The sequence below is a fragment of the Panthera leo genome, chromosome B2 (genome assembly GCF_018350215.1).
Source record: "Panthera leo isolate Ple1 chromosome B2, P.leo_Ple1_pat1.1, whole genome shotgun sequence".
Lineage (NCBI taxonomy): Eukaryota > Metazoa > Chordata > Mammalia > Carnivora > Felidae > Panthera > Panthera leo.
The window spans coordinates 77,286,082-77,574,439 of NC_056683.1; the positions used below are offsets into that span (position 1 = coordinate 77,286,082).

At 38.2% G+C, this 288,358-nt stretch overlaps 1 protein-coding gene and 1 long non-coding RNA gene across 13 annotated transcripts; one reads left to right on the top strand and one right to left on the bottom strand.

Annotated features, from left to right (window-relative positions):
* Positions 1–36,126: 36,126 nt before the first annotated feature.
* Positions 36,127–239,989, bottom strand: LOC122219091. Of its 8 annotated transcripts, none has more exons than XR_006202254.1 (6): positions 239,907–239,989; positions 234,103–234,336; positions 222,467–222,571; positions 220,476–220,522; positions 74,660–74,723; positions 36,127–36,263 (listed from the first exon to the last, which is right to left on the bottom strand). It is a non-coding gene; the product is annotated as an uncharacterized LOC122219091 (long non-coding RNA). The 8 variants fall into 8 exon arrangements; XR_006202259.1 differs by lacking the exon at positions 239,907–239,989 and adding an exon at positions 239,653–239,693; XR_006202253.1 differs by lacking the exon at positions 239,907–239,989 and adding an exon at positions 237,494–237,784.
* Positions 239,990–240,031: 42 nt separating this feature from the next.
* On the top strand, positions 240,032–242,610 carry HTR1E (5-hydroxytryptamine receptor 1E). 5 transcript variants are annotated; one of them, XM_042937352.1, is made up of 2 exons: positions 240,032–240,091; positions 241,040–242,610. In XM_042937352.1, exon 2 carries the CDS (start codon positions 241,227–241,229, stop codon positions 242,322–242,324), a length of 1,098 nt encoding a protein of 365 aa, XP_042793286.1. In that variant the 5' UTR covers positions 240,032–240,091; positions 241,040–241,226; the 3' UTR covers positions 242,325–242,610. The 5 variants fall into 5 exon arrangements, with proteins under 5 accessions (XP_042793286.1, XP_042793285.1, XP_042793284.1 ...); XM_042937351.1 differs by having other exon boundaries at positions 240,046–240,204; XM_042937350.1 differs by having other exon boundaries at positions 240,046–240,200.
* Positions 242,611–288,358: the final 45,748 nt, after the last annotated feature.

Below are 288,358 nucleotides of genomic sequence, written 5' to 3' on the forward strand. Positions count from 1 at the left end.
ACAGGAGTCAGAAAGGATCAGTAATGGCAGCAGAGTAAGTTGTGGCCTTTGAAAGACAGTTCCGATTCAGTTAAGTGTGAAAATATTGGAGAATGTCTAATTTGAAGCTAATTCTCTTCAATCAAGAGGACTTGCCCAACAAACTGAAGGAGCAAACCCCTTTTTGTGCCTTCTGGATCCTTTCCCGAAACTACATTTTGCAATTATTAATCATGGTAAGTACTAAGGTAACCTGTGGAAAATTCAAACAGGATCAAACCTCTGCAGGTTCCAGCAAGAAGGAAGTGTTGGTAGCTTGTTGTGATAGGCAGAATTCTAAAGCTGTCCCCCAAGATCCCTCCTCTTGGCTTTTCAGTCAAATGCTAATCCAGTACTGTTGCGGGAGGATTTTTCAGGTGGAATTAAGGTTACTAGTCAGTTTACCTTAAAATAAAAAGATTATCTTTGATTATCTAAGTGGGTCTAATATAATATGTGAACCCTTACAGCCAAAGAGATGAAAAGGGCTTGACCCAATGTTACTGGATTTGTAGATGGAGGTAGAGGCCACAAGCCAAGGAATATGAGCAGCTTCTAGAATCCGAGATTGAACTTTGACCAACAGGATAGGGACTTCAGTTGTACAACAACAAGGAACTGAATTCCATCAACAATCTGAATGAGCCTGGGAGGGAATGCATACTCTGAACCTCCAGAGAAGAACACAGCTCTGCCAACACTATGCATTCAGCCTTGTAAAACCAGGAGCAGAGAAAGTATCTGAGCCAACTCAGATTTCTGACCTACACAACTGTGAGAGTGTAAGTTTTTATTGTTTTCAAGCAATTAAGTTTGTAGTAATTTGTTACAGCAGCAATAGAAAATTAATACATCTGACTTGTCTACACTGACAGAAAATTAAAGTTTATGGTTATTTCTTGATTATAAAAGAAATATGTTTCATAGAAAATTCAGAAAAGATGAAAGAGTGAACACCAGATTCTTCACAGCAATAAGTTGAGATCCATTAACACCATTTTGGAGTTAACATTTAAATCAATCCCCACTGGTCTGCACCACATGCCCAAGTTCTAACTGGTAAAGACAAAGGAATTAAATAAGAAACAAGTTAGAATTTTTATTTCATAACTACCAAAATATAAAGGTCTTTGGTAAATTTGGATTCCAAAGTTCATCTCCAAAACCAAAGTTAAATGAAAGCATCTTAGCTCTCTGTTGGAATTTGAGTCTTGAGAATTTCATAGCTCTGAAGTGGCCACCTGATCAGGTGAGGATACATGGAGAATGAGAAGATCCCCTCCTTGGAGAGGTTCTTTTCTGGATGGTTGCCTAATGGAGACTAGGAGGCTAAGAGTCACTGTGGTTGAGCACAAGGAGATTCAAAAGAGAGAGAGAGAGAGAGAGGGGGGGGGAGGGAGGGAGGGAAGGAGGGAGATGGGGTGGGAATGGGGGTGGGTAGGAGAGAGATTCCTATCACAATACATGTGCTGAGGAAACTGATGGTATGCCTAGCCCAGGAGTCTACTACCTTCTCTTTTCCCGCAGAAGGAATATAAAAAAACATCCACTGATACCTGAGCATGTACTTTTGGGTTTCAAAGCCCTTCCACACACTCAAGTGTATTAGTCAGAATTCTCCAGAGAAATACAAAATCCTTCATACATATACATGAAGAGATTTATTGGCTTATGCAGTTGTGAGGGCTGGCAGGTCCAAAAGGCCGGAAATTGAGGAGATTGTTATATTCTTGAGGCAGAATTCCTTCACCTTCAAAAAGTCTGTTTTTGCTTTTAGGGCCATCAACTGATTGGATCAGGCCCACCCATTCTGTTAAGTGTAATCTCCAACTCATCTACATCTGACTGTAGATGCTAACTAACCACATCTACAAAATCCTTCACAGCAGCATCTATTCTAGTGTTTGACCAAACTATTGAATGCCAGAGCCTAGCCAAGTTTACACATAAAATTTTCACCACACTTATCAACCACCCTCAAAAAAATCTCTTCTAAATGAATTCAATACTAAAAAATCCAGTTCTATTTCATATGTGCACATAAATTATTTGGCTATTTATTTACAACTGTGGAACTAAATAAGATAACTTCTTAGTGATTTTGCCTATATATGATATTGACAGGCTGACAACTTATTCCAGCAACTGATTTTGCCTTTATGGCACTTGGATGGTCCTGTTAAAAAATATTAATTTTCCTGTTCATATGTCAAAGTCCAGCTTAGACATTACCCTAGAAAAAGAGTTTTCCTGGATCTTCCGTATGCAATTATTCTCCTTGTTTCCTATGCCAACCTCTATCATTTTATTGAGGCTTTGTTGATATTAAAGTCATCGGGATATGTGTTTGCTCTGACACTGGATTATAAGGTAACACATATGATGAAGGCTTAACATGAGCTGAGCAAGAGTGCCTGTACCACATAGTAAGCAGATAGTTAATAAGCATGTACTCTTTCCTTACTTCTGGAAGGAAGCAGTGTCTAATTTACCTTTGAAGAATTCTATGACACCAGCAGTGCCATGCATGTGCTCAGAAGCACCTGTCAAAATGGATTGTGTTTAATTCAAAATCATCAGATTCCAAATGAACTAAAAGTCACATCATGTCTTAGGTATATGAACACAGGCTCAATTTTTTATAGATTATATTTTTAACGTAAACTAAAAATGTCATATTTAATTGAGTACTTGACCGACTGCAATAATGGCCATTGCACTGACCACAGTAGTATTAGTACCTTACTTAAATTCATCGATGCACCACATGTGTTTATCATACTCCCTTCACCCTCCCAAAACATCATTTGATTCGTAAAAATTATAGCTATTCTGGGGGCGCCTGGGTGGCTCAGTCGGTTGGGCGTCCGACCTCAGCTCAGGTCATGATCTCACAGTTTGTGGGCTCGAGCCCCGCATCGGGCTCTGTGCTGACAGCTCAGTGCCTGGGGCCTGCTTCGGATTCTGTGTCTCCTTCTCTCTCTGCCCCTCCCCCACTTGTGCTCTGTCTCTCTCTGTCTCTCAAAAATAAATAAATGTAAAAAAATTTTTTTTATTTATAGCTATTCAGCGCTTCTTCAACAAGAACAGACTAGCATACATAACTCTCTCTTAATGTCACATATATCAGATCCCATACTGCAATTATTTGCAAACAAAAATATTTTTTCCACTTTTACATACTGAAATGTAGAAAAAAATCCTGCTTCTAACAAATAAAATGTAATTTCTTTCTATATTTAAAATTTTCTTTTTCTAACCTGTTCCTGTTAGAGTCCTTGTTTTGCCTTCTTCTATGAGGGTAACCCTTTTCTATGTCTTGGTAGCCTCAGCGGCTCTCCTGCCTCCCAGACCTACATCTTCAACTACCCACAGTGTACTCCTCCTTGAACATCCATCTGTCTCCATCTGTGAAACCCTTCATCTTCTCAGAGAGAAAGTGTCCCCAAGTTACTAATGTCATCACTAACCACTAATGCTATCACTCTTCTCTGGGTTACCCAGACTCGTTCAGCCTTAACAACCCAGGCATCACCTTCTGTTCTTTCCTCTCACTGACATCATCAGTGTTCATCACATCTATTCCATTATTTATTTCCAGTTTCTCTCAGTTCTATCTTCCTTTTTTCATACCACCTTGCATATACTGGATTCTTAGTCACTCCACACATTAGCTATTGTAACAGTACCTAAACTATTCCTAAGACAGCAATTTCATCACATTGTTCTTGTCCCAAAACTTCAATGACTTCTAAATGCCAAGATAAAGTCTTTATGTATTTCCTCTTTTCAAATTCCACTAGAACTTGGTATAAACCTGTGTTTCTCCTAATAATCTCCTTCTTTATTCTACACATTCCCTTTCTATCCTTGTACATTCAGCTCAAATTTCTTCTTCCTCCTAAAGCCTTCTTTTGCCTACCCAGCTGGAAAAGGCTTCTTTCACAAAATTTAGTGTTTATTCCACTCATTTAGCAATAATTATTTATTATCTTATCTGCTGTGGTTCAGGCTGTTACTGTTAATTTAAATTTCTTCCTGTGTATCTTGTTTCTCCAATTGGAATGCAAATGCTAAGTCTGAGGAACAGCAGGGAAGTGGAGATTTAAATTTCCCTGTATCCTTTACATACTTAGCCTGGTATTTGGCACATAAGTAGACATTAAATAAATAAATACTGTTCTTTTTTTCATTATCCTCTTTATTGCTATTAAATATGCTGGTATCAGAAACTAAAATATCCTCAATATTTGGCTGGGTTTGAGTAACAAAGTAATAGAGGAGGAAACAAGCTAATCCATTTTCTCCCTTATGTACTGTCTGCTGTTTTTGAACCAAAGAATTTTGCTCATATTATGAATGTGAGTGTGAAAGCAGACCCAGACATTGCATCACAAATTTCTCATTAACCATCTCTAAGAAGCACAGCATGCTGATGACGTCTTATTCATCAGAAGTATTTCCTGGAGAAAAAAATCTGCACCATTTATGTACCCCTGTCTTTTATTTTGGAACATGGAATGTTGGCCTTTGCACATTTGCAGGAATTTGTCATGATAAATGATGCCAATCACCAGCTTTATTAATGTCATAAATGGAATGAGATAGCTCCTCACAAAGCAAAGAACAATGGTCAAAACTGTCCTCTGCTCATTACAGCCCCTTTTGAAAAATTTACCACACAATTATCCATTTGTGCTCCATTCCTCTAGGTGATGGGGATGGTGTGGGCTTTAGTTCTACTAATCACTTCCAGCTGATGCTCTCAGTCTCCCGGAGTTGTCACACACCATGTTTGGCAGTGTATCAGAGCAGTAGGAAGGGAAAGATCACAAAATCTGAGTTGGAAAGACTATCCAGGTCTGAGTTGTGATTTGTTATGGGCTGAATTGTGTCCCTTACCCTCCAAATTCATATATTCAAACCATAACTCAGTAACGCCAAACTCCAAAAGTGACTATATTTGGAGATAGCATCTTTAAAGACATTCTTAAGTTTAAAATGTGGTCTTTGGGTGGACTCTATTCCAGTACAACTGGTGTTTTTATAAGAAGAGGAGATTAGGGCATAGACATTTGAAGGGAGAAGACTACCTGAATCCACAGGAAGATGGTCATCTACAAGCCAAGGAGGGAGGTCTCAGAGGAAACCAACCCTGCTGATACCTCAATCTCAGTCTTCTCGTCTCCAGAACTATGAGACGATAAATTCCTATTTAAGCTAGCTAATCTGCATTATTTTGTTATGGGGGCCCAGGAAACTAATACATGATCCAAAGGAAAAACATAGACAAGCAACTAAAGCTTTATATTGGTTTGTTTGCTTTGAATCTATAGAAGGGCATTATGAAATTCTTATTAACAATACAAATTTCCTTCATGTCTGAAACCTCAGTGAGTCTTGGAGTCCTTCCAGGAAAGTTAGAATGTAGGACTATGGAAGGAAAAAGGAATTGCGACCAGTGCTCTGGCTTTCATTGCCTTTCAGGGTCCTCAAACTCTATCATCCCAAACGCACACCAAAAAGACTTTGTTTTTATTTTTTTTCTTTTTCCACTGCACATGTAAGGATCGCATCAGTGATTCTCTTCTTTTAACTCCTGAGCACCATAGCCCAATCATAATAAGAAAGAAATAAACCTTGTTAACTCAAACCATCATTCTGTTAGCAAAGCTGACTCACAGTTTTACCTAATGTAACAGAATCTTGTCTCCAGTAATACACAGGGTCCAAATGTCTATATGGAGTGATTCCCAAGGGTTCCAATTTATGGGTTTTTTGACAATAAGAATTTATTGAAATGATCTTATTAATGTGAAGTGATGTGAGTGCATGTGTTTATAATATTGTACTTTTCTTTCTTTTTAGTTTTTGTTCAAAATAATTTTAGATGACTAAGCCTACCCTCCCTAGTTAAAAATGTATAAGGATTACTTTACATACATTGTTCTATCCAGGGCTCTGATACCTTCTTTGCTCCCTCCTTGCTAAATATTCGGAGATAAATTCCAAACAGTGTCCAGGGTACACAGTCTGCCCTAGAATGAAGCCTCTTCACTGTATTCCTCACTGCCTGAGTTGGAAGGTTTTGCATTCCTGATTCCTGATTGTGAACAATCCCTACTGTGTTTGTTTATTTTCTTAATTAACCCCAGCCATGATTTTGTAATGTCGTAACTCTTTCTCTATAAGTTGCACACCCTGTTCCTGAGTCTCTTTAGCAGTTGCATTCTCTTTGCAAAATCAGGGTTTATTGGTTGTTTTGTTTGTTTGTTTGTTTGTTTGTTTGTTTTTATTGCACTGTGATGATACAGGACAAGATTTAAAGCCTATTTGGTAAGTAAAGTCTCTTCTATTTTCAAGTCAAACTAAAAACAGATTCCCACTTGCACAATGCCTTATGCTTCCTGCGTAATACCATTAAATATCCCCAGCCAGCAGTAGCTTGGAACTTTGCTTCATGCCCAATATCTTCTAGATTACATATAACGTATGTACAGGATATAAAAGAATTTTTATTTAAAAAAAAAGAAAATCAGTTTATGTTATTAGATAATATGCATTCAGCACTTTCCCTTCTCTGAAATTAATAGTAATTTTATTAATGGCATGTTAATATAAATTTATTAGTACTATTTGAAATAACATTAACTTGGTTATAAGAATGTGATTTCAGAAAAGAATGTGATAACAAAGGGCTCAATTTAATTTTCAATGGGCATTGTAATAGAAAACTGGAAAATTAAGTTTAGGTTAAGATGTCAATAAAGAAAGAAAATGGAAGTCTGTAATTATGTGGAAGTTTAAATATGTGGAAACTTATCAAAAGATGGGACTATTATAAAAAGGAACGTCAGGGCACCTGGGTGGTTCAGTTGTTTCAGCGGCCAAACACTTGGTTTTGGCTCAGGTCATGATTTCACAGTTCATGAGTTCAAGCCCTGCATTGGGCTCTCTGCACTGATAGTGTGGAGACTGTTCAGGATTCTCCCTCTCCCTCTCTCTCAAAATAAATATATAAACTTAAAAAAAATGGAACTTCAGGGGCACCTGGGTGGCTCAGTAGGTTAAGCAGCTGACTTCGGCTCAGGTCATGATCTCGCCGTCCGTGAGTTCAAGCCCCGTGTCGGGCTCTGTGTTGACCGCTCAGAGCCTGGAGCCTGTTTCAGATTCTGTGTCTCCCTCTCTCTCTGACCCTCCCCCGTTCATGCGCTGTCTCTCTCTGTCTCAAAAATAAATAAACGTTAAAAAAAAAAATTAAAAAAAAAAAAGGAACTTCAGAAAGGTTATATATCAAATGGCATTCTTCCACAGAGAAGTGTGCTGAATTCTACCAATACAGCAAGTCAGTGACAGGCAGGCTATGTCCTGAACCTCACTGTACTATAGGGTAAACAATATGATATTAGGTCATCTACCAAGACCAAAGGTTTTGGTGCTAAAGATCATCAAAACTTTTATACAAAAAGAAAAAAAATGTGAACATTGAACACAAAGGTGGTTCTTTGACACTACCATCAAAACTGTCCCATATCTCTGACCCATCACAGGTGATCTCCCCAGTTAACTCACCTATGATTGTGATAAACCAACTCCATAAATGCATGAAGGTGCCTGTGAGTGGGTATATTTGTCTAGGAGCAAAAATTGTGATTAATAAAACTGTTATGGGGGAAATGGAGAGTTACTAATCAATGGGCATAAAGCTTCAGTTATGCAGAATGAATAAGTTCTAGAGATCTGCTGTACAGCATTGTACCTATAATCAACAGCAATGTGTTGTACACTTAGAATGTTATTAAGAGGGTAGATTTAATGCTAGGTGTTCTTAGCACAGTAAAATAGAATTTCAGAAATAATATTAAACCTGTTGAAAACATAATTTTTTTGTCTTTGGAGGAAATTCTTAAACTTTCTTCCTTAATATCTTAAACTGCAAAGGTATCAGTTGTTATATTAGGCAATTTCCCATATTATCTTAATTTCCGAACTTTCCCAATGTCCTCCAATGCTCTCTAATGGGATAGCAGATTTATCACCCTGTAAGCGAGAAAACATAACTTCTTTTTCTCTATACAACTATATTAATCTTCCTTATATATATCTACCATCAAATAATATAAACATTAAACTTTGTTGAGTGCAATAATTTAAACAGCTCCTTTAGCTATATCCTTCATCACATTAAATATAAATAATTTGGTTAGTCTGTCAGATTCTCCTTCCTCCCCCTGCTCCACAAAAGTGGAGGTAGGTAAAAATAAATATCAGGAAATAAATGTTAGAGTGGCCAGTTGATGACGGGGTCTACATGCCATGCTACAAAACTTGGGCATTATTCTATGGGCAACAGAAATTTATTTGAGAAGTTTTGGGCAGGAGGTTAGTTTATAATTTTGGATTTGACACAGCTAGTTAGCCAATGCAATCTATTCCCATCTTCTTTTCTCCTTGTCCACCTCTCACAGTGGAGGTTGGAAAAAAAAAGACATTCACTTGCTTACTCACATTATAGGTAAGAGGCCTATGTGACCCAGTTCTAACCAGTGAATTGTGAAGGGAAATCTGTCAGGATCATTCTGTGAAAGTCCTATCTTCCTAGAAAAAAAAGAGCAGAAGTTCACAAGGCTTTAAAGTAAGACTTACTGCATTGAGTTGTAGCTGTCATCTTGCAACCATGAGGCATCATGCATGAGGACAAAAAGTCAACAATGAATAATAGCAAAGCAGAAATAAAAGAACCAGGGTCCTTGATGGTATCACAGAACCATGGAATCATCCCTGGACTGATAGATAACCTCCAAACTCTCATTTGTGAGAAATCTTATGTTGCATTACTTAAAACACCTCCACTGTGCTTTCTCTTATTTGCAGCAGAGCAAAGCTTTCAAAGTTGATACAGTGTTGTACTGATTGGGGATTTGAAAGGTGCAAAACTAAAATCAAAGTAGCTATTTAGGGAGCAATAATACAAGCAGAAAATGAGAATGGGACCTGAAAAGAGAGGGTAGGTACCTAGATGGGCAGAGAGTAAAATTTCTTTAACGTTAATGAAGGAAATATGTAGGACAGGTGATTTAGGTTTTGTCTTAGGTGACTGGTCCCAAAATACAGAAGCAGCAAATTTGAGTGTGAACATGGATTTCAGTTTGAGAAACGTCAAATTTAAGGTGCCCATGCAACATCATGTGGAGCTATCCAGTGGGCAGATGAACTTATAAATAAAAGCATTTCTATTTAGTAATATAGATTTGGGATATATTAAGGACACACTAAAATCGCCTAGGGAATACCAAGATTTAAGAAGGGAAAAGCAGAGGAGGAGCCAAGATGGCAGAACAGCATGGAAGTTTTTTGTGTGTCTCACGTCCATGAAATACAGCCAGACCAACACTAAACCATCCTGCACACCTAGAAAACTGGGGGATTAACACAACAATCTGCACAACCTGAAGCACAGAATTCAGCAGGTACGCGGCACGGAGAGGTGAATTCGGGGAGTGAGAAGCCGCGGCGGGCAGGGAGCCACTTTTGTGGGTAGAGAGAAGATGGAGACTGGGGAGGGGGTGAGAATAAGGGAAAAGCACCCCTCCCCAAAAGCAGCTGGAGAGAAAGTGGAAAATTGGAAACAGCTGCAGGGACTAAACTAAAAAGGGAGAAAGGAGAAAGGAGAGGGTTTAAATTCCATTAAGACTATAAACAAGGGGAGCCCAAAGTCTGCAACTCCAATACCTGGTGGTGCTCTGGTGGGAAGGGCGAATCCCCAGGAGCAGAGTGGGGTCCAGGAGGTTCTTAGGCCACAAGGGGAAAAGCAGTTCCACTGCTGGAAGGACATTTGGTAGAGACTGTTGAAGCCACCTGGTCCCAGCAGACCCCAGAGAACAGCCAGATTTGCTGGTGCTGCAACAAGGTCATTAAGGGTGAGGCCTGGTGCCAGATGTGTGTTGTGATTTTCCATAATCCCTGAAACGCTGCTGCTACACTATCTCGTGAACTTTTTCTGGGGCGGGCTGGCACCTGGCCACAGTTTCCGGGCACCGGCAGCAGCAGGGTCCACAAAGTGTTCCTGGGTGCAGCCGATATTCGGCCATTGCTTGGTGAGACCTTCCCACAGAGGGGCAGAACGGGTCAAAGCCGCAGTCCTTCAGAAGTAAGGGGCCGGGGAAAACAGCCGCATCTGAGACAAAACTCGGGAGAGAGGTACTGCCTGAGGCTTGGTCACAGACAGTAAAAAAGCAGAGAGTGGATGAGAGCTGAAGACAGAGGACAGGTGCACACTTGTTGATCGGGGAGAACAGAGTTCCAATACTAGAGACTGGGTACCTGGGTGACACCTTTTTCACCACTCCCACGCATGCACATAGGCACTTATGAGTGCCACAACACTCCACCCCAGTAGGCTAGCAGCTCCATCTAGTGGAGAATGAACCCGTTACACTGAGCCCTGCTCAACTGGGCCAACCTCGCTCTTCAAGAACACAACTCTCACTGCCTGCTTAGTTAATGGAGTATAAATTGGTTCATAGTCTGACTTCTAGGGGAAAGCAAAGTAATTTCAGTCGTATTTCAGCCTGTTAGCAGGTCCATCTATTCAATTTTCTTTTTTTTTCTCTTTTTCACTTCTTTTCCTTTTCTTGAATACAGAAAGAAAAACCATTCATTTTTATTTTAAATTTTTGTTAAAAATATTTTTCTTTAATTTTTTACTATACTTTTTACTTTTGTGTAAATTTTTTCAAATTCTATTTTAATTCATTCACTTTATTTTACTCTACTTCAGTGTATTCACTTTTTCAAATTTTCAAACGATTTCCTTTTTTTCCCTTTTTCGTTTCTTTTTCTTGAATACAAAAAGAGAAAAAAATCATTATTTTTAATTTTTATTAAAAATATTTTTCTTTACTTTTTTCTACTATATTCCTTATTTTTGTGTAATTTTTTTCAAATTCTATTTTACCACCATCATCTCATTTTAGTCTACTTCACTGTATTCATTTTTCAAATTCTCAAACGATTTCCTTTTTTTGCTTTCTTCCCCCCTTTTTTTTCTCTAATCTGTCAAACCACTTTCAACACCCAGACCAAAACACACCTAGGATCTAGCATCATCTAATAGATTTGTGTGTGTGTATGTGTGTTTAATTTTAATTTTTTTATAATTTTGATTTTTTAAATTTCAATATTTCTACCTCATTAATTCCTTTTCTCCCTTCAAAATAACAAAACGAATAAATTCACCCAAAAAGAAAGAGCACAAAGAAACGACAGCCAAGGATTTAACCAACACAGATACAAGCAAGATGTCTGAAACAGAATTTAGAATCACGATAATAAGAATACTAGCTGGAGTGGAAAATAGATTAGAATCCCTTTCTGCAGAGATAAACGAAGTTAAAAATAGCCAGAATGAATTAAAAATGCTATAACTGAGCTGCATACACGGATGGATGCAGCAGCGGCAAGGATGGATGAGGCAGAACAGAGAATCAGCAATAGAGAGGACAAACTTATAGAGAATAATGAAGCAGAAAAAAAGAGGGAGATCAAGGCAAAAGAGCACAATTTAAGAATTAGAGAAATCAGTGACTCATTAAAAAGGAACAACATCAGAATCATAGGGGACCCAGAAAAGGAAGAGAGAGAAACGGGTAGAAGGGTTATGCGAGCAAATCATAGCAGAAAACTTTCCTAACCTGGGGAAAGACACAGACATCAAAATCCAGGAAGCACAGAACCCCCAGTAGATTCAACAAAAACCAACCATCAACAAGGCATATCATAGTCAAATTCACAAAATACTCAAGGCAAGGAAAGAGTCATGAAAGCAGCAAGGGAGAAAAAAATCCCTAACCTACAAGGGAAGACAGATCAGGTTTGCAGCAGACCTATCCACAGAAATTTGGCAGGCCAGAAAGGAGTGGCAGGATATATTCAGTGTGCTGAATCAGAAAAAATATGAAGCCAAGAATTCTTTATACAGCAAGGCTCTCATTCAAAATAGAAGGAGAGATAAAAAGGTTCCCAGACAAGCAAAAATTAAAGGAGTTTGTGACCACGAAACCAGCCCTGCAAGAAATTTTAAGGGGGACTCTCTTAGGGGAGAAAAGATGAAAAAAATATATCCATATGTATAGTTATAGATAGATATAGATATAGATATATAGATATATATAGATAGATATGGAAATATATATATCTATATATATATCTATATATATATCTATCTATATATATCTATATATAGATAGATATATATATATAATATGGATATATAAATACCAAAAGCAACAAAGATTAGAAAGGACCAGAGAACACCACCAAAAACTCCAACTCTACAAGCATTATAATGGCAATAAATTCATATCTTTCAGTACTCACTCTAAACGTCAATGGACTGAATGGTCCAATCAAAAGACATAGGGTAACAGAATGGATAAGAACAAGAGATCCATCTATATGCTGTTTACAAGAGACCCACTTTAGACCTAAAGACACCCTCAGATTGAAAATAAGGGGATGAAGAACCATCTATCATGCTAATGGTCAACAAAAGAAAACCAGAGTAGCCACACTTATATCAGATGATCTAGACTTTAAAATAAAGACTGTATCAAGAGATGCAGAAGGGCATTATATTGTAATCAAGGGGTCTATCCAACAAGAAGACCTAACAATTGTAAACAATTATGCGCCAAATGTGAGAGCACCCAAATATATAAATCATCACAAACATAAAGAAACTCACTGATAGTAATATGATAATAGTAGGAGACTTCAACACACCACTCACAACAATGGACAGACCATCTAATCAAAAAATCAACAAGGAAACAATGGCTTTAAATGACACGCTGGACCACATGGACTTAACAGATATATTCAGAACATTTCATCCTAAAGCATCAGAATATACATTCTTCTCCAGTGCACAGGGAACATTCTCCAGAATAGACCACACACTGGGACACAAATCAGCCCTCATCAAGTACAAAAAGATCAAGATCATACCGTGCATATTTTCAGACCAAAATGCTATGAAACTCAAAATCAACCACAAGAAAAAATTTGGAAAGGTAACAAACACTTAGAGATTGACGAACATCCTACTAAAGAATGAATGGGCTAACCAAGCAGTTAAAGAGGAAATTAAAAAGTATATGTAAGTCAATGAAAATGATAACACCACAACCCAAAACCTCTGGGATGCAGCAAAGGTGGTCATAACAGGAAAGTATACAGCAATCCAGGCCTTCTAAAGAAGGAAGAAAGATCTCAGATACACAACCTAACCTTATACCTTAAGGAGCTGGAAAAAGACCAAGTAAAACCCAAAAATATCAGAAGACAGGAAATAATAAAGAATAGAGCAGAAACCAAAGCTATTGAAACCAAAAAAAACAGTAGAACAGATCAATGAAACCAGAAGCTGGTTCTTTGAAAGAATCAACAATTTTGATAAACCACTATCCAGTTTGATCAAAAAGAAAAAGGAAAGGACCCAAATAAATAAAATCAAGAATGAAAGAGGAGAGATCACAACCAAAACAGCAGAAATAAAAACAATAATAAGAGAATATTATGAGCAATTATATGCCAATAAAATGGGTAATCTGGAAGAAATGGACAAATTCCTAGAAACATATACACTACCAAAACTGAAACAGGAAAAAATTGAAAATTTCAACAGACCCAGATCCAGTAAGGAAATACAACTATAGTCAAAACTCTGCCAAAAAACAAGAGTCCAGGGCCAGATGGCTTTCCAGGGGAATTCTACCAAACATTTAAGGAAGAGTTAACACCTATTCTCTTGAAACTGTTCCAAAAAATAGAAATGGAAGGAAAACTTCCAAACTCTTTCTATGAAGCCAGCATTACCTTGATTCCAAAACCAGACAGACACCCCATTAAAAAGGAGAACTATAGACCAATTCCCTGATGAACATGGATGCAAAAATCCTGAACAAGATACTAGCCAACCGGCTCCAACAATACATTAAAAAAATTATTCACCATGACCAAGTGGGATTTATACCTAGGATGCAGGATATATCTGCAAAACAATTAATGTGATTTATCACATCAATAAAAGAAAGAACAAGAACCACATGATCCTCTCAATAGATGCAGAGAAAGAATTTGACAAAGTACAGCATCCTTTCTTGAAAAAAACCCTCAAGAAAGTAGGGATAGAAGGAGCATACCTCAAGATCATAAAAGCCATATACGAATGACCCAATGCTAATATCCTCCTCAATGGGGAAAAACTGACAGCTTTCCCCCTTAGGTCAGGAACAAGACAGGGATGTCCACTCTCGCCATTGTTATTCAACATAGTATTGGAAGTCTTAGCCTCTGCAATCAAACAACACAAAGAAATAAAAGGCATCCAAATTGGCCAGGAGGAGGTCAAACTTTCACTCTTCACAGATGACATGATACTCTATATGGGAAACCCAAAAGATCCACCAAAAAACTGCTAGAACTGATTCATGAATTCAGCAAAGTTGCAGGATATAAAATCAATGCACAGAAATCTGTTGCATTCCTATCCACCAACAATGAAGTGACAGAAAGAGAAATCAAGGAATCGATCCCACTTACAGTGGCACAAAAAACCATAAAATACCTAGAAATAAATCTAACCAAAGAGGTGAAACATCTATACACTGAAAACTATAGAAAGCTTATGAAAGAAATTGAAGACACAAAAAAACGGAAAAAGATTCCATGCTCCTGGATAGGAAGAAAAAATATTGTTAAAATGTCGATACTACCCAAAGCAATCTACATATTCAAGGCAATCCTTATCAAAATAACACCAGCATTCTTCACAGAGCTAGAACAAATAATCCTAAAATTTGTATGGAACCAGAAAATTCCCTGAATAGCCAAAGCAATCTTGAAAAAGAAAACCAAAGCAGGAGGCATCACAATCCCGGACTTCAAGCTATACTACAAAGCTGTAATCATCAAGACAGTATGGTACTGGCACAAGAACAGACACTCAGATCAATGGAACATAATGGAGAACCCAGAAATGGACCCACAAATGTATGGCCAACTCATCTTTGACAAATCAGGAAAGAATATCCAAGGGAATAAAGACAGTCTCTTCAGCAAGTGGTGCTGGGAAAACTTAACAGCAACATGCAGAAAAATGAACCTGGACCACTTTCTTACACCATACACAAAAATAAACTTAAGCTCAAAATGTCTTAAACCTAAATGTAAGACAAGAAGCCATCAAAATCCTCAAGAAGAAAGAAGGCAAAAACCTCTTTGATTTTGGCCACAGCAACTTCTTACTCAACATGTCTCTGGAGGTAAGGGAAACAAAAGCAAAAATGAACTACTGGGACCTCATCAAAATAAAAAGCTTCTGCACAGCAAAGGAAACAATCAGCAAAACTAAAAGGCAACTGACAGAATGGGAAAAGATATTGCAAATGACATATCAGATAAAGGGTTAGTATCCAAAATCTATAAAGAACTTATCAAACTCAACACCCAAAAAAACAAATAATCCAGTGAAGAAATGGGCAAAAGACATGAATAGACACTTCTCCAAAGAAGACATCCAGATGGCCACCCGACACATGAAAAAATGCTCAACATCACTCATAATCAGGGAAATAGAAATCAAAACTACAATGAGATACCACCTTACACCTGTCAGAATGGCTAACATTAACAACTCAGGTAACAACAGATGTTGGCAAGGATGCAGAGAAAGAGGATCTCTTTTGCATTGTTGGTGGCAATACAAGCTGGTGCAGCCACTCTGGAAAACAGTATGGAGGTTCCTCAAAAAATTAAAAATAGAACTACCCTATGATCAGGCAATTGCACTAGTAGGCATTTATCCAAGGGATACAGATATGCTGTTTTGAAGGGGCACATGCACCCCTGTGTTTATAGCAGCACTATCTACAATAGCCAAAGTATGGAAAAAGCCAACATGTCCACTGATGGATGAATGGATAAAGAAGTGGTATATCTATACAATGGAATATTACTTGGCAATCAAAAAGAATGAAATCTTGCCATTTGCAATGACGTGGATGGAACTGGAGGGTATCATGCTAAGTGAGATTAGCCAAAGAAAGGCAAAAATCATATGACTTCACTTATAAGAGGACTTTAAGAGACAAAACAGATGAACATAAGGGAAGGGAAACAAAAATAATATAAAAACAGGGAAGGGTTGACAAAACATAAGAGATTCATAAATATGGAGAACAAACTGAGGGTTGCTGGAAGGGTTGTGGGAGGGGGGATGGGCTAAATGGGTAAGGGCACTAAGGAATCTACTCCTGAAATCGTTGTTCCAGTATATGCTAACTAATTTGGATGTAAATTAAAAAAAATAAATAAATGAAATTAAAAAAAAAAAAAAAGAAGGGCAAAGGAGAAAGAGGAGAAAGCAAAGACTGAGTAGAAGCACCAGGTCTGAACAGCTTTAGTGTCTGACTCAGTGCATCCTGGCTGAGCCTCAGCCTTATGTGTAAAATTATTAAAAGATAAAACCATCAGAGAAAATCTTAAATAAAAAAAAGCAAAACCAGAATTTTCCTTTCTTGCATAAAGGAGAGCCATACTAGTCAGGCACATTCTTATTGAGGAAAGCAAATTGCTAATCTTATATACGTTTTTGTGGGGATGAGTTTATTTGGGTTGATGTTGGTCACAGAGGTAAGAATGGGTTGACATCAGCCTTTGAAGAATGTTCCCTGGTACATGTCCACCTCCAATTATCTGACTTCCTAAGTGTCAGTCTGTCACCAACTCGTTGGCTTTCAGAGGCATATGCAATGAGGTGAAATGACACCGATCAACTAGAGAGGTTTAAAACCAGCTCTGGAGTTTGCTTGCCAACACAGTCATAGAACTATCACTGATTAATTTAAAAGCTGAAAACCTGTTCTGGTGGTTGTTGCCATGGCTATAGAAAAATCAGACTTTTCCTAGAAGAATGTGGACTCTTGCTGCTCTCAAAGTTAAATGGTGCCAAGTTCAAGTGAGGTGAAGGCTGACATGTGTCCACTAGGGTTAGGAATTTTCACTTCAGGAGCAATTTCAATGGAGTAGATGAGGAACTAAAATACTACAATTCTCCACTAACCTAGTCATGCTCACAATTTTCTCTAAGAGCAGGAAGCAGAAAGGGAAAAAAAGCTGGTTCAAGGAAAATATAAAGAGGGATAGTAAAGCAAAGCTCGCATTTATTGAGGGCCTGCCATATGCTAGCAGTTGTGCTAAAGTACCTGACATACTTTATCTCATTTAATTCTCACAACCATACCTTACAGCAGCTATTAGGAGCAATAGTAGCATTACCATTTTACAGATGATAAAACTGAGGCTCAGGACATTAAATAATATTTCCAATGATTGGTAGGGAATTAGCTGGACACCAGGCTTGTGTGAATTCAGTCTCAGCTTGTGGCATTGTACCATGCTGTTGCTAAGTAGTAGATGGCGTGAGCTATAAGTACCTGCTCCAACCCATGCAATATTCCTCTTCTTCTCTTAAGCTATTCCTCCAATCCCCTACAAAGCAGTGACCAGGAATATAGATGCATCTAGACATGCTAAGAGTACAGACCCTAAGAAATAGAGCCCAGTAAACCATGTCACTGCTCACACATATGAACCATGACTGAATAGCAGGTTTTTCTATTCACTCATCATAAATTTTAAAAATATTCAATCCTCTGAGCATATTACATAGGTGGCTATTAAGACTGTATGAGCTTGACCAAGTATCTAGCAAGTTGTTTTCTTGACTAAGAGCTACTCATGCTTTCATTTCCTTATAATTATAAAATGATACCTTGTATCAAGAGAAATCTCTAGATCATAAGTCAGTGTTAAAAATCCTGAGATTGAAATGAGTCACTCAGTACACAAAATGCATATTAGTAATTTGGTAACATTTTTTATTATTATTTATACTTCTTAATCCATCCTGGGATGAAGACCTTTTTCTTCCTGTGTGTTTATTTACAAACACAGCTTAATCAGAGAAAACAATATATAATGTTCTTGAGCTCCGAGAACTTTTAGTCTTCGGGGACATTTGGGTTGATACAGCCTTTAAAAAGACTGACATGACACTTCTAAATACAAGTTATTTTAGACTACCGTCCAACGTGACGAGTCACAGAAGAAAACCACCATAGACTGAGCTGGCTCTCCCCCTAAGGTCCCTCAGTGGGGATTTCTCATATTTCCTCAGGAAACACTGCCCCTGGTTATGTCACTTATTGAACCATTTACCTCCTGGCCGTGTGCTGGGATGACGACAAGGTACTCAGAGACAGCCTGGAATAGTCTGTCTTCTCATCAATAATTATAGCTTCAAATACAAAAGACAACTTAAATTTTATAACAGCATGTGGAAAATATTTCTTTTGTGTTCCGTATCATGAAGTTCTACTATCTACAAAATGGTGTGGAATATACAAGCTGTTTTGTTATACAAAGAAATTGGCTATAACAATTTTCAATCATCATTCCACTTCACTTTGATTATGCATTTATAGCATGTTAGAAAGAGGCTAGAGGAAACAAGAATATGAACATCTACAATGAATTCAATAGGAGTTATTCACTGAAATGTTCCATCTTCATAATTAAAAACTACCACTCAATCCCACCAAATTCTGTTTATGAATTAGATGAGAATTTTCCTATTTAAATGAATACATCCATCTCTCAACATATGTCCTATGGGGATATAATCCTCCTATGGCTCAGTAACTCCAGATGTACCTTATTAGGCCCCCCAAAATGATTAATTCTACCACAGGACATGGAGAATAAAGCTTTTTAAAAAATCATTAAAGGCAAATCCCTGAATCCAAAGGCAACACACATCTTTGCAAGGAGAACAAGCAGCTTGCTCTGCACCTAGACAATACCAAAGGAAAAGATCTCCTGCACTATAAGCTAGACAGTGTGACACTGGCTGCTGGTAGCAGATGGGCCCACAGGATTCATGTAGCAGACAGATACTGAAACTGGGACAGCTGAAGGAAGGTTCTCCAGGATCATCATTAGGGGAAAGACATACAGTGGAATGGGAGAGGCAGCACTCCTTAACCCAGACAGACGCTTCAATGGGTAAAAATGATTCCTGAAAACTAATGGGTATAGGTCAGGTTGATTATTTATTGGCAGGGCCAATCTCAAAATAGAAGAGAGATTCCCACTCAATGTGGTTCTAAATGAATTCCAGCAGGAGACATGAAAGGGTAGATGAAATCTAGTCAGGGAAGGGCATTATCAGTGTGTTCTGGTCCCAAAAGTTCATCTGGTTCTCCTTCATGAAATACAAAGTTTCAGCAAAGCTTTCTGTTTCTCCAAACAGAGACAGCAACAGATCAAGAACTCAGTGCCTCTTATGGGTCTTTCCACCAGTGAAAGCAAATGGAGTATCTGAGATCCACAAGTACTTAAGATAATTCCCATAGCTACAATGCAGCCTGTCCATAAAAAAATTTCCCTGGGTTTCCCTTTTTGAAAATCAGAGCCCTGGAGAGAAAAGCAGGCACTATTTAACATGTCCCAGGGAGGACTGATTATAAGAAAAAACCATATGACCACAATCAGGCAGGAACTGAATGGAGACCCAGCTGAAGACTCCATTTGAAGGTCTTAAAAGTTCAGCTGGGGAAGCAATTTCTCCTTAGACAAGAGAGCCTGAAAGTTTTTTTTAATTATTATTAATTCCAAATATTACATCTAACAAATGCAGCCATGCAACAAGACAAATAAAAAATGAAACAAAAACAAAAACAAAAAACCTGAGCTCCTCAAAAGAGGGTTAGAAGTACACTGAGCCAGAAGCTAAGAAACCACACCAAACTCCTTTGATTGAGTTTTAATTCTAACCCCCACATTTCCTAACTGTGTAACATTTTAAGAACTGAATAACTTAAAACCCACTGATATCTGGCTCCAAATAAAGCTGTTCTCATCCTATGTCTTTGGTTGTAATTTTGCTACTCTCTAGAAAAACATCTTTTCATACTTGTCTTTAAGAGGATGATATACATAAAATACAATAGGAATACATATGCTCCAAATCTGTGCCAAGACTGAGACAGAAAAGGAAATTAGGTTTTATTGTATTTGTATTACCCACTCCTCTGTTAAATTCCTCACATTTCTGACATAAAAATCATTTAATGTTTCCTTGAAAAGTTCTTTCAGATTCTCCTATGAAACTATCAATGTTAAAAAAAAATAAAGTACCACAAATGAACAGTTAACAAATTGCACAATGGAGGTTTTCCCCAGTCTTCACTGTCAAACACAATGGACCCTTGGCCAGTCATTAACCCCAGGAATGGTTTTACTTCTTTTACTTCTGATTTAGTTAAACCTTTATCTGTTCTTAGATATCCTTGACCAACATTAGAGTAACTTGAGATTGTTTCTGCATGCATTTGCCATCTATGTGAAATTCATTAAATATGTACCAAAAAGAATTAGCCTCCCTTTTCTCAAAGCTGTATTAGCCATCACAGCTAAAGATACTAAGACATTCCTAGTAGCCCTTGAACCAGGAACACTGTATAGTTTCTCCATTAAACTATAGCACAGAGGAGTGGGTAATGCATAGGAGTTATGCCTGCACTATCCTCCACGCTCCTTTCAGCCTTCACCAAGCTGTCAGCAGTATGATACACTGTGTGACACCCTCTGACCCCAGCTGACTTTGCTCTACACCAGACTCAGTCTCTTCTTTTCTGTCCCAGTTCTTTTCTTCTCTCTTAAGCCCTCTCCTTCCATGTGTTCCTTTTGGCCCTCTCCTCTCTCTTAAACCTTCTCCTTCCATTTGTTCCTTGAAGGGAGTGACTGTCACTCAGTTCATGCTGAGGCTTAGTACAGACCTATGATGTGGGTAGGAAAATGGCTCTGACTAATGCTGACATTTGCTTAGGTTTTGCTGGGACTTTGGGTTTTGCTTAGACTTCTCCTACAATGTCACCACTCAGTTACCACTTAAAATTCAAAGATGTTGTCTGCCTCAGGTAAGTATAAAATATCCTGAGTGACTACAAATGTAAATGACATAATCAGAGTTAGTAACTAATGGCTTTGAGGTATAACCATTAATGACAAAACATTGATTTCCAACCCACAGAGTTGCAACACAGGTAGATGCGTGTCTATACATAGAAGCTTTAGGATCTTTTCTTTAAAATAAGAACTCATTTTACCAAAATTAAGGTACTCTATTTTTCTAATTTTGAAAATCCCCATTAGCTAAAGAAATCAAATCATTGGAATTTATCATAGTCCTTGGTGTTTTAACGAGTCATTCATGGCCAAACTGACTCTGCATAGTGAGCCTTGTCATCACATAAAGCTGAGGAAGTGAGAATTTCACCCTATTCATAAACTGGCCTGTCATAGTTTTTTATACCTTCTTCAATGAAGTGCATATGAAAACTAGATTTATAAAAATAAATCCCTATTGAAAGAAAACTTTTAGACTCTATCTATCTGTAGCATTGCAAAGTGTTTCTGCTCTGGCCACACCACTGCCTAAAGTAGCTGATGAAGATGATCCATGATGGTTATTGTATTATTTACCATTTTTATTCTTCTTATTCTTATTCTTATTTTAGGATTGTTTACTGTTTTAATAGTAAATCCTGGTTCATTTATCCTTTTTCCTTTTACATATTCCAGGGTTGTTCTTGACCTGCCTTCATTGTCATTTTGACTATGTCCACAGAGTTTGATAACAGGTTTTCCTTGGTATGTAATTCTGTAAATGTGAATGGAATTGTTGCTGGAATAGAGACATGACCATTGACTTTGGCAACATGAAAATAATTTGTGACCTTGACAAGAGTAGTTGTAATGGAGTAAAAGGAACAGAAGCTCAATTATAGTAAATAAAGGAGAAAACAGAAAGGAGCGGGGCATCTGGGTGGCTCAGTCGGTTAAGCATACAACTTCAGCTGAAGTCATGATCTCACAGCTCCTGAGTTCAAGCCCCGTGTCAGGCTCTGTGTTGACAGCTCAGAGCCTGGAGCCTGCTTTGGATTCTGTCTTCCTCTCTCTCTGCCCCTTCCCCCCACTTGACCTCTGTCTCTCCCTCAGAACTAAGTAAACATTAAAAAAAAGAAGAAGGGAGATCCAGGGGAAGATGGTGGCATAGGAGGGCACTGGGCTCACCTCGTCCTGCTGATCACTTAGATTCCACCCACATCTGCCTAAATAACCCAGAAAAACACCAGAAGACTAGCATAACGGACTCTCTGGAGCCAAGCATAGATGAGAGGTCCACAGAAGAGGGTAGGAAGGGTGCAGAGGCGGTGCGCACTACAGGGACTGGCAGGATGGCACCAGGGTGGTGGAGGGGCAGCCCACCCCGTAAGGCAGAGCCCCCGAGTCTGGCTTGCAAAAGCCGAGGGGTGGGATTCCGTGAGTTCTGACACCCAGCGGGACTTAACATCTGGAATATTAAAAGTCAACAGCTCTGCTCTCAGACAGCGGGGAGGGTGAGCGGACACCTCTGCTTTCAGAGAGCAAGGAGGGAGAGTGGTTGAGTCCCAGAAGACACACCTCAGCTCCATGGGGAACAAAGGCGCTGGTAAGAGCCACCTCCCTCTCCCACCCCCCCAGCTGAAGTTCCAAAAGGAACCAGTTCCTGTCACCGAATTTGCTCACACCGTGCAAACCTCCAACACTGTGCTTCTGTGGATTCATCCCTCCAACAGGCCTGCCTCCCTCCCGGTGCTGCAGGGCCCCTCCCACAGAGGACCACCTAGGGCAAAGCGAGCTAAGCCTGCCCCTCTCGCCCCTGTGCACATTGTGGATCCACCCTGGCTAATATGCCTTTGGCCAGATTCCATCAAAGCAACACCACAAGCCTGGCAGTGTGCAAGTAGCCCAGACAGGGGCCACACCACTCCACAGTGAGGCCTGCCCCTGGGAGAGGAGAAGATAATGTACACACCAGTCTGACTATGGTCCCAGTGCTGGGCTGGGGACAGACATCAGGTCTGACTGCAGCCCCGCCACCAACACAAGTTCTCCAGACAGCACAGGGGAAGTGCCCTGCAGTTCCACGCCACCCCAGGGACTGTCCAAAATGACGAAATGGAAGAATTCTCCTCAAAAGAAAGTCCAGGAAGTAGCGTCAGCTAACGAATTGATCAAAAACGATTTAAGCAATATAACAGAACAGGGATTTACAATAATAGTCATAAAATTAATCGCTGGGCTTGAAAAAAGTATAGAGGACAGCAGAGAATCTATTGCTATGGAGATCAAGGAACTAAGAAATAGTCATGAGGAGCTAAAAAATGTTATAAGTGAGGTGCAAAATAAAATGGAGGCAGCCATAGCATAGATTGAAGAGGCAGAGGAGAGAATAGCTGAATTAGAAGATAAAATTATGGAAAAAGACGAAACTGAGAAAAACAGAGATAAAAACCCAGGAGTATGACAGGAGAATTAGAGAACTAAGTGATGCAATCAAACGTAACAATATCCGTATAATAGGAATTCCAGAAGAGGAAGAGAGAGAGAAAGGGGCTGAAGGTGTACTTGAACAAATCATAGCTGAGAACTCCCCTGATCTGGGGAAGGAAAAAGGCACTGAAATCCAAGAGGCACAGAGAACTCCCTTCAGACATAACTTGAATCGATCTTCTGCATGACATATCATAGTGAAACCGGCAAAATACAAGGATAAAGAGAAAATTCTGAAAGCAGCTAGGGATAACACGCTCTAACATATGAAGGGAAACCCATAAGACTAGCGGCAGACCTATCTACTGAAACTTGGCACACCAGAAAGGAATGGCAGGAAATCTTCAATGTGATGAACAGGAAAAATATGGAGCCAAGAATTCTTTATCCAGCAAGTCTGTCACTCAGAATAGAAGGAGAGATAAAGGTCTTCCCAAACAAACAAAAACTGAAGGAATTCGTCACCACTAAACCAGCCCTAGAAGAGATCCTAAGGGGGATTCTCTGAGTGAAATGTTGCAAGGACCAAAAAGTACCAGAGACATTACTACAAGCATGAAACCTACAGACTTCACAATGACTCTAAACCCATATCTTTCAATAATAACACTAAATGTAACTGGACTCAATGCACCAACCAAAAGACATAGGCATCAGAATGGATAAAAAAACAAGACCCATCTATCTGCTGTCTACAAGAGACTCATTTTAGACCTGAGGACACCTTCAGATTGAAAGTGAGGGGATGGAGAACTATCTATCATGCTACTGGAAGTCAAAAGAAAGCTGGAGAAGCCATACTTATATCAGACAAACTAGACTTTAAATTAAAGGCTGTAACAAGAGATGAAGAAGGGCATTATATAACAATTACAGGGGCTATCCGTCAGGAAGAGCTAACAATTATAAATGTCTATGTGCTGAATATGGGAGCCCCCAAATATATAAAACAATTACTCATAAACATAAACAACCTTACCGATAAGAATGTGGTAATTGCAGGGGACCTTAATACTCCACTTACAACAATGGATAGATCATCTAGACACAGGATCAATAAAGAAACAAGGGACCTGAATGATACATTGGATCAGATGGACTTGACAGATATATTTAGAACTCTGCATCCCAAAGCAACAGAATATGCTTTCTTCTCGAGTGCACATGGAACATTCTCCAAGATAGATCACATACTGGGTCACAAAACAGCCCTTCATAAGTATAAAAGAATTAAGATCATACCATGCACACTTTCAGACCACAATGCTATGAAACTTAAAATCAACCACAGGAAAAAGTCTAGAAAACCTCCAAAAGCATGGAGGTTAAAGAACACCCTACTAAAGAATGAATGGGTCAAACAGGAAATTAGAGAAGAAATTAAAAAATATATGGAAACAAATGAAAATGAAAATACAACAATCCAAACGCTTTGGGATGCAGCGAAGGCAGTCCTGAGAGGAAAATACATTGCAATCCAGGCCTATCTCAAGAAACAAGAAAAATCCCAAATACAAAATCTAACAGCACACCTAAAGGAAATAGAAGCAGAACAGCAAAGACACCCCAAACCCAGCAGAAAAAAGATAAATAATGAAGATCAGAGCAGAATAAACAATATAGAATCTAAAAAAACTGTAGAGGAGATCAATGAAATCAAGAGTTGGTTTTTTGAAAAAATAAACAAAACTGATAAACCTCTAGCCAGGCTTCTCAAAAAGAAAAGGCAGATGACCCAAATAGATAAAATCATGAATGAAAATGGAATTATTAAAACCAATCCCTCAGATATACAAACAATTAGCAGGGAGTACTATGAAAAATTATTTGCCAACAAACTGGGCAACCTGGAAGAAATGGACAAATTCCTAAACACCCACACACTTCCAAAACTCAAACAGGAAGAAACAGAAAACTAGAACAGACCCACAACAGGTGAAAAAATTGGATCAGTTATCAAAAATCTCCCAACAAATAAGAGTCCAGGACCAGATGGCTTCCCTGGGGAATTCTACCAGACATATAAAGCAGAGATAATACCTATCCTTCTCAAGCTGTTCCAAAAAATAGAAAGGGAAGGAAAACTTCCAGACTCATTCTATGAAGCCAGCATTACTTTGATTCCTAAAGCAGACAGAGACCCAAAAAAAGAGAACTACAGGCCAATATCCCTGATGAATATGGATGCAAAAATTCTCAATAAGATATTAGCAAATCGAATTCAACAGCATATAAAAAGAATTATTCACCATGATCAAATGGGATTCATTCCTGGGCTGCAGGGTGGTTCAACCTTCTCAAATCAATCAATGTGATACATCACATTAATAAAAGGAAAGATAAGAACCATATGATCCTGTCAATCGATGCAGAAAAAGCATTTGGCAAAATTCAGCATCCTTCCTTAATAAAAACCCTCAAGAAAGTCGGGATAGAAGGAACATACTTAAACATCATAAAAGCCACTTATGAAAAGCCCACAGCTAGTATCATCCTCAATGGGGAAAAACTGAGAGCTTTCCCCCTAAGATCAGGAACACAACAGGGATGTCCACTCTCACCGCTGTTGTTTAACATAGTATTGGAAGTGCTAGCATCAGCAATTAGACAACCAAAGGAAATCAAAGGCATCAAAATTAGCAAAGATGAAGTCAAGCTTTCACTTTTTGCAGACAACGTGATACTATGCATGGAAAACCCGATAGACTCCACCAAAAGTCTGCTAGAACTGATACATGAATTCAGCAAAGTTGCAGGTTACAAAATCAATGTACAGAAATCAGTTGCATTCTTATACACTAACAACGAAGGAACTGAAAGACAAATGAAGAAACTGATCCCATTCACAATTACACCAAGAATCATAAAATACCTAGGAATAAACCTAACCAAAGATGTAAAATATCTGTATGCTGAAAACTATAGAAAGTTTATGAAGGAAATTGAATGAGATATAAAGAAATGGAAAAATATTCCATGCTTATGGATTGGAAGAATAAATATTGTTAAAATGTCAATACTACCCAAAGCTATCTATACATGCAATGCAATCCCAATCAAAATTGCACCAGCATTCTTCTTGAAGCTTGAACAAGCAATCCTAAAATCTGTATGGAACCATAAAAGATCCCAAATAGCCAAAGCAATATTGAAGAAGAAGACCAAAGCAGGAGGCATCACAATCCCAGCCTTTAGCCTCTACTACAAAGCTGTCATCATCAAGACAGTATGGTATCGGCACAAAAACAGACACATAGACCAATGGAATAGAATAGAAACCCCAGAATTAGACCCACAAAAGCATGGCCAACTAATCTTTGACAAAGTAGGAAAGAATATCCAATGGAAAAAAGACAGTCTCTTTAACAAATGGTGCTGGGAGAACTGGACAGCAACATGCAGAAAAATGAAACTAGACCACTTTCTCACACCATTCACAAAAATAAACTCAAAATGGATAAAGAACCTGAAGGTGAGACAGGAAACCATCAAAACCCTAGAGGAGAAAGCAGGAAAAGACCTCTCTGACCTCAGCCGCAGCAATTTATTATTTGACACATCCCCAAAGGCAAGGGAATTAAAAGCAAAAATGAACTACTGGGACCTCATGAAGATAAAAAGCTTCTGCACAGCAAAGGAAACAACCAACAAAACTAAAAGGCAACCAACGGAATGGGAAAAGATATTTGCAAATGACATATCGGACAAAGGGCTAGTATCCAAAATCTATAAAGAACTCACCAAACTCCACACCCAAAAAACAAATAATCCAGTGAAGAAACGAGCAGAAGACATGAATAGACACTTCTCTAAAGACATCCGGATGGCCAACAGGCACATGAAAAGATACTCAACGTCGCTCCTCATCAGAGAAATACAAATCAAAACCACACTCAGATATCACCTCACGCCAGTCAGAGTGGCCAAAATGAACAAATCAGGAGACTATAGATGCTGGAGAGGATGTGGAGAAATGGGAACCCTCTGGCACTGTTGGTGGGAATGCAAAGTGGTGCAGCCACTCTGGAAAACAGTGTGGAGGTTCCTCAAAAAATTAAAAATAGATCTACCCTATGACCCAGCAATAGCCCTACTAGGAATTTACCCAAGGGATACAGGAGTGCTGATGCATAGGGGTACTTGTACTCCAATGTTTATAGCAGCACTTTCAACAATAGCCAAATTATGGAAAGAGCCTAAATGTCCATCAACTGATGAATGGACAAAGAAATTGTGGTTTGTATATACAATGGAATACTACGTGGCAATGAGAAAGAATGAAATATGGCCTTTTGTAGCAACGTGGATGGAAGTGGAGAGTGTTATGTTAAGTGAAGTAAGTCAGTTAGAGAAAGACAAATACCATATGTTTTCACTCTTATGTGGATCCTGAGAAACTTAACAGAAGACCATGTGGGAGGGGAAGAAAAAAAAAGGTTAGACAGGGAGGGAGCCAAAACATAAAAGACTCTTAAAAACTGAGGACAAACTGAGGGCTCATGGGGTATGGGAGGGAGGGGAGGGTGGGTGAGGGGTATTGAGGAGGGCACCTGTTGGGATGAGCACTGGGTGTTGTATGGAAACCAATTTGACAATGAATTTCATATTAAATAAATAAATAAATAAATAAATAAATAAATAGAAAGAAAACAGGAAGGAGAAAAAGAAATACTTGGCACGATATCTACAGTGTGCTAAACAGAAAAAATATGCAGCCGAGAATCCTTTATCCAGCAAGTCTGTCCTTTAGAATAGAAGGAGAAATAAAGGTCTTCCCAAACAAACAAAAACTGAAGGAATTTGTCACCACGAAACCAGCCCTACAAGAGATCCTAAGGGGGATCCTGTGAGACAAAGTACCAGAGACATCACTACAAGCATAAAACATACAGACATCACAATGACTCTAAACCCATATCTTTCTATAATAACACTGAATGTAAATGGATTAAATGCGCCAACTAAAAGACATAGGGTATCAGAATGGATAAAAAAACAAGACCCATCTATTTGCTGTCTACAAGAGACTCATTTTAGATCTGAGGACACCTTTAGATTGAGAGTGAGGGGATGGAGAACTATTTATCATGCTCCTGGAAGCCAAAAGAAAGCTGGAGTAGCCATACTTATATCAGACAAACTAGACTTTAAATTAAAGGCTGTAACAAGAGATGAAGAAGGGCATTATATAATAATCACAGGGTCTATCCACCAGGAAGAGCTAACTATTATAAATGTCTATGCGCCAAATACCCGAGCCCCCAGATATATAAAACAATTACTCATAAACATAAGCAACCTTATTGATAAGAATGTGGTCATTGCAGGGGACTTTAACACCCCACTTACAGAAATGGATAGATCATCTAGACACACAGTCAATAAAGAAACAAGGGCCCTGAATGATACATTGGATCAGATGGACTTGACAGATATATTTAGAACTCTGCATCCCAAAGCAACAGAATATACTTTCTTCTCGAGTGCACATGGAACATTCTCCAAGATAGATCATATACTGGGTCACAAAACAGCCCTTCATAAGTTTACAAGAATCGAAATTATATCATGCATACTTTCAGACCACAATGCTATGAAGCTTGAAATCAACCACAGGAAAAAGTCTGGAAAACCTCCAAAAGCATGGAGGTTAAAGAACACCCTACTAACGAATGAGTGGGTCAACCAGGCAATTAGAGAAGAAATTAAAACATATATGGAAACAAACGAAAATGAAAATACAACAATCCAAACGCTTTGGGATGCAGCGAAGGCAGTCCTGAGAGGAAAATACATTGCAATCCAGGCCTATCTGAAGAAACAAGAAAAATCCCAAATACAAAATCTAACAGCACACCTAAAGGAAATAGAAGCAGAACAGCAAAGGCAGCCTAAACCCAGCAGAAGAAGAGAAATCATAAAGATCAGAGCAGAAATAAACAATATAGAATCTAAAAAAACTGTAGAGCAGATCAACGAAACCAAGAGTTGGTTTTTTGAAAAAATAAACAAAATTGACAAACCTCTAGCCAGGCTTCTCAAAAAGAAAAGGGAGATGACCCAAATAGATAAAATCATGAATGAAAATGGAATGATTACAACCAATCCCTCAGAGATACAAACAATTATCAGGGAATACTATGAAAAATTATATGCCAGCAAATTGGACAACCTGGAAGAAATGGACAAATTTCTAAACACCCACACTCTTCCAAAACTCAATCAGGAGGAAATAGAAAGCTTGAACAGACCCATAACCAGCGAAGAAATCGAATCGGTTATCAAAAATCTCCCAACAAATAAGAGTCCAGGACCAGATGGCTTCCCAGGGGAGTTCTACCAGACATTTAAAGCAGAGATAATACCTATCCTTCTCAAGCTATTCCAAGAAATAGAAAGGGAAGGAAAACTTCCAGACTCATTCTATGAAGCCAGTATTACTTTGATTCCTAAACCAGACAGAGACCCAGTAAAAAAAGAGAACTACAGGCCAATATCCCTGATGAATATGGATGCAAAAATTCTTAATAAGATACTAGCAAATCGAATTCAACAGCATATAAAAAGAATTATTCACCATGATCAAGTGGGATTCATTCCTGGGATGCAGGGCTGGTTCAACATTCGCAAATCGATCAACGTGATACATCACATTAACAAAAAAAAAGAGAAGAACCATATGATCCTGTCAATCGATGCAGAAAAGGCCTTTGACAAAATCCAGCACCCTTTCTTAATAAAAACCCTTGAGAAAGTCGGGATAGAAGGAACATACTTAAAGATCATAAAGGCCATTTATGAAAAGCCCACAGCTAACATCATCCTCAACGGGGAAAAACTGAGAGCTTTTTCCCTGAGATCAGGAACACGACAGGGATGCCCACTGTCACCGCTGTTGTTTAACATAGTTCTGGAAGTTCTAGCATCAGCAATCAGACAACAAAAGGAAATCAAAGGCATCAAAATTGGCAAAGATGAAGTCAAGCTTTCGCTTTTTGCAGATGACATGATATTATACATGGAAAATCCGACAGACTCCACCAAAAGTCTGCTAGAACTGATACATGAATTCAGCAAAGTTGCAGGATACAAAATCAATGTGCAGAAATCAGTTGCATTCTTATACACTAACAATGAAGCAACAGAAAGACAAATGAAGAAACTGATCCCATTCACAATTGCACCAAGAAGCATAAAATACCTAGGAATAAATCTAACCAAAGATGTAAAAGATCTGTATGCTGAAAACTATAGAAAGCTTATGCAGGTAATTGAAGAAGATATAAAGAAATGGAAAGACATTCCCTGCTCATGGATTGGAAGAATAAATATTGTCAAAATGTCAATACTACCCAAAGCTATCTACACATTCAATGCAATCCCAATCAAAATTGCACCAGCATTCTTCTCGAAACTAGAACAAGCAATCCTAAAATTCATATGGAACCACAAAAGGCCCCGAATAGCCAAAGTAATTTTGAAGAAGAAGACCAAAGCAGGAGGCATCACAATCCCAGACTTTAGCCTCTACTACAAAGCTGTCATCATCAAGACAGCATGGTATTGGCATAAAAACAGACACATAGACCAATGGAATAGAATAGAAACCCCAGAACTAGACCCACAAACGTATGGCCAACTCATCTTTGACAAAGCAGGAAAGAACATCCAATGGAAAAAAGACAGTCTCTTTAACAAATGGTGCTGGGAGAACTGGACAGCAACATGCAGAAGGTTGAAACTAGACCACTTTCTCACACCATTCACAAAAATAAACTCAAAATGGATAAAGGACCTGAATGTGAGACAGGAAACCATCAAAACCTTAGAGGAGAAAGCAGGAAAAGACCTCTCTGACCTCAGCCGTAGCAATCTCTTACTCGGCACATCCCCAAAGGCAAGGGAATTAAAAGCAAAAGTGAATTACTGGGACCTTATGAAGATAAAAAGCTTCTGCACAGCAAAGGAAACAACCAACAAAACTAAAAGGCAACCAACGGAATGGGAAAAGATATTTGCAAAAGACACATCGGACAAAGGGCTAGTATCCAAAATCTATAAAGAGCTCACCAAATTCCACACCCGAAAAACAAATAACCCAGTGAAGAAATGGGCAGAAAACATGAATAGACACTTCTCTAAAGAAGACATCCGTATGGCCAACAGGCACATGAAAAGATGTTCAACGTCGCTCCTTATCAGGGAAATACAAATCAAAACCACACTCAGATACCACCTCACGCCAGTCAGAGTGGCCAAAATGAAGAAATCAGGAGACTATAGATGCTGGAGAGGATGTGGAGAAACAGGAACCCTCTTGCACTGTTGGTGGGAATGCAAATTGGTGCAGCCGCTCTGGAAAGCAGTGTGGAGGTTCCTCAGAAAATTAAAAATAGACCTACCCTATGACCCAGCAATAGCACTGCTAGGAATTTATCCAAGGGATACAGGAGTACTGATGCATAGGGGCACCTGTACCCCAATGTTTATAGCGGCACTCTCAACAATAGCCAAATTATGGAAAGAGCCTAAATGTCCATCAACTGATGAATGGATAAAGAAATTGTGGTTTATATACACAATGGAATACTACGTGGCAATGAGAAAAAATGAAATATGGCCTTTTGTAGCAACATGGATGGAACTGGAGAGTGTGATGCTAAGTGAAATAAGCCATACAGAGAAAGACAGATACCATATGGTTTCACTCTTATGTGGATCCTGAGAAACATAACAGAAACCCATGGGGGAGGGGAAGGAAAAAAAAAAAAAAAAAAGAGGTTAGAGTGGGAGAGAGCCAAAGCATAAGAGACTGTTAAAAACTGAGAACAAACTGAGGGTTGATGGGGGGTGGGAGGGAGGGCAGGGTGGGTGATGGGTATTGAGGAGGGCACCTTTTGGGATGAGCACTGGGTGTTGTATGGAAACCAATTTGACAGTAAATTTCATATATTAAAAAATAAAAAAATAAAAAAAATTAAAAAAAAAAAAAAAAAGAAAAAGAAATACTAGGAGAAATTATGCTTGAATAAGGAGCAAATAAATGAGACCACAGTTAGAAGGGGCTATAAAACAGATTTTTTACAGACAGGATATCCTGAAGCATATTTGCATATACAGATATTTGTTTATATTAATATCCTTAAAAAATACCTACTTTATTGTTTTTTATAAGAAAAAGAAGGAAAAATGAGAAAAGGAGGAGGAGTAGGGTCCAAAACAAATGAGCCTAGGGCCCTTAAATGTGAATTCAAGCCTCTACCTCTAAAGAAACGGGGGAGAGTGGGACTTTAGAAGCTCTTAAAATATTAAGTTGTTCCCACTTTTGCAAAAATGAAATAAAACAAGTATTTGGTGTCTAATCTCAGAAAAAGAACCTCTTCCTCTTACACCGACAAGCTGATCACTCTAGCTTAAAGTCTTATTCTCAGATTTAACACTAGCCATTCCTGAGACATTTATTCCAAAATAATATTGAATTCCTACAGTTCTGAGGCCTCAAATAATTACAGTAGTACTAATAATGGTCCCTAAGAACATTTGGATTTAATAGGGGAAATACGACTGAGACACACAAAATCAAATGGCAACAGAGACAAGAATATAAGGGATGTCACAAGATGGTTTTGAAGCTTTGCTCAAAGCCTCAAAGTTGGAGAGGCTTTGCTCTCCTTGCTGCAGGGTCAGAAAAGCCTCTTTGCAGGTAGGAGTAACATTTGATCTGCATACTGAGGGAGTAGAATTTGACTAAGTGGTAACAATTGTAAATACTGGCATACTGAGTAAAGAGACTAACTGGAACAAGCACATTACAGGGAAACAGACACAGCATGGTGGAGGTGACAAATAAGCCAGCCAGCCAGAATAGGAAGGGCATTTGGCACATAGTGACAGACTGAATCCAATGCAAAACACAATGGTTTCCAGAACATAACCATGGGCAATTTACTGCACATAATATTTAACAAAATGAGATTCTAGGGTAATAAAGGGAGACTTCAGTTCTAATAGTTTCTAAGTGGTTAAATTTGACACAAATCTCACAGATTTAATATATTTGAAGGCTACATCACTAAATGGTTTCTGCTTGTGTTCTTAAGAAGGTGGTCGTCTGATGAAGCTTTCGTTGCCCCTCTTCTGAGATGGTTCTTGCGTGTGAAGGTTCATATTCTTTAATTATTGACAATTTGAAAAATATTTCATTTGTTTAATATCTCACCATCATTAAGGTCACACAAATTTATTAAGGAATGCTGTCAAATTTGGGAAAACTTTCATTAAGGCTTTTGTCACTGGCGGTGGTGACAGTAGTGGTCCGTGTGTATGTATATGATGCTTGCTATTCTTCATATATAAGCTCTCATACTTGCAAGATTCTCTCATATACTAGCTATTGGTTCTTCTATACATTCCAAATCTTTTTTCTCTTCCATTCTCAATGTACGTACAGAGCTGAGTACTATAGGACATTATCATACAACCTCTAGCCCTGTCCCTTTGTAATTCAGCACAAGGAGTAGTGAGCATATTCCTGGAAGCTTTTTCTCCACGACAGCTAAATATCTAATCTAGAGTTGAAAATGACTGCAAGCCACTCTAATACCACTCAGTGTGAAAGGAAGTGTGGCAGGGGTGACTATGAGTGGAAGAAGACAACAATGTTAACTAATTAAGGTTAAAATGATAACTATTACAAATTACACAAAATCATATGACCATGTGAACACATACTGAGGGCACTTCTGTGCCTTAAAGAGGGCCCTGCAGAGAAGGACTTAATAGTGTCATATTAACTCCATCTGAGTATCTGCATTTAAGCAGTAAAATGGAAAAAAAATTGAAGGCCATGTGGCTTTCTTTATTCAGCATTCAGAAAGTGATTTCCATTTGTTGAATAGAATACCTGATATTTAAAGAATACAAATTACTAAAACACATGATCCTTAACAATATGGTCAGGACATATATATATGTGAAACAACTAGAGTAACTCCTGATGAATTACAGCTTACTGTGGCCATATTAAGACATGGCAGTGATAAAAGGGTGGGATGTCCTAAAGTTAGCTGGTAGTGGTGGCAAGGGCAAGGAAATCATCTGTAAGGAGATACAGTATGAATCTACTGTATGAGACATAAGTGTAATCAACCACAGTTGGGACTGGGTCTGAGGACAGAGCTCTGAAAGAAAAAAGGGCGGGGGGGGGGGGGGGGAATCTGTCAACATGTCAAAATGCATTAAGAATATATGCCATTGTATTCCAGGAGTTACTGTACCCAACTCCTTTTCAAAAGGACAATGTCTCCATTTAATAGGAGTCTGCTGACAAGGCAGCAGAGATTTGCAATCAACATCCAGTTCTATTCTATCAGTTTTTAGTGTAATAGATTTCTTTGTATCGACAGCAGAAAAGCAATGCTGGCATGGGCTGTAAGCCAGACTATGGAAAAAGCCCCATTATGTTGAATTGGATGTTATAATAGTATTTGATAAATTGATGATTCTATCTGTGGGGCTTGGCACTCTTGGAAACTAGCACTTTTCCATAACGTTTTTTTATTCCTCCACTTTGGAACACTTTTGTCCCTTTTATCACTTGGATGGTGTCAGGAAGATTGTCAAAATTATTGTTTACAATACTGATATCCTCAGAACTGTCTTTATAGATTTTTTTTCCTAAGAGGATTTTGAAATAATACCAGTGCACAGAATTAAAATTGAACAACCATCTCCCAAACCTCCAATAATCAAGTTCTAATGTGATCGTCATTTCATTCCCTACATAACATCCTCTATGACTTATTTAAAGAATGTAATAAAGAAACATAGAAGAAAAATGTGAAATAATTCATGTTGACCATTTGAATATTTATCCTTGAAAACAGCAGAGTTGCCATCATCTCAGGTAGATCTCTTTAATCATATTTTAACAAATGTTTATTGCCTGCCACAAGAACCAATATAGTTTATAGAACCCATTCCTTTTTTTCCCCTTTCTCTTTTAGGATTACAAAGTAAAGCTGAAGTAAATTTAAAGTAGCCCTAAAAAGTTAAAAATATTTATTTTAATTTCAGAGCTGCTTGGGATCTAATAAACAATGTTGAAAGAAAACCATGCCTGAGAAGGGAAGTTAAAAAAAAAAAAAGAATTATTTAAATGAGCACAAAAACCAACCATTTACTTATTAATTACCTTTCAGGAAGAACTATTGAATTTATATGCTAGAACTATTGTCACTAAATATATGGTTTGCTCAAATATTGGAAAGATGCAAAATATAAGAACTCTTTAATTAACAGGTAAATTTGAGCCAATAAGACATCTACAGTAGTCCCCCCTTATCCTTGGGGGTACGTTCCAAGACCCCCAATGGATTTCTGAAACTGCAGATAGTACCAAACTCTATATATACTATGTTTTTTTTCTGTACACACATACTTATGATAAAGTTTAATTTATGAATTAGGCACAGTAAGAGATCACAACAATAAATAATAATGAAATAGAATAATTATAACAATATACTATAATAAGTAATGTGAATGTGGTCTCTCTTTCTTCAAAATATATTATTGTTCCATACTCACCCTTCTTTTTGTGATGATGTGAGATAATAAAATGCCTGAGGTGAATGTGCGGTGAATGATGTAGGCATTGTGACCTAGCATTTGGCTACTGTTGACCTTCAGACTATGTCCAAAGGAGGATCGTCTGCTTCTGGATCACAGTTAACCTCAGGTAACTGAAATGCAGAAAGAAAAAACACAAATAAGGGAGGACTACTGTCCTTTTATGTTCATTTGCATTTAACTAAAGTATATTAGTAATAGAAGATGATCAACTTCAGAAAATTTCTGAACTGTTTAATTTTGTCTGTTAAGAACTAATACCCATTTCATCTGAAACAAAATGTAATCAAACTCCTGCAGACTACAACTTGAACATAGTTTGATTTCCTTTTCCTTGTTTTTCTTATTCTATGCAGTTTACTTACTCCCAAAATACAGAGAAGTCTTCAGGAAAGAAGATTTCTAGAATACCTCCCTACCATGTACCTGATAATCACAGATAATACCAGTCAGAGCATTTAAGTAGGTTGTACTTCAGGTTCACATACAATTTATCATCCAAATGAGAATAGTTTTAAAATTAAAAGGGAGTGCTATTGTTAATAATTAGACCAGAGAAACCGGTTAACTGAGATCAGTAGTAATGGTATACGCCAAGAATAACCTCCTAACTTAAACTCCCTGATTTGAAATTACACCCCTTCCCCACTATTCCCTAAATCTCTCCTGAAGGGCAGGTCTGACTAAAGGCTTTGCACCCTTGCCCCAGCTGCTTGGACACCAAAGTGGAAGCAAATCAATCAATCTAACAGGCTAGATTGAGCCAATCAGACTGTTCCCTTCCTGAATTTGAACTGAGACACCAGAGGATGATGTACACTGATTAGAAAGGTTATATGTTGAGTCAGTGCTGGATCAGCCCCACAAACCAGCAAAAATTACAAGACAGAAGCAGTACATAAAAGGTCAGGCTGGAGAGGAAAGTCAAAAATAAGAGAGATGAGGCACTATGAGCCCTAGAGAAACCTAACTTTGTAATTCAATCCTCTATATGGCTCAGTTGAGCTTAAAATGTGTACCTCAATTACAAAACTAAATATACTCTTACCATATGTCCCAGCAATTGTGCTCCTGGGTATTTACCCAAATGAACTGAAAATTTACGTCCACACAATAACCTGCACATGAATGTTTATAGCGGCTTTATTCATAACTGCCAAAATTTGGAAGCAACCAAGGTGTCCTTCAATAGGTAAATGGATAAATAAACTATGGTACATCTAGACAACAGAATATTACTCAGTGCCAAGACGAAATGAGCTATTGAGCCACAAAAAGACATAGAGGAGTCTTAAATGCATATTACTAAGTGAAAGAAGCCAATCTGAAAAGGCTATGATTCCAACTATACGACACTCTGGAAAAGGCAAAACTATGGCAACAGTAAAAAAATTAGTGGTTTCCAAGGGTTAGGAGGAAGGTGGAATAAACAGGCAGAAAACAGGATTTTTAGGGAAGTGAAACTAGTCTCCCCAATATTATAATGGTGGATACATGTCACTATGCATTTATCCAAACCCACAGAATGTACAACATTGAGAGTAAACCATAACATAAACTACAAACTTTGGGTGATTATGATGTGTCAATGTAGGTTCATCAATTGTAACAAATGTACCACTCTGGTGGGGGATGTTAATAATGAGGGAAGCTATGCATGTGTGGGGCAGGGGGTGTGCGGGAGCACTCTGTACTTTTGTTCAATTTTGCTGTGAACTTAAAACTGCATGAAAAAGTAAATTTCTTAATTTTTTAAAAGGTAAAAATAAAAACACAGAAAAAGGTAATGGAATATACACATTTCTGCTAAGAGATATTATCTCTAAATGGTGGAATTATCTTTTTTACTTGACAATCCCCCAAAATTAAGTTTTTGTTGAAATTTTCTCCTCAAATAATGTACTCTTTAAATTTCATCTTTTAAATAACTTCTGTTTATACCATCTTTTTAAAAATTTATTTATTTAAATTCAAGTTAGTTAAAATACAGTGTAATATTGGTTTCAGGAATAGAACCCAGTGATTCATCACTTACATATAACACAGCGTGCTCATCCTAATAAGATCTCTCCTTAATGCCCATCCCTTGTTTAGCCCATCCCCACCCCCACCCAACACCCCTCCAACAACCCTCAGTTTGTTCTCTGTATTTAAGAGTCTCTTATGGTTTGCTGTTTTTATCTTATTTTTCTCTCCCTTCTCCTATGTTTCATAAGTTCCACATATAAGTGAAATCATATGATATTTGTCTTTCTCTGACTGACTTATTTCGCTTAGCATAACACACTCTAGTTCCATCCATGTTGTTGCAAATGGCAAGATTTCATCCTTTTGAATATATATATATGTATATATATATATATATATATATATATATTCAATATATATATTCTCTCTCTATATATATATATAAAATATATATATATATATTCTATATATATATATATATATAGAATATATATATATATATATATATATATTCTATATATATATACACACCCCACATCTTCTTTATCTATTCATCAGTTGATGGACATTTGGGCTCTTTCCACCGGCTATTGTTGAAAGCACTGCTATAAACTTTGGGGTGCATGTGCCCCTTTGAATCAGCACTCCTGTATCCTTTGGATAAATACCTAGTAGTGCAATTGCTGGGTTGTAGGGTAATTCTATCAGTAATTTTTTGAGGAACCTCCATATTGCTCTCCAGAGTCACTGCATCAGTTTGCAAAAGGGTTCCCTTTTCTCCACATCCTTACCAACATCTATTGTTTCCTGGGTTGTTAATTTTAGCCATTCTGACAGCTGTGAGGTGGTATCTCATTGTGGTTTTGATTTGTATTTCTCTGATGATGTTGAGCATGTTTTCATGTGTCTGTTAACCATCTGGATGTCTTCTCTGGATAAATGTCTATTCGTGTCTTCTACCCATTTCTTCACTGGATTACTTGTTTTTTGGATGTTGAGCTTAATAAGTTCTTTATAGATTTTGGATATTAATCCTTTATCCGATATGTCATTTGTAAATATTTTCTCCCATTCCATCGGTTGCCTTTTAGTTTTGTTGATTGTTTCCTTCACTTTGCAGAAGCTTTTTTTTTTTTTAATATAATTTATTGTCAAGTTAGGTAACATACAGTGTATACAGTGTGCTCTTGGTTTTGGGAGTAGATTCCAGAGATTCATCACTTACATACAACACCCAGTGCTCATCCCAACAAGTGCCCTCTTCAATACCCATCACCCATTTTCCCCTCTCCCTCACACCCCCCCCGCAACAACCCTCAGTTTGTTCTCTGTATTTAAGAGTTTCCAATGGGTTTGCCTCTCTCTCTGTTTGAAACTACTTTTTCCCCTTCTCTTTCCCCATGGTCTTCTGTTAAGTTTCTCAAGTTCCACAAATGAGTGAAAACGTATGATATCTGTCTTTCTCTGACTGACTTATTGAGGTCCCAATAGTTCATTTTTGCTTTTATCCCCTTTCTTCCTGAGACATGTCTAGTAAGAAGCTGCTGTGGCCACGGTCAAAGAGGTAGCTTCCTGATTTCTCCTCTAGGATTTTGATTGTTTCCTGTCTCACATTTAGGTCTTTCAACTATTTTGAATTTATTTTTGTGTATGATGTAAGAAAGTAGTCCTATACTGACTCTCTTGATTGGGGCTTACTTTAATGCCTCAACACCACTTCTGACTGGAACATAGAAAAGGTACAATGATGCTTTATCTTCTTCCTACAATCAAAGCCAGTCATTCATACTGAGGGATAAATGACTCAAATGGACTCTGTACACATGTACCTCATGTTATAGGCAAAGTCCTTAAAATAAAGAAACTCTATGTTACCCACATAAGTTAAATTCTTCTATTTGCCTTTTTTTTAAATTGTGGTAAAACACTAGTAAACCAGAGAAATAAGTATTTTGAAAGTGGACTTTAAGCTATTGTTGGTCAAAATACTCACCTGCACTCTTGAGATCAAAATGAAAAGCGTTGGATACAATACAACTAGATGGCTCAAAGAGAAGACTGTTCAGTGGTTGAGTGTGGGCTTGGTTTCAGATTCTCTAGTTTAAAATTTTTAACTCTATAGCTTTTTAGCAGGTGACCCTGAGAGGTTACTTTGATTTTAAGCTCCTCTTTTTTTCAACTATAAGAATGAAATAATAGTAGTACCATCTTTGTAGGATATAATATTAAATGAATAAATGCAATGCAGTTATTGAAGCACTTTACACTTGATAAGCAATTATTATTACAGTGTAAATTAACATATTAATATCAGACTACTGAAAAGTCACAAGAGTTCTGTCCTAAACTACATTCTTTTCTATGACTTTCTATCATTTTTCCAGAGAAGAGATAAAGACAAAGACGGCATGATAATGGTTGCTAAGTGTCTTTTGAACACAACCTAAAACACACTTAATCCAATAACTGGCTGAATAAGTATTCAAGTTTTTTTTTCCAAAATACTTAGATGATAACTAGAAGTGCAAGAATAAATAAAATTTAAACAAAAATAACAATAAATCCTAAGCTTTTGTTCAAAAAAATTCAAGACACAAAGACAGGCCAGAAGAAAATTTCCTTTATTCAAATGAAAATTAGGAGTTTTAACTACTTACAGTTCCACATGAACCACAGTGTAAGTCTAGTTACTCTTAACTACTTTTTAAGTTTTAGAGATAGAGAACCATTAACTATTAGAATAGAAGAGGGTGGCCAAATTGATGAGGTAAATTGACGAAGATTTTCTTAACTTAAAAAAAAGAGAATGGAAACCAATTTGATAATAAATTTAATATATTGAGAAAAAGGAGAATAGAAAATGTTTGGCTTAAAAAAAGAAATATTTGTGAAGGCATGCAGGAACTGAATTCACCATTATGAAATATTTTAAAGGAAGAGGATGTGGATGTTTTCTCTGTTAATTCAGAAGGTAAAAGTAGAACCAATGTGTGAAATTCAAAGCAGCTATCATAGCAATATAAAATTCAATTTAAGAAAGATGTAGTATTGTCTGCCTGGGGGTCAGTTGAGTGTGGGAGTGGTGGCCCAGCCCACAGATGAGCTGTTCATTGCAGTGTAGAGGGTTTTATAGAAAAGAATCCTGATAAGAGGTAGAAATTTGGACAAGATGAAAGCTAGCTGTCCTTACACTTCCAAAACTCTAGAGTTCTAAGATTCAGTTCTTTGTTCGCTACTGACCTTGCCTGTTGGAACAGTTTTTCCAACGTATGATACTAAAAGTAATATTTTAGGAGCAGAAGAGATGATCTAAAAATAGCTGAAATTTCAGAAAGGCGCTTTTAAAATTAGGTAAAGATGAAAATATCTACAATTTTCTTCTATATGAAAAGAACAGAAAAACCTATCATTTTAGTTATTTTAAAAAAAGATTGCTTTTAACATTATAGGTTCTTTAGAGTGTTAGTCAAATAGAAGAGATATCTTCTTAGAAGTTGGTCTACTATATTAGCAAGTATAACTCTATACACTCAGGCTTCTCCATCTAAAATGGACACATTCACTGCAATGCCTTTCTTTGAGTGACAGAGCATTTTGTTTATACCTTTTACACAACTCATTCCCAATTGTTCATTATTGGATTTAATAAACTCCTCGGTCTTCTCCAACAACAGCCCCACAACAGCACCATGAAGCCTAAGTGTCTCTCACGTTCCTACTTTAAGCACTACAAAGACTCTCCATTGCAGTTAAAGTCAAATCCAAACCCCTTTTCAAGACTTGGAAGACCACATAACAGGGCTCCTGCAAACCTCTCCCATTGCTGTTCACATTGCTCCTGCTTGTGCTCCCAGGGCTCCAGGAACACTGGCTCTGTCCTGTGGGTGCCATTCCCAATGCCTGAACCCCACTTCCCTTGGACAGCTTTTTCTTCTCTTCCTTTAGTTTTCAGCTTCAAAGCCACTTTGGAGTGGCTTCTTCTAAAAGAAGCATCAAAAACTAGCCTCACTTTTACTCCTGACTTGTTATTTTCTTAGCCCCTCATTTGTTTGTTACCTTCATAAATCTTATCCCAATTGATAGGTCTTTCACCTATTAGTTAGCATGTGGTTTATCTATCTCCCTTCCTGTAATCTAAGCTCTAAATGGAAAAGAACCTTGCCTTTCTTGCTTACCATTGTACCCCCACATTGAGACAGTACCTGGCACATGGTAAGAGCTCAGTAATCATTAGTTTGATAGTTGGAAGAAATACCCAAATACTACACATACCAATCCAATGCATTTCTACTGGCTAACCCAGGGCTCACCCTCTGTCAGCAAGATTATTGCAACTTCCTTCTAATTTCACTATTCTGCCTATTCTTTCCTCTGACTTCAATCCATTCTCTACACTACAGCCAGGGAATTTATTTTATTTTATTTTATTTTAATTTTTATTATTTAAAAAATGTTTAATGTTTATTTATTTTTGAGAGACAGAGGGACAGAGCATGAGCAGGGCAGGGGCAGAGAGAGAGGGAGACACAGAATCCGAAGCAAGCTCCAGGCTCTGAGCTGTCAGCACAGACCCTAATGTGGGGCTCGAACTCAGGAGCAGTGAGATCATGAGCTGAGCCAAAGTCAGACGTTTAACCGACTAAGCCACCCAAGCGCCCCCAGGGTAATTTTTTAGAATGCAAATTGGATCATTAATATCTTCTGTTTAATAATCTTTAAGGGTCTACCATTGCTAATACGATAATACTAGTAGTACTTATAATACAAACATTTACTGAACAATTACTGGGTTCCATGCGCTTGTACTAATTCATTTAATCCTCATAAAAACCTTTTGAGGTGTATATTATTAGTCCTATTCTATAGATGAAGAAACTGAGGCACAGGAAAGCTTAAAACCATAACATGGTTCATTAACACCTCTAGTCCACACTCATATCTCCAATATCACTGTATACAAGTCTCCAGCTTACATTTAGAGAGTAAAAGTACCAGATGTTTGAACCAGAAACACAATAGGAATGGACTTTATTTCACTTTTCAAACTAGACTGGTCTACTCCTTCATCCTCAAAAGGCTGTATCCTTGTGCCTTTCTCTCACCTAACTATACTACTCAGTGATCCTCCTATGTAGACCTAAATGCAGTCTATCTTTTGGAATCCTGCTGCAATCACTCCTCTATGATTTTGCCCCACTCACCTTAATCCAAAATCTTCCACTAAACACCTATTAATCTCATTTTTGATAATAGCCATTTGATAGATGCCTGGTCTTTTATTAGTTATTTGTCTGGCTCCTTGAATTAGCTGCCTTTTTATATTCATTGATTCATCTGTCAACAATAATATAAGCATCTCAAGAGCAGGGATCACATTTTACTCTTCCTTCTCTTGCATAGTCCCTAACATACTGTCTTGTAGGTATTTCTTATAGGTGCCTAATAGGTATCCATTGTTTGATTTGTCAATTAGTTTTCTTCCTACTTTATGTGATCACTGTCATAATAAAGTTAGGAAATATGTGGCATTGAGCTCCCAAATATTTAGCTCTCCAGCATGAGTCATGGTATTTCCATTGCATACTTAGAAGAACTAGTATTCTACTAATTATAGTGTACGGCTGTACCCTTGTACATTTTTTTTTACTTGGAATTATCTCCATACAAGTTCTGTCACCAGGGAAGGTAGAAAAACACTGAGCACAGCTCCCAAAAGCTATGTTTTCCTCGTGTTTGACACATCATCACACACACGTCTGTTATGCCTCTGATAGCATAGCTTTGCAGAGTCTGTTTCTATGGTAATTTTAAGCTTATATAACACCAGCTCCTCAGAGTCTTTATGAACATTTCTTAAGTTTGTGAAAATTACATACACTTCACCTTCAAAATGACTCAATTCATTGTGTAGACATTAAGGCAATAATTATGAAATAAAACTATACAACAATATGAAAATACATTATAACATTAAGAGAGGGAAACGAGAATATTAATTTGGATCTATGCTGAGCTTATAACCATGGAACATGTGAAGAAGGTGCTCTTGGTGGCCTTGCCAATCAATAGCCATCATCCTTCCCAACAGGACCATGGTTCCATGCAGATATCCACCTTTTTCTCAAGAACATGTGTTCTGGGAAGTCTGGGATCAGGCTATTCCTAGTCCAGAGGATGGGTCACAATTAGGTGAAACCAAAGATTCTTAGTCTGGGGAAGTTTTGAAGTCCCAAGGCCTAACCCCCTCTCTATTTCCCCCCTCCCCTTTTCATACCCCTCTTCCTTCCAATTTTGATGGTTCTGTAGTGGGTCCTGAGAATTTCATTTCTAACAAGTTCCCAGGTGATTGTAATGAAGCCAGTCTAAATAACACTTTGAGGATTCTTTGCTCTTGAAAATAAGCTCTTCTATGGAAATTTGTTTTATATGTGATGCTCTGAACTGTGGTAATTTTGGTACCAGCCTACAAATGGTACCAATACACAGAAGAGGGTGGAGCCAAGAGCCTCTCCGAGGAAGGCAGAGGTAACCTGAAGTGACTCCTGCAGTCCACCTACATAGGCACTTATTATGTGACTTAAATAGATCTCATTATTTTTAAAGTCATTAGAGATGAGGCATTTGTTGTTTGCTGCTGAAAACATTATACCTGATGTCTTTCTAAGGTAAAAACAGTTGCTTCAAATGATGAAGATATAATTATTTTTCTTCCCCAATATGTTTCTTATGCAATAAATATCACACAAAAAATAATTTGTTTGATTAAACCTCTAATATAAAATGAAAGAGAGAGATGTGACTATTTTACATACTTGCTCAATTACATAATAATTACACCACTTTTTCTTGTGGTTTGTTTTTATTTTCCAAAATATTTTCCATCAAATACTTCATTCAAAGGCAGGATACCAAATTTGAAGTCTTTCTTCTCAATTTTCAGATAAGGGCCACAGAAATGCCTCCAGATGAAACAGAAAGATATACTGGCCTGCTATGAAGAAGTGCACAAAAACCTGCTTTAGGACCTAAAAGGAGAAAAGGAAGACGACTTAGGGCTTTCTATGTTAGGACTATTGCCTTGAGCCTCCTCCTGCTTTAACTCTGTTACAATAGTTCCTTGTGTGCCCCCTATCCATTTGCTAATGAAAATATCTAAATTTAAGTATAAGGGAATACCTAAAACCTACTTCCACCACCACCTTTCTTATTATGGCATAGAGCACTGTTGTAGAAAACATTGTTGGTAACCAAACACCCATTCCCACTCTTCCTGATGTGCCTTTCTCTCTAGAGGCTGGAAAAGCTAAATGCTCACTTTCCCAACTCCACCACAGCTACAAGTGGTCATGTGACACAGTTCTGGCTAATGGACACAAGCAAAAATCTTCAATGGGGCCTCTAGAAAAGTTTTACCTTCCTGATAAAAAGGACTCACAGTGTCTTAAAGTGAATAACTCATATGTGAAAGGTAGAGAAATGGGTGGATGAAATTTCCATAATATTTTAAGCTATATAGTAGGAACAGTTCTGTTAGAAATAAGTTTTACTTGAATAACTCAGCAAAATGGTATTAATGGAATCAATTACAAGTTGAAAGTAGAAGGTAAGAAAATGTGCCATTATCTAATTACTACCAGGAAGACTGGTGACATATCAATTATTCAAAAGTTAATTTTTTCATTTTTGAATGGACTCACCCAAAATTTAACTTGCTTATATCCTACAGCCATGGTAAAATTATTGGGGCTTTTTGGGATACATTTTGCAATCTGTTTTCTTTGGAAAGTTCACCAGGAAACTAAATGTTTAAATCTACATATTTCATAGATGTTTACTGAATTATTTTTTACGCTTGAGTAACTTTTTTCTCAACACCCCCTTCAAAAAAATGTCTAGACTAAAATTATTGCATTTAAGCCCTTAGTAATAGAACTTAGTTGCTTGCATCATTAATTTTTCACTATGCTTGAGCAAAGAAAAGTGACGATCCTATACATGCAAATTACCTGGGCTCACTTATAGAAGTGAGATCATTAAGAATCTCCAAATTTGAGAGAATGTCAGTCTTACTTTCCAGCCTACCTGACTATAAAGAAATAAGATTCTGAATTTAACCAATAATATGGACTGTCTTCACTCCAGGAACTTATAAAGGAACCATAACCTCCTACCTACTGTTTCCCAGTAGCTGTCAAAATTTTCCATTGAGAGAAGCACTATTTAAGAAGGATTGCCCAAACTTTGGATAAGCAGTCCATAAACTGTAAACTTCAATTTGTCCTGAATCAAGTTGAAACTCTGAGGGCCATGTGACTTGAACACACTGTCTGGTCCATGTAGAATTGCTCTTGGTGAATGCACTATGTTTAATAATTACATCAGCTATGTTAAGGGATAATGCTAAAAGAAACAACCCTAGGATATTCACTATTGTCTCACCATGAGGACGTTACTAATGATGTGGTTCATTAAATTTCACAGAATTGTCTTTATGAAAACACAGAAAGCATCCCCCTAGTATTCATAGTATTCAAGAATAATTGTCCTTCTTGTGAATGTTTTTATTACGTTCATAGGAAATTGTGTATTTTTGTTTTTTCTCTCTCTGTGTTGACTGCTAGAAAACCCAAAGGAAAACCTATGCTCTTAAATGCAGCAAGTGTGGTAGGCCTCAGCATCCATTTTTGTGTGCTAACCTCATCCCTGGTTTCATCCGATTTTTCCAATCCAATTTCTCTTTTTTTCCTATTTACTCACTTTTTTTTCTGTTTTTTTTTCTTTTTTGTTTTGTGTTGTTGTTGTTGTTTGTGTATTTGTAAGTTGTTGCACAATCCTTTGGAATAGAAGGCCATGCAAAATTGCTAACTAGGCTTTAGAGTATTCAGACACTTGTCTATGAGAAATCCACATACCTGTAAACACACACCAAAACCATCCTTATTTTGAGGACAGAAAGGTGGACCACTGACTCACCCAAACTTATTAACTTAGTACCCAAAGACACACACCCACCTACTCCAGCATGAAATTCAAAGCAGACATTAGGTCATGGATCTCAGTTATCTGACTAAGCTAAAGGGCAGAGCAGTACTTGCAGATCAGCACCCAACAGATCAAAAACAGGCAAAAGAGAAAATCTTGGCAAGAGCACCAGCATCACTGAGGCAAATGAAGCCATGAGTCTAGGCAGCAGACAGTATCAAACGCATTGAGCTAACATATTTTCCCCAGTCAGTAGTTGTTAGTTTCTTTTAATTGCAAAAAAACCAGTCCCCATGGGCGGAGGTGAGAGTAATTCCCTGAATAGGATGAAGCTAAAAGCCTGGAGAAAAAGATAGCAATATATTCCAGTGAATGGACAACTAAGAAGAAAAAAAGTGAGATGGTTTAATGAGCACAACAAACAAAGCAAATGGAGTTTTTTTGCTTTTGTGGGGTATTTATATTAAATTCTTACATTTTCTCAGAAGTTTTCCCTCATATTTTTGTGCCAATAAACGTAACCAGTCGTGTAGAATCTGAGCATCTCCTTTCCTAGAGAAATAGTCACAAGGTTATAATTGCCAAGTGCTATTTTGGCATTCTTCCTGCAGGTCTCCTTCCGATGTGCTTCATATCATTCTGCCTTCAAGAAAGACAGGAGCTGAGGACCTGGATCGACCAAGAGGTGGGCAGGTCTGTATCTCTGACTAAGAGGCTGTGTCTACTCAGCCTTTGACAAGGGTCAAGAGAATTGTAGTTTCTCAAGGTAATAATCTCACTCCTACAGATTCTGAACAAAATGAGAAATAAACAGGGTATCAAATGGGCATCAAAATACCACATTTTTTTTCTGACAAAATTGTGTTGAAGAGCAGCCTAAACCAGACCTCTCCTTCACCTAAAAATGAATCTAATAGCTCTATGGTTGAGTAGCTGCTCCTGTGTCTGCATTTTCTCATCTATGGCAGGCAAGACATGCTTTCCCTGAGACACAGTGGCTGCTGCCAGTGCCTCTTGCTTCTTAACATCTTCAAAACATGCTTCTTGGAGCAGTTGCTCTCTGATCAGCCCACCTGTCTTAGCAGGATAATCATCCCTGGCAATCTCCCTCACTGAACCTCCTCCTGATGCTTTTGAAGACTATGCCTTTGAGGATTGACTACAAACCAGTAGGATTCCTGGCATGGATTGCACAAAAATCTTGAAATCCACAGCTTCTGAATTTTCCATGATTCCAGGACATCAATTCCATTGCATCTTTCTTGGTAGTTGTAGAAACTATGTCTATCGCTCAGTTTTCCTTTGATGTAAGGTTGGCTTAGCTAATTTTTAACATTCTAACCTGCTTCTTAAACTGGTTCTTTTCCTTTTCTGCTTGTAAGTCTACACTACTTGCTGGATTTTAGCATCTTCTTATCTTTTACTTTCCCTTTGTTTGGAGATCTAAACATTTATTTTCTTACACACATTTGAGGTTCTCTCTGTTAGTCCCCCCGCCCCCATCCTCCATAGCAGGAGAGATTAAAGACGTGGGATTTGAGCCTCCCTCAAATGCAAATGTAACAGGATGTTAAATTTGGCTTTTCCTGAAACTGAGGAATTTTGGTGGAGACCTCAAAGGTCCATAAATACAATGTCTGTCAAGGACTCTCTGAAGGGAGATCCTAGACTATCGATGCTGAGCAAGCTAAGGAGAGTGGGAACCCAGGTCTGCCAGCATTAATGCTCATCCACCTCCAGCCTAATTGGGGTGATATTGGAGATATCAGGGAAGAAGGACTGTCCTGGAGGGTTGTCAGTGGACTGTACAGAACCTCACACCCCCATGGAGCATCCAGAAGAGATCTTTCCCCATTATTTCATGCCAAGTGCAAGTAACTTTGAGAGAACCTTAGGGACAACTTGTTGCATGTTCCCTGGCATTTGAGAGGATGAAGACAACCTCTTTCCAGTAGGAAACTAAGAGAGAGGCTGTATATAGAAGCACGTCCTAGCACTAAAGAGAAAGAGACCTCCTATAGGAGATGTTCACTTCTGATGATGATAGGGAAAGGATGCCTGTTCTCTCATGGTCAAAGGGACCTATGGGGACATATTTTTAAAGAGCATATCACTCTGCCTAAAAGGATGAGGGGACCCAACAGAGATCAGTTGTTTGGGTGGTCTATAAGAAATCCAATGGTTGAGCTAGAAAAAAAGTGTATACACACACACACACACACACACACACACACACACACACATTGACTACAGTAATGTCACTATAATTAGAGGCCCCTAGGAAACAGATCACACACATACACACACACTCACTATAATTAGAGGACCCTAGGAAATAGATCACACACACACACACACACACACACACACACACACACACACACACACCACAGAGAGGTCTAGGGCAAAAATACAATTAGAGGCCCATCAACAATTACCTAAATACTTAAAAGTGTAAATGAAGCTAATAAATTGTTGAATAAAATGTTTCATCTTACTACCTTAAAAATATAATTACAGAATGATCTGCAAGACCAAGTTCAGATTTACAATTTTCACACTCCTCTGAGTTCCATGGCACAAAAGGGTAGCATGGGGGTGTGTAGGGGGAGGCGGTTGCCAGCCCTCAGTCTCCAGTCTGGATCTCTCATCCTGACTCCTCTTTGTAGTGCAAGGAGATCCCCGTGCTTTCATATGAACACCCAAACCCAAACCACCACCCACCAACCACCCCCACTTACTCCCACTGCCCACTTACCAGCCCCACAGCAAAAAGTCACCCTTGACCATCCCCTGGGCTTAGGAGTGCACATAGTGGGTGTGGTCTGTTCTTGGAAAATAGACCTGGGGAAGAGGCATGAGCAGGGACTAGAAAGCAGGGTCAGAGCCACTTGGAAAGGTATCCCAGGGTCCCAGTACAGAGAAGGGGTCTGGAATTGTGGGCTTCTAGTCTCCTTGGGCTTGTGGAGTCTTCATTTTATAGGGAGGTGCATAGATGAAGGAGGACAAACTACAGAACGGGGGCCAGGGCAAGGATCCCTGGCTGAGCTTCAAGGTGATGCCATCTGGACATGCATATACATACATACACACACACACACACACACACACACACACACACACACACACACACAAGCCACTGGAGAAAGAGCTAGCCAAATTACCTCCACCACATCCAGAAGGAACCAGAGCAATACTAGAGCCTTATAACCTCACCTAAAATGTCCAAATCATGCCTCTTGTGAATTCCCTCTCCTCCTTTGGCTCAAGCCCAAAATGGTCAGAAACCCATCTTCTAACTGAGGAAAGGAAGCATGGTATGGAGAGAGAAGCCAATCATATGGCCTCCCCCATTACAGGGTACCTGCCTGAATCAGGCCCAATCTAGTGGAGAAGAAAAGATACCAATCAAATGAGGTTTGAAATTTCACTATTACACTCAACAGGACATTTTAATTTCAGAAATGAGCCTGCTCTTTGTTTCAGAGTCCCCAAAACTCTAGGACTTACCTTCATCTTTTTTTTTTTAATCTAGGAACATGGAAAAACAGAATTGGAGACCAAGTTTTATAAGGGAACAGTTAGAAAGAAAAAATTTTACTCTAGTATCTCACAGTCCTGCACCTAGCTTATTCAGTATACCAGTTACACATGCATAGCTCAAAGAGATAATAATGTGGTAGGAGTGGAGAGGTTTAGTAAGAGAAGATAACTTGGTTCTAATTATCCAAGGATGAGGCAAGGCTATGGCACAGGTGCACAGCAGCTCAGTATTGAAAATGCTACATAATAAATGATCCAGAGTACTTGCTCAGAGGTGAATCACTGCCTTACACATGATTATATAAACATAACTTCATAGGTGTTAGTGCACTGTTCCTGCTATTAATATAACCCAAAGTGTCCTTCTTTTTTTTAATATTTATTTATTTTGGGACAGCATGAGCAGGGGAAGGGCAGAGAGAGGGGGAACAGAGTATCTAAAGTGGGCTCTGCACTGACAGGTTGACAGCAGTGAGCCCAATGTGGGGCTCCAACTTACCAACCTCAAACTGTGAGATCATGATCTGAGACAAAGTTGGATGCTCAACCGACTGAGCCACCCAGGTGCCACCCCCCTCATAGGGTCCTTCTTACTATGTCCTCAGGGCAACGTCCTGTTTAGGACAAGAAGCAGGAAGCTGAAACGGATCTCATGAGAAGCCCCAGATAGGCCTCAATCATATTGTATTTTCTTCTGTCAAAAAAATCCACACTCTGCTAAGATCTTTGGAATTGTGTTTTTATCTTATATTTTTAGCACAGCAAGCAAATACTCTTGTAAGTGAAACCAAATTGGTTTTGCAATGTGGCTTATTAAGTGGAAGAAATTTTTATGTGTAGTATTTTGCATATACAGCAATGAAGTAATCTTTGATGTGTGCTTTAAAATATTTATATAATTTTACCAATCAATGTGTCTAAAATGAGTGTAATTTAAATTACTGCAAGTTGGCATTTGCTAGTAAACACCATGCAAATTCATTTAAGTTCCTGCTGTTTGAATTATCACCCCGCACTTCTATCAAGTAGAAGTGGCAAAAAATAGCCTACTAATACCAATGGAATTCTTTATTGTTTGTAAACCTTTTGTCTGTAACTATTGGCTGAATGGCACAGGATGATGTCTTTCTGCTAAAGGTATCTGGAGAACACAGTTTACACTGTTTGGCTATTGTACATTACTGTATAAAATGAGAATCCTACACTCCCAGCATTACTTTATTTAAAGACACTGTGTCTTTTTCTATTGTGGGAATTACCCTTATACCTATGCCCTGGATTTGTTTGGTTTTTAGCATAGTGTGAGTATACTCTGTGTTTGTTTTCTGTACCACTGAATCATATTCCTAAGCCTTTGCCTTGCCTTGCCTTGTTCATCAGGAACTGATTTCAGGTAAGGTAAGTTAAGACAGAGTCACATTTGTTAACAATTTCAACACATGTGGAATCTACATCTAACTGATAAATTCCAGACAGGGGAAGTAGAATCCTCAGTATTGAATGAGCTACAAAACCATATAATAACACCTACAAGTCTATTTGGAAATAAATGGTTAGATTGGCTTAATAATTGGTGTAGGCATATTGACCTTGGTATTTGTTCATATATATTGTTATTTGTTATATCACTGGACGACCTTGATTTAGCATCACTTACAAGAGTATTTGAGGAGAGTGCTTTGAAGGCCATGACTATGGAGTGGTTCATGTTATCATTCTCATTTTGTTCCTTTAATAATAAGTCTAAAATATGTTTTAAACTGCTCTAGGTCCTTTTTCAAACTTCAAGCTCAAACAAACCTAATTCCTACAAAGTATTATAAGCACAAGCACTGTTTTCTTATTCCTTTTTCAGCTGTTGTATTCATAGTAACTTCACTGGGTTTATTCTCTACCATGACCCAAGGATATAGTACATCTTTATAATAATGAACAGCCATTCACTACCACTACCACCCCACCTTACTCCTTTTTATCTGTTTACTGGAAAAATATGCCAGGATTCCGTGGGTGGACTGAACTCCTAGCCTTGCTTTCTAAAATCCAAAACCATGATCAAGATATATATATAATTAATAATCCAGAGCCAACTAGTGGTGGGTGGTGACTACAGATGCTTGTGGACAAGCTACAAAATTACAAGAGATTAGTCTCTCCAGTTTCATCTTTGCCCCTAGGTTCAGTTCAAAATAGCATAAAGAAGAACAGAACTGAGAGCAATACATGCAAAGCATAGCTGCCTTCACAGTTACATTCCAGTTTTCTGCCTCTGTTGGAAAACATAGTTAAAAGAGCAAAATAATTTCACTATTCGATCAGGAGAATGATGTCTAGAAGACGTAAGCTGTGTCCCAAGCATCAAAGGTGCCAAGTGAAGACCAAGAAAAGGTACCATGAAGCAGATGCTCAACTGCTCAACTCAACAGATGCTCAACTCAGAGAAAGATGAAGCCATGGAAAGTATGAGTAGAATAGGTATGGGACCCATGAGCCTGGAGGCAAAAACAAAAACGAGAGTATCTGAACTGTCAGCTACCAAAGCAAGTCACCAGACCAGCTTAAAGAAGTGAATGCAATGTTAGGAAAGGCAAACTGGATTTCTGGGACTAAAGCAAGCAAACATCTGGACTTCAGGAATTCAGAGAGGGCAAGACAACAGCCATAATAGCTGACAGAAGGAATAAGCTCATCCAGAGCATGGAGAGAGCCTCTGCCCCATATTCTACACTTTCCTACAGACTGTTGAACAGAAAAGAGCTGAAAGGTGGATGCAGCAACTGCACTATAGGGAGCACAGGGTTTTGTGGCTTTAGATGTGTGCACATTACAGCTAGGTGAGGGAGGAGACCTGAAATGACTGCGGGCAATGTGAGGTTTAATTTGTCACAATGCTCATACAACAGGAGCCTCTCATCCTGTATAACAGGACTGAACTGACAAGTTGGTTATTTAACTGAAAAAGATCGTTAAACCAAAAGATCATTTAAAAATGATACACAACACATATGATACATAATTCATTTTGATTAAAAACACATTAATTCACCCAGATTTTGGTTTAGAACCAAACTTTTCATTAGCATATGGATTTGCTGATTGGAATTCCACACTGTCTTTTCATAATTGATGATACATTATCTATGCTGTCTAGTTCTAAGCCTTTTAAGGAAGCCAAGAATTTAAAGGCACTTCCAAATTTTTATGGCTCCTCCTTCCCCAACTTTTATAACTGTCTTGTCCACACCTAGTTTTACAGCAGGGTTTTGTTTTGTTTTTGGCAGGCTACATTTCATCTAGTATTTTACACAAAGCATTCACCAGTAATCTTCTTTTCTGCATTGTTGTCATTGGCTATGTAATACCTAATTAAATGAGAGTATAATAAATAGGACAGCATAAACAGGTACATGATCAAGCACAACCTACTTTTGGTAAGCAGACAACTCAATCTGGCAAGTTAGTTTAATGACAATTAGTTAAAAGACTGTAATCTTATAATTTCTAAGTTAAAACTATGGTTTTTATCTGCTGCATTTGACAATTATAGCTTCTTGAAAATATTAAAATATATAAATGGAGGATTAGGTTATTCATGGGGAGATATTTTTGGTATTTACTGGACTGTATGACCTCAATACTGACAAATGCCAAGAGCAGGTTTACAGTAACCAAAAGATCAGGTGCAGACATCATAAACAAGTTTTACTAATCTAAAGTATAGAGAATAAAGTTGGTAAGGAGATGCATTTGAGATATCAATACTTTCCTGGCTACATGGAACTATCATCTCATAGAAAGCCAGTCTTTACCACCTGTGTGTGCAGTGAGGCTCAACTGCCCCCCTCCAAACTGAGCTTAAATGCAAAGCCTTTTTTATGTATTTATATACACATGGCTGGAACAGTTCTGCTAATGGACTAGTCTAAATGTGTGCTGGGAATTGCACTACTAGAAATTTATCCAAAGGATACAGGAGTGTTGATTAGAAGGGGGCACATGAACCCCAATGTTTATAGCAGTGCTATCAACAATAGCCAAATTATGGAAGAGCACAAATGTCCATCAACAGATGAATGGATTAAGAAGACGTGGTATGTATATATATACATATACATATACATATATATATATATATATATATATATATATATATATGTATATACACACACACACACACACATACTGGAATACTACTCAGCGATGAAAAAAATTAAATCTTGCCATTTGCAACAACATGGATAGAAACTGGAGGGTAAATGCTAAGTGAAATAGTCAGAGAAAGACAGATATCACATGATTTCACTCAGATGTGGAATTTGAGAAATTTAACAGATAATCGTAGAGGAAGGGAAGGAAGAATAGATAAAAACAGAGAGGGAAGCAAACCATAAGAGACTCTTAAATACAGAGAACAAATTGATGGTTGATGGGGGGCAGGGAAATGGGTGATGGGCATTAAGGAGGGCACTTGTTGGGATGAGCACTGGGTGTTATATGTAAGTGTTGAATCACTGGATTCTATTCCTGAAGCCAAGACTACACTGCATGTTAACTAACTTGAGAATAAATTAAATAAATAAATAAATAAATAAATAAATAAATAAATAAATAAAATACTTAAAAAAAATAACGTGTGCTGGGGACTACATCTTGTGAATCTAGTGCAACTCATCACACAACAGAATATAAAAAGAGAAGAAGGTATCAAAAGAGAGACATAGATGCACCCCTGCCCTCTCTGAGTTAACACAGCCTAGACTAGTACTTTGTTGAATGTGGAACAAAGATCAGTTAGACCATCTCTGAAGGTCATGCTGATGGTTTTCACACCAGTCAGAGGTCTATAGATGTTAGCAGAAAAAGTTTCAGTCAAAACATTTGGAAAACACTTGATTAACCTATATTAAGCAGGTTTCTTTTCAGCAAAGAGAATGCTTAATACTTAATACTTAATATGAATTATTAGGAGTAGGCTATAGTTAGGAAGGTTTCCTTACTCATTACCTTACTTCTATACCTCCCTGCGCATAAATCCTAATGGTGTAGTAGTTAAGGAAGAGAGGGCATCCAAGAGAAGCTTGTGAGTAATTGAGACTGAGGCTAACAGTGACTGATGTACAAATTTTAGGTAAATAAAGGAAGGTGAAAAGCCATTCCAAGTAAAGGGAACAGTATAAGCAAATGTGGATTGGGAACCGAAAACAGTTAAGAGACACAACATTAATCTAAAAAGATTTTATTTATTTGTTTGGTTGTTTGTTTTAGAGAGAACCTGTGCATGAGCTGGGGAGAGAGACAAAGGGAGAGAGAAAGGGAGAAAGAGAATCTTAAGCAGGCTCCCCACTCAGTGCAGAGCCTGACATGGGGCTCTATCCCATGACCTTGGTATCGTGACCTGAGCTGAAATCAAGAGTCAGATTCTCAACCTACTGAGCCACCCAGGCATCCCTAAAATGATTTTCTTTATAACTGCAAATTATTAAGTCAAAATATATTACAATGCACCAGAGGCTACATAGGCTGGTCAAGAGTAAGACTGCAGAGTTTAAGAGAGTCACTGATGCTCATGAATCTGCCCTGAGGCAGGTAGGAAGCCATCCAAAGAATGACCAGCAGCCTCCACACAGATTCACTTCTGGCTGGCTAGCCTGGCCTAAGGCCCCTGGGAAAGGCTCTACTTTCAGGAAAACATGGGGACAGAGCTAGAGCAGTCCTGCTCTTTCTAAGAAGCTGAGAACTATGGTGGGGAGAGTGGCAAGCTGATTCCCCTCCAGGGTGGGAGAAAGTGTTTTAACTATATGGATTCTTATTGTCTTCTCAACCTCTTCCCCTTTCCTGGAGAGCCACCACAAAACAAAGAAAGCAGTAAACAGATAATAGATGATGACTGAATTGCACATAGATTAACAAGAGATTGGTCTCAAGGTAAACATGCTAGGCTAGTCAATCATTATTTTAGAGAGTGCTAGTACTTGGTAATCTCACCACCATCACCTCTCATGAATGTATGGCTAATCCTCCTGCTTTATTTCTCCTTCTGGTAACAAAACCTCTGACCATGGGGTAATCACTGGAAAGAGTCCTCTTTGTTCTAAGCAACAAAGTCCTCTTTGCTACTGGGTTGAATATATGCCCAGCACCTATTTGTCTATTGGCATCATACTATTTGCTTACACTAATTTGGTAACCAAAAAATGGTGTGGTTTCCTGAATCGGTTACTATATCAGTTTCTAAACTTTTAAGTCATTCGCCTTCTTTATTAAGGATATGTTTGTTCTGCCAAATCTTTACATTAAGCCTCCACTTGAGGCAGTATCAGATGCCAAAAAAACTCCTCCTTCCTATAACCTATCTTATAATGTTAGCCAGTTTTCATAAATGGCCTTAAAGCTTTTATTCAAAATAAAGTGTTATGTACTTAAAAAGATGCTGTACAGTTATCAGAGAATAAGAACTGAGTTATATGTACTCTAAAATCTACAGTTTAGTACCAAGTGATTCACTCTGAAGACTAGTTGTCATTTTAGCCATGAATTCCTAATCCTTGTTTATTGAAAAACAAAGCACCCAAAATAAAATCACAGTGTTATAGATACATGAAAAATAAAAATAAAACAAGTAATATTTCTCAATTCAAATATTTGGGAATTTGAATGAGGTAGGAACATATGTCTCACAAGTGAAAACCCTTCCATGTTGAACAAAAATAAGATATCAACGCATATATAAATATAATCCCCACTGGGTAAGAAAATGAGCCCAGTAAAAAATTCCAGACTTCTGGCATTTCATTTCTTTGATAGACATTATACTAAGATCTAACACTTCTACTGATATCTATATATTTTTAATTGTTTTAATGTTTATTTGTTTTGGAAAGAGAGAAAGAGTGAGCAAGGGAGGGGCAGAGAGAGAGTGAGACATAGAATCCTGAGCAGGCTCCAGGCTGCGAGCTGTTAGCACAGAGCCCGATGCAGGGCCAGAACCCACAAGCCATGAGATCATGACCTGAGCCAAAGTCAGACACTTAACACACTGAGCCACCCTACACCCCATGAGATACATATTTTTTGCAAATAACACATCTGTGCATCTTAACAACAGATGTGCACTGCTTGGTATAAAATTTGTTGAATGTAATTTAAAAACTTAGAGGTAAAATTTCAACAAGAAGCAAATGAATTAGGTAGAATATTCCTACAACTCTTAAACTTGTAGCATTAAATAAGTGATAATCCTCTAAATCTGTTATTACTGCTTTTAAGTAACTCCAGATCTAAAACTCTAGGTGGGCATGATTTTCATATTTCTCCATTTTAATAGTTTTTAGTTGTGACATGCATAAACCATTAAGAGAGTGAAAAATGATTGAAGTGTATATAAGGATTTTATATTATTTTGCTAGGGATGCCATAATACAATACTACAGACTAGGTGGCTTACACAACAGAAATTTATTTTCTTAAAGTTCTAGAGGTTCAAAGTCCAAGATCAAGGTGCTGGCAGGCTTAGTTTCTCATGAGGTCTCTCTCCTTGGCTTGCAGATGGCTGCCTTCTTGCTGTGTCCTCACATAACCTTTCCTCATCCACAAGCACTGTTGGTGTCTTTTCCTCTTCTTATAAGGACATCAGTCCTATTGGATTAGGGCCCCATCCTTATGACCTCATTTAACCTAAACTACTTCTTTCAAGGCCCTATATCCTGGTACAGTCACATTAGGGATTAGGGCTTCAACTTAAGAATTTTGGGAGACACAATTCAGTCCAGAACAGACACATTTCCAATGATCACTTGTTGGGTATATTGATAATATTCAACATCAACTAAGTATTTACCATCAATTTAATGATCATCATCAAGTATTTTGCAAATGTCTAGTACCTGCTGTGCTAAAAGTTGCTAACCAATAAAACATTACATTTTTATATGCTTCACAGCTTACAAGGGGCTTTCAGGCATGCTTTCTCATTCAATCCTCACAACTACCCACTCTAATATTATTACCAAGTCAAGATTATTATCTTCATCTTAAAGGTGCAGAACAGACAGGGAGAGACTGACTTGCCCAAGATAGAGAGGATAATAAATGATGGGTTCAGAACTAGACATTTCTCTCCTAGTCCACTTTTGTTTCTTTTAACCTCAAATTATGATATCAGTTAAGTTTAGAATGGCCTTGCCTTGGAAAAACTACAGTTATGAATAGTAAGGTGAACAATGTTGGGTTAGTTGTGAATTATTTGGAGAATGAAAAAGTTTGAACTGGACTCCATGGCCATGCACAGTTTCCCATGGCTGACCATCTTCAGAACCTCCCAAGATTATAGTCCTAGGGAGAAAATACAGTAAGAAGAGTATGTGTTAAGCACTAAAATAATGTATATTGAATGAATAAACATTGAATAAATCCAAGAATGCCCAATAACTGGCCCACAGAGAGTCTTCAATGGTGTTGAATGAATAAATAAATGATTAAATAGCAGGGTTAGATTATTGCTAAGGTATGTGATACTTAATGGAAATGGAAAGAATTTCAGAATGTACCTTGCTATACACATCTTTCCAGGCTCAGCTCAAGAAGCTCCTCAAGATTCCCTAGTCCCTCCCCATGTGTCCAAATCCCCTCCTGTCTATCCCTAAAACATCACTTCTCATGGTCTTCTTAATCTAAGTCATGTGCATAAATCTCAGTCTCCTCCATTAGACTGTGAATTCCCAAAAGGATGGGTCTTTGCTTTATGCTTATCTCTCACAATGCTTTGCTCATAATAGGCACATATTAAATGTGCACATATTAAATATTGTGGAACTGAATCAAAGTTTGCTTGGAACCCACATTTAAAAGTGGGAGCTCCCTCTGGGGTCTTTGGAAGATTGGCTTTCTCTCACACCTGTGTGTTATCTTATCGTCACTAGTAGACATGTATTGAAAAAATTTTTTAAGTTCAGAGAAGAATCTGGAATAGTGAAACAATTCCCTCATGCTTCTATGTTTTTAGTCTCCTAAAAACTGTCTGGTTTTTCCATTCAAAGTTACACAAAACTTTTTTTTTTCTATTTCAAATGTTCGATGATACCAGAAACACTGGGAAGTTTCAGAAAATGTTGAGAAAATGAGGTAATTTAGAGCTTCAGGTACATCTGCAGTAGCAAATATAAGCAAGAATTTGCAAAAGACTCCTCAAACTAGAAAGGTTTCCTATACAAACACCTTGCAAAATAGGAGCCACCTTAGCATGTATAAATTAAAAACACTCTGAAAAGCTTTTTCGGGCAGGTGCTGATTGAAATGGAAATTTTATACAACAAAATTGATTATACTTGAAAAATTTAAAACTATAAGAAGAAAAATGAAATACAAGTAAGACCAGGTTTCAAAGATTTCTATTAAGTGTTTCTCTTTACACTGTTTTTTTTCAAGCTGTAGAAAATTCCCTGGTTGCAACCTCAGACAACAAAGGCCTCAGAGAATAGACATATATCTAAGGCAGAGGAAAGGCCATGAAGTGAGGCAGAGTCATGGTCACCACCTAAGCTAATAAATCAATTCCCACCATGAGGAAATAAAAATCCACTTCGGACTTTCCAGGCACCTAAACTTGGTAGATACTAAGGTCAAGAATCCTACCATGACCCAACTCCCATGCCCTGTCTGGTTTGTGAATCTGCCTCCCCCTTTTCTCTATTTGGTTGACAGGTAAGTAAAAAGAGTTAAAGCAGATCAGACAAGAATCAAAATAAAACACTTATTCAAAATTTTACACTTGAAACCTAGATTTGTTGTTATTTTTCACTGGGATTTGATTATAGCATATTTCAAAGGCATGATGCCTTTTAAAATCTAAATAGAATTTCACTGAAGTAGAATACAAGGAAATTCAAGGAACTTAAATTTTATTATGGTGTAATTTTTAAAAGAGACTCGTGATATTAAAATGCCACTTGATACAGAAATTCTAAGGATTGGAGAGAGATTGTTGCACAGAGCTGTGAACAGAATCATTTTTGGAACAGTGACATTCATAACAATCCCAATTGGGGGGGAATAAATGGTACATGGTCATAGTCATCACATTGTCCAAAGAAGGAAAGCCTGTTATATTTGGCTTATATATAGGCAGTGATGCTAAGCATCTCTTCTTTCCTAACTTTTAAAGCATTGGTTCTGAATAAGACAAACAGTAGGTGGTCAGCAGAAGATGCCAAAGGAGGAGATTTGATTTAGCTGGGGAGTTTTTTTAACTACAACACTCCCTCCCCTTCTGTGCTAGAATCAAAGGCAAGAGAAGAGGGAAAACATGTGTAATTTGAAAAAGTTTCCTAGACGATTTTCACTAGCCTCCAACTCTTACTAAAACAAGCAAAAAAAAACAAACAAAACAACTCACTGTTTTAAGTAATTGAGGATTACTACTTTTATAACAAGTCAAAGGAGGAAAACAAAACCTATTTTGTGGTGTAATTAGGGGGAAAAAAGGCAAAAAAAAAAAAACCCCACACCTACTCGGCAGTCATATAATTGAAGATTCTAGAACCAGAAAAAAAAACCATAGAGATCACAATACCCAACTTTCTTCATTTTATAGTTGAAGAAACTGAACATTAGAGAGGTTTGATTACTTAATGTTAGAAATAATACGGCTTTGAAACTAAAAAAGCTTTTTCTATGACGAATCTACACACAATAGAAAGTTGAGTCAATGAATATTTAGTTACAGCATCTTTTAGGAAACAATTATTGCACACTTAACTCTGTAGTAGGTAGACTTCATATATAGTTTCATACATTATTTCTAACCTTCACATCTGCTCTATAAGACAATTACTATTTTCTCGATTTTACAGATTGAATAGGAAAGGACAAAGACACAGAGAAAGTAATCCTCCAAAAATCTCATAAATATTATCCACAGAGCTGGGATTTAAATTCAGGCTATCTAACGTCAGAGCCTGAACACCTAACCACTATGTGGTGCCCCTCTGCTGAGCTGCCTACCATGTACCCAGCACTCTGCCAGCTTCTGTAAATACAACAGTGGGAGGACAATTCCTACTTCCATGGAGCCACCATAAATAATAAGAAAGTAAACCAATGTTTAAATATATGCTTTCAAGTTTTGATAAGCAACACAAAGAAAAGGAACAAAGCATTATAAAAAGGACCACCTTAATTTATGAGGTCAGGGAAGAGAAATGATATCTAAGCTGAGGCTGAGAAGGGGTCATTCATATGAAAAGAGTTTAAGGCACCAGAAATAGCATATGCCAGAACGCTGAGAGAGGAGTTTGGTCTCCTCAAGGGACTAAAAGAAGGCCATTATGACTATAATGTGGGTAATATTCCAAAATGTACTAGAAAAGATGGGAGAAGTAGATTAAGAAAGCCAGATCATGCAGAGCCTTGGTAGCCAAGTTAAGCTCTAAGGAGTTTGCATTTACTTCTCAGTGGGTGGTGCAGATGTCCTCTTGGTGGTGTGGGGGAGATTGAAAGGGAAAGCAAAAGGGAAAGAATGCATCCTGCTCCCTTGATTTGTAGGGCACCTGAATATACCACCTGATTTTCCTCCTGTTTGCTGTCATCTACTAGCGTCCTTTGTCATCTCCCACTTCCTTGCTTTATATATGGTCTTCCTTCCCATGAAACTACTGTCTTGCTCATGATGACTCCAACATTCACAAGATTATCCACTTGGGATTCTGGTTTTCTTATTGACACCATCTGTAATGTGCTTTCCTCCACTCCACCCAGGTCACCCACACTGTGATTAAATCCTAGGCTTTCCATTTCATAGCAGAAATTGCTCCACCTTCAAAATCTCAGTTTCAAGCATTTAATTCTCCAATCACCACTTTCAATCTTTCTAGCTCACTTGTTCAATAATCCCCCTAATAAAATTCTTAAACCTTTTCAAGACCTCCATTCCACGGACCCCATCATTTTCAGCTCACCTTCCCTGTGCCTCTCTAAATATAAGTACCAATAGAAAATAAAAACCCTGGTGGATACAAATATTTGAGATGGTTAACGAAACAGATGAACATTGATGAAGAAAATCACACAGGTAAGTTGACTAATTTCACATAACACTCATGACCACAAACTCCCGTAGACCCTCAAAACTCCAGCAATCTGATTGCATTTCCCCATTGCTTTGCCCCTCTCCAAGATTTACACCATTTTCTCACTCCTTAATTATTTCCCATTCTCTCATTTGGTTTCCTCCAAGTTTCATAAAGCAAACAAGAGCCAACGGGAACTTACTTTCTTTCCTGCTATTTGAGTTCAAACCTTGCTTTTGTGGATCCTGTCTCTCTGGCCTCAAGATTTTCACCTTCTTATTATCCCCTCCCTCCCTCTCTCTCATATCATTAATTCTGTATCTCAGACTCAAAACAGGCTCTAGAGTTTGTTCATAAAAAAAAAAAAGCAAACAAACCTCTATCCATCGGCCCCACATTAAACTTCCTCTCCATTTCTCTACTCTTTATAGTAGAATCTCTCAAAAATTTCCATCTCCTCAGCTTCTGTTCACTCTTCCATCCTCAACATTTTGTCTTCTGGCACTATGAACCCACAGATGGTCTGTCAGTCATTAACACTACCATGCTGCCAAGTCTAGTGGCCAATGCCCTATTCATCCTCTCAGTAGCAGCTAACATGTTTAAGCACTCCTGACCTGACATACTCTCTCCCTTGCTTTTGTGACACTACACTGCCCTGGTTTTCCCCTTACCTCATTGAGAGTCCCTTGTCAATCCTCTGCTAGGATCTTCCTTCTCCATCTGACCTCTGGTTCTTCCTTCTCTATCCTTCCTGCTATAAATGTAAGGATTCTCCACTGTTTTGTCCAGAGTTGTTTCTTAACTCATAACTCTTTCTTCTCTTTCTACACCTCAGGTGAATAAATAAAATGCATGTGCTGATGACTTCCAAACTTACACGTCTGGCCCCAAATTATTCTCTGAGCTTTTCACTTGTATCTCAATTGCCTACCTGACATTTAAAAAAAATTTTTTTAATGTTTATTTATGTTTGAGAAAGACAGAGACAGAATTCAAGTGAGTTAGGGGCAGAGAGAGAGGGAGACACAGAATCTGAAGCAGGCTCCAGGCTCCGAGTTGTCAGCACAGAACCCGACATGGGGCTCGAACTCACGAGCTGTGAGATCATGACCTGAGCCGAAGTCAGTTGCTCAACTGACTGAGCCACCCAGGCACCTCTCAATTGTCTACTTGACATTTTTTAATGTTTATTTATTTAATGTAATTTATTTACTTAATGTTTATTATCTAATGTTTATTTTATTTTGAGCACAAGTGGGGGAGGAGCAGAGAAAAAGGAGACACAGAATCCAAAGAAGGCTCCAGGCTCTGAGCTGTCAGCACAGAGCATGACTTGAGGCTCGAACCCATGAACCATGAGATCATGACCTGAGCTGAAGTTGGACACTTAACTGACTGAGCCACCCAGGTGCCTCAGCCTACTTCATCTTTACCTGATATCTAATAGGCATCTCAGAATTTATCTGGTCAAAATGCATCTCTCACTCTTTTCCCAAAATGTGATTCTCCTCTAGCTTGCCCCACATTCCCCTATATGTTGCCTCATATTTGCCTCATGCCTTTTCCTTCCTTCAGTCCCAGCCCAACAATCAAGTAGCAAATCTAGCTGTTCTCCTCCTCTCTATTGCTATCACCTGGTGCAAGACAATATCATTTCTCCCTTGGGAACTCTAGTCTTATATAGGTCAAGTGCTGATCCCGGGTGTGGTTGGGTTCTATCTAAGGGGGACTGTAAGTCAGCAAGAATGGTGATTTATATTTCCAGGGCAAAAGCTAGTTCATTTGGGCTCTAGAGCATGAACTGTGTTTTCCCAACCAAAGGCATTTCACATTCCTCCCACAATTTCCCTGGGTCTTATCTAGTAGCACCTGTTCTTCTGTCCTTCTTTCATACTATAGTGTAAAAGATACTTGTAAGAGACAATGTTGCTTCACATAGTTTTTAACAGGAATGAATACCTCAGTCAAAAATATAGAAATATCAGGGGTGTCTGGTGGCTCAGTCAGTTAAGTGTCTGACTTTGGCTCAGGTCATGATCTTGCAGTTTGTGGGTTCAAGCCCCATGTTGGGCTCTGTGCTGACAGTTCAGAGCCTGGAGCCTGCCTCAGATTCTGTGTCTCCCTCTCTCTCTGCCCCTCCGCTGCTCACACTCTGTCTCTCTTTGTCTCTCAATAATAAATAAACGTTTAAAAAAATTTTTTTAAATATAGAAATATGAAAATGTGAAATCCAGGCATCAACCTGGAGAACAGCAAGAAGCAGTGTCAGGGTACACATTCCAACAGTGTTTGTGTACCCACTGAACCTACACATGGCATTACTGTGTACAAGACCCCAGAAAGAGAAAGAAGTCTATGTACTAATTAGGCCTTAATGATTGATGTGCTGGTCCAGCTAAGCACCATACCTTGCCTCTGTGTGTGATAATTGAATACTGTCTTCCAAGTATTATCTGACTTCCTCTTCAATAACTCTGGATTCTGTCTTACAAAACCAGTGGCCACAAGTAAGTGCAGAGTCTACAGTGCACATTTAATGCATTATTTGAAAAGCACATCATTTCAAAAAGTTAAAGAAAACCAGGAGAGCTTTCTCTGTGAGTAAATCCCCCCAACACATTGATTGTTAACAAAGAATAAAGCTAAGCATCCTTCACAGAATCTTTGCATTTATGAATTCCGATTCATAGAAGTCACTTCTTCAAACTGACTTCAGGCAAATGACTAAGTTGGAAGAACTCACCTAAACACTAAAAATATAAAATGGCTTTTCACTGAATTGATGCTTTGTCAAAATAACCAAGATCTTACAGATATAAAACCATAAGGAAAGGTATATTGGAAGTTCAAACAGAAATTCTTTGATTAAAATATGGGTTTCTGGGGCACCTGGGTGGCTCAGTCAGTTAAGTGTCTGGCTCAGGTCATGACCTCAGGGTTGTGGGATCAAGCCCGTGTCAGGTTCTGCACTGAGCACGGGGCCTGCGTAAGACTCTTTCTCCCTCTGCCTCTGTCCCCTGCTCTCTCTCTCAAATTAAAAAATATATATTAAAAAAATAATATATGCATTTCTTATTGTAGCTGGTTTCTTATTTATGACAATATAGTACTCCCCCCTTATCTGTGGAGGATACATTCCAATACTCCTAGTGGATTCCTGAAGCCTCAGATAGTACTAAATCCTATATATGCTATGTTGTTTCCCATACATATAAACCTATGATAAAGGTTAATTTATAAATTAGGCACAGTAATTATTATTGTTGTAACAATAATAATAATTGAAACAATTATTGTCAATAATAACAAAATAGAATATTTAAAGCAATATACTGTAATAAAAGTTATGTGAATGTGGTCTTTCTCTCTCAAAATATCTTATTGTGCTTTCTTGTGATGATGTGAAATGGTACAATGCCTATGTGATGAGACAAAGTGAAGTGAATGTCATAGGTGTTGTGACATAGCATTAGACTACTATTGACCTTCTGACAACACATCAGTAGGATCACCTGCTTCCAGACTGTGGAATAAGAGGGGACTACTGCACATTGAAACACTTGAAGATGAAGCAGCGTTTCAGTCTGATGGCATTTGTTGACATGAGTCTCTGTTCAAGTGGCTAAAACGTAGCACAATACATACAAAATTGATTTTTTAGCTCACATTTTCAAAAGAAATATGCTAGGTCACTTTTATGTTGCTTCCATGTAAATTCAACTCCTTTAACTTAAAATCAGAATCATTAAAAATATTATTAACTTTCTAGCTCAAAGAATGAAAATGAGAAAAGCGAGCACACTGCATGATTTGCAAGCATCGCTAATCCTTTCTTCTCTAGACACTTATTTTTCAATTTATGAATGCAGCACTCTTCCAATTGCTTCCCTAACTTGTTTCCTGCTGCCTTGAACCATTTCACTGTTTATCAGCAGTTAATTCAGAATAGTTGAAGGTAACTAAGGAAATAGAAGTCAAATTCAGTCCATTTTTTATGTTTTCTGGTAATAATTTCATTGGGATTGATGTCTGATTGGTGGTTTTTCATTTAAGTGTACTCAGTTTGTTCCCTATAAGTGCTGATCTTTGGCCAAAAGTGACTGAGGAATGACTAGCCAAGAAGAGCTTGCTCTAATGAAGTTAAATCTACATTCACCATATGACCTAGTAATCCCTCAACTAAGCATTTGCCCAAGAGAAATGAAGACATGTCAATGTACACAAGTGTTTACAGTAGCTTTAGTTACTACTACTAAAAACTGAAAAAACACAGTGTGCATCAACTGGCAAATGGATATAAATACTTGTACATTGAAAAGGAAGGAAGTGCTGACAAATACAGAAATGAGGATGAATCACAAAGCATTATGCTAGATAGAAGACCCAAAACAGTACAAATTGTATGATTCCTTTTAAGTGACATTTGAAGGAGGCAAAACTATATTATGGACAAAAAACAGATCAGTGGTTGCCAAGACCCCAGAGCAACAAAAGAGAATGACAGCAAAGGGGCATGTGGAGAGCTTCTTGTGTCAATGGAAACGTTCTCTACCTTGATTTGTAAGGTGGCCACCAACTCAATAAGCATATATCCAAATTCATTAGAACTGTTCACACAAAAAGAGTGAATTCTACTGAAAGTAAATTAAGCATCAATAAACTCACTCTCCTTTTAAAAGTGTGTAACATTGTCTCCAATCTCAGGGAGCCTAAGATGGTGGATAAGGCAGTCCCAGCAAAAAGACAATTCACAGTAACTACGTACATCATTTTTTTAAAAAAAGAGGACTTCATAAGCCATGCTGTTCTAACATCTCCTTCTGTGGTTCTTCTTGGGTTTAATATGTGTCAGATGGAATTCAGGGATTGTCATGTTTGAAGTCCTGTTTTCTGAGACATTTCTAATTGTAGCACTTCAACACACAGGAAACCACTTTTGAAGCTTATGAGAGGAAACAGGTTGAATTTTCCTTTGCATTGTAGTCACAGAAAACTAATCAAATTCTAGAGTTGAAAGTCTTTAGCATCAGGAGACTTGCCTGGTGTTAACCAAGGACACTTTTTTATAGGGTATTCTCTTATAAATAATGTAACTTTATCACAATTATGTAGTTAACTTATTACTTATCACAGGAACTGCACTATACTTATTACCTGAAAAAAGGACCAAAGTTATTTTTTTGGATGGGTGACTTCCAACTCTTAACTGGGCTATAGCTGAGGCTCCATACTAAGCCATGCATTTAGTTATGTAGTCTTTCCTTTTGCTTCCAGAAAGCTTGTCATGCCCTGTGTGCACTGTCTTGGTTCACCGTCATGCAGCAGTACGGAGCACTTGTCAGTGACCTCCATTTTTCCAAGTGTATTTCAATGTTTCTCTCTCCACCCCCCACCCCTGTGCCCCCACTCCCAGCCCCCAGCCGATGACTGAACTCAGAATTGCAGCTTTCAAGGTGCTTGCCAAAGGATATAATCTTAGAGTTACTGCCAAGGAATACCTTCTGCAAAATTAGGCACGAAAGATAGTCTATGAGAATTGCCTCAATGCAGGGTTTTTCATGCCATTTAACTAGACTCACAGTAAGAAATGCATTTTGCATCATGACCCAATACACACATTTGAAAGAAATGATGAAGTTTCTTAAGATACTCTGATTAATCTTCTTTACTCTCTTCTATTTTTTTAATCCTTTTTAAAAGTTGGTTGTGAACCACTGAATTAATTTTACTAACCACTAATAGATGCAACCTGTAGCTTGAAAATCAGTGATCTACAGGCTATGAAACTTGCCATTTATCTAAACATTATATAATCCAATGAGAGTAGATCATTAGGGAGTATTTAACCTTGACTACATTTTAGGATAAACACCCCTTCCAATCTCCCACCCTCATGGACCTAAATTACTTTTATGAGTTTTATTTTTGTTTAATACCATAAGCCCATGTATTATTAAGAATGTCATCAAAGACTGTTCATTACATACATAGTATTCCCTCTATGAAGGCCAAGGGTAGAAAAAAGTCTTTCTGGTCTCACTGTCAGGAAATATGATGATTATCCTAAGTGACTGACTTATTTCTCCTTTTGGTAAAACATATTGTATTCCCTTCCTCATATTGCCAATTAGAAGGCTTAGTTTCACATTCACAGCCTACCTCTAACAAGTACATGGGAATTTGGGGCTAGGATTTGGACATTTAAACTTACTCCTAATTCCCTTTTACTCTCCTATCTTTGACTTTTTGTTCTGCCTCATGTTTCTTATTGGCCTTATATTTATTTTCACTTACTCTTTATATTTTGTATGCCACTTTAAATCTTTGTGAAACAGAAGGGAAAGATTAGAGAAAGAAAAAAAAGGGAAGGAAAGAGAAAGAGAGATTACTTTCCAAGTATGATGATAAGACTCTGGTTTTCAAGCCTTCATTTCTTACATTTCAAAGTGAAATTAACATGAAGGTACAAATTCAGAACACTTTGTCCCACCTGTATCAGAAACAATAATTATAAGAGAAACAATTTTTCTGATATCTTAACTAATAAAAACTGGGTTTAGAGTTTTATCTGAACATTAAGTATTCTATACGCAACAATAAATACTGCCTGGACCAGTAAGAAATAACTTCAAGCAAAAGCTACCTTCTGTAATTGTATATGATTTGTCCTAATACCAGAGAATGCAGTATTTTCTTTGTGGCCCAAACACTATGTGGTATCTAAATTGAAGGAACAGTTTTTTCTGAAAGAAGCAAATAACATGTATTTTACTGGTGGCCAAGGTGACTGACTTCAAATACATTTCTAAATAATGAAATAAGTCAGGATATTAGAGGACAGATAAAATCACCTATGAAAATACATGTTTGGCTTTACTTAAGACCTCTTTGAAATAGTTCAGAACCAAGGAAATTATTTGGCAATATCAACAATGAAAGAAAATTAATTTTATGACTATGTTTTAGAAAATCAAATCAACACCCCTTGTTTAAGTAGCACCCCACCTAAAAAGTTGATTTATTAAATCTATATTCATTGAATAGATCAAATATTAATATCCACCCTACCATTTTCAAACCTCTTTTATCATCTCTTCATGCTGTTTTTGCCATTTTTAGGATACTGGTATGTAAATAATCAATGACAAATAATACTATTTCTTTGATTAGCCCAACTATTCTGGTGCTACTTTGATTTCACTGGTCCACCCATCCTACCTCCAATCCAGCTGTGATTTAAACTATATAGTTATATTTGTACAAAGACAAAAGAACAGGCAGTGGGAACAAAAATAATCTTATGAAGAAATTTAAGGCTGATGGTATTTCTAAGTATTTGCCAAATAGATGTCTTAATAAACAGTATTAAAAAGAAACAACATACCCAAATGGAGTCACTTTTGCTAAGCCCCACCACAACTTAATACCTAACCTAACCACAGTTTCAGCCTCTCCCAGGAGAAGAATTTTAAGTCAGTCTGGAATTTCCTGATCAGCACATGATAAGACCTCCTGCTTTTCCCTAATGAGAGGTGGCTTGCCTGAAATAATCCACTCTGTTAACTTCTGCCTATAAAAACTTTCCATTTTGTATAACTCCGTGGACCCTCTTTCCACTTGCTAGATGGGATGCTGCTTGAATTATGAATCATTGAATAAAGCCAATTAGATCTTAAAATTTACTCAAATTTTGTGTTTTAGCAATAGTAATGGGAAAAGAGGTTGATGGAAGGATTATAATTATGATATGCAAAAGCAGATTAATTGAGTACTTTCTTTCAATGTACAATTAATAGCCTCAATGTGGCTAAGTTTTGGTTCTGTAGAGAAATTAACTTTGAGCAATAATGTGAAAGCTTAAAATCAACTTTGTTGAAGAACAGATCAAACAAGAAGGGAACTTCTGCCTTCTAATAGAACTTACTTTTTGGAATCCTGTCTCTGTTTCTCAGCTTTTCTTCCATCTTCTCTGATTATCAACCCTTGGTCTCCATTGGCTTTGGTCCTCCCCCAATCTCCTCAATTCAACCTTTCAATGTTGAGAGTGCCTTAGCACTAAGGCTTGGCCCTCTTCTTTGCACTCTCCATACTCTCCCCTGCGTCACTTCAGTCCCTCCTGGAGCTTTACACACCATCTATATGCTAGTGGCTCCCAAATATATGCTCTAGGCTCAAATACTCCTTTGCTTTTTGACCCAGAGAGTCATCCATTCGGCAAATACTTAGGCACTGAGTACCTGTGGTGTATGAGTCTAGGTCTGGAGATATAGCGGTGAATTTAACAAAGTCCCTGCTTTCACAAAACTTATTTTCTAGTAGGGAAACAGGTCATGTAAACAATAAACACATAGAATATTAATGTGTTAGAAGCAATAACTGTTAAAAAGAAAAATTAATCAAGATATAGGGATTGAGTATTAAAGTTGAAGGTAGAAACCATTCTAGGTAGAGCGGTCAGGGAAGAAATCTCTGAGGAGTTGAATTTGATCAGAGACCTGAGTGGAGTAGAGGTAAGCCAAGAGGCAAAGACCTATGGGAAGAGATTTTCTAGGTAGCAAGTAAGGCGAATGCAAAGGCCCTGAGACATGAATACCATGTTTAGTTTCTACAAAGAGAAAAAAGTCAAGTGTGCCTGGAGCAGTGAGTAAGGGAAAGAAAGGAGGAAGATGGGATCAGAGAAGTAACCAGAAGGCAAAACAAGACCCTCTCAGTCATTATAAAAATTTTAGATTTGGGGGCTCCTGGGTGGCTAACCATCCAACCCTTGATTTTGGCCAGGTCATGATCTCACAGTTTGTGAGACTGAGCCCCACATCCAACTCTGTGCTGACAGTGCAGAGCCTGGTTGGGATTCTCTCTCTCTCTCTCTCTCTCTCTCTCTCTCTCTCTCTCTCTCTGCCTCTCCCCCACTCACGCTCTCCCTCTCTCAAAATAAATAAATACCCATTTTTTTTAAAAAAGGAATTTCAGATTTTATTCTAACTCAGATGGGAAGCCAGTGAAGGGTTTTGAGCAAGTATCTGATACAGTCCAACCTAGTTATCTATCTGATATCTCTATTTGAATATCTCAAATTTAACATGCTCCAAACAGAACTCTTAACCTCCCTCCCACCGAAATTAAATTTAAAAAAAAAAATCCTGCTCCTTCTCTATTTTCCCCATCTTAGTAAATGTTACCACAGCCTATCCAATTACACAAGGCAGAATATACCAAATCATAACAGGTTCATCTATCTCTTTTATCTCTCATATCCATTCCATACTTAAAAACCTATACTCTCTATCAGAACAGATGACTAATCTATTTGCTTCTCTGTGTCTTTTATGCTACGAACCTAGTACATGACCATCTTTAACCTAAATAACAACACTAGGGCCAGATCTTTTACAGTTCTGACTTTCCATCATTGGCTTTCCCATGACCTAAATATAAAATCCATAAACCCTGCCATGATCTACAAGGTCTTGCACAATTGAGTCTATGACTTTTTTTATATATCTTTTTATATCTCACACCACTTTTCCTTTTTTTTTTTTCAATATATGAAGTTTATTGTCAAATTGGTTTCCATACAAAACCCAGTGCTCATCCCAAAAGGTGCCCTCCTCAATACCCATCACTCACCCTCCCCTCCCTCCCACCCCCCATCAACCCTCAGTTTGTTCTCAGTTTTTAAGAGTCTCTTATGCTTTGGCTCTCTTCCACTCTAACCTCTTTTTTTTTTCCTTCCCCTCCGCCATGGGTTTCTGTTAAGTTTCTCAGGATCCACATAAGAGTGAAACCATATGGTATCTGTCTTTCTCTGTATGGTTTATTTCACTTAGCATAACACTCTCCAGTTCCATCCATGTTGCTACAAAGGGCCGTATTTCATTCTTTCTCATTGCCACATAGTACTCCATTGTCACACCACTTTTCCTAAACTTCTGATGCTCCAGCACACTTACCTCTACCATTTCTTTGCACACACCTTTCCTATCATAGGGAATTTAGCTTACTATTCTTCACTACTCTCTCATAGTTGCCTCTCTCTTCCTTCATTCTTAACTGACATGTCCCTTCCTCAGAGAGGACTTCCTTACCCACCCATTATATTGTTGTCTTTCCCTGTTATCCTCTCCATGTATTTAATGGCACTTATAAGACTTTAAGGTTCATGAGAATAGGAACCATGTCTGCCTTATTCACTCCTGTGTGCACAGTCCCAGAATTGTGCCTGGAACAGAGCAAGTACTCAGTAAATATTTGATGAAGGAAGGATCAGTTGTCCTTATCTTGTCCAATTAATCCTCACAACCACACTGTCTTAGAAATCATTGTGTCTAATTCACAGATGAGAAAACAATCTCAGAATCATTCAGTGACCTGCCTAAGATTATACAACTAATTAGGACAGAAACAGGATTCAAAGTTAGCAGACTGTTATGTTGCAGATACCATCTGAAAATAATTTTTTCTAATAACAATATTAAAAATGAATCAATAAGTATCAATTCCATTTAACTAAATCTTAAAACATTGACCAGAAAATGTCCTCACTTTGACCTACATCATGGAAGAAGGAGAAATATAATCTTTGGGCCTGTACCAAGCACAGTGCAGACTCATAACAGATCAATAGATGTTGATCATTTAAATGACCTTTACATTTAAGTTATAGGCCTCTCTAACCCAAGACAAACATTCTTTTTATTAAAATGTATAATCTTATTTTATTCTTCCTTGCGTGAATTCTCTTGATTATTAGTTTCTTTAATAATACCATAGGGCTTTTAATGACAGCTAATACTTATTCTTAGCATCTTTTGTTAAGATTTTCAATAGCAACTATTCTACTTAAATTAGTCTACCTGATGGCACTGAATATATGCTAGGCATAATCTATTATTTCCCTGAAGTTACATTTATATGCCCTGATCCATTTTAAGTGAACTCATATATGCACATGGAGTATACACATCTGGCTCCCAAGATGAGGAAGGGGTCTTCTTAGTATTTCCACATTCTGATAAAAATGTAAGTCATCAATAACCAGTTATGAATTGAGAATTTCATCTTTTTGTCTCTTCACAGTCCATAAAACATAGTGGGAACTTAAACATTGTTTGTTGAATGAATGCATGTATAAATGAGTAAATAAGTACAAATGAGTAGAAAGGACAGAGAGATGGAGTTTTGCTTTAAACATCAAACACTTCTGTTCACACAAAGGCTATTGATTTTTTTAGAAAGTAGTTCCTTTTCAAAATTCTTGATATTTTCTCTTTTAGTGCTTAAACCAAAACTTGGGTCATTTAACTTTATAGTGGATATAAAGTGGACAGTGGATTTGTATTTACTATAAAAGCACAATTTGCTAATTATGGAAAATAAGTAAATACATATATGTAAAATGAAAAAAAAGGACTGTTTACGATCGCTTCCTGAGACAGAGAAGCTACTCTTCTTTCTGTACCCCTTATCCAAGCAAGAATCTTAAGAATTAATACATAACTTTAATGAAGATTATATTTTCTCTAGCTGCTGCAATGAAAGATGTCCTCAACAACCAATAGGTTTATATAACTAAAGCATTTGTATAGCATATCAATCTAATTTGAAGTATGGTTCAAAATTGGCATACGTGCTCTAATTAAATAAGATAAGCCTCAAAGCTCTTGCATATCTTTTGTTTGTTTGTTTTAATTCTTAACCTCAGCCTATCTTTTCCCCAGGTTGTTCAGAATCTTTTCCATTCTATGAAAATTTCCAGTCCCACACTTGCCTTCTACCCTTAACCAGTGACTTGATTCTCCTCCGGGTCTTTCCATGGCAATATCTCTCCAAACACCACCCCCCTTTCACTTACTGTTCTATTTTATCCTCATCCCTCCTCTCAAAAGAGGGTGGAATCCCTTTCTATACAAGGTGGGTTCTTCCACCTGGGGTTCCATCCCTTTCCCTATTACCTTCTTTTCTTTCTCCTTCATCTTCATGTGTTCTCTTCCCCTGGGATAAAAGCCTTCCTTATCCCTAAGAAAAATAAATAAATAATAACAAACCAGAAGCAAACAAACAAAGCCTTACCTCCATTTTATTCCTCCTTTACATTAACACTCCATGTTACATCTTTGACATCAAGCCCTTCAAAGAGTTATCTATGCTCATTTCCTGAACTTCTTAGCCTTGTGCTGTTAACCCTATAATCTGGTTTCTATTTACTGATTTCATTAATTTTCTAAAAGTCTTCTCTCAAAGGTCTGAATAATACAATACCCTCTGTCATACTTTCTAGAATTCTCAGAGCTATTTTTTTTTCCCTCAGAGCCATCTTTATCTCTTCCCTCCAACAGCCCCTTATCTAATCAGTTAGTATATTGTGTCAATTCTCCTTCATGCTGCCTCTCTTATCCATAGTTTCCTCTTTATTCCAATAGGAGTAGCTCAGGTCCAATTCTAATCTTTTGCCCCTCTGCCCTTGATTATTACAAGTGACTCCTAACTGGTCTCCTTAAACCTGCCTCCTTCTATCAGTGCCAAAAAGTAAGCACTCTTGTCCTCAGTAATCAGACCCAACCTTTCCTTTAGCTTCTCTACCTCCTGAGACCTCCTGCCCCACATTAGTGTCCTCACTTCTTCCTGGGCTTCCTGCCTTATGTTTTGGTTATACTATACTGCTAGGCTGGAAATGCGTTTCAACTCTGACTGTGGAAAGGCAAATACATTTACCAGTCACCTCCTCCATGAAGCCCTTCCCAGAGTGTTCATAAGCTAATATAACCTGAAGAAAAATTAGAATAAGACATAATGACAATGTAATCCCAATTTATATGTCTACTTGTATATGGTATATAAACATAGTGGATAGATATAGGTGATAATGTTAACAGTGCCCATTAATAAATTTTTTTTTAATGTTTATTTGTTAATTTATTTTTGAGAGAAAGAGAGACAGAGTGTGAGCAGGGGAGGGACATATAGAGAGGGAGATACAGAATCTGAAGCAGACTCCATGCTCCGAGCTGTCAGCACAGAGCCCAACACAGGTCTTGAATTCACAGACTGTGAGATCATGACCTGAGCCGAAATTGGATGCTTAATCGACTGAGCCACCCAGGTGCTGCAACAGTGCCCATTTTAAAGTATGATGCTCTAGAGATATGTATAGGGCTTTGGGCAACTCATTTTCTTTTGTATTTTCTGAATTATTCATAATAGCTAATATTTCTTGAGTGCTTCCTCTATACTAACCTCTTTACATGCATTAATTTATTTAATCTAACAACAACAAACAACAAAACCCTCTAATATAAGTATTAGTATCTTCATATTACCAAGGTAATTGAGAGTGAAGCAACTTGCCCCGTCACAGAGCTGGCAAGAATCATCTGGCTCCAGAGCCTGCTCCCTTAAGCACTCCACTAAACTGCATGAAGGATTTTCATAATTGGAAAAACATGTTTTTAATTGCTTTTTTCCCTCCTATCTCCACCTCTGCCCAGCTCCACCCCCTAACACCACCAAATTCCAAATTCTCCTTCCATTTCCTTCAAAGACACTAATCTCAGGCAGGTATTAAAGAGAAAGGCAATCTGATTAAGAAAATTTGCATGAACTTGTGAATTAGCAATTGCCATCCTAAGGTAATTGAATCTTAAAAAGGATTCTTGTTAACATAAATGAATCCTAATTAGTGGAATTTCTGTTGCTATGACTAAGTGAATGTGTCTACTACTGGCAATGTGCAGAGGGGCAGAGGAGTATCTTGGGAAGGAGGATTTTCTCCATATACCTTAAAGCAAAAAGCTGTATTATGCACAAGGTCTCACTCTGTCTCTCAAATCCACCCTCCTTCCCACACAAGTCTGGTTCAGAGCACCAATAATCCTGACCCTGAGGCCTGCATAAAATTCCATTATACCATTTTGACACTGCAGAGTCCACCAAAAACCAGGCTAAGAACCAAGGTCATAGATGTTTATCTCGTTGGAATGTTCATTTTAGCCAGAGCACCACAGTGTTGACAAATCCATAACCGAAGCAATAGGTATGTTTATATGATGGCATTTATTCTAGCTGTGTGTAAATTTCACAGGAAAACTTTCCAGTGTAAGCATTTGTTCTAACCTCTTTTGTAGCTATCATATTTCAGGAGGTGAGTTTTATGGCTGTGATTTTTACATGTCCTACTTTGGTTGCATAATGATGAGATTTTAAATCAAGGTTTTTGCCTTGTATTTGCTACCTCAAAAGAATGCTGGGGATTCACATGACATTTTCTTCTCTCTGCATTTCTAGGGACTAAGTGTCCTTCATTTATCATGGTCAAGTTCTCAAGGGAAATCCAATGGACTGGGCACAGGAGTGTCAACCACAGGGCAAGCTATTTGCTCCCTGGGGAAGTGGCTAGGTCTGAAACTACACTGTAAGCTCATTTCCAGGAAAAAAAAAAAAAAAAAAACGTCTTTAATAAAACTAAGAATCAAAAAGTGATGCAAAGGAGACTCATCTGACAGAAAGATACCTAGTAAGAACTTTACAAATATTTTTTGGATGGATGGATGGATCAATGGGTGTATACAAGCACCTGTGGAAGACCCAACGGTCAGAGAACATAATGGGGGAGATGCAATCGTGGGGGAGGGAAATGAAATAAATAACATTCCTTATTCCCTCTGCCAATTTTAGAGATTGTTTTGTTGTTGTATGTATTCAGGAAAACTGGGCAAAAATACAAGCACTCTTCCATGACAGTCAGTCTTCTGCAAGACAGCACCAAATCTCAGTGGGAAGAGAAGGACCCCTGGAGAAGGCAAACCTGAGAGAGAGACTGAACCTCAGTAATTTTAAGATTCCACATATACAGGGGTGCCTGGGTGGCTCAGTCAGTTAAGCATCTGACATCAAAGTCATGATTTCATGGTTTGTGAGTTCGAGCCCGGAATCGGGCTCTGTGCTGACAGTTCAGAGCCTGGAGTCTGCTTCACATTCTGTCTCCCTCTCTCTCTCTGCCCCTCCCCTGCTCATGTTCTGTCTCTCTTTTTCTCAAAAATAAATAAACATTAAAAAATGTTTTAATCTTAAAAAAGGAAGATTCCATATAAATAATGGAGTCCAGAAAGTGCCATTATGAAGTAAATGTAACTCACAGTCTTAATATACCCACCCAGAGAAAGGAACACCATACCAGGGGGAGCAGGTGAGGTGAAGAGGCTGGGCCAGCTGAGTTTGCCCAGAAATTCTGAATATTTAATATAGGTTCTCTCCTGGCTTAATGTTTGAAATTCATATTATTCAATGGTATTCTATTGTTTGAAACTTTTAAGGGAAGTTTTTAATGAGAGTAGCTGTGGCAGGGACTTGCTACTCATCAAAAATTGTTTGCTCCCTCACATTTCCCACCCTTTGGCAGTTAGGAAGGGCCACACAACTAGCTCTGGAAAATAGGCTGCAAGCAAACGTGGCTTCACTGCCAGAAAGAAGTACTCAAGAGCCAGCATGTGATCTGGCTCTCTTACCCTGAGGCACAGACTGAAAAGTCTCCAAGTTCTAGATGGTGCAGCTACAAGACTGCAGAGCCTCAATTAGCCTGTGCCCCTAGACAATCTGAGCTCAGATTTCAATTCTTTCACATACTAGCTCAGTGATCTCGGGCATGTGGCTTAGTTTCTCTGAGCTCGGTTTCCTCAACTGTAAAATGAGTATAATAATAGTACCTACCCTCAATAATTTGTTCAGGGTAGCAGAGAGTAAGCAATGAGTAAATACTATGTATTATTAAAAATCTAAAAATAATGAGAAAGGACACATAATAAATACATTCGTTTTATTTCTCTCTCTTTAAGAAATAAAGGCAACGTTGAATTATTTATTTATTTTTATTTTTTTTAGAGAGAGTGCAGATGAGCAGGGGAGAGGGTCAGAGGGAGAGAGAGAACCCTAAGCAGGCTCCATGCTCAGCACAGAGCCCGACATGGGACTCAATCCCACGACCCTGGAATCATGATCTGAGCCAAAATCAAGAGGCAGATGCTCAACCGACTGAGCCACCCCGGTGCCCTGAACATTTTAAAAGTAACTAATAAATATTATAATTGATACAATCACTTATGTGTCTTTTTTTCCCTTGCTATGGCATTCACTTCCAAACTCAGAACCAACCCTCTATTTTTTTTTTAATTTTTTTTTAACGTTTTATTTATTTTTGAGACAGAGCATGAATGGGGGAGGGGCAGAGAGAGAGGGAGACACAGAATCGGAAGCAGGCTCCAAGCTCTGAGCCATCAGCCCAGAGCCCGACGCGGGGCTCAAACTCGCGGACCGCGAGACCGTGACCTGAGCTGAAGTCGGACGCTTAACCGACTGAGCCACCCAGGCGCCCCCCAACCCTCTATTTTAAAAAGTCTATCACAACCACATTTTCAGATTATAAGTATTTTAGCAGGTATTGTTTTTTCGAAGGAGTATATCTTTCCAGAAGAAAATAAGAATAAGTGATAGTTATTTACTGTGCCATTTAATGAGTATTTGCAGAAAGGATTATAAGGTGAAAAAAATTGTAAAAGAAGAAAGGAAGAGTGTAATTTCAAATGAAAGTTTTCATTCTGAAATGAGATTTCTAAACCTTCATAAAATTTGGTTCTCCAACTTAATGTCACACTAATACATCATATTTATCAAACACTTCAGCACTGATAAAGCAATTAGAAATGAAAAAAGGCAATGGTGGTGCCCTGAGTTGTGGATTATCTAGATGTTACCCTAAACATAATTTCAGTGCTTACATTTTCCACCTTTTAATACCCGTGTTGCTCCAATTTCACATTGGAAGGAGAGTGAAGTAATTGTGCTTTCACAATTATAGAAAAGTTGAGAAATTGAAGCAAGACTACATTTTCTGAGGAAACTCAAAACGTCAATTGATGCTGATTAAGCTTTAAGCACCCATTTAGGGTAAGCATAACATGGAGGGCACAAGACATTTGCTCCACCCAGAATGTCTCTCTAGTCCTTACCCAGTGGTGAGCTCTTCTGACACCATCCAAAGCCCTTCTTTGCCTCCTTACTTTCCCCTCATGCCTAGAAGTAGCTGGTCACTCCTTTCACCGTGTCTCCCCATAGCTGCACAGACTCCTTCCTACTCGTGCTTATTTGCATCTCTCCCTTCCATGAGAATAGGGTGTCTTGTATACCCAGGAGTCCCCAAAACCTATACAGGCTCCTAAACTTCAATCGAACATTACAAAAACTATTGTCCAAATAGCTGAATATGTAGACAGTGAATTAGACTGTATAAACATGTAACATATATTCATTTTGCCTATGTAGCTATTTTATACAACACACAGCATCTTCTATTTTAATAAATTTTATGAGTCCTCTTCTTCCACTAAATAGTGAGGTGCTAGAGGAGAGCAATTTTGTGTCATTTCCACTTGTAAGCCCTCATATCATCCAAAAAAGAGGCTTAAAGGCAATTAAGTGCTGTTTGCTGAAATTAATTTAAAGTATTACAGTAGGCATAAGTGCTAGGTGACTCACTCAGTAGCAAGTGAAATTAGGTCCTCATTGTGTCATGTGATCCTAATATTTATTACTGATACAGCCAATATATGTATCATTAATTAATCCAGTCCTTTATTTACTATGATTCTGAGGCTACGCACAAGAAGGTTCAGCTAGGTCCAACAGATCACCAAAGTGTGAATAAAAACTGCAGCAACCTTTTTAGAAAGTCAGTTTACAGTAATACTACAGACTATGTCAAATGTACGTAAATTTCTATTATAAATTCCCATTGTAATCACAGTCTTCGTAATTCAAGTGTCAGCATCAATGTCTTACCATCAATATTTCCTTCAAACCCAAAAACTTGATCTGTCTCTTTAGAAACTTAAAATATTAAACTTCCCCACAATTTTCATATGATTAATGCCCCTCTATCATGTGCAATAATTCCCTCAAACACACACTGAGATACTTTGCAAAATACTGAGAAGTTACCTAGTGATTCATCCTGAGTGTAATATGAGATGGAAGCATAATGAAAAGGCAGAAACAGGTTCTGTTTCCAAAGACTCTGAAATAATATCCAGACACTGCTCACACAGAAATGTAAGGCACTGAGAATTTTCTTTTTTCATTCCTCCTCCTCCTCTGAATCCTCCTCCCCCTTCTCCTCTTCCTCCTCCTCCCCTTCTTTCTCCTTCTCCTCCTCCTCATCTCTCCTCCTCCTCCTTTTCCTCTTCCTCTCTCTTCTTCTCTTCTTCTTCTTCTTCTTCTTCTTCTTCTTCTTCTTCTTCTTCTTTTTCTCCTCTTAGTATCAAATGAGGAAAGACAGACCAACAGAAATCTGGTCCAACTTCTTATGCTTCAGCTGAGAAAATCTAGTCACCAACTCAGAAACAGAATATTGTTGCCACTTATCAGCGATTTGACTTGAGTAGCTCACTTCATATTACTGAGACTCAGTTTCTCCATCTGTGAAATGGGGTAAATACCTTCCCTCTTTATGAACAAAGGGGTTTTCCAAGAATGTACTAAAATAATATATGTGAAACATGCCTTAAAATCATTTAGGAAAATATAAAAGTAAATTATATAAAACATACAAAGAGGCAAAAAAATACCAAACATTTTCCTTATTTATAAGAAGTCTATAATTTCTAAATTTTTTTCATGTTCATTTATTTATTTTGAGAGAGAGAGAGAGCATGCTCGCTCACACATGCTTGCACACACAAGTGGGGGAGGGGAAGAGAAAGGGGGAGAGAGAATTCCAAGCAGGCTCTGCACTGTCAGCACAAAGGCCAACACAGGGCTCAAACTCATGAACCGTGAGATCATGACCTGAGCCAAAATCAATGGTTGGACACAACTGCCTGAGCCACTCAGGCACCCAAAATAAGCTCTAAGTGGATTTTTAAAACACATATTGAATGAATGGGTAAGTAACTCATAGTGGGAAGAATCATACCACAAACATGAAGCTATAGTGTATCTTCAATAATTGCTGAAGGGCTAGGGTGGGAGGATAACTGACAACTAAATTGCAAAGCAGAAAGAAGATCTTGAGCTACAAACAGGAGAATGGTTCAATGATGAAGAAAAAGACTATTCCCCACTGGGGGAAGACACTGGCTTATGTAACACCTATGAGGCCAGGAATCAATCACACAGGTGAGTCTCAGTGACACAATGAGGAAATGAGGAAACACAGTGCAACAGCCAAATGCCATTTCGAAAATATCTCAAGTTCTTCACTTGCATTTATTGAACATTGTGAGGGGTATATGTAGGCCAAAGCAAACCTTTATTAAAATTTCTCCTTTCTGTTCACCCCCTTCCCCCAACACTTCTCTTACATACAACAGCAGTCCTGGAGAATATTTCTTGTTCATCCGGGAATCACCCACTCTGGCTAGAAATAGCCCATAAGTATTATGTCACCTCTTTCTCCCACTATGAAGTTGGAGGTCCAAGCATCCGGGAGCACAAGCCCTGCTGCACTACTACCAACAACAACAATAATAGCCTCCTGTGCCAGACCTCAGGGAGGTGTCCTTTTCTTCTCCAAATGTTTTGTTTTTGTTTTTGTTTTTGTTTTTGTTTTTGTTTTTGGTGAGAATTGTGACAACACCACCCCTGTCCTCTTCATTTCGGTAGGGGGGGGAGAAGGTTACAGACTCCATGTTAATAATTTTTACCCCATAACTTTTGTTTAAGCTTAAAGGTAGTACAGTGAGTTGGAAGTTCCAAATTTAGGGAGGAAAGAGAGGCTGGCTTGACATTTGATGGGGGAATCTGAGCAGGAAGTCAGGGCAGGGTTGATGCAGACCCATGATCCATCCACAATGAGCACAGTGACAGAGACTCTGGGGTTTATCTGATCACAAATGTTCTTTAAAAAAAAAAGTTTATTTTGAGAGAGAGAGAGGGAGAGAGAGAGCGCGCACATGCATGAACAGGAAGAGGAGCAGAGAGAGAGGGAGAGAGAGAATCCTAAGCAGATTCCATGTTCTTGGCACAGAGCCTAACACTGGGCTCGAATTTACAAACCATGAGATCATGACCTAAGTGGAAATCAAACAACTGAGCTACCCAGGCACCCCCTGATCACAAACATTCTGCTGGAGAAGTTACTAAAAAGTAGCCAAACCCATAGTATCAAATGTGTGGGTCAGTTATATTTCTTTTGTCTCCTAAGCACAGATCTTGAGATCTTGTTCAGGAGTTCTAGCAGAGGGCCACAGTAATTCAAATTTCCTTAACCAAAGAATGGTCCGTTTGTGTGTCTCTCTCTCATAATAAAGACTTACAAAAAAGGGGTGCCTGGGTGGTGAGTTAAGCATCAGACTTTGGCTAAGGTCATGATCTCGTGGTTCACGAGTTCGAACTGCACTGACAGCTCAGAGCCTGGAGCCTGCTTTGCATTCTGTGTCTCCCTCTCTCTCTGACCCCCTGCCATTCACACTCTGTCTCTCCTCTCTCTCAAAAACAAAAACAAAAACAAAAAACAAAAACAACAAAGACTTACAAAAAACTTACCATTTGCCAGGCAGTACTCCTAGCACTTTAGGTATATTAAATAATTTAATTTTCACAGTAACAATATGAGCTAGTACTAGTAATATCCCCATTTTTCAGATGACAAAACTGAGGCCCCAAGAAATTAAGTGATGATCCAATTGGTACAGCCAGGGTTCAAGCCTAAGCAATGTGGCTCCAGAATCCAAGCTTTTAGGCATCACATTATCGGGCCTCCAACTTAATGGTAGTGAGGTTTTACTCACATGGGACTAAAACAACGGAAAAAGAATGATTTGTCCTCTTGAGATAGAAAGTTGTCATTGAAAGATATGTCTTTCCCATCCTTTTTCTTCTCTTCTCTATTCTTAATACATTTCCAAGGAAGAAGAGACAGAAATTAAAACGATGGTGCAGATGGCAATGCAGTCTTTGGTGGTGTGGACATTAGGCATGTGAAAATTGTAAGGGAAGAGCTCCGTTTGCAAGACCTCTCATTAAGGATGGCCTGAATACAGGTGTGCATCAATGATGAGGTAGAGGCCAGGGACTGATGACACACGAGACACTGGGAGAGAGAATGGAGCCTGAACCTCTTAGGTAACACGACCAGATTTTGACCTATGCATTGCTCCAATACTTTTTAACCACTGATACTAAAACCACCAGCAGCAAACTGTGACATGGCCTCAAATTAACCCAGCCTAAAAAGTGAGACATTTAATCATCTCAAAGATCCCTTGCATTTTTAAGTTCTATGACCCTATAAATATTAACCTAAGTATAGCATTGGCCAAAATAGTCCCATTGCTTCATCACTGTAAGTCCCCGTGTCCCACATCAATTTCCACAGTTACAGGTAGATAAAATAAACTCACTACCAGAGCCGAGGCAGCTTCTGACACCAGATGTGTCAAGGGACAGAAAACATCAAGTTCAACATCTTTGGCACTCTGTCTGGCTCATTCTGACACATTCTGGCAGAAAAAAAAAAAGCTTGAACTGTCACAATTTAGTTATTCAGAATATCAGCCTAGAAGTTTTATTAGGACCGTGCTTTTGCTACAGGTAAATAATAATAAAAACATTATGCAAAAAAACCTTTATTTGCACCTAAGTGATATTTAACAATATGGCATAAGAGAAGCATTGTAGATTGCAAAACTACTGACCTCTGAAATACCTATACATAAAACCACTCCAGCATGCCTCAGATACAGGCTGAGCAGTGCACCAAAAGTTACAAAGAAGTAGAAAGAAAAATTGGAGTAGGGAAGAAAAGTTTTTATTCTGTTTCTCAAGAGCACTGAGAACATTCAAATGCTAACAACCTATAATAAAGGAAATGAAAGAGGCTCTCCTACTCACTGTTGAATCAACCTTTCCAAATTTTAGGCCATTAACATAAAGAATGTATATGCTACACACCACAGGAAAATGTTTAAAGTAAAAGTTTACTTTTTGTGCTTTAACTTACTTTGAAAAATATCAAGGCAGAGCTATCAATGAAGTAATATATTCGTATTATGCTTGATTTCCAAGATTAACTAGGTTTTTATGCACAAAAACAATCTGTGCCAGATTCAAATGCACAATAATTATTTAGTGTCTGGACTGATGTGTCAGTACATTAGAATCTGAGTTTATAAACCTAACACTAACACCAGTCAGTTTTCCTTTAGCTTCCTACAGCTGTATTGTAAACATGTAGCCCTCATTATCAGAGGCAGAGAGAAAGGGACTGGACAGAGTAACACACACTTACTGCCAATTGCAATTTGATGGGCAATCCATACGAGCAATGATTCAGACACCACCATGATCTCTGTACATAACAACAGATCATGGTAATATTTTAAATCACATGGCCTCATAAGCAATATTCACAGCTCCCTTATTGATCGTGCTTATAAATCTGAGTTCTTGGAGAGCAATTAATTCAGGCTGGAGAAGTTGTGTGGGGTTTTTTTTAATGTTTATTTATTTATTTTGAGAAAGAGAGCACGAGTAGGGTGAGGGGCAGAGAGAGAGGAGAGAATCCCAAGCAGGCTCCCCATTAGTAGCGTGGACTCCAACCAGGGGCTTGATCCCACAAACTGTGAGATCATGACCTGAGCTGAAATCAAGGGCCAGACCTTAATCGACTAAGCCACCAAGAACAACATCTTTATTTTGATATTTTGTTCTATCTTCTCCACAAGCCCATATAATTATTGGCCTATCCCAAAACATTTGAGTGCCAATTTTATACTTTTGGGGTTCACTCTGACAAATATTATCAATCCATTTTTTAGTGTACCTATGAAGACTATCAATGTGTTTGTGGGTATAAGAATTTTACATCCCAGGGCATCCAGGTTGCTCAGTCGGTTAAGCATCCAACTTTGACTCAGGTCATGATCTCACAGTTCGTGGATTCAACCCCATGTCAGGCTCTGTGTTGATGGCATGGAGCCTGCTTGGGATTCTCTCCCTCTCCCTCTATCTTTGCCCCTCTCCCTCCCTCCCTCTCTCTCTCTCTCTCTCTCAAAAATGACTAAATAAACTTAAAACAAAAAAAAAGAATGTGTACATCCCAGCCATGCATCATACTTATACAAACAAGTTTCCTTATATGTGTGATGTATTTTGATGCAAAACATCTCAAATCAGTTAACAATTAATAACTATGACAGACACTTCCCTCACTAAAATCACAATGTTAATTAGATCACCACAATTTTGGCTAAGCTAAAATGGTAGATTATAAAGTCACTCTCAAGTCTCTTTCTCTCTCTGCCAATATGAATGTGGCAATGGGTCATCTTCTAGGTACCCAAGGGAGCTGGGTTCTACTTTCAGCCTCCAGAATAACATTAGTGTACATTTTCCATTTGTCCCAAATGTAAAATTATAGGTAAAATTACCTTCTATAACTTCATTTTAGTGGTGTTATTATGGTATCATTATTGTAAAATCCACATAGCATCCATTATTTGGTGGATCTCATTCCATTTTTGTTGTTGCTGTTCATTAAAGGTCATCTCATACTAATACATTAATTTATCCTTTGGTAAGATTCTCCAAGAACATTGGGAGTTGGACTAATTATATAAATACACATTGAGATTGCACAGAATATCCTCCACCCCTATAAAAATGTAATCAGTTACATAAACACATTCAATGAAAATCTCACCTGAAAAAAAAAAGGTAATCAAGCTAATAATACCAGATTCAGAAAAACAAACCATGTCACTGTTTATCTAGCACTGTGTAAGACAGACACAAGCAACCCCAGCACTAGAAGGATGTTCTCCCAATGAAGTCTGATAACATGTTATCATACTTCCCCAGTGCTTAGCAGCAACATCCCAACAAATCATTCTGTTATTACCACCAGGGTTACCTGCATAATATGAGGAGAAAGAAGTTCGTCTATTCTAACAAAGTAACACAAACAACCCCAAAATATAGTGGCTTGAATAAGATTGAGGTTTCTTACTCTCTCACAGAGCCATCTGGATGTGAACCAGCCTAGTAATGCCAACTCTTCCATCCCCTGTATTCAGCTCTCAGAGTTGCTCCACTTCTCACCATTCCCCAGTCAGTATCAAAAAAAAAAAAAAAGGCTGTCTAGGTCAAATGAATTAATTTTGAAGGAGATAACCCAGGAATCATATATATCCCTTCTGCTCACATCCCACTGGTCTGTAATTGGCTGCAAGGGAGATTGGAAATGCCACTTCTAGCTGACTGAGAAAGTTGTCTTACTAAAAGGAAGAGAGGGGCACCTGGGTGGCTCAGTCGGTTAAGCATCCAACTTGATTTCAGCTCAGGTCATGATCTCACAGTTTGTGAGACTGAGCCCTGCATCAGGCTCCGTGCTGACAATGCAGACAAAGCCTGCTTGGGATTCTCTCTCTCCCGCTCTTTCTGCCCTTCCCCTACTTGGGCTTGCTCTCTCTCTTTTACTCTCTCAAAATCAATAAGTAAACATTAAAAAAAAAAAAGAAGAGAAAAAATACTAGTAGGAAGTTACTAATCTCTGTCATAGTCCAACCCACTGTTCATCCCAGTATTCATACACAGCCTTTTTTGCACATACAAAGCACACTCACATTCCCCCCAAACCCCTCCATTTCATTCCATTCAGCTCAAAGTCCTGAGTCTCTGAGTGATGCAAAGTCCTTTCCATCAGGTCCAAACGAGGCTCCTCACATTTCAGTGACCTATAGACTAATACCCAAGTGTTCTCTCTCTCTCTTTCTCTCTCTCTCTCTCTCTCTCTGTTTCTCTCCCTCTCTCTCCCTTTCTTCTCTCCCCCTCTCTTTCCATCTCTTTCCCTCTTTCTCTCTCCCTTTTTTGTCTCCCCGCCTCTCTCCCTCTTTTTCCCTCTCTCTCTCTCACACACACATGCACATACACACATTTGCAGCGGTAGAGAAAGACCAGGATAGCTGTCATAAAATTTCCAATTTATAAAAGACAAGAATGGTACATACACAGCCATGAATAATCTGCAGGAATGATGAATTCTTCTGGACAGATTTTATGAAGAACCCTTGCCTAAAAGTATAGATCTCTTGGTTGGAATGTGATTTTGTTCATCAAGAGGCAACTCCTTGTAAATTATTCTCTGTGGTCACTGGCATGGCTCTCTGGATGGTTTTCTCTTATTCACCAGTGTAGTGCTTCCATAACAAAAAAGTGGTCCTTGACACGTATGCCAGCTTTTTGTTGGTACACATTCAGAGGAAGGGAGGATGCTTTAGAACAATCATAAGCTTTTCTAGGCCAGACTCGTTTCTTTGGCAAAACAATTCTCTAAAAATTGTGGTAGGATCTTGTAGATTTGCTTCTGCCAAGTTCCAAGTGCAATAACCATTCCTAAAGTTCTCCTTCAGGCATAGTTCTTAAGCTAAGTGACTCTTCCCTTTATTTACTGACCTCTGTATTTCCTCAATTTCATGACTGCTACCCTAAGGCCATTCTAAACAATAAGCTTGGAAGGAAAAACAATGCCTATAATCAGATCCTTGCCATGGAGTTGTTTCCTGGTCTGGATGTGTGTCTTAACAGGTTTGTGAGCAAAGCTCTGAATGATAGTTTTATCTTTAGAAGTTTGCTCCAAAAGAGTTGACTTTGCAAACCCTGTGAATCCCCAGATTTTATCCTACAGGTCATAGGCAGAGAGACTTTCCTTTTGCAGATCTATACTCTTTTCCATCTCTGCTTACAAAATTGGCTAATCTCATCTGCTTTCATCTCTCTTGTGCAAAAACCAGGAAGAAGGAGCCAATAAACATCGAATGTTTGAGCTTTTTTATGTAGTCACCCTAGACCAACAGACTCAGTAAACAGGTAGTCCGTCTTCCAGGTTACTGTATACTAAATTACAGTCAGCAGCATGAGAACTTGCAGGATATGCTGCTTTGCAATCCAGTGCCACACTGCTAAGCATAGTTTTAACTGTTGTTACATAGGACCTCATTTCTGGGTACCATTTCCTGTATTCATCAGCTGCTATAACAAAAGACCCCACAACAGAGTGGCTTATAATAAGAATGAAGTTCATTATTTTCCCCCAAGGCAGTCTGGAGCTCCCAGGGTGGCTCTACCATTGGTGACTCATGACGTCCAAGACTGATCCAATTGTCACCATTCTCCAGCCAGCAGAGAAGAGACAACTCAAGGCAAACAGGTGCTAAGGAGATGACCTAGAAATTACACGTATTTCTGCTCACATTGCATTGGCTTAAATTTATTTACATGGCCACACCTTGATTCAAATGTGTTCTCTAGCTGGGTAACCACCTGCTCCACTAAAACTGACTTGAAAGAAATTCTATTACTAATAAGAAAAGGGAAATGTTTAGTGAAGAGCAATCAGTAGTCTCTGCCACACGGGGATTTCAGAATCCCAACCCATTATTTTGATTCCTGTTTTAACATGGGTTCCCAAGAGTCTGCAAAGCAGAGTATGTAATGCAGCATCTCAAATAAAGACCCAAATTGGAAATGCAAGCTGGTGCAGCCACTCTGGAAAACAGTATGGAGGTTCCTCAAAAAACTAAAAATAGAACTACCATACGACCCAGCAATTGCACTACTAGGCATTTATCCAAGGGATACAGGTGTGCTGTTTTGAAAGGACACATGCACCCCCATGTTTATAGCAGCACTATCAACAATAGCCAAAGTATGGAAAGAACCCAAATGTCCATCAATGGATGACTGGATAAAGAAGACATGGTATATCTATACAATGGAGTATTACTCAACAATCAAAAAGAATGAAATCTTGCCATTTGCAACGATGTGGATGGAACTGGAGGGTATTATACTAAATGAAATTAGTCAGTCAGAGAAAGACAAAAATCATATGACTTCACTCATATGAGGACTTTAAGAGGCAAAACAGATGAACATAAGGGAAGGGAAACAAAAATAATATAAAAACAGGGAGGGGGAGAAAACAGAAGAGACTCATAAATATGGAGAACAAACTGAGGGTTCCTGGAGGGGTTGTGAGAGGGGGAATGGGTTAAATGGGTAAGGGACATTAAGGAATCTACTCCTGAAATCATTGTTGCACTATATGCTAACCAATTGGATGTAAATTTTAGAAAATAAAAAATAAAAAAAAAAGACCCAAAGACTCACCCTGGGTAAGTTTACATAGATTACAACCCCATGCATTACACCATCCCAGTTCAGCCTCCCATTTCCCATAATAGTTTACATCCCATAACAAGGAGCAAATTCAGCATGTAAGTCTATTGCTTCTTTTTGGAACATTTGTACTTGAAGATGACCTCTATTATCTTCTCTACATGTTGAAACTCTTGAAATTCTGTCACACAGCACTCATCCATTAACTGTAGCACAGTCTCAGATAGATCTGGGCATTGCCAACCTTTCAGCCCAGATACTATCCTCCTTAAGTTCCATAAACCCCAAAATTATGTCTCATGGGGATATGATTTAATAAAAACTGTTATATACATGTGCTAGACAACATTCTAAGATAAAAAGGAAAACAGGTCCCCTACTGATTATAATAGATTGCCCCTTAAGTCAGGTGTCCAATATACCATTTGAACCTTTTCAATGGCACTTTAACACGTTACTTCTAGTACTATAGTTCCATGCTCATCCTATGATCATAATAAGTTCACTTCCAGGTACTTTACTACTAGGAAGTGCAAATCTTTGGTAAGAGATTCATAAAAGGTCTTGCCACCCAGCATGAATTGAATATAATGTTATGATGTAAGAGAATTTAATAGCAATGAGTTTATCATCAAGAGATAATAATCTCTGGTTGAACCAAGCAAATCTTTTTTCTTAGACCTGCAAGGAAATAGAACAAACAATGGAAAATGAGGAGTCAAACACAATTCTTTTTCTAAAAGGCTCTACCCACAACTGAACTGTCCCTCAAAAACAAACTCATTGGCCTTTCCTCAAATTCCTATAAATGCATTTCTAATTCTCATTTGTGGATCTCTTGTAAGCTGTAAATCTAGGGAAACAGTGAGGTGATCTTGTCAGTTATTTTTTAAAATTCTTAAAGGCCAACTACTTCAACATTAATTAAAGAAAATATGACTGTTCTTGACTTTTTATTTTTTTAATGAACCCTTATTTAGAAGGAGGAAACACACATACACACCTCTCATGTACCAGAAGACCAAATACTGACAACATAAATTTTTTTATCATATGGGGTGATAAATATACAACATTCCTCATTTATGCCCATAAGAAATATTCTAAACCAGTCATAGCACCCTTTCCCACAAATGTCAGAAGTAGCCTTAGAATCATTCTTAATGAAAAACTCCAGGAAATTGTTATCAATTAGAGTTGGCCTTCCGAGTAAAATCTATTCAATGCTCTGACAAACACACATACACACATTAAGATCTAAGGTCACAAAACAAATTAGTGATAGATCTGTGACTAAAGTCCAGGACTCCTATTTCCTGAGACTGGTGTTCTTTCTTCTACAAGGTATTAAGATGGCTAATTAGTAAATTAATGATAGTTGTAACAGCTTGGAATGCCTTTATTTGCCAAGAAAAAAATTAATGAAAGAAAATGAAAAATTGATCCATAGTTCCCTAGATGGCATTTTAAAAGATCTGTGCTATAAAAATAATTTCTAAAAGCCTTTCTAAATGTTAAGAAGGTAAGAAAAATTGCTATTAATTAAGTGCTCAATTAATGTTCAGTATATATGTTATATCATTTTAAGGCTAAATTTATAACATAGTAGAGCTCTACACATGGGGCTTCTTACACTTTATGGTATATTTGTGCTTCCTTGTATAATCAAAGTCTATGGGATGTCAATGCCAATTTTATAGGCCTTTTATAAGGAATATAAAGAACAGTGTACTGACAAATTAGAAGAACTAGCTGGGACCTGTCCTTATTTTAGAGTATGGTTATGGGTTACTCACTGATTTTTCTGCATCCTAATTTTCTCATCATTAAATTCTGAGGGTCTTTGTGGTGTCTGAACGTGCTCGGGCCCCATTATTCAAGGCACAATTTTTTTTTTGTTGTTTTCAAATTATTATAGGATACTAAACTTGAAAATTTGCTTTACAATGTACCTAAAATATTGGCAATTTGACACCAATTTTGAAAAATTATATACCTCCTCATATATTTTTACGCTGAATCTAAATTTTTATCTCAAATGTAACAGTTACAAAAATGCAATTTCTAGTATATTGAATATTATTTACTACATTTAAATATATCTTAAAATAGAGTAATAGAGAGCGATCTATATCTTAAAATATACTCGGAGTTTCAGGTTTAGCCTATTCAATTAATGAAACATAACTGCTATATAAAACCTTACTGTCAAAGCAGTTCTCATGGTCAAACCAATTAGTGAAATCAGACTTTCATTTGCCACTTTTCAACTTAAGTAAAAATATCACGATGTGCTCCATAGCCACACTTTTGTTTATGAATCCCAATTCCAACACACATAGACAGAAACAAGATGGGAATAGAGCCCTTCCATGAGTTTGTGGCCCGAATGAAATCAGGCATTGCTCTCTTCCATTATTTTTGTTTGTCCACTTTACCAAATCTAGGGGCCCTCATTCAGGAGCTCTACATTTTCAAACATCCCTCTGTTTAGTACCTCTAAGTTTTTTTATACCCTGGAAAATGCCTCACAATAAGATTCAGATGGGGGAGAGGTTCACATTTCCTTCGTAAAGCAGGACAATCAACTGTGGAAAGGGAGACAGGAAAGGAGAAAGAAACACTGACTGCAGGAGTGGTTCTCGGACAGATCAGCTTTAGAAAGGGATACCATAGAAGCTGAGCACCTACAAAATGATTTCCTTAAAGCTGCCTAAGCTGTGTACCCCTGGAAAATCCCCCATGGGTATACATACCTTGTTTAAAGATATCTAGACCAGAATTATTCCTCTAAGATTATGGTATCTAAGACAGATGTCTAAGATAAGACACACACACATATATATAATATACGTATATATTCAAGTAAGAATTCACTTCCCTGGACTTATTTGTCCTCAAGTCCTCAGTGCAAAACTGCTTGCCATGCCCACTCATACAATTGGCAAAGGGTTTCAACTTAGGAGAACTTCCTACTGGCAGTGACTTGCTGGAGTAATCATGAGGTTGAGTCAGCTCTTCAAAAGAGTGCCATGGCTAATGAGCACTATCTGGCAATATGGGGAAGTGACAGCATAAATGCCATTCAGTCTTCCTGCCTTAAAGTAAGGACGACTTAACCAAACTACTTTATTTTAAATGTTACTAGGTTATCTAAAGTTGGGTTCCTAGAATTCTGGATGAAGGTACATTCCAAGGAACACTCATCTTTAAAGGAAATATGCACAAGATTTTGACTTCATCATATACATAATATCACATGTAAATATAAAGATTTTCCCCCACATAAGAAGAAAATGCAGTGCATTTATCAGTCAACTGAGAAAAATGGGACTAGATAGATAGATAGATATTACTAGATAGATTATTAGATAGATAGATCTATTTATTACTAGATAGATAGATATGCTTAGGAGAGAGTGCACATGCTTTATTTTAGGAACTGAATTAATTTTAGTATGACTGAAAAACAAAAGGGCAAAGGAGTAAACAGTAAAGAGAAGCCTGGACCTCCTAGCAGAGTAGCAGAGACTAGATCGTGAAGGACCCTGAAATCCATAGGGCTGATCCTTTTTTTTAAATTTTTTCTAATGTTTATTTATTTTTGAGAGAGAGAGAGAGAGAGAGAGAGAGAGAGAGAGAGAGAGAGTGTGTGTGTGTGTGTGTGTGTGTGAGCGAGGGAGGAGCAGAGAGAGGGAGACACAGAATCCAAAGCAGGCTCCAGGCTCTGAGCTGTCGGCACGGAGCTTGACACAGGGCTGAACCACAAGGCTGATTCTTAAGGCAACAGAAGTCATCAGCAGTTTAGTCTTCCCACATGATCAAATTTACACTGTAGAAAGTTCCCTTCCGTAGCAGTGCAGGGAACAGACAGATTAAACGGCAGTAAAACAGGAAAAGCACATGAGAGGCGTGAGGTATTCTGGCTGAAAGATAACGTTGAGTTGAAATAATAGTACTTGTAGTGGGAATAAAGAGAAATGGAAAGACTCAAGATTGTAACACTGGGCATCTCCCAGACCTGATAATCTGTCGGATATGGGCAGAGGAATGGAAAGCAGTGTCACTAAACTGAGGAATAAAAGAAAGGAGAATAGCTCTGAAGTAAAAGATTGAGTCCTGATTTGGATATACAAAGATTGAGCCAGTTAGACATGTGGATGTACAGTCAGAAGAGAGGTCCAAGCCAAAAACAGAAGTGGGGACTTTGGATACAAAGATACCAGCTGAAGCTAGGGGAGTGCATGTAGTAAAAGTGTGGAGCGTAAACAGTGTGTGGGGGAGGGCTAAGACAGGAACACCAACATTCTAGAGCTGGTGCAGAAAGAGCAGCTTGCAAAGGGGACTGAGAGGGCAGCCCAGAGTATCAAATAACTGGAGCAGGTAGGAAATGGAAAGCAAGGGAAACAAGTCCTTCAGAAGAAGAGCATCACAGGCATAAAATGTTGCCACGGTGTAAGTCAACAAGGACTAATTCACATGGACTGAATGCATGTCAGAGTATTTACAGGTGGGAGGTCTTTCCCTGCCTTGGTCACATAAGAGGGAGCACAGTGGATTGAGAAGCAGAGAGGTGGTGGAAGAAGGGAAAAGTGGATATGAAAGAGTGAAGGGAGCTGCCGTAGCTGTGGAGCAACATATGGGCTCTGGGAGAGTTTGTTATCTTACACAGGAAAGATGTAGACAGTTTTAAAGTGATGGGAAAGGCTTGTACACAGAAAATCATTTAAACACTGAGGAGAGAGAGATGATACGCTAGAGTTGAGGTAGAAGAGAAAAGAGGAAGCTCTGCTGAGCAGAGTTCAGAGAAGAGCCTCAAATGGAAGGAGGGACGTTGTCACAGGAGGGAAGGAAGTAGGTGTGCTGGCAGAGCAGTAAGTTTGTAGACTCACTTGTAACTCTTCCCTGAACAAAGTGGGAGGAAAGATCATCTGCAAAGAGCACTGGAAGGAGTGAAGGACTGGGATATAGGGAGATCCAAGACAGCAGAGAATGTGAGAAGCAACCATGTGAAGGAGAGACAGCACACCATGGAAACAGAGTGGGGTCGTTCTGCAGCTTGAACATCTTTGATGAGGCTGTTGGAATGAATTTATAGTGGCATCAGTCTAGGTATGCAACCTTTATCAGCTGCCAAATGCAGGCAGCAGAGGGCAAGCAGTTGTATTCATCAGGATTAGAGTTTTTGTGAATGCGACAGAAGCATAATAAATTAGCAGAGTTCCAGCAATACTGTGTCTCAAGCAATAGTCCTGGGACTTTATCCTGGATGAGGAGGAGGGATAAAAGTAAAGAGAAGATAGTAATTATAGGCTGTGTTTACAGTGCTTATAGAATGAGGAGGATGCAATGGAGATAGACAAATTTAAAATACAGTAGAGATAATTGATGGAACAAGATCCTCAAGGAGATAGGAAAGGACAGAACCAATTCATGAGTAACTGGACTTACCTTCAGGAGGATGGACATGTGTTCCTCTGAGACAGTGAGGAGAGACATAAGGATTGATACAGTTATACGGAGATTCAAAATTGACCTGTCAGAGTCACATTATTTTTCGTAAAATAAATATTTACAAAAAAATAAATAATTTGGGGTGCCTGGGTGGCTCAGTCGGTTGAGCATCCGACTTCTGTTTAGATCATGATCTCAGAGTTCATGAGTTTGAGCTCCACATCTGGCTCGCTGCTGTCAGCCTGTCAGCACAGAGCCCACTTCAGATCCTCTCTCCCCCTTCTCTATTTGCCCCACCCCTGCTTGTTCTCTCTCTCTTTCTCTCCCTCAAAAAATAAAGAAAATATTAATAATTAATTAATTAATTGCCTAATTTTAAGAGAATCTACACAGTAACTTTCATACTGGTTAACTAGAGACAGATTGAGAGATCATGATAGTTTCATAATAAAGTCAACACATTATGGAAAATACAGTTAGAAATTTATGTGAACAAAGACACCTTCTACAATAATCATTTTAACAAATGTAGGTCACCCTAATAAACATTTTTAGTCTCAAGGTTATAAGTCAACATTCACAAAACAAACAAGATTTCTCAGAAAACTACTAGTTATTGTTTATAGTTTCAAACTCCCATTATGTTTTCTAGCCAAGTTTGAATTAAAGAAAATGGAGCTTAGCTCTAAAAAGAACCAGAGGTCCTTGGAGAAATGGCTAGTTTCAGGACTGGGGCAGGGAAAGTATAAAAAGAACCTGGAGCCTGTTAGACCAGATAGTAGGGCAGTGCTGAAAAAATGATGGACACAAATGTTAAAAGGATGTCAGAGATAGACCAGAGAAGCTCCTGTAGACCAAATCTGGGATAATTGGAGCATTAAAATTAATAATGACAGAAATGGATTATAATTTAAAAAAAAAAAAAACACGAGTACGTACTAATAGTCAATAAAGGGAAAGAGGGGAGATGCTATGGGTTCAATTGTGTTTCTCCCAACCAAAAAATAATTTCATATAACCTAACCTTCAGTATCTGAGAGTGTGATATAATTTGGAGATAGTCTTTACAGAGGTAATCAAGTTAAAGTGAAGTCATAATCCAATATGACTGGTGTTCTTATAAAGGGAATATTTGAGTGAAAATATGCTCAACATCACTAATCATAAGGGAAATGCAAATCAAAACCATAATGAGATATTGCCTTACATCTGTTACAATGGCTAGAATCAAAAATATAAGAAATAACATAAATTAGTGAAAACATGGAGAAAAAGGAACCCTTGTGCACTTTTGGTGGCTATATAAATTGGTGCGTCCAACTGTGGAAAAGTATGGAGGTTCCTCAAAAATTTGAAAATAGGAATACCATGTGAACCAGTAATTCCACTACTGGGTACTTACCTAAAGATATATGTGCCCCTATGTTTACTGTAGCATTATTTTCAAAAGCCAAGATACAGTAGCAGTCCAAGTATCCATGAATAGATGAATGGATATATACATCTAAAATAGAATATTACTCAGCCATAACAAAGAATGACATCTTGCCATTTGTGACAACATGGTTGGACTAGAGGGCATTAAGGTAAGTGAAATATGTCAGACAAAACAAATACCATATGATATATGTGGAGCCTAAAAACAAAACACATGAACAAACAACAAAAAAGCAGAAACAGACCCATAAACATAGAGAACAAACTGATCATTCCAGAGGGGAGGGGGTCAGGGAATGGGCAAAATTGGTAAAGGAGAGTGGGAGATACAGGCTTCCAGATGTGAAATGAGTAAGTCACATGGGTAAGAAGTACAGCAGGGGCACCTAGGTGGCTCAGTCAATTAAGCGGCTCACTCTTGATTTCAGCTTAGGTCATGTTCTCACTTTTCCTGAGATCAAACCCTGTGTGGGGGTCCACGTTGATTGTGGAGTCTGCTTGGGATTCTCTCTCTCTCCCTGCCCTTCCCTTGCTGACTTGAGAGCACATACTCTCTCTCTCTCTTTCCCCCCCATCCCGCCTCTCTCAAAATAAATAAATAAATATTTTGTTTAAAAAGGTACATCATAGGGAATATAGTCAATGGTATTGTAATAGCATTGTGTGGTGATGGATGGTAGCTACACTTGTTCTGAGCATAGCATAATCACTATGTTGTACACCTGAAACTAATGTAACATTGTGTGTTAACTATGCTTCAATAAAAAGGGGAAAGGGATATTTGAATACAGAGACATACACAGAGGGAACACAATGTGAAGAAACATAGAAGACAGTCATCTACTGACCAGTGAGAGAGGTCTGAACAGATCCCTCCCTCACAGCCTTAGAAGGAGCTAATCCTGCTGACTTCTTGATCTCAGACTTCCAGCCTCAGATCTGTGGGACAGTAAATTTCTATTTTAGCCATTCAGTTTACGGTACTTTGTCATAGCATCCTTAGCAAACTAACACAGGAGGAAAAGCCCTATCCTGTAGTAAATATGAAAGTAACAATAGAATTAGAAAATCATCCTTTTACAATCACCATAACAGTAACAGTTCATTCAGGCAAGAACCATGAGTAGCTGCTAAAATGCACTGGGTGAAAGTGTGATTAGGACAAAATATTTGCCCAGTTTCAAGGGATTTTCCTCACAGATTACTTAATAATTGCAGAAATAGTAACTTAAAAAGAAGCCTGGCAGAGGCACCTGGGTGGCTCAGTTGGTTGGGCATCAGACTTCGGCTCGGGTCATGATCTCGCAGTCCGTGAGTTCGAGCCCCGTGTCGTCGGGCTCTGTGCTGACAGCTCAGAGCCTGGAGCCTGTTTCGGATTCTGTGTCTCCCTCTCTCTCTAACCCTCCCCCGTTCTCTCTGTCTCAAAAATAAATAAACTTTAAGAAAAAATTTAAAAAAAAAGAAGACTGTCAGACACAACCTCAACCAAACGATAAAGTTAATACCACCAGTTAATGGGACAAACTGACATCATGTAAAAGATAAAACTTAACGTGTAAGCTGAATCTAATCATGAAGAAACATCACAGATACCCAAACTGACATTTCACAAAAGAACTGACCCGCACTCTTCAAAAGCATCAATGTCATGAAAGACCAAAAATGCTACTCCAAATTAAGTGAGATAAAGGAGAAAACTAAATACCACACAACACGTGTTCCTAGATTTAATCCTGTATTAGGAAAATAAATGGACTCTCAAAAAGTTCAGCAAAAATAAATAATAGTGATAGGTTATGTGTATGTGTGTAAAATATAAGCAGTTTATTATATTAATCCTGAAACTCTTTTGTAAGTTTGAATATTTTTCAAAGTAAAGTGCTTTTTAAAAGGGATTAAAAACAGAAGGATCTACTCAAAATACAGTTTAAATTCATACCAAAAATTAAATTTATAGAAAACTATATTTGTACAGAGTTAATCCTTTTCTTTTTTTCAGAGAATAATATTTACCTTTCAAACAAAATTTTATAATCAATTGAGTATCTTAATTATTTACTTGACATTTACTTTCTCCACTGAACAACATTACTATATTTGCATGAGTCACAGACTTAAAATTTTAGCCCTCACAGCACTGTAAGACGATAAAGATCACTTCTACTATAAAAGGAGACATGAAGGGAGAAGAGGAAAAAAAGAACTAAAAAAACCTTTAGCTTTTCAGAATTTTTATATAGTATATATAGCAAAATTTGTTGATTCCTAAATTATCTCTGAAGTATTAGTTCTTAATATCTATAATTCATATGACCATTATGCAAACATATACAAGATGAGCAAGTGTTCTAATTAAATATAGCCCTCCAAACTCAATCCATTTTTTTGTGCTCAGAAATACCATTCAGACTCAAACAATAGAGGAAAATTACATACTCACAAACAAAGAAAGGTCTGCCCTGATCAAAACATGTTGCTTGGGATCACTCAGTCCAGTAACATTGCTAGGACCCAAAGTGATTTTTTTTAAAATAACCATTTATTTTACATATATGTGGACTTCCATTTTTTGCCCTTGTAGACAATTATGATCAACAATTGGTACAACAAATTGTCATCAATTGTGAAATAGGATAACCTACAACTCTTTCCCTGACACTCCATAGTTATGCTAATTCAATACTTCCTTGCAGTAACTTTTCTTCCTTCTGACATACAGTTATCAGAGTTCAGCTCTTCCTGTGACAGCATCTGAGTCATTGTTAGTCTCTCATTTTTGGCCCATGCATCGACCAGTAGGACTCTTGTGGATCAAAGAGTATTTCACAGACTACCAGCCTATAAAATTACCAAAAAGTAACACAGCAATATTTCTCCGACTCAGTCTCCTCCCATAGAATTCAGGTAACTCAGATTCATCTAAATCCTCTGTCCCAACTCAAAGCAAGGAGAAGAACCCCTGGGAAGTCATACATTAATGGCTTCCTCCTCATTTCTTTGTCTCCCCTGGCTTCTCGGTGTGCAATCTTTGCCAATGTATCTAAGAAACAGGATGTTTCCAATGCCCATAAAATCCCAGCTCACTGAGGATGCCAGCTTGGTGTCAAAACAACTTCTCAGGACTGCTTTAACATGTGCCTTTCTTGTCCCTGGTAGATCTCAAAGCATCACTGTGTGTGTTCTTTTAGTTTTTTTCTTGAGTTTTAGTTATTAAGCAATCTCTATGCCCGACATGGGGCTCAAACTCACGACCCTGAGATTAAGAGTCACTTGCTCCTCTAACTGAGCCAGCCAGGCATCCCTCTTAGTTTCACATAGAAGCTTTTAGGACACACACTTTAACTTTCTCTCTCTCTCTTTTCTCTCTCTCTAGTACAGTTCCATCTTGACATTTCTCCAAAAATAACTGGCCAGAAGCTTAAAGATTATCACAGCCTGGTGCAACCATGGGTATATCCTACCCCACTTCCACTTAAGACTAGAATTTGTGAGCATAAAGCCACAAAGGAAAGAGCTGTACAGAGAGAGAGAGAACTCCAAAAATTCACAAGGGGGTCCACTCAAATCTTTGACTTAATTCTTTTTTTTTTAATTAAAATATAGTTGACACAATGTCATATTAGTTTCAGGTGTAAAATACAGTAATTCAATAACTCTGTACATTATGCTGTGCTCACCACAAATGTAAGCTACCATCTGTCACCACATAACACTATTACAATACCATTGACTATATATTCCTTATTCCATACCTTTTATCCCTGTGACTTATTCATTCCTTAACTGAAAGCCTGTATTGCTCATTACCCTTCACCCATTTTGCCCATCCCCCTATCCTCCTCCTCCCCTCTGGCAGCCATCCATTTGTTCTCTGTACTTAGGGGTCTGTTTTCCACTTTTTGTCTGTTTTTTCATCTGTTTCTTAGATTTCACATATAAGTGAAATCATATGGTATTTGTCTTTCTCTGCCTGACTTGTATCACTTAGCATAATACACTCTAGGCCCATCCATGTTGTCACCAATGGTAAGATCCCATCCTTTCTATGACTGAGTAACATTCCATTTATAAATATATATATGGTTATATATATGTATAACTACATATATATGTATGTGTATTTATATATATGTATTTTTATATATAAATATATATATTTATATATTTTTTATCACATTATTCATCCATTCATCTATCAATGGACACATGGGCTGCTTTGTATCTTGGCTATTGTAAATTATGCTGCAATAAACATAGGGGTGCCTATGTCTTTTCAAACTAGTGCTTTTGTTTTCTTTAGGTAAATATCCCATAGTGGAATTACTGGATCATATCATATCTCTATTTTTAGTTTTTGTTGTCGTTGTGTTTCTATTTTTACTTTTTAAGAAAACTCCATACTGTTTTCCACAGTGGCTGCACCAATTTATGTTCCCACCAATAGTGCACAGGGTTCTCCACATCCTCGCCAACACTTATTATTTCTTGTCTTTTTGATTCTAGCCATTCTGACAGGTGTAAGGTAAAATCTCATTGTGGTTTTGATTTGCATTTACCTGATGTTTAGTGATGCTCAGCATCTTTTCACGTGTCTATTTTCCATCTATATGTCTTCTTTGGAAAAATGTCTATTCAGGTTCTCTGACCATCTTTTAATTGGATATCTGGGTTTTTTGGTGTTGAGTTGTATTAAGTTCTTTATATATTTTGGATATTAACCTTTTATCAGATATATCATTTGCAAATATCTTCTCCCAGTCAGGAGGTTGCCTTTTCATTTTCTTGATGGTTTCCTTTGCTGTGTAAAACCTTTTTATTTTGCTGTAGCCCCAATAGTTTATTTTTGCTTTTGTTTCCCTTGCCCAAGGAGATATATCTAGAAAAATGTTGCTAAGGCCAATGTCAAAAGAATTATTGCCTATGTTTCCTTCTAGTATTTTTATGGTTTCATGTCTCACATTGAGGTCTTTAATTCATTTAGAGTTTATTTTTGTGGTTGATTTTAGAAAGTGGTCCAATTTCATTCTTTTGCATGTAGCTATCTATCCAGTTTTTCCAGCACATGTATTGAAGAGATTGTCTTTTGGCTATGTGGGGGTCTTCTGTGGTTCCATATAGATTTTAGTATTATTTGTTCCAGTTCTATGAAAAACACTGTTGGTATTCTGGTATTTTGATAGAGATGGCATTGAAAATGTAGATTGCTTTGGACAATAGGGACATTTTAACAATATTAATTCTTCCAATCCATGAACAAGGAATATCTTTCCGTTTGTTTGTATCATCTACTTTGACTGAATTCTTAATGCAAACTCTATGAAGCTGATAAAGAAACTCCAGAAAACAAAGGATGAATAATCCTCAGAGCACACACAAGGCTAGGAATGGTTCACAATACCACCAGCCAGAGAGCAGATATTTTTGTAACACATGAGCCATTGGGTAGAGTCCTCAGAAGGATATCACCTTAATAAATTGGCTTGTAAAGACTATTCTGGACCTGCCTTAACAAATTTTAAAATCAACCTTTGGAAGAATCAGACTATTACCAAGTAACTAAACTGCCAGAACAAAGCCCAGTCAATATTCCTTAAAAGACTACAATTCAACATATAACAAAATGATAATGTGTAGCATTCAATCAAAAATTGCTAAGCATTCAAAGAAGTAGGAATATATAATTCATAACCAAGAAAAAAGAAATCAATAGATACAGACTCAAAGGTAACAAAGATGATAAAATTAACAAATGAGGACATTAAAATAATTATTATAAGTATACTCTTATATTCAAGAATGTAGAGAAAAAACATGAGCATAATAATGAACATGTAAGAATTGAACATGTAAAAAAGACACAAATGGAACTTCTAGAGATGAAATATGTAATATCTTAAATGAAAAATATTCTAAGTGATATTAAAAGCAGGTTAGACAATGAAAAAAATAAACTGGAAGATATGGAAATAGAAATTATCCAAAATAGGGGCACCTGGGTGGCTCAGTGCATTAAGCATCCATCTCTTGATTTCAGATCAGGTGGTGATTTCATGGTTAGTGAGATCAAGCCCCATGTCAGGCCCCATACTGACATGTGGAGGGATTCTTTCTCTCTCCCTCTCTCTCTCTCTCTCTCTCTCTCTCTCTCAAAATAAATAAACTTCTAAATAAATAAATAATTAAGTAAATATATTTTTAAAAAAATAAATTATCCAAAATAAATAAAACACAAAAATGAAAAAGGACTAAAAAAAATTAGAACATTAGTAACCTATCAATATCAAATGATCTAATATACATCTAATTATAATCTCAGAGATAAACAAATAATTTTTAAGAAATAATGATTGAACATGTTTCCAGTTTGATTAAATTATACACCCACAGGTCCAAGAATAAGGATCAATGAAACTCAAGCAGAGTCAACATAAGTAAAACCATACCAGGGCACATAATAATCCAATTATTAAAACCCAAAAATAAAGAGAAACATTTAAAAGTAGCCAGAGAAAAATAAAAGGACATCGAAAGGAACAAAAATAGGAATGACAACAGTCAAAAGACAATAAGGCAACACCTTTAAAGTGCTGAAAAACCTCAATAAATAGTTTAAATAAAATACTGGACACAAATGAAGAGAAAACAAAATAAGTAGAAAACAGAGCTAAGAAACTACCCCAGAATGTAGCACAATGATTTATTCACTCAATAACGATTTGAATGCTAATATATGCCAGGCACTGTCCTTGCCATTGGTGATATCTCACAGAGCTAAATAGAAAAGTCCCTTTCCTGACCTTGCAGAATTTACAATTTACAGGAGAAGATGTAATAATCAAATAAAAATAAATAAATATATAATGTTGTGCAAGGTAATAGTTTTTGAAGGACAATAAAAAAGGAAAATGAGCTAGAGACTGAAATAGATGGCAATTTTATTTATTTTTTAATGTTTTTGAGAGAGAGAGAGAGCATGCAAGCAAGGGGGGGGGAGGGACAGAGAGAGAGGGAGACACAGAATTCAAAGCAGGCTCTAGGCTCTGAGCTGTCAACACAGAACCCAATGCGGGGCTTGACCCTATGAACTGCAAGATCCTTACCTGAGCCGGAGGCAGACACAACCAACTGAGCCACCCATGCACTCCCCCAAATAGATCCAATTTTAGATAAGATTCAGAGTCATAATTTCTGAGGAGATAAATTTTGAGCAAATATCTAAGGAAAGTGATGATCCAGGGTGCCTGCCTGGCTCAGTCAGTAGAGCATGAGATTTTTGATCTTGGGGTTGTGAGCTTCAGCCCCATGTTGGGTGTAGAAATTACTTAAAATCAAATTTAACAAAAAGGAAGTGATGATCCATGAGAATATCTGAAAGTCATTATAGGGAGAGGAAATATACATGCAAAGGCCAAAGTTTAGAAGGAAATGGCTCAGAGAGAGAGATGAAGAATGTGAAATAGAGATGAAGAGACATGGAGGATAGACAGGAGGTCTTAAAGAATAGAGTGCAAGGATGGGGGACAGTCACCATTCAAAGAAACAATGGCTGATAATGTGCCAGAAATCATGAAACATGTGAATCGTTAGACTGAAGAAACATTATGAATCCTGAGTAAGAGAAAAAACATCCACACCCACACAAGTTGTAGTGAAACCGTGGAATGTCAAAAACAAACAAATAAAAATCTTGAAAACAACTCTACATGGTACACTGCTTTATTCTCACTCCTCATGTTTCCTGGATTCTCTCCCTAACACTTATGCCTCATTCTAAGAGGAAGAAAAGTGAGTAATCCAACTGAAGAAAATTCAGGCATGCTCAGCTCTTGTATCTCTTTATGAGCATCTTCCTACTGAAAGTGTATATATTGCCTTGTGGTGAAAGGAAGTTGCATATACAGAAAAAATGAGAGGTGGCCCACTGTGTCAAGGATTATGTGATTTACAACTGTTGTTTATTCAAAAGGACATTAAGCTCTGACTGCAGCAATCAGAATAAGCTTTTAATTTTCTACCCTTCAATACTCATAATAAAGTAGTGAAATTGCTAATATACTAGGGTCCTAAAAAATTATCTTCATTTATTAGTCAAAAGTTGAATAACATAATCTTATGACATGTAAAAAATAGCAATGGTTGGGGGTGGGAGGGAGGGGAGAGTGGGTGATGGGTATTGAAGAGGGCACCTTTTGGGATAAGCACTGGGTGTTGTATGGAAACCAATTTGACAATAAATTTCATATATTGAAAAATAAACAAACAAACAAACAAACAAATAAATAAATAAATAAATAAAAATAGCAATGGTTAAGTTACTAAAATAGCATAGAGAGGGACCTGGGTGGCTCAGTCGGGTAAGCATCTGACTTCGGCTCAAGTCATGATCTCACGGTTTGTGGGTTCAAGCCCCGCGTTAGGCTCTGTGCTGACAGCTCAGAGCCTGGAATCTGCTTTAGATTCTGTGTCTCCCTCTCTCTCTGACCCCTCTCTCTCCCTCTGTCTCTCTCTAAATTAAATAAACATTTAAAAATTTATAAAAAAAAAATTTAAATAAAAATAAAATAGCATAGCAAATTTTAAATGTCACTTAGATTTCTTCCCAAAGCATGTTTATCATGTCCTTTAACTATGTTCCCACTAACACTTTTGAATTGTTTTAGGAAATGCTTTCATTTTCCCCTAAGGTGAAATTCATATAAAATTAAACATTTTAAAGTGAACAGTTCAGTGACATTTAGTGCATTCACAATGTTGTGCAACCACCACATCTATCTAGTTCAAAGCATTTTCATTATGCCAAAGGAAAATTCCAGTTTTTCATAAGTTACTTCTCCTTACATTTCCATTCCCATCCCCAGACCCTGACAGCCACCAATCTGCTTTATGTCTCTCTGGATTTACCTATTTTGGACATTTCATATAAATGGAATCATATAACATGTATGATTTTACTTCTGCCTTCTTTCACTTAGCCTAATATTTTCAAGATTCATCTACATTTTGACATGTATCAGTACTTCTTTCCTCTTTAAAGCTGAGTAATATTTCATCATATGTATATAACATAATTTGTTTATTCATTCATCCAATTCATGGATATTCAGGATATTTCCACCTTTTGGCTATTAGGAATATTGCTGTTATAAACATGTATGTCCTTCTATTTAAGTATCTCTTTTCAGTTCTTTGGGATATAGGAGTAGAGCTACTAACTCAATGTTTATTTTTTTAAGGAAGCCATATCTTTTAAATTTTACAATGCTGCATCATATTCTGTCATAACTCTAAAACATTCAGTTATCCCATTCAACTTTTGTCTCTCTAAAATAATATTTAAATTTTGTCTCACTGTTTTCAAATACATGTCATTTGTTTTGCATGGGTTAATACCTATAAGTATAAATGATACATTAAAGAATTTCTACATACTCAAATACTTTTAAGCAATTGATACCTATATCTTCAAATTTCAAAGATATTCTGCCATGCTATTTTACTGAAAATTTAACTTATTTTTTTAACATCCAAGTGTTATTTGTATATTAAAAACTTCTCCCAAGAATATGATTTAGCTAAAATTCTGAAATGAGCATTTGTTAAATTTAGATTTGCAAGCCTGTAAAACTACTTAATGATAGTTCTAGTAGGTTCTTTCTCATTGGCTGGCATTAAAAACCTGCTATTTTATCTCCAGCCAACTTAACTGAATGCTATTTTCTCAAACTACCCTGACCTATAATAAATTAAATATATTCCTAGCAAACTTATTCAACAAAAATATCTCCATCATTTATATGAAATGAAATCCATGTTATAATTGTAATTCCGAAGTTAAAATAAGTAGAACATTTTCTAAATAGATTTTAATGGTCAATTTTCTTTACTATCCGCATATCTTATTTCCAGCATAAGTGTCTACTTTGAAATTATCCTAATTTTAATCTTTGATCATCAGTTCTCTCATAAAGTGAAAACTAAAACTACATTCTTGAACCATCATGACAATTTATTGTGGTCAGAGCCTTTGTCACCAAAGAAATGCCTTTAGCTGGATAATTCCTCACTTATGACCATATCATGACTTTCACTTACCTAATCTGGTTATATGGACATATAAATACATACATCCACAATCTCATGCATAAAGTTTTACAAAAAGAACACACCAGCTCTGATTATCTGGTATTCCATTTTCCTAGCCACCACTCAGAGTCATCACAGCATGAGGAAAGCAGCATCGCACACAAAGTAAAAACAGACCTAAACAAATAATCACAATGTATATCAGGATTGCCGTAACAGGTGTGTGACTTCACAAAGGAAGAGGAAAACTGCTGAGCCTGGGTGTCTCATGCTTTCCTAGGGAAGTAATAGTCATGGTAGTTTTACAGAATATACAGGAAATTGCCAAACATGTAAGGAGGAAACATGAACAAATGCAAGGCTCAGAGGCCAGACGCATCATGATAGCTTCAGAAAAACCACAGGTCATCTAGAACTGCTGCTTCAGGCAAGTGTGAAGGACAATAACCAGAAGAGGTAAACAGGGGCTAGACCACACACAGCCTCACAAGCATGCTAAGAAGCTGTAATTTAATTCTGTAGGTATTAGGAACTACTAAAAGGTTTTCTTAAAGGAGACTGGTCAGGAGTTCTTTGCTTAGTCCTGTTAAGACATGATAGAGTTAGGGGGTTGGCTCAGTTGGTTAGGCATCAGACTTCGGCTCAGGTCATGATCTCATGGTTTGTGAGTTTAAGCCCCGTATGGGGCACAGGCTCTGCTGGCAGCTCAGAGCCTGGAGCCTGGTTTGTATTCTGTGTCTCCCTCTCTCTCTGCCCCTCCCCCACTTGCATTCTGTCTCTCTCTCTCTCTCAAAAATAAATAAACACTAAAAAAAAAGACATGATAGAGTTAGAACGAATGGCATTAGCAACGACAAAGGAAAAGATGGAATTTATGCATATATGTAGGGTATAAAATGAACAAATCTCAGTGTCTGATTAGAAGCTCAAGCTGAGGTGTGGCAGGGGTAAGGGGTAAAAGAAGAGCATGATTTCCAGGTGGAACTTCTCTTGGGCTAAACCCAATTCAACCTCTGCCATGAATTGTGACCTTGGTGTCCACACCTCACAAAGGAGGGGTGAGGCTCCTTTTGGGACAAATATGCTGCAATCTGACATTATGAATGTAGCCTTTCTGGGGACACAGAGGGACAGCTCCAGTGCAGACAGGAGGATGGAGGAAAAAGATCATTCACAAAAACCCAGGCTTGCTTGCTATAAAAGATACTCAATGCTAATAGCCACAACTTCTCAAGCATCTTTTTTTTCAAGTTTTTATTTATTTATTTATTTATTTTATTTTGAGAGAGACAGAGAGAGCATGAGCAGGGGACGAACAAAGAAAGGGAGAAAGAGAATCCCAAGCAGGCTCCACACTTTCAGCATAGAGCCTGGCATGGGGCTCAATCTCATGAATTGTGAGATCATGACCTGAACCAAAATCAAGAGTTGGACACTTAATTGACTCAGCCACCCAGGTACCCCATCAAACATCTTTAAATACAGACTTGTTTGATAAGTTCAAAGCCTTATCATTTGTCCATTTTGTGTATAAAAGGAAACAATAATGTAAGTTTTTTAAAATATAAATGTATATAAAACTCAGTATCTACTATACTGTGCCTGCTTCACTCTTAATGAAAATCAAATGTGACTGTTTGATTGTAATATTCTGGGCATTGGAAATGAATTTCACTTATACCAACATCTAAAGGACCATGCAGTAATCAATAGTGTGTACAAAGTGCTTACCACAAAAGGTGAACCTTAGTTTTCTCCTTCCTCTACAAAAGACAAACAAGCAAACAACAAATCCCCAAGGAGCTTATAAATGTTACAGGAAGTTTATAGGTTAAGCCAGATTTTTGTAAGGCTATTGATTTTTTAAAGTTCTTACCAAAATTAATTTACTTCCTCAAAATAGCAACATCCCCTTCCTTTAAATTGTTTTCTTTCAACGAAGAAAGAACCCTAATACTATCAATCAATAACCTTCATTCTTCCTGTGTCCATGCTATTCCAAAATTTTGAATTATATGTCCTTTTAGGTCACTGGGGTCTCAAAATCTATATTTTTTATACAATAGTTCCTGTGGTGAGCAAATACATGTTAATGCTTCTACCAAAGGTGCTTAATAGAAAAGCTATAAGTAGAAAGCATTGTATAATTTAATAAAATTTTTAAAAATCTTCAAACTCCAGTAACATTTTACTTGGACTTTTTTTAACACAGGAAATATTATTACAAGTTTCAGTCTGTAGGTTGTAGTGCTCCTAAAACAAACAAACAAAAACCTCAAAAGCCATTACCAAATGGTTCTTAAGGTTTTCTTCCTCAACTCTATTCACATGTGCAACCAATTCATTTTGCTATAATATGTATTCATTTTTAAAATACACTCAATTCCTTCTATGAGCAAAGCACATGCATCTTTACTTAAGTACACAGAAGTAAATATCACTGACAAGAAGGTCTCTATCCTCATAGAGATGAAAGCCTTCTGGTGGTGGAGACAAACAGTAAACTAGCAATAGAAATAGAAATAGAAATAAGAGGGGGAGAGCCAAGATGGCAGAACAGCATGGAAGTTTTTTGTGTGTCTCGTGTCCATGAAGTGTACCCAGACCAACACTAAACCATCCTGCATACCTATAAAACTGATTGGAGGATTAACACAACAATCTGCACAACCTGAACCACAGAATTCAGCAGGTACATGGCATGGAGAGGTGAACTTGGGGAGTGAGAAGCTGTGGGAGACAGGGAGTTGCTTTTGCAGGTGGAGAGAGGATGGAGACAAGGGGGAGAATACGGGAAAAGCACCCCTCCCCAAAATCAGTTAGAGAGAAAGTGGAAAATTGGAAACAGCCGCAGAGACTGAACTAAAAAGGGAGAAAGGAGAAAGGAGAGGGTTTAAATTCCATTAAGACTGTAAACAGGGGGAGCACAGAGTCTGCAACTCCACAGCTTGATACCTGGCGGTGCTCTGGTGGGAAGGGTGAATCCCCAGGAACAGAGTAGGGTCCGGGAGGTTCTCAGGCCACACGGGGAAAAGCAGTTCCACTACTGGAAGGACATTTGGTAGAGGCTGTGAGGCCACCAGGGCCCAGCAGACCACAGAGAATGGCCATATTCGCTGGTGCTGGAACAAGGTTGTTAAGGGTGAAGCCTGGTGCCAGATGTGTGTTGTGATTTTCCATAATCCCTGAAACCCTGCTGCTACACTATCTCGCGATCTTTTTGGGGGGCCACCTGGCCACAGTCTCAGGGCACTGGCAGCAGCAGGGTCCAGCAAGCGTTCCTGGGTGCAGCCGACATTCAGCCAGTGTTCATTCAGCCACTGTTCGGTGAGACCCTCCCACAGAGGGGCCGAATGGGTGAAAGCCGCAGTCCTTCAGAAGTAAGGGGCCAGGGAAAACAGCCTCATCTGAGACAAAACTCGGGAGAGAGGTACTGCCTGGGGCCTGGTCACGGAGAGTGGAAAAGCGGGAGTGGATGAAAGCTGAAGACAGAGGACAGGTGCACGATTGCTGATCCGGGAGAACAGACTGGGTAGCTGGGTGGCGCCATTTTCACTGCTCCCACGCATGCACAGACTCACCTATGAGGCTGCTACAATCCACCCCGGTAGGCTGTAGTGCCATCTAGTGGAGAGTGGAGCCATTACACTGAGCCCCGCCCAACTGGGCCAACCTGGCTTTTCAAGAACAGAAGGCTCACCTCCTGCTTAGTTTATGGACTATAAAGTGCTTCATAATCTGATCTAGGAAAAACAAAATAATTTCAGTCGTATTTCAGTCTGTTGGCAAGTTCATCTAGTCACTTTTTTCTTTCTTTTTTTCTTTTCTCTTCTTTTCTCTTTTTCCATTTCTCTTCTTTTTCTTGAATACAGAAAGAGAAAATTCACTTTTATTCTCAATTTTTATTAAAAATATTTTTAAAAATTTGTTTCACTATATTTTTTACTTTTGTGCAAATTTTTTCAAATTCTAGTTTACTTCCATCATTTGATTTTAGTCTACTTCAGTGTATTCATTTTTCAAATTTTCAAACACTTTCCTTTTTTTCTCTTTTTCATTTCTTTTTTTTCTTGAATACAGAAAGAAAATTCATCTTTATTTTTAATTTTTATTAAAAATATTTTTAAAAATATTTTCCACTATATTTTTTACTTTTGTGTAAATTTTCAAATTCTAGTTTCCTTCCATCATTTGATTTTAGTCTACTTCAGTGTATTCATTTTTTCAAATTTTCAAAAGATTTCCTTTTGTTTTCTTCTTTCCCCTATTTTTCTCTAATCTATCAAGCCACTTACAACACCCAGACCAAAACACACCTAGGATCTAGCATCATTTATTCGATTTTTTGTGTGTATGCGTTTTCAATTTTTTAACTTTAATTTTTTTTTAGTTTTAATTTTTTCTACCTCACTAATTCCTTTTCTCCCTTCAAAATGACAAAACGAAGGAATTCACCCCAAAAGAAAGAGCATAAAGAAATGGCAGCTAGGGACTTAACCAACACAGATACAAGCAAGATGACTGAACCAGAATATAGAATCATGATGATAAGAATACTAGCTGGAGTCAAAAATAGATTAGAATCCCTATCTGTGGAGATAAAAGAAGTAAAAACAAATCATAATGAAATAAAAAATGCTATAACTGAGCTGCAATAATGAATGGATGCCAAGGCGGCAAGGCTGGATGTGACAGAACAGAGATTCAGTGATACAGAGGATAAACATATGGAAAATAATGAAGCAGAAAACAAGAGGGAGATTAAAGCAAAAGAGAACAATTTAAGAATTAGAGAAATCAGTGACTCATTAAAAAGCAACAACATCAGAATCATAGGGGTCCCAGAAGAGGAAGAGAGAGAAATAGGGGTAGGAGGGTTATGTGAGCAAATCATAGTGGAAAACCTTCCTAACCTGGGGAAAGACAAAGACATCAAAATCCAGGAAGCACAGAGGACCCCCATTAGATTCAACAAAAACTGACCATCAACAAGGCATATCATAGTCCAATTCACAAAATACTCAGGCAAGGAGGGAATCATGAAAGTAGCAAGGGGAAAAAAGTCCCTAACCTACAAGGGAAGACAGATCAAGTTTTCAGCAGACCTATCCACAGAAACTTGGCAGGCCAGAAAGGAGTGGATGGATATATTCAATGCGCTGAATCAGAAAAATATGCGGCCAAGAATTCTTTATCCAGCAAGGCTGTCATTCAAAATGGAAGGAGAGATCAAAATTTTCCCAGACAAACAAAAATTAAAGGAGTTACTGACCACTAAACCAGCCCTGCAAGAAATTTTAAGGGGGACTCTCTGAGGGGAGAAAAGATGAAAATATAAATAAATAAATAAATAAATAAATAAATAAATAAACAAACAAACACCAAAAGCAACAAAGATTAGCAAGGACAAGAGAACATCCCCAGAAACTCCAACTCTACAAGCCACATAATGGCAATAAATTCATGTCTTCCAGTACTCACTCTAAATGTCAATGGACTCAATGCTCCAATCAAAAGACATAGGGTAACAGAATGGATAAGAACACAAGATCCATCTATAGGCTATTTACAAGACACCCACTGTAGACCTAAAGACACCTTCAGATTGAAAATAAGGGGATGGAGAACCACCTATCATGCTAATGGTCAACAAAAGAAAGCCAGAGTAGCATACTTATATCAGACAATCTAGACTTTAAAATAAAGACTGTATCAAGAGATGCAAAAGGGCATTATATCGTAATCAAGGGGTCTATCCATCAAGAAGACCTAACAATTGTAAACAATTATGTGCCAAATGTGAGAGCACCCAAATATATAAATCAATTAATCACAAACATAAACTCATTGATAGTAATACGATAATAGTAGGAGACTTCAACACACCACTCACAACAATGGACAGATCATCTAATCAAAAAATCAACAAGGAAACAATGGCTTTGAATGACACACTGGACCACATGGACTTAACAGATATATTCAGAACATTTCATCCTAAAGCATCAGAATATACATTCTTCTCAAGTGCACATGGAACATTCTCCAGAATAGACCACACACTGGGACACAAATCAGCCCTCATCAAGTACAAAAAGATCAAGATCATACCGTGCATATTTTCAGACCAAAATGCTATGAAACTCAAAATCAATCACAAGAAAAAATTTGGAAAGGTAACAAACACTTGGAGACTGAAGAACATACTACTAAAGAATGAATGGGCTAACCAAGCAGTTAAAGAGGAAATTAAAGAGTATATGTAAGTCAATGAAAATGATAACACCATAACCCAAAACCTCTGGGATGCAGCAAAGGTGGTCATAAGAGGAAAGTATATAGCAATCCAGGCGTTCTAAAGAAGGAAGAAAGATCTCAGATACACAACCTAACCTTACGCCTTAAGGAGCTGGAAAAAGAAGAGCAAATAAAACCCAAAAACAGCAGAAGACAGGAAATAATAAAGATTAGAGCAGAAATCAATGCTATCGAAACAACAAACAAACAGTAGAACAGATCAATGAAACCAGAAGCTGGTTCTTTGAAAGAATTAACAAAACTGATAAACCACTAGACAGTATGATCAAAAAGAAAAAGGAAAAGACCCAAATAAATAAAATCAAGAATGAAAGAGGAGAGATCACAACCAACACAGCAGAATTAAAAACAATAATGAGAATGTTATGAGCAATTATATGCCAATAAAATGGGTAATCTGGAAGAAATGGACAAATTCCTAGAAATATATATACACTACCAAAACTGAAACAGGAAGAAATTGAAAATTTTAACAGACCCATAACCAGGAAGGAAATCAAATTAGTAATAAAAATCTGCCAAAAAACAAGAGTCCAGGGCCAGATGGCTTTCCGGGGAATTCTACCAAACATTTAAGGAAGAGTTAACACCTATTCTCTGAAGCTGTTCCAAAAAAATAGAAATGGAAGGAAAACTTCCAAACTCATTCTATGAAGCCAGCATTACCTTGATTCCAAAACCAGACAGAGACCCCACTAAAAATGAGAACTATAGACCAATTTCCCTGATGAACATGGATGCAAAAATCCTCAACAAGATATTAGCCAACCAGATCCAACAATACATTAAAAAAATTATTCACCATGACCAAGGGGGATTATACCTAGTTGCAGGTCTGGTTCAATATCTGCAAAACAATTAACGTGATTCATCACACCAATAAAAGAAAGGACAAGAACCATATGATCCTCTCAAGGTTATAAAAGCCATATATGAACGACCCAAAGCTAATAACATCTTCCATGGGGAAAAACAGAGAGTTTTCCCCCTAAGGTCAGGAACAAGACAGGGATGTCCACTCTCACCACTGTTATTCAACATAGTATTGGAAGACTTAGCCTCTGCAATCAGATAATACAAAGAAATAAAAGACATCCAAATTGGCCAGAATGAGGTCAAACTTTCACTCTTCGCACAAGACATGATACTGTATATGGAAAACTCAAAAGATTCCACCAAAAAACTGCTAGAATTGATTCATGAATTCAGCAAAGTTGCAGGATATAAAATCAATGCACTGAAATAGATTGCATTCCTACACACCAACAATCAAGTGACAGAAAGAGAAATCAAGGAATCGATCCCATTTACAGTTGCACCGAAAACCATAAAAATACATAGGAATAAATCTAACCAAAGAGGTGAAACATCTATACACTGAAAACTATAGAAAGCTTATGAAAGAAATTGAAGACACAAAAAAAACGGAAAAAGATTCCATGCTCCTGGATAGGAAGAAAAAATATTGTTAAAATGTCGATACTACTCAAAGCAATCTACATATTCAAGGCAATCCTTATCAAAATAACACCAGCATTCTTCACAGAGCTAGAACAAATAATCCTAAAATTTGTATGGAACCAGAAAATTCCCTGAATAGCCAAAGCAATCTTGAAAAAGAAAACCAAAGCAGGAGGCATCACAATCCCGGACTTCAAGCTATACTACAAAGCTGTAATCATCAAGACAGTATGGTACTGGCACAAGAACAGACACTCAGATCAATGGAACATAATGGAGAACCCAGAAATGGACCCACAAATGTATGGCCAACTCATCTTTGACAAATCAGGAAAAAATATCCAAGGGAATAAAGACAGTCTCTTCAGCAAGTGGTGCTGGGAAAACTTAACAGCAACATGCAGAAAAATGAACCTGGACCACTTTCTTACACCATACACAAAAATAAACTTAAGCTCAAAATGTCTTAAACCTAAATGTAAGACAGGAAGCCATCAAAATCCTCAAGAATAAAGAAGGCAAAAACCTCTTTGATTTTGGCCACAGCAACTTCTTACTCAACATGTCTCTGGAGGTAAGGGAAACAAAAGCAAAAATGAACTACTGGGACCTCATCAAAATAAAAAGCTTCTGCACAGCAAAGAAAACAATCAGCAAAACTAAAAGGCAACCAACAGAATGGGAGAAGATATTTTCAAACGACATATCAGATAAAGGGTTAGTATCCAAAATCTATAAAGAGCTTATCAAACTCAACACCCAAAAAACAAATAATCCAGTGAAGAAATGGGCAGAAGACATGAATAGACACTTCTCCAAAGAAGACATCCAGATGGCAACCGACACCTGAAAAAATGCTCAATATCACTCATCATAGGGAAATACAAATCAAAACCACAATGAAATACCACCTCACACCTGTCAGAATGGCTAACATTAACAACTCAGGCAACAACAGATGTTGGCAAGGATGCGGAGAAAGAGGATCTCTTTTGCAGTGTTGGTGGGAATGCAAGCTGGTGTAGCCACTCTGGAAAACAGTATGGAGGTTCCTCAAAAAATTAAAAATAGAACTACCCTATGACCCAGCAATTGCACTACTAGGTATTTTTCCAAGGGATACACGTGTGGTGTTTTGAAGGGACACGTGCATCCCAATGTTTATAGAAGCATTATGAACAATAGCCAAAGTATGGTAAGAGTCCACATGTCCATCAGTGGATGAATGGATAAAGAAGTTGTGGTACATATATATAAGCTAATATATGTGGTATATATATATACATATATATGTATATATGTATATATATATATATTATATATAATGGAGAATTACTCGACAATCAAAAAGAATGAAATCTTGCAATTTGCAACGACGTGGATGGAACTGGAGGGTATTATGCTAAGTGAAATTAGTCAGTCAGAGAAAGACAAATACCATATGACTTCACTCATATGAGGTCTTTAAGAGGCAAAACAGATAAACATAAGGGAAGGAAACAAAAATAATATAAAAACAGGGATGGGGACAAAACAGAAGAGGCTCATAAATGTGGAGAACAAACTGAGTGTTACTGGAGGGGATGTGGGAGGGGAGATGGGCTAAATGGGTAAGGGGCATTAAGGAATCTACTCCTGAAATCATTATTGCACTATATGCTAACTAATTTGGATGTACATTTTTTTTTAAAAGAAAATTTTTTTAAAAAGAGAAATAAGTAGAATTAAGAGGGGTAAAAGCAAAGATGTTAAATGGTTTATCTGCCATCTTGTTCTTCCACTGCTGACCCTCAGCCCCAGTCTCAGCTTTTTTTTTTTTACATTCTGAGATAAAATTGCCCAAGTTGGGTTGGCAGCTAGTTAGCTCTTTTTTTTTAATATGTATATTTTTAATGTTTATTTATTTTTGAGAGAGAGAGAGACAAAGTGTGACCAGGCAAGGGATATAGAGAGAGGAAGACACAGAATCCGAAACAGGCTCCAGGCTCCAAGCTATCAGCACAGAGCCGACATGGGGCTCAAACCCATGAACCAGGATATGACCTGAGCTGAAGTCAGATACTTAACCAACTGAGCCACCCAGGCACCCTGCTAGTTAGCTCTTTATTAAGCCAATGGAGGTACCAGGGAAAGATAATAGAAAAACAAAGAAAAAGTAGAAAATCCAGAGATGTTAATGATAGTGTGGAAATAACAGAGCTGCTTCTGGGAGGAAAAGAATCACAATTATAAAATCAAAACAGCTTTAGCTAGGCTGCATTTTTACCACCTTTGCTGGCCATGATGGAGTAACAGGGACTGGATTTATTCCTCCAGCTGAAACAAGTAGAAAAATGGACAAAATATATGAAACAGTGGCTTTGTGTTTTCTCAAGAGGAGGCATTAAAACTTTTAATTGTTTTTTTATGGAATGCCAGGTTTCTCTGAATGTGGATCTACACAGTTGCATTATAACCGGGCAGTGTCATTAGAGATTTAATGCCAAAAGTACAGTACTCTTCTGGCCTCAGGCAAAACCCCTCATATTTCTGCAAAGAAAGCACCTTTACTCTGACAGGAGGAACATTGCAATTACAGAGCCCAAAAGCACAAAGTGACCATTCTTAGATATTAACATGGAGCCAGAGGGAAATGATGGACATTACCCTGAGAATGCTTAATGGACTCACCAAACTGAGGAAGCTGAAGAAACCAGTAAACTATTAGCAACCCATCTTCCAGGACATCATATTTCTTAAGAAATTGGGGTCCCTGGATGGAGAAGGGACTCAATAACAGATAAACTGAGAGTGCCTCAAGGTCTCTGCCATGCTCCTACCACTGAGATCAGATCCTCTGGAGGTTCAGCTGTTACTATGGGACTAGTTAAACACACTTCAAATGAGAATGTTACTTGAAATCTAAGAAAGGTGGTCAAGCATCCTAGTAAGTACTGGGACTGAGACAAAAGAAGCCTGAGTCATTTTAGGAGAAATAGCACTGAAATGGATGGCAAGCAACAGAGAGAAATACCACTCACTAAGCACGATGTGGGCTGGGCATTGAGTGTTATGCATGTAGTCCAAATACCCAGGACCTTTATGTCTGCAGCAGACACCTTCAGAGTCCTATAAAGGGTGAACCATGCAGTAGAGAAGACCTGTAATTCACAACACAAATTCATACATCTGAGCCTAAATGCCCAAGTCAGAGGCCACAAGCTGGTCACATTTGACCAGTAAAATATTTTATTTGGCTGCACAATGTTTTAGAAATCATAAAATTTCTCATAAAAATTTATATTTCTGGCTTCTCTGAAAATGTTGGAAAATCTGGGAACACTGAATAAAGGCAGCCTCCTTTATTTACTGGAGCATGTACCCTCTAGTCATCTCTGTCCCCACCTTTCTCAATGACTTTACATACAGTGTGGTATAGACATCCTTCCCTATTCCTTCCTTTCAGATAAACCAGTTTCCTTTGAGGCAGTGATGAACCCAGCCCCCAGCAAAGTACTCACTTTTGAAAACATCCTCTTGCAGCTAAAAGTAGCCATGTGACAATGTTCTAGCCAGTGAAACACAAGGGGAAGACTTCTGAAAAGTAAAAGAAGGTTCTGCTTTTCCTCATAAAAAAAGTAACACCCCATGCCTCCTTCTTCTGAACTTGATCAAGAATGTGATAAATGTTGGTGAAGCAGCCATCTTGTCAAATGAATAAAATCAGCTAATGGAACTTAGTCCTGGGGCTCTGGAGTGGACTCAGAAAAGTCCAAATGAGGTGATTAAATGTCAGCTCTCTGAATTCAGGCCCTCAACAAGCAAGAACCCAGGGCAGGAGAAGCAGATGGGGCCTGGAGATTGAACTGGGGAATGCACTCTCTGCTAATTAGGCTGTAGTGGTTTCACACAGTGCTTTCACTATGACCACCCAGACATTGTTCCTTTGGCATTTCAGAGATCCTGTCTTTTTTCTTAGGTAGAATAATGAGTCCCTGGAAGAGGATAAACTCCTTATGCTGTCACATTTTCCACCTGGAAATTTCCAAATTCTGTTTCATTTGGCATCATTAAGTACTTAGATTTTTGTTCAGAATCAGTTTTCATTTTTCTTAATGTATTCATGGTGCTCTCTATCCTGTTATAAGGCACAGTTTTTGTAAATGCCATGGTCAGTCTATCAGTAGAAATTGGACTTGTCCATAAGTTACAGAGATGAAAAATAATGGCATATATGGAAATTTATTTCTATCTTACATAAAAGTATGGAGTTAGGAGTGCAGAACTGATAATACAGCTATGTTTCCCAAATCCTCAGGGACCCAGGTTCTTTTCAGCTCACCACTATGCTATTCTAAAATGAAGCCATATTCTGTGAGGTTCAAAATGGCAGCTGTTGCATCTATGGTTCAGTCAGCAGGAGAGAGGAAGGGATGAAGAAGTGTGGATTAAACGCATGTAATGGTTGTCTTTTAAAGAAGGCCCCAAAAGCTACCACAAGACACTTCTGTTTACATCTCATTGGCCAGAATTTGGTCATATGCTATAAAGGAAGCTAGTTACTTTTATAGTCATGGTGGCTAGCTAAATAAATTAGTAATAATGGAAGAAGTGACAAAATGTTGAGAGATATCTATCCATGTCTACTATAGAAAGTTATAGAAACTGCCCATTAAAATCTTGCCTATCTACAAATATACAAAAGAATTAATCTTTTCTTAGAGAATGCAAAGTGCATTGCTCAGAGTCAACATGAAACCTACATTCACAGTGAATCCATTTGTAACAATCATCTGGCCCCAAAGGCATTGATTACCTCACATACCTTATTCTCACAAATAAGCTATGTGAGGAGAACCCTATGGCTCATGGTTTGGAATAGACACTTCTCAAGGACAAAACCCTGAAGACAGATTCCAGTTAGGAAATTAGGAGCCACATCAACCTCATGCATGGCCAGGAACCAAAAAGAGATGAGGAACACGTGGGCCCAGTGGCACCAATACCTTTAACCTACTCCTGAATGGAATTCACGTCTACTTGAGAAGTCTCATTTGCTTTTATGAGTTAATATCCAAAGGAAAATCAGTTTCTAGCAGAACCTTAATTTTAATGTCATGCCAAAGCATGAGTTGTAAATTAGAAAAAAAATCTTATCTGAATAAATTTGTTATTATAAAATTAAAAAAAAAGAATTAATCTTTTCTTTATTCAAATCACTGGGTATCTCAAAACAAGACACCTTTCTAAATATAAGATTGTCATTAATATCTTTTAATAAGTATACAGTTGGACTTTCTAATGTTGTATCATGTCAAAAAACTATTAAAAATTACAATGAAAACAAATAGCAGTTGATTGTTCTATGGAGCAACAGTTGGGTTATTTATCAACCTTTCTGATCTTTGTCAAACATAAGAAAAGTATTTCAGTGTAGTTTTAATTTTATTTGTATTTTAAAATCAGCCCACTAAATATCACTTACAACTTTTATTAATACATTTAGAACTTGCTTTCTAAGATCTTAAAAGATAAGGTATAGCCACAGACTTGATTTCCACTCACTGGAGTTCATTCACTCTCCTTAAATACCTCATAAGTTTACTGTCTATTATCTGTGTTTCCAAAAGTGTTGAATCTCCTGTTTGTTTGTATTTCCTGAAAAGATGTTTCTTTATTTGGCATGGACACTACAATTTTAAGACAGTAATATCTAAATTTGACAGATTTCTCTATACAGTCCTTAGCATATAAAACCAGTAGAAGTGAAACTATTTGTAACAAGTATATGTATTCATTCAATCATTCTTATTAGCTCTATAATAATAGTAAATATGAACATACTATTCTCTTTTAGCCTAATGTAGAAGACTGTATGTACATATAATATAAAAAGTATGATATAGAAATCTATTTTAGTGTATTAGAATGATTGGGTAAGCATGCCAAATATCTCACTAAATCAGAACTGAGTCTGTTTAATCATAAATTTCAATAATGTGTTTTAAAGAAATTTCAAACTAAATAATTAGAACCACTTGGATTAATGACAAAGATAATATTGTAAATTCTTTAATAAAAGGCTAAACCCAATTTCATAAGCACATTGTTGACACAAGTAACTGATAACATAAATTTATAAGTGTTTAAAATACCATATATACTGCCCTAAATAAAAGGTATATAAAATTTGGAATGTAGGTTTATTAGTTATGATATAGGAAAATATCTTATTAAAAAGTGCCTCAAAGAGCTAGAAAGTTGATTTCTCTCTCCCATAGTAGTCCCATAAAGTCATTCAGATTCCCTCTATTTTGTTGATCCATCATTCCATAGGGTATTCCTTTTGGCAGCATAGTACAAACTGGTTCATCAGCATCATGTCTATGTTCTAACCTCAAGAAGTAGGGGAATAAAAAAGAAATGGAAAGAAGCAATTTTTTAAGGGGCATAACCCCAAAGTTGTGAACATCCCTGCTGCTCTCCTCTTGTCTAGAATTTAGTGCCTACCCACATCTGTCTGCAAGAGAGTCTGTGCAATACAGTTACTAGCTGAGCAGCCATGTGCCCATCTGAAACTGAAAGGTTCTGTTATTAAAAAGAAGAAAGGGAGACCCAATAGAGGGGACCTTTAGCAGTCCCTGTCTTATCTGATCAATACACTAGCAGATGTCAAATGAATAAGGTAATTTAACATATGTTGTAGAAAACATCTCTTGTAGAAAAACAAATCATAAGCATATATGACCTCTTTCATATGAATCAATAAAATTATTAAATGAGTATTAAAAGAGTTTTGTCCTTGATCTACTAGTATTTCAAAAAAGTTGGAGATTGAGTCCTATAACACTATCAACATATGGGAAATATTCAAATTTGGTTGCTAAGTTACCATTTTATTTGATACAAATTAAAAATCTAATTAAGTAATTTTTAATAATAGACAAGAAACTGCTTACATAAATTTAAAGTACCCTAAATTAATTCCAAGTAATGATTGTAAGTGGTTCTAAACAAACCAGTTGATTAAGAACACAGTGCTTAAAAAATAAAAATTATTGAAAGAATAAATATAAATCATCATTTTACTTGAATATAATTCTTTTCCTATTTCTTGCTCATTCTCATAGACTTAGTAACCTTTTCTGACAAACCCCACAAGAAGATATACATAAGAAGTATGGATTCATTGGCATTCTCATTTCAAATTACAATTAAGAAAGATGTACATCACAATGAATTTAACAGAGCAGACTTGGATTTGCTCCCTCCTGCTTCTTTCTAATGTGTTAGTTGGGGGAAAACAAAACCATTCCAGGATCACTGAAGTGATCCTGTGAAAGAAAGAGAAAGAAAGAAAGAAAGAAAGAAAGAAAGAAAGAAAGAAAAGAAAGAAAAAGAAAAGAAAAGAAAAAAGAAAAAAGATGATAGAATTAGATCATATATCTACATTCCCAATGATCAGAAACAGAAAAATATCCTTTCCAAACTTCCCAGCTTTATGTTCTCCAGTCACTCCACAAACCTCTGCTGACTATCTACCTGTGTTAGATGCCATGCTAGGCAGTGGCACACCATAGGGGCATAGTTTATGCTTGCAAAATGTTCACAGTGTCCTGGTAAAGGAAAATAAATACGTGGGCTCTTTCATCTCTATGTAATGGATTAAGCATATTTTGAGGCTCTTACCATAGTGTCCTCATATGTTCAATTATCCTCCCCTCCCTTTTATAAGAAAGCATTTAGAAGGTTCTTTTCTGGGCACAGCACCCAGCTGACTCAGTAGGTAGAGCATGTGACTCTTGATCTCAGGGTTGTGAGTTCCAGCCCCACACTGGGGGTAGAATTTACTGAAGAAGAAGAAGAAGAAGAAGAAGAAGAAGGAGGAGGAGGAGGAGGAGATGATGATTCTTTCCTGGGAAATCTTACAAGCCCAAGAGAAAAGCCTAAAGATATCACCCCAGATTCCCTAATGAAATGGCCCAATCAGGTCTCCACACTTAAGTGCACTATTGACATGTCCTGCCCACATGTACACAGCATCCATCCAATTACCTGTATATATCACCTTGTTTAAAAATATGAGGAGACAGCCAAAGATCACCAGACATCTGGGAAGTGGGGAAGTGGGTGAGCAGGGTGGTAGGAGAGAGGATTCAAGAGAGGCAGGGAGAATGGGGTCATTACAACTGAGAGGAGCAAAAAATCAGACTTATACTATTGTTATAAAACTGTTAACATATTTCCTGTTTGAAGATCCAATGAATGTTCTACAATAAGGGTCAGCAAACTGCAGCCCATGGGCCATATGCAACCTATCCACCCACAGATTTTGTAAATAAATTTTTATGGAAACACTATTGTGCCCATCATTTACATATTACCTATGGCTGCATTCACACAACAATGATAAAGTTCAACAGTTGAGATGGTGCCCATTTGGTCCACAAAACCTAAAGTATCTACTCTTTGGACTTTGTTAGGCAAAGTTTGTAGACCTCTCTTCTACAAAATGAATCATCTGAATGGTCTCTTCAATCATTCAGTTAACCACCTTAGAGAGTAAATAGTGAAAGTACTATGTGGCATATAAATAAGATGCTATAGATGCTATTGAGCATCTTGTTGAGAGATGGGCAAATATTTATATAGCACAGGGACTCAGCAAGCACTCTTAAAGTACATGATATTTGAGTGGAACTTAAAGATTAGATATGTCTTTGATGTCTTTACCTTCTTTTATGCTCTGCGAAGTGCTTCAGGTATTTACTTGAAAGTACAGATTTTCAATTCAAATGTTTAAATAATAATAATAAACCTGTCATTTTTTTATTTGGAGGGAGAATTTTAAGATTTTTTTTAAATGTTTGTTTATTTGAGAGGGGGGGAGGGCAGAGAGAAAGGAGGACAGAAGATCTGAAGTAGGCTCCATGCTGACAGCAGAGAGCCTGATGCAGGGCTCAAACTCACCAACCATGAGATCGTGACCTGAGCTAAACGTGGGACACTCAACCAACTGAGCCACCCAGGCTCCTCAAACCCGTCATTTTTAAATATTGTCCTTTATATACGCTATTTGTATTACACTTTTATTTAACTTCATTCCTATTTAATTCTTATTGTCAAGGACTTTGAAAAATTTGTCTAAGGAAACTAACAATGAATTCACATAATATTCTCTTCAATACTCTGATCTGGGTAGGAACCACAAATTATGATAAACTGTATGGCAGGGAAGAAGGAATAGTGTGGAGCTTGCTTGGGATTCTCTCTCTCCCCCTCTCTCTCTGCCCCTCTCCCACTTGCATGCGCGCTCTCTCTCTCTCTCTCTCTCTTTCTCTCTCAAAATAAATAAAGAAACTTAAAAAATATCTCCCAACAAACAAGGGTCCAGAGCCAATGGCTTCCCAGGGGAATTCTAATAAACATTTAAGAAGAGTTAATACCTATTCTTTTGAAGTCATCCCATAAAATAAAAATGAAAGGAAATTTTCCAAACTCATTCTATGAGACCAGCATTACCTTGATTCCATACCAGACAAAGACCCCACTAAAAAGGTGAATAATAGACCAACTTTTCTGATGAACATGGATGCAAAAATTCTCAAAATACTAGCAAACAGAATCCAACAACACATTAAAAGAATTGCTCACCACGATCAAGTAGGATTTATTCCTGGGCTGCAGGGGTGGATCAATATCCACAAATCAATCAATGTGATACATCACATTAATAAAACAAAGGATAAGAAACATATGATCCTCTCAAGAGATGCTGAAAAAGCGTTTGACAAAATAAAGCATCCTTTCTTGATAAAAACCCTCAAAAAGTAGGGATATAGGAACATACCTCAACATCATAAAGGCCATATATGAAAGGCCCACAGCTTATATCATCCTCATTGGGGAAAAACTGAGAGCTTTTCCTTAAGGTCAGGAACACAACAAGGATGTCCACTCTCACCACTGTTGTTCAACATAGTTTTGGAAGCCCTAGCTTCAGCAATCAGACAACAAAAAAAATTAAAAGGCATCCAAATTGGCAAGGAAGAAGTCAAACTTTGCAGACATGATGATAATCTACATGGAACACCTGAAAGACTCCATCAAAAAACTGCTAAAAACTAATACCTGAATTCAGCCAAGTCACAGGATATAAAATCAACATGCAGAAATCAGTTGCATTTCTATACACCAATAATGAAACAACAGAAAGAGAAATCAAGGAATCGATCCCATTTACAACTGCACCAAAAACCATAAGATACCTAGGAATAAACCTAACCAAAGAGGTAAAAGATCTGTACACTGAAAAGTATAGAAAGCTTATGAAAGAAAATGAAGAAGGCACAAAGAAATGGAAAAACATTACATGCTCATGGATAGGAAGAGGAAACATTGTTGAAATGTCTATACTACCCAAAGCAATCTACACATTCAATGCAATCCCTATCAAAATAACATCAGAATTCTTTACAGAGCTGTAACAAACAATTCTAAAATTTGTATGGAAACAAAGTAATGTTGAAAAAGAAAACCAAAGCTGAAGGCACACAATTCTGGACTTCAAGATGTACTACAAATCTATAATCACCAAGACAGTATGGTACTAGCACAAAAACAGACACTTAGATCAATGGAACAGAATAGAGAACCCAGAAATGGACACACAACTATACAGCCAACTAATCTTTGACAAAACAGGACAGACTATCCAATGGAAAAAAGACAGTCTTTTCAAAAAATGGTGTTGGGAAAACTGGACATTGACATGCAGAAGAATGAACCTGGACCACTTTCTTACACCATACACAAAAATAAACTCAAAATGGATAAAAGACCTATTATGAGACAAGAAACCATCAAATCCTAGAGGAGAAAACAGGCAACAACCTCTTGATTTCGACTGCAGCAACTTCTTACTAGACATGTCTCTGGAGGCTAGGGAAACAAAAGCAAAAAATTAACTATTGGGACTTCATCAAGATAAAAATCTTCACAGAGAAGGAAACAATCAACAAAACTAAAAGGCAACTGATGGAATTGGAGAAGATATTTGCAAATGACATACCTGATAAAGGGTTAGTATCCAAAATCTATAAAGAACCTATCAAACTCAACACCCAAAAAACAAATAAACCAGTAAAGAAATGGGCAAAAGACATGAATAGACACTTTTCCAAAGAAGACATCCAGATGGCTAACAGACACATGAAAAGATGCTCAACATCATTCATCATCAGGGAAATACAAATCAGGTGTGAGATACCACCTCACACCTGTCATAATGGCTAAAGTTAACAACTCAGGAAACAACAGATCTTGGCAAAGATGCGGAGAAAGGGAACACTTTCACACTGCCTGTGGGAATGCAAACTGGTGCAGTCGCTCTGGAAAACAGTATGGAGGTTCGTCAAAAAATTAAAAATAGAGCTACCCTACAATCCAGCAATTACAATACTAAGTATTTACCCAAAGGATACAAAAATGCTGTGTCAAAGGAGCACATGCACCCCAATGGTTATAGCAGCACTATCAACAATAGCCAAATTATGGAAAGAGCCCAAATGTCCATCAACTGATGAATGGATAAAGAAGATGTGTGGGGCACCTGGGTGGCTCTGTTTGTTAATTACCCAATCTTGATCTCGGCTCAGGTCATGATTTCACAGTTCATGAGATTGAACCCTACATCGGGCTCTGCACTGACAACACTGAGCCTGCTTAGGATTCTCTGTCCCTCTTTCTATGACCCTCCCCTGCTCATGTTCTCTCTTTCTCTCTCAAAAAAGAATTTTTTTAAAAAAAAGATATGGTATACACACACAATGGAATATTACTCAGCAATCAAAAAAATGAAATCTTGGGGCACCTTGGTGGTGTCCAACTTTGGCTCAGGTCATGATCTCACAGTTTGTGAGTTTGAGCCCCACCTTGCGCTCTGTGTTGACAGCTCAGAGCCTGGAGCTTGTTTTAGATTCTGTGTCTCCTTCTCTCTCTACGCCTCCCCCTCCCCTGCTCATGCTCTGTCTCTCTGTTGCTCTCAAAAATAAACACTTTTAAAAATTAAAAAAAAAGAATGAAATCTTGCCATTTGCAACAATGTGGATGGAACTAGTATGTATCATGCTAAGCAAAATACATCAGTCAGAGAAAGACAAATATCATGTGATTTCACTCATCTGGAATTTAAGAAACAAAACAGATGAACATAGGGGAAAGAAAGGGAAAATAAGATAAAAACAGGGAGGCAAACCATAAGAGACTCTTAAATACAGAGAACAAACTGAGGGTTGCTGGAGGGTTGCTGGGTTGGGGGATGGGCTAAAAGGGTGATGGGAATTAAGGAGGGCACTTGTTGGGATAAACACTGGGAGTTATATGTAAGTGATGATTCACTAAATTCTACTAAAACCATTATTACACTATATGTTAACTCTCTTGGATTTAAATAAAATTTAAAAATTTTTTTCAAATGATAACAAGAAGAAAATATTATTCTCTCTTCCTCTACAGTTGTAGAAATGCATATTTGGTTTTACAACAAAAAGGTTGAATTTACAAATGTAATTTCTAACAAATAAATCTCCTAAAACACCAGGATTTCAAAGATAATTGCTGTCTTATAAAAGTAACCTCTAATGTCTAAAAAAATCTCTAATTGTAATAGATTGTCCAAGTATTAATATTTAAACAAACTCTTCCCTGTTTGCCCACAAATTTCTCAGTTTTAGCCCTGGAAGTCTCACATCCCAGGAACATTCTCAGTCCCAGGTAAACCCAGATGGCTGGCCAATATAATCGACATCTTTGTGTTCTAGAAAGTATAAATGCAAGCTAATGTTCTTTGTAAAGTAATAAGAGGATTATTGGTATTTAGTTATTCTTCCTAAAGCAGGAAGATTTTAAATCCTGTGACTGCAATATTCCTTGCTTAACTGAGGAGGTTAAAAACCTGTGCTTCACTTAATAATGCAAGCAACTATAAACTATAAACTTCTGTGATAATTGTAAATAAGTCAACATGTTTCTGAGTTCCCAAATGGACATACATTTTCGTGTTCAAGTACTCACAACAAAGGGAAACATGTTAAATAAGTCTACTATGTAATAAAAATAGAGTTAAGATTAATTTTAAACTGCTAATTACTAATAATTTTGGTGTTTTCTTAGAATTTAGAGGGACTTTGAGTAGAATGAATTAATGGACTCAATAAATTTCAAATTTTTAAAAAATTTTAAAAATACCCCACCTTGAATGAACCCTGTAGTACTGGATTAGAATCAGAGACATCAGTATAAACTCATGTTTAACTGAATATAAATACAAATGGATATATACAAAACCAAGTATAGACAGGGGTGTGTAAATGGGTTAGTATACATATATATATTACCTAGCTCTGTCTTCAGAGAGGGCCTAGAACCAATGACACCCCAAACTAGTAATGATCAAAACCAAACTTTTGCTCCATGGAACTCATCCAAGGGGGTGGGGGACAGGCAATATAACAACAAATATAGAAAGTATCAAGGATGGTGAGTTCTTAGGATGAAAAAGTATGGGAGCTAAACATAGTAATTTCATAGTAAATTTTGAATGAATTAAACTATCAACCTGATAATATTTTCCCAAACCTGAGATTCTAGTTATTCTCAAAGCTACTTAAAAGTTGAAAGGATAAACCCATAATTACCTATATACTGTTCTCCTAAATTCATCAATTCTTTCTTCTTTTTTTTTAATTCAGCAATTCTTAACAATTCCCTGCATTTACTTCCTCTTTTCCCCAGTAGGGAGAGAGAGAGAGAGAGAGGGAGACTGTTTTTACATTATTTAACCTTTTACTGAACTATTTGAAAATGAATTGTAAGAATCATGACTTTATCCCTATTTCAGCATGCATTCCCTAAGAATAAGAATATTCTCCTACCTAACTCCAACATACTTATTTCACCTAAGAAAATTAATAAGGTATACTTGTTGTTGCTGGGGTATAATTGCTTCTGAGATATTTTAGTGAAGATAGACAAGAATACATATACACAATTAGTTCATACTGCTATCTCCAATTCAAACCCAACATCCCAGCAGCCTTCCTTAACTACTCCCATTCCATATTTGTATCCTCCTTCTCCCACAATGAAAAGCCTTGTTTCCCTCCAAAATCTATGTATTCACTCATTCACTAACTACTACACAAACAAGATAGTTGCAGAGTTACAACACCGATATCACTAACAACAACAAACCCAATAAGAAGAGTTCATATTTGTTTTGTAATTGTCTTTATCCTTGAAATATTTCATCTAAGTGTATATGATCAAAGTACTGTGTTCAAAGTTACTTTAGTTAATTCCTTTTTCTGTGTTGTTATGATAACAACTTTATACACAACAAAGATTGTATTTGTATTAACGTTTGGTTTTTATTTCATCCTTTTGCTTATTTTTGAATATATAAAATGTTTACGTGAATATATAAAATATTCCAAAAGTCACTATATAAAGGTATATTCAGAGAAGTCTAGTTCTCAGCCCTATCCCTTTCTCAATTCTCACCTACTTGCTTATGTAATGACTTTCATTAGTTTCTAGTTTGTCATTCTTGTGTTTCTTTTTTGAAAAATTAAGGAACGTGTGAATGTGCTCTTATTTATTTATTCTCTATTACACAAAGATAGTTTACTGCATACCCTTTCTTTCTTTATGTAATGATATATTCTGGAAATCACTCCATATAGTTATACAAAGATTTCTTTTTGTCACTTTTTCAATGGAAAATTACACCATTTTGTTTCTGTTTAATCTAAGATTCGGTAGTTAGGTTGATTTCAGTATTTTACTAACATAGGTCATTTTGCCATGAGTTGTTTGGGGGCATTTTTGTTTTGTACTTGTAAGATATATCTTCAGGGGCTTACTACTATTTTTATATTTGGCATAATGACTGATTAATGCTAGAGAAATGATTAGGATGGTGTGATAGTTGTCTATATAATCCAACTTCTACCTACAAACAGAATCCTGGTTTAATTATATGCCTCAGTATGCCAACTGGAATACCATGTATTCCCTACTCACTAATAAGGATGCAGACTCAATAAGGAGGGGATTTTGTTGTTCTTTTGTCCTCTGAATTATTGTTGTCTAACCCTTGAACAAAATGCCTACAACCCCAGCTGCCACTTTGCACCATGAAGCAACCTCAAAAGTTAGAATCTAAGTACAAAGATGGCATAGAAGAGAAATGGCACACTGAGTTCTGGCCCAAATTGCCTGCCTCCAGATTTATTTTACATGAAAAAGAAATAAATTTCTATACTGCTTAAGTTAGTTATATGAATTTTTCTTATAAATAGCCACATAAAATCTTAGTGACACAAGGGCACCTGGGTGGCTAGATTGGTTGAGTGTCTGACTTTTTGATTTTGGCTCAGGTTGTGATCCCAGGGTCATGGGAGCAAGACCTGCATTGGGCTCTGTGCTGAGCACTGAGCCTGCTTGAGATTCTCTCTCTATCTCTCCCTCTGCCCCTCTCCCCCACTCACATGTGCTCTCTCTCTCTCTGTCAAAAAAAAAAAACCCACCTTAGTGACACATAAATTGGTACTTGAAAGTGGAATGCTACTAAGAACTTAAGCCAAAGAATGTCAAGGGTGAGTGGAGGCAAAACACCTAGGAAGCTGGTGATCCTTATAATGACGTAGCAAAATACTTAGTCAAATGCTTGCCTCTGTACTTTGGAAGAATGTCCATGTTCCAAAAAAGACTCCAGTGTCAAGGGAAATAGTTGGAATATCCACAATGATCCATGGGTTGGCTCTTGTTTGTCATTTTTAGTAAAGTCTACTAGGGAGAAACAATCTCAGATCAGAGCTATCAAATCTATAAACTGAAATTACAGGAAACTGCCTTAGTGATGGGGGTGTTCTCTGCCTGAGGTCTGCAATCTTAGTTGAATTACAGACCCACAGTTCAAAGCCTCCAAGCTACAAAAGCAACCACTGCTTCTGTACTTTCAACCAGAGCAATAATAAGTGTCTGTAAAACTGCAGCCTTAACAAGATTTAAGATGGAAGGTGCATCTGTTGGCAATGACAAGATTAAGGATGCAGCTACCTACTAAAGCCATTATTTCAAATCAACCTTGAGGTTGAGAGTTTGGGCCAAAACTAAAACTTGAAACTCTCCAGGCTTTAGAATTATATATCTACAGAAGAGCTAGAGTAGTATCATCATTTTTGGAATAGATATAAGGCCACTGCAACAGCCTGACACTATAACCGTGAAAACTGTCCCTGCCTCCTTGACTTCTATCTTCCAGAGGAAAACCAGCTGCTACTAATGCTCAAGTGTTTACCTTAAAGCAGTTATATCAGATATACTGCATGGGTGAAAATCTGATATTGGCTTCTTCTTCCTAAGACCAAGAGGAGGTCAGGAGGTCTAGCTGCTATTGGATGCACTAACGACAAGTTCACTAACTCAGAACATTCTTCCAGCTGGGTCCTGCTGACCAATACAATGTTACCTCATAATCCCTGATTTCTTTTGAGCCAAAAGACTTGAATGCTGGTCTTTGACTCTTTTCAAGGGAAGGAAAAAACATCTTCAAAAGAAGACACCTATGCCAAGATTAAAGTCTGCTTTTCCTTTTTTTCAAATAAATCCCCTAGATGAGATCATCACAAGGCTAAATTGAAGAGATGTCTCTTACAGACTTTATGAAGGTGAAACTTGAAAAATGCATAGAACTTAAATTACATGTTACTTATTTCAAGTACAATAAACAGCATACACAAAGGGTTGGTAGAGAGAGGGCTCAGGCCTGTCTAAACAACAATGGACTGGTTTGGCTGAAGCTTCAGGCACAGGTGAAGGGATATATTTGGACAGGGCTTTGAATGCAAAGCTCAGACATTTGTACTTTGTCCTGTAGGTGACAAGGATTCGTAGAAAACGATGGATGCTATTTGCAAACACTGTTTTCATACAATTTATATAGCAATACCCAAAGCTAAAACATGGACTCAGCTCAGGACCCATAGGAAACTGCACAAATTCAACTGAGGAGAATGAATAAGCAAAATGGAGTAAATTGGTGGTCAAACTAGCAAATCCCTCTAGTGCTCACCAGCACAGGCAGCAATGGCAGGGTGTGAATGAGGCCAACTCTGCTGGTTTACAAAAACTCTTCCATTTGTATTTCTACAGAATCAGACAAATCTGTTTGGAGACTTAGGTAGCATATGATGTATTTATTGTTACCAGCTGAGAACTTTTAAATCTTGCCTGTTTTCTCTCCATCATTACTTGATAGCAAGTCAGCATTAGAATGCATCTAGGAGCACTGTAATTCAGATTTGTGATTTGTCCACCATCTGCATTAAAATCTGTTCAAATACATGGTGAACTATTTATGATTGTGTTGGCAATGTCTAACCAAATACAAAGACAGAAGCTCTTCTAAGCTTACTAAGCAATCTTGAATTTTTTGCGTCAATTTATATAGTACTCTATACAAACCTTAAAATAGGATACAAAATACTATCTTTTCATCTCATTTATGTCCAATAGATAGTGTCACTTCACTCTGAAATGCACTATGATTTTTCTCAACCTTAGACAATGTGGTCCCGAAACATGGTATAATCTCAGGTGACTTAGTGAACAACCATTATACCCACATCTGGGCGGTCATCTCAGCCTCCAGATTGTAAATTTGATCTACCAGTTCTTGAAGCTGGGTCTCAGAGAGAGAACATCAGGCCTGGCTTTAAAAAGGTACTAGAAACTAAAATGGATTCAAAGGTAAAAAGAGTATTAAAAAACAATGAGACAAAAAAATATATATACTGTCAATGTCTCTTTAAACAACAGAATAAATTATCTTAGCATGAATGCAAGAGGAGTATTACTATTTGTTACAGTTTATATTTCTCTCTCTCTCTGTCTTTCTGTTTATATTTTTACCACTCTCCTATTTGGTACAAACGTTTTTTAAATTATGTCTTGCCAAGGTCAAAGATAGTTTTCATTGGTGCTTCCCTCTGGAGGGAAAGCAAGGGTAAGTATCATTTGAAGGTAGACAGCTTCTTATTTGTTCTGTTGAAATCCTTGCACACTGCAGAGACTTGATAAAAGCTTAAAAAATAAAGAAAAAATCTACTATCAGTGGTACCATCAAGATCAATGTCCATGGTTATACTGAGAAAAAAAAAATTAACTCCACAAACTCCAGAGTTTGTGTTTCTGTAGACACATGAAAACCCTTCTGAATTCAGGCACTGAGAGTTCTGATTATCTTTTTTTCCTCCACAAAATGATACTTTCTACTCCTAAAAGGAATGCATAGCCATCAGTTTAAAGATTCATTTAAATTAATAATGTTCTCTAAATTATAGAACAGTCTCCTCAGTGGATAGCATACTATATTAATGTGGAGACAAAGGTGATTGTCTGGTACAGAAATCCAGGAGCTCTTCCTGGGTTACCAGATATTATGAGTTGAATTGTGTCCCCAGAAAAATTTGTTGAAGTCCAGTCCCTTGTACCTGTGAACGTGATCTCATTCAGAAATAGGATCTTTGCAGATACAATTCAGTTAAGATGAAGTCATTAGAGTGTGCCCTTATCCAGTATAACTGATTCTATAGGAATAAGAAAATGCCATGTGAGGACAGACACAGCAAGAACATCATGTGACAAGGGAGACAGAAATTGGACTGATACAGCTGGAAGCCAAGGAACATCAAGGATTGCTGGCCACCACCACAAGCTGAAAGAGGCAAGGAAGGATTGATTCTACCAGATTCTCAGATGGAGCATCATCCTGCCAAAATTTTGATTTTGAACTTCCACCCCCAAAAACTGTGAGAATAAATTTCTGTTGTCTTAAGCCATTTAGTTTGTGGTACTTTGTTATAATATTCCACAAAATTAATATAACAATATTGTATTAGAACAATGGCAGGAAATAGGAGTCAAACTGGATTGGGAAAAAACAAAATTTGTCTCAGAAAACTTGGATTTGGATCTTGGTTCTGCCACAACCCTGTTACATGTATATTATGTTATTATTATACGCTAGCAAACTATTTTCACTTGAATTACAAAATGATTGTTTTATCCTCAAATTATAAAAGTTTATAATTATGTGCAAGTGGTTCAAGAATCAAGAGTAACCCTACTATTCTGGACTGCTAGGATCACCCTGTTATATTTTACCAAACAACTGTTTGTTTCACTTTGATGTTTTTTAGTTTTATTTTTCATTTTTTTGCCTTTTAGTTTTTTAATTTAAATTTTTGTTGGTTAATACACCAGGAAATATTGGTTTTAGGAAGAGAATTCAGTGATTCATCACTTACATACACCTAGTATTCATCACAAGTGCCCTCCTTAGTGCCCATCCCCCATCTAGCCCATCCCCCACCCACCTCTCTCCATCTGTCTAGCCATTGTTTGTTCTCTATCATTAAGAGTCCCTTGTGGTTTGATTCCCTCTCTTCTCTTTTTCTACCCTTCCCATATGTTCATCTGTTTTATTTCTTAAACTCCATATATGAATGAAATCATATGGTATTTGTCTTTCTCTGGCTGACTTATTTCACTTAGCATAATATACTCTAACTCCATCTATGTCATTACAAATGGCAAGATTTCGTTCTTTTTGATCACTGATTAATATTCCATTATATATATATACCACATCTTCTTTATCCATTTGTCAGTTGATGGACATTTAGGCTGTCTCCATAGTTTGGCTATTGGCTATTGTTGATAATGCTGCTATAAACATTTGGGTGCACGTACCCCCTTTGAATCTGTATTTTGTATCTTTTGGGTAAATACCTAGTAGTGCAATTGCTGGGTCATAGAGTAGTTCTATTTTTAATTTTTTGAAATAGTGGCTGTATCAGTTGCATTCCTACCAACAGTGTAAAAGGGTTCCCTTTTTTCTGCATCCTCACCAACACCTGTTGTTTCTTGTGTTACTAATGTTAGACATTCTAACAGGTGTGAGGGGGTATCTCATCATGGTTTTGATTTGTATTTCCCTGATGATGAGTGATGTTGAGCATCTTTACATGTGTCTGCTGGCCATCTGGATATCTTCTTTGGAAAAGTGTCTATTCTTGTCTTCTGGCCATTTCTTAACTGGGTTATTCACTTTTTGGTTGTTGAGTTTGATAAGTTCTTTATAGATTTGGGATACTAACCTTTTATCGATTATGTCATTTGCAAATATCTTCTCTCACCCACAGGCTGCCTTTTAACTTTGTTGATTGTTTCCTTCGCTGTGAAGAATATTTTTACCTTGCTGAAGTCCCAATAGTTTATGTTTGCTTTTGTTTCCCTTGCCTTCAGTGATGTGTCTAGTAAGAAGTTGCTGCATCTAAGGTCAAAGAGGTTGCTGTCTGTTTCCTCCTTTAGGATTTTGATGGTTTCTTGTCTCATATTTAGGTCTTTCATTCATTTTGAGTTTATTTTTGTGTATGGTGTAAGAAAGTGGTCCAGGTTCATTCTTCTGCATGTTGCCATCCAGCTTTCCCAACTGCATTTGTTGAAGAGACTTTTTTCCATTGGATATTCTTTCTTGCTTTGTCAAAACTGAGTTGACCATATAGTTGTGGGTCTATATCTGGGTTTTCTATTCTGTTCCATTGATCTAAGTGTCTGTTTTTGTGCCAGTACCATACTGTCTTGATGATTACAGCTTTATAACGTAGCTTGAAATCCAGAATTGTGATGCTTCCAAGTTTTTTTTCTTTTTTCGGGATTGCTTTGGCTTTTTGGAGTCTTTTGTGGTTCCATACATGTTTTAGGATTATTTGTCCTAACTGCAAAAAAAAAAAAATGCTGGTGGTATTTTGATAGGGATTGCATTAAATGTGTAGATTGGTTTGGGTAGCATAGATATTTTCACAATATTTATGCTTCCAATCCATGAGCATGGAATGTTTTTCCATTTCTTTGTGTAATCTTCAATTTCTTTCATAAATGTTCTATGAATTTTCAGAGTATAGATCTTTTAACCTTTTTAGTTAGGTTTATTCCTAGGTATCATATTGTTTTTGGTGACTTTGATGCTTTTAAAGAATTTGTTTCTTGATATCACAGATTTTTTTTTTAAATTCCTACTTTGTAAATTTTAAAACAGTGGTGAGAAAGTAAGTAAAGTATTAATAACTGTAATGAAGAGAAGCTAGAAAGACACTCCGTGTTTATGTGTGTCTTATTGTTGATAATCTCACTTGAAACAGTGAGGTTGGCTTCATAGACCACTGTTATGGACTGAACTGTGTCCCCCTAAAATTCATATGTTGAAACTATAACCCCTCCTGTGACTATATTGGAGATAGGGCCTTTAAGGAGGTAATCAAGGTTCAATGAAACCATAAGAGTGGAGTCATGATTCAATAGGACTAGTGACCTTATAAAAGAGAAGAAACATCAGACCTCTCTCTTTCTCTCTCTCTCTCTCTCTCTCTCTCTCTGCCTTCCTCTCTCACCCCCAACCATCTCTGTCTCTCTGTCTCTCACTGTCTTTCTCTCTCTCTACCATGTGAGGGCAGAGAAACACAACCATCTGCAAGCCAGAAAGAAAGTCTCACCAGAAACTGAATCCTGCTAGAATCTTGATCTTGGACTTTACAGTCTCCTGAACCATGAGAAAATAAATTTCTTTTTTTTAGCCACCCAGTCTATGTTATTTTGTTATGGCAGCCTGAGCAGACCAAGACAACCATTAAATGTCTGGCAGGGTAAAAGAAGGGCTGCATAATGTGTACAGTTAGAGAAAGTCAGATAATCTAAGTCAAAACTACTATTTTGAAAATACATTGTATCTGAGTCTTCAGCAACATCTTGGTTTTCTTTTTAACATATTAAGGAATAGTTTTGGGAAGTCTTTGAAAAACAGATTCCTGTGCCATTGGGCCACAGCCTTAGAGATTTTAATTCAGTAGGTCTAGGGCAGGGTCTGGGTTTTGTTGGTCTTGGTTTTACCTTCCCCAGATGATTCTGATGCATCACCAGATTTAGAAACCACTGTGCCAGGGAAGCATATCAGAAAGGATAGAGTCAATGAGTGCAATACCCTTCTCTCATGTTTTCTTCTCCTCTTCTCAAACCTGAGTATCCCTTACCAACCATTCTCTTACCAGTAAAATGATTTTAAATTAATCAGTGTTGAATTGGAATCTGTGTGTAGAAATTTTCTGAAAAACAACAAAAAACCCCACCACTCCTGGTCCAACAATTAGATGGTATGCAAAAAAGCGGAACAAAAGCCTGAGAAAGCCACTGAATCAATTCTATCTGCTCAAGAGGTCTGTTACAGATTTCTAGAATCTTGTATTCAAAATGGCCTTCTGGATTCATCTATTTACTTTCATTTCACCTTTGCATTTTTTGTCTCCCAGACTAGAAAGAAGTGAAATTCCAACATTCCTTTTCCCTCCTCTCCCTCCTCTCCCTCCTCTCTAGTTGGTCACCAAATCCTACTGCTTTTGCCTTTTTAAGTCTGTCTCAAATACTTCTCTACTTCTATATTATCCATAAGCTCTCTTATTTCTGATACATACAATTTCACACATAATTATTGCAATAGCTCTGATTTTCCTTGCTTGCAGTCTTGACCTGCTGTGATCCAATCCAGATTCAGGTCTTTCATAGTCCTGACAGTGACTGGCAGGGTTCCTCTTCCTTTCAAACTTAACCTCCACAGCATTACCCCAGCTCTGACCCCTAAACACACACTGACCCCAGTCACACTGAACTGTTTTATTCTCTCAGTAACTTATTATTCAAATGAATTCCCACATTAGCTATTGCCAACCATGTCTCTGCTCAGAATAGGACTTCCCCAAGACTTGTCCAATTGTAATCATCATTCCTTCCAGACCATTTTAAGTTCTGCCTCCTCCATGAAATTCTATAGCTCTTCCCCTTTAAGGTTATTAGGGAAAAAATCATTTCTGTGAATAGCTCAAATCTCTGAACAGGCCTATTTTGGATAAGAAAAGAATATGGGGAGGTAAAAATCAAGCTTTGACATTGTGCCTCTAGAGCCTGGGATGTAAAACAAAGTCTGAAGAAGCTATGATGAAGAGAGAACCCAGTGTCTGGAGAGAGTCAGCTCTGCATCTTTTATTTCCCCAACAGCTCCCCAACAGTATTGGGGGAGGCACAGCCTTTTCTTCACCATGCAACATGGCCATGGAGAACAACACCGCCATGAGGAGAAGGCCTGAACCATCTCCCACATGAAGGACCATTTAAGCTATAACATCAGGGACCACTACTCACAAAGTAAGGAGAAAGGAAGGAGTTGAAAATCCACTGAGGGAAAGGTAACATATCAGAATATTCCACAATTGGCACTACCATTATAACATCTGAAGTTCCTAGAGCTGAAATTTTGAGAGAGGCTCTTGTGAGAAACTCAATTAACTTTCCTTCCAAGGACTCGCTTTGGGAAGTACTTATTGTTAATAATTTCCAGGGCCTGATGTAACCAACTTTAAAAACATTTTTTTAGAGGGAGAGCACATGCACAAATGGGTGAGAGACAGAGAGAGAGAGAGGGAGAGAAAGAGAATCCCAAGCAGTCTCCATGCTCAGCTTGGAGCCCAATGCAGGGCTTGATCCCATGACCTCAGGATCATGACCTGAGCCAAAATCAAGAGTCACCACTAAAAACCTTTTTTTAATATCAACCCTTTCTCTCTGTACAGACAAATGGCATACATGGAATTCCCATGCTGGCCCAGTCACCTGTGAATTCAAGAATTTGCTGGAACTAAAGTAGGTTTGGGGCCCTCAGACATGCAGTCTTTGCATCCCAGACTCAAAGAAAAGCAATTACGTCTCTTTCATGTTTTTACTCCCAGTTTCAGCATCCTCAATACAAACTCACTCTTTTTCTGTCTCCCATCACATTAGGCTTTGTATCAATCCTTAAGGAGGATGCTGGTGACAAAAGTACCAACTTTGGAGTCAAGACCTCTGACCAGATGTGTGACTTTGGAAAAGGCCATACACATCTTTCTTTTCATGGCCTATATCTTTATCTGTACCCAAAAAAAAAAAAAAAAGCATACTGTATATTAATGTCTAAGGTGTCAAATTCCTCTAAAATTCTTGGGGATCAGATATATAAATTTATATTGAATCTATCTATAGTGAGAATATACCTCCATGTCCTAGCAATGGCATTAAATAACTTATCTACTGACTTTTCTAGGCCTTACTCCTGGTACCAGATTGCCAGATTTTAAACCTGTTTTGCTACTTACTGGCTACAAAAACTTGTGAATGTTACTTAACTTCTTTGAACCAGGCTACCAATCTAAAAGATGAGAATAACAGCTCTTTCTGCATAAGGCTGCTACAAAGATTAAATGAGTTAATACACACAATATGTTTAGAGTAGCACTACACATAGTAAGAGCTCCATGAATGTCAGCTACTATTACCATCCCTATTGTCATGATAAACTGAGAATAGCAACCTGCTTTGAGTTCTCCCCTGATTCACAAGAATCAATTAAGATAATATATGCCGAAGTGATTTGTAAATGTAAAAGTGCTATTTAAAGTTAGGAAATTATACAAATGCTCAGCAACTGGTGACAAGATTGGGAAGAAAAAGTACCACATATCCATATAGTTCAAAACAATTCAGCAACTGGAAAGGAGGAAGTACTGGTACATGCTACATACAGATGAACCCAAAGACATTTTGCTAGGTGAAAGAAGGCAGACACATAATATTGCATATTTATATGCACTGATCTGCAAATTTATAAAGACATACAGCAGATTAGCAGTTGCCTAGGACAGGAGGTGAGAGCAGGGAAATTGAATATAAACAAGCACAAAGGAACTTTTTAGGGTAATGGAGATATTCTACAGCTGGATTGTGATGATGGCTGCACAACTCTACACATTTAACAAACCATTGAGTAATATACTCTAGACAGGCAAATGTTATGTTATATAAGTTATACCTCAATAAAGCTTTAAAAATAAGTAAGTAAATATATATAAAGTTAAGGAATTATTATCATTTCATAGGTGGTGTTATAAATTCTGTTTCTTTTTTTAAAATGATTTGAAATTTTGGGTTTTTGTGGAGATAGCGAAAGTGCTTTAAAAGTTGTAAATCTTTACGCAAAGTATTATTACCAATAAAAATAAATCACAATAAACATACCTTAAGGCATTCTATGATTGATCCATTCCAATCCCCCAACCACCACACGCACACACACACAAACACACACACACACACACACACACACACACACACACCCTCACTGAGAAATACTCCCACAGGAATACCCTGCTTTGGTGAGCCTGAGTCCCACAGCCAACTGATTCCCATAACCAAGCTTTCTCTCCCTTTCCCTCAGCACTTCATCACCCCATCTCTGGAACACACTGTAATATCTTTAGAGCTAATCCTCAGTCCAAATCTCAGCTCAGCCACATGTATCTCCCTAGGCAAAGTATTTACTGCTGAGCTCCTTTTCCCTGAGGGCAGGAAGACAGGCACAGAAGCAGAAAGATTAGCCATACATTGAGAGAGCCTAGTAATACTCTACACAGGATTTCCAAATTCAGCTTAGCCCCAATCCCTTCACAGAAGCTTCTCTACTCCTTCAGCTCTTTCATGTAGTAATCCGTGTAAGTGCCTTCTCCTACCTTGACTTTGAAGTTCCTTGAGAGCAGGGATCAGGTATATATCTTTCAAACTTCTAGGCTGGAGGTGTTTAAGAAATATTTATTGAAAATGTGTTATTTCTACTCTTCACTGAGTGAGCTGGCTTCTCAGGATCACTTTCAGTGAAGAAGCATATTGGTCATGAGTCAATATCATTAGAGCCTGAAGTTTAGTTCCATGATAGGTTTATCCTAATCCACCTAGTCTGTCTTACTTATTCCTTTATGGGAACAAATATTAACGTGTCCAACATGGAGAAATAGCCAGTGTATGCCCAGAGAATAAAGCTTTTTCTTAGTGCAAGGCCCACTGTGCTTATAAAGTTTGGACACTGATGACATATTCTAATCAATTAAGTTAATCAACTTAGATTCATTACTTTGTTCCCTATATCCCGAGGTTGGTAAACACCATTAGCAAATAGAGTCAAGTAAATATTTTAAAGAGAAAATACCTTCATACAAAAGCACCGCCAGAAACTGTTGTCAGTTGAATAATTTGTTTACAATATTTTGTCACTAGTAGGCCCATCTCTACAGAGCCCCTCCTGGTATCCCTCCTTGGAGAAAGTATACTAAGCCATATGACTTATTTTAGCAAATGGAATAAATTATCCTATAATTGAATAAAATCGTTAAAAGCCATTGTGATGTTCTACCATTATTCTTCCCTCTGCCTAAAAATGGTCTGACCCTATCAGCCTAGGTCACCTAATGAACATGTGGAGTGGACCTCCAGCCAATCCACAGCCAATATTTACTGTGGGCAAGATATACACTTAACTGTATATCTTTGGGGGTTATGCTTTGATTAGTCACTAATAGCGGACTAGGGCAGAAAGCTACTGATAGATGTTTCATCCTCTCCCTCTGGCCTTTGTCACACCACGGGCATAGAATGCAGTTTGAAGTTCACTCTTTAATGTTTATTTATTTTTGAGAGAAAGAGAGACAGAGTGTGAGTGGGGGAGGGACAGGGAACGAGGAAGATACAGATCTGAAGCAGGCTCCAGGCTGGGCTCAAACTCACAAACCGCTAGATCATGACCTGAGCCAAAGTCAGACGCTTAACTGACTGAGCCACCCAGGCACCCCTTGAAGTTCATTCTTTAAAAGCAATCAGTAAATGAGATAAGACATATATCATAGGGATGTTGAGATTATCTGGTGGGATAACATACGGAGAGAACCTAGGATTTTATGAGCTCAGTAAACATGAGCTCCACCCTCCCACAACTTCTCCCTTTCCCATTTTATTCCCACTACAGACAAATGTCTACTATAGTCTTGACTCTATACTGGTGACATGAAAAAGTCATACATAGTTTCTATCTTAAGAATCTCCTTGTCTAATTCCTATGAGGAAAATGCAGCATGTGCATGCTTGCTTCCTCATATATTTAAGTAAGTCTCCAGCATCCAAGCAGAAAGTTAAAAAATGGGATTAGGATGTGCCTTGAACAAGCTATTGTTCATCATTTTCCCCACTCTTCACCACAACAAACCACCCCTTCTCCTATACACACACAACTATCACCCCTACCTCCAGCTGGTATTCCTTGATCCTCAAGGTGGGATCCTTCCTTGAGGGATCAATGCTGTCCTTTGTGGTTCCACAGAACTCTGTACTTCCCCCTTCTTCTAACTATTACTTAGGATTGGATTTGTTAGTTTGTGAATTGGTCTTCTCACTAGATTCTATGACCCATCAAAGAAGAAACTGTATCTTCTTTATTGTATTCCTAGAAGCTGGCTCATGCATGGTAAAAGGAAGGTATTTATCAACATTTTTGAATAAATGAATGAATGACGGTGCTCAATTAATTCTCCTTCATAATGACGTTTGAGTTCTCACTGCAAGTTGATAAATTTGTTATGCCACGTGCCCAAGGCTCCACTCAATATCCTCATAGATATTTTTTAACTGGCAAGAAATTCTCTGTTATGAAATCGGTATGTAATTTACATATACCCACAATCTTAAAGTACTCTCAGAGCCCCATAGAAATTCAAATGGGCAATCGACAAATTAAATTATCAGCTCCTAATTAAGCAGATGTTGACTTTCACTAAAATTGGTAACATATATCCTAGAAATTAATGAATAGCTTGAGAATAACCATGAATTTCATGAAGCTAAAATCTGCCAAAGCCAGGGATGCTGAAGTATGTTCAGGAGAGTTTCCAAATGCATACGTTTCTATAGTTGCTTACACTGTAAGAACTAAAGAATAAGTAAGCTAATTTCCTTTAAAAAAAAAAAAAGACCAAATTGAACTCAAATTCTATTCATCTTTTGGAAGGACTCCAGAGTCGCCAAAGTAGGACCACATCCTCACTTACTCTTGGGGTATCCAAAAAGCTTTGATTATATGAGGTTCTTTTTTAAAATGAAGAAAAATTGAAGGGCCAAGATGGTGGAACAGCATGGAAGTTTTTTTGCATCTCTCATCCCTGAAATACAGCCAGATCAACACTAAACCATCCTGAGCACCTAGAAAACTGATTTGAGGATTAACACAACAATCTGCACAACCTGAACTGAAGAACTTGGCAGGTAGGAGGCATGGAGAGGTGAACCTGGGGAGAAAGCTGCAGAGGGCAGGGAGCTGGTTTTGCTTGTGGAGAGAGGATGGAGATGGGGGGGGGGGGGTGGGGAGAGTATGGAAGGCATCCCCCCTGCCCAAAAGCAGCTGGAGAGAAAAGAAATAGTACACAAGGACTGAACAAAAAAAGGAGAAAGGAGAAAGGAGAGGGTTTAAATTCCATTAAGACTCTATAAACAGGGGGAGTGCAGAGTCTGAAACTCTGTAGCTCTATACCTGGCAGTGCTCTGGTGGGAAGGGCAAATCCCCAGGAGCATTTAGCAAAGTCCTCAGGGTCCTTGGGCCACACAAGGAGAGGCAGTTCCCCTGCTGGGAGGACATTTGGTAGAGGCTGTGTGGCCTCCCCACAGGCAAAGGTCCCAGTGGACTCCAGAGAAAAACCACATTCGCTGGTGCTGTTACAAGGACGTTAAAGGGGAATCCTGGCCCCAGATGTATGTTGTGATTTTCCATAATCCCTGAAATGCTGCTGCTATACAATCAAGTGAAATTTTTTGGGGGCAGGCTGGCACCCAGCCACAGTCTCTGGGCATCTGCAGCAGCACAGTATCCTGAACATTCCTGGGGATGGCAAGCACCTGGCCATTGCTAAGCGAGACCCTACCCGAGAAGGTCTGAGCGGGTCAAAGCCACAGTCCCATAGAAGTGAGATAAAACTCAGCAAAGAGGTGCCACCTGGCAGCTTGATGGCTTGGTCATGGACAGCATAAAAGCAGGGAGTGGATGGAAGCCAGAGACAAAGGACAGGTGCTTGACTTGTCAGCTGGGGAGAGTACAGAGTTTTGATTCCAGAGACTAGGTATGGGGTGACACCATTTTCACCCCTCCCTTGCAGGCGCATACAGGCCTACACGCGCCACAGCAATCTACCCCAGTAAGCTAAGCAGCGCCATCTAGTGGAGAACGGAGCCATTACACTAAGCCCCGCCCAACTGGGCCAACCTTGCTGTTCAGAAACAACGCAAGTCTCTCTGCCTGCTTAGTTTATAGGCTATAAAGTACTTCATCATTCAACTTCTGGGGAACGGATGTAATTTCAATCATATTCCAGTCTGTTTGCAGTGTATCTATTCAATTTTTTTCTTTTCTTATTCTTGACTACAAAAGAGAAAACATTTATTTTTATTTTCCATGTCTATTAAAATATTGTTCTTTAATATTTTCTACTATATTTTTTGCTTTTTTGCAAATTTGTCAAGTTCTAGTTTTTAATTCCATAATTTCATTTTATTCTATTTCATTGTATTCATTTTTTTCAAATTTTCAAACATTTTCCTTTTTTCCCTTTTTTTCTCTAATCTATCAAGCTTCTTTCAACAACCAGACCAGACCACACCTAGGATCTAGCACCCTTTATTTGATTTTTTGTGTTGTTTTTAATTTTTTAATTTTTTAATTTTATTTTTTTTTACCTTATAATTTCTTTTTCTCCTTCAAAATGATGAAACAAAGGAAATCACCCCAAAAGAAAGAACAGGAAGAAATGACAGCCAGGGACTTAACCAATTCAGATACAAGCAAGATGCCTGAGCCAGAATTTAGAATCATGATCATAACAATACTGCTGGGGTTGAAAACAGATTAGAATACCTTTCTGAGGAGATAAAAGCTAGTTAGGATGAAATAAAAAATGCTATAACTGAGCTGCAATCTCGAATGGATGCCACAGTGGCAAGGATGAATGAGGCAGAGGAGTGAATCACCAATACAGAAGACAAACTTATAGAGAACAATGAAGCAGAAAAAAAGAGGGAGACTAAGGCAAAAAAGCACGATTTAAGAATTAGAGAAATCAGTGACTCATTAAAAAGTAACAACATGAGGATCCTGGGAAGATGGCGGCGTAGGAGGAGGCTGGGCTCACCAAGCGTCCTGCTGATCACTTAGATTCCACTTACACCTGCCTAAATAACCCAGAAAACCGCCAGAAGACTAGCAGAACGGAGTCTCTGGAGCCAAGCGCAGACGAGAGGCCCACGGAAGAGGGTAGGAAGGGCAGAGAGGCAGTGTGCGCTCCACTGGCCTGGCACACTGGCAGGACTGGCGGGAGGAAGCCGGGGCAGAGGGGCGGCCCTCCAGCCAAGCAGAGCCCCCAAGTTTGGCTTGCAAAAGCGGAGGGGCCAGAAGGAGTGTGTTCCGACAGCAAGCGGGACTTGACATCTGGAAGGTTATAAGCTAACAGCTCTGCTGGGAGAACGGGAGGGCTGGAGGACAATGGGAGGGAGAGTTGTTGAGCCCTGACGACAGAGCTCAGCTTGGCGGGGAACAAAGGCGCTTGTCAGCGCCATCTCCCTCGCCCATCCCCCAGCCAAAATCCCAAAGGGAACCGGTTCCTGCCAGGGAACTTGCTTCCACCGCGCAAATACCCAAAGCTGTGCTTCTGCGGATCCATCCCTCCAGCGGGTCTGACTCCCTCCTGGTGCCACAGGGCCCCTCCCAAAGCAGATCACTGAAGGAAAAGTGAGATGAGCCTGCCCCTCCCACCCCTGTGAACCTAGCCGATCCACCCCAGCTAATACGCCAGATCCCCAGCACCACAAGCCCAGCAGTGTGCAAGTAGCCCAGGTGGGCCACGCCACACCACAGTGAATCCCGCCCCTAGGAGAGGGGAAGAGAAGGCACACACCAGTCTCACTGTGGCCCCAGCGGTGGGCTGGGGGCAGACATCAGATCTGACTGCGCCCCGCCCACCAACGCAAGTTATTCAAGACAGCACAGGGGAAGTGCCCCGCAGTCCTGCACCACTCCAGGGACTATCCAAAAGGACAAAATGGAAGAATTCCCCTCAGAAAAACGTCCAGGAAATAACAACAGTTAACGAACTGATGAAAAATGATTTAAAAAATATAACAGAAACTGAGTTTAGAATAATAGTCATAAAATTAATCGCTGGGCTTGAAAACAGTATAAAGGACAGCAGAGAATCTTTTGCTACAGAGATCAAGGGACTAAGGAACAGCCAGGAGGAGCTCAAAAATGCTATCAACGAGCTGCAAAATAAAATGGAGACAACTACAGCTCAGATTGAAGAGGCAGGAGAGAATAGGTGAACTAGAAGATAAAATTATGCAAAAAAAAAAAGAAGCTGAGAATAAGAGAGATAAAAAAATCCAGGAGTATGAGGGGAAAATTAGAGAACTAAGTGATGCACTAAAGAGAAATAATATATGCATAACTGGTATTCCAGAGGAGGAAGAGAAAGGGAAAGGTGCTGAAAGTGTACTTGAAGAAATAATAGCTGAGAACTTCCCAGATCTGGGGAAGGAAAAAGGCATTGAAATCCAAGAGGCACAGAGAACTCCCTTCAGACATAACTTGAATCAATCTTCTGCATGACATATCATAGTGAAACTGGCAAAATACAAGGATCAAGAAAAAATTCTGAAAGCAGCTAGAGATAAACATGCTCTAACATATAAAGGGAGACTATAAGACTCCTGACTGATCTCTCTACTGAAACTTGGCAGGCCAGAAAGGAATGGCAGGAGATCTTCAATGTGATGAACAGAAAAAATATGCAGCCAAGAATCCTTTATCCAGCAAGTCTGTCATTTAGAATAGAAGGAGAGATAAAGGTCTTCCCAAACAAACAAAAACTGAAGGAATTCGTCACCACTAAACCAGCCCTACAAGAGATTCTAAGGGGGATCCTGTGAGACAAAGTACCAGAGACATCACTGCAAGCATGAAACCTACGGACATCACAATGACTCTAAACCCTTATCTTTCTATAATAACACTGAATGTAAAAGGACTAAATGCGCCAACCAAAAGACATAGGGTATCAGAATGGATAAAAACACAAGACCCATCTATTTGCTGTCTACAAGAGACTCATTTTAGACCTGAGGACACCTTCAGATTGAGAGTGAGGGGGTGGAGAACTATATATCATGCCACTGGAAGTCAAAAGAAAGCTGGAGTAGCCATACTTATATCAGACAAACTAGGCTTTAAATTAAAGGCTATAACAAGAGATGAAGAAGGGCATTATATAATAATCACAGGGTCTATCCATCAGGAAGAGCTAACAATTATAAATGTCTATGCACCGAATACAGGAGCCCCCAGATATATAAAACAATTACTCATAAACATAAGCAACCTTATTGATAAGAATGTGGTCATTGCAGGGGACTTTAACACTCCACTTACAGAAATGGATAGATTATCTAGACACACGGTCAATAAAGAAACAAGGGCCCTGAATGATACATTGGATCAGATGGACTTGACAGATATATTTAGAACTCTGCATCCCAAAGCAACAGAATATACTTTCTTCTTGAGTGCACATGGAACTTTCTCCAAGACAGATCACATACTGGGTCACAAAACAGCCCTTCATAAGTATACAAGAATTGAAATCATACCGTGCATACTTTCAGACCACAATGCTATGAAGCTTGAAATCAACCACAGGAAAAAGTCTGGAAAACCGCCAAAAGCATGGAGGTTAAAGAACACCCTACTAAAGAATGAATGGGTCAACCAGGCAATTAAAGAAGAAATTTAAAAATATATGGAAACAAATGAAAATGAAAATACAACAATCCAAATGCTTTGGAATGCAGTGAAGGCAGTCCTAAAAGGAAAATACATTGCAATCCAGGCCTATCTCAAGAAACAAGAAAAATCCCAAATACAAAATCTAACAGCACACCTAAAGGAAATAGAAGCAGAACAGCAAAGACACCACAGACCCAGCAGAAGAAGAGAAATAATAAAGATCAGAACAGAAATAAGCAATATAGAATCTAAAAAAATGTAGAGCAGATCAACGAAACCAAGAGTTGGTTTTTTGAAAAAATAAACAAAATTGACAAACCTCTAGCCAGGCTTCTCAAAAAGAAAAGGCAGGTGACCCAAATAGATAAAATCATGAATGAAAATGGAATTATTACAACCAATCCCTCAGAGATACAAACAATTATCAGGAAATACTATGAAAAATTATATGCCAACAAACTGGACAACCTGGAAGAAATGGACAAATTCCTAAACACCCACACACTTCCAAAACTCAATCAGGAGGAAATAGAAAGCTTGAAAAGACCTATTACCAGCAAAGAAATTGAATCAGTCATCAAAAATCTCCCAACAAATAAGACTCCAGGACCAGATGGCTTCCCAGGGGAGTTCTACCAGACGTTTAAAGCAGAGATAATACCTATCTTTCTCAAGCTATTCCAAAAAATAGAAAGGGAAGGAAAACTTTCAGACTCATTCTATGAAGCCAGTATTACTTTGATTCCTAAACCAGACAGAGACCCAGTAAAAAAAGAGAACTACAGGCCAATATCCCTGATGAATATGGATGCAAAAATTCTCAATAAGATACTAGCAAATCAAATCCAATAGCATATAAAAAGAATTATTACCATGATCAAGTGGAATTCATTCCTGTGCTGCAGGGCTGGTTCAACATTCGCAAATCAATCAATGTGATACATCACATTACTAAAAGAAAAGATAAGAACCATATGATCCTGTCAGTCAATGCAGAGAAGGCCTTTGACAAAATTCAGCAACGTTTCTTAATAAACACCCTCGAGAAAGTCGGGATAGACGGAACATACTTAAACATCATAAAAGCCATTTAGGAAAAGCCCACAGCTAACATCATCCTCAATGGGGAAAAACTGAGAGCTTTTTCCCTGAGATCAGGAAAACGACAGGGATGTCCACTCTCACCGCTGTTGTTTAACATAGTGTTGGAAGTTCTAGCATCAGCAATCAGACAACAAAAGGAAATCAAAGGCATCAAAATTGGCAAAGATGAAGTTAAGCTTTCACTTTTTGCAGATGACATGATATCATACATGGAAAATCGAATAGACTCCACCAGAAGTCTGCTAGAACTGATACATGAAGTTAGCAAAGTTGCAGGATACAAAATCAATGCACAGAAATCAGTTGCATTCTTATACACTAATAATGAAGCAACAGAAAGACAAATAAAGAAACTGATCCCATTCACAATTGCACCAAGAAGCATAAAATACCTAGAATTAAATCTAACCAAAGATGTAAAAGATCTGTATGCTGGAAACTATAGAAAGCTTATGAAGGAAATTGAAGATATAAAGAAATGGAAAAACATTCCATACTTATGGATTGGAAGAATAAATATTGTCAAAATGGCAATACTACCCAAAGCTATCTACACATTCAATGCAATCCCAATCAAAATTGCACCAGCATTCTTCTCAAAATTGGAACAAGCAATCCTAAAATTCATACGGAACCACAAAAGGCCCCGAATAGCCAAAGTAATTTTGAAGAAGAAGACCAAAGCAGGAGGCATCACAATCCCAGACTTTAGCCTCTACTACAAAGCTGTCATCATCAAGACAGCATGGTATTGGCATAAAAACAGACACATAGACCAATGGAATAGAATAGAAACCCCAGAACTAGACCCACAAACGTATGGCCAACTAATCTTTGACAAAGCAGGAAAGAATATCCAATGGAAAAAAGTCTCTTTACCAAATGGTGCTGGGAGAACTGGACAGCAACATGCAGAAGATTGAAACTAGACCACTTTCTTACACCATTCACAAAAATAAACTCAAAATGGATAAAGGACCTGAATGTGAGACAGGAAACCATCAAAACCCTAGAGGAGAAAGCAGGAAAAGACCTCTCTGACCTCAGCCGTAGCAATTTCTTTCTTGACACACCCCCAAAGGCAAGGGAATTAAAAGCAAAAATGAACTACTGGGACCTTATGAAGATAAAGAGTTTCTGCACAGCAAAGGAAACAACCAACAAAACTAAAAGGCAACCAACGGAAAGGGAAAAGATATTTGCAAATGACATATTGGACAAAGGGCTAGTATCCAAAATCTATAAAGAGCTCACCAAACTCCACACCCGAAAAACAAATAACCCAGTGAAGAAATGGGCAGAAAACATGAATAGACACTTCTCTAAAGAAGACATCCGGATGGCCAACAGGCACATGAAAAGATGCTCAACGTCGCTCCTCATCAGGGAAATACAAATCAAAACCACACTCAGATATCACCTCACGCCAGTTAGAGTGGCCAAAATGAACAAATCAGGAGACTATAGATGCTGGAGAGGATGTGGAGAAACGGGAACTCTCTTGCACTGTTGGTGGTAATGCAAATTGGTGCAGCCACTCTGGAAAACAGTGTGAAGGTTCCTCAAAAAATTAAAAATAGACCTACCCTATCACCCAGCAATAGCAGTGCTAGGAATTTACCCAAGGGATACAGGAGTACTGATGCATAGGGGCACTTGTACCCTGATGTTTATAGCAGCACTCTCAACAATAGCCAAATTATGGAAAGAGCCTAAATGTCCATCAACTGATGAATGGACAAAGAAATTGTGGTTTATATACACAGTGGAGTACTATGTGGCAATGAGAAAGAATGAAATATGGCCCTTTGTAGCAACATGGATGGAATTGGAGAGTGTGATGCTAAGTGAAATAAGCCATACAGAGAAAGACAGATACCATATGTTTTCACTCTTATGTGGATCCTGAGAAACTTAACAGAAACCCATGGGGGAGGGGAAGGAAAAAAAAAAAAAGAGGTTAGAGTGGGAGAGAACCAAAGCATAAGAGACTGTTAAAAACTGAGAACAAACTGAGGGTTGATGGGGGATGGGAGGGAGGGGAGGGTGGGTGATGGGTATTGAGGAGGGCACCTTTTGGGATGAGCACTGGGTGTTGTATGGAAACCAATGTGACAATAAACTTCATATATTGAAAAAAAAAAGTAACAACATCAGAATCACAGGGGACCCAGAAGAGGAAGAAAGAGAAAAAGGAGTAGAAGGTTTACGTGAGCAAATTATAGTGGAAAACTGTCCTAAACCAGGGAAAGACACAGACACAAAAATCCAAGAAGCACAGAGAACTCCCATTAGATTCAACAAAACCACCCATCAACAAGGCATATCATAGTCAAATTCACAAAATACTCAGGCAAGGAAAGAATCATGAAAGCAGCAAAGGAAAAAAAGTCCTTAACCTATAAGGGAATATAGATCAGGTTTTCAGCAGACCCATCCACAGAAACTTGGCAAATCAAAAAGGAATGGCAGGACATATTCCATGTGCTGAATCAGAAAAATATGTAGCCAAGAATTCTTTATCCAGCAAGGCTGTCATTCAAAATAGAAGCAGACATAAAAAGTTTCCCAGACAAACAAAAATTAAAGGAGTTACTGACCACTAAACCAGCCCTGCAAGAAATTTTAAGGGGGACTTTCTGAGGGGAGAAAAGAAAGGGGAAAAAAAAAAGACCAAAAGCAACAAAGACTAGAAAGGACCAGAGAACACCACCAGAAACTCCAACTCTTATAGGCAACATAATAGCATAAATTCCTATCTTTCAGTACTCACTCTAAATGTCAAAGTACTAAATGATTCAATCAAAAGACACAGGGTAACAGAATGGACAAGAAAACAAGATCCATCTATATGCTGTTTACAAAAGACCCACTTTAGACCTAAAGACACCTTCAGATTAAAAGCAATGGGATGGAGAACCATCTATCATGCTAATGATCACTAAAAGAAAGCCAGAGTAGCCATATTTATATCAGACAACCTAGACTTTAAAATAAAGACTGTAACAAGAGATGAAAAAGGGCATTATATCATAATTAAGGGGTCTATTCACAAAGACTAACAATTGTAAACATTTATACTCCAAATGTGCAAGCATCCAAATATATAAATCAGTTAATCACAAACATGATGAAACTCATTGATAATAATACCATAATAGTAGGGTACTTGAACACCCCACCTATAGCAAAGGATAAATCATCTAAACAGAAAATCAACAAGGAAACAATGGGTTTGAATGACACACTGGACCACATGGACTTAACAGATATATTCAGAACATTTCATCCTAAAGCAGAGGAATACACATTCTTCTCCAGTGCACATGGAATGTACTCCAGAATAGACCACACACTGGGACACAAATCAGCCCTCAGCAAGTACAAAAAGATCAAGATCATACCGTGCATATTTTCAGACCACAACGTTATGAACTTTGAAATGAACCATAAGAAAAAATGTGGAAAGATAACAAATACTTGGAGACTAAAGAACATCCTACTAAAGAATGAATGGTTAACAAAGAAGTTAAAAAGGAAATTGAAAAGTACAGTGAAGCCAAGGAAAATGATAACACCACAGCCCCAAACCTCTGGACCACAGCAAAGGTGGTCATAAGAGGGAAGTATATAGCAATTCAGGCTTTCCTAAAGAAGGAAGAAAGGTCTCAGATACACAACCCAACCTTACACCTTAAAGAGATGGAAAAAGAACAGCATATAAAACCCAAAACCAGCAGAAGACTGGAAATAATAAAGATTAGAGCAGAAATCAATGCTATCGAAACCAAAAAAACAGTAGAACAGATCAATGAAACCAGAAGCTGGTTCTTTGAAAGAATTAACAAAACTGATAAACTACTAGCCAGTTTGATCAAAAAGAAAAAGGAAAGGACCCAAATAAATAAAATCAAGAATGAAAGAGGAGAGATCACAACCAACACAACAGAAATAAAAACAGTAATAAGAGAATACTGTGAGCAATTATATGCCAATAAAATGGGCAATCTGGAAGAAATGGACAAATTCCTAGAAACATATATAAACTACCAAAACTGAAACAGGAAGAAATAGAAAATTTGAACAGACCCATAACCAGTAAAGAAATCGAATTAGTAATCAAAAATCTGCCAAAAAACAAGAGTTCAGGGCCAGATGGCTTTGCAGGGGAACTCTACCAAACATTTAAGGAAGAGTTAACACCTATTCTCTTGAAGCTGTTCCAAAAAATAGAAATGGAAGGAAAACTTCCAAACTCTTTCTATGAAGCCAGCATTACCTTGATTCCAAAACCAGACAAAGATCCCACTAAAAAGGAGAACTATAGACCAATTTCCCTGATGAACATGGATGTCAAATTCTCAACAAGATAGTAGCTAACCGGATCCAACAATACATTAAAAAAATTATTCACCACAACCACGTGGGTTTATACCTTGGATGCAGAGCTGGTTCAATATACAAAGAACAATCAATGTGACTCGTCATATCAATAAAAGAAAGGACAAGAACCACATTATCCTCTCAACAGATGCAGAGAAAGCATTTGACAAAATACAGCATCCTTTCTTGATAAAAACCCTCAAGAAAGTGGGGAAAGAAGGATCATACCTCAAGATCATAAAAGCCATATATGTAAGACCCACCGCTAATATCATCCTCAATGGGGAAAAACTGAGGGCTTTCCCCCAAGGTCAGGAACAAGACAGGGATGTCCACTCTCACCACTATATTGGAAGTCTTAGCCTCAGCAATGACACAACACAAAGAAATGAAAGGCATCCAAATCGGCCAAGAGGAGGTCAAATTTTCAGTCTTCACAGATGACACGATACTGTATATGGAAAACCTAAAAGATTCCACCAAAAAACTGCTAGAACTGATCCATGAATTCAGAAAAGTCGCAGGATATAAAATCAACGCACAGAAATTGGTTGCACTCCTATACACCAATAATGAAGCAACAGAAAGAGAAATCAAGGAATCGATCCCATTTACAATTGCACCAAAAACCATAAAATAGCTAGGGATAAATCTAACCTAAGAGGTGAAACATCTATACACTGAAACCTATAGAAAGCTTATGAAAGAAATTGAAGAAGACACAAAAAAATGGAAAAAGATTCCATGCTCCTGGATAGGAAGAAAAAATATTGTTAAAATGTCAATACTACCCAAAGTAATCTACATAAACAATGCAATCCCTATCAAAATATCCCCAGCATTCTTCACAGAGCTAGAACAAACAATTCTAAAATTTGTATGGAACCAGAAAAGACCCTGAATAGCCAAAGCGATCTTGAAAAAGAAAACCAAAGCAGGAGGCATCATAATCCCAGACTTCAAGCTATACTACAAAGCTGTAATCATCAAGACAGTATGATACTGGCACAAGAACAGACACTCAGATCAATGGAAAAGAATACAGAACCCAGAAATGGACGCACAAACATATGGCCAACTGATCTTTGACAAAGCAGGAAATAATATCTAATGGAATAAAGACAGTCTCTTCAGCAAGTGGTGCTGGGAAAACTGGACAGCGACATAGAGAAGAATGAACCTAGACCACTTTCTTACATCATACACAAAAATAAACCCAAAATGGATGAAAGACCTAAATATAAAACAGGAAGGCATCAAAATTCTAGAGGAGAAAACAAGCAAAAACCTCTTTGACCTCGGCCACAGCAACTTCTTACTCAACACATCTCTGGAGGCAAGGGAAACCAAAGCAAAAATGAACTATTGGGACCTCATCAAAATAAAAAGCTTCTGCACAGCAAAGGAAACAATCAGCAAAACTAAAAGGCAACCAATGGAATGGGAGAAGATATTTACAAATAACATATCAGATAAAGGGTTAGTATCCAAAATCTATAAAGAACTTATCAAACTCAACACCCAAAAAACAAATAATCCAGTAAAGAAATGGACAAAAGACATAAATAGACACTTCAAAGGAAGACACCCAGATGGCCAACCAACACATGAAAAAATGCTCAACATCACTCATCATCAGGGAAATACAAATCAAAACCACAATGAGATACCTCACACCTGTCAGAGTGGCTAACATTAATGACTCCGGCAACAAGAGACATTGGTGAGGATGCAGAGAAAGAGGATCTCTTTTGCACTGTTGGTGGGAATGCAAACAGGTGCAGCCACTCTGGAAAACAGCCACTCAAAAACATTTTTGAGATTCCTCAAAAAATTAATAACAGAGCTATCCTACAACCCAGCAATTGCACTACTAGGTTTTATCCAAGGGATACAGGTATGCTGATTTGAAGGGGTACATGCACCCCAATGTTTATAGCAGCACTACCACAATAGCCAAAGTGTATACACACACACACACGCACACACACACGTGTGTGCGTGTATATACACAATGGACTATACACACACACACACACACACACACACACACACGTGTGTGTGTGTGTATACACAATGGACTATTACTCTGCAATAAAAAAAGAATGAAATCTTGCCATTTGCAACTAAGTAGAGGGTATTATGCTAAGTGAAATTAGTCAGTCAGAGAAAGACAAATATCATATGACTTCACTCATATGAGGACTTTTAGATACAAAACAGATGAACATAAGGGATGGGAAGCAAAAAATAATATAAAAACAGGCAGGATGACAAAATGTAAGAGACTCTTAAATATAAAGAACAAACAGAGTGTTGCTGGAAGGGTTGTGGGAGAGGGGATGGGCTAAATGGGTAAGGGGCTTAAGGAATCTACTCCTGAAATCATTTTTGCACCATGTGCTAACTTGGACGTAAATTATAAAAAATAAATAAATTCTAGAAAGTAAAAAAATAAAATAAAATAAAGTAAAATAAAGAAACATTTTTGTTCTGCTTGTTTTTACATAACAGTTCTATCACCTAACACATTTCAAACTGATGACTTGGAAGCACTATCTTTCTTTGGTAGGAAAACATCCTCCCATCCCATGTTCCTGTTTGGCTTTAGTCTACTTAAGCCTTTTCTTTTAGTGTAATAGGATTAACAGAAGCTAATCACAGTTCAAGACTATAGTTTACCAACCTGCCTTTCTCTTGTTTAGTGAAATTCCCCTTCACACCATCACTCAGCCCCTGCTGATCCTGAGAGGCACTACAGAAGGCAGGAAGAAAGGAATGCATGCTTGCTTTCTGAATTGAAAAAGAAGGATTTCATTTGTTTTAGAAAAGCCAAGCTACCAAAAATTAAATCAAATCAAATAAAGCCTTAATTCAGCCATAAAGCCACACACTAGAAAGGCAAGTGTGAGGCAGGTATTTTGGGGAACTACATAGTTGTCTACAGAGGTTCCAAAGTCCTTTCAACTTCTATCAGGATGACTATAGATCATATAGTCTGCATAAAACTTGCCATTCCACAGCATTATCAACAATAGCCAAACTATAGAAAGACCCCAAGTGTCTGTTGACTGATGAATTAGAAGATGTAATACATATAATATATATAACTGGATATATATATAACATATATAATGGAATATTACTCAGGCATCAAAAAGAATGAAATCTTGCTATTTGCATTGACATGGATGGAGCTGGAGTGTATATGCTAAGCAAAATAAGACAGAGAAAGACAAATACCATATTATTTTCACTCATATGTGGAATTTAGGAAACAAATCATATGAACATATGATAAAAGAAAAAAAAGAAGGAAGCAAACCATAAGAGACTCTTAACAATAGAAAACAAACAGGGGTGATGGAGGGAGGTGGGTGGGGGATGGGCTAGATGGAGGATGGGTATTAAGGAGGACACTCGTTTTGATATGTAAGTGATGAATCACCAAATTCTACTCCTCAAACCAATATTACACTATATGTTAACTAACTAGAATTTAAATTAAAAATTGGAATAAAGAAACGAAATAAAAACATCTTTAAAAAAAAAAGATTTGCTATTCCAATTTTATAACTCCCAATCTCTCCTCTCCCATCTGCCAGGGTTGTAGTTCAAATAATCTGATTTTTTTTTTCTCCCAAAATATCAGGGAATCAATGTATATACAGCTTCAAGTTTTCAGAACCACTTAAGTTCCCTCTGGGGAAGTAGTAACCAAAGCCCTCAGTATGCTTCCTTCAGCAGTGCCAGAATTCTATAAAGTCCCTCCCAAGTTAACTCCTCTGGCCTGGCAGCAGGTGAATATCCCTGGAACACTGGGAAGAGCACAGAGACCTTTGCAGCCTGAAATATCAACTCCAACACCTCCTTTTCTCTTTTTCTCCTCTGTTTTCCCCACCTCTCTTCTCCTTTCCACTTTTCCCCACCCCCAATGCTCCCCTACTTCTTCCTCACTCTCCTCTTCCCACCCCTCTCCTTAAAGCACCCTGTGGATGTTGACTGTAATTTTCCCCCTGGGGAAAAAGGAGTAATTCACTTCCAGAGGATTTGCCTGGAGGAGCCACACACAGGCAAAGTCCAAACCTGTCAGCTACTGTATTCCCTCTCTCCCCAACCCAAGCTGGCCACAGAATAAGGGTATAGGGTCTGCCTTTCCTTGCACCACCTGGACCCTTCTCTGCCTGGGCCTCCACCAACAAAGGGCTCAGGAGGTGAGACCGTGGTCCACACCGCCAACCCTGTAGGCCAGGTTTATAGCGTGGACAGCGCTGCCCTCTAGTGTTTGCAACCGGGAGCCCTGAGGGCGCCATCAGCTTCAGAATTTCTCTTTTACAGGCTAAGCAAGATCTGAAGCACCTCAGAGCTCCGACCTCCAAGTTATCCTCCACCGCCACCGCCCTCATCACACCCCGGCTCACCTTTTCATCCCACCCACCCCCTTCGCTGTTCAGTGGTGTCCTGCGCGCCTGCAAACCTGCCTGGTGATTTAGTAAACTGCTCCCTGCTCCTGTTCCTGTTCCTGCTCCTGCTCCTCCTCCTCCTCCACCTCCTCCTGCCAGCTCTCGCTCACGCCTCCTCTTCCAGTCGGGGCACCCAGACTTCGCAAAGCGCAGCGCCTGCCGCCTGCAGCGCCACGGGGCAGCCCAGCGCATCGCGCTCCCAGCTCCTTCTGGCCGCAGCCAGGGGGCACGGGCGCTGCAAAGGACGCTCGAGGGCCCAACGCCCCTGGACTCAGCGTGCTCCAGAGCTGGGTGTTGAGAGAAGCTGTGCTTTCATAAAGCTCGGGAGAGAACGGAGCGCGTTCGGAGTGAGACTTGGAGAGCCAGCGGGACGCCCCAGGTCGCCCAGTACGACGCGGCTGCACGCACCGTCCACAAGGTGAGGGGCGCACGCTTCCGGGGACGACCTCGGCCTCCCTGCTCACCCCCTCCCCAGGCCAGGGGCTCAAGCTCTGGTTGAGGGATTTTTGCCCCCTCTGAGGCGCGAAGGCAGCCGGATTGGGACAAGGGGAGGGAGACTACAGGGGTCGCGTGGGCACTGTGTCTGCCCCCTGGACCTCTTAGTAAGGAACGCATTTCTAGGTTAGACAATCCCCAAACGTGTGAAGCTGCGTGTCGACATTGTGTATAATTGTGGTTGAAGAATTTTATCCTGCTGCCCTTGCCAAAAGATTTGAGGCGGCTTAAAGATGAAATGAATGTGGGAGGGGTGCTAGGAGGAAAAAACTTGAGTGGAAATCACGCGGAGATGGGTGTGCGGCGAGGACCGCTGGAGGACGAGGTGATTTCAAAGCCAACGCTGATTGAAAAACCTTTGATTGGAAAGGATCGTACGGTTGCTCCAGCCCTCAGAAAATAATGATGTGCTTAGCCTGATAAAGAAAATACCCAGATGGGGAGATGATGGGTTTGACTCATGTTCTTAAATTACAAAATAAACCTTGAAAGTGCAAGTTAAGACGTGAAGTTTAGTCTTTGGCTATTTCCAAACCCAATACTGCAAGGTGAGAGACTGGCCTCCTGCGTAATGAAAAGGAAAGGGAATCCAGGCTACATGGAAGTGATTCCTGCTCCTATCACAGGATGATACATGATTTTGCCTTGTTAATACATACATACTTTTGCTTTTTTGCGCCTTTTTTTTTAACCTGTATCCAGTTTTGTATAGGACCTTGTATTCAACTCCACCCTGCTTGTCCTTGAGTTACAAGGGTGAGGCAGAGGGTGTCAGCATCCCAGGATGATGCTTTCTAACCTTCCTCACTGTCCTTCCCTGCCTCCTGCACCAAATCTGAGTCCAGGAGGGAATAATAGATGGTCAAGTAAGTTGGGGGAGGGGTGTTTTTCCAAAATATGTCAGGGTTCTCCTACCACTCTTCTTTTACCCCAAGCTCCAGCAGTTTATGCTCCTGTTCTGAACTTGACATTACTAATACATTTTCCATGGTTACACATTTGGACATAATGTGCATGACCTTAGACACCCAGGGTGGACTTATGAATCTAGGGCTTCCCTGACTTAACCCTGTTTATGGAGCAGGAAGCAGGGGCCTGGATCTGGCTCTCCATGCAGCTTCTTTCATAGGGAGCATATTTGCAATACTTTCAAAATACAGATTTGAAATACAGAAAGGAAATTATGAGCCAGCCTTTCTGTACTTCTGATGCACTTGTATTCCTACTGAATTAAATGAGATGACCCTGTCTTCAACAAATAAATGAGTGGAGGCGTTTGAGGCCCATTTAGCAAGTGCAGAAAATATGCCTGCCTGCCTTTCTCCTCCCTTCAGAACTTTAGCCCTTAGACCACAGAACTGTGAAAATGAAGCTAGCCTCCCAAGTGGGACTCAGTTCAATTTCTGTACCATGTTTAAAGCAACGTGTGTTGCTTATTTCTGAAATTGCACAGCACCTCCACAACTATTTTGCTGCCTTGAAGTGGGAGAAATACTTCTGCCCAGATATTTCATCACTAGAGATCTATACAGAGAAACTCATTCAAATCCTGACTCATCATTGTTGATAGAACTTAACTATTATGTCATCATCATCTGATATGGGCTTTTGAAACCCAGGGATTTCTACAGATCTCTGTATAAATTGAGACTTGTAATGATGGAACTGGAAAGGAGCTCAAAAAATAATGTAGCCAAAACTGTGGTTCTCAGAGTCTTGGTAAATGCATGCCTAAATATTCCTTTAGGTGGTAATTCTTCCTCTTATAAAGATTTCCAGGAATGAAGACTTCACAGATTACTTTTATATTAAAAAGTATTCAAATTGACTATTTATATCTACAAGCTGGCAAATTTAAAATTCTACAGGAATCAACATCACAAACAGTAAACTCAAGTTTTCATTTTCTCTTCTCCTGCCCATGGTAACTTGACTTGGGGCATATTCCTAGGCCAGGTGTTCCTGGGTATCTTCCTGGACACACCTTTCCCTTGGGCACGTGAGGACACATAAACCACAGCGTACCTTGATACTCACCCTGATGTCACCTTTGTTCGCCATTTTGGTATCTATTCAAAACATTTCCTCCCCATTTCTTCTTATTGATGCCTGGCCAGCATTAATTACGTAAACAAACTTCCTTTTCTTTTGAGATAAATAACCAAGTCAGGATTTCTCAGAGACAGTATTTAGGAAGAAACAAAATCTAGGACACACCACAAGCTCAGGTGATGCTGCAATATGTTCCCGTTCCTGTTTGATGAGGTTATTACTGGAGAGCAAAGTGAGGTTATCACCAACAGCATCTCATCCCCAACTGGCTGAAGCTCCTCTCTATCAACATATTACACCATCACCACCACAAAGATTCCAAGGCTTCAGATTGAAAGCAGATCCCTTTACAGAAAACCTTAGGCCCTGACCTGATGGGTTATCTTCTCATTGCTCAAGCATCTGATTCCCTACACCTCACCTTTATACACATGTCATTTTTTCATGCCTGTGGTCCTTCTTGGAATTTTATTTCTATGCTAGCCTTTAAAAGTAAAAGATCTGAAGCTAATATTTTAATATGGGGAGGCTTTTCCTCCATTTCTGTAGGCTTATTTACATGAGAAAATAAGCTTGAGGCTGCTCAAGAAGTGAATTTCCACAAAATAGGGATTTATTATTCATACCATATGTTATCAAGGCCATTTCAGGGTAGAGGTGAATCTGGGCATCTCATGCTATATACTCCTTTCCCCTCCACCTCCCACATTTTTATATGTATGAAATTATATGAACATTAACTTCATGAAAACACTGAATATGCTCTATGGGCAAGGAGGGGGCAGATGGATGGACAAGGAAGGAGAAAAGGGAGAAGAAATGGGTGAACAAGGGAGAGAAAGGGGGCAATGGGGCAGCAACTCTTTAGAGTGGCTGACTACTCCCTTGTTTCCTCCTCCCTGAGTCGTTTTGTAGAACCAGTATTGTGGCCCCTAAAGCTTAGGGCCCAGGTGAGTGAATTTACCAAAGTCCATCCTCCTGGGAATAAAAGGACTTTCATCAATATTCTATCTACTTTTCATAATTTGGTGTCCCTTTTCAAATTTTTTGGATTAAAAAACTAAGAACCAGAATTTATAAAGATCAATTAACCAATTTGTTGTTCCTAAATCACAACAAATTGGTAAAATCCTTGAGAATTCTATTTCTAATACAGTTTGATTCTAATCTTGTTTTTCATTTTTAGTGTTCTCTCTTTCTTTTTCTTTCTCTTTTTTGTCTTGCCCACTGTGGATTAGCTGATTCACTATGGTCCTTATCCTAATAGATTTCAATGCTTTCATTTCATGATTTTATTCTCCTAAGACATGCCAAATGAAAAATAACATAGCCAGTGGAAAACTTGTAATAGGTTCATTGTTAGCACTCTCTCCTGTTGGTCAGTCCTCAACACATACAGCTGTAGGATTAGGAAGGCAAAATCCTTTACAAAAAGCTGTAAAACCCAATTCTTCTACATCTGGATCATTTAAAACTACAAGTTGTAAGAGGAATGAGCATCTCAAGATTCTAGTTATCGGTACAGACCAGATGGAAAGTCTTTATGAAATCTGGCATGAGAAGGAAAGCATTTTTATAGCAAGAATATAATATTTTGAAAAACAGCAACCAATAGAAGCAGCAGCATGCAATTCTAAAATTCTTAGATCCTTCTAATGACCCCGTCTACCTAAAGCAACCAAATAAAGTAAAACCAGACTCCAGGAAATGTCTTTCCTTAGCTGCAACTGTTCTTTATCCCTTTATCAGATAATGGGCATGTGGTGATATTTCCAAGGGATTTTGGAGGAATCTGACTTAAACGTTAAAGTATGAGTTTTGTTGGGACAGCTTGCCCAAGGAAGTCACATTTGTGTCAAGATTTGTAATCTTGGGACTTGAAGACAAGCCAGAGTGTCTTTGGGGAGTAAACTTCACCAAATGGATAATGAGAGTTATAGGAAATACCTCTCAAAAAATGACTTCAGCTACAATACCCTAATAATGTTCAGAGGTCCATTCATCTGCACTGGTGGGAGTGGGGAGGAGGAAGGAACCAATATGATGAACGTCTGCGTCTGCTATGCTTCAAGAACTGTACCAAGAACTGCACATACATTCTTTTATTTAATCCTCAGAAAAGCACTGTAGGGTAAGTGTTATCAGCCCCACAATTATCAGCTTCACATTCTTTCATTAAAAATCCGTATTTGCCATCCAACCACCTGACCTGCTGTCCTTTTCAGGGAGCTTCAAAAAATCCAGACAGAGCAAAGTGAACATACACAAGGAGAATACCTAGAGAGAAGGTCTGAGAAGTATGCTGGTAATTGAGGGAATCCTATGAATTTGGACTTTACCCTATAGGCCTGGGGGAATTATTATAGGATTTTTAAAAGTATTTATTAATAATAATATTCATACAGAGATGTATACAAATCCTAGTTGTTAAGCTCAGCAACTTTTCTCAAAGTGAACATACCCATGTTACTAACCACCACCAAGATAAGAAATGGCACATCACCACACAAGTAACCTTCCCAACCCCACCCAGACATCACGTCAACCTCCCTAAATGCAACTCCCTGCATTCCAACATCATAGATTATTCTGAGCTTTCTATCTGTGTAAAGTGTATAGAATGGTATCTTTTATGATTTGGTTCAGTGTTATATTCATGAGATTCATTCATGCGGATGGTTATACTAGTAATTTGTTCACTTGTTGCTGTTGTTATATACCATTGTGTTGTATGAATGTGCCACGATTTAATTATCCAGTCTACCATTGATGGGCGTTTGGGTTGTTTCCAGGTTTTTGCTATGATAATGCTTCATTATGGTATTTTAAGCTGTTGGCCAAAATAATTAGTTTGGTATTATAGAGAAGCCATTCTCGCTGCACTACAGAGTGAAAGAGAATAAGTGTGGAGGAGGCAGTTGCCCTGAGAGCCCAAGCCAAGGTAGTAGCAGTAGACAAGGAGAGAGGGAAACAAGAACACAATTAATTAGGGCTACAGTGGAAGAAGGAAATGATAATGTACAAATAATAAATAGACATAGAGAGTGAAGGAAAGTATGGAATGCAGGACAACTCTCAGCTTCCTAAACTTGATGAATAATGTTTCCTTTCACCAAGACTGAGAACACAGGAGAATGAACAAAAACATATTTGTTGGATCTCAGAAGATTAAAAGAATTGCCCAAGATGACTCCAAATCTGTGCTTCTGCCACAAAGCACTTTGTTTCTCCCCTGGCTCCCACCAAGCCCCTTCCTCCTGCAAAATCACCCCTCACACCCCAAATGGTAATAGTTAGTTACATAAAAAGAAACATGAACTACTTCATGTTTCCTGAACTGTTGACCTATGAATCATTTGCTTTTCCCTTCAATTTTGTCTCACAATTACCAAAAGAGAAGGAGATGATAATGAATCAGCTAAAACTTTGTTTTACTGCAAGATAGAATTCTTCGCAAGAGAGTAGAAATAAATGAAATAGACTGCAGATGGCCTAGTCTTGCTCTGGTTCATTCAGGAGGGCAGATGTAGTTAACAAAATGTGCAGAGAAGCTGATTCCAGCACTTCATGGAAGAGTTGTCCAACACTATCTGACTCATAGTTAAGACTACCTGTGAAGTATGCACTCTGCATCACTGGGAAGTGCAGCATGTTTGGGGACATGTCACAGGTTGGGTTCTCAGTGGTCTAAGAGAAACACAGTCTAAGATGGGTTTTATTGTGCAGTATGTTGATTAGGGAATGCCCTTGTCTTGAGAGCCACAATGGAGGAAATGAAGGAAACAGGATTGGACTGAGGGAGAAACTGAGTTGCAGAACAACAGCCTCAGCCAACCCTGTGGGGAATCTGAGCTAAAAGGATCCATCATAGTTGCTCCAAACTAGGTGAAAAGGGTCCGGCTTTCCAACCCCTTCCTCCATCAGGCACTGAGTGGGAGCTACCCCGAAAAGAGCACCATTTTGGGAGAGGCAGCTCTCAATGGCCAAGGACATCCCCAAAGGGGCTGATGGCTGAAGGCTGTCCAGACCCAATCTCAGCAGCTGGCTACAAGCTCTTTCTTGAAGGAGGGATCTGGGCAATATGCTTCTGTGTCCTTCTCAGGATATTTTTTTATTTGGACTTCGACTACAGAGGATTAAGCTAGATAACCTTGCAGGCCTTCCAGCTCTGACATCTGCATATACTTATTTCATTAGATTTTCCAGGTTCCTGGCAGCATTGGGATTTGCATTTACTTATTTCATATACCCAGGTTTGTAAGCCACTGAACAGTTTACAAACTTGTAAATATTTTTCCATTTCACCTTTAGTCCCTCCTCCCTCCCATTTCAGCACGTAAATATATCACTTGAATCGCTGAACGTGGATGGAAAGCAAGAATTCCTATAAACATATGTGGTCCCTTGATGCAGAACTTCTCGTGAGAAGGTAGAGAGGGTGAACTGCCAACTGTCTTGGGAAGGAATTTTTAAATCATAAGGGGACTGTGTGTGTGTGTGTGTGTGTGTGTGTGTGTGTATGTTTAATGCTTGAACTTGAAATACACTTTGCCATAACTGCTCCTTTTATGATTGGACCTGCATGACAGCTGAAATATAACAGAAAAACTGCTCACGAAAAACCTCTCCTTGATATCTCTGCCTGTTCAATTAAGTAACATAGTACCCCACAAAGAGATTTTATGCTGTACACTTTTGACAAGGGCTGACTGAAACTTGGCAGCTTGAAGAACCTCTCAGAACAAATTCTACCAGGGAAACCCCTGCAGTCACATCCGACACAGCAGTTCCTGAGCTGGAGATGCTGCCTCTGACCTCATGCTGCATTCTACCTTTGCCTTCAATTCTGGGGCTGCTGCTCCCAGCTATACCACAACTGTATTTAGCGAACTGCTACCAAGAACCACTCCACACAATTTCTATGGCCCAGAAAGGACAGAATTACACTCTGTTTTCTACATCCATCCCAGCTCCATTCCTTGGTGCTAGTTTGGTTTTCTTTCAGAAATAATTTTTGTGTCTACAAAAGCATAATCTTTTTAAATTTTTTTAATGTTTATTTATTTTTGAGAGAAAGACAGTACATGAGTGGGAGAGGGGCAGAGAGAGAGGGAGACACAGAATCCAAAGCAGGCTCCAGGCTTTGAGCTGTCAACACAGAGCCCAATGCAGGGCTCGAGCTCACAAACAGTGAGATCACGACCTGAACCAAAGTCAGATGCTTAGCCAACTGAGCCACCCAGGTGCCCCAAAAGCATAATCTTTTAAGAAAACATCACTAGTTTTTTGGCCTTCATTGTATTGATTTTCCGTAGTGTTATTATTCTGATTCTCCAGTTTGCTTCTGTTGATTGTAATCCGATTCTCTCCCCTTTGTCCTTATCACCTAAAGTAATTTATTTGATTCCTCTGTGCTTCATTGTCCCATCTCTAAAATGTGAATCACAACTCCTGCCTTATAGACCGACTGTAAGGAGTAAAGAAAACTTAGTACAACTTAGGCCATGAAGAAATGTTATTATTATAATTATTGTCATTATTATTCTTATGGGGGTGTTGTACAAATAATCCTGACCTAAAATGAGGTGAAGAATGTGGTCCTGGCTTTGGAGAAAATAAAGAGAAATGGGTCCACGCCAAGTTCCACTGCCCTGAACCCTGTTGGCAAGAATTTTTCTCTTTTAATTACCACCATTGCTTCTGATCAGATATATCCTCAAACACCAGAGAATGCCTTTCCCTGCTACTTTCTCCAACCACTGAATCTCTACACCCTGAATCCACTCACACATCCTTTCTTTATACACACAGGACACGAGACTGAGCCCAGTACGTGACTCTGGAGTTTCATTTGCAATTTCTCTGCACCTGGAAAGTGCACACTCTATAGTGATGCCTCTCAAACCATAGTGTGCAGGAGAAGTACCAGGAAAGCATGTTAAACCTCATGCTCCTGGTCCCCACCTGCAAAGCTACTAATCAGCAGGGGAGGGGGGTGAAGCCAAGGATTTAAATTTCTCGCAAAATCCCAGGTAATGCCAATGCTGCTTATCTGGCAAACCACACTCTGGGTAGCGCAGATCTATGGGAGTCAGCATGACATACAAAACTAAATGTTTTTGTTAAAGCTAAAGAAACAGGAAAATATGTCAGGGAACTTACTCTTAAAGAACTACAGCCCTGATGAGAGATAAGTAATCTTTAAGCAATAAAATGTGTTGCTGTCATGCTGGAAGTATTTTATTACCAGAGAACTCTTTATGGGGAAGGGAAACTGCCTTTAAAAATGAGCAAGAATATCACATCAATGAGACAATGGCCATCTCAAAGGGTACTAAAAATTTACAAAATTCAATATACAGTAAAACCTTGGATTGAGAATAACTTGTTCTACTAGTGTTCCTCAAGACATTTCCTCAACACTAGTGTTCCTCAAACATTTCTAATAAATTTTAACTTGATAAATGAGCGATATCTTGCAATTTGAGTAGTACATAAGGCCAAATGTCACATAATCACAACTGAGCCAATGATTCTTGAAATTTGCTTTGATATATGAGTGCTTTGGATTACAAGCATGTTTCTGGAACTAATTATTCTTGCAAACCAAAGTTTTACTGTATACTTATGATTTTTTAAAAACTGGCAAACTATAAACCACAATTTCTTTATCCATTCATCAGTTGATGGACATTTAGGCTCTTTCCATAATTTGGCTATTGTTGAGAGTGCTGCTATAAACATTATGGGGGAGGGGAAGGAAAAAAAAAAAGAGGTTAGAGTGGGAGAGAGCCAAAGCATAAGAGACTGTTAAAAACTGAGAACAAACTGAGGGTTGATGGGAGGTGGGAGGGAGGGGAGGGTGGGTGATGGGTATTGAGGAGGGCACCTTTTGGGATGAGCACTGGGTGTTGTATGGAAACCAATTTGACAATAAACTTCATATATTGAAAAATAAATAAATAAATAAATAAATAAATAAATAAAAAAAATTAAAAAAAACTGGCAAACTAGCAAACTGGAAATAGAAGAAATAAATTTCTTAGTAAACTGGAAATAGAAAGGAACAGTTTTTCACATTAAGAACATCTTTCTCAGGGTGCCTGGGTGGCACAGTTGGTTAAGCAGCTGACTTTAGCTCAGGTCATGATCTCACGGCTCATAGGTTTGAGCCCCATGTCTGGCTCTGTGCTGACAGCTCAGAGTCTGGAACCCACTTCAGATTCTGTATCTCCCTCTCTCTCTGCCCCTCCACCACTAGTGTTCTGTCTCTCTCTGTCTCTCAAAAATGAATAAAAACATTTAAAAACTTTTTTTTCAAAGAACATCTTTCTCGGGGCACCTGGGTGGCTCAGTCAGTTAAGCATCCAGCCCAGGTCATGATCTCGCAGTTCCTAGGATCGAGCACCACGTCAGGCTCTGTGCTGGCAGTGTGGAGCCTGCTTAGGATTCTCTGTCTCTCTCTCTCTCTGCCCCTACCTCACCCACACTCTCTCTCAAAATAAATAAATTAATTTAAAAAAAAGAATATCTTTCTCAAACAATAGACAACATCATGCTTATTGGTAAAACCCTATAAAGACAAGGATGCCTAACAGCAGCAGTATTTAACAGTCATCTGAATGTTCTAATCAATGTGATAGAAATAAGGAAAAGAAAAAAATAGAGAAAGTGATATAAATTTATAAGTACTGGTCATGCAGTAACTATATTATTACTTACAGATGATGTGATTATCTACTAGGAAAACACAAGTGAATAAATGAAAATGCCATTAAAAAGCATGCAGACAATAACATGTCTAGCTACAAACTATACAAAAGCCAATAGTTTGCCTGATTAGCAACAATATAATTGTAGACATTTCTACTAAGCTTGCAAATCAGTGGGGAGAAAACAGGCCTGAGAAGTGTAAAAAGATTCTGTCAGAGTCCAGGAAGAATGAGAATTAAACGCTCACCTCATCTGAGGAAGATGGAGGACGAGGACCCTGGAGAAAAAGACTCCACATTCCAAAACCAATCCCTATGAACTCTGTAATATTTATCCCTCCACAATTTCTGACAACACAATGTGGCACTGTAATTAACTCTCTCCTGTATTACTCTAAATGTACAAGAATAGTATACTTACTTAAGTAGCTTACACCTTAAAACTTTATTACATAGTACAAATTTTAATTTGAACTCTGTCCTACTCAAGGAAATTTTTGTCACCTGCATGAGAATTTGGCATTTAGTAATCCATAAATCTCTCCTGCCATTATTGTCCAGCATAATTTAAGTAAACATTCAGGGAAGGAGAACGGTTTCCTTTTTCATTACATTTTCATTTGATCATTCTGTCCCTCTGAACCTAATTAAATTCCTTACACAGATGTTTTTAAAAAATCAAGTATTAAATATGACATTTAATTAGTAATTAAAAATTTTGCAAATTACTAAGATGCACTCATATTGGCTAGCATATTTTATTTCAAAGATTCTAAAATGGCAAAGCAATGTCATCTCCTGACCTTTTCTGTGACATGATAAAGCCTGGTTCTGTGTGGGCAGCCGTGGCCTTAATTTATGCCCAAGGCATTGGAGGACCAAAATGTACTCACCCTAGGTTTTGGTCACTTACATATAAATGTAGCACCTTACCAAAAGGGATGAAAAATGACTTTAGAGGAAACAAAATTCTCAAAGCTCAGAAGATCTGATTAGTTTTTCAGCCTGGTAGAGTGACAATGGCCCTGTGATTCAGATGGAGCAATTTTCTCCAGCACATCCATGGCAGTTTATGCCTTCGTACCAAAAAGGTGGCCAACTGGGTCCCATTGACTTTTGCAGAATCTCTCACTTTGCCTTGAGTGTACTAAGTGCCTCTTTCGCAGGCATATATAATATTGGTATGCATTTAATTAATAACTGATGATTCTATAATATTGTTATTATGATTGTTATGCATTACTATTATATTAAAATATATAGTATTTGTAGCATATGGTTTGTCTGTTTAAATAAAAGATGAGTATGAATGTAGGGGTAAGAAGGGATGGAGTAGAGATTTAGGGTTAGAAGGCCTAAGTGAATGTCCCAGCTTCCTGGCTGTGTGAGCTATAGGGTCTGTCATCACTATAATAGGACAGTAATACCTGCCCTGCCTCCCTAGCCTCCTTTTAGGGAAGTGACTCAAATCAAAGTGTGGTGTTGGAATTCATCCTTTACATCATCATTGTGTTAAGTCAACTGCATCTTGTCTCACTCCTAAGGAGCAAATCAGCACAGGGCTCAAGCTCTGGTGTCCAATGAGCCAGGTTCAAATACTACCTCTGCCACTTGGTGACCACTTGCTTTGGGGAAAATTACCTCTCTAAACCTTAATTTCCTCCTTTGTCAGGCTGTGGGAATTTAAGATATGTATTAATCATCTGTTGCTGCATAACAAATTACCCCCAAATCTAATGGCTTAAGACAACAGACTAATTTTCTCACAGTTTATGTGGGTTGGGAATCTGGGCATGGCTTAGCTGGGTCCAGTGGCTCAGGTTTCTCTCAAAGCTGCAATCAAAGTGTCAAATAGGACTGCAAACCTCTCAAGACTCAACTGGGGGAGGATATGCTTCCAAACTCACTAATGTAGCTGTTGACAAGCCCAGATCCTGGCTGGCTGTGACCCATTGTCAGGTGTACCTCTATACAGGGCTATTATTAACAGAGCTTGCTTCTCCCAGATGTTGCAGCTTGCTTGCCCCAGAGCAAGGGCTGAGAGCAAGAGATTCCAAAACAGAAGGCACAGCCTCTTTGTCACTTTGTCAGAAGTGACATCCCATCACTTTTGCTGTATTCCATTCATTAGAGGCAAGTCTCTAGTGCCAACATGTACTCAAGGGGGGGGGGGGGGGAGTGGCAGAAATACCAGGAGGAACAGATCATCAAGGGCTACCTTAAAGCTGCCTACCACAATATAATATACTGAAAGCCATTTGATAAGGACTCAATTCAGTATCAACTGCCACAACTACCTCAGTAGTGTTCTTAGACTGAAATTAGATAATCTATGTAAAAGAAATTTGTAAAATGTAATGAGCAACGCAAAATCAAGATTTTATTAGTTTTGTTTTTGTTTTTGTTTAAATTCCAGTTAATTAAGACACAGTGTAATAGTAGTTTCAGGTGTACAATATGGTGATTTGACACTTCCATACATCACCTGTGCTCATCACAACATGTGCCCTCCTTAATCCCCATCACCTACTTAACCCATCTCCTTTCCCTCCTCCCACCTAGTAACCATCAGTTTGTTCTCTATAGATAAGAGTCTGTTTCTTGGTTTGCCTCTCTCTTTCTTTTTTGTTCCTTTGCTCACTTGCTTTGTTTCTTAAATTCCATATGAGTGAAATAATATGGTATTTTTCTCTGACTTATTTAGCTTAGCATAATACACTCTAGCTCTATCCATGTCATTGCAAATGGTAAGATTTCAGTCTTTTTGATAGCTGAGTAATATTCCTGTGTGTGTTTGTGTGTGTGTGTGTGTGTGTGTGTGTGTGTGTGTGTGTGTGTGTACCACCACATCTTCTTTACCCATTCATCAGTTGATGGACATTTGGGCTTTTTCCATAATTTGGCTATTGTTGATAATGTGCCTATAAACACCAGGATGAATGTGCCTCTTCGAATCTGTATTTTTGTATGCTTTGGGCAAATACCTCCTAGCACAATTTCTGGATCATAGGCTGGTTCTATTTTTAACTTTTTGAGAAACCTGCATACTGTTTTCCACAGTGGCTGTACCAGTTTGCATTTGCACCAACAGTGAAAGAGGGTCCTTTTTCTCCACATCTTCACTAATACCTGTTGTTTCTTGTGTTTTTGGTTTTAGCCATTCTTACAGATGTGAGGTGATATCTCACTGTAGTTTTGATTTGTATTTCCCTGATGATCAGGATTGTGGGCATCTTTTCATGTGTCTCTTGGTCATCTCTGAAAAATGTCTTCTCTGAAAAATATCTATTCTTGTCTGTCCATTTTTTAACTGGATTATCCATTTTAGGGGTGTTGTGTTTTGTAAGTTTTTTTAATCTATTTTGGATACTGTTTATTAGATAGGTTATTTGCAAATATCTTCTCTCATTCCATAGGTTGCCTTTTAGTTTTGTTGATTGTCTTCTTTGCAGTGCAAAAACTTTTATTTTGATGTAGCAGAAAGAGAAATTAAGGAATCAGTCCCATTTACAATTGCACCAAAAACAATAATGTTCCTAGGAATAAACCTAACTGAAGTAGTGACAAACCTGTACTTTAAAAACTCTAAAACACTTATGAAAGAAATTGAAGATGACACAAATAACTGGAAAGATATTCCATGCTAATTGGTTGGAAGAACAAATATTGTTAAAATGCCTATATTACCCAAAGCAATCTACACATTTGATGCAGTCCCTTCACAGAGCTAGAACAAACAATGCTAAAATTTGTATAGACCCACAAAAGACCCCAAATAGCTAAAGCAACCTTGAAAAAGCAAAGCAAAGCTGGAGACATCAAAATTCCAGACTTAAAGCTATATTACAAAGCTATAGTCACCAAAACGGTATGGTACTAGCACTAAAATAGACACATAGATCAATGGGACAGGATATAAAACTGAGAAATGAACCCAGAACTATATGGTCAATTAATCTTCAACAAAGGAGACAAGAATATACAATGGGAGAAAGACAGTATCTTCAACAAATGGTATTAGGAAAACTGGACAGGGGCACCTGGGTGGCTCAGTCAGTTGAGTGTCCAACTTTGGCTCAGGTCATGATTTCACAGTTCATGAGTTCAAGCCCCACATTGGACTCGCTGCTGTTAGCACAAAGCCTGCTTCGAATCCTCTGTCCCTCTCCCTCTCTGCCCCTCCCCTGCTTGCACTCTCTCAAAAATAAATAAAAACATTTTTTTTAAAAAAGGAAAACTGGACAGCTACATGCAAAAGAATGAAACTGAAAAAAAAAGAAATCAAAAAAATAATAAAAAATTTAAAAAAATAAATGAAACTGGACAACTTTCTCATACCATACACAAAAATAAAGTCAAAATAGATTAAAGACATAAATGTGAGTCCTGAAGCCATTAAAATCCTAGAAGAGAGCACAAGCAGTAAGTTCTTTGACATCAACCTTAGCAATATCTTTCTAGATATGTCCCCTGAGGCAAGGGAAACAATAGCAAAAAATAAACTATTGGAATTTTATTAATTTTATTAACAGTGAGAATCTAGCTCCAAATTACAGGTGGTGATAAAAGAATAGCAAATCAAGGATTAAGATACCTGAATTCTACACCTTACTCTCTGAATGACCTTGGCAAAACCATCTATTTGTTTTATGACTTAGTTCTCCTATAAGAACAATGATCATAACAGCTTTACCAGGACAAAATGAGATAATATATATGAAGTTATGCTTAAACCTAAAGAAATGAGGTGATGATGATGATGGTGATGATGATGATGATGACAGCAATGATAAAGACAATTACATATTTCAGCTACTGCTTCTTGGTCCTCTGTTGACAACTGAACTAAGCAGATGTGATTTTTATCAGTTTTGTTTCAAATGTATGTATCAAATCCAGCTTCTTCCAATGTTTACAATACTTTTATATGGCTTAATCTTATCTTGCTTTCCACACTAGATATGCTACCCTGAAAAGAAGATGAAAATACAATTTTGGGAAACTGACCCATAATTCAAACGCACAGAGGTTTCCATGTATCTAGTGGAATTTTAAAATGTACATGTGATATTGTGATATAATTAATATTTTTGTAATAGAAATCATCTTTAATTAGCTTGAATTTTCTGACATTATATCACATTCTGTAGAATTGGGCACACCAGCTTACACCAATATGTAAATATTCTTCTAGTGTATAAGTAATCAAGCTTTATAGTGATTGAAGAAAGAACTCACAAAAACGGCCTTCTGAAGTAGGCAAATATAACCAACTCTTGATTATCTAAAACAGTGTTTTATGTTTGATTCTTGTGTTATCTACATTTCTTTTCTCACTGTACAGTGACATAAATTTAGCAGATACAAAACAAGTTAAGTTCAAACTCCTTCATTCAAGTCACCTTAAGGGTGACTTTTTTTTTCCTCTGCTTAAAATGTTATACATATTTATTGTAGAAAATATGGAGATACAGAAAAGTATATGGAAGAGAATTTCAATTACTCATATTCCCACCACCAAGAGATTGCCACTGTTAACTTCTGCCTCTGGGGCTTTCCTCTATATGGATGGAATTTTTTTTATATAATTAGAAACATACTATGTATTTTTTTATTTCTACATTTTTCCAATTAACATTATATCTTTAGTACTTTCACATATAATTAAATATTCTTTTAAAACATCACTTCTAGTAAATATATAACATTCTACTGTATGGATATACCAGAAGTTTAACCAATATATAACATTCTACTGTATGGATATACCAGAAGTTTAACCAATCATTATTATTATACTTTCAGGTTGTGACCAAGGTTTTTTTTCAAACACTATAAATCATAGTGTAAAAAGAAATTTTTTACATACATTTTTGTCCTTTATCATTCTGGTTATTTTAGTAAAAATCCTATAGTAAAGGAGTCCTTGAAGTCACTGGGAGGAAATAAGGTTTGGTAATTTAAGTGTGATAAGGATTTATACACACCCCATGGCCTTCTTTTACCCCTCCCTGCCCACTCCCCTTTGGTAGCAATGCATAGGCTTTATTGCTGGAAATTGCCAAAGCAACAATCTAATTGGGGTAGCCATCTGTCATATTTTTGCCCACCCAGCATCCATGCCCCTCTTCTGGTAATAGTGTCCTGGTTTTCCTTGAGGAACTTCACCTCTTCATTCTCAATTCGTATGGCTAAGGTCAAATTGAATGCACCCTTTGCTCCAAAAGTTATGTGTGACCTAGACTAATCGCAATATCTTGTTCTCCTGGCCACTGTGATTGGTTCAAAGATGGCCCATAATCCAGAATAGGCCAATCAGATTCAGTGCAACACAGTTGAGAGATTTACAAATACCATCAAGGCATTCTGTCTACACTGGCTTCAGAAATTTGAGGATCAGTGCCTGGAACTGCTGGGACCAGATTTAATGAGACAACCTCCTAAGGATAAACCTCCTTACATGGAGGAAAGAAGAAATTGATCAAGATTCTTGATTTTTACTGTTTGGGTTTGGGTTTTTGGATCCACCTGTGCCTGATCTCCTGTGGACACTGAAGTCTCATGAGCAAATACATTCCTGTTTTTGCATAAACCAATTTAAGAGGATTTCTGTTATATGCCTTTGAAAGGATCTTCAATAATCCAGAGATCTTATACCCTCAATTGATGAAGATGAGTTTTGGCTAAGATAGTGTAAGTACATACTTGATGAGTTGTTGGTTAAGGCAGATCCTAGAGCTGAACCCTAGTTCCACTGCTTACTATGTAATGGAGGGAAAGTTACAAGACCTTTCCCCACCTCAGTTTCCCTATCTCATTCCCTAATGAGGAGAATGTTAATACTTAATCCGTAGGGTTTTTGTAAGGGTTAAATAAGTTGATATGTAAAAAGTGCTTTGAACAGTGCCTGGCACCTCATAAGTGCTGTGTGTGTCCCTGCTGTAGCTGCTGATTTTTTTAAGGTGCAAAGCGAAACACAGGAGAGTAAATTTCACTCATGCAGAGATTGATTGGCTAAGTGAAAATTCAAACTTAGGTCTTCTCTATTCTCTGCTTGGTGTGCCTTCTCAAAAGTTAACCTTATCATCATCTTTATGACAGATTTAAGCATTAGCTTTGAGAGGGTTTCTGTCCACATATTTAAATATTTCTATGAAAAGCATTTGAGGGAAGTCTGAAGCCCATAAAATAGGTATATGTTACAGCAGTGACCAGACCCTATCGTTAGGATTGTAGGTTATTATAACTTGTAACTGAATAGCTTTTATTATAATAAATTTAATTAAATTTATTGTTAAATTTATTGATCAAATTTGTGTTAAAGTTAAAATACATTTTATTGTAATTTCCACTACAACAAGTGACTGAAAAAGAAATACTTGGTAACTTTTGCAGCTTTTTTATTTTTTAAATAAAATATACCTTCCCACTAAACCAGTTGCTCTTGCAGAATGCTTGAATCATTTGGCTCTCAGCTGGAAGGTTCCCATTACCTTCTGAGTGCTGGGTGAATGTGTGCTGGGGGAGGCAGCTGGTCTCTCCTAAATGTAAATCAGATTCATCATGTCTGGCTTGGAGAGAATGTGGCATATGGCAAATGAATACAGCTGCCTGGTTAATTTTTCCACCAAGAATTGGTCTAATACTTAAATTCAGAGTGAATAAAACATTTTCTAAATAAGAATATTATGTTCAAATTCCTTATCACTGTTAAGTATTAAATCAGGCCATTCCCCGGAATTAAAACAAAATCCTACTATCCTATTCGAAAAAGTACATGGTATCTAGTATCCAATGTCATACTATTCAAGTCCAACAAGTACCCTCCTTAATGCCCATCACCCATCTAGTCCATCCCCCGCCACCTCCCTCCAGCAACTCTAGGCTGCCTTTTTATCTCTATTATTAAAAAACATTTCTGGGGTACCTGGGTGGCTCAGTCAGTTAAGCAGCTGACTTCAGCTCAGGTCATGATCTCATGGTTTGTGAGTTCGATCCCCACGTCAGGCTCTCTGCTGACAGCTTAGAGCCTGGAGCCTGCTTAGGATTCTGCGGCTCCCTCTCTCTCTGCCACTCCCCTGCTTGTGTTCTGTCTCTCTCTCTCTCTCTCTCTCTCTCAAAAATAAATAAACATTTTAAAAAAATATTTCCAAGCAGCTACATTGCCTATTATTAAAACACAGACTATTCTTTGGGTGGAGAGCTTTTCCATAAGGCTTTTATAAAGTACTGCTGAAGGAGATGGAGAGTATGGACGGATGGTAGAATTGGGGGAAGATCCATGGCCTGGGGTTTTGGTGCAGTCAGACCAGAGTTCACAGGCCTGCCACTTCTTGGCTACCTGGCACCAAGCAAGCTATGAAACTACCCTCTGCCTTAGTTTCCTCATATATAAAATGATAGTAATATCATGCAATGATGATAATACAAACCTCATAAAAATTGTCAAAATCAAAATGAGGAAATGCATATAATGCTCTCAGCATAGCTCCTGTTGCATAATAAACATTAGCAATAATGTGAGCTGCTTTATTGTTGGTCGTAAAGTTTTGCTGAATTGTCTTTATAACCATGGGATAATTATCAAACCTTTCTGGGCCTCAGTTTTGTCATCTTTCTGAGTAAACTGGGTCAGTCCATATAAAATGCCTTTCAGGTTTAAAATACTATGACAATGCCTGCAGATATTGAGGTAAACCAAAAATCTCTAACAGTGTCAAAGTGGGGAGAATTTTTTCAAACCTATTCATGCAGAGTGAAGTTGAGCCTTATCCTTTCTCCAAGGGTGACCATCCCCTCAAAGAATTCATCAAGGACCATCTATTCATGACTTTCATCCATCTGGCGCTCAGACTTTTCAGCACTTGTGTGGGGAAGAGAGTTCAACAGCTCATTGTGGAACTTTCCTCATTTATGACAATTTTTTATGTTTTTTTTACATTTATTTATTTTTGAGAGACAGACTGAGACAGAGCACAAGTGGGGGGCAGGGGGACAGAGAAAAAAGGAGACATAGAATCCAAAGCAGCCTCCAGGCTCTGAGCAAGCATTCAGCACAAAGCCCGACATGGGGCTAGAACCCACAAACCATGAGATGGTGACCTGAGCCGAGGTCAGTCACTTAACCAACCAAGCTACCCAGGCGTGGTTGTCATTTATGACAATTTTAAAAGTACTATAGCCACTCTTTCAGATTCCATAAATGAATTCTTATCATAATCAAAGGGCATCATGAGGTTGATAACACAGACAAATCCAATTCAAGGATTAATTTCATTAGTGAGGATCACTAATATAGCTTATTCCCTCCCAATTGTTTTGGTGGGGTGGGTGTTGGGTGTCCTATTTAGTTGTCCACATTGATCAAGCTAACCTGAAAATCTCCTTCTCAGACCTTAACTTCGTACTTCACCAACAGAACTTTTGAAGTATTTGTGTTTTACTTTTCATGAGGGGCTCTTAAAGTTTTTTTGCTTAGACTCCAAAGTCAGAAATTAATTTAAATAGCATTACTTTCACACTAGACTTCTGAAAGCCTCCACATATCATCATTAAATCTAAATTGGTATTTTTTCCTTAAAATATGTAACTTTTAAAACAAATGCCACTCTCTATGTGAATAGAGCTATATTGATTTATGAACTCCAGGAAGAATTACCACTAGGGAAAAAGACAGACTAGAGGAGTATTAGTTGTTAGGCAGATAAAATATTTTAAACTGGTGGTAATACTCCTCTTACAACATGTATTTGTGTTCATTGGTATTTATACTCATTTTCCAATAGTGAATTGTAGATTGATGCAAATATATTCAAAACTCAATTTGCTAAAAGGAAAAACAGTAGACATATCTATTTAAAATTTTTTAATGTATTATTTATTTTTGAGACAGAGAGAGACAGAGCATGAGCAGGGGAGGGGCAGAGAGAGAGGGAGACACAGAATCTGAAGCAGGCTCCAGGCTCTGAGCTGTCAGCACAGAGCCGGAGGCGGGGCTCGAACTCACGTACCACGAGATCATGACCTGAGCCGAAGTCGGACACCCAACCAAGTGAGCCACCCAGGTGCCTCAGACATATCTACTTAAATATACACTGCAGGGCCACCTGGGTGGCTCAACTGGTTAAGTGTGCAACTTCAGCTCAGGTCATGATCTCATAGTTCATGGGTCACAGCCCCACATCGGATGTGGGCTCTGTGCTGACAGCTCAGAGCCTGGATCCTGCTTCGGATTCTGTGTCTCCTCTCTCTCTGCCCCTCCCCTGCTTACGTTTTCTCTCCTCTCTCTCTATTTCTCTCTCTCAAAAGTAAAGAATAAACATTTAAAAACATTTTTTTAAAGAATCAAATATATCCCGCAAAACTGAAGAATGCCTTCCTAATAATATAAATGGAATAATGCAAATAATGTCACTTGAGTTTAAGTGGCACGCAATATTTTTAGCCCCCAGATTGACTACTGGCATAAGTACCAGAAAATAAAATAGAAACTAGGTACAGCCAGGCATGGACAAATATCCTTTCATACATTTGTTAAGAAACTCAGAATAACTGCCCCTTCTTTGGTGTGACTTTTCCTTAGTTAAGGCTCTCCTGATTACAAGTAACAGATTCCCACTTCAAATTAGCTTAATTAGCAATCCTTATCAAAATAACACCAGCATTCTTCACAGAACTAGAACAAATAATCCTAAAATTTGTATGGAACCAGAAAAGACCCGAAATAGCCAAAGCAATCCTGAAAAAGAAAACCAAAGCTAGAGGCATCATAATTCCAGATTTCAAGTTGTATTACAAAGCTGTACTCATCAAGACAGTTTGGTACCAGCACAAAAACAGACACTCAGATCAATGGAACAGAATAGAGAACCCAGAAATGGACCCACAAACATATGGCCAACTAATCTTTGACAAAGCAGAAAAGAATACCTAATGGAATAAAGACAGTCTCTTCAGCAAATAGTGCTGGGAAAACTGGACAGCAACATGTAGAAAAATGAATCTGGACAACTTTCTTACACCATACACAAAAATAAACTCAAAATGGATGAAAGACCTAAACATAAGACAGGAAGCTATCAAAACCCTAGGGGAGGAAACAGGCAAAAACCTCTTTGACCTCGGCCACAGCAACTTCTTACTCAACACGTCTCTGGAGGCAAGGGAAACCAAAGCAAAAATGAACTAGTGGGACCTCATCAAAAAGGCTTCTGCACAGCGAAGGAAACAATAAGCAAAACTAAAAGGCAACCAACAGAATGGGAGAAGATATTTGCAAATGACATATCAGATAAAGGGTTAGTATCCAAAATCTATAAAGAACTTATCAAACTCAGCACCCAAAAAACAAATAATCCAGTGAAGAAATGGGCAAAAGACATGAATAGACACTTCTCCAAAGAAGACATCCAGATGGCCAACCGACACATGAAAAAATGCTCAACATCAGTCATCATCAGGGAAATACAAATCAAAACCACAATGAGATACCACCTCACGCCTGTCAGAATGGCTAACATTAACAGCTCAGGCAACAACAGATGTTGGTGAGGATGCGGAGAGAGAGGATCTCTTTTGCACTGCTGGTGGGAATGCAAACTGGTGCAGCCACTCTGGGAAACAGTATGGAGGTTGCTCAAAAAATTAAAAATAGAACAACCCTACGACCCAGCAATTGCACCACTAGGTATTTATCCAAGGGACACAGGTGTGCTGTTTCAAAGGGGCACATGCACCCCAATGTTTATAGCAGTGCTATTAACAATAGCCAAAGTATGGAAAGAGCCCAAATGTCCATGGACAGATGAATGGATAAAGAAGATGTGGTATATACATATATACATATATATATATATATATATATATATATATATATATACACACATACACACACACACACACACACACACACACACACAATGGAGTATTACTTGGCAATCAAAAAGAATGAAATCTTGCCACTTTGTAACTATGTGGATGGAACTGGAGGGTATTATGCTAAGTGAAATTAGAGAAAGACAAATATATGACTTCACTCATATGAGGACTTTAAGATACAAAACAGATGAACATAAGGGAAGGGAAGCAAAAATAATATAAAAACAAGGAGGGGGACAAAACATAAGAGACTCTTAAATATAGAGAACAAACAGAGGGTTGCTGGAGGGGTTGTGGGAGGGAGGATGGGCTAAATGGGTAAGGGGCATTAAGGAATCTACTCCTGAAATCATGGTTGCACTATATGCTAACTAACTTGGGTGTAATTTTTTTAAAAATTAATTAAAAGAGGGGCGCCTGGGTGGCTCAGTCGGTTGAGCCTCTGACTTCAGCTCAGGTCACGATCTCACGGTCTGTGAGTTCGAGCCCCGCGTCGGGCTCTGGGCTGATGGCTCAGAGCCTGGAGCCTGCTTCCGATTCTGTGTCTCCCTCTCTCTCTGCCCCTCCCCCGTTCATGCTCTGTCTCTCTCTGTCTCAAAAATAAATAAACGTTAAAAAAAATTTTTTTTTAAATTAATTAAAAGAAAACAAATTAGCTTAATCATGACAGGAATTATTAAAAGGTGCTAGGATATTTGGTGGAACCCAAGAGCCAGAACTAGCTGCTAGGAAGTTATCAGGATCCTGGGAACTAGTATGTATCTGTCCCTCTTCTCCTCTCTCCCCTTTTCCCTCCCCCAAGCTGGATTTGTCTTTCAGTGCATCTGTATGCATGTAGTCAAATGCTGATGTCTACAGCTCCTTAGTTTAGATGTCCAGGTTGAAGTAATGCAAAGAAAAAAACAGTGTTTCTCACTTGAAGGTCCAGATGTTTAGAAAAGAGACTGATTGACCCAGACATAATTAGATGTCTATCCCTGGACTCAATAAACAATAGCCAAGCAGTGAGGTTACCGAATGTAAACATGGTGCTGTGAATCTAGTCCTAGCAGGATGAGAACACTATGCAGAAAAAATGAGGATATGGGTTGTAGATACACTCCCCCACAAGTTGTCTATTCTTTCTTTGGCTGGCACGTGTGCGCATGCGTGCACACACACACACACACACACACACACACACACACACACCTACTTTTATACATTTTTATTAAGAGTACTCCTGCCATATACGATTTAAGAATCTCTCATAGGGACAGTTAAGCATCTGACTTTGGCTCAGGTCATGATCTCAGTTTGTGAGTTCAAGCCTGGCATCAGGCTCTGTGCTGACAGCTCAGAACCTAAAGCCTGCTTTGGATAATGTGTTTCCCTCTCTCTGCCCCTCCCCTGCTCGTGCTGTGTGTGTGTGTGTGTGTGTGTGTGTCTCTCTCAAAAATAAACATTAAACAAAATTTTTTTAAAGAATCTTACATTGAACTATGCTCTTATCCACCTTCTTCCTATAGGGAGATAATCCAATCAGTCATCTAGCAACTGAAACCAACATTTCATCAGTTGGCCCCTCACCTCATAGTGAATGATTTCCAGATTCGTCCATTTTCCTTCTAAGTCATATTCCATTTTGTTCGGACAATGCTCTTTTCCATTCTGGAACTCAATGCTTAAGTGGCAAAATTAGAAAGCTATCCAAACCACAAACACTCCCACATAGAAAAAGACACAAGAAGCAAAAATGTTCACTGGAACACCACATTATTGGTTACCAGACCACAGAATATATTTCATTCCACAGTACAAGAATTATAAGGTAAAGGGTAGAATAAACATATTTTATGGGCATCCACTGGTGCTGGGTTGGGTTCTTTCCATAATCAACTGTGTCACCACCTTATAATGCAAATGAAGGAGTTCTTCGTGCATGCCACCCTGAGTGACTTAGGCAATCAGTTCCACATTCTTTCTATAACTCTATTAATTGTAGCCTTCTCTATTGATATAATGTCTCTTTTAGTGAACATTCTTTCAGTTGCAAGTAAAAATACACACAGATACAAAACTACACACTTTAAGTTAGTTTAGGTAAAATTTAAGTTAGAAGTTTTTTGGAAGGGTACAGGGATGTTATCAGTTAGCTTTTATTGAATAACAAATGATTCCAAAACTTAATGACATAAAACAGCACCCTTTCTTTTGAAAATTGGCTGGGTAGTTTTTGTTGCCTCAGCTGGTCTCTGCTGAGATTACTCATGCAACTACATACAGCTGGCAGGTCAGTTACAAGTCTGTCTGGTATGTTCTCACATTTCTGGGCGTTGGCAAGCTATCAGCTAGTACAGAAGCAGCAGGTGGACTATGTGGTTCTCATCATCCAGGAAACTAGATGGGATTTCTTCACATGGTGGTCACAGGGTTCTTAAAAAGCAATAGAGTAAACTGCAAAACTCTTAAGACCCAGACTGTAGAGTCACCCAATTCCATTTCTGCTATGTTCTTCAGATCAAAGTAATTCATAAGTTCAGCCCAGATTCAAGGAATGGGGAAACAGATCCACCTCTTGATGGGAAGAGCTACAAAAGACATTTTTGCAATCTCCAGGGAATGATGTTTCAAGGAAGTCAAAGATAATATGTATAGCCAGACACCACTGGAAATAGGAACTGTAGACCTCACAGAACCTAGGAGATTTCAGTTTTTATTCAGGACATCTATCTGCCTCTCATCACATGGTCTCTTGCTCTGGTTCTCTCAATAAGATAATTCACTTTATTTTGTGACTTTCTTCTCTTTGGTGTATGTATACAAGACAAGAGAGAATGGCCCCACAATTCACCAGTGTGCATGTCTTCAGTTCAAATGATCTACACAGGAAACTGAATAGTGTCTTTTGATACCAATGGGCAACTGTTCACCCAATTCACCTACTATGTCTGGGTGAAGAGCCACAGGATAGACACAAAATTGCTGGAAGCCCACCCTGTGAAAGGGGATGTGGGATCCTTCTCAGAGGATGAGACCCAGGAGGCACCTTCTATCACAGTGTGTAATGACAAAGCCTGTGTGCCATGAAAAAAACAATTCTTCAAATGATGTAAGTACTCTATTACCGAGTCATTAACAAGCAAGTGCAACAACAATGGAAAACAAGCTTGTCATTTTCTTTTATTCTTCTGAATCTGAAGTTCCTGTAAATACTCTCTGTTCTTTTAAAAGGTTGATAAACAATATTTAATGGGAGTTAAATTTGGTCTACAGCTTATTTTTTTCATTTGCTTTTCTCCCCCTTTTCTTCCCCTATTGAAGGAAATAGTCTAGAGCACCATCACAGGATGTGTCTGGGAAATGAGCACAGCATAAACCAGAGAAAATAGACTATCTGCATCCTGACAGCAAGCTTGATTTTCAGGAACTTCCCTGAGCCATGTCTTAGGACTTCACCACACTCTCCTAAAATTTCCAGAGGCCCAGAAAAGAATCCATTTCCCTGACAGTCTTGATGTGGCAAACAGTATCTCATGCCGACACCACTGCTTATTTTCTACAGAGTGAATGAAGGGAACACGGGCCCCATACAGGTTATCTTCACATCTGCACTTACCAATCATGTGACCAATGCACTTACCAATCAGAGCCTCCCCTCTGTCAACTTGTCATATGAAAAATTTAAATTTAAAATATCTACTCTTGGGCATCTGGTGGCTCAGCTGGTTAAGCGTCTGACTCTTGGTATCAGCTCAGGTCATGATCTCATGGTTCATGGGTTTGAGCCCCACGTCGTGCTCTGCGTTGACAGTGTCGACAGACCCTGCTTAGGATTCTGTCTCTCCCTCTCTCTGCCCCTCCCCCGTGCTCATGCTCACTCTCACTCTCCCCCCACCAAAATAAATAAATACACTTTAAAAACTTTTAATAAAAATTAAATTAATAAAATATCTGCTGTTGCTAGTATTTCATATATTGGTTATTGAGATCAAATAAGATCATATCTCCATGTGGTAGCACCTTGAAAATAGAATATTCTACACTTGAGAAGAAATGGAACTTCTCTCATAGATACTTGGTAGTGAGATCAATTGTTACAAGTCATTTTATGCCCAGTGTCATAGAACAGAAGTAAAATCCAACCTTACAAATGTAGGTGACTATATGTGGAATTTTTCTCTACCTACCCAAGCCTGCTGCTGCCCCTTGCAATATCTTTGAGGCTTTTCTGCTTAGCCTTCCTCTTTATTTTTTTTAACGTTTATTTTTTATTTTTGAGACAGAGAGAGACAGAGCATGAACGGGGGAGGGTCAGAGAGAGGGAGACACAGAATCTGAAACAGGCTCCAGGCTCTGAGCCGTCAGCACAGAGCCCGACGCGGGGCTCGAACTCACGGACCGCGAGATCGTGACCTGAGCCGAAGTCGGCTGCTTAACTGACTGAGCCACCCAGGCGCCCCTTAGCCTTCCTCTTTAAGTAGAAGCACTTGAATAAATCCATGAGAAGAAGATTGAAGGCATGAGAATTTAACAAATTTTGGAAAAATTTGGAAAAAGCCTCCAGAAAGCTTGCCAGTAGTTTCAAAGATGATTTGTCACTCTTGTCTAGTTTAGAACCACTTTGGAATACCCATCTTCTACTATTCCTTCATAGTTTTCTCCTAAATTTATCATTATTGTCTTTTATGATTTCCTGTGAATTTTTCTTTAACAGATCATGTTTTCCCATCCTTTAAGTTACTCCCAAAGTGTCAGGAGGACTCATAAAATGCTAAAACAACCAACCTTCAAATTATGTTCTGGATGGAGTAACTTTTCATATTATTCTTCATTCTTACATTTGAAATTTTCCCATACTCCAATATTTTATTTTGATAAATTTCAAATTTACATAAAATTTGAAAAACTAGTACAATGAGCATGATTCTTTAATTATTCTCTAATTATTCTAGATTCTCTAATTATTAACATTTTCCCACATTTATTTGTCTTCTGACTTTCTCTTTCTCTCTATATATAGATGGTAGATAGATGATGGATAGATAGACAGATATAGATATACAAATTAAACATAAATACCTTAGGCATATTCACATATGTCTATATGTGTGTATACACACACACACATATATAGGTTACACTATTTGAAGTGACAAGATGTTCTGGGCTCATCTTAGACTTTCCCTACACCAATTTGGAATCATCCATTTCTTGAAGAAGTACTGGTTTCTTAATGGAGAATGGTATTTAGAAACCACAGTCTGAGCTTTAGGTGTACTTGTTACTAGGGTGTCATTGCTTCTAGGCATTTTTAATGAAAAGAACTAGGATATGCATAATGTATTTATGTTTAATTTGTATGTATATCTATTTCTGTCTCTCTGTCTCTCTGTCTCTCTATCTCTCTCTCTCACCCTCCCTCTCTTAGAGAGAAAGCAAATAAATGTGGGAAAATGTTAATAATTGGAGAACTAGAAGAACAATTTTAAATTATGAGTTAATATTGTTTCCAATTCAAATCAAGCACCCTAGAGGTTTTTCTCACCATCCCCTGATTCATATTAAATGTATCTCCCTTCTTTCATGGTGAGAACTCTTATATAGTTTGCAGCTACATACAGGTGTTTACTCATGTAATCTATCTGGCAGTACACACAAAATCATTTCAGAATTACTCATCCAAAACTATTGCTGACAATAAAGCTTCTGGGGGCATCTGGATGGCTCAGTCAGTTAATTGTCTGACTATTGATTTTGGTTCAGGTCATGATCCCACAGTACATGGGTTGGAGCCCCACATCAGGCTCCATGCTGACAGCACAGAGCCTGCTTAGGATTCTCTCTCTCTGCACCTCCCCCACTCATGCACACACTCTCTCTCAAAATAAATAAATAAACTTAAAAAATTTAAACAGGAAACCTTCTAAGTAAAGGTCAATATTTCTTTGCAGTTTCTTTTTTTCCCTTAGAATATACGTTATTTTGTAATATAGAGTATGTGTCACTGTATTATCAGTTTGATTACATACATTCATTTCTACTTACACTCAGTTTTATAATTTGTTTTTTCCATTGTTTTTCAATTATTTTTTGAAGACAAAATATTTACTGAGTTCAAAAGTCCAAACATATTTTTACAAAGAACTTAGAAAAGTAAGTATGCCTACTCTTGGGGTGCCAGAGTGGCTCAATGGGTTAAGCATCTCTTGGTTTTGGTTCAGGTCATGATTTCACAGTTCATGGGTTGGAGCCCCACACTGGGCTCCACACAGTGTGGAGCCTACTTGGGATTCTCTCTCTTTCCCTCTCTCTCTCTCTCTGCCCCTCTCTTGCTCACACTCTCTAAATAAATAAATAATATTTATAAGGAAAGGAGGAAGGAAGGAAGGAAGGAACAAAGGAAGGAAGGGAGGAAAGCAAGTATGCCTACTCCTTATTTCCTTCTCACTCACTCCCCATTGGTAACAATTTATAGTTGTTTCTGGTTTACCTTTCTTGTGTTTGTTTTCACAAACTACAGATATACATTTCCATTTGTCTTACACAAAAAGTAGCATTTAAGATCAATTCTTTTATACCTTATATTTTTTGCTTATCAGTAAATCTTGGAAATAGTTCCATATAAGTTTATACAGATCTTCCTCTTGATTCTTTTTTCCATTACTACATAGTCATTTTGTGGATGAACCATAGGTTATTCATCCTGTAGCATATGCAATGGCTTTAAAGTTGTTTCTAATATTTTACCTTTCTCTAAGTTTATATATTTTGAGAGAGAAAGAGAGAGAGAGAGAGAGAGAGGGGGAGGGAGAGAGAGAGAGAGAAAGAGAGAGAGAGAGAGAGTGTGTGTGTGTGTGTGTGTGAGTGGGGGAGCAGGGGAGATGCAGAGAAAAACAGAGGTAGAGAGAGAGAATCCCAAGCAGGCTGTCAGCACACAGCCCAATGCTGGTCTCCACCCTACAGAGTCAACACTGGGCTCCAACCCACAAACTGTGAGATCACGACCTGAGCTGAAATCAAGAGTAGGATGCTTAACCGACTGAGCCACTCAGGCACCCCTAATATTTTACCTTTAAAATAATATTGCTATAATTAACATTGTGCTTTTTTAACTTTCAGAGGTAAATTCATAGAAGTAAATTACTAAAACAAGGCTTAAACATCCTTAGAAATGTTATAAATATAAATCAGCAGTGTGGGAGAGTGATGTTTTCTCTCAACCTTGCCTAATAAAGTATATTGCCAAATTTTTAAATTTTTGCCAATCTACCAGGTGACAAATGATATTTCAGTATAACTTCTTTTCATTTCTTTTATTGTGAGTGAATTTGAACATGTTTTCATATGTTTAAAGGTCATCTGCCTATCCTTTCTGTAAACTGTCAATTCATGTCTTTTGCCCATTTTTTATATTAGGTTTGGGTATTTTTCACTCAATTTTAAGAGGTTTTTTTTATGTTAGGGAGATTAGACCTTTATTTTCAATACATGCTACAAAAAAAATTTCCCTGTGTGTTTGTGTATGTCTGTGTTTTGCAATGTAACTTTTTAAATGTAGTCAAGTTTATTAATATTTTTTTCATTGCATTTGTATTTTTAATCAACATTATCAAGGCTTTCCCCTGGGTTATAAAGGAACTCACCTATATTTTCTTCTGTTCTTGGATGGTTCCATTTTTATATTTAAAACAGATTAATTTGGAATTCTGATACAGATCTAATTATATCTTTTTTCAAATTGCTATCCAGTTATCACAACACCATTTATTTACATGTCCATCATTTTCCCAGTGGTTGTAGATGCCACTTTTATCTTAATCTAAATTTCCATATATATTTGGGTCTACTTGGATGTTTCTATTCTGTTTCACCAGTCTATCTATTTATGCACTAATATAAATTTGGATTATATTTTCACTTGGATTTCATACAACAGCCACTCCTTCTGTAGTTGGTTCCTGTAAGGGCTGAAGTTAAAGAGTCCCATCAGGCCCAATATCTCATGATTTTAAAACTTGGAAAGTGTTTGTAGTTTTGACAGACCCTAAGGTGATTCCCAATGATTCTGCTGTCTGGTATTCATCCTTTTATATACTCTGCTCTCTTTGAATGTAAGTGAGACCTGTGATTTTCTTCTAACCAATGAAATACAGCAAAGCTGATGGGATGTTATTCCCTTATGTTAGAGAAGGCTGATTCTTTCCAGCAGACATACTCTCACTCTCTTGGTGGCCTTGAAGAAGCAAACAGCTATGCTGCAAACTATGGAGCAGGCCACATGGCAGAGAACTGCTGGTGGCCTCTAGAATGTCCACACCAAGACACATAGTAATTTAAAAGGCAAAAAGTAGTGATAAGGAGAGAGTGTTAAAAGAAGCAAGAGAAAAGAAAACAGTTACATACAAGGGAAACCCTATGTGGCTATCAGCTAATTTTTCAGCAGAAACTGCAGTTTCAGCAGAAACTTTGATATATTCAAAGAAAAAAACCCTGCCCCCAAGACTACTCTATCCAAAACAGCTATCATTCAGAATATAAGGAGAGATAGTTTCCCACACAAACAAAAACTAAAGGAGTTTGTGACCACTAAACCAGCCCCACAAGAAATGTTAAAAGGGACTCTTTGTGTAGAAAAGAAAAACCATATGCAGAAATAAGAAAAGTGGGGGGAGCAGAAAAAAATAAGTATATTTATAAAAATCAGTCAAGATATTCATAAAATAAAAGGATGTAAAGTATGACATCATATACCTAAAACATGGAGGTGGGGGCAAGGAGAAGTAAAGAATGGGTTCAAATTTAAGCGACCATCAACTTAATATAGACAGCTATATGCAGAAGAGGGTATATACAAACCTAATGACAACCACAAATCAAAAACTAGTAATAGATATGCAAAAACTAAAGAGAAAAAAATCTAAGCATATCACAAAAGAAATCCAGCAAACCATGAGAGAAGAGAGTAAGAGAAGAAAAGAATAGAGAAGAACTATGAAAACAACCATAAAACAGTAACAAATGGCAGTAAGTACATACCTATCAATAATTACTTTGAGGGGCTCCTGGGTGGCTCAGTGAGTTAAGCGTCCAACTTTGGCTCTGGTCATGAACTCACGGTTCATGAGTTTGAACCCCGCATCAGGCTCTGTGCTGACAGCTCTGAGCCTGGATCCTGCTTCAGATTCTGTGTCTCCCTCTCTCTCTCTGTTCCTCCCCCGCTGGCTCTGGCTCACTCTCTCTCTCTCTCTCTCTCTCAAAAATAAATAAAAAGATTAAAAAAAATTTTTTTAATAATAATTACTTTGAATGTAAATGAACCAAACACTGCAATCAAAAGATATACAGTGACAGAATGCATAAAGAAGCAAGACCAATGTTGCTTACAAGAGATTCATTTCAGACCTAAAGTCACATGCAGATTGAAAGTGAAGGGATGAGAAAGCATTTATCATGCAAATAAAAATGAAAAGAAAGCCAGGGTGGCAATACTTATATTGGACAAATCGAATTTAAAACAGAGACTATAACATGAGACAAAGAAGAACATTACATAATCATAAAGAGAACAGTCCAATGAGAAGATAAAGCATTGTAAGTATTTATGCACCCCACATGAAAGCACCCAAATACATAAAGCAGCTAGTAATAAACACAAAGGAAATAATTGATAGTAATATAATAATAGTACAGGACTTTAACATCCCACTTACACGAATGGATAGATCATCCAAACAGAAAATTAACAAGGAAATAGTGGCTTTCAATGACACATTGGACCAGATGGATCTAACAGATATATTCAGGACATTCCATCTTAAAACAGCAGATTACAAATTCTTTTCAAATGCATATGGAACAATCTCCAGAACAGATCACCTATTAGGCCACAAAACAATTCTTAACAAATGCAAAAATACTGAAGTCATATGATGCATCTTTTCTGGCCACAACGCTATGAAACCAGAAATCAACCACAAGAAAAAATCTGGAAAAAACACATATACATGGAGGTTAAATAACATGCTACTAAACAATGAATGGGTCAACCAAGAAATCAAAGAAGAAATCAAAAAATACAGGCAGACAAATGAAAATGAAAATTCAATGGTCTGAAGTCTTTGAGGTTTATCAAGAAAAATTTCAAATAAATAACCTAACCCTACACCTAAAGGAACCAGAAAAAGAAAAACAAAATCCAAAACAAGTATAAGGAAGGAAATAACAAAGTTCAGAGCTGAAATAAACAAAATGGAAACTAAAAAAAAAAAAAAAAAAAAAAAAAAAAAAAAAAAAAACAAAAAACAGCAGAACTGATCAATGAAACCAGGAGCTAGTTCTTTGACAAGATTAGCAAAATTGATAAGCCTTTAGACAAATGCTTCAAAAGAAAGAGAGGACTCAAGTAAAGAAAATCAGAAATGAAAGAAGAGAAATAACAACCAACACCACAGAAATACAAACAATTATGAGACTATTATAAAAAATTATGTCAAAAATTGGACAACCTAGGAAAAAAATGATAAATTCCTAGAAACATATAACCTCCCAAAACTGAACCTATAACCTCCAAAAATTTAAACAGACCAATTATCAGCAATGAAATTGAATCAGTAATTTTTTTAAAAACTCCCCAAAAACCAAAAAGTCCAAGATCAGATGGCTTCAGGGAATATTCTACCAAACATCTAAAGAAGAGTTAATATCTATTCCTCTCAAACTGTTCCAAAAAAAAAAAAAAAAAAAAAAATAGAAGAAGAAGAAGAAGAAGAAGAAGAAGAAGAAGAAGAAAAGCTTCCAAATTCATTCTATGAGGCCTGCACTACCATGATAGCAAAACCAGATAAAGACACCAGAAAAAAAAAAAGAGCTACCAAATCTTTGGTGAACATACATGGGAAAAAATCCTCAACAAAATACCAGCAAACAGAATCCAATACATTAAAAAAAAATCATTCATGGGGCACCTGGGTGGCTCAGTCAGTTAAGCGTCTGACTTCAGCTCAGGTCATGGTCTTGCAGTCCGTGAGATTGGGCCCCGCATTGGGCTCTGTGCTGACAGCTCACAGCCTGGAGCCTGCTTTGGATTCTCTATCTCTCTCTCTCTCTCTCTCTCTCTCTCTCTCTGCCCCTCCTCTGCTCATGCTCTGTCTCTCTCTCTCTCTCAAAAATAAATAAACATTAAAAAAAATTTTTTAATCATTCACCAAAATCAAGTGGGATTTATTCCCTGTATGCAAGGTTGGTTCAATATTTTCAAATCAATCAACATGATAAATCACAGCAACAAGAGAAAGAAAAAAGCATATGATTATTTCACTAGACAATAGATGTATGAAAAGCATTTGGCAAAGTACAACATCAATTCATGATAAGAGCCCTCAACAAAGTAGATTTGTACCATTCACACCTCAACATAATAAAGGCATATATGAAAAACCTAGAGCAAACATCATACTCAATGGGGAGAAACTGAGAGCTTTCTCCTTATGGTCAAGAACAAGACTAGGATGTCCACTCTCACCACTTTTATTCAACATAGTACTGGAAGTCCTAGCCACACCCCTCAGAAAATAAAAAGGAATAAAAGGCATCCAGATTGGTGAGGAAAAAGTAAAACGTTCTCTATTTGCAGAAGACATAATACCCTACATAGAAAATCCCAAAGACTCCACTGAAAAACTATTAGAAGTGACAAATGAAGTCAGTAAAGTCACAGGCTACAAAATCAATGTGCAGAAACATGTTGCATTTCTAAATACCAATAATGAAGCATCAGAAAGAGAAATTAAGGAATCAATCCCATTTACAATTGGACTAAAACCAATAAGATACCTAGGAATAGACCTAACCAAGACATGAAACACCTGTACTTTGAAAACTTTGATGAAACAAATTGAAGATGACACAAAGAAATGGAAAGATAGTGCATGCTATTGGATTGGAAGAACAAATATTGTTAAAATGTCCATACTGCCCAAAGAAGTCTACAGATTTAATGCAATCCCTATCAATATATCAACAACATTTTTCATAGAACTAGAATAAAAAATCCTAAAATTTATATGGAACAAAACAATCAAAGAAAATTTAAGGAATTTAAGAAACAAAACTAAGGAAAATGAGAGAGAGAGAGAGAGAGAGAGAGAGAGAGAGAGAGAGAGAGAGAGACCAAGAAACAGATTCTTAACTACAGAGAACAAACAGATGGTTGCCAGAGGGGAGGTGAGGGGGGGGGCGGTGAAATAGGTGAAGGAGTTTAAGAGTACAGTTACATGATGAGCACTGAGTAATGTATAGAATTGCTGAATCATTATGTTGTACACCTGAAACTAATTAACATGGTATGTTAACAATACTGGTATTAAAACTTTTAAAAAATAATGATTATCAGATATGGGGGGAAATGATGCAACTGTATGCTGTCCACAAAAAAAATGAAATAAAAATAAAGTACCTTCTTTTTCCTCACTCTGTCACTGCTTTCCTTTTTTCCCTCAAACTTGCCACAACCCAAAATTAACTTGTGTAGATGTTTACTGGCCTCTGTCCCAACTAGAGTTAAGGTTTTGTGATAGCAGAATTTTCATCAGTCTTGTTCAATTTCAATTCTCCAATGTCTAGAAGAGAACTTACATTGAGTAAATGGTCAATAAATACTTGAATGTTTGGATGAATGAGACAGATACCATTTGCTTTGTACCATTCTTCTCAGCTGCACAATCCCAAAGTGGCAAGAGCTACAAGAAAAAGTAGCCATTTTTACAAGTTTTACATCTGCTTCTGAAGAAAACCTCACTTCTTTGTTAGAGACACTTTTTTCAAGAGCCTCAAATGTTTACCCAACAGAGGATCCTGGCAGTCAGAGACTTGAAAGGGAAGGGAAGTGTCCACCTACCACATGTTGGTCTAGTCCCCAAACAGTATGAGGCAGCATGTTAGGATTCTCCAGAAAAAAAAGAATCTCTCTCTCTCTTCCTCTCTCTCTCTCTCTCTCTCTCTCTCTCTCTCTCTCTCTCTCTCCCTCTCCCCACACACATTATAGTTCTGTTTATTTTATAAAAATGCAAAACATGGATTTTTTTTCCAATAGGGAGAGCACAAAAGAAAAACTACAGCCACCATCTTATGTATAGAGCTATGGTCCCATACCAGATTGTGACTCTCATCACAGGCTTTTAGTGAGGCAATGATACTGTTCAAAAGAATCCAGAATTGGTCTCAAAGTATCTGTCTACTAGCTGGAAGTAGTAAAGAAGTGAATTATTCTAGAAGAAGAATAGAAAATGTTAGATATAGTATAACATGAAGGAAACAAAATTAAGTAATTAATTCTCAGTAGTCATGGCTTTAAAAAAAAAAAGGAGCATAAATTTAAGCTTGTATCCATCTTCAGGAGGTTAGATGTGATGAAAGAACAGCAGCACATGACAAGGAGGCCCTACTATTGGGAGAGCATAACATGAGCTTCCAGAATTGCCACTGTGACATTTAAGATGTTACTTTGTACTTTGAGCACATTTTGAATTGGGGATTCATCCTCTCTCTTGTCCTATTCAACAGCTCTACTAGCTCTAGAAGCATCACTGCATCTACTACTGAAGAGAGAGAGAGAGAGAGAGAGAGAGAGAGTGCTTAAGGTACCGGCTTACAAAATTAGTTGCTATGTCCAATATTTACACAGCAGGCCAGCAGGCTGGAGACCCAGGGAAGAGTTAATGTTCCAACTTAATCCCAAAGCAGTCTGCTGGCAGAATTTCCTCTTCCTTGGGGAAGTATTTTTCTTTTAAGGACTTTGACTGATTGGATGAGGCCTACCCTCATTATAGAAGATCTGCTTTACTCAAATTCTGATTTAAATGTTAACCTCATCTTTAAAAAACACCTTCACAGAAACATTTAGACCATTTGACCAAACATCATGGTGTCATGGCCTAGCCAAGTTGACACATAAAATTAACCATCACAGGCAGGATGACGGAGGTTCAGTGGATGCAGGTGGGGTAGAGGATCCTGTGGTAAAAAGATCAGAAACAAGGGCATATATGAGGAAGAAGGGGTAAGTTTATGTTAACTTCCTGACAGATTTTGAAGCTTTCTTAACCTTCTTTTATGCAATTTTTGGAAAGAGAATCAGAGGATAGAGCCAAGTTCATTGAATCACTATGTTGTCCACAAGAAACTAATGTAAATCATGTGTCAACTATACTTCAATATAGAGAGAAGGGAGATTGAGACAAGTTCAGCAATGGAAGGCCTAGCTTTCCAATCCCATTTCAGCCAAGAGCCCACATAAAGCTGTTGGCAGAGGCTGGGTAGCTCTGAATCCCCAGGTTGTCTGTGGTGACACTCTTCCCTAGTGTCGCTATAGTCTTGAGTAACAGTAAGGAAGCCAAGCCATTCTACCCAGTTTACAGATAAGTACATTGAAAGGCAGAGTGTCTAAATAAGCAAACTTAAGGGGCACACTGAAAAAGCTGCCCAGATAAGTCAGGATAAAATTTGGCAGATAAGTTTGAAAAGCTTATATTTGGGGTTCACATTATTCCAGCTGGTGAGCTTTGCTAGTCAGATACCCTTTAAGACTCAACTGAGGCGGATGTTCTGTCCTCATAGGTGTCTTTTCAAGTTCTGTTGAGGTGCAAGTGGGGAGAGGAATGGATCAGGTACAACCACTGTAGGAAAGTGGGAGTTAATGAAAGACAGGCCAGACTGGTGTTAGAGCAACAGAATTCTAATAACGTTTAGTACCTGTCTAGGTAATTTGGGACAAGTCACTTATTCCTCAAGCCTCAGCTTCCCCTCTGATTCTCTCCCAGCCTTACAATTTCATGAGATTTCTAATCCCAGACACTCTGTTGGCCATAATGGCCTCAGACCCTTCTCCTAATGCCTGATGCTAACCCTATGTGCCTTCAAATACACTACTGCTGCTGTTGATTTTATTTCTACCACTTGAGTACTGAAAAATCCAATATTAAAAAACATTGATTTTTCCCACAAGGTGAGTCAGAATACGGGCTCTGAATTGCTTTACACATATACTATATATTTATCCAATTATAAATGGTAATAATACTATGCTAGTGATAAAAAATGAAGCTAGGATCTATCAAGAGAGCCTGGTCATATTTCCAAATACCATTACATTCTTTAATATTTTGGCCTCAAATAAGCTTCTGATATTTGGGGAATCGGTTTTTCTTTTTAATATTCTTGCTGCTCACTTGATTCAGAAAATCTCTTGTTGCTATGGAAGTCAAAGGGGTTTTTCATCTGTTTTAAAATCCTCTCTTCATGCCTTTACAATTAAAAGTCAGACCTAATTATAATGCTAAGCATCTGAGTGCAAGAGCTTGTATGAAATAATGGATACTTTTTCTGATTCAGTTTATTACTCTACCAGACTTTAACTCTTTCCTGCTCTTTCACATGCTACTTGAATCGGACCAGTGTGTCTAAAATCAATTATATGAGTTTAATTTTCCCAAGCTCAGGAAAAAAATTTTATTACTTTTTTCCTAAGCACTGGGTTATTCTAATTAATTTTCTCTTCCTTATCAGCGGATTTAATGATTCACTTTCATGCCCTTGTCGCCAAGTGCGTCACAGCAGTATTGTTAGCCAGAGGGATCTCCATTGCTATTAAGAAGCTCTGACTCTGGATGAAGAAACAGAAGGAGTAGGCTGAGCAGCAGAAGAGGCATGAAGTCATGCCACTGAGCAATGACTGTCACCTTCACTTTGCCCTTGGGTTTTGTAATGTACACACGTGCACACACAAATACATGGCTCATTGTAGGTATCGTGTTAGATGGGTGGCAAGTGAAGATGAGGGAATATTCCACATTTTTTAACCTAGTCTAAGTTCAGCTTCTTTGTAGAGCTTCACTCCTTTTAAATATGAGCCCTCTAATTACTCCCGATTCATTTAACACTTGGCTACTTATGTGCCTCTGTTGTCAAACCAAAGTCACAGCCTGACATCCACAGCAGGGAAGATAAGTAACGAATGCATGAACTTGTGGCACAAGATCCAGGCATACATGCTCATGACTGCCATTAAGGGAAATGTCAGATCTTCTTTAAAAAGTAAGAATATGATGTGAGTGCGTGGAATTAAAAATGGAGACATATTAAACCTGAAATGGTACGTATGGCACCTGTCCATGGAAGGTGTGAAAATGTTCCTGGTCCACTCTAGCCCCCAGTAGGTTTATTTACTCCTTCCCTAGGTTGTATCCTGGATACATGGCTCAGCCTCAGACACTGAGTGTCTGCCAATACTGCAAAATGTGTGGGAAAACAGAGGCATGAACGTGAATACATCCATGTGGAAGTATACTATCACCACCAAACACTGCACTGAGGCTAACATCAATCATGCAGAAAGAATAAATCAACAACCCATGCCTGTGCTTTTGTTTTGCCTTTAGTTCCCAAGACTAATCTTCTAAGAACTGCCTTCCCAAGGGCATTTTTTCCATGTATCTTTTTCCTTGTTTACAGAAAATGGGCAAAGAAGAAGGGAACATAAAGCAGGTGAGATTTTGTTTGCACATGAAGGAGACTTTCTTAGTTATGAACAATCAAATGGTTTAAAACGTGGTTGTGTGATCTCCAACCCTTGGAGAAGCAACACATAAAGAAAAAAATTTTTAAAGAACGTTTGCCTGAAGTCATTTGGGTCAGAAATAACAAGGATTGAATACAGACTGTCATACCTCATTAAACTGGCCAGACATTGATATAGGGAGATTTATATAATCATTTCTCCTGTAAATACTTGCTGACCACTTACTATATGCCGAACACTATGTGTAGCACTGAAAACACGAAGAACACACGATGAACACTCTCTTTTCTAGGCCCTCATAATCTTAGGGGTGAGACAAAGAGACAGCCCAAAATTACTATACAATTAGAGACATAATTCTAGAAAACCCTAGAAGGAAAGTATGCACTGGGTACTATGTAGTACAGCAGAGAGTCATCTTACTTGAGGCAATTCATGCTAGGGAAGGCTTCCTAACAGTATGCAGCCCTCCAGTTCTAAAAACTAAATCATCATTGATTTTGAATAAAGCTCACATAATCATCTGTAGGAATAAAATAATATGCATTGGAATCATATCTTGGGGTGTGGGGAAGGTTGCACTATTAGCGCACTATACTTACAATTATTTGTAAAATTCTTGCATGTTGTCCATAAAACACTATGTACATGAATATATGCAACTTTATGTTATAATTATATTCAGTAATAAAGATGCATAAATATGTGGTCTAAGCAATAAGAATAAATCATATTCAGGGCACCTGGGTGGCTCAGTTGGTTAAGCATCCAACTTCGGCTCAGGTCATGATCTCACAGTTAGTGAGTTTGAGCCCCACATCGGGCTCTGTGCTGACAGCTCAGGGCCTGGAGCCTGCTTCGGATTCTGTGTCTCCCTCTCTCTCTGCCCCTCCCCTGCTTGCTCTCTGTCTCTCTCTCTCTGCCTCTTGAAAATAAGTAAACATTAAAAAAAAAGAATAAATCATATTCAGTGAAGCACAATGCTCTCGATGTGACAGATGCAAGGAAAATGGGATAGAGGGTCATACACTCATTTAGTGATATAGCAGAGTTGTCTGCAGTGTTTAAATTATTTCTTCCTTCCTGTCTTTATATATATATTTATTTATGTGTGTATTTATTTATTTATTTAAGTGCTTATTTATTTTATATATATGTATTTAAATGCTTAATATATATATATATATATACACACATACATATATATATTTAAATATATATATGTAAATGCTTATTTCTTTTTTGGAGAGACAGACTGTGCAAGGAGGAAACGGGGGAGACAGAGGAAGAAAGAATCCTAAGCAGGCTCCACACTGTCAGTTCAGAGCCCGACATGGAACTCCATCCCATGAACTGTGAGATCATGACCAGAGCCAAAATCAAGAGTCAGATGCTTAACCAACTGAGTCACTCAGGTGCCCCTGTCTTTATATATTTTTTGAAGCATGAGTAGTTAGATTTGCCTAAGTTAAATGAGCACATGGTGTGATTACACTGTGTTACTTCAACTTGTCTTGACAACAGTAATAAATTGCGATTTGAACAAAAGTCTTCGAAGTATCTTAAATTCTCTTAAAACAGAGATTCACAGTATTGAGGAACTAAATGAAAAAGCAATAAAATAAACCTTTACAAGTAACAAATGTTTGCTAATTTTAGTATCCTTATATATTCCTAAAGCTCTGCAATTGTGAAGAATTATTTCATTTTTAGGAATGATAACTTTCACATAAAACTACAATTGATAACTTAAAATTAATAACTGAAACAATATGATACCCTTAAAAGAGAAGGAACATCATTAGAAACATATTCTCCAAATTTCTTGTGCTTCATCTGCCCCCAGATTGTGTTGTTCAGGCTATTGGTTGAGAACCAAATCTGCTCAATTAATATCACCTTTTGCCTTGTTTCCGTTGCCTCAACTGGCCAAGTTCTCCATCACTGCACCCATTCCATGCCCCACTTGCAGCTCTCCAGACCAGTCCTGACTTGAGGGACTTGGTGTCTTGGGCTTCTTGCGCCTTTTAGAGGAGCTGTCTAAAGTGGGGGGGGTCTCCATCATTCCTGGGGAGTGCTCACTGTGCTTTGACCCAAAGTGTGACCAGCACTAACCACTGCCTCTAGGCAGTTCATCACCCTGTACAGGAGTGCTCCATACCTGATAATGAGGCTTCTATCCCTGGCATGGAATGTATGTCACTCCCTCAACTTTCTATAAGTCCCAGTTAAGGGATTCTCAGTGATTCTCAACTGAAAACATCAGAATTCTCTAGTGCAGTGTTTCTCAAACATGATGCTGTGTTTTACTCATCTGGGAAGTTTTGTTTTTGTTTTCTTAAATATCACTGTCTGGCCCTGCCTCCATAGATTCTGATTTAATGGTTCTGGGGTGGGTTACAGTGATCAGCATTTTGTAGAAGTTTCCCAAGTAGTTCTGATATGCATGCAGCCAGGGTTGAGAACCACTGCCCTAGTAAGCTTCACAAATAATCTCAGTCTCACCTTCTCAGGTAATACCAACAGCCAGGTTGATCTATCCAGGGGTCCCAACACACACACAAACACACACACACACACACACACACACACACACACACACACACCACTAGCTATAAGTAAATACCTTGAGGAATGATTACAAATAGGTTGGTTTTTCTCTAAAATAAGTACTAATAACTGATAGAGTCTCAGAAGACAATGAGTGATGAAATGATGGGGCAGTTTCATAATTTTCCAGACTCTGAAAAAAAATGAATAAAAGAAATGCCATGGCCATGCAGAATTTAAGAGAGAAAAATGATATACCAAGAAAAAAAAGAGAGAAAAAAAAAGTTAGGTGAAGTAATTGGGTCCAAAGTAAAAAAGAGATACAAGGGAATAGAGAAAAGTAAAGAGGGAATAATTGAGATTTTAAGGAAGGTTAACCTTACTTAAATTAACATTCACAAATAAGAGAAATCTCCAAGTATTAGCATCATCAAATTACTGAGATCCTGTGGTGTAATGAAAAATGTGTAAGTCTTGAACTAAAATGGACAGAGTGAATCTCATCTCTACGTCTTTCTAGATCTGAAACCTTGGGCTATTGTGGCAGATTTTCTAAGATGCTCACAAGATTTCTTATCACACATCCTCTTTTTACAATGAGATGTTAAATCTTCTAATGAGAGGAGAGGTCTATTTCGCCATCCCTTGAATGTGATTACAGTAGATGTGGCACTACATGACATCTGAAACTATGTCATGAGAAGCAGTACAGCCTTTCTTAGTCCTCTTCAAACACTCCTATTGGATCACAGGCACCATGATATGAGGAAGTGAGAGAATACATGTAGAGGCCAAATGCAGGTGTTTTGGCCAAAGCTCCAGTTGAGGTCTCAGCTAACTACAACCATCAACTTCTAGGCTAAACCCTTAAGTGATTCTAACTCCTAGCTTTCCAGGAAGACCCCAAGTCTTCCTAACTGAGGCCCTAGACATAGAAGACCAGAGACAAAGTACACACAAATTCCTATTCCTGACCTGCAGAATCCAGGAGTATAATAAAATAGTCACCATTTTATATAATTATGAAGGTATAAAATAGCGATGGATAAATTGGAAAGAAAGTTATATAACTTTTCTAAGGTTTGGTTCAATGGTTTTATAAGGTTTTAGAAGGTTGTGTTGAAAATTAGAAATAAAATGTGTAATTTACATGGCACGAAATAAGTGCTGAATAAAATATCAGTTGCGATAAGGATTATCGTTCATTTCCATTAACCATTGTCTCTTTGCTTTTTTGGTTTTTTGGTTTTTGTTTTGTGTTTTTTGTTTTTTTTTTTCAACTTTTTTTTTTTTTTTTTTTTTTTGGGACAGAGAGAGACAGAGCATGAATGGGGGAGGGGCAGAGAGAGAGGGAGACACAGAATCGGAAACAGGCTCCAGGCTCCGAGCCATCAGCCCAGAGCCTGACGCGGGGCTCGAACTCACGGACCGCGAGATCGTGACCTGGCTGAAGTCGGACGCTTAACCGACTGCGCCACCCAGGCGCCCCTGTTTTGTGTTTTTAATTTACATCCAAGTTAGTTAGCATATAGTGCAATAATGATTTCAGGAACAGAATCCAGTAATTCATGCCCTACATATAACACCCAGTGCTCATCCCAACAAGTGTCTTCCTTAATGTCCCTTCCCAATTTAGCCCATCTCTCCACCCCAGTTCCTCCAACAACCCTCAGTTTGTTCTCTACACCTAAGAGTCTCTTATGTTTTGTCCCCCTTCCTGTTTTTATATTATTTTTGCTTCCCTTCCCTTCTGTTCATTTGTCTTGTATCTCAAATTCCACTTATGAGTGAAGTCATACGATATTTGTCTTTCTCTGATTGGCTAATTTTGCTTAGAATAATATACTCTAGTTCCATCCACATTGTTGCAAATGTCAAGATTTCATTCTTTTTGATTGCCGAGTAATACTCCATTGTGTATATATATACATACAACATCTTTATCCATTCATCTGCCAATTGACATTTTGGGCTCTTTCCATATTTTGGCCATTGTCAATAGCACTGCTATAAACATTGGGCTGCATGTGCTCCTTTGAAACAGCACACCTGCATCCTTTGGATAAACACCTAGTAGTGCCATTGCTGGATCATAGGGCAGTTATATTTTTAATTTTTTGAGGAACCTCCATACTGTTTTCCAGAGCGGCTGCACTAGTTTGCATTCCCACCAGCAGTGTAAAAGGGTTCCTATTTCTCTGCATCCTCACCAGCATCTATTGTTGCCTAAGTAGTTAACGTTAGCCATTCTGAAAGCCAATGAGGTGGTACCTCAGTGTGATTTTCATTTGTATTTCCCTGATGATGAGTGATGTTGAGCATTTTTTCATGTATCTGTTAGCCATCTGGATGTCTTCTTTAGAAAAGTGTCTATTCATGTCTTTTGCCCATTTCTTCACTGGTTTATTTGTTTTTTGGGTGTTGACTTTGATAAGTTCTTTATAGATTTTGGGTACTAGCCCTTTATCTGATATATCACTTGCAAATATCTTCTCCCATTCTGTCTATTGACTTTTAGTTTTGCTGATTGTTTCCATCTCCATGCAGGAGCTTTTTATCTTGATGAGGTCCCAATAGTTCATTTTTGCTTTTGTTTCCCTTGCCTATGGAGACGTGTTGAGTAAGGAGTTGCTGCAGCCAAGGACAAAGAGGTTTTTGCCTGCTTTCTCCTCTAGGATTTTGATGGCTTCTTGTCTTACGTTTAGATATTTCATCCATTTTGAGTTTATTTTCGAATATGGTGTAATAAAGTGGCCCGGGTTCATTCTTCCTCACATTGCTGTCCAATTTTCCCAACACCACTTGCTGAAGAGACTGTCTTTATTCCATTGGATGTTCTTTCCTGCTTTGTCAAAGATTAGTTGGCTATATGTTTGTGGGTCTATTTCTGGGTTCTCTGTTCTGTTCCATTGGTCCAAGTGTCTGTTTTTGTGCTAGTACTTGCTTATTACAGCTTTGTAGTACACGTTGAAATACAGAATTGTGATGCCTTCAGCTTTGGTTTTCTTTTTCAGGATTGCTTTGGATATCTGGGGTCTTTTGTGGTTCCATACAAGTTTTAGGATTGTTTGTTCTAGCTCTATGAAGAATGCTGGGGTTATTTTGATAGGGATTGCATTGTATATGTAGACTGCTTTGGGTAATATCGACATTTTAACAATATTTGTTCTTCCAATCCAGGAGCATGGAATATTTTTCCATTTTTTTGTGTCTTCTTCAATTTCTTTCACAAGCTTTCTACAGTTTTCAGCATATAGATTTTTCACTCTTTGGTTAGGCTTATTCCTAGCTATTTTATGGTTTTTGGTGCAATTGTAAATGGGATCGATTCCTCGATTTCCCTTTCTGCTGCTTCATTATTGGTGTACAGAAACGCAACCGATCTCTGTGCATTGATTTTATATCCTGCGACTTTGCTGGATTCATGAATCAATTCTAGCAGGTTTTTGGTGGAATCTTTTGGGTTTTCCATATAAAGTATCATGTCATCTGTGAAGAGTGAAGGTTTGACTTCCTACTGGCCAATTGGGATGCCTTTTATTCCTTTGTGCTGTCTGATTGCTGAGGCTAAGACTTCCAATACTACGTTGAATAACAGTGGTGAGAGTGGACATCCCCGTTGTGTTCCTGACCTTAGAGGGAAAGCCCTCAGGTTTTCCCCTTTGAGGATGATATTGGTGGTGGGTCTTTTGTATATGGCATTTATGATCTTGAGGTATGATCCTTCTACCCTACTTTCTTGAGGGTTTTTATCAAGAAAGGATGCTATATTTTGTCAAATGCTTTCTCTGCATCTATTGAGAGGATCATGTGGTTCTTGTCCTTTCTTTTATTAATGTGATATATTATATTGATTGATTTGCAAATATTGAACAAGCCCTGCAACCCAGGTAAAATCCCACTTGATCATGGTAAATAATTCTTTTAATGCATTGTTAGGGCTGGTTGGCTAGAATCTAGCTGAGAATTTTGCATCCATGTTCATCAGGGAAATTGGTATAGTTCTCATTTTTAGTGGGGTCTTTTGTCTGGTTTGGGGATCAAGGTAGTGCTGGCCTCATAGAATGAGTTTGGAAGTTTTCCTTCCATTTATATTTTTTTGAACAGCTTTAAAAGAATAGGTGTTAACTCTTTAAATGTTTGATAGAATTCCCCTGCAAAGCCATCCAGCCCTGAATTGTTGTTTTGGGGAGGTTTTTGATTACTTATTTAATTTCTTTACTGGTTATAGGTCTGTTCAAATTCTCTATTTCTTCCTGTTTCAGTTTTGGTAGTTTATACGTTTCTAAGAATTTGTCCATTTCTTCCAGATTGCCCAATTTATTGGCATATAATTGCTCATAATATTCTCTTATTATCGTTTGTATTTCTGTATTGTTGGTTGTATCTCTCCTTATTCATTTTTTTATTTTATTTATTTGGGTCATTTCCTTTTGATCAAATGTGCCAGGGATTATCAATTTTGTTAATTCTTTCAAAGCACCAGCTCCTGCTTTCATTAATCCGTTCTACTGTTTTTTGTTTTGTTTTGGTTTGTTTTGGTTTGGTTTGGGTTTGGTTTGGTTTTTTCTGTAGCATTAATTTCCACTCTTATCTTTATTATTTCCTGTGTTCTGTTGGTTTGAGGTTTTATTTCCTGTTCTTTTTCCAGCTCTTTAAGGTGTAAGATTAAGTTGTGTATCTGAGACCTTTCTTCCTTCTTAAGAAAGTCCTGTATTGCTATATACTTCCCTCTTATGACTGCCTTTGCCACATCCCAGAGGTTTTGAGCTGTTATCATTTTCATTGGCTTCCAGGTACTTATTAATCTCCTCTTTAATTTCTTGGTTAACCCCTTCATTGTTTAGGAGGATGTGCTTTAACTTCCAAGTATTCATTGTCTTTCCAAATTTTTTCTTATGATTGATTTCAGGTTTCATAGCATTGTGGTCTGAAAATATGCACAGTATGATCTCCATCTTTTCGAACTTGTTGAGGGCTGATTTGTGACCCAGTATGTAATCTATTCTGGAGAATGTTCCATGTGCACTCGAGAAGAATGTGTATTCTGCTGCTTTAGGATGAAATGTTATGAATATATCCATTAAGTCCATCCAGTCCAGTGTGTCATTCAAAGCCATTGTTTCCTTGTTGATTTTCTGTCCATTGCCATAAGTAGGGTGTTGATGTCCCCTACTATTATGGTATTAATATCAGTGAGTTTCTGTATATTTGTGATTAACTGATTTATGTATTTGGGTGTTTCATATTGGGGGCATAAATGTTTACAATTGTTAGATCTTCTTGGTGGATAGACCCCTTAGTTATGATATAAAGTCCCTTCTTCATATCTTGTTACAGTCTTTATTTTAAAATTTATATTGTCTGATCTAAGTATGGCTACTCCTGTAGCCATGATACATGATACATGATAGGTTCTCCATCCCCTTACTTTCAGTCTGAAGGTGTTTTAGGAGCGCCTGGGTGGCTCAGTCAGTTAGGCATCCGACTTCAGCTCAGGTCATGATTTCATGGTTTGTGAGTTCAGGCCCCGCATTGGGCTCTGTGCTGACAGCTCAGGGCCTGGAGCCTGCTTCAGATTCTGTTTCTCCCTCTCTCTTTGCTCCTCCCCACTCATGCTCTGTCTCTCTGTCTCTCTGTCTCTCTCTCACTCTCTCTCTCTCAAAAGTAAACAAACATTAAAAAAAAATTGAAGGTAACCTTAGGTCTAAAATGGGTCTCTTGTAAACAGCATATAGATGGATCTTGTTTTCTTATCCATTCTGCTACCCTATGTCTTTTGATTGCAGTGTTTAGACCATTGACATTTAGAGTGAGTACTGATAGATATGAATTTATTGCCATTGTGTTGCCTGTAGAGTTGGAGTTTCTGGTGGTGTTCTCTGGTCCTTTTTAGTCTTGTTGCTTTTGGTCTTTTTGCTGTTGTTTAATCTTTTCTCCTCTCAGTCCCCCTTAAAATTTATTGCAGGGCTGGTTTAGTGGTCACAAACCACTAGTTTTGTTTGTCTGGGAAACTATTTCTCCTTATATTTTGAATGACAGCTTTTCTGGATAAAGAATTCTTGGCTGCATATTTTTCGGATTCAGCATGTCCTGCCATTCATTTCTGGCCTGCCAAGTTTCTATGTACAGGTATGCTGTGAACCTGATTGGTCTACTCTTATAGGTTAAGGACTTTTTTCCCCTTGATGCTTTCATAATTCTTTCCTTGTCTGTGTATTTTGTGAATTTGACTATTATATGCCTTGTTGATGCTCGGTTTTTGTTGAATCTAGTGGAAGTTCTCTGTGCTTCTTGGATTTTGGTATCTGTGTCTTTCCCCAGGTTAAGAAAGCTTTCTGCTACGAGTTGCTCACATAAACCTTCTACCCCTCTTTCTCTCTCTTTATCTTCTGGGATTCCTATGATTCGGATGTTATTCCTTTACAGTGAGTCACTGAGTTCTCTAATTCTTATATCATGCTCTTCTGCCTTAGTTTCCCTCTTTTTCTGCTTCATTATTCTCCATAATATTGTCTTCTATGTCACTGATTCGCTGCTCCGCTTCATCCATCTTTGCCTCTGTGGCATGCATTTGAGATTGCATCTTAGTTATAGTGTTTTTAATTTGTCCTGACTAGATTTTACTTCTTTCATCTCTGCAGAAAGGGATTCTATGATTTTTGAACCCCAGCTAGTATTCTTATAATCGTGATTCTAAATTCTAGTTCAGACATCTTGCTTACATCTGTGTAGATTAATTCCCCAGCTATCATTTCTTTCTGTTCTTTCTTTTGGGGTGAATTCCTTCATTTTGTCATTTTGGAGGAAGAAAAAGAATTAATACAAGAAAAAAGGAAAATTAAAAATAATAAAAACAACACAAAAAATCAAATAAAGGAAGCTACATCCTGGGTATGTTTTGGTCTGGTTTTTGAAAGAAGCTTGATTGAATAGAGAAAAAAAAGGAAAGAAAAGAAAAGAAAAAGAAAAAAAAAGTAAGAAAACATTTAAAAATTAAGAAAATGTATACAATGAAATCGAATAAAATGAATTGGAGAAGGTAAAATAGAATAAAAAACAAATCTCAAAAACTATAGTAAAAAAATTTCTTAAACGTTTTATACAAAAACACAAAATAAAAATAATTGTTTTCTCTTTCTGTATCCAAGAATAAGAAAAGTAAGGAAAAAGAAAACACAAAACAACAAAAAAAAGCCGAATAGATGGACCAGTGAACAGAATGAAACCCAAATGAAATTACATCCAGTTTCCCCTAGAAGTCAAACTATGAAGCACTTTATAGTCCATACACTAAGCAGTGGAAAGACTTGTGGTCCTCTCCCCAGGGCTTGGTTGGTGCTGTTGGTTGGGGCTTGGTGTAATGGCTTCATTATCCACTATGTGGCACTGCTTAGCTTAATGTGGTGGATCAGCGCTGCAGGAGAGGTAAAAATGGTATCATGCAGCTTCCCAGTCTCTAGCATCAGAACTCTGTGCTCTACCCCACCAGCAATCAAGCACCCCTCTTTTGTCTCTGGCTTCCTTCCACTCCCCACTTCTACACTGTCCACATCCAAACCATTAGCCTGCCAGGCAGGACCTCTCTCCCGAATTTTATCTCAGATAGAGCTGTGTTTCCAAACCCCTCACATCTGAGGACCCTGTAGCTTGGACCCACTCTGACCCTCTGGGGGAGGGTTGCGAGGAGCAATGGCCGGATGCCAGCTTGACCCTGGGAACGTCCCTGCAATCATGTTGCTGAGGCTCGGAGATTGTGACAGGATGCCGACTTGCCCCAGAATAAGTTTGTGCAATCTCATATCATTTGCATTTCAGTGGTTATGGTAAATCACCACATACAACCCACATCAGGTGCCACTGCACCCTGGAATTTTTGTTCTAATACCAGCAATTGTGTTCTCTGGGGTCCGCTGGGACCTTTGCCTGTGAGGAGGCCATACAGCTTCTACCAAATGCCCTCCTAGCAGGGTGGCAGGGGAACCACTTCTCCCCATGTGGCCTGTGGGCCCCTCGTCCCTGGCTGCCAGTTCCTGGGGATTTTCCCTTCCCACCAGAGCACTGCCAGGTATTGGGCTATGGAATTTCCAATGCTTCTCTGCCCTGTTTATAGAGTCCTAATGATATTGAAACCCTCTCCTTTCTCTTTTCTCCCTTTCTTGTTCAAACAACTGTGGGTGCTTCCATTATTTCTCTTTCTCTCCAGCTACATTTGGGAGGAGTACTTTTCCTGTACTCTCCCCCCTTTCTCTGTCCTTTCTCCACAAATACGGCTCCATATCCTTCGAAGCTTCTCTCTCCCTCAGTTCACCTCTCCCGAGTTCTGTGGCTCAAGTTATGCAGATTGTTATGTTAATCCTCAGATCAATTTTCTAGGTGTGCAAAATGGTTTGATGCTGATCTAACTGCATTTCAGGGCTAAGAGAAGCAGATAACTTGCATGCTGCTCCACCATCTTGGCCCCTCCAACCATTGTCTCTTTGAGACCTGGACTCTGCCACCACTTTATAGTTGCCCTTCAAATCTGAAGATGTATAAGAACATGAACAAATACTTCTGTAGAGAAGATGCTCTTTTAAAACTAACGATGCATAAAGACCAGCCCTTTGGTTTGAGATGATATCTATCATTTGCCCCACAACTCAATCATAGGTTACTTTTTCGATATGTGTTTTTCTGGGTGATGTAATGAATATTTACAGTGTGCTATGCACAATAACACAGAAAATAGAATCCTTGCCAAAAGGAGTTTGTGATCTTAATTAAGAATACAAAATCATCAACTAGACCTGAGAGAGTTTCTAAGATATCCCTTCATTTTATACTTGAGGAAACTGAAATCTGGAAAAGTTCATCAAGTTGCTCAGAACCACACATTATTAGCAGCAGAGCTGAAACTAGAACCTAGGACTCCTCACTTCCAATAATTATTCATTCATGCCTTCAGGAAACATTTGTTGAGCACTTCCTGTGTTCCAGCCACTAGGGATTCAAAGATGAATAAGAAACACTCTTGCCAATAAGGAGTTCACAGTCTGATGGAAGACGCAGTCACAAAAGCAGATAAGTATAGAGCTCAAGAGAATGTTGCACATTGTAAGATAGCATGGGATCAGAGATGGCTCTTCTTTGTTGGGCAAAGGTTCAGAAAGGAGATGATATTTAGGCTGTTTTAAATGCTGAGTAGGAGTTTGGCAGGTAGAGAAAGGGCATTCCAGGTAAAAATAGCCAACTTTTGTGAATCCTTAACAATATGAATATGCATTTTCATTGTCCCAAGGTTTCTGAAACTCAGTTCCATCGACGTATTCTTAAAGGATCTAGAGAATTTTTATCCTTTTAGAGGATTACTATTTTATTGAGGCTTATTAAACAGACATAATTCTTCATAACCAAAAACAATACAAGACACATATAATGTACATCTTCTCTAGAGACACATACAGCATCTGAATTGGAGGGGTTCTTAGAGATCATTATCTAAGCGCCTGTGTACACATGTGCCATAGCTGAGAAGTGATATAGCGTAACGAGCAGGAAAACTGAAACTACATACATAGTTAAAGAGCAAAAGCAATTAAAGGTTAAAATTAGGTTATTATTCCCTTTGATGCCTTCCTCCCAAGGCAGATCACAAAATGTGAAAGCAAAGGGAAGGGAGAAAAACAGCAAATAGGAAGACTATACTCTCTAGCCAGCCTATCACAGTTATAATATGGTATTTGAAAAAAAGACATTTCAAAAGGGCACCATTGTTAATGCCACTAAGAAGGAATTGGAAAATTGCAGTTTAAATCATTGGTTTTGTGCCAGTTCTCTTTTTTATATAAATATCAATTCTCACTGTGAGGTTTTGCACCTTAATTTAGTTAGGAATACATTTTAAAAATGGCTTGCTAAAAGTGTGATTCAATGGAAGGAAAGTATTATCAAGTAGTGCAATGTTCCATAAATAGCTATTATTATTATTTAATATTCGTTAAACACCCACAGTGAGCTAAGCACCGTACTAAACTTTGGAAAGATATGGCTCTTTCTCTGACAAGGAAAGATTAAATACATAGAAGATAGGAGAGCTTAAATCTACTTAGGATCTGAAATTTATTTTTCTACTCCAACTTTTCCTTGCTTCACTTGTCAAATTAACATAATTCACTATATTAGAGGAGGACTAATGATAGTTATTCCTTACCTGTGTTCAGTGTTTTATATTTTACATGGGTTTTTATATGTATATCTTATTAGATAAGTTGACAGATGGTCTCTGGAAGATGTGAGCACTAAACAGAGGTAGTTTCATTTTAAGAGAAGACCAAAAACTTGGAGGGGTCAACTGGCCTGTCAGAGCATCAAAAGGCAGTTGTACTTAGGGGGAGGAGAGAGATTTTTCAGATAGGCAATAGGTGCACAAAACAACTCTCTCTACCACCTCAGCTACCAGTTTCCCTCCCTGGAGGCAGTCACCAAAATCGATTTCTTGTGTATACTTCCAGAGATATCAAATGCACTCACTAGCATACAGTTTACACATGTGGCTTCATACTATATGCACTGTTCTGTACCCTGCTTCTTTCTCTTTATGAAATATTACAGAGATTATTTCATGCTACATTACCATTTTTAATGGCTACATCAGATATTAGGTATAACTATACCATAATTTATTTAAATAGCCTATTCTTAAAGGATATTTAGTGGGTTTTGTTTTGTTTCATGTTTTGTTTGTTCCTGCAAACTTCTGCTGTTATCATGATTCAAGTAGATATATAATTTCCTATAAGGGAATTGCTGGGCTGAAGTATATTTGAATTGCTAATTTTGGTAATTGTTGCCAAATTCTCCTCTGAAAAATCTGTATTGATTGAAATTCCCAGCAGCAATGTATAGGAGCACCCATTTCCCCATTGTCGCTAATGCAATGTTATCAAAATTTGTGGTCTTTGATCATCTGATAAGTGAAAAATAAGATTCCATGATAGTTTCATCTGCCTTCCTTCTAATTATGACACTGTTTGAATTTTTTTTCAAGGTTTAAAAAACTCCAGTATTTCCTTTTCTGTGCACTCTGTTTATACCATTTCAGTTTGTCTTTTGGAGTGGTTGTTCTTTTACTGGTTGATTTTTGGGAATTCTTCTCATAATAATGAAATTAGTCTTTAGTACATAATCTGAATTACATATATTTTTTCCTAATATGTCATTTATCTTTTGACTTTTTTAATGACATTTTTTGCCTTACAAATTTAGGTTTAATTGTTTGACAAATTAATTTAAATTAATAAATTAATGAATTAATCAATTTGGGTTTACTTACCTATAAAATTATTTACTAATACAAGATTATTTAAAAAAGAAATTCCTTCATTTTCATCCAGTACAATGATTTTATAGGTAAAATATTAATCCATTTGGTATTTATTTGATGTGAGATAGGGATCTAACTCTGGTTTTTTTCTTGATGGGCACTAAGTGGTCCAAAATACACTAATGAATAATATAATTCACCTTCCCCCCCCCAATGTGAAATGCCACCACCATCATACATTAAATTATTTTATAAAGAGTAGTGCTTTAGTAAGACTATTATTCAGTTTACGAATCTAGAAATTCCTCTGGGTGAATTCACCACAATTGGTGCTAAATATGACCTACTGAATCCAAGTAGATGTATGTGGCAAGGAACACAGAAAAAGTTATATGCAGGAAACAGGCAGAATGCATAGCTGGAATTCAGATAGCAAACAGGAACAATGAAAAGTTGAGATTAAAATATAAGGGGAAAAGTAAAGAAGATTCCAAAACAAATGTCTGAATGATACACAGGGTAATAGGAAGAGACATATTCCAGTTGCCTTCATGATAAAGTCCAGACTCCACCACGTGAACTCTCACACCTGTCTTATCTGGCTTCTGCCTACCCTTCTAGCCCAGGGCATGTTCCCCTTAACTTTTCTTTCAGATTTCAGCTTACACATTATTTCCCCAGTCTTCTTCCCTGACCTGGCCAAGACTGATATTCCTCTTATGTGTCTCTGCATGATTCTGTACTTTAGACTCTAACAATCTAGTCTCTTAATGCTTTCACCCCTGTTGTGGACATTTTCCTTCACTCCCCAGATTTTGTAGCTCTTTGTCCTGGTAACTAAATTTCTCTCCATGCATCTTTGTGTGTGTGAGTGTGTGTGTGTGTGTGTGTGTGTGTGTGTGTGTGTATCCGTGTGTGTGTGTGTGTGTGTAGATAGAGGAGGGGGAAGGGGGTAAATTGGACCTGATCTGTAATTAAGCAACTGGTGCTTCTTTCTTTTTTTAATTTTTTTTTCCAGAGTACATCTGACTCACAATGTTACATTAGTTTTGGGTATACAGCATAGTGATTCAACTTCTCTGTACATGATGCTGTGCTCATAGTTGGAGCTTCTTATGAGGTAGGCTCAGTCTATTTCAACACAACTTTCACATTCAGGTTTCTGTATCCACTACTTGGTCAGAAACTCGCAAATACCATTGGGCCCACATGCACAGTTGTCAGTGCAGCACTAAGCCCTAGAGTGGTTTTCATCTCACAAAGGAGCAGACTGGGCCATAGTCCCCTTGGGCAGCCAGCTCATCTCCTGAGTATCTTCAAGGGAAGGGTTTGGCAAATTACAGGCCATGAGCCAAAACTCCCCCCTGCCTTTTATATATATATATATATATATATATATATATATATATATATATATATATATATATATAAAGGTTTATTGGAACACACATGCCATGATAATGATAACTACATATATCAAAAACTTATTCTTAGATCTGATTATTTCACTCTTTTTCTTATACAGGTTTAACGCCCTTCAGAATCTTTATGGATTATAGAACTCTCTAAACTCTGAAAGGAAGATATCATAGCTATGAGAGATTACTCTGAGTTCTGCAAATAAAATTATGTTTTTATTCGGCCTCCAATTGTCTCTGCTAATGACAGAATGCAAAGTAGTGGATAATCAAAAGTCATACATGTTTGGAGACTTTGTTCTATGATGGGTGCAGTAGTAAATTTTCCTTCCTAATTGCATTTTCCTACAGTGGCACCAAAATGAGCTTGGATTGTCTGAGCATATATTAACTGGGAGACAAAGATGATAATTGTTGTGCTGGGCAGGAATAGAAGCCATTTAAAAATGTTTAAAAATTTCATTTTCTATTATCCTCAAAGCAGATAATCCACAAAGCAAAGGGGTGAGGGTCAATTGAGTATAAGAAGTTTTTTGTTCTAGTGCACCATTATGATTTTTAACATAGCATTATCATTTTTATTTTGCAATAATTTTTTAAAAATCTTGCATACTTTAGTTAAGACATTCATTAACTGTAAAATTTTATACCAAATAATCTCATGTTTCAATTACTATCTAGCTCATGATGTCTAAAGCATTATTTATTCTATTCATAAGTTAATGCTGTTTAAATTCTGTTAGCAAAATGTATTAAATTTTTTTATGCATTTTTTCACCCTTCATATTTTTAGTTATGCAAGGTTTAAAGGTCAGGCAGAGTATTTTAATACTTTGGGCATTCTTAGAAAAAAAATTTACCTAAACTGGATGAAGCAAACCATTTTTACCAGAATCTGGAACCCTTGTTGTGGTTGGTGGTTGTGCACATTGATATATTATTTCTGGAGATCAGTTTTCCTATTTGTATAAAAATCCATGAAATATTTAGCATTTGACTCAATTACACTTTGAGGAGTTGTCTTAAGAAAATAATTAACACAGGGGTGCCTGGGTGGCTCAGTTGGTTGAGCGTACGACTTCGGCTCAGGTCATGATCTCACAGCTCGTGAGTTCGAGCCCCACGTTGGGCTCTGTGCTGACAGCTCAGAGCCTGGAGCCTGTTTCAGATTCTGTGTCTCCCTCTCTCTCTCTGCCCCTAACCCACTCTCACTCTGTCTCTGTCTCTCTCAAAAATAAATAAACATTTAAAAAAAATTTTTTTAAAGAATTAACACAAAAAAATGTCATTGCAACACTGTTTATTATAGGGAGAAATCTAAATTTCTAGCAGTAATAGCATATCTATAACTTCAGAAATCATGTTTTCAAAGATAAGTTCATAGCCTGGCAAGATGACTATAATGTAATTATAATTAAGTAAAATTAAACACACACACACACACACACACACACACACACACACACACACAAAGGCAGAGCATTATCTCATATATCTATATGCATGTGTAGGGGCAGGGGCAGGAGCTGGAGGAAGGAATGTGGAAGAAAATTTGCTAGTGATTATTAGAGTTGTGAGATGATAATTTTTACTTCTCATTTTCAACTTTTACCATCACAAATTTCTGTAACACAAAATTCTGTAGCTTATATAAGAATGAGTTTTATTTCAATAACTAGATGCTGGTTCCCAGAGCAGGTAGATTAGGTAAACAGCCCTCTTTAGAAAATGCTTTCTACAATTGAAACTAGACCACTTTCTCACACCATTCACAAAAATAAGCTCAAAATGGATAAATGACCTGAAGGTGAGACAGGAAACCATCAAAACCCTAGAGGAGAAAGCAGGAAAAGACCTCTCTGACCTCAGCCATAGCAATCTCTTACTTGACACATTCCCAAAGGCAAGGGAATTAAAAGCAAAAATGAACTACTGGGACCTTATGAAGATAAAAAGCTTCTGCAAGCAAAGGAAACAACCAACAAAACTAAAAGGCAACCAACGGAATGGGAAAAGATATTTGCAAATGACATATTGGAAAAAGGGCTAGTATCCAAAATCTATAAACAGCTCACCAAACTCCACACCCAAAAAAACAAATAACCCAGTGAAGAAATGGGCAGAAAACATGAATAGACACTTCTCTAAAGAAGACATCCAGGTGGCCAACAGGCACATGAAAAGATGCTCAACGTCGCTCCTCATCAGGGAAATACAAATCAAAACCACACTCAGATATCACCTCACGCCAGTCAGAGTGGCCAAAATGAACAAATCAGGAGACTATAGATGCTGGAGAGGATGTGGAGAAATGGGAACCCTTTTGCACTGTTGCTGGGAATGCAAATTGGTGCAGCCGCTCTGGAAAACAGTGTGGAGGTTCCTCAAAAAATTAAAAATAGACCTACCCTATGACCCAGCAGTAGCACTGCTAGGAATTTACCCAAGGGATACAGAAGTACTGATGCATAGGGGCACTTGTACCCCAATGTTTATAGCAGCACTCTCAACAATAGCCAAATTATGGAAAGAGCCTAAATGTCCATCAACTGATGAATGGATAAAGAAATTGTGGTTTATATACACAGTGGAGTACTACATGGCAATGAGAAAGAATGAAATATGGCCCTTTGTAGCAATGTGGATGGAACTGGAGAGTGTGATGCTAAATGAAATAAGCCATACAGAGAAAGACAGATACCATATGGTTTCACTCTTATGTGGATCCTGAGAAACTTAACAGAAACCCATGGGGGAGGGGAAGAAAAAAAAAAAAAAAAAAGAAGAGGTTAGAGTGGGAGAGAGCCAAAGCATAAGAGATTGTTAAAAACTGAGAACAAACTGAGGGTTGATGGGGGGTGGGAGGGAGGCGGGGGTGGGTGATGGGTATTGAGGAGGGCACCTTTTGGGATGAGCACTGGGTGTTGTATGGAAACCAATTTGACAATAAATTTCATATATTGAAAAAAAAAAAGAAAATGCTTTCTACAAAGAGGCTGTAAGACTGAATCTTGTTTTACAGCTGCTATTTCTCATTAGCCAGTTCGTTATCATCATTGCACTTTACAGCTTGGTCTATGATGGAGAAATTATCTAGCAAGGTTGGATACTTCCTTGGTATTCAGAAGGATTTACCTTCCTGGAGAAAAATATTCCCTTTCTCTCTCATGTATCTCCTATGCTACGATCCACTTTCTCATCTTAAATCCTTGGCTTAAAACATAGTAGGTTCTATGCTTCTTGTCTAGAAGCAGGAAGATCTGTTAGGGGACTGTTATAATAGTCTGGGCAAGAAATGATAAATCTAAACCAAGTCAGTGGTTTATCACCTCCCTCACATAGACATCTTCCTTACTCCACTCAGGCCATGATCATATATGGATGTTCTCCTCACCCTGTTCAGTCACAAAACCCCATGCCGTTACTCTACATAATCCCTTCGTTGTATACCATCTTCAACCTGTTCTATCTCTGACACCCCCATGCCAGGCCACTGGCCCCCATGTGAATGCCAACCTTACCCTGCTTGCGCTCCAGTACCCACCCAGGCCATCCTACATGTGTACCCTCCTAACTCCACCAGGGTGCCCCATACATGTTTTTCCTTATTTACAATAATAAATTATTACAAATTTTAAAATAATAAAATTTTTAGTTAAAGGAAAAGAGACACTGGTAGAACTTTTAGTCTAAAGATATTCTAATACCTTAAAGTCCTTGGCCAAACCCTGACTTTATTAGAATATGTGAAACACACTCAAGGAACATGGATTCCTTCTTTTGCTACAGTTATCAATGTAATCATTGTTTAAAAGAGTAAACATATCAGTTTTACATTAAATATCATGCACATGCAGCCACACACTCATATTCTTTCACTGTCATTCATTCCTCTGAGGATCAAAAATTGGCAAAAGATGGGTACCTGGATGGCTTAGTCCACTGAGTGTCCAACTCTTGGTTTTGGCTCAGGTCATGATCTCACAGTTCATTGGTTTGAGCCCCACATCAGGCTCTGCAGGCTCTATACTCACAGCACTTGGGATTTCTCTCTCCTTCTCTCTCTGCCCCTCCCCCACTTGCACGTGCATGCTCTCTCTCTCAAATAAACTTTTTAAAAAGTGGCAAAAATAATAAAATTATTAGCATTTTTAATGAAAAGTACTGCCTATTGCATTCTGTTGCTAAGAGTCTTCTGCTACAACAAGAATGATGGTAACAACAAAGGGGATACAAGGAAGGTATTAGGGAAGACAGAAGGAAGGAGAGAGATGAGAAAATAAGAAAGTGAAAAGGTGGGAACAAGGAAGGTAGCAAGAAGAGAGACAGAAAGAGGAGACCAAGGAGAGAAAAGGCAGAAGAGGGAAGCTAAATGTGAAAAGGAAGTGTCAAGATGACATTCAGGAGAGTCTGACTTGGCCACCAAATCCCATGGCACAGGGTTCTAACCCTGTGCCCCAAAGCAGTGTCATTGTCAAGTCAGCCCCAAAGCAGTGTCATTGTCTCATCAGCCCCAAAGCAGTGTCATTGTCAAAATAAAAACATATCTACTCCAAGATGCTGACAAGTAATGGAGAAACTGTTAGTTCATACATTTCTTTAATACACAACTGAATGAAGCTGACATCCAGAGTTTGGTACAGCCAACTTCTGGATGTTGTTTATGTATTTGTTTAATGACACCTTTAAATGATTCCTATTTTGAGAGTCACTTTTAGAGGCTACACAAGAATCAGCATCTGCAAATGGTGAGAAAGTTCTTGGTTGGTCAAAACTTCAATGAGGAAGAATATGGATATTATATGTATAACTGGAACACTTGCAATGCTTTGCCCACATCTCATTTTGCTGCTTTGATAAAGAAAGAACTACATATTCTGTAAATAATGATGTCCATGTTTCAGATTCAATCCCCTACCAACCATGCAGAAAGATGTCTTGTCCAGTGTTGTGGTTCTTGTTAAAGCCAGGGTATTAAGCCATTCCCCTTTAAACAGTTTTGTCTCAAAAAAGTGTAACAGAATATAAAGATTTTTCTCTACTATTCATATGATTGTTGGATTTACAAAAGAGTATTCTTGAAACACAATAAAACTTAAGGCAAAACTTTTAGAGAAAAGGGATACCCTTTCCCAGAATAACTCAACAGAGTTATTTCATGGGTTAGGTTAATTGGCAGATATTTTTAGCTGAGGTGAATCTTTCTATATATTTCCTGTAGGTGCTATTATAAATACTACCGAAGATGTCAAGAGAGAACATTACCTTCCCAACATCCGTTTCTTTTTTTTCCTTCCTAATAGAATCCTGATTTTGTTTGGATAGCGCTGTCCCCACCCATCCACCCTCCCCCCAACCCAATGACTGAGGGATAACAGACCTCACTGTCAAGTTATTCCTGCTTCACAGAAAGCAGTCAGCACATGACATGGCTCTGGCTCCTGCTGTAAGTAAAGAAGACACTGGTCTACATTTGTCCAATTATAGTTGGGGAAAAGGGTTTTCTCTCATTTAGGAGGTGAGCAAGAATGTATGTTGATTCAGATAGTGCTGGTATTGTATAACCATAAGAGTAGCAAGTCTAAATTCAACACTCTCACACTGAGGATAACAGAGCAGAAATATAGAACATGGATCCTTGATGGCCACCATTGAATTATTGCAACACCAACCTGACCAAAACTAATTCTACTTCTGGACTTTCTGTTATGTAAGATAATTAACTTTTTTACTGTATAATTTTTTCTTGAATTGGGCTTTTTTATTTGCAGCCAAAAGCATACTAGTTGATCAAACTATGTCCAAGCTCCAGTAGGAAAGCCAGAATTGCACACAGACATCCATGCCAAACTTGCAGTGCTAGGGAAGGTGCTTTTATAGGTTATAGTCAAGAGTTACATGGCCTTCTCAGTGTCCCTGCAGAAAGAAATCTGAAAATAACTGGAAATACTGGAGACTTCTCTCACAGATTCCTTCTATTTAGACAACTTTAAAACTTAAATGTGGACTCACAGTCTTTTCTTTTCTGGCATAGAGGAAATCAATAATGCAAGCTTTGCAAAGGTAAACTTATTGATTTGAGGACAAAGGAAATGATGCTATATAAATTCAACCAAAAAGAGTCTTGGGAAATTCTGATATTCTTTGACAACAATCTACCTTTGAGTTATAGTTTTTTAGCACTAGCTGCCATCAAAATTAAAATGTCAAAATCAGCTTAGTGCCCAAGATAAATGTTCACATTGTTATGACAACCTCTTTTTCAAGTTTAACATCAGAAACCTTAATTTGGGGAGAGTTAATATTTACTTTGGGAGGTTTTTTTTGGGGGGAGGGGGTTGTACAAATTAGACTTGTTTCAATTATTTCCAGAATATCACTATTAGATTTTACATTATCTTTTCCATAAATAAAATATTCTATGATCAAAATCAATTTCCAGTTTAGTAACATAAATCATATGCAACTTTGTTATATATGTGTTTTATATACTGTTCTAGGGGGAAAAATTCTATTTTCAACTGATTCACAAAGGAGTCATGACTCAAAAAGTTAAAGCTATTGCTGGAGACTGAATAATAACTGTAGGTGGTCAGAGAAATTACCATGAAAAGGTAAAACAGATAGAAGGAATAAAATTAGATGTATTTTTTAAGTTTTGCTGCAGTAAATATAATAGAGGACAGATATATGGAAAGTGCCTCCTGGATATGGCAAGTGGTTATATAGGTATTTGAATCTGTTACAGTTTGTTGTGGGAAACACTACAAACACACAGGAAGCCACTGGAGCCCTTAAGATATTTAATGACAATATATTGTGGTACATGTACAAATTAGATGTATATCTGTCAGTCAAAGTCCTGGCAGGACATTTGAAAACAAAAATGGAGACATTTGGTTCTACAACAACTTTGGTACACATTTTGGGCTAAGATGTATATTTTAGAATCCTTTCCATTTTGTTAATGTTAGTTTTTAGTCATTATACTTCATGTTGACAACTTTTGAATATAAACAAATACATGTTTCATAATCATTAACTTTCTCATAGTAAATCCAATCCTTTTTTCTTCAGGCAAAAATATTCTTCTAGTTCCAGAAACCTGGCACTACTTTATTACTGTCAAAGAGCGAAATGTTTATGTAAACTTCAAAGACAATTTGCATTGATTCCATTTCCAAACTATACTTTCACGTTGGATTCATATTTCTCTTTTAAGTTGTTATGAACATAAATTGTGTGTGGAGTGTGGGTAGGTGCATGGGTGTAGTTTACTGAGCTGATCAATGGAGAATCCATGTACACAGACGATCTCAAGCCACCACCAGCTCATCATGTCTGTGTCTTTTCAGGAACTGACTGAATGGGTTGTTTGGTGCAATGGCAAGTGTTCTGGACTTTAGGTCTGGAGGTAATGGCTATTATTAGTCTTTTCATTAACAAGCTGTAGGACTCTGGCAAGTCCCTTCACCAGCTTATCTTTTATTTCCATAAAAGGGGTTGAGGCATGGAGTCTCTGATGTCACTTCTAGCTTTAAAATTCTGTGGTTCTCACTCACGTCCCTAATTATCATGCTTAATAGAAGCCATAAGTTTTGCCGCTTTAGTTTGAAAGGGCCTTTTTCAAACTGACATTGAGAATGCTAAATACACTATTTTAAAATTTAGATAAAGAAATTAGCAGATGATATTAAAATACAGCAAATCCCCAGTGACTTTTTGAGTCTAACAATTACAGCTTCCCATGAACTTTGACATTTTCCTGAATTGCATAAATTATGTTTATCAATTCGCAGGTAAATATTTATATGCCTAAGTAATGAGTCAACAAAACTATGAGAAATGGAGAGGATAATTTACACTCTAGAGTAGATATGTATTTTTAACTCAGCTTCATTGAAGAAACTCTCCTTAATATCCTTAATATCTTCTTCAATGTCTTAGAACAAAGGAAAGAGCTATTTATCCACTGCAAAGGCCGAAGTATTCCATGCAAGCTATCACATGGGTATTCAAAAAACATTACTGCATTGTATAAATTCCTATGTACTTAATACTTGGTATTCACTGTATTGTGTATTATGTATATTGTTTAATTCTCACAACTGTTCTTTGACATTATCTCCATTATTTCTGGTCTCAAAGAAGTCAAGTAACTTAACCATAGACAACAGCTAGTAAGGGACAGAGCCAGGAGTTGAACCTAAAATTCTAAAGCCAGTGCCTTCAATCTCGTTACCCTAGTATCTCTGGCAACACTGCCCAGACATATCCACTACATCTCAAATACTTCATCATTTTTCACAGATAAGGAAGCTGTTCACTTAACTTTGCTTTCTCCCTTGAGTGATGCCTCTGCACACTGAACCCCTCCACATGTCCCTCTAGCAACATCCACTGATACCTCAGGAACGAGAACGAAGTAGGTTTGGCCTCAAATGTCAGTGTTCTCAAGCTCTGTAACAGGGCAACTGACACATCAACATGGCATGTCTTTTGACATCAAAAGCCCTATCTCTTTTCTCTTGATTATAGACCACATTTTTTCGTAAATATCTACCTCGTCTCTCCTTCCACCATAATTACCCAATTGTCCCTACTCCAATTTTCTCTAGAAGACATCTACCTTCTAAATGTGCTTTAGAAAAGTTTTGACCTTTACTGGTCTTTGAGAAATAAAGAAAGATTGGAGGCACTGCCCTGGACTAATCCACTTCTGTCTTAGACTGGATCTCTTGAAAACATTCTGAGATGAAGAATTGTGTGCATAAGGATGGTTGGGGAGTGCTCTCAGGAGATACACTGCAAAGAAGTGAGGAAAGGACTGAGGAAAGGAAGACCCAGTGATAGGTCAGCCCTGGGGAGGGGTCTGGGTGCACTATAACCCTGTCAGACTGGTGGATCTAATTTGTGTCTTCAGTTTAATTATGTTTCTCTTCCAGAGAAAGGGCTTTTAAGGTTATAAAGACCAGTCTGAAATCTGACTATGCAGAATTTAAGAGCCTGAGCTTTCTCTCCTGGGAAAATAAATGGAATAAAGAAAGGTTATGAAATATGAAAGTTCTAAAAATAACAGCAGATCAAATAATTTAGTTATATTCTACTTACCATGAAGTTTTCACACCCTGAGCCTCCCTGTGTGAAGTCTGTGTTATCTGATTAGAGAAAGCAGAAAGAGAGAGAAAGAGAGAAGCCATATGAAAGAGAAGCTTAGTTAAGGATGGCAGACTGCACTGCAAATTCAGAAACGTCTTTAATATGTACAAGAACTGGTGCAAATTCATCTTTTGTTTTCTATAAATAATCCAGGTTTGATGATCTTAAACTATTGGTAAGAATATCTTTCCCTTTCATCTTTCCTGGACTTGAGCCAGGAAAGAGTTAACATATAACTCTTTGTTGTTTCAATTGAATTTAGCAAAACCCAGAAAGAAAATTCCTTCCTAAGGCATAATTAATTTCTACAACATGTTGAAATAAGAGCTGCTAACTTAGGCACATACACATATCCCTATTGCTAGATTCTCCTGGTTGGATTTTAAAGATATTCTTTCAAAGAATATATAAAAGTATAAATATATTTTTAAAGATATTCTTCCAAAGATAGATAGATAGATAGATAGATAGATAGATATATCTCAAGTTCTAGAATAAGGAGGATTTATTTTTAAGGGTTTTTTTAAGTTTATTTATTTTGAGAGAGAGAGAGAGATAGCACAAGCAGGTGAGGGGTAGAGAGAAGGAGAGAAAGAATCCCAAGCAGGCTCTATGCCATTAGCACAGAGCCAGATACAGGGCTTGAACTCATGATCCATGAGATCATGACCTGAGCTGAGATCAAGAGTCAGATGCTTAACTGACTGAGACACCCAGGTGCCCCTAGAATAAGGAGGTTTCACTGACTGAAAGATATTGAGGAAAACATAAAGCTCTTATTTAAAAGTATCAAGTCAAATACATCGGTGGTATAATCTAGGCTGAAAACAATTATTTACTTTTCTCCTGATGGGAGATTATATGATAAATATGCAAATAATGTTGATCAAACTAATATGGTCAAATTAATAATTCTATAAACACTAAAGGTTTAAGGAGTGTTTCCATGTAAAGAATAAAGAGGTATGCATGTATGTATGTATTTAAAACATTTCCCATAAATTACAGTATCCTGGGAATTATATAAAATGTACTTTTAAGTACATTTTAAGTCTCTAAGGGAATCACAATTAATATTTCATTTTAAATAAATTATGCTAGGAACAGGATATAAACTTGTGGAAGGTATAGTTTATTTGTTTTCTTTATTTATACTACATCCCCAACAGGTGAAACAGTAACTACACAAAATAGGTGCTCAATAACTATCTGTTGAGTTAATAAATTAGGACAAGGCCAGTGAGGACTATAAGACAGTACTAAGAATAAGAAATTATCCTGGCCATTCAATGAATATACTTTGTCTTAGAAAGAGAACTAGCAGATATTTAAAGCAAAAGGAGTTCAATCCAGGTTTGGGTTAACACTAAAACACTATTTACATTTGTCCAAATTCTATTCACAATCTTGGGTTCTTACATAAATGTTCCAAATTCTTTTAAAATAGCACAACAGGCATAAGCCCAGAACCATGACAGCTTTGTTTCAACAGAGAGTTAAGAGATGGCCTGTTTATGAAATATCTTTACCATGAATTATTCATGTTGGGAAATTAACAATATACTTACTAATTCCGCTGTAATGTCTAACTGTGTTATTTGACCAAGACTTTGAAATTGTCCTGGAAAAGCCAGGAGAGAAGTGAGAAACTGGCAAGGAATATCACCCCATGGTGTCACATAAAAACACTAAATACTCTATTATCATCACTATTATATAATGTGCTTTACACTTTACAAAGCAAATTGATATGTTATCTAAACTGATGATCATGACAACCACGTGAATCAGGTAGCAATACTGAATCATGCTGGAAGTTTGGGAGTACTAGTGCCAATTTTCTGCAATCTAACCAATTGAAAATAATGATAACAATAATCATGATCATACTGATCATAACTAGTACCTAAACAGGACTTATTCATGTGCCAAGTGTGACCTACCTGCCTCTACATGTTAGCTCCATTACTCCTCCAACAATCAGAAGCCACCAAATTGGAATTGAGGCATCTGCTTTATTCAAGTTGGTTGGCAAATTCACTTTCCACCTGGTAAAAAAAATAATGCACTTTTTGTCCCTCTCTCCTGGACTGAAAATAACCAGGGAATGACCATGCTGACCTTTCCACCCAGTGTCATGCAATAAAGCTGGAACAGAGAGAACTGACATGTAGCTGGGACAGGCTTATGTGGTCTGATGGTCTGTGTACTGACAACCTGAGCATGAGAGCTCCAGCCTCTCCTGCACCCTGGCAGGTCTGTGAGCTGGGGGAGGGGGTGGGCACAAATGCCAGGCTTTCCCCAATCTCACACTCTCAAGTTTTTTCAGTAGGTGGAAAACTGTTACTGAACATGCTGCTGTTCTCTCCTGGGAAGGAAAGCAGAAAACCACCCCCCGACTATGCCTCCATGGGACACTGCGGGGAAGAAAATGAGTGTTCCGGTCCATCCTGCCCCCAGCATCTCCAACAGCCAAATGAGGGAAACTGAGGACTATGTAGGCCTAGTTTCTTCCTCAAAGGCAAGGAACTGGCAAGCAGCAAAGACAGGTCTTGAGCCCCTAGCACTCTGACCACAGAGTACACATCATATTTACTCTTCACTATACTAGAAACCTTGCACTCCAACAAGTTTGATGAACACTGAGAGGCAAACATTCTAGAAGTCAAACTCTTGAATGCTCTTCTGGAAATGTTTTCATGCCCTAACCAGATACTCTTTTCCCATAATTTCTTGTCAAATGTGCCGAAAACATGTCACTGAAACCATTTCTTTCCAAGCCAAGTTAAGAGATAGAGTAAACAACAAAAAAGGAAAGGAAAAAAAATTGTAATCATAGTTCATCTCACAACGGCATATTTAAAATTTGACTCAATCTGACTTTGGTGTATTTCCATTACTCTATAAGTACTCATTATATTGTATAACAAGGTAAAACATCTGTTCATAGAGTTACCATTTGTGCCAAAAGCACTAATATTTTGCTTTCCTAAATATCAGACTCAGGAACAGATGTTACTTTATTCTCTTTGTATTTTGTCATCAGTCTTCATTCAACAGGTACCCCAATATGGAACTGTTGTTAGTTTGCTTTCCAGTAAATATATATATATATATATATATATATATACACACACACACATAATTAATATGTGCTGGGTCTTAAAGTGTTTATGTACTGCTTATTAACAAGCTCAAACTGTAGACCATGAATAAATTTGACTGCATTTTGTGAAAAGCAGCTCAGAGTCTTGAACTTCCTAGTGAGAGTAGAATTATATCATCTTCCACCCTGGAAGACAATTTTATATTTTACATACATGTATTTTGTAACCACTACCACTGTTATTTACTATTTGTGCTGTTATGGAAGGGAAGAAAGTTACATCACTTCCTTGCTGTGATTCTTATAAACAATAAAAAAAGTAGCATTAAGGGTCACAATTCTATCAGTTTTCTGATAAGAGCTTCAGTTCATAAGCATGGTGATTGGAAGAATTTGTTTTTCTCTAGGCAGAACTGGAATTGAAATTAGATTGAATCAAGACGATAGTCCTCAATACCTTTGCTGCCATTTAGAAAGATAATTATTAATTTTTTTATTTCTAGGAAAAAAAAAACTTAAGATTTTCAGATATCAATCTAGGCTAGTTGCTAGTGATTTATCATAATCAGTCATAACTCTGGACTGAGTCCAGACACCGCCTCTAAATCCTCCGCCCAGCACTCCAGCATCTAGGACCCATGGGTTGGAGTTTATATGAGGTGAAACTATTTGCCTTTCCTATTACATTTGAAGTACCTCACCTGTGGCAGTTTAAAAAGGAAAAAAAAAATAAATATAATCCTATAATATTTACAGAGGTATCAGTGCCCTTTCAAATTCTGATTAGTGCTACTAATCCTTATAGACTCTTTCAACATTTTGCAGGAAAATAGTGAAATCTAATTAACTATATTCTAGAAGGGACTGTGACTGATAATAGCTTAGCAACTAAAAGGGTTCATCAAGTTTAAAAGAAACATAACAAAGCCCCTGTTAAATATTTGAAAAATGGCACCAGTATAACCAAGGAAATGATTTTTTCATTTAATTTAGTTTTAACTTAAAGGAAATGATTTTTTAATTTAATTTAGTTTTAACTTAAACAGTCATGTATGGCTGCCATATTGGGTAGCACAGGTATATAAAATCTTGTTTTACCTTCATAATAACCTTGTGAAGCAGGTCATCTCCACTAAAAAGAGAAAGAAGTACAGAGATATTAAGTGACTCGCCAGCATTACAAAGCTGGAAAATGACCAAATGTATACTTGAATCCAATTCTCTGGAAATCCAAGTTCTCAATTCTTTTGATGGTACCACATCAAGCTCAAGGTAAGTATGAATAAAGAGAGGACAACCCCGCAAAACTAGTGATTGTACACAACCCTCTGAAAGTTCACAAGGGAAGTATAGTACAAAGAACTAACTCTCAAAATATGCTATTTTATCCTACTTATAAGCTAACAAATAAGCGTGCCACAGTTGTATGGAAACCACATAGAAAACAGGAGATTCCTGAGTCAGAGAGTAAGGACTTTACTATAGCAATAGCAGTAGCGTATTAGCATTTTCTTGTACCAATTTTCCAAGCCCAAATTCACACAGAGTGATGCCAAGAAGGTCAGCTGACTCTCACATGCAGTGAGTGCATTACAGGCTGCATACTGAGTTTAGGGAACTCAAATATTTTGTAATGGGCATTAAGCATCCTGCTCATTACTCCAAAGCAGGCATTATCTTTATCATACTAGACAATAAGCATGCCTCCCTTCCCCAATCCCTACCTTTCAAGACTATTCTCTATGCAAATATCCTTGAAATTGATAGTATGGAACAAAGGCAATCTCAAGATTTGCATAAATGTGAGAGACCACACACCACCCATGACAAGTGACAAACTGGGAGAAAACCAGCCAAGGAAAGAGAGACATGGCTAAATATCAACATGAGAGTTAAAGTGAACAGATAAATGTGTATGTTTGATAGAAAGATTATGTGTCCAAAGTAAAAAACAGAAAATTAATGTTGAAACTACAAAATTAAGGTGAAAGTAAATTTGAAAAATAATAGTGCCATATAAATGTCAAGAAACATTGGCATTTTTATGGGGCATCAATAGATGCCCATTTACAAATATAATTTCTCCAAAACTAGAGGCTACTTCACTCTTGGAATTGAATTGTAAATATATGCACATACCCCTCTTCCAGCCACCATAAAATTGTAGCATAAAAATCATAAGACATTAGATCTGAGAGATGGTCAGAAATAATGAAGTCCTGGTAACACAGGGAAACTGAGATCCAAAGGCATAGAGTGTCTTTTTCAGGGCCACACAGCCAACCATCAATAGATCTGAGATGCATTCACAGGAGTCTCTACTCTTGGCCCCTCCATTTCATTATAACACACTACCTCTTGCTTCTCAGCACGAAGTAGATTGAGCCTCCCACACCCCCCAAAAAAGATACTTGCAAACCTCCCTCTTGTAGAACATGCCCTTGGAACTAGAGCAGAGCCAAGTGGTCTGAGTTAGCAATGCTTCCCCAGGTGGAAGCCCAGTAGGAAACCTTAGTCCTGCAGATGGCTTAAATGCTCATTCCCTTGAGTCTGCCACAAAGGCACATTGCACTGCAGAAGATTTAAAAGAAAATTGTGTGCACAGCACAGGAACAAGCCCAGATCTTCCCTGAAGAATTGAGTACTTCAGTAATATCATTAAAGCTGGGTCAAAAAAACATCATTTCATTTTTTTTAATATGCTAATTTAACCTCAGGCACCAGCTCACTTAAATGAAAGGCACTTCATAAAGTTCATTTTTATTATTCTCAGCTGAAAAGTAAACAACACTTCTACAGGTGTCCTTCATATTAAAAGGCTTTATTTGCTGGCAATAGAGACTCTCTATTGACTAAAAACCTTATCTATACTTCACAGAGCAGATTGTTTTTCCCCAACACCCTTCAAAGAGGTGTAGCCTGTCCATTCTGGACAAAGGAAAATAGTGTGATAAAAGAGACAATGTATCAACAGCCAACTGAAAGAGCTCTTGATGGCCAATGCTGGAACAATTTAAGCAGCAAAATAATGCAGTATTCAATTAAAAAGTATAAAATAAATATTCATAAGTCTATATTGATAAACAAATAATGTAACTAGGCATCAACAGCACTTTTATAAAGATAATTGTCCCAAAACTAGAGGCTATGGTTTTCTTTGGACTGAGTCATAAATGTACAGACATATAAGTACAAATATAAATTACTGAATAAGTAGAATAAATGGTAGAGGAGAGACAAATCTTCCCCACAGAAGAATTCTAAATAATACATACACATATTCTCCCCTCCAGGAGGTGGCGCTTAATTCCCTACCCTTGAGGGTGAGCTACACTTAGTGACTCACTCCCAAAAATTAGAGCAGGGAAAGGGAAAAACAGTCCCTTTGCTGTGGAGAGTCCTGGAGAGAGCTGTCTTAACCAAGTGATGAAGGTTAACATCACCAGTAATGCCATGTGGATATGATGTACTCTGATGTGAGGTAATGAGAAGGTATTCTTCCCAAATCCCATAACCCCAGTCTAACCATGATAAAGACATCAGACAAACCAAGATCAGGAGACATTCTACAAAATACTTGGCCAGTACTCCTCAAGACCATCAAAGTCATGCAAATCAAACAGAGTGAGAAATTATCACAGACCAGAGGAGACTAGGAAAATGTGACAACTAACTATGATGTGTCCTGCAATGAAACAGAAAGAAGGCATTAATGGAAAAGCTGGTTAAATCCAACTAAGTTCTGGAGTTTAGTTAATAGTGATGAATATTGTTGCTTTCTTAGTTTTGATAAATGTACTCTGTAATGTACGATGTTAACAATGGGTAAAACTGGGTGATGGATATACAGGAACTCTGTACTATCTTCACAACTTCTCTATAAATATAAAATTATACCGAAACAAAAAGTTTATGTAAAAAAAAAATAGATGGTACAAATTTATCTCATCATATGCTGTCTGTCTGAAGCATGGCAGAATTCTATAGCTAATGCATTGCCCAATCCAAGACGCACATTTTAAAAAAGGTTTGCGGAAGCTGAATGAGTTTAACAGCCAGGGGTGGAGTGGAAACAGCACACTGCACAATAAAAGGAAAAGCAATGTCGGGGTCCTGGGTGGCTCAGTCGGTTAAGCATCTGACTTTGGCGCAGGTCACGATCTCGTGGTTTTTGAGTTCAAGCTCTGCATGGGGCTCTGCACTGACACTGTGGAGCCTGCTTGGGATTTGCTGTCTCCCTCTCTCTCTGCCCCAGTCCCACTCTCTCTCTCTGTCTCTCAAAATAAATAAACTTTTTTAAAAAAGGAAAATCAATGTTTGTTCTTCACTGAATAACCTGAGTATTATTTATAATAATTATTTGTAGTAATCTGAGAAACAGAATGTGTTCTGAACATAACAAAAATTGAGGCTCTCCTTTATAGGTCAGCAAAAGTACTAAGGTAAAAGCCCAAACCAGTAAACTAACCAGATTTCAAAGAAACAAAAGTGTGCGAGCTATACAATAGTGTCTATGTTTAATAGCATAAAAGACTCAAATTAAAAACATAAGTTTTAGACAAACCTTCAAGTTTGAGAAACTTCTCTAAATTCTCTTTACTCTAGAAGTTATCTAGGATATTATAACAATATCTGAAATTTATATTATCATCTCCAAAATAGTAAAATCATTTTGCCCATAAGTCATAGCCCCTTCCTGCCACCCAGTTCTCTAAATTACTTCCTTTTCCCAAGAAAAGGCCTTTTCCCACACAGGCCATCCTCTGCTTTCAACCTTGAAGGTTTCAGCCCCAACCTAAACTCCACCACACCCCCATCCTCACTCATCACCTAAATCCCTTAGCTTTGTCAAAGAAATCTCAACCATTTCTTCCTTTAGACATCTTTTTGGATTTGTCTTCTAAACAATAATCCCTTCAAAATGACTTTGTAAATGAATGGAAGTGACTTGGTTAAAAAAAGGCATATATCTGCTTTCCACATAAATTTTATATAGATGGGGAAAACTTCCTTGCTCTTTTTCTCCTCATCTTTTCATATAATTGTGTTTCCAAAAGATACAAGAAAGGCATGAGCATAACCTGTAATACATGTGGTATGAATTTTCTTAAAAACAGTCCTTAAAGTCAAATTCGACTATGAATTCTATGTTAGGGGGACTGACAAATGCATAATATTCTGATCAGTATATATGAGGTTTACATTTTGTTTCATCACTTTTATTGCTGAAGAATACATTTTAAAGGGATGGATTAAATATTCAAAGACACAAACACTAGTAAATACCTTTTAGTTCAATATGAAGATAACAAACCCATTAGTATATCTACATATGAGTATGCTCAGCAAACAGGAGACTGAACAAATGTTTATTGAGTACCTCATGTTACAGGAAATGTGCAAGCACTTTGGCAAATGCTGTCTCATTTCCTTTTTTTCTATAAATATGTGAGGTCGATATAATTATCCTCATTTTTCAGGTTGTAAAACCAAACATCCAGAGATTAAATCACTCAAGGATGTGTTACTTAAGGTAAATAATTAGTTCCTTTAAGTGATAAGCCCCAAAGTATCAGTGACTTAACACAGTAAAATGCTATTTCTCATTTATATCACCATCTAATGCAAGTCAGAAGGAGAAGGGGTTGCATTCTGCCCCACCTCGTCATTCAGAGACACCCCCCCCCCCAGGATACTTCCATCCCATCCACTAGTGGATGGAGATTGAGAGCTAGGATAGTACATTAAAAGTTTTTGTACACCAGGCCTAGAAATGGCACATACCACTTATGCTCACCTTCCATTCCCCAAAAATGATCCCTCTTCTGTTAACAGGGAAAGAATGGATGTTTTCTCCCTAAGGTAGGGAGAAGCTAAAGAAGGATGCTCTCACTACTAATAATCAACATAGTACTGGAAGGTCTAGCTACTTCAAAAAGGCAAGAAAAGCAATACAGATAAGAAAGAACAAAGTGTTCCTATTTGCAAATGACATGATCATCTATGCAGAAAACACCAGAGTCTACCAAAAGAGTCCTATAACTAATAGGTGAGTAAGCAAGATCAAAACACAAAATAAATCACATTTCTGTATCCTAAAAATAAACGTGTCAAATCTGAAATTAAAGAAACAATGCCATTTACAATCCCTCCAGAAAAAACTAGTAAGATGCTTAGGTATAAATTTACCATCACATGCACAGAACTTGGATGCTGAAAATCATAAAGTGCTAAAAAAATCAAACAAAAGGATACTTGATTAAATAGAAAGTAAATACAAAGATGGTAGAATTAAAAACAAGCACATCAATAATTACATTATGTGTAAATAATCTAAACATCCTAATTAAAAGGCAGAGAAAGACTGGACAAAAATGCAAGAGGCTATCTATAAGATATGTATATCTTATAGATAGAGGCTATCTATAAGAAACCCACTAAGTATAAAGACATAGATAGGTTAAAAGTAAAAGTACAGAAAAAGATATACCATGCAAACATTAATTAAAGAAAGCTGGAGTGGCTTTATTAAAATCATACAAAGTAAACATCAGAACATAGAACACTGGGGACAAACAGAGGTATATAATGATATAACGGTCAATTCATCAAGAAGACATCAATTCTAAATGAGTATATATCTAATAACTTACTTTCAAAATACATGACTCAAAAATTGACCTAACCAAAAGAGGAGATTAGCATATCTAAAATTATAGTTACAGATTTTAACCCTTCTCTCAACAATTGACAGAAAGTTGACAAAACATTGGCAAAGGTATAAAAAATTTGAACAATTCTGTCAAGCAAATAACATGGAAGAATCACAGAATATACATTCTCTTTAACATACACATAACATCACCACAGAGACTATAAGCTGAGCCATAAAATAAGTCCGAATAAATTTCAAATGACTGAAATCATACAATGTTTTATAAGCCTGAGTATGACGGAATTAAAAGTCAATTTTAAAAGAACATATAAAATCCTTATTTTCGAAGTTAAGAAGTGCACTCCTAAATGTTGCATAAGCCAAATAAGAAACCACGAAGATATTACAAAATATTTCTGACTAAACAATAATGAAAATACAAATACTAAAATGTATAGGGTGCAGCTAAAATAGTGCTTAGAGCAAAATTTATAATTCTAAATGCTTACATTGTTGGTGAAAAAAAGTTTTAAACTAATTTTCTTAGCTTCTACATTAAGAGACTAGAAAAAGAAGAGTGAGTTAAACCAAGGTAAGGAAAGGAAGGAAATAATAAATATAAAGGCTAAAAGTAATTAAAGAATAGATAATAGAGAAAACCAAGTCATTCAGAAGCTGATTCTTTGTAAAGATTAATACAATTGAAAAATCCTTACCTAGATTGATCAAACCAATAGCAAGAATGAAAGAATATCACAAAGATATTACAGGCATTAAAAGAACATGAAAGGAATATTATGACTAACGTTATGACTATGAATTTGACAACTAAGATTAAATTCTTAGTTAATTAAACTAAGATTAAATGGAAAAATTCCTTAAAGGATATAAGTTACCAAAAGTGATACAAGAATAAACAGAAATCCCACAAAGCCCAATATATGGTGTTTTGGTGTTGCTGTTTATGGGTTTTTTTTATTTGAGTAAAGAATTTGTACTTAAAAATCTCCCACAAGGAAAACTCAAGTTCCAAAGAGATCCACAAGTACATTCCATCAAATATTCACAAAAGAAATGACATTGATATTTCTCAAAACCCTTCAGAAAAATTTTTAAACTCATTTTTTAAAAGACAGCATAGCCTTGATACCAAAACTCACAAATTAATACAAGAAAAGAAATTTTCAGACAAATATCACTCCTTAACATAAATGTAAAACTCCTTAACAAAAAATAGCAAATCAAAGTCAGCAATAGATGTTTTTTTAAAAAACAATACATCGAAACTAATTATGATGTTTTTCCAAGACTTGGAAGTTTTTCCAAGACCGCAAGATTGTTTTAACATCCAAAAATCAATTACTGTGATTCACCACATTAACAGAATAAAGAAATCACAAAACCATCTCAGTAGTTGAAAAGATACATTTGATTAAATTAAATGCCCACTTATTATAAAAACTATCAGCAATTTAGGAATAGAAGAAAATTTCCTCAAACTAATAAAAGGGATCTAAGAAAAACTTGTAGTTAATATATTAATGATAAATGATGAACATTTCCCCCATGTATATTGGGAAGAAGATAAGAATGTCTGCCCTTACCACTTCTAATCAGCATTTTTTAAAGGACTATTTATTTATTTATTTAGAGACAGCACACAAGCAGGGAAGGGGGCAGAGTGAGAGAAAGAGAATTTTTTTTTATTTATTTAGTGTTTAATTTACATCCAAGTTAGTTAGCATATGGTGCGACAATGATTTCAGGAATATATTCCTTAATGTCCCTTATCCATTTATACCATCGCCCCTCCCACAATCCTTCCAGTAACCCTCTGTTTATTCTTTATATTTAAGAGTCTTTTATGTTTTGTCCCCCTCCCTGTTTTATATTCTTTTTACTTCCCTTCCCTTATGTTCATCTGTTTTGTATCTTAAAGTCCTCATATGAGTGAAGTCACATATTTGTCTTGAGAGAAAGAAAATCTTTTTTTTAATTTTTTTTTTTTACTGTTTATTTATTTTTGAGAGAGAGAGGCCGAGTGTGAGTAAGGGAGGGAGGGCAGAGAGAGAGAGAGGGAGACACAGAATCTGAAACAGGTTCCAGGCTCTGTGCTGTCAGCACAGAGCCCAAATGTGGGGCTCGAACCCACAAACCATGAGATCATGAACCGAGCCAAAGTCAGATGCTTAACGGACTAAGCCACCCAGGCAGCCTGACAGAAAGAGAATCTTAAGCAGGCTCCACACTCAACATACAGCCCAATAATATGGGGCTCAATCCCAAGACCCTGGAATCATGACCTGAGCCAAAATCTAAAAAGAGTTAGATGCTCAACTGACTGAGCCAAACAGGCACCCCCTATTCAGCATTTCACTGTAGTACTAGTCAGTATAACATGGCAAGACAAAGAAATAAAAGAAATAAAACTCTCTCTGTTTGCAAATGAAATGATTGTTTTCACAGAAAGATCATAAGAATCTACAAAATATCTACTAGGATTGATAAGAGTATTTAACAAGATCACAGATTGAAAATCAATATCCAGAAATCCACTGTATTTCCCTATGCAAAAAATAAAAATGGAAATTGAAATACAAGTACCATTTACAAAAACATCAAAAATATTATAATGCATAGAGATATTTCTCTTTTTGCTACTTGATTATTAGTTTATAGAAATGCTACCAATTTATACACCCTTAGGTTTATTGCAGCATTATTTATAATAGCCAACATATAGAAGCAACCCAAGTGTCCACTGACACACAAATACATAAAAAGATGTTGCATAGATACAGATAAATAGATAGATATAGATAGATATAGATACAGATATAGATATACACAATGGAATATTATGCAGCAATAAAAAGGTTGAGTTTTGTTTTGTTTGCCATTTGTGACAACATGGATAGACCTAGAGGGTATTATGCTAAGTAAAATGAGTCAAACTGAGAAAGACAAATACCATATGATTTCACTCATATGTGGAATCTTAAAAACAAAACAAATGATTAAACAAACAAAAAGGACAATCAGACCTATAATACAGAGAATAAACTGATGATTTCCAAAGGAATGGTGGGTGTGTGGGATAGGTAAAATGGGTGAATGGGTGAGAGATATAAGATTCCAGTTACAAAACAAATAAGTCATAGGAATAAAAGGCACAACATAAGGAATACAGTCAATGATGTTGTAACAGCAGTGTGTAGTGACAAATGATAGCTACACTTGTGGTGAGCATAGCATAACATATAAACTTGTCAAATCACTACACTGTACACCTGAAACTAATGTAACGTGTGTCAACTATACTCAAATTTAAAAATTAAATAAAAAATACAGGCCTCTCCCTGCCTCTCTCTCTCTCTCTCCCTCAAAAATGAATACATAAATAAACAAACAAACATTTAAAAAAAAAAGAATAGAGTGACACATACAGTTGACTGATTTTTGACAAAGACACCAAAGCATTTCAATTGGGGAAATAAAGTCTTTCCTACAAAAGTTGCTGAAATAACCAGATACCCATATTGGGAAAAAAGATAAACCTTAACACTTACCTCATATCCAAATGCTAAAATGTATTCAAGATAGATCATGAACTGTTGATTTACAAATTCAGGAATTTCTCAGTTGAAATCTGAAATTGGCCCCTGAATGGAGGGCAAGGAGAGTCTAAGAGACAGACCACTCCAGATTGGTAGGCGGCAGGTTTAATAGGAAAGGAAAATTACACAGGAGGCTTGTCTGCCCATGAGAAGAGTAGACCTCCACACCCATCCTCCAGAATCTTTATATAGAAGCCTTACCTGGGTTCAGTAATGCATTCCATCCAGACAGTCTCATCTACAAATTGTTCTCTCAAGGCCGCATCCTTCAAAACGGTTCCCACTATGGGAATGGGTAGGATGAGCACACATTCCAAGGATAGGGGAAGGTAGGTGGTGAGATGCCTCTGGTTGTCTGGATCCAGCTTACAAGTCAATCAGTGGTCATGTCCCCTGATGACCTCTTCCCACATGAAAGCTAAAGATTTTAATCTTCTAGAAGAAAATACAGAAAAACATTTTTGTGAACTTGAAGTCATTTCTTTGACACAGGAAGCTCTAATCATAAAGAAAAAATAGAGAACTTAGACTTCATCAAAATTAAAATCTTCTCATCAAAAGAGATCATTAAAAAACATAAAAGCAAAGCTAGAGTAGAAGAAAATGTTCACAAAACATTCTTCTGACAAAAGACTTGTGTCCAGAATATATAAACATCTCCTAAAACTCTATGTATTGTTTTGTTTGATTTTTACAATGATAGTATTTTCCTGTTATTATGAATATAATAACCTCATAATAATCACATATCATGTCTCAATCACAATTTACATAAACAAGAAAAAAAAACAATGAACTCCACAATCCAGTATCTCCTGGGCACCTTCCTTTGCTCTCATTGAAGAACAAACCGAGAAACTACTATGTACCCCTTTCTTTCCTATAACAGGCCAAGGAGAAGCTTTATGAAGGCTGAGGAAGTGAATTTAAAACAATTAGAGAGATAAAATTAGTAATATGAGGGCAAGCAGCTACTCCCAAAATTTGAAAAAAAAAAAAAAAAGAAATTAGCACCCATTGAAGATTTTTTTCTTTTTTTATTGAAGTATAGTTGACGTGCTATTCAACATTAGTTTCAGGTATACAACATAGTGATTCAACATTTATATATATTATTAAGTGGTCACCATGGTAAGTCTCATTACCATCTATCACTATACATAGTTACTACAATATTATTGACTATATTCCTTAATGCTGCACTTCATATCCCATGACTTACTCATTTTATTATTGGAAGTTTATACCTCTTAATCCCCTGCACCTACTTCATCCTCCCATTCTCCTCCCCTCTGGCAACCACCAGTTTGTTCTCTGTAGTAGAGTGTGTTTTGTGTTGTTTTGTGTGTTTTATTTCTTAGATCCTACATTAGAGATTTTTAAAATTTAATTATTTGAAGAAATTAGGGCAAAATGAAAATAATCAAAGAAGAGATGAAAGAATATTTATGGTAAATCATAAAGAGTTGTTGAAAACTGGGGTGCCTGGGTGGCTCAGTTGGTTAAGCCTCCCACTTTGGCTCAGGTCATGATCTCATGGTTGGTGGGTTCAAGCCCCGCGTCGGGCTCTGTGCTGACAGCTCGGAGCCTGGAGCCTGCTTTGGATTCTGTGTCTCCCTCTCTCTGTCTGCCCCTCCCCCGCCAGCGCTCTGTCTCTGTCTCTCTCTCAAAAACAAATGAACATTAAAAAAAATTTTTTTGAAACAGAGTTGTTGAAAACCAAGACTACGTAAGATGGTGAAATTAAAAGTAAGTGTGCTAGGGGCGCCTGGGTGGCTCAGTCGGTTAAACATATGACTTCGGCTCAGGTCATGATCTCACAGTCTGTGAGTTCGAGCCCCACATCGGGCTCTGTGCTGACAGCTCACAGCCTGGAGCCTGCTTCGGATTCTGTGTTTCCATCTCTCTCTGCCCCTCCCCTTCTCATGCTCTGTCTCTGTCTCTCTCAAAAATAAATAAACATTAAAAAATTAAATTAAAAAATAAGTGTGCTAGAGGTACATGGGTGGCTCATTTAGTTGCGCATCCAACTCTTGATTTCAACTCAGGTCATGATCCCAGGGTCATGGGATCAAGTCCTGCATTGGGCTCCAAGCTGAGCATGGAGCCTTCTTAAGATTCTCTCTCTCCTCTGCCCCCTCCCCTCCTCACAGCTCTCTCTCTTGCTCTCTCAAATAAATAAATAAGTAAATAAATAAATAAATAAAATAAGATAAAAATTAATTAATTAATTAAATTTAATCTAAAAATGAGTGTGCTCATGACCTATCCCTGGTGTTCTGCCACTGGGGTAGTATACTAAATCAGACGCTCTGAAGCATCTCAGTAAATGAAAGCAGTATACCCCGACCCATTTGGTTTACAGTGATTCTCCCTATTTGTAATTTCAATGAAAAACTATTTAAATATGGCTTTGGACTGCACTGGTATTTTCCATGTCATAATCAGAACAGAAACTAAATTTTATAAACCTCCCCCCATTAACTCCTGATAGGATATGTCCATTTTTAGCTGTGATTATTGCAGTTAATTTTCCATCCCAGTGGACTAATGCAAGCTTGGTGTATTGATATTAGTGTTTGGATTGTTCTGCAGCATGTGTTTTGAGTTAAGTGTTACATAGTTCCTCCTCTCCTACTATGTTAAAGGCAAAAGAGACTTAAATTTTGGGGGGCTATTTAACAAGCATTGTTCTAATTAGAAATCATACTACCTCTAGAAAAAATTTTTAAAAAAGAAAAAAGAAAAAAAAAAGAAATCATACTACCTCCTAAGGAATTGCTAGTGATTATAAAACCATGTGCTATTTCCTTAACAAGGTAAAGGAACCAAGACAATTGAAGTTGGATCATCTCCTGAGTATGGCTATATCTTTTTCCCTTTCATGATCCCCAATGTAATCCCTGAAATTCCTCAGAGAATTCTACCTACCTGGTGCCCCCACCCCACTGACTCCCTGCCTATTCCATCACTGCTTTCCTCCTTCCTCTTTTACATTTCACTCACTCCAGAAATGCTCTCTGCCCCAATATAAAGTATATTGGGTGTAGCAGCAAAGAAAACTGTAAACAGTCCAGTTTAAAAAGACAATCTCGGGGCGCCTGGGTGGCTCAGTCGGTTAAGCGGCCGACTTCAGCTCAGGTCACGATCTCGCGGTCCGTGAGTTCGAGCCCCGCGTCGGGCTCTGGGCTAATGGCTCAGAGCCTGGAGCCTGCTTCCCATCCTGTGTCTCCTTCTCTCTCTGCCCCTCCCCCGTTCATGCTCTGTCTCTCTCTGTCTCAAAAATAAATAAAACATTAAAAAAAAAAAAAAGACAATCTCTCATCCTAAAAAGAAAACAACCTTGACCCCACATCTCCCCCCATAGCTACCTTATTTCTCTGTTCCCCTTTTCAAAGGCAAAACTCTTGAAATACTTGTTCTTATCCAATCCTCTATTTCCTTCCTTCCCATTCTTTCTTAAAACTACCACATCCAGACTTTCATCTCCACCACTGCACCAAATGGGTCCTGTCAAGGTCATCAGTGTCATCCACATTGCCCAGCCCAATGATCAAGTCCTCGTCACCCACCACCTGTCAGCAGCACTTACACAGCTGATTGCTCTTCATGCACTTTCTTCACTTGGTCTTGGGATTATCTCCATCATCCTCCTCCACCTCAACAGCTGTTCTCTGTTTCACTGGTTCCTCCTTTCCTTCCTGACCTTTGATTAGTGAAAAGCTCCAAGGTGCAGTTCTCAGACTTGTTCAATCTGTAATTGCTCCCATGTCATCCCACCCAGTGATTCGAAAGACTGCGTTCCACATGGTGTTATGGAACAAACTTTAAGATAGATGTTAAATTAAAAAAAGATAAAAGATGGAAAGCTGGATGTGTGCAGGAATTTGGAGTGACTGACAACACAAGGATACAACACTCAACTCCTATTCTGAAAGGCCTGGGCACAAAATAAACCAGGGAGTCACATTAAAGAGCTGACAATATAGCCTCAACCAGTAATGTTTTTGCTAATTTAACTGGAGGCAGCTAAAAAGATGAATCAGGCATACATCCCACCCTCCAGAATGTATAGTCTTCTGGGGAGGGGAATGAAAAATAAATAGTGACAAAATAAGGAAGAAAATGATGTCACTGGAGAAATGACAGGATGTATGGAAGCTCAGATAAATAGACCAGCTTTTAATTTTTTTTAACGTTTATTTATTTACTTTGAGAGAGACAGAGAGAGCAGGGAGGGGCAGAGAGAGAGAGTCAGGGGAGGAATCCCAGTCAGAGTCTCTGCTGTCAGCAGAGCCCAATGCGGGGCTCAAACTCACGAATCCTGAGACCATGACCTGAACTGAAATCAAGGGGTAACTGACTGAGTCACCCAGGCGCCCCTAGAGCAGCTTTTAAAAGTTTGATAAAGCTAAATTATTTGATTTTTGTTTTACTTGATACTTTGAAAATAACATTTCCTAATTATCTCTATTACCAAACTAAAACTTCTGAAGTTTTCTGTCTCTTCTCCATGCTACTCTCCAAACTCTCAATCTTCCGATCAGAATGGAAAAGCCTTTTTATTTAGAACTGCTCTCCCAACAAACCTCAAGAACTCAAGAAAAACATAACTTAGGATTAATTTTTGCAGAAAAAAAAAAGAACTTTCCTTCATTTAAAGAGAAAGGGGTTGGACAGAGAAATAAACACGTGGGACACAGGGGGAAATGTAGTGAGGTTGCCCCAAGCTGATGATGGCTCAGCAACAACCCGGGTCTCCCTGATTCCAAAGCCCATATACTTTCAATGCTACAGCGTGTCTTAGATATAAATGTAAGTTTAAACTGATTATAAAAGAAGGGTAAATAACCAGTGGAGACGAAAACATTTAATTTACAAAAAGGAGGGGATTGTTGGCAGAACAAGTCCCATGGAAGAACTAGAGAAACATACGAATTTCAAAAAAGGGTACATCCACAGAAATGCTGTAGAAGCATAATGACAACAGAGAGGCAGAATGAATCTCATTTCACTGCAGAAAAATAAAGACTGTCTTAAAAACAACTGCCCCATTTTTGGTCTTTAGTGAAATCATTTTCTTTTACTTTCCATATCTAAAGGATAGATGGTAACTATCTCCCCGTCTCCTTGGGTTTTGCCCAATGGGCAGAAGCAATTAAATCCAGAGCCAGAGTGATCTCACCATGGCTGGAGATTTTTATTCCTGCCCCCTGACTTCCAGTCCCCATTCCACCCGAAGACTCCCACATACTCCACTCTCCATTTTACACATGCCTCACCTGTTCCTGTCCTCATTCTTTGCTAACATCATTGTGCCTGTTAAGCCTAATCCATATCAATCCATGTCCCTTCCCTTCTTAAAACCACAAAAATGTCAGTTTTCTTTGAAGTTTTCCTAGACCGAATCCCACAGAGACAAATTAGAGATTTGATTGGCATTCTGACCAGCAGCCATTGGCTGTGAATATTCCTATGTAGATTTTGATTGTCTTGTTTTCATGAGTATACATTTATATTTGAGGTTACAGGAGTTCCCCCTTATCCCAGGAGATATATTCCAAGACTTCCAGTAAATGCCTGAAACTGCAGGTAGTACCAAATTCTGTGTGTACTATGTTTTTTCCTATATTCACGTACCTATGATAAAGTTTAATTTATCAGTTAGGTTTAGTAAAGATTAACAACAATAACTAATAGACAATAGAACAATTATAACAATATACTATAATAACAGTTAATGTGGGGCACCTGGGCGGCTCAGTCGGTTAAGCGTCTGACTTCAGCTCAGGTCATCATCTCACAGCTTGCGAGTTCCAGCCCCAAATCGGGCTCTGTGCTGACAGCTCCGAACCTGGAGCCCGGTTCAGATTCTGTGTCACGCTCTCTCTCTCTGCCCCTCCCCCACTCGTGCTCTGTCTCTCAAAAATAAATACACATTTTTTAAAAAATTTTTTAATTATGTGAATATGGTCTCTCAAAATATCTTACTGTGCTGTACTCACCTTTCTTGTGATGATGTGACATAAAATGCCTACGTGATGAGATGAAGTGAGGTGGATGACGCAGCCATTGTGACGTATTGTTAGGCTACTACTGACCTTCTGCTGATTCGTCAGAAAGGATCATTGGCTTGCAGACCGTGGTAACTGAAAGTGCGGAAGCGAAACTACAGATAAGGCGGACTCTTGTACTTTTTTAAAATTCCTTACAATTATGCATTCAATAAATGTCAGTATCTCAGTGATTGCCCAGCTTAATCACAGCTATCCAGGAGACAGACAGATCATAGATGGTAGGTAGGTAGGTTGATCAATTGATCAACTAATAGATAGATAGATACTAAAAGAACACAAATGTTAACCAAAACTAAACACATTTTTTAATGTACATTTCTTTGACCTTGATGATAATGCTGTTTCGCAGTCAATTTACCATATTACTCTGAGAACAATTTGCCATAAACATCCAAGTAGTGTTATATGCTTTTTTTCTCTCTTTTCTCCAAAGAAATGCACAGTGGGATAGTAAAATGTCAGAAATAATTAGACAAAATTGCACAATTCCATTGTGACATTAAAATATCTTTGGAGTTCAAATTTGTTATGGAACTTTAAAACTGGTTTGAAATCTGCTTATTATAAACAATATAATTTTTTCTTTAATGTCCCTGAATTTCTAAAATATGATACAATGTGAATGTATGTTTCCAAATGTAAACAAAAAAAAAACCCTTTTACATATAAATGTTACATATATATTAATAAATATAAATAAGAAAGTAATTCAGGTGGCAAGATAGACTTTAAAGTTGGTAATGTTTTCATGAGAAAGAGTTTGGGAACTTAACTTTTTAAGAAGTATCTTTTTGGTAGCTACACTTGTGGTTAGCACAGCCTAAGGAATAAACTTGTGAATCACTATGTTGTACACCTGAAATTAATGTAACATTGTGTGTCAATTATAATTTTTAAAAGGTATCTTTTGAAGAATAAAAATAAACTTCACACCCAGAGATAAAAAAGGAAATTATATCAAAAATATGTGTAAAGAATTTACGAATACTGAAATATTATGTTTTCCAGAGGGAAAAAAATATGATTTTTCACTCATTAACCAGTAGCATACTATTTTCCAGGAACCCTCCATTCAGAAGAAATGCTGTGGTGCTTCCTTTTACCCCATACAAAATGGAACATAAGAAACTACAAAGCTGAACAAACTACAATCTTCTTATAAATGAGAGGCACTGAAGTCTGAGCAGTTTCCAGCTGAGGGAAAATAACCAACAGCTTCTCCACAGTGTAGATCAAAACAGGGAAAACATGAATATCACTAACTGTACCACAGAAGCCAGTGTGGCTGTGAGACCCAAGACCGTCACTGAGAAGATGCTCATTTCCATGACTCTGGTGACCATTACCACCCTGACCATGTTGCTGAATTTGGCCGTGATCATGGCCATCTGTACCACCAAGAAGCTCCACCAGCCTGCCAACTACCTGATCTGTTCTCTGGCCGTGACGGACCTCCTGGTGGCAGTGCTCGTCATGCCCCTGAGCATCATGTACATTGCCATGGACAGCTGGAAACTAGGGTACTTCATCTGTGAGGTGTGGCTGAGTGTGGACATGACCTGCTGCACCTGCTCCATCCTCCATCTCTGTGTAATTGCCCTGGACAGGTACTGGGCCATCACCAATGCTATTGAATATGCCAGGAAGAGGACGGCCAAGAGGGCTGGGCTGATGATCCTCACCGTCTGGACCATCTCCATCTTCATCTCCATGCCCCCTCTGTTCTGGAGGAGCCACCGCCAGCTGAGCCCACCCCCTAGTCAGTGCACAATCCAGCATGACCATGTCATCTACACCATTTACTCCACACTTGGGGCATTTTACATCCCCTTGACTTTGATACTTATTCTGTATTACCGTATTTATCATGCAGCCAAGAGCCTCTACCAGAAAAGAGGATCAAGCCGGCACTTAAGCAACAGAAGCACAGATAGCCAAAATTCTTTTGCGAGTTGTAAACTTACACAGACTTTCTGTGTGTCTGATCTCTCCACCTCAGACCCTACCACAGAGTTTGAGAAGATCCACACCTCTATCAGGATCCCTTCCTTCGACAATGATCTAGATCACCCTGGAGAACGGCAGCAAATCTCTAGCACCAGGGAGCGCAAGGCAGCACGAATCCTAGGACTGATTTTGGGTGCATTCATTTTGTCATGGCTGCCATTTTTCATCAAAGAGTTGATTGTAGGTCTGAGCATCTATACAGTGTCCTCTGAAGTGGCTGATTTTTTGACGTGGCTCGGTTATGTTAATTCTCTGATCAACCCTCTGCTCTACACAAGTTTTAATGAAGACTTTAAGCTGGCTTTTAAAAAGCTCATTAAGTGCCGAGAACATACTTAGATTGCAAAAAGCCAAAAAGCATCACTTTTACCAGCCTTGTGAGTGGACAAGGGTAAGGGGTGCAACTTATCAATTTGTGAACATAATTGGTTCAGGAAATTTTGTAAGGTAGTGTGGTCTTTTTGTTTGTTTTGTTCTGTTTTGTCTGAGGTTTGTTATTCGGTGTGCCGTTTTCTACCTCTGGTTTTATTGTGGTACATGATTTCAAATAAACATTATCATATAAAGACAGAAATTTCATAGAAATAATAATAAGGTGAAATAGTAACTACTTTTTTTAGCCATTTCAGTTAATCCTGCAATTAAAGAATGCCAAAATAAATCTTCATTTGCAGAATTTCTTATTACTTATAAATCAAATACCTGATAACTTGCCTTCGTGTGGCATTAAACCTGGGGTCATGGCTCCATATTTGTGCAAATTTTAGTGGGAACTGCATGACTCCATAAAGCATTTCTTAAAAAGTGATGTGCTGCCATCTGCTTGCAGACCTGAACCAAAGTCATTTACTGTGACTACATCCTTTTAGGTGCAAATAGTACAGCTGATGTATCCTTTTTAGTTCATGATTAAATACACTTCCTCATTCTCTAAAGAGAACCTGGAATGAATCCTCTGCTTTCCTGGGTCTTTAACTATGAACATGAAACATAAACAAATACAAAATAACCTAAATATACTTTGGTCCATGTGTTGCTATATTACCTGACAGGCACACTGGACTTCCTCCTATTTGGAGAAGTGCCGCCCTAAGCCTCGCACACACTCCCTCATGCTGACAGGATTCAGGTGGGAGTACAAGCAGTTTCACAGGGTGGAGTGATCAAATGAAGGAATTTATATTATCTGAAGAACCGTGTTGGAGAATGCTACTCATTAAATTACCAGTGTGCACTTGGAAAAACAAAAGTTGAACATCTGTGCTTACACCCATCAAGGAGATGAGTGTGAAATTGTGACCCCTGGAACCTCTGTGGCTTCCATGCCAGACTGCACCCTGGGGCCAGGAGGCTACAGATGGGACCTGAGGCCACACGTGCCTCTCCTCAGCTGGGGTGACTGCTCTAGTCACGAGGAGGAGCTTACCACTAAGTCACGAATGATGACAGAAAGGAATGAAAGTTTGTAAATGCTTGTGCACTCTCAAGTCAGTGACTGTTCTACACCTCTGCTCCTCATCTCATCCACAGCTTCTCCTCATCTCTTCACCCTCCAAGGGTCATATCTCTTCTTGGTTTACAGAGAAGACCTGCATTTGCTCCCTCTCCACCTCCATGTTTTAGCCTTAAATCTAAGCTCTCTAGGGGCGCCTGGGTGGCGCAGTCGGTTAAGCGTCCGACTTCAGCCAGGTCACGATCTCGTGGTCCGTGAGTTCGAGCCCCGCGTCAGGCTCTGGGCTGATGGCTCAGAGCCTGGAGCCTGTTTCCGATTCTGTGTCTCCCTCTCTCTCTGCCCCTCCCCCGTTCATGCTCTGTCTCTCTCTGTCCCAAAAATAAATAAACGTTGAAAAAAAAAAAATTAAAAAAAAAAAATCTAAGCTCTCTAACCTTTTCTGTAATCTTGCACCTCTCTCCTTTGCCCCCAACTTCTTTCCCCCATACCTCTCCTCCCTCACTTCCCCTCTCCCTACCTCCCATCCCTTCCTCTCCCCACTCTTCTTGAATCTCACCTTTTCATTTGCTCAAGTCTCTTGGACACTGGTGTACACTTCCTCTGACCCTGCTTCCCACACAAGCTCCTGCTTCGTCTCTCTCCTGTCTCTCCCACCTGAGCTTCTCCACTCATCAATCCTTCATTCTGCTCCACCTCTCACCTTCCACTGACTTTCACATCCTTTGCCATCTGGGTGTGCCCTTCCTAGCTCTCCTGAAACATATCTCCCAGTAGGCAAATATAGTGGCCTTCCCTCTGTCCTCATCTGCTTCACAATCTGTCATCAGGTAAAACAGTTAAGGGGAGCCTGGGTGGCTCAGTCGGTTAAGCATTAGACTCTTGGTTTCAGCTCAGGTCGTGATCTCAAGTTTCGTGAGGTCGAGCCCCACATCGGGCTCTGCCCTGACAGCACAGAACCTGATTGGAATTCTCTCACTCCCTCTCCCTCTCTCTCCCTCTCTACCCCTCCCCTGCTCGCATGTGCGTGCTCACTCTCTCTCTCTCTCAAAACAAATAAATAAACATTAAAAAAAAAAAAAAACCAGCTAAGCCTCCCTTTCTTGTTTAAGCCTGTGCTTTCCAGAATAATTTACTCCCCTGTTTCTCCAACCACCTCATTTTTTGTCTCCTTTCCTTTCTCCTGGAGCATTGTCCTCAGCTCTTACCTCCTGTGTCTCCATACTCAATCCTATCCCATCATTTTAACAATGAGGTCCATTCCTATGGCTCTTTAATTTGTGTCTTTAGTTCTGATCTCTGTGTTTCTCAAATTCCAGACCCATGAATTACATCCAGTGAACATCTCCCTATGAACTGTCTGTTGGTTCCTCAAACACAGCTTTTCTAAACTGAACTCAGGATCATTTTCCCACACTCAAACCTTCTCCTCCTTCCACCTTCCCCACCTCAGATAACAGGATTACCATGCCTTTTATCATTCATATTAGATAAATGTGATCCTCTCTCTTTGTGGCTTGTCTCTCACATCCAGATAGTCTTATGTGTTTACCTCTACAGAAATGTTTGAATATGATCCCTTCTTCTCCAATAATTTGGTTTCTTCACCCATTCCAAACCTTCTTATCTGATCTTACCTCTCAAGTCCTTCACCTGTCACTCTGTGGCCACATATCTGCACACCTATCAGATATATCTTCCTATGACAGTGGTCTATCAGAGACATCTTCCTAGGACAGTGGTCTATCAGAGACATCTTCCTAGAACAATGGTCTATCAGAGACATCTTCCTAGAACAGTGGTTTTCAGAGGGGCAGTTCCCGACCAGCAGCATTAGCATCAGCCAGGAAGTTGTTAAAAATGCAAAGTCTAGGGCCCCATTGAAGACATACTGAATCAGAAATTCAGAGGGGGGGGGGGCATCAACTTCCTCTTATAAGCCCTCCAGGAGATTCTGGTGCACACTAAAGTTTGAGAATCACTATCCCAGAGCATGCCATTGGTTTTTAATTACAGTATTTATAATCCTCTAATATTTCCCTATCAGTTTAAAGTAAAGATTCTTTTTTAAAAAATGAACATTTAAAATAAAAAATAAATAAGGATTCTTTAGTATAATGTTCAAGGCTCCTTCACTATGTGACCTTAATTTACCTTTCCAGAGTTAGGTCTCACCACTTCTTCTCACCCATCCCATACTCCAGCAAAGTCTGGATATTTTATGTGCTCTCTGAATTTCCTTAACAGTTGATCCCACTGCTTCAGAAACCTGACCCCATGGCTTTCCATTATTTCATCAATTCTTTATCATGCAACTCAAATGCAATCTCTTCTGTAAAGTCTTCCTGAGATCCTTCTTCCTTCTCTGTCACTATGAGAGTCCTCTCCCCCAGCTCTATGTTCCTTAGAACCCCATTTCTGTCACTAGTATTATATGCATCCTATCTTACAGTGCATTTGTTTCTGTATTTCTGCTGTCTGCCCTAATATACTGTGAGCTCCTTGAGGGCAGGAACTGTGTCTGTTTCATCTCTGTATCCCTAGGGACTCCTACAGTGTTTTACACACAGTGGGTACTCAAAAAATGTCTGTTAATGTGAATGGGATTATATCCCTAGAAGAGAATATGTAAATGTGCCATCTTCTCCCAGTGAGAAAACCAAAGTTCTTAATTCCCATGGTGCAATACTGACTTTATTTTTCCCCAAAACTTACCATACAACTTCTCAACTTTGTTCCAAAAAAATGCTAGAAAAAGCTTCCCTATGGAAAGAAAAAGAATTTCCCATTGAATAAATGAATAGACTTTATTCATTAAGATTCAGTCTAAGCTGCTTTCAAAGAAGAAACCTCCAAATATAGTAGTCCAAACAAGACAGTTTTTTTCTCTTTCATGTGACAGTCAGGAGGTAGGAGGGCATCCCAGAGTGAGTAGGGGACTCTGCTCCACAACATTATCCAGGGACTCAGTTTTATTCTGTCCTGTGGTTCTGCACCCTCCCCACCACTGCCACCACCCAGGTCTTATTCTCATCTGCATGGCCAGAGCTGACTCACCATCATATCAACATTCCAGTCCATAGGAAAGAAGAGAGAGAAGTAGAGAGGAATTTCCTTTTAAGGAAGTTATGTGGATCATGTAACTTCTGCTTATAATCCATTGGCAATTATTAGGTCACATGGCCACACCAAGTTGTAAAAGAGAATAGGAGAGTAAATCTCTAGCTGGGCAGCCATGTGCCTTGCTAAAATTGGGGACATTATAATAAGAGGAAGAAAGAGAGAATGACCACAAAGGGACAATGAACAGTCTACCCCAAAGGGATATTGGTTTCTGTACGTACGGCTCATATATTCCAGGCAAGTCAATTGGTTACGCAGCTAGTGGTGATCTATGTACAAGGATGTTGAGGTTTAAATCACGGGTTACTTGACTGAAATTGTGCATATGCTGAAAATCCAGTATTTATCATGCCTATATCTCTACTATCTAGAAATTATATGAGCAACCCTCTTGCTTTCCTATCATCAACCACATATCATCATTGAAAATTCTTGGCAATTATAAGCATTTTAAAATGTTAAGAGTCTAAGTAAATAAAAAACAAAAAGAAGATGCATAAGTAATTTTTACTTACTCATTTTTACTAACTCATTTCAATTTACTAGATAAGTCCTAGTTAAATGCAATTCTCTCACACCTATCTTTGCCCTTAGCAAAGAAGAATCTGTATTTATTTCCTAGTATAATCAAACCTGTTGGGAAAAAAAAATCTGCTGTTTGGTTTACTCATTTCACTAATAGTGCTAGCTGGTATTGACCACCATTGCCAGTTTCAATTAAAACTTGAGTGAAGTAATGGTACCTTCTGATATTGTCAGTTTTTCCAGTGTAAACAGCAAATTAAAAGTAAACCCCAGGGGTGATATTTTGAACACTTCCATTAACAATAACTAATAAATTAGGACTTTTGGGTTTGTGTACCCAGTGAAAGAATTCTTGGATATAAGTCACTCCCTTGCAGACCTGGTAATTATCTGGTTATAACTGGTAGCAATAAGAATCCTTACGAGCATCGCTACCTCTATCTGCTTTGGATAACTGGATAGTTTCCTATACTTATGAATTTCAGCTTGCAAACTCTGACAGGCACGTAGAAGGGAAGTTCCAAAGTGAAGTTCAGCAACTGTTCTGGCTACCAGCACAAAACATCCATTATCGTACTGATCTCAGACTAATGTGTGTTTGCTGTGTTTGCTTAGTTTTTAAGGTCTTCTATACGCAACAACTTTTAAGTCCTTATGTACAGTATTTGCAAATACAGTAAGAGGATCAGAAAAACTAGTGAAAAGAACCTTATGACTACAAAGGAAATACAAGTAAAGGCAATTTTTTCAATTAAAAGGACTGAGAAAATGACTATCATTGCATAGGAAAATGGGATCAAATCTTGTTCAGCTTTCAAGGACCATCATATGCAATATGGGAAAAAGTACTGTGCCTCAATTATTGACTGTAATCAGCAGGAAAGAAGGAAAAGTGATTAATGAGATGGGAAAATGTCTGAGCACCACACAGTAGTTCTAAAAGTTGTTTCAGAGTGTGTGTGGGCATGTCTAGTTATCTCAATAGAGAACCCTAATGGTATTTTGCAGTAGGAGACAATGGAGGCTAAATCTTACAATTAAAAAAAGGGGGAGGGGGGAAAAGTCCCACTCAATAAAGAAGTACCACACCCAAAATACCAATATCATTACCTGCTAAGAAACACATAAGTACCAGCATTGACATGGGATGCTCAGAAACTGAATGTTAATTCAGGTGTCGGCTAGGGATTATTTGGGATTTTAGAAGACTTATCATGGTGAAAGTGCTGCTATGAACTTTTATTGCAAGTCATGGAGGGTTTCAGAGTTTCAAGACCAATTTGAATCTGTCTAATAGCAAAGTATGGGTCAGGCCAACAAATATAGACACCACATTGGTTAAAGAGTTTCCATTGACATTGGCAGAGATCATTAAGAAATGGGACACAATAAAGTACCTATCAGCAAGAAGGAGGTATTGGTACTTCAAAGGATTGACTCATATCCTTATTTGGTGGAAAGGCTTTCAAAGACCAAATATAGTCTCACCTAAGTCACTTCAGACTTAGAATTAAAAGAGACTCTCAGGAACCTGTCAGTAGAAGGAGGAGATATTTCAAAAGTTAGGAAGTATGACATTAGATGTTTCTGGAACCCTTAAACTATCCAAGGTCCCTCCTTTCTCCCCATAAACCTCACCCTGGAGAATATACAGCAAGCTTCAGCCTTGCCACAAAAATGGTTTGAAATTATTTCTTTCATAATAGAAAGGAATCACTCTGAAGAGAGAATTGTTTAAAGAAAGTAATCTGTTGGCTCCCTAAAAGCTCCTAGTACCTAACACAGAGGGTGGTGCATGATGGCACTCAAGTTATATAACTTACATGCTTATTGAATTTAATTGAAATGAACACATTGATTACAGACTTCAAGAAATTTAGAGGTAGAACTATGTAGTGGGTAAGAAGGTTCTCATATGGAGGTGGAGTCGCCACATATTTAAATTTTTTTTAAAGAAAGGGACATCAGGACAATGATGATACAAAAGAAACAGCAATGGGAGGAGTTGGGAGATAATATCAACAGAGTTTTAGGCAATAAAAAAATTGACCATCTGCTGTGAGTTTGAATAAATTGTAAAAGTTTTCCATTGAAAAATAAAAATGGTATAAGAGCAGTGATATGAAGAAAGCAAGACTACAGCAATGGAAAGGGCAAAATTGGGGAGATAATGGTGGTGGTTTAGGGTTCACAAACACCAAGTGAGCATTTGCCATGAGCTTGACATTGTACTAGGCACTGGGATCTCTATAAGGAAAAAAGCAGAGGGACAGAAAGAGGCAGACAATCCAGGTAGAAAACTACAAGGCCCAAATCTTAAGAGCATATTTGTAGGAAGGTGACTTTATTTATTTTCTATTTGGATAAAATAGCATTTTAGAGGGAATTAGAAACATTGCCTTTGCTTAAGGGGATGGGAGAGAAAGAAGACAGAAGAGCACATTTTGCACATCAAAATCTTGGGGGAAAAAAAGTAATACCAGAAACTCTGGAGGATGGATGGTTCTTCAAAGAAAATGTATAAACAACATGGATACAAGAAATAAGGTCACAGGTACATGTGTTTCTAGTTTGCATGGTATCAAATAGTGGTACATCAGAAGATGATTTAAGAAAAGCTGATTTAGGGGCGCCTGGGTGGCTCAGTCAGTTGGGCATCCGACTTCGGCTCAGGTCATGATCTCACGGTTCGTGAGTTCGAGCCCCGCGTCGGGCTCTGTGCTGACAGCTCAGGGCCTGGAGCCTGCTTCGGATTCTGTGTCTCCCTCTCTCTGACCCTCCCCCGTTCATGCTCTGTCTCTCTCTGTCTCAAAAATAAATAAATGTTAAAAAAAATTTTTTTTAAAAAGCTGATTTATGAAGACATCCACAGGAATGAGGACGGAAACAGAACTCTGAGGAAAATTCAGATTTATAAGCAGTCTAATAATAAGTAGACCAGTTACCCCAAGTGTTTCTGGTTCATGGTTAAGCACTCAGTAAGGGATTGGCAAATTAATAAATTAATTACTCAAGCCACCAAGCCTGAGTCAGCATTTAGATGGCAAAGAAGAGCAACTTGGTGGTATAACCAAAGTATCTGTGTAAGTCAGTAAGAAGGATGCTAATAAAATCCACACTCAGAGGTAAGAAGCAGTTATATAAAAATACTAACCCATCAGCCATCCTCTCTTTCTGCACTTTGGAGGGGAGGGGCAGAGAAGAGGTGTTTTATAAAGAACAGTAAGAACAACCACAATGTAAACAGTGTTACCTGACAACTTTACCTGATTACTTCTTATTGATCCATTTCTCACGAAAAACTAAGGCCTAATTGCCCTTTCTAATCACACACACACATGCATCTAGAAATAAAAACAATATCCCATTAGGAAACCAAAGGCAAGTTTGGTGCAGGCAAATGTCATTGGTATAACTGTTACAAGAGTCCAATTAAAAATGAATGCCAAGTGTACTATGTATGTACATGTTATTTCATGTTTAATTGTTGGACATTATACAAACTGGAATAGGAGGATATAAAGATAACAACCTCATTGCTAATACTTAGGAAGAATCATCAGAGTTTCCAAAATATGTCTATATCAGAGAGATCTTGCCTTAGAATGACTGCCTTGCCAACAAACTCCTTCTAAATGTGTTACAAGACACAGCTCCTACTGAGAAAAGCAGCTCTAAGTGATTCTTTAAGCATAACTCACCATGTGGCACCAGGTGACATCCCCTGACTGTCCCCAGCTTCCCTATCTGCAGCTGATGAGTTAGGGCAGTTGGGCACCGGACCCAAGAACAGCAGGCCTATATACTGGCCATGTGCTATGAGCTGGTCTGGTGTGAAAGCTCCCCTTACACATAAAGGGATTGGTTGTGATAATGACATTCTTACCTCTCAAGAATTTGAACAAAAAAAAAAAACAAAACAAAACATGGAGAGTCATTCCATTGTCAGTGGAAGCAGAAGTAGAAAGACAAGCAAAATGAGACAAAAAAAAAAAAAAAAAAAAAAAAGAAAGAAAGAGAAAGAAAGAAAGAAAGAAAGAAAGCAAGCAAGCAGCCAACTGGCATCCATGGCAAAGCACAAGAATGAAACTCAATTAATTCCTGCTGCTAAGAAACTAACAATGTTGCCTGTCCTTTAGAGTTGCCTTTTACAATCCCAGACAACCTTCCGGGTCCCAAACTATGTTCCAGGTCCTTGAGGTTTAGCTGTGAGAAACTCCAGAGACTCCTTTCTTGCTTATTGCAACAGTTACCATTACAATTGACCACTACTACTTAAGGAAATCTGCATCGTTCTCTTTCTTCCAACTGAAGGATCCTGAATGCACAGAGTTCCTGGGTCTCTGAGCCATAAGCTTCTGGAATAAGCACACTGGCTCCATTTGGACAGTCAGTGCAGTTGGACCAGATTCAAGTCTTTTCATTTCCATTGACCTTTCTAGTGTGGAAATGTACATAGTCTCCATGACTCTAATATGTCTCAGTTGCCTTCATGAAACCAAATTTTTCCATTTAGTTTTTTACTCCATGGATGTAGTTCTATTCATCATAGGTTGCTTTTTATTTTTAAGTTGTTGTTATTTGTTTTTACTTTACTTCTTAGGATAAAATGACCTTCCTTTCCTTAACTCTTAGCCTTGGGAGTGGGAAGGAATAGAATGGACAGGGTGGGAGGGGCAGTGGGCAGAGATCAAAGGGCTGTGTTAGTGTGTTTGGGCTGCTGTAACAAAAATACCATAGACTGGTTGGCTTAGAAACAACAGAAACTTATTTCTCACACTTCTGGAGGCTGGACGTCTGAGATTCAAGGTTCCCGCATGGTTATGTTCTGGTGAAGACCCTCTTGCGGGTTGCAGACTGCTGAGGAAGGCTTTTAATATATGAATTAGAGGAAGACACAATATCCATTTCATGACAGGTACTAACAGTCATCTTTAAAGGGTTTGTCACATTTAAAGGGTGCCTGCGTGGCTCAGTCAGTTAAGCATCCAACTTCGGCTCAAATCATGTTTGAGCCCTGCATCAGACTCTGTGCTGACAACTCAGAGCCTGGAGCCTGCTTCAGATTCTGCCTCTCTCCCACTCACGCTCTCTCTCTCTCTCTCTCTCTCTCTCTCTCTCTAATACAAATAAACATTAAAAAATTAAAAAGAAAAATTAAAAAATAAGGGGTTTGTGAACTAGTTACACTTGCATCCTCAACAGGTGTTTTGAGGGATTTAGGTGAGGGAAGGAAATATTCCTCCTCTACCTTCATGGTCTTCCAACTGGACTAAGAATTACATTTACATGAGACAGACTAATGGGAGAAAAAAAAGTTTTAGTGTGTGCACATGGAGGCCAAATAATGAAATTGAGACATAAAGAAATGACCAAGACAGGCAGGTTTTATACTTTTTAGACAATGAGACAATAAATCTTTGAGTAATTGACAGGACAAAGAAAACTTAACTTTGGGAGCTTCAATTAGTAAGAAATTCTAAAGATTTTTAAAAATTTTTTAAGTAATCTCTACACCCAACATGCTGGAACCCACAACCCCAAGATCAAGCGTCACATTCTTTACCAACTGAGCCAACCAGTTGCCCCCAATTAGTAAGAAATTCTAAACAGGATTTAGAGTAGTAAATTAGTAATATAATAATAATAACAACAATAACAATAACAACAACAAGGGTTGTTTCCACAGACTTCTTGGCTCTCAATTTCCCATCTCTAGTGGTAAGGATGTCTCTTTACATCCTGGTACAAGGAGGGTACTTGCATATGGGAGATTTAGTTCCTGCTCTCAGGATCAGAGAAGGGTCTAAGTGTCCTTCTTGCACAGGCTGTCTCTTAAGTAATTTTTATTAAAAATAAAATGTGCCACTGTGGCCCATATTGGGGCAGCCTGATCTTGGCCTCTCTAGAGTGAAGCAAAATCATGACATTAACAACCACTCTATACTCACCCAGGCTTAGCTCAGTCACAAGCATCCTAGGGTATAGAATCACCTCTTTGACTCTTATTAAAATGTCATAGATCTGAATATACTCCAGAAAATGGGCATATTTCCAGTGATATGACCCCTTTCTTAATAAAAATAACCAGGAGAAATTACCAAAATCCAGTAAGGGTGTGTGTGTGTGTGTGTGTGTGTGTGTGTGTGTGTGTGTGAAATTTAGTCTACTAAATAATAATTTGAAGATAAAGTTCATTCAACACACATTTATTAACATCTGTGTGTCAAGCTTTGCAGCAGATTGTCTTGTGAATGAGACCCAGCTGTAGCCCTTAAGAAAAATATGGTCTATTGGAAGAGAAATCCAAGTAAACAACAGAGTATGATACATTGCATTGTAGAGATATGTACAATCTGCTATGTTTGTGCAGAAGAATAAATAATCAGTTCTGTGGGAGATAGAGGAGAGGAGCCTTCACTGGTACATGATGCAAGAGTTCACTAGGCTGGTACATAATATAAGAGTTCACTAGGCTGACAATTCATTCAGATAAACAGCATGAATAAAAGCATGGAGACACAGAGATTTAAACGGCGTTTAGGGAATGAGAAGTGGCCTGAGGTGGTCAGTATATGGGGTAGGAAGGAGAAAGTCAAGAAAGGAGGCTGATGGTCCAGGCATGTCCATGAAGGGTCTCAAATGCCTCACTAAGGACATTAGATCTTACCCTGAAGACAGCAGAAAATTGCCTGATGTTTTCAACCAACGGAGAACATGATCAGACCTGAAATTTTGAAAGAATCCTTGAATGAAAAAGAATGGAAGAATGAAGACCACAGGTGCTGGAATAAGCCAGGGAGCAAAAAGTGGAGTCTATACTAAAGAGGAGGAAATTGAGCAGAAGGAGAGGTGGGGGGAGATGTTAGAGAAATTTCAGAAATAAAATTAGAGGACAGACAAATCAGATTTATCCAGAAAATGACCTTTTTAAATTGAAAGAGAGCAAAGTTCCAGAATGCCAAAGAGAATGTACAGTAACTTCAGCAGCAGATCATAAATTCCACAATTTGAAGACATAGTAGAATAAAACAAGAGTCACCTTCTTTACCAAACAGACCAATCTTTTTTCCACATCGCAGATTGTCTACCCTTGCTTAATCACAGTCAACTGGATAGAAAATCCTTTCTAGGAAATAACAATAGGTTAATTAAACACCTCATTTGTCTCCACTGTTAGCACTACTCTTTCCCTGAGTCCTTCTAAACACAGTGGTTACTTAACAACTCAGTTAAGCAAACAACCCTTACTAAGGCAGATATTCAATTCATTTGTCATTTAACAAATATTTACTGAGCACCTACTACCTGCCAGGAATTATGCTAGGTCTTAGATATTCGGTGGTGAACTAAACAATACAGATTCTTTCTCTAACTGAAAGTTTAGTCTAATGGAAGAGAGAGTTAATTTAAGTAGCATTTTCAATACAGTGTGTTAAAGTGCAGTAAAGAGCAATATTTCTCCAACTTCTGACATGGAAGGTCTGAAGTAAGGCCAGAGATTGTATATTTCTTAAAAATTCCCAGGTGATGCTGATGTTACTGGTCTAAGGACCGTACCCTGTATGGCACAGTCTAAGACATCTCCATCCAAAGCCATTTGAGGAGACATTGGCAGGAAAATAAATTCTCCTGCATTTCCTACATTTCATAATTTGAGCCATGGCAATTAAGAACCAAAAAGAAATAACAAGAACAATACAAGTGGTGTATCTCCAGATCTGATGGGATTGAAGCAGAAAATCTGAGCTGATCTTTGAGCAAGTAGGGACAGAAGAGAGTGGGGATGACAGTGCCTACACTTGGGACCTCAAACAGAAACATGGAAACTGAGCCATGAAAGTCTGCAGGATAAAAGCCAAGACAGAGCACTGACCTCATCTTTCAGGCTTATGGTTTTTTGCTCACAGCACAGTGTAGTGGGAATCATATTTAATAGCTTTTCCCCAAATTAGTTGTATCAGTACTTTCTAATAATTTTCTGTGTGCTTTTATGCTTATATTGACTATCCTATAAGTAAACGCACTTTATCCCATGGGTTCATATCTCCCTAACTAATCCTTATGTTACAAGGCCAAGAGAAATGGGAAAGAAATGGGAAAAAGAAGGAAGTTGCTCCTGTTTAGTTAGCCTGTTTCACACCTGACTGTATTGGACATTGCAAACCCAGAATCCTAACAAATGCAACAGCAAGACACAGAAACATAAAGCAGGAAATCTGGAGACATCAGTGAAAGATTCTTCCTTAAGGGAATAGTTTTTATTTTGCACTTTAATACTGTGCAAAATCTAAAATGTGTGTTTAAGCTCGAAGATCTATACCTGCATCATTAACAGAAGATATTTAAATGTGTACCTAAGTCAGCATCCTAAAAAATGGTTCACCTGGCTTCCAGAGCTCCATCAGACCATATTCAGTGAGCTTTTACCTTCTAGAAAGCTGTACTTCTCAGCCCTGTGCATCCTGAGGGCAGTGAGCCCCAGGTGGGAGGTACATCATGCCTGTCAAGAAAAGCCAGGAATCATAGTTTTGCACAGTTTTCCTTGGCTATTGTTATATTGGTTATATTGGTAACCAAAAAGTACCTTATAGGATACTTCTGAAGATCAACCCTTAACACCATTAGATTCTTTGGGCCTTTCCTACACTTGCTTTTGGTTGCATTTGTCGGCCAACCCCCAGTGAAGGCCCAGAGATCTTCGCTGAGGCACCCACACTGGGCCAATAACCCACGCTCCAAAATCATTTCTCTGTTCCTCTGGAAACAGCTCCTTCAGTAATTTGGAAAATTCTCCCTTGCCTCCATTTCCTGTGGCTCCAGGGATCCAATCAAAATCTTTTCCTAAAGGTTATGTTTGGTCCCTGAGAATTGTAAAAATAGGAACCCAGTGGCCATAGGCTCTGTTCTTTGGAGGAGACTGAGCTAATGAGACCAACACAAGAGACAAGATGAAATGGAAGTTGAAGATCTGGAGAAAGCCATAAGCATTTTTTGCTAATGAGGAATTAGAACACCTAATTCCTTCTCTCTTAAATCTTATGATTCTTGAAAATATATCCATGAGTAGTTGTAGTGTAATAAATTCCTTCTACCAAACAGTGCATTTGGAGTTAAGTGTAGACTTTCTCTGGTAGACTGAAAAGACTATTGAACATGAAGTAAGAAAGCCTAGATTTAAATTTCTATCCCAAAATTAAAGAGTGACATCAGGAAGTTGTTTAACCTCTCAGAGCCTCAGTTTCTTCAACTATAAAAATAAGGGTATAAAGACTTACTCTCCAGGTTGCTGAAAGAGTTAAATGACATAATACTCAAAAAAGGTGTTGGGGTACCTTGGTTGGCTCAGTTGTTTAAGTTTCCGGCTCTGGATTTTGGCTCAGGTCATGATCCTGGGGTTTTGGAATGGAGCCTGCTTAAGATTCTCTCTCCTCTCTCTCTCTCTTTCTCTCTCTCTCTCTCTCTCTCTCTGTGTGTCCCTCTTCCTCCCACCCACCACCTCCTGCTCATGCACACGCACACATACACACACTCTCTCTCTAAAAAAAAAGGTGCTTTGGTGAGCCACAAAGCCAGAGAGAGAGAGAGAGAGAGAGAAAGAGAGAAAAGAAGAAGGGTGCGTGGGAGGGAGAGAGAAAGAGCCACAAAGCCAGAGAGAGAGAGAGAGAGAAAGAGAGAAAAGAAGAAGGGTGCGTGGGGAGGGAGAGAGAAAGATTGAAGAGGATGGGAAGTGAAATCAGAAAATGTCTAAAACTGCCTAAGATAATGAATTATCTTTATTTTGATTAAAAAACGCTAAGAAATCAGACACATTATGTCCACAAATTGCAAGGGACTTTTTTTTTTTTTTTTTGCAAGGGACTTTTAATCCAAGTTCTGATCTGATGCTGGGAGCCCTCCAATGGCTGAGAGGTAAGAATACATCTGAATTCTCCTGTTTGCGCTGGTATTCCCAGAAGATTAATAAAGATTCATTGTCACATTGTGATATAAGTAGAAAAGACCTTGGAGAGTACTTCTTCAATCTCCCACATTTAAAAGATGAGGAAATGAAGACACTGAGGGGCTGTATATACTTATTTAAAAAGTTAGAAGTTATACTTTTCATTTTGAAATTTAACCCTTTATATTTTTCCTAAGAATGTCAAAATTCAACAGTTTCATTTTGACATGAGTAAGAGGTATTCTTATCTCAAAATGTATAACTAAGGCATGTCTATAGTTATAGACTGAGACCCAAAATTACCACTCAGTAGTGTAACCATGATGCTTTGAATATAGTTACGTCATGAAATTATTTTTGTATGCATGTTTTGGCTGAAATTGTTCTGCAATTTAAACACCAATATTTTTGTCTTAGCAAAACCTGTACTTGGGACAATTCCTTGATGCCCTCTACTGGCCATAATGTTATTATCCAATGTACAATATGAATTATTTCTACTTAGACTACTAATCTACTTTATAATATGCCTGAACACTAAAAAGGTTGACTTTGGGGATAAAAGAAGTAAATAAAGAAATATACAGAATATAATAATGTATCAAAAACATTTAGGCAATGAAATAAACCAAAAGCAAGCCATCACTGGGGTCAATATTTGGAAAACTAAGAAATTATGACATCAACTAGTTTCACCTAATATTTGCTCTACAAAATATAATAACTAGGCTGTGAATTTTATTCTTAATTTACATATTCCAACAGTACCAGATTCTATAAGGATGGTCTGTTGAACAATATATTATTGAATTTAACACCAAAAAACAGAATTAGTACAATTATATTACCAAATGTTGAGAGATGCCATGTTTAGAAGTGCAAGCAACAGAAAAATATGAGTGAATGCACTAAACACCCAGATATCCTTAAGACTAGCCTTCTCCTTCCCTGAAACAATTTTATCAACCTTAGGAACAGCTCCACAGTTCATGTTGATCATTACGCTGGTTCCTCCAGCCTATTGGGTGGGTGTCAGGCTGAATCACAGGTTCATCTACCTCCTCATCTACATCATGTTGCCAAAATATTACTACTACTTATAATAATAATAATTAAAACATTAATTGAGTTGTAGCCATGTTCTAGGCACCGTTACAAGTGCTTTTCATGCATAAATCTCACTACAATGCTGTAAATTTGCTGCAAAATAGATGCTCAATAATTGCATGAATAACTTAATGAATGACGACTATAATTGTCCTCATTTTGCAGATAAGAAAAATGTCAACTCATAGGCATTAAGTAGCTTTTGCATTGCCACATAGACAGCAAGTGGCAGAGCTGGGTTCACCAAAGCCTGTGATCTTTACCATGCCTCACCAACTGCCATGCTTTGTGCGCACCCCCTGAGCTATAACTGTTAAGCCATTTACTGCCTGTTTCTCTTATGACTCATCCCTGAACATTCAAAGATATGAGACAAGTGAAAATTGTTCTGTGACATTCCAAATCAAAATTCAAATGGTAGATAGACACTGACATGCACTAGGGTAAGAAATGTATTCAACTCAAAACCATGATGAGATATCACCTCACACCTGTCAAAATGGCTAAAATTAACAACACAAGAAACAACAGGTGCTGGTGAGGATTTGAAGGAAAAAATGTGAATGCAGTGTTGTTGTGAATGCAAACTGGTACAGCCACTCTGGAGAACAGTATGGAGGTTCCTCAAAAAGTTAAAAATAGAACTACCCTATGATCCAGCAATTGCACCACTAGGCATTTACCCAAAGGATACAAAAATGCAGATTCAATAGTTGTATATGCTTGGCTGAGGAGCCAGTGGAGTGAAGCCACCATCTGTGGGACTATGACTGAATGCCTCTAAGTCAGAATCCCACCCAGGCAGAATGATACAGCAGCGCTTTGGGGCCTCAGTTAGCCTCGGATAGCCCGTCCCACACCCACCCTGCAGGTGGCCACTGCGCTTGCCCTGAATATGTGGCAAACCCCACCACTCAGTGTGCTGAGCCCCTCAACCTGGAAAACCGGTGAAGGCTGGAAAGGAGGCCACTCCCTTGCCCATCACTCAAGGCATGTTCACATGTTCAGGGAACCTAGTGCTAAACCATTCATAGACAACCTACTTCTAGGTCAGGGTTTCATAGGTAGCAGAGCAGCTCTCTTGCTGCAATCTATTGGAAGTCAGCCCTCCACCAACACAAGGGTTTGTAAAAAGGAAAAAAAAGAAAAGAAAAAGTACAGATTCAAAGTGGTACATGCAATCGGATGTTTATAACAGCATTGTCAACAATAGCCAAATTGTGGAGAGAGCCCAAATGTCCATCAACTGATGAGTGGATAAAGAAAATGTGGTATAGGGGCGCCTGCATGGCTCACTCGGTTAAACACCCAACTTCGGATCAGGTCATGATCTCACCGTTCCCGGTTCTGGAGTTCGAGCTCAGAGCCTGGAGCCTGTTTCAGATTCTGTGTCCCCCTCTCTGTCTCTGTCCCTCCCCCACTAGTGCTCTCTCTCTCAAAAATAAACATTAAAAAAAATTCAAAGATGATGTGGTATATATATATACACACACACACATACACACACGCACATACACATATAATGGAATATTAGCCACCAAAAAGAATAAAATCTTGCCATTTGCAATGACATGGATAGAGCTAGAATGTATTATGCTAAGTGAAATAAGACAGCCAGAGAAAGACAAATATCATATGATTTTACTCATGTGTGGAATTTAAGAAACAAAACAGATGAGCATATGGGAGGGGGGAAAAAGAGAGAGAAGCAAACCATAGAGACTTTTAAAGATAGAGAACAAACTGAAGGTTGATGGAGGGAGTTGGGTGGGGGATGGGCAAGATGGATGATGGGTATTAAGAAGTGCACTTCTTACGTTGAGCATTGGGTGTTGTATGTAAGTGATGAATCACTGAATTCTACTCCTGAAACCAATATTGCACTGTATGGTAACTAACTAAAATTTAAATAAAAATTTGAAAAGAAAAAAATTCTCACCACAAACCTACTCAATCATAAAATGATAATAATAATAATAATAATAATAATAATAAAGTTGAAAACACTTATTGCTTATGTCAATTTTAAAACTTAGTCCCCAAATTATATGATACTACCCCAACTTCAAGGTGGGGTATATGTCCTCTTTCTTTGAATCTAAATGTGTTTGTGACTGCCTAGATCAATAGACTAGGAATAAATTGCACTCTGACATCCTCTGCTAAGTCAGAAAAGACCACCAATTTTCTACCTGGTCCTTTTGCAATGCTCACTCTGGAAGAAGCTAGCCACCACACATAATAAATCTACCTACTCTGAGATCACCATGCTGGAGAGTTCAGGTGCCAATGCTCCAACTAACAGCACCAGATGAGCTCCCTGCTGACAGCTAGCATCCACTGCTTTGAGAGTGAGCCATTGTTTCTCCAATTGACTTGAATCTTCAGACGACTACAGTCCTAATTGACATCTAAAAGCAAATATGTGAGACACTCCAAGCAAAAACTGCCTACCCAAGCCCTTCCTGAAGTATTTGCCCAAAAATTGTGAGCAAACAAAATGGCTGCTTTGAGCCAGTATGTTTGGAGGTAATTTCTTATGCTGCAATAGTAAGCAGATCATGAGTCCGCTCAGTTTTAATTTCTCTTGTTACCCCCAAGGTCCTGATCTTGTCTCAGTTGGCTTAACATGGGAAAACTCTAACAACCATGTTCATCTCTGGTTTAGATGCCTGTTAGATATGTTTCACAAAAAAGACTCGTAGAAAACAGGAAACTCATGGAACTGAAACAAAGTATATAGACACACTTCCTATAATTTAAGCTAATCGGTTTTTACTTTTTAAAAAGAAATAAATATTGCTGTCTGGAATAAACACACAAAGAAGCATAAATGAACTCAGCTTGTGCACTCCAGAAAAATATGAGAGAAAGCCCTTATTCTCAGGCCATTCTCCTTTCCCAAATGATATGGACCATTGAAGGTGTCATGTTCTGCTGTCACTATATTTTCTTGGTGTCAACTCTGTTGTGGGGACTTCTGAGGCACCCAAGGCCCCCACACTTAGTAGGGTACCCACGCAGGCACCCATGCAAGGTCTTGCCACCTGTTAAGTGCTACACACAAGTAAGACACAGGGATCCAATACCCATGGAAACAGCCACCTCTGTGCCCTCCTAGCCTCAGGAAATTGAACTCTTAAATGTTGGAACATCTCCTACTTCTCAAAACAAAACTCTTCACCCCCAACCTAGAAAGTCTATCCTAATTACCTGGAAGGTCTTCAACCTATAGTCTAAAACCTCTCTCAGATTTTGGTCTCCAGGTAGCAGAGTTCCTGGAAATTTCTTCATTGATTTATGATCCACTCAGATCCACATGTACAACTATTTACTTCTTTTCTGATTTCATGGAAATTCTAAATTTAAAAAATAAAACTAGCCCTCAAGACAATGAGCATATTCAATGCCCAGATCTTGGTCTTCAATGTCATTCTCTAATGAAAAGAACTGGCATTCCTTAGAAAAATGGCTGATTCTAGGGCTGGGGCAGGAAATGCACAAGATAGACTTAAAGCACCTTGTAGTTCCAGAAAGCCAGGGTGTCCCCAAAAAACACAATGATAGAGGTATATCAAAGAGACACAGTAGCCTACTGATAGAGCTCCCAATTGTCAAAGCTGGAATAATTTTAGGAAAAAAATAAATACTGTAGTATTAGATTGTAGCCCAAAATATAAAATAAGTATCTATCCATGAGTCCATAATGATACAAATAAATTATAGAATAAATTAAAAATGACAGAGAATAGGAAACCTACCATACAGAATTTCAAATAATCTATGTGGATAGTGCCCCCCCAAGGTGATACAGCATAACTCCCCATCACTTAAGTGTGGATTGTGCATAGTGACCCCAACCCAAAGAGTACAGTATAGAAAGGGGGACAAAGAGTAATTGTACCAAACTTTACCTGAAAAAATACTACTTCACCCAGGTGATCAAGGTTAATATCAACAATGATAAGTCATGTACCTTAATATGATGTGATGAGAATGACACTTTACATCTGTGGTCATCCTCCTTAAAACTTGTACCTCCTGTCTAACTAGGAGCAACATTCTAAAAAACACCTGAATCATAATCCTCAAACCTGTCAAGGTCATTGAAAACAAAGAAAGTCTGAGAAACTGTCACAGTAGAGGTGCCTAAGGAGACATGCTGACAAAATTTAATGTGATATCTGGACAGGATCCTGGGACAGAAAAAAGAATATTGGGCTTAAAAACTACTGAAATATAGTTTGATAATAGTCTATTGTTAGTGTCATGTACATTACATATGCATTAGTTGTGACAAATGTGTCATGTGGAATGCAAAATGTTAACTATAAAAGAAATTAGGTACAGAGTACACAGGAACTATCTAGCTATCTTTGCAACTCTTTTGTGAATCTAAAACTGTTCTAAAATAAAAATTTATTTTGGGGGTGCATGGATGGCTCAGTCAGTTAAGTGTATGACTCTTTTTTTAAAGTTTATTTATTTATTTATTTATTTATTTATTTATTTTTTAATATATGAAATTTATTGTCAAATTGGTTTCCATACAACACCCAGTGCTCATCCCAAAAGGTGCCCTCCTCAATACCCATCACCCACTCTCCCCTCCCTCCCATCCCCCATCAACCCTCAGTTTGTTCTCAGTTTTTAACAGTCCCTTATGCTTTGGCTCTCTCCCACTCTAACCTCTTTTTTTTTTTTTTTTCCTTCCCCTCCCCCATGGGTTTCTGTTAAGTTTCTCAGGATCCACATAACAGTGAAAACATATGGTATCTGTCTTTCTCTGTATGGCTTATTTCACTTAGCATCACACTCTCCAGTTCCATCCACGTTGCTGCAAAAGGCCATATTTCATTCTTTCTCATTGCCACATAGTATTCCATTGTGTATATAGACCACAATTTCTTTATCCATTTATCAGTTGATGGACATTTAGGCTCTTTCCATAATTTGGCTATTGTTGAGAGTGCTGCTATAAACATTGGGGTACAAGTGCCCCTATGCATCAGTACTCCTGTATCCCTTGGGTAAATTCCTAGCAGTGCTATTGCTGGGTCATAGGGTAGGTCTATTTTTAATTTTCTGAGGAACCTCCACACTGCTTTCCAGAGCGGCTGCACCAATTTGCATTCCCACCAACAGTGCAAGAGGGTTCCCGTTTCTCCACATCCTCTCCAACATCTATAGTCTCCTGATTTGTTCATTTTGGCCACTCTGACTGGCGTGAGGTGATATCTGAGTGTGGTTTTGATTTGTATTTCCCTGATAAGGAGCGACGTTGAACATCTTTTCATGTGCCTGTTGGCCATGCGGATGTCTTCTTTAGAGAAGTGTCTATTCATGTTTTCTGCCCATTTCTTTATTTAAAGAGAGACAGCACAAGTAGGGGAAGGGCAGAGAGAGAGGGAGAGAGAGAGAGAGAGAGTATCCCAAGCAGGCTCTGTACTGTCAGTGCATAGCCCAACACAGGGCTCGAGCTCTCAAAACTGCAATATCATGATCTGAGCCAAAACCAAGAGTTGTGCACTTAATCAGCTAAGCCATCCAGGTACCCCAAGTGTCTGACTCTTGACTCTCACACTGGGCGTGGAGCCTGCTTAATATTCTCTCCCTCCCTCTCCCTCTCCCCCTGCCCCCCTCTCTCTCTCTCTCTCAAAAATAAATAAATAGATAGATAAGTAAATAAAAAATAAAAATTCATTTTAAAAGAATATTCCACTACAATCACATCAAATTTTCACAACTGTTTATAAAATGTTGGTGTATTTCATCATTCATTTCTATGTATTTAATTGTAAACCCAATTAACAATCACATTATTCTTAGATGTGACACTTAATAAACCCAAGAATTGAATGTTGCACTATTGATTTGAATGCTTTCCTAAGTTGTACTCTCTAATATGTTCCCTGTAGTTTGGCACTTCATGTGCATGCCCTAGAAAGAGTTCTCATAATAAAATATGTGCCTAAGACAGCATATGGTATATTTACTATCTATCTTTGAATGTCCCTGGTAACATGTATTGCAATGCTCACAATTCTAAAATATACTTTCCTGGGGTGCCTGGGTGGCTCAGTCAGTTAAGTATCGAACTTCAGCTTAGCTCATGATCTCACGGTTTATGAGTTCGAGCCCCATGTCGGGCTGTGCTAACAGCTCAGAGCCTGGAGCCTGCTTCAGATTCTGTGTCTCCTCCTCTCTCTGCCCCTCCCATGCTCATGCTCTGTCTCTCTGTATCTCTCAATAATAAATAAATGTTAAAAAAATTTTTTTTAATATACTTTCCTGTTATAGCGTACTGTTGTAAGTAACAGTATAAGTAACAGTGTGCTACCTAAGCAAGTAAATGCAAGCAAAGAAGTTTCTTGTTCAGGGGTGCCTGGGCAGCTCAATCGGTTAAGAGTCCCACTTTGGCTCAGGTCATGATCTCATGGCTCCTGGGTTCAAGCCCCACATTGGGCTCTGTGCTGACAGTTCAGAGCCTGCTTCAGATTCTGTGTCTCCCTCTCTTTCTGCCCCTCCCCCGCTCACGTTCTCTCTTCCTCTCTCTCTCAAAAATAAACATTCAAAAAATTATTTACAAAAATAGGATGTTAAATGGGACCTTCCTAATTTCAGCTGAAATGAATAGGTGTCAGGTATCCCTACATTCTAAATAGAGGTGCCAAATACCCCCACAGGACTGGCTAAGAAGCATCCCCTAAAAAAGAAAATTACAATCCTTAGCATATCACCAATCTCCAGGATATAGGAAAGAAAGCTAATACATTATTTAAGCTTGTTGGTGAATATTTAAACAAAATTCTGAGTGCTCTGCATGTCTACCCCAACCCCTTTAGAAGAGTACCACCCACTGCCACTAGCCTAGGGACAGAGCTTTCAGAAACTGCTCAAAAAGAACAGAGGTGTTTGGTGGGAGGACAAAGGATGGACAATGAGGACAGGAGCCCCAGGAGGACATTACTGAGCAGGGAGCATGTGTAGCCATGGGAAATAGTTTGACTTGTGTCTTGTGGAGTTGGAGAGTGCACATTCTGGGGTCTGTTATTATCTGGGAAAGCTTAAGGTGAGAGCCTGGCTGGAGTGACTTTTAACTAGAGGGGCAAAGAGAGAAAACAGCACCTGCACCCATAGTGAGCTAAGCAGAAGAGCATCAGGCTTGAGTGAGCTGTGAGGGATCCTGCCGCAGAGGACTGCTAGAGACATGAGCCGAACCACACTGAAAGATGCCTCATGGCATAGACCAGAGCAGACATTGGAAGGGGGTAGCCAGTGAACACAAAACCAGCTTCAAGGAAATTTTGAAGGCCCTTGGCCAGGGACAGGGAGGGACATCTGAAATATCCATGAAAAGTTCCACAAGAGAAAGAGCTAGCATTTGGGCATAAGCCACAGAGAGCACCAGTTCTAGATTTAGTCATACCAAGCAAGGCCAAATTGCTTCTGTTCCAAATAAAATGATTCAAACTGATTTCAAACTATATTAATTATCCTACTAAAGGAAATATTTGTAAAACCTGGAAAACAAGACATCTTAACAGGTTCTGCTTGAATTAAGAGATTTTTTATGGCAAAGAGATTAAGAACAGGTAGCAGTTTTGAAAGGAGAGAGGGGGTGAGGGAAGAGGTGATATTATTATTGTGCATCCTGTGGCACAAAATAGTTTCTGGCAGACCAGTTTTTGTTTTTTTGTTTGTTTGTTTGTTTGTTTTGAGGGGGAGAGAGAGAGAGAGAGAGAGAGAGAGAGAGAGAGAATGCAAGTGAGGGAGGGGCAGAGAGAGAGGGAGAGAGAGAATGCCAAGCAGGAACTCCACTGTGGACTGGAACCCACAAACTATAAGATCATGACCTAAACTGAAATCAAGAGTTAGACACTTAACCAACTGAGCCACCCAGATGTCCCAGACAGACCAATTTTAACCTTAGAATCGTACAAATTGATTTTCAAGGGAATAGAAAACTCAGAAGAGTTCTAGAAAACACAGGTGAGAATCACCTTTCAAAACCATATTGATTCTGCCTGGAAACCAGCTATTATACAAATACAAATTGCAACACCGGTTTGTTCACGAGAGCTTGTTGGCATGGCACCAAATAAAGACAATCTACTTGCTATGCAAACAGATGTGTTGGTCCCTGCTATTGTCAAGAGATCAATCACTCAGCAACCTCAATTAGAGCCTGTAAGTCAATACTCTGTTTTAAGAAGCATAACTATTCTCATCCACACAAAAGTATGGATTTCCTCAGGGAAATTCTCCCATGAACTTCCCACCCATGACCAAAATCTACAATAGTGCTTGCCAAGGTATTGTCGAAAAAGTATCCCCTGACACTTGAAAGCTGTATGTACATGATGATAACAAAGTCAGGATCTGGGGCCTCACACTCTTTACAGTAATTCGATTAGGAAGCTGCAAGCCTAGATCCTCCCTGTGCCTGGTGTGGACGACAAGCAAGTTAAGCAGCTGTAAGCCACAGCCCACAGGGCCCAAATGTCGTTCATTTTGGTGCTTGCTACCCGTGTTAGTTTGCTAAGGCTGCCATAGCAAAGTAACACAGGTTGGGTGGCTTAAACAACAGAAATTTATTTTCTTACAATTCTGGAGGCTGGAAGTCCAAGATCAAGGTGTAGGAAAATTCAGTTTCTGGTGAGATATCACTTCCTGACTCGTAGATGGCCACCTTCTCACTGCGTTCTCAATGACCGCTTTCCTCTATGTTCTCAGGTGTCTTCTCTTCTTATAAAGACGTCAATCCTATTGGATTAGGGCCTCACCCTTGTGACCTCATTTAACCTTAACTACCTCCTTAAAGGCCTTGTCTCCAAAACAGTCACACTACAGGTTAAGCTTTTGATGATATACAGATGTGGGTGGGGGAATGATGACACAATTCAGTCCATAACTACTTCATCAGAATTCTAAGGTAACTATTCAACATAAAGAATACTTTATTGATTCAGATACCACTAATTTGAAATGGTGCTGTTCAAACTGGAGAATCCAAAGCTTTCCCTTGTACCCTATAAGCAAAAGTAATTACTGAGGCAATTGCAAGAGGTTAATTGCAATTAACAAGATTGCAGAAGAATTGAGGATCCAATAGAGAATAAATTTCAACCACTCCCATGGGTACATGGGATTACTCCCATGGGTACATAGGGTACATTTGAATTACCCTTATCTGGCCTTAAAAGCTGCTTGGCCGGCTCTTCCTTCAGTAATCACTACTCATCATTAGTTAGGTAACTATATGTTCACTGCTCTAATCTTCAAAGATATTTCTTTTCAAGAATTTCTGAGTTCCAGGTGCCTGGGTGGCTCAGTCAGTCGAGTGACTGACTCCTGATTTCGGCTCAGGTCATGAATAATGGTTCATGGATTCAAACCCCCCATTGGGCTCTGCACTGACAGCACAGAGTCTGCTTGGGATTCTCTCTCTGCCCCTCCCCCACTCATGTGTGCATGTGCTCTCTTTCTCTCTCTCAAAGTAAATTTTTTAAAAAATGTAAAAAAAAAAAAAAAAAGGTTTTCTAAGTTCCTAATGTATTTATAAATCATAGCCAAGATTCTCATTTGGATAGTCAAGGCCCTCCTAAATCCAGCTCTATTTACGTGACCACCACTGGCTCCCATTACTCCCCAGTATGACCCCCTACTGACATGAGACCACCCTGGGCATCCCTGCAGTTTGATTCCCAACTTGCCCCTTCTGTCCTGGGTGCCTCGGGACCTCACCATTGGGAGTGGATTCTAACAAAGCGGAATCTGGAAATTAGAGATGCCTTCTATGCTTAGGACTCCAGCAGCTATGATCCACGGTCTCCATTCCTTAGTCACTTTCACTATTGAGAAATCCCACTGCTTACAAATTTTACCTCACATCTCACGTCCTTGAAGAAAGACTTATTTTCCTAGTCATTTACACAGAGTTGCTCTTGTCTAAATTTCCAGATCCATTCTACTCACTCTCGCTATGCCATACAGCTTTCTTTCCAGTTATTTTTCATGAGTGGGTCTCAAAATAATTGCAAATTCTTTCAAGTCAGGTACTGTTGACTTTTAATGGTTTTTTTTTTTATTTTTTTTAACATTTATTTATTTTTGAGACAGAGAGTGAGAGAGCATGAACAGGGGAGGGTCAGAGAAAGGGGGAGACACAGAATCCGAAACAGGCTCCAGGCTCTGAGCTGTCAGCACAGAGCCTGAAGCGGGGCTCGAACCCACAGACCGGGAGATCAACCTGAGCCGAAGTCGGACGCTTAACCGACTGAGCCACCCAGGCGCCCCAGTTTTTTTAAAACATCCAAAGGGCTTGGGGCACCTGGGTGCCTCAGTCGGTTAGGTGTCCAACTCCGGTTCAGGCCATGATCTTCACAGTTTGTGGGTTCGAGCCCTGCGTTGGGCTCTGTGCTGACAGCTCAGAGCCTGGAGCCTGCTTCGGATTCTATGTCTCCATCTCTCTCTGTCCCTCCTCCCCTCACACTCTGTGTGTCTCTCTCCCTCAAAAATAAATAAACATTAAAAAAAAATCTTAAAAAAAATCCAAAGGGCTCAACACAGTGTGGAAATATAATGTAGTAAATATTTTTCTTTTCAAAAGAAAAGAGTTCTTGAGTTCAACCTTTCACTACTTCAATATTCTCAAGTAATGTTAATTACTGAGGCTGTGCTGCATCTGGCATTTTATTCATGCTTGACATCCCAAACCAATTCTGGAGCAAAAAGTCTGTGATATCAAGAAAGAAACATAAAAGCGGTCTGGAAATTGATAAATTCCTCCAAAGAGGTGGAAAGGATCACTAAGCAGTAGTCAAAGAATGCACCTAGGGAAGTTTTAATATAGAAAGTTCTCACTTGAAATGAGAAAAAAATTTAACCTTAGTTTACATGTGTTGGTAGTAATTATTTAGATAAGAACAAAAATAATTTCTTTTCTTAAGACTAAATAAATTTAAAAGTTTGAATTTTCTGAAATACTAGAACAAAGTTTTGGGTAGGATGAGGGTAGGATAGTGATTGTATTTTTTTTTTTTTTTTTTTTTCAGATGAATCCATCACCTAAGAGCAACTTCTATCTCTTTCCCAAAAAGTGAGCTACAGGGGTCACATTCTGGTCTCACCCTAACATGAGGCAGTGATGAAAAATTGCCTCTTTCTGCTCTGTGAATCACTTTCAACCCTTTCAAATTGTAACATCTTACTCTAACTTGTCTTTACAACTACCACTCCCCTAAAAGTCAACCATGCTATATAATTATATACACAAAGCCTATAAGCTAAAAATACTTACTTTTACTAAAACTCTAAACACAAAAGTATAGGATAGATTGCACTGAATTACTTAGAATAACCATTCTGGAACCTAAGCAAAGATTCTCAGCACTTTCTAATGCAGACTACAATACTGTAACTCCAAGCAGAGAGAGCTCCTAACTCCTTCTGACTGAATTCCATGAAGTCTGATAATCCGAGCAGCGTCCCCAAAAGGTTTTGGACAAAGCATTAACTTTAGATAAACATATCTATTATTTGCATTAAACTTGTCTTTTTCTTAAATTTTAATTCCAATATAATTAACATACTGTATGGAGGTTCCGCCAAAAGTTAAAAATAGAACTACCTAGGGGCGCCTGGGTGGCTAAGTCAGTTAACTGTAGACTTTGGCTGATGAGTTCAAGCCCTGCATCACGCTCTGTGCTGACAGCTCAGAGCCTGGAGCCTGTTTCAGATTCTGTGTCTCCCTCTCTCTCTGCCTCTCCCTCTCCCACACTCTTTCTCTCTCAAAAATAAACATTAAAAATTAAAAAAAAAAATACAACTACCTACGATCCAGCATCCAGCCTGTCTTTGACCCATCTCCAAAATATTTCTTTAAATGACAGCTTTTGAGGGTCCCTGGGTGGCTCAATTGCTAAGTATCTGACTTCAGCTCAGGTCATGATCGCATGGTTCATGAGTTCTAGTCCCATATCAGGTGAACTCGAGCTCCACTTCAGGTGAGCCCCGCTTCTCTCTCTCTCTCTCTTCCTCCTTCTCTCTCCCTCTGCCCCTCCTAGAATTCTCTGTCTCTGCCCCTTGCTCACTTCTGCCTTCTCTCCCTCAAAAAAATTAATTAATCAAAAATTTAAAAATTAAATAAATGACAGCTTTTGGATTGTGCCACAATTACACAACTAGGATTCCCTACTTAGGGGTGTCTGGGTGGTTCAGTCAGTTGAGCGACCATCTTCGGCTCAGGTCATGATCTCATGGCTCGTAAGTTCGAGTCCCATGTCGGGCTCTGTGCCGACAGCTCAGAGCCTGGAGCCTGCTTCAGATTCTGTGTCTTCCTCTCTCTCTGCCCCTCCCCTGCTCGCACTCTGTTTCTCTCTCTCTTTCTCTCAAAATAAATAAACATTAAATTAAAAAAAATAAATGTAAAAAAAAAAGGATTCCTTACTTAATTCAGTGGTTGATCTTACTTAATAAACCCTATGCAGCATGTTGGAAAAATGGCCACACATGCTTCCTCTCCCTGTATCCATACCCCATTTATCATGTAAGTTTGAGTGCCCTCAAACTTGCCTCTCAGATTGGCCATGGGACATGTTTTGACCAGTGAGATGCTAGCAAGAATGATTCAAGCAAAGGCTTGAAAGACACTGTGTATTGAGGCCGCCTCTCTTGCCGCCACCACCACCACCATGGGAAGCAGCCCCAACAAACCTACTGGATGATGAAAGGTATGTAGTTCAGTGAGCCCTACCAGCCAAGCCAACAGCTACCCCATCCTCAGTAGCAGAGGCAACCAACAGCTGACTGCCGGTAAATAGGAGCCAGCCTAAACCAGAAGAATCACCCAGCACATTCCAAACTGTGGATGCAGGAAAGTGTGGGCTAAATAAATGGCTCTTGTTTTAAACAAGTTTAAGTTTTGAAGTGGTTTTCCATTCAGTAAAAGCTAACTGACACACATGGGATTTCAAATAATTGTCTACCATTCCTCCTCAGCTTTTGACTTCAACTCCTATGATCCCCTCTTCAAATTGGTCATTGGCAGATCTTTTATGTTTCCTACACATTGGTATTATGGGATTGCAGTCTGCAACTCAGAGATTAAAGAGACTGTCTCATAAAGAGGAGTGTGGTAGTGTACTCGTTTTCACCAGCTGGGTTTGACTAATTTCCAGCTGTCCTATCTCTGCAATGTATTCCAAATGCCTGGAATATACACACCAAAGTCCAGGATCTTTTACTTGAGAAGTTATTTGTAGCCTAGTGAAACAATGAAAGCTTTCAAGCAAAACAAAAGTTTTTCTTTGTCTCTTTTTAACCCAGCAAGCAGGTGGCATATGGCATACTGTAGCCACAGAAAAAAAATAATAATAAATAAATCATTCCGATCTCAATCCATCTGAACAGAAACTGGACTGTTATTTGGGTTAATCTTAGATCAAAGCCCAAATATCTAGTTTTTGTACTGGTTAGAGATTCCAAAATTGAACCAAGGGTTAATGGTAAAACTTAGTTGTAGCACATCCAAAATAAACCATTCGTTTGACACTGATAAAAGTCATTGTTTTCATGTTATTACAATTACAGTATTACGGCATCTATTTTTTTTCTTTTTTTCTGTTTTCTTTGGGGGGGGGGGGCTTTTTTGAGAGTGAAAGAGTGCGTTCGGAGTCAGAGAGGAGCAGAGGGAAAGGGAGAGAGAAATCTTAAGCAGACTCCACACCCATCATGGATGGAGGCACCTGGGTGCCTCCACGTTCAGCATGGAACCTGACCAGGGCTCGATCTCACAACCCTGGGGTCATGACCTGAGCCAACATCAAGAGTCCAACATTTAACCAACTGAGCCACCCATGGCATCTATTTTCTTCTGATTCCTATCACATAATATGGTATTTTTAAATTTTGCATGCTTGGCAATTATTCTTGCTTAACTTTAGGACATTTGGATAGGTTTCCTCATTAATTTCTCCAGGCTAAAATCCACCTCATACCAAAAGTTATTCTGAATTAATTTTCTCATCAGCCACTGAGGAGGCAAAAACTGACAATTTAAGTAAAGCCTCATCACAAACAAATACACTAAGGAGGATCCTTGTAACATTTGCAAAGTTAAATCTTCAGACAGTATTATTACTTCTCAAGGTTTTTTTTCTGCCATTTTTATTCTTGTTGCATTTAGGGGGAGCTTTAATAGACTCAGTGGAATTTTGATTGAGATACTGGACCTCTCCTTCTCTGAAGAATGTATTTCAACCAGGGTTTCAGAAACTCTGCCCATGTAATGCCATAATGAACTAAAGTAAGAAACACTCCCTTTAGGAGTGCCTGGGTGGCTCAGTCAGTTGGTTTCAGCTCAGGTCATGATCTCACAGTTTGTGGTGTCAAGCCTGGCCGCCAACTCCTCACTGACAGCTCAGAGCCTACTTGGGATTCTCTCTCTTTGCCCCTCCCCTGCTTGTGCGTATGCTCTCTCTCTCTCTCTCTCTCTCTCTCTCTCTCTCTCCCTCTCTCAAAATAAATAAATAAACTTACAAAATAAAAAGAAAGAAAGAAACAATGCCTTTAAAATGCAGGTATCTGATAGGCAGGTCATACATATGGGAAGTTTCTGACTACAGGCTAGCCATTTGGATTTTTTTTTTTTTTGAAAACAAGAAGTTTGATGGAATAAAAACAGTTGACATTTTAGGGGCACCCGGGTTACTCAGTCGGTTGAGTGTCCAACACCAGCTCAGGTTCGTGGGTTCGAGCCCCGTGCTGGGCTCTGTGCTGACAGCTCAGAGCCTACAGCCTGCATTGGTTTCTGTGTCTCCCTCTTTCTCTGCCCCACTCCTGCTTGGGCTCCGTTTCTATCTCTCAAAAATAAACAAACAATAAAAATAAAACCAGTTGACATTCTCAGGTTGAACAGGCTCAAATCTTTATTTAAAACAGTGATGATTTTACTTGTGTGCTAGAGGAGAAAAAGTCACTGAGGAAAGAAAGAGGGAATATATAAGGGTATATACTTAACAAAAGTGACAAATGGATTTCTCTCTCCATCATCTAATGATTAGATATTATTTAATAGCTTATTATGTGCTGGCAGGAAACAGACTGAGATTAATCTCATGATTATTAGAAACTGATACTGACATTTACAAAAGGAAGCTGTTGAAAATTGTACACTGGCTTTTCTACAGTAAAAACACTATAACTTCCTGTCACTTAGTGAACTGGGCTGTACGTGATCACAGGCTTGAGTTCACTCTATTATAAAAACAAATAATCCAGAGAACCTTTTTCATGAGAGAACATCTTTCAGAGTCAGAGGAGAAAGAGAAGGCCTGATTTGTTCAACTTGGGAGCTCTATGGTGTCACATTACATATAGGTGAACTCAATCCCTCAGGACGTGTAACAAAGAATGAATAATTACAACCCCTTCATTCAGAATCCAGTAATTAGGTTGACAGCAAAGCAACTCTGTGGGACTTTCTTTTTGGTGGGTGTCAATTGATTATAGTAAGTATAACCTCTTCCAAACTTTCCATAGCTACCAACACTGTATTACGTGCCCTGCATGTCTTATCTCAATTAATCTTCACAAACAATCCTGGCAGACAAACGAAAAAATGGAGGTTAAGGAGTTAAGATAACTTGCCTGTGATCATACAGCTTTATAAATATTGAATTCAGGATTTGGACCAAAGGAGGGTATTGCCAACAGCTACATTTGTAACCGGTGCCTTCCTCTTAACAAAAGAAATAGCAATGAGGAAACTGGAAGACCCTTGGTTGTATGGCTGTAATTCACATTTAACTGCTGTTCTTGACCCATAAAGACAAACCAAAAACAGTTGATTTGCACTACAAATAAACCCATGAAGTATATTAGACCTGACCCCTAGTGATATTTTCCTTATGTGCCTGCTGTCACGAAGCTTCAACACTCTTAATCAATGAAACCATATGTCAGCTGAGTTTATAACACATGAAAAACACCCAGGAACAAACAGAAGAAATAATATGTTGTTTCCAGGAGAGGTAAGTGATTATCGATCGTGACACATAAAAGTTCACTCAGGTGTTTGCTATAGTTGAGTGGGTAAGAAAGAAGAAACACGGGTTGGTGCAATAGAGCTCCTGTAAAGAGGTGGATATTCTCTACGCTTTCACCAAACGTGATTCATGAGTATCAATTTGTGCCACAGAGCTTGCCACCCAGCAACCATACAAAACCATCTGCACTTCCCCAGGAACCGCTCAGAATAACTTAATTCTCCTCTTTTCAAAGCTAACAATATGAGGCACAAAAAGAAAACACAGGGAATTGAAAGAAATGGCAAGGAGGTGGCATCTTTGCCAATGCTGGACTTAGCATTCTGGCAAAGCTTTCTCCAATCAGACAAGATCCTATCTGTAAGACATTTTCCAAGCTAATCTTGCATATACTATGATTTTGAATAATCACAGCTTATAAATTCATTAAGTAAAGCAATTTAAATCTGTCCTGCTTGTAGAATTTCATACAAAGCCAATGTCTGGCACATCTACTCCCTTGCAGTGGCCTTCACTGACTCCTCTACTGCACCATACATATCGTAGTTGGGACCTTCACCCACCTTTCTTTTCTTCTCTCCCTATTCTCTTGGCTTCAGCTATCACATCTATGGAGTTATCCTGAATCTGCATCACCAGCTCAAATTTCCTTCTTCAACTCCACACACTTTTTTCCATCAGTGTGTTTGACATCTTTATTTATCAATGCATTTACCTGTTGACTTTTAAAGTCATTAGAATGACCTAATTTGATCTCATTGTTGTCCTTTGAATATGCCAGCCACATTCTCATCTCTGGGCCTTTGCATCTGCTGTCTCCTCTGTCTGGAACACTGTTTCCCCACACATGCATGCCTTACTCCCTGACTCCTTCGTAGCTTTATCTAATGTCAATGAGATAATTCCAGCCATACTCTGTAAAGCTGCAACACACAGGGCACCTGGACAGCTCAGGTAGTTATGCATCCGACTTTGGCTCAAGCCATGATCTCATTGTGGGTTCGAGCCCCACGTCAGGCTCTGTGCTGACAGCTCAGAACCTGGCGCCTGTTTTGGATTCTGTGTCTCCCTCCCTCTCTGCCCCTTCTCTGCTCATGCTCTGTCTCTCTCTCTGCCTCAAAAAATGAATTAAAATGTTTTAAAAAATTGTAAATAAATAAATAAAATAAAGCTGCAACACAAGCTACCCCAGGATTCCCTGTTCCCTTTCCCCGCCTTATTCTTCTTCATAGCACTTACCCCTTCTGCAACACATGTTTTACTCATTTATTTTGTTTATTGTCTATCTCTCCATGCAAGCTCCTGAGGCCAGGGATTTTTGTCTGTGCTGTTCAATTCTATACCCTGGTGCCTTACACAGTGACTGGTATAAAGTACGTACCTAATTATTACCTGTTGAATGGAATAAATGAAGAAATGAATGAATAATTGCCCCACTGGAATCCCACATAAAACTTCTTATCTTCCAAAAAATCTGCTTTTCTTCCTCCCCATACTCATTGGTAGTATCTGCCTCCTCCCACTCATTCAGACCAAAACTGTCAATCACTGTCCACAGTCCCTTTCTTTATTCCTTTGTTCAATAGTGTGCCAAATTATTTTAAGTCATTTCAAAATACCACTTACCCATCTCTTCCTACTTATTCCATTTCTACTTCCCCAGCCCTAGCCCGGGGTCTCATCCCCTCCCATCACAGAGAATACTGTATAACTTCAAGTGTGACTTGCCCCCCCCCCTTCAGCCTCTATTCTTCAATTCATCTAGAACACTGACCTAGACTGAGCTTCCTAAAATGCACATGTCAGCTCATATAACGCCCTTGTTCTAAATCCTTAGCATGGAATTCAAGGCTGCCCATGACCTGATCTCAAACAGTTCTGAAATCCTCCCCTGTCCACATGCTCTGTTCCCAGACACACTGGACAAACCCCCATATCCCAAAGCTATAGACTACTGTTGTGATTCCAAGCCTTGCTTGTATTGTTCCTTGGGCACCCAGGCGGGTTCAGCCACCACTTCTTCTGAAAGCATTCCCTGATCTTTCTCTCTCCTCTGCCTCCCACCTGCTTTAATACTTCTATTTTGGCACATCCCCATTTAATCTTAAATGTTAAATGTTTGTCTCACCACAAACCAAAAGCCTCCTGAGAACTAGCAGTGGGCATCATTTATTTTTATACAAACCACAGCACCTAGCCCAGTGTTTGGCACACAGCAGATGCTAAGGAAATGTGTATTGACTCACTGAATGAAATGTGAGTACGTACTGAAAGTTCCATGTAGTGTGATCAGCTGGAATTCTCAGACAGATTCAGAAAGAGACACCCGTTGAATTAAAGCACAATTTAGGCTAATTTCTACTCATCATTCAGGCCAGACTGGCACCAGTAATGAAGGCCTGCCTCATATCCCCAGTCGAAATCAGCGACGCCTGTGCCTTATTCATAGCAGCAGTTTCCCCAGCCCCACTCCTAAAGTCACACCTACCCTCTCCGTCTTCCAAGCCGGGCAGCTAGCAAGCTATGAAATAGAATTGTTACATATATTACTTATGTAAGCAAATCACAATGAAGAAAAGAGGCAGAAAACTGATGGGTGGGAGGAGAGGGGAGAGTGCAGGAGGGATAATTGCACACAGGCTATCTTATTTATTTCGTCACATTTGATTTCACTGTTTCACTTTTACAAATGAATACATAGAAATTGCATAATGCATAAATGTGACTATATCAAAATACTTTTATTTTACATCTTTTAAAAAAATGTTTATTTAATTTTGAGAGAGAGAGTGAGAGAGAGCGCACAGCACCAGCCTCAAGTGGGGGAGGGGCAGAGAAGGGGGGAACAGAGGATCCAAAGCAGATTCTGGGCTCACAGCAGCAAGTCTGATGCAGAACTGGAACTCATGCTCGGTGAGATCATGACCTAAGCCGAAGTCAGAGACTCAACCAACTGAGCCACCCAGGTACCCCAACATACTTTTATTTTATATTAACCTTCTTCTTTCCCCTACTCCCCTTTTTGCCTCAGGCAACCCATGTGAACAACCTAGTCTACCATAATTTTCTTCTCTCTCATATAAGCACGTAAGAACTCTATTAATCATATACACACACAGGAGTTTTTAATGGTTCTTTAAAAACTGGATTATTTTACACACTCTTTGGCAACTTGCTTTTCTCACTCATGTTATCCCATGAGAATCCCTCTGAATCAACTGGAATAGGTAGAACTAATTCATTCTTTGTAACGGCTACATAAAATTCTGCGACCTGGATGTTGCATGATAGTACTTACTTTGCTTCTAGATTTTCTCTACTAATAAACCATGTTATAATAAATGTGATTGCACAGATATTTTAAGCAGTGGTAATTTTATTTATAAGGGATAGATTAACTGGAGTGAAATTTCTGGGTCAGGGTATATATGTGTTTATAATTTTAAAACTGTTGATAGATGTTATATCACCAAAAGGCTGTAACAATGCATATTTGCACCTGCAGTGAATGTGAGAAGGCTTTGCCTGGCATCCTCACCAGCAATAGGTGTTACTGGGCTTTTCCATTTCCATCTGTCTGAGAGTTCTAAAATGAAATTTGCATCACTGGGTCACTAGTGAGTTTGAGAATCTTTTCATGTGTTTGCTACCCATGTGAATTTTCTCTTATGTGAATTGTTTGCTCATGCTTTTTGATATTATCTCTACTGAGGTCTTTTGGCAACTTGTTTTAATTTGTATGAGGTCTTTAAGTATTATAAACATTAACCCTCTGCCTCTTGTCTGTATTACAAATATTTTCCCAAGGCTTTCATTTGCATTTTGATTTAGTTTATAGTATTTTTTGCCCTATTGATATAATCTAATATTCTATCTTTTACTTAACAGTTTCTAGGTTTCCAGTAATGAGTAAGATGCCTAGATTCTTTTAAGCACCTAGATTTTTCACAGTCATCTAGATTTTCTTCCACAACATTAATATTTTTATGTAAAGTTTCTAATCCATTGGAAATTTTTTTTATAATTTAAAATAGGAATAAATGTGGAAGTGTAAATTTACTTTTTTATATTAATAGCCAGTTACACTGGCACTATTTATTAAATAATTCATTCTTTCTCACTGAACTGATATACCTACCAGTTTTGTATTTATTAATTCTCACATATAATGGGATATATTTTTAGATTCTGTTCTCTATTCTTGTCTCATGAATCTACTTGTGTATTCCTAGGTCAATAGCATTTAATATCTATTAGGGAAAGTCCTCTCTTACTATCCTTTTTCCCTAAAATTATATTTATTTTTTGGTTTTGGAGAATCTATTTTTCCATTAAAAAATTAAATCATTTTATTCTATTTTCCAGTTCTTCCCCCCCCACCACCACCATATTCCTATGGGATTCAATTCAAGATTGCATCAAATGCATTTGTTAATTTTTTGAGAATTGACTTTTATGATATTATTTTTCAATCCGGTAAAAAGGTATGCATTTCATTTGTTCCAGAGTTGTTTAACTCCTAACTCCTGACCTCTACCAATAAGATGAGACCCTTGAAATACTTTTTCTTTCTCTCTTCATTCATCCTCAATGCTAGATGACACCTTGGGAAAAAATTTTTAATTTTTCTAAAATGTTAAGTATTTTTATTTGTAGATTATTACTAACACTTACCTTGCCATATTTATTCATGCATGCAGCTAAACACTTGCTGGGAGCCTACCATATGCTATGCATGGTTTGAGGTACTAAGGATAGGTCAAGGGGAAAAAATTTTCTGCTCTCATAGAATTTACATATGAAGAGAGAGATACTGGACAAAATAAATGAATAAAATATAACTATGTAGAAGGTGATAAATATTATGGAGAAAACCAAAACATGAAAGTGGGATGGAATTCTACAGCATAAAGCAGACAGTACATTAAAATGTTGGATAGTGTGATCAGAGAACCCTGAAGGAAAGTGTGGCATTGGAGAAAAGACTTGAAAGATGTAAGAAAGAGAGCCATGTAGATGTCTGAGAAACAGCAATTCAGGCAGAGGAATATAGTAAGAATCCACTGAGGAGGGATCATGCCAGACCTACTCAGGAACAACAAGGAAACCAGAGTGGTTGAGGTGGAGTAAAGGGCAGCATCAGGGGAGGTGAGAACAGAAGAGGAAGAGATGAGACCATAGAGATCATGGGGGTCAGGTCATATAGGGCACCTTGCTGCCTATTATAAGGACTTCAACTTTCACAGTCAGGATAATGATAAAATCATTGGACAGTTCTTCTTAAAAGCACCATGATCTGACTTAATAATTTAACAGAAAGATCACTGCTGTGTTAAGAGTAAAGTTTATGGAAACAAGATGAGTTAGGAGCCTACTGCAATAATCTAAGCAAGAAATAATAGTCTTATAGACCAGGACCAGGGGACTAGTGATGACAAGTGGTTATCAAAGGATATATTTTTAAGATAGAGCAATGAGATTTGCTGAGGAATTACATATAGGGTATGTGAGAAAGAAAGAGGTGAAGGATAACAGGATTTTTGCCTGAGCAACTGGAAAGATGAGATTCTATACACTGAGACAGAAAACCATGAAAGGACCCACATAGGGAGAGGAATGGAGACAGTAAGTCAGGAGATTAATTTTGGACATGTCTACTAGACTTCCAAGTAGCTGAGATAATAGGTGGATACACCAGATTGGTGCTCAGGAGAGAGGTCCAGAGTAGAGATATAAATTTAGGAGTTGTTAATATATGGTTGATATTTGAAAGTACATAACTGGATAAAATCATTAATGAAGTGAGTGAAGGTAATGAAGAGAAGAAGCTGCAGGATTTTACCACGAGAAACTCCAAAACTGGGAGATTGAGAAGATAGGAGAAACCAGAAAGAGAAAACTGAGAAAATGTGGCTAGTGAGATAGGAGGAGAGCCAGAATAATGTGGTGTCTTGGAAGCCAAATGAATAAAGTATTTCTAGAATGAGGGAATGATCAACTCTGCCAAATGCTGCTGAAAAGACAAGATGAAAACTTAGATGTTCTCGATGGATTTAGCAGTATGGACATTATTGGTAACCTCAATAAGACATGCTGGGGTCATGTGGATGGCATAAAAGAAGATTTAAAAATATAAATAGCATAGACTTGTGAAAAACATCTGAAAAAGAAGTCTTAAAGTTGGGGTTATATTTACACTTGGATTGCTAACTATAATTTTATTTTTTATCAGGTTTTTCATTGTCTATTGGCAAGAGATAAAAGGCATCTTTATCTCATTTTTTTTTAATTTTTTTTTTAACGTTTATTTATTTTTGAGACAGAGAGAGACAGAGTATGGACAGGGGAGGGGCAGAGAGAGAGGGAGACACAGAATGTGAAGCAGGCTCCAGGCTCTGAGCTGTCAGCACAGAGCCCGACGCGGGGCTTGAACTCACAGATCGTGAGATCATGACCTGAGCCGAAGTCGGACGCTCAACCGACTGAGCCACCCAGGCGCCCCCATCTTTATCTCATATTTAACACTTACAGATGCTTGGTAGATGTTTGTTGGCTAAGTAGGTATGATTTTCGTATTATAACACTTCCTAACATGGGCTATATTCATTGAATGAACATGTTAATAGAATGACAGGAGTAAAGAACATGGATGGTCTCCTTAAAAGATATAAACTAATATCTTTTACAGTAGTACCTAAAAGATCTCAGTTATTCTACATGGTGAAGTAAATAACATGAATTCTAGTCCAGAGCCCTAACTTCAACTTAAATAATGTTTGCAAGTCCCTACATAGGCACTGGGGGGGGGGGGGGGGGGGGAGGGGGGAATGGAGGGTGAATATGTCATCTATGACAGATGGTACTACTATATGATATTTTAATCAAAGAGCCAACTGGCTTTTAAAAGTCAGTTTTCAAAATTGATCTATATATCTAAAAAAAAAAAAAAAAAAAAAAGAGCAATAGCACCAGAAATAATAGCCTAGGAAATAATGTAATCCAATATGCCAGGTTATGGTAAAAGTGTCTTCATGTGAGAATAGTAGATGGTGATCAATCATGGAAGAAAAAGAAAAAGAAATTATTGTAAGAGATAATGTTCATAGTTCCACTCCAGTGGGTTATGTGAATAAACATTTGTGAATTCCCTTGAAGTATCTTGGGACTCAAGACATTAGAAATTTATGTTTCTTTTTCATAAAGTAGAATTAAATTAGATTTCTCAAAGCTTCACCAATCTTGCCTCATGTACAGCAATTTGATTACCTGTTTCAACACCTCTAAAATTCAGAGTAAACATTCTCACCCATTTAGAAGAAGCACACAAGAATGAAATTTTACCTTCAGTACATTAGCTAGAAAGTCACATAGTAGAGTCTGTGTGAGGAGAGAAAATTCTAATAAGGTGAGGAACATAAGCAAGGCGGTACCTTTATCCTTAAGGAAATGAAAGAATGTAATAAATAAAGGTGAAAGAAAGTATGGAAAGCCATAAAATGTTAACAAATATATTTTCCCCCTGTTCTGTTAATCTTTGTTTCTAATTTTTCTACAATGAAGCTGAATTACTTATATAGTTTTTAAGGGTTAAGTTTGTTGAAATGATCATGCATGGAAAAGTAATGGTTACTAGCAAACTTAGGGTGCTTGATCTGAAAAATTAGAGAGTACTTCACCCAATGTTTCCATGTTACAGATGAAAGACTGAAGTAGACAAAGATTATGTTAGTTTTGCTAATAATGATCTGAATGTGTAGATCATGTAACTCAATGATCCTCAACCCTGACTGATTTAAAGGATAATAAAAGCATGCCTGACTGGCCCCTACCCAGAACCAACTGGATTGTAATCAGAGCTACTGTGGACCAGAAGTTCTAGGTTCTCCACGCTACCTCCAAAGAACCTAAGACAAAAAATGGGGAGAGAAGATCATTACATCAAAAATAAAATCAACAGAAACTTTACAAGTATCTCTGTAGAAATTTCCCTTTCCTAAGCATATACTTGTCTATGAAATGTGCGAGCCAGCTCATTCCAAAACAGAGCTTGGCAATAGGAATGATGTATCTGTCTCTTATGATAAGGGTGTGAGTTCTTCTTTGCACCCTTTAGATAAATTCACATCTCAGATTCTGCAAAGCATAATAAGAGTAAATATTTATTGAGTGTCTATTCTATGCCAGCTACTGTTCTACATATTTTATTCAGTTAATCATCTCAATCCTAGGAGGTAGGTATTACCTTTATCCCCATTTCACATGAACACTGCAGCTCAGAGAAGTTAGGTAACTTTGCCTACAGTGACAAAGCAATCTAGGTGGGCAAGCCTGGAGCTGAACTCAACCACATTCCAGTGTCTGTGCCTTTACACTGCATACTACCATGGAAATAAAATGTTTATACTTAATCACGTCCAAGTAATTAACTTGTCTTCTGATTTCCACATAATTAAATCAATAGCTGGGCTCCAGAAGAAGAGGGGGAAAAGAAGACACAGGGGAGAAAGAGAGAACTGTGTGAATAGTGTCTGAAACAGAATCTAAGTTATTTAAGTGGTTCCTCTGGATAAAGTCTCTAAGCTTCAGAGTGTGGACTTCAAGTCCTCTTTTAACTGTGCAGCAAACTTCTTGATTCACGGCTGTGCTCTGAAAAACTGAGGTTGCCAGAGAGTTTCCACTATATAGGGATGACTCAGTCAGTTAAGTGTCCAACTTTGGCTCAGGTCATGATCTCACAGTTTGTGATTCAAGCCTGGTGATGGGCTCTGTGCTGACAGCTTGGAGCCTGAAGCCTACTTCGGATTCTGTTTCCCTCTCTCTCTCTACTCCTCCCCCTCTTGAACTCTGTATCGCTCTCAAAAAAAATTAAATAAACATTAAATAATAATAATAATAAATAAAAACACACAGTAGTGGTGCCTGGGTGGCTCAGTCGGTTAAGCATCCAAGTCTTGATTTCATCTCAAGTCATGATCTCACGGTGGTAAGATGGAGCCCTGTGTTGGGCTCTGAGCTGGGCACAGAGCTTGCTTGGGATTCTCTCTCTCCCTCTCCTTCTGCCCCTCCCCTGCTCACGTGCATGCACATGCAAACTCTCTTCCTCTCTCTCTCTCTCTCTCTCTCTCTCTCTCTCAAGCAGAATAATGTGTTCCTTGTCACAGGCTAATGGAAAGAAAATAGATGTAGATGTAATAGATAAATAATTCAATTTACACCAAGTTACATGGTAACCTTTCCCCATTCCTCATTCCACCCTGGGCTCACTCACTCTGTGCAAGCTAAACTCATATTGTCCAGAAATGTCAGCTCTCCTAGAAGTCCTTGACAACCTTGTTTCTCTTCCTTCACTCACCGTCTGCCCTACATGAAGACTGATATGATTAACATTTGCATAACCCTTTACAACTTTTTCTCCTTTTTATTTTTATTTTAGACAGACAGACAGCATGAGTGGGGAAGAGGGGCAGAGTGAGAGAGAGAGAATCTTAAGCAGTCTCCACGCCCAGCTAGAACCCATCTCAGGTCTCGATTTCACAACAGAGATCATGACCTAAGGCAGAAATCAAGAGTCGGATGCTTAACCAAGTGAGCCACCCAGGCACCCCCAGGTGACTGATCATCCTTGAGTATAGCACGTGGAGCTGGTTTAGGGGCTGAGCTATTGCACAGGATGGATCAGTGAGAAGAAAGTTAGGGAAAAAGAAGGAATGGCTGGCATGGGGCACAGGGCCAGGAGGGAAGAGGTGTTCCAGGCGGCGTCACACTACAATCCTAAATTAGCCCTATGTTATCTCAAATTCATTTCAAAACTCACAAGAAACTTTGCTGCTTAAAATGCAGAAGAAGAAACAGAACCAGAAGCAGGAGGAGTAAAGGTAAGTAGGCTGCCTTTCCCATGGGATTGATCCCAAAAGGGCTCCAACTAGAATGTGCAGAGCATGCCAGGATGCCTCCTTCCTGTCATTCAGCAGAGGGAGTGACAGATTCAGCCTGCAATGACGCATTTCCAGGGGGGGCTACGGATGGACAATAGAGCTGAAAACAGCAATTCAGAACCCTGTAATACATCACATATTCCAAATGTAGGTAAGAACTAGGAAATAAGCAGAAATGTGGCTGAACCGCCAATATAGTTTGTCTACTGCACTTCATGCATTTTCTCAGAGAAGCAACACGTGCTCTTTTCTGTATCCACTTACTGGTTTTTTATGCAAAACTCTATCAAGTGTAACATCTGCATTCAAGCCCTCAACAGATTAGAAGCAGGAGAAAAACCAACACACTAATTTCCATGAGAAATAGCAGACAAGAGTTTGATACGGTGGGAAGAAAGAAAAAAATCAGAAGCCTAATAGTCTGACATTTCATCTAAAGGCAAAGAGCAAAAAAAACCTTACACATCTCAATAGTCCCATGACACCATTAAGTTAGAACAAATCATAATGAAAGAATTGCTCAATTTATATACTAAAAAGTATTTATTCAGCACCTAGTATGTGTCAAGAAGTGGGCTAGTTGCTTGAGACATAACCGTAAATGAGACAAAGGTCCTATTCATAAGGAAGGTTTCATCTAAATGAGGAAATATAACATTTTAATGCAATACAGTTGATGGTGGAGAAAAGCAAAGAATGCTATTACAACACAGAGGGCCAACATAAAACTTCACAGAAGAAGCTCAGAAGAGACTTTTCAGAGACATTGGGGTCTACGCCAGAGCTTGAGGGATACATATGAGTTAGAAGGGGAAGGAGAGGCAGGAGAGAGGATATCCCAAGCAACAAGAACACAATGTGCAAAAGTCCAGAGGCAAATAATGGCACAGGGTCAATTTGATGGGCATGCAACCCGTCCTCAGATTCCCTATTCAGAAGCCTGACCCCCGGCCTTTTGGTTTAATATTCTGCTTTCACCGTCTTGAAATTCTTGATGATTTTACCTTTGAACTTGCAGACCAATGGATAATGGGGCATGTGCTCGCGCAGAGGAGACACAACATACAGTGGGTGCCCACCATCACTTGCTGCTCCATTCGCCTACAGCATTCATCTGATGAGCACAGAATTTCAGTAGATCCACAAAATGTGGAAGTTCAGCAAGACAAGACCCAAAGCAATTTCAAAATAAGCATGTTAATCCTTGATTGGGTGAGTGAGGACTCTAATGGCCCCAAGAGGCTACATGTTCTGTTGCAACCAGAACTTGCTTCAAGTGGAGAAAGAAGGCAATGGTGTTCTAAGAAATATCACTGACCAAAGACACTTAAGATATCTTTTCTTACTGTTACTTCTCTGTATTAGTGAATGACTTAAGCTGAAAATAACGACGTCAAAAGAAAGGGAAATAAAAGGTAACTCACAGTTCTTTATAATTTCAGTCTTTCCTTACTCATCAGTAGATGAGTAAGGTGCTGGTAGAATGTGTGTCAAAAAGCCAAAGAGGAACAGTTGAGTTGGTTTTGTGAAGTGTTTCCACTGTACTGAAGAAAACCAAATATGTATGCATGTATGAACTACAAAATACAACCTGTGTAATTTCAGTGATTAAGTGTACAAGATAAATGCTATTATATATATATAAAAACTGTCATGACATGATATAAAATGAAAGATAAAAATCATGATGATTCAAAATTTTAATTTTTCTTTACTTACAATGACATTAGGTGGCAAATAAAAACACTGTACAATTGAATAGAGAGACTGTGGAAGAAAGGAAAAACTATATATTTCTCCTGCTTTTGGAAAAAGGACCCTACATTTTCAGTTTGTACTTGGCCATGCAAATTACGTAGCTGGCAGTGACAACATAAGAATTTTGTGTGATCTAAAAAGGAGACTGGGTGGCTCAGTTGGTTAAGCGTCCGACTTTGGCTCAGGTCATGATCTATCTCATGGCTCGTGAGTTCAAGCCCCACATCAGGCTCTGTGCTGACGGCTAAAACCTGGAGCCTGCTTCAGATTCTGTGTCTCTGTCTGTCTCTGCCCCTTCCCTGCTTATTCTCTCTTTCTCTCTCTCAAAAATAAATAAACATTAAAAAAAAGGAAGTTTATGTGACACAGAAAATTCTGAGTTAGAGAAATATACAATATGTATATCTGTGGTTGTGGGAAAGAAGTAGAGATTCAAGTCAGGAAAGACCATCCAGGGATCTGGTTGTAAGGGGAGAACAGTGACTTTGAATATCAGTGAGAAAATACCAATTTTCAGAATCAAATAATGGAGGAAGACTGATAGGAATTTTAGAAGGGCTAAAGTCTTGCCAAAAATTCACCTAAGGGTAAAAGACACTGATTAGAGAAAAACAGTCAAACAGATTTGCAGATGGAAAGACTACTTCCATGGCCACCACAGGGGAAAAAATGGTACATGTGTTCCACGGGGTATATACATACATATTTGTAGAACAGTGTTAATGATAGACCCAAACTGGAAATAATCCAAATGACCATCAACAGCAGGATGATGAATCCATAGCAGCACAAGCATACAGGGGAATGCTACTCAGCAACTAATGGACTACTACTACCGTGCAATGACAGTGTTGGACCCCAAAAAAGGAAGTTGCAGAAGAATAATGAAATATAGTAATTCCATTTATCAAGCTCAAGTATAGGCAAAATTATATTAGGTATTTTTAAATTTTAATTTTTTTAATGTTTATTTATTTTTGAGACAGAGAGAGACAGAGCATGAACAGGGAAGGGTCAGAGAGAGAGGGAGACACAGAATCCAAAGCAGGCTCCAGGCTCTGAGCTTTCAGCACAGAGCCTGATGTGGGGCTCAAACCCACAGACCGTGAGATCATGACCTGAGCTGAAGTCGGAAGCTCAACCGACTGAGCCACCCAGGCGCCCCATAAATTAGGTATTCTTAAGATATGTACATTGACAATGAGACCATAAAGAAAACAAACCTTTAACATAAGTGTTAGGATAATAATTACCAATGGGAAGAAAGGAGGGAAGTCTCAGTGGGCTTCTAAGAGACTTTTCTTTAACTGACAAATGAGTTGATACAAGGGTATTAATTCTAATATTGTTCTTTGGACTGTGCATACATGCTTTAGAGACTTTTTTCTATGTATGATGTATTTTTCAATGAAAAAGTTTAATATAACCATTTTATTAGACATATAAAAAACATTTGCTTTTTAAAAAAATTCTTTCAGCAAGCTAGATATAGAAAAAAAACTTCTTCATTCTAATGAAAGCTAATCAGAAACCTGCATTAAGCATCACAAGTAAGAACAGAACATTAAAAGCATCCCCAGTAGGGTCAGGGGAGGTACAAGGCTGCACTGTCACTCCTAGTCTTCATCCTGGAGGAGACGCATATAATTTTTTTATAAACTTGAGAACATCTAATTCACTAAAGAGTAGTTGGTACTTATTCCATTTATCATATTGACAAAAAGTAGTCTGACATTCTCATCACAATGTGACTTTGCCTTATTCCCAGGAACAATTACAATTATGCATTCCAACTGCATTGAATAATGAACTAATTGTTCCAACAATACTAATTATTTGAACGGAGCTTTGTGGACTTGTAATTCTATTTCTCTGCTTCTTTTGACCACAGATTACCTTTTAGAGATCCATGAGATTCATCCAAGATGAAACAGTGAAGCAATTTGGTATAGCAAAAATGTGTAGACCTTGAAGTCAGTCAGGTGTATGTGCAAATCCAGCTCAATCACTTTCGAGTTGGGTGTGACCATGGGCATATCACTTAATTTTTCCATTCTTCCACTTGATATCTTAAAAACTGAGGATAATAGTATAGACTTCAAAGTCTACTTTGCAGAAATGTCACCAACCTTTGACATCATACATGGTAATAATACAAACCTAGATATGAAAGATGATTCAAAACAGTGTAGTTGAAAGTTGCCCGGCTCGCTCAGTCATTAGAGCATGCAACTCTTGACATCAGGGTTGTAAGTTCAAGCCCCATGTTGGGTGTAGAGATTACTTTAAAACAATAAAATATTTTTAAAAATAAAATAAAAGGCACCTGGTTGGCTCAGTTATTTAAACGATTGACTCTTGATTTTGGCTCAGGTCATGATCTCATGCTTGATGAGACTGAGCCCCACCTTGAGCTCTGTGCTGACAACATGGAGCTTGGGATTCCGTCTCCCTCTCTCTCAGCCCCTCCCCTGCTTACACCT

What these genes read in the sequence shown, in the direction of transcription:
- HTR1E (XM_042937352.1), top strand. Translation starts at nt 241,227, where the DNA reads ATGAATATCACTAACTGTACCACAGAAGCCAGTGTGGCTGTGAGACCC.